General features: G+C 40.3%; 35 protein-coding genes, 3 long non-coding RNA genes, 3 other non-coding genes and 1 pseudogene across 73 annotated transcripts; 24 read left to right on the top strand and 18 right to left on the bottom strand.

The window, feature by feature from the left end:
- Positions 1–3,820: 3,820 nt before the first annotated feature.
- Positions 3,821–5,867, top strand: LOC123476624. The gene is made up of 4 exons (XM_045179417.1): positions 3,821–4,437; positions 4,524–4,681; positions 5,116–5,250; positions 5,433–5,867. The coding sequence occupies exons 1-4, from the start codon at positions 4,211–4,213 to the stop codon at positions 5,831–5,833; spliced, it is 921 nt and encodes a 306-aa protein (XP_045035352.1). The 5' UTR covers positions 3,821–4,210; the 3' UTR covers positions 5,834–5,867.
- A 2,697-nt stretch (positions 5,868–8,564) lies between these two features.
- On the top strand, positions 8,565–11,372 carry LOC116930719 (pancreatic lipase-related protein 2). The gene is made up of 12 exons (XM_032938116.2): positions 8,565–8,718; positions 8,799–9,033; positions 9,172–9,326; positions 9,395–9,514; positions 9,576–9,658; positions 9,725–9,788; positions 9,857–10,082; positions 10,159–10,397; positions 10,461–10,593; positions 10,673–10,796; positions 10,868–11,071; positions 11,139–11,372. Exons 2-12 carry the CDS (start codon positions 8,808–8,810, stop codon positions 11,239–11,241), a joined length of 1,677 nt encoding a protein of 558 aa, XP_032794007.2. The 5' UTR covers positions 8,565–8,718; positions 8,799–8,807; the 3' UTR covers positions 11,242–11,372.
- A 371-nt stretch (positions 11,373–11,743) lies between these two features.
- Positions 11,744–14,897, top strand: LOC123466256 (membrane-associated tyrosine- and threonine-specific cdc2-inhibitory kinase-like). Of its 4 annotated transcripts, XM_045179414.1 has the most exons (10): positions 11,744–11,935; positions 12,236–12,301; positions 12,447–12,534; positions 12,612–12,747; positions 12,807–13,319; positions 13,384–13,506; positions 13,574–13,769; positions 13,857–14,195; positions 14,255–14,368; positions 14,435–14,897. In XM_045179414.1, exons 4-10 carry the CDS (start codon positions 12,664–12,666, stop codon positions 14,644–14,646), a joined length of 1,581 nt encoding a protein of 526 aa, XP_045035349.1. In that variant the 5' UTR covers positions 11,744–11,935; positions 12,236–12,301; positions 12,447–12,534; positions 12,612–12,663; the 3' UTR covers positions 14,647–14,897. The 4 variants fall into 4 exon arrangements, with proteins under 4 accessions (XP_045035349.1, XP_045035348.1, XP_045035350.1 ...); XM_045179413.1 differs by lacking the exon at positions 11,744–11,935 and having other exon boundaries at positions 11,956–12,301; XM_045179415.1 differs by lacking the exon at positions 11,744–11,935 and having other exon boundaries at positions 12,088–12,301; positions 12,601–12,747.
- Positions 14,898–15,272: 375 nt separating this feature from the next.
- On the top strand, positions 15,273–16,398 carry LOC123476523 (eukaryotic translation initiation factor 3 subunit K-like). 2 transcript variants are annotated; one of them, XM_045179412.1, is made up of 4 exons: positions 15,273–15,432; positions 15,520–15,739; positions 15,796–16,015; positions 16,100–16,398. In XM_045179412.1, the coding sequence occupies exons 1-4, from the start codon at positions 15,380–15,382 to the stop codon at positions 16,255–16,257; spliced, it is 651 nt and encodes a 216-aa protein (XP_045035347.1). In that variant the 5' UTR covers positions 15,273–15,379; the 3' UTR covers positions 16,258–16,398. The 2 variants fall into 2 exon arrangements, with proteins under 2 accessions (XP_045035347.1, XP_045035346.1); XM_045179411.1 differs by having other exon boundaries at positions 15,796–16,398.
- Positions 16,333–17,671, bottom strand: LOC116930416 (acylphosphatase-2). The gene is made up of 3 exons (XM_032937834.2): positions 17,438–17,671; positions 17,099–17,225; positions 16,333–16,730 (listed from the first exon to the last, which is right to left on the bottom strand). Exons 1-3 carry the CDS (start codon positions 17,544–17,546, stop codon positions 16,616–16,618), a joined length of 351 nt encoding a protein of 116 aa, XP_032793725.1. The 5' UTR covers positions 17,547–17,671; the 3' UTR covers positions 16,333–16,615.
- Positions 17,672–18,035: 364 nt separating this feature from the next.
- On the bottom strand, positions 18,036–21,025 carry LOC116930408 (translation initiation factor IF-2, mitochondrial). The gene is given in 12 exon segments (XM_032937826.2): positions 18,036–18,242; positions 18,245–18,364; positions 18,423–18,794; positions 18,907–19,030; positions 19,096–19,200; positions 19,260–19,464; positions 19,528–19,742; positions 19,802–19,851; positions 19,905–20,242; positions 20,297–20,477; positions 20,534–20,660; positions 20,717–21,025. Coding segments are annotated over 12 exon segments (2,226 nt in total). The 5' UTR covers positions 20,981–21,025; the 3' UTR covers positions 18,036–18,117.
- On the top strand, positions 21,006–22,568 carry LOC116930410 (RNA-binding protein 34). The gene is given in 4 exon segments (XM_032937827.2): positions 21,006–21,996; positions 22,068–22,163; positions 22,165–22,377; positions 22,446–22,568. Coding segments are annotated over 4 exon segments (1,290 nt in total). The 5' UTR covers positions 21,006–21,108; the 3' UTR covers positions 22,539–22,568.
- A 463-nt stretch (positions 22,569–23,031) lies between these two features.
- Positions 23,032–24,144, bottom strand: LOC123476507 (putative transferase CAF17 homolog, mitochondrial). The gene is given in 3 exon segments (XM_045179410.1): positions 23,032–23,704; positions 23,707–23,892; positions 23,895–24,144. Coding segments are annotated over 3 exon segments (978 nt in total). The 5' UTR covers positions 24,079–24,144; the 3' UTR covers positions 23,032–23,096.
- A 369-nt stretch (positions 24,145–24,513) lies between these two features.
- Positions 24,514–29,276, top strand: LOC116930578 (unc-112-related protein). Of its 2 annotated transcripts, XM_045179408.1 has the most exons (10): positions 24,514–24,961; positions 25,740–26,260; positions 26,372–26,604; positions 26,694–27,083; positions 27,148–27,379; positions 27,454–27,666; positions 27,785–27,823; positions 27,986–28,064; positions 28,133–28,290; positions 28,380–29,276. In XM_045179408.1, exons 1-10 carry the CDS (start codon positions 24,820–24,822, stop codon positions 28,578–28,580), a joined length of 2,208 nt encoding a protein of 735 aa, XP_045035343.1. In that variant the 5' UTR covers positions 24,514–24,819; the 3' UTR covers positions 28,581–29,276. The 2 variants fall into 2 exon arrangements, with proteins under 2 accessions (XP_045035343.1, XP_045035344.1); XM_045179409.1 differs by lacking the exon at positions 27,785–27,823.
- Positions 29,277–29,776: 500 nt separating this feature from the next.
- Positions 29,777–41,221, top strand: LOC123476382. Its single transcript, XM_045179406.1, is given in 12 exon segments — positions 29,777–29,901; positions 33,530–33,706; positions 33,709–33,891; positions 33,955–35,510; positions 35,614–35,759; positions 35,875–36,268; positions 36,817–37,096; positions 37,304–37,481; positions 37,559–37,718; positions 37,790–37,874; positions 37,949–39,067; positions 39,132–41,221. Coding segments are annotated over 11 exon segments (5,403 nt in total). The 5' UTR covers positions 29,777–29,901; the 3' UTR covers positions 40,257–41,221.
- Positions 32,327–33,393, bottom strand: LOC116930417. Its single transcript, XR_006651612.1, has 3 exons — positions 33,184–33,393; positions 32,619–33,062; positions 32,327–32,492 (listed from the first exon to the last, which is right to left on the bottom strand). It is a non-coding gene; the product is annotated as an uncharacterized LOC116930417 (long non-coding RNA).
- Positions 41,222–42,014: 793 nt separating the features above from the next.
- LOC123476412 (serine proteinase stubble-like) lies at positions 42,015–43,662 on the top strand. The gene is made up of 6 exons (XM_045179407.1): positions 42,015–42,400; positions 42,484–42,568; positions 42,635–42,739; positions 42,857–43,134; positions 43,210–43,364; positions 43,446–43,662. Exons 1-6 carry the CDS (start codon positions 42,337–42,339, stop codon positions 43,602–43,604), a joined length of 846 nt encoding a protein of 281 aa, XP_045035342.1. The 5' UTR covers positions 42,015–42,336; the 3' UTR covers positions 43,605–43,662.
- An 810-nt stretch (positions 43,663–44,472) lies between these two features.
- Trnaq-cug lies at positions 44,473–44,544 on the top strand. The gene has a single exon. It is a non-coding gene; the product is annotated as a tRNA-Gln (tRNA).
- A 586-nt stretch (positions 44,545–45,130) lies between these two features.
- On the bottom strand, positions 45,131–46,593 carry LOC116930414 (trypsin-1). Its single transcript, XM_032937832.2, has 6 exons — positions 46,453–46,593; positions 46,276–46,360; positions 46,099–46,191; positions 45,695–45,972; positions 45,456–45,610; positions 45,131–45,374 (listed from the first exon to the last, which is right to left on the bottom strand). Exons 1-6 carry the CDS (start codon positions 46,514–46,516, stop codon positions 45,204–45,206), a joined length of 846 nt encoding a protein of 281 aa, XP_032793723.1. The 5' UTR covers positions 46,517–46,593; the 3' UTR covers positions 45,131–45,203.
- Positions 46,594–47,786: 1,193 nt separating this feature from the next.
- Positions 47,787–49,309, top strand: LOC116930412 (trypsin-1). The gene is made up of 6 exons (XM_032937829.2): positions 47,787–47,923; positions 48,002–48,086; positions 48,197–48,289; positions 48,410–48,702; positions 48,814–48,968; positions 49,050–49,309. The coding sequence occupies exons 1-6, from the start codon at positions 47,851–47,853 to the stop codon at positions 49,209–49,211; spliced, it is 861 nt and encodes a 286-aa protein (XP_032793720.2). The 5' UTR covers positions 47,787–47,850; the 3' UTR covers positions 49,212–49,309.
- An 816-nt stretch (positions 49,310–50,125) lies between these two features.
- Positions 50,126–51,623, top strand: LOC123469931 (trypsin-4-like). The gene is made up of 6 exons (XM_045169281.1): positions 50,126–50,287; positions 50,390–50,480; positions 50,564–50,656; positions 50,747–51,021; positions 51,088–51,242; positions 51,313–51,623. Exons 1-6 carry the CDS (start codon positions 50,203–50,205, stop codon positions 51,472–51,474), a joined length of 861 nt encoding a protein of 286 aa, XP_045025216.1. The 5' UTR covers positions 50,126–50,202; the 3' UTR covers positions 51,475–51,623.
- A 926-nt stretch (positions 51,624–52,549) lies between these two features.
- On the bottom strand, positions 52,550–53,541 carry LOC123469956 (cuticle protein 7-like). 2 transcript variants are annotated; one of them, XM_045169334.1, is made up of 2 exons: positions 53,383–53,541; positions 52,550–53,254 (listed from the first exon to the last, which is right to left on the bottom strand). In XM_045169334.1, the coding sequence occupies exons 1-2, from the start codon at positions 53,392–53,394 to the stop codon at positions 52,637–52,639; spliced, it is 630 nt and encodes a 209-aa protein (XP_045025269.1). In that variant the 5' UTR covers positions 53,395–53,541; the 3' UTR covers positions 52,550–52,636. The 2 variants fall into 2 exon arrangements, with proteins under 2 accessions (XP_045025269.1, XP_045025271.1); XM_045169336.1 differs by having other exon boundaries at positions 52,550–53,235; positions 53,383–53,488.
- A 2,531-nt stretch (positions 53,542–56,072) lies between these two features.
- LOC116930705 lies at positions 56,073–57,545 on the top strand. Its single transcript, XR_006643253.1, has 5 exons — positions 56,073–56,288; positions 56,356–56,587; positions 56,656–56,768; positions 56,868–56,912; positions 56,983–57,545. It is a non-coding gene; the product is annotated as an uncharacterized LOC116930705 (transcript).
- Positions 57,546–57,649: 104 nt separating this feature from the next.
- Positions 57,650–59,554, bottom strand: LOC123469955 (palmitoyltransferase ZDHHC3-like). Its single transcript, XM_045169331.1, has 8 exons — positions 59,283–59,554; positions 59,071–59,210; positions 58,735–58,798; positions 58,642–58,665; positions 58,518–58,579; positions 58,285–58,426; positions 58,076–58,210; positions 57,650–58,012 (listed from the first exon to the last, which is right to left on the bottom strand). The coding sequence occupies exons 1-8, from the start codon at positions 59,399–59,401 to the stop codon at positions 57,889–57,891; spliced, it is 810 nt and encodes a 269-aa protein (XP_045025266.1). The 5' UTR covers positions 59,402–59,554; the 3' UTR covers positions 57,650–57,888.
- A 1,656-nt stretch (positions 59,555–61,210) lies between these two features.
- On the bottom strand, positions 61,211–61,292 carry Trnas-gcu. The gene has a single exon. It is a non-coding gene; the product is annotated as a tRNA-Ser (tRNA).
- Positions 61,293–61,739: 447 nt separating this feature from the next.
- LOC116930707 lies at positions 61,740–64,377 on the top strand. 5 transcript variants are annotated; one of them, XM_032938102.2, is made up of 5 exons: positions 61,742–61,977; positions 62,117–62,296; positions 63,544–63,579; positions 63,647–63,745; positions 63,974–64,377. In XM_032938102.2, the coding sequence occupies exons 2-5, from the start codon at positions 62,123–62,125 to the stop codon at positions 64,151–64,153; spliced, it is 489 nt and encodes a 162-aa protein (XP_032793993.1). In that variant the 5' UTR covers positions 61,742–61,977; positions 62,117–62,122; the 3' UTR covers positions 64,154–64,377. The 5 variants fall into 5 exon arrangements, 3 of the variants coding, with proteins under 3 accessions (XP_032793995.1, XP_032793994.1, XP_032793993.1); XM_032938104.2 differs by lacking the exon at positions 63,544–63,579 and having other exon boundaries at positions 61,740–61,977; XM_032938103.2 differs by having other exon boundaries at positions 61,741–62,296.
- Positions 64,378–64,675: 298 nt separating this feature from the next.
- LOC116930706 (U6 snRNA phosphodiesterase) lies at positions 64,676–66,053 on the bottom strand. The gene is made up of 6 exons (XM_032938101.2): positions 65,726–66,053; positions 65,557–65,666; positions 65,270–65,453; positions 65,119–65,189; positions 64,969–65,063; positions 64,676–64,909 (listed from the first exon to the last, which is right to left on the bottom strand). Exons 1-6 carry the CDS (start codon positions 65,917–65,919, stop codon positions 64,754–64,756), a joined length of 810 nt encoding a protein of 269 aa, XP_032793992.1. The 5' UTR covers positions 65,920–66,053; the 3' UTR covers positions 64,676–64,753.
- A 12,775-nt stretch (positions 66,054–78,828) lies between these two features.
- LOC123469337 lies at positions 78,829–80,988 on the top strand (annotated as a pseudogene).
- Positions 80,989–116,174: 35,186 nt separating this feature from the next.
- LOC123471017 lies at positions 116,175–119,943 on the bottom strand. Of its 3 annotated transcripts, none has more exons than XR_006644908.1 (3): positions 117,434–119,943; positions 116,525–116,984; positions 116,175–116,467 (listed from the first exon to the last, which is right to left on the bottom strand). It is a non-coding gene; the product is annotated as an uncharacterized LOC123471017 (long non-coding RNA). The 3 variants fall into 3 exon arrangements; XR_006644909.1 differs by having other exon boundaries at positions 116,175–116,984; positions 117,434–117,499; positions 117,754–119,943; XR_006644902.1 differs by having other exon boundaries at positions 116,175–116,984.
- Positions 119,944–123,011: 3,068 nt separating this feature from the next.
- LOC123469409 (thioredoxin domain-containing protein 17-like) lies at positions 123,012–123,832 on the top strand. Of its 2 annotated transcripts, none has more exons than XM_045168374.1 (4): positions 123,012–123,265; positions 123,314–123,361; positions 123,421–123,502; positions 123,563–123,832. In XM_045168374.1, exons 1-4 carry the CDS (start codon positions 123,145–123,147, stop codon positions 123,708–123,710), a joined length of 399 nt encoding a protein of 132 aa, XP_045024309.1. In that variant the 5' UTR covers positions 123,012–123,144; the 3' UTR covers positions 123,711–123,832. The 2 variants fall into 2 exon arrangements, with proteins under 2 accessions (XP_045024309.1, XP_045024310.1); XM_045168375.1 differs by having other exon boundaries at positions 123,018–123,265; positions 123,332–123,361.
- Positions 123,833–129,707: 5,875 nt separating this feature from the next.
- LOC123466394 lies at positions 129,708–137,718 on the top strand. Its single transcript, XM_045168373.1, has 10 exons — positions 129,708–130,187; positions 130,350–130,642; positions 130,747–131,100; positions 133,743–133,963; positions 134,645–134,719; positions 134,797–134,850; positions 134,936–134,972; positions 135,046–135,149; positions 135,232–135,571; positions 137,313–137,718. The coding sequence occupies exons 3-10, from the start codon at positions 131,004–131,006 to the stop codon at positions 137,438–137,440; spliced, it is 1,056 nt and encodes a 351-aa protein (XP_045024308.1). The 5' UTR covers positions 129,708–130,187; positions 130,350–130,642; positions 130,747–131,003; the 3' UTR covers positions 137,441–137,718.
- Positions 137,719–141,593: 3,875 nt separating this feature from the next.
- LOC116930127 (tetratricopeptide repeat protein 5) lies at positions 141,594–144,127 on the bottom strand. Of its 2 annotated transcripts, none has more exons than XM_032937498.2 (10): positions 143,846–144,127; positions 143,634–143,778; positions 143,414–143,569; positions 143,216–143,283; positions 142,937–143,138; positions 142,771–142,874; positions 142,522–142,707; positions 142,303–142,451; positions 142,096–142,240; positions 141,594–141,796 (listed from the first exon to the last, which is right to left on the bottom strand). In XM_032937498.2, the coding sequence occupies exons 1-10, from the start codon at positions 143,861–143,863 to the stop codon at positions 141,683–141,685; spliced, it is 1,287 nt and encodes a 428-aa protein (XP_032793389.2). In that variant the 5' UTR covers positions 143,864–144,127; the 3' UTR covers positions 141,594–141,682. The 2 variants fall into 2 exon arrangements, with proteins under 2 accessions (XP_032793389.2, XP_032793391.2); XM_032937500.2 differs by having other exon boundaries at positions 143,414–143,563; positions 143,846–144,124.
- Positions 144,128–144,327: 200 nt separating this feature from the next.
- LOC123469407 (circadian locomoter output cycles protein kaput-like) lies at positions 144,328–150,848 on the top strand. 6 transcript variants are annotated; one of them, XM_045168367.1, is made up of 19 exons: positions 144,328–144,549; positions 144,663–144,891; positions 144,958–145,002; positions 145,070–145,218; positions 145,297–145,391; positions 145,450–145,539; positions 145,620–145,740; positions 145,796–145,942; positions 146,014–146,101; positions 146,211–146,342; positions 146,406–146,512; positions 146,841–146,988; positions 147,062–147,263; positions 147,328–147,404; positions 147,471–147,769; positions 147,865–148,000; positions 148,059–148,359; positions 148,428–148,589; positions 148,652–150,848. In XM_045168367.1, the coding sequence occupies exons 2-19, from the start codon at positions 144,818–144,820 to the stop codon at positions 148,961–148,963; spliced, it is 2,685 nt and encodes an 894-aa protein (XP_045024302.1). In that variant the 5' UTR covers positions 144,328–144,549; positions 144,663–144,817; the 3' UTR covers positions 148,964–150,848. The 6 variants fall into 6 exon arrangements, with proteins under 6 accessions (XP_045024302.1, XP_045024303.1, XP_045024301.1 ...); XM_045168368.1 differs by having other exon boundaries at positions 144,328–144,588; XM_045168366.1 differs by having other exon boundaries at positions 144,328–144,608.
- Positions 150,771–169,236, top strand: LOC116930124 (ribosomal protein S6 kinase alpha-5). Of its 2 annotated transcripts, XM_045168365.1 has the most exons (19): positions 150,771–150,909; positions 154,503–154,714; positions 157,731–157,799; positions 158,809–159,027; positions 162,534–162,649; positions 164,043–164,153; positions 164,321–164,404; positions 164,473–164,576; positions 164,783–164,933; positions 165,075–165,236; positions 165,300–165,419; positions 165,515–165,736; positions 165,958–166,128; positions 166,215–166,436; positions 166,528–166,678; positions 166,756–166,973; positions 167,037–167,139; positions 167,210–167,436; positions 167,523–169,236. In XM_045168365.1, exons 2-19 carry the CDS (start codon positions 154,600–154,602, stop codon positions 167,901–167,903), a joined length of 2,946 nt encoding a protein of 981 aa, XP_045024300.1. In that variant the 5' UTR covers positions 150,771–150,909; positions 154,503–154,599; the 3' UTR covers positions 167,904–169,236. The 2 variants fall into 2 exon arrangements, with proteins under 2 accessions (XP_045024300.1, XP_032793384.1); XM_032937493.2 differs by lacking the exon at positions 154,503–154,714 and having other exon boundaries at positions 150,772–150,909.
- Positions 169,237–170,705: 1,469 nt separating this feature from the next.
- Positions 170,706–176,923, bottom strand: LOC116930129 (E3 ubiquitin-protein ligase CBL). The gene is made up of 9 exons (XM_032937503.2): positions 175,840–176,923; positions 175,266–175,412; positions 174,707–174,838; positions 174,467–174,604; positions 173,946–174,165; positions 173,683–173,856; positions 171,647–171,789; positions 171,231–171,292; positions 170,706–171,102 (listed from the first exon to the last, which is right to left on the bottom strand). The coding sequence occupies exons 1-9, from the start codon at positions 176,442–176,444 to the stop codon at positions 170,945–170,947; spliced, it is 1,779 nt and encodes a 592-aa protein (XP_032793394.1). The 5' UTR covers positions 176,445–176,923; the 3' UTR covers positions 170,706–170,944.
- Positions 176,924–177,209: 286 nt separating this feature from the next.
- On the top strand, positions 177,210–179,264 carry LOC123466262 (protein FAM50 homolog). Of its 3 annotated transcripts, none has more exons than XM_045168447.1 (9): positions 177,210–177,403; positions 177,482–177,733; positions 177,824–178,054; positions 178,125–178,301; positions 178,372–178,427; positions 178,507–178,553; positions 178,609–178,763; positions 178,863–179,017; positions 179,117–179,264. In XM_045168447.1, exons 2-9 carry the CDS (start codon positions 177,554–177,556, stop codon positions 179,190–179,192), a joined length of 1,077 nt encoding a protein of 358 aa, XP_045024382.1. In that variant the 5' UTR covers positions 177,210–177,403; positions 177,482–177,553; the 3' UTR covers positions 179,193–179,264. The 3 variants fall into 3 exon arrangements, with proteins under 3 accessions (XP_045024382.1, XP_045024383.1, XP_045024381.1); XM_045168448.1 differs by having other exon boundaries at positions 177,467–177,733; XM_045168446.1 differs by having other exon boundaries at positions 177,211–177,403; positions 177,523–177,733.
- A 333-nt stretch (positions 179,265–179,597) lies between these two features.
- LOC116930128 (protein nubbin) lies at positions 179,598–222,375 on the bottom strand. 5 transcript variants are annotated; one of them, XM_032937501.2, is made up of 9 exons: positions 222,155–222,375; positions 202,643–202,776; positions 194,664–195,165; positions 184,999–185,396; positions 184,124–184,312; positions 183,791–184,021; positions 183,183–183,708; positions 182,623–183,094; positions 179,598–182,548 (listed from the first exon to the last, which is right to left on the bottom strand). In XM_032937501.2, exons 2-9 carry the CDS (start codon positions 202,667–202,669, stop codon positions 182,071–182,073), a joined length of 2,823 nt encoding a protein of 940 aa, XP_032793392.2. In that variant the 5' UTR covers positions 202,670–202,776; positions 222,155–222,375; the 3' UTR covers positions 179,598–182,070. The 5 variants fall into 5 exon arrangements, with proteins under 5 accessions (XP_032793392.2, XP_045024377.1, XP_045024379.1 ...); XM_045168442.1 differs by lacking the exon at positions 222,155–222,375 and adding an exon at positions 205,549–205,706; XM_045168444.1 differs by lacking the exons at positions 202,643–202,776; positions 222,155–222,375 and adding exons at positions 198,120–198,139; positions 198,226–198,710.
- A 1,880-nt stretch (positions 222,376–224,255) lies between these two features.
- LOC123472576 (N-terminal kinase-like protein) lies at positions 224,256–228,237 on the bottom strand. Its single transcript, XM_045174404.1, has 16 exons — positions 227,993–228,237; positions 227,779–227,922; positions 227,585–227,719; positions 227,445–227,529; positions 227,225–227,363; positions 227,060–227,150; positions 226,741–226,976; positions 226,587–226,665; positions 226,306–226,527; positions 226,129–226,221; positions 225,907–226,042; positions 225,647–225,838; positions 225,292–225,551; positions 225,075–225,224; positions 224,758–224,836; positions 224,256–224,672 (listed from the first exon to the last, which is right to left on the bottom strand). The coding sequence occupies exons 1-16, from the start codon at positions 228,104–228,106 to the stop codon at positions 224,539–224,541; spliced, it is 2,289 nt and encodes a 762-aa protein (XP_045030339.1). The 5' UTR covers positions 228,107–228,237; the 3' UTR covers positions 224,256–224,538.
- LOC116930137 (dynein axonemal assembly factor 1) lies at positions 228,211–230,500 on the top strand. The gene is made up of 7 exons (XM_032937517.2): positions 228,211–228,364; positions 228,436–228,527; positions 229,176–229,397; positions 229,756–230,000; positions 230,067–230,131; positions 230,194–230,279; positions 230,358–230,500. Exons 1-7 carry the CDS (start codon positions 228,255–228,257, stop codon positions 230,465–230,467), a joined length of 930 nt encoding a protein of 309 aa, XP_032793408.2. The 5' UTR covers positions 228,211–228,254; the 3' UTR covers positions 230,468–230,500.
- Positions 230,501–232,851: 2,351 nt separating this feature from the next.
- Positions 232,852–233,705, bottom strand: LOC116930140 (small integral membrane protein 14). The gene is made up of 3 exons (XM_032937521.2): positions 233,468–233,705; positions 233,146–233,334; positions 232,852–233,080 (listed from the first exon to the last, which is right to left on the bottom strand). The coding sequence occupies exons 1-3, from the start codon at positions 233,543–233,545 to the stop codon at positions 233,036–233,038; spliced, it is 312 nt and encodes a 103-aa protein (XP_032793412.2). The 5' UTR covers positions 233,546–233,705; the 3' UTR covers positions 232,852–233,035.
- Positions 233,706–234,382: 677 nt separating this feature from the next.
- On the bottom strand, positions 234,383–239,748 carry LOC116930133 (serine/arginine repetitive matrix protein 2). Of its 4 annotated transcripts, XR_004398262.2 has the most exons (7): positions 239,577–239,742; positions 239,091–239,340; positions 238,586–238,705; positions 236,474–237,832; positions 235,997–236,033; positions 235,572–235,602; positions 235,423–235,492 (listed from the first exon to the last, which is right to left on the bottom strand). XR_004398262.2 is itself a non-coding variant. In XM_032937507.2 (6 exons), the coding sequence occupies exons 1-6, from the start codon at positions 239,659–239,661 to the stop codon at positions 235,136–235,138; spliced, it is 2,202 nt and encodes a 733-aa protein (XP_032793398.2). In that variant the 5' UTR covers positions 239,662–239,748; the 3' UTR covers positions 234,383–235,135. The 4 variants fall into 4 exon arrangements, 3 of the variants coding, with proteins under 3 accessions (XP_032793398.2, XP_032793399.2, XP_032793400.2); XM_032937507.2 differs by lacking the exon at positions 235,997–236,033 and having other exon boundaries at positions 234,383–235,492; positions 239,577–239,748; XM_032937508.2 differs by lacking the exon at positions 235,997–236,033 and having other exon boundaries at positions 234,383–235,492; positions 239,091–239,344; positions 239,577–239,733.
- Positions 239,749–239,855: 107 nt separating this feature from the next.
- Positions 239,856–241,026, top strand: LOC116930138 (RWD domain-containing protein 4). The gene is made up of 4 exons (XM_032937519.2): positions 239,856–240,112; positions 240,334–240,443; positions 240,520–240,706; positions 240,772–241,026. The coding sequence occupies exons 1-4, from the start codon at positions 240,011–240,013 to the stop codon at positions 240,937–240,939; spliced, it is 567 nt and encodes a 188-aa protein (XP_032793410.1). The 5' UTR covers positions 239,856–240,010; the 3' UTR covers positions 240,940–241,026.
- A 770-nt stretch (positions 241,027–241,796) lies between these two features.
- On the top strand, positions 241,797–243,735 carry LOC116930141. Of its 3 annotated transcripts, none has more exons than XR_004398270.2 (4): positions 241,797–242,157; positions 242,239–242,603; positions 242,726–242,954; positions 243,024–243,071. It is a non-coding gene; the product is annotated as an uncharacterized LOC116930141 (long non-coding RNA). The 3 variants fall into 3 exon arrangements; XR_004398267.2 differs by lacking the exon at positions 243,024–243,071 and adding an exon at positions 243,151–243,735 and having other exon boundaries at positions 241,798–242,157; XR_004398266.2 differs by having other exon boundaries at positions 241,803–242,157; positions 242,726–243,071.
- Positions 243,736–257,463: 13,728 nt separating this feature from the next.
- LOC116930136 (slit homolog 1 protein) lies at positions 257,464–259,639 on the top strand. The gene is made up of 5 exons (XM_032937514.2): positions 257,464–257,854; positions 257,915–258,486; positions 258,550–258,641; positions 258,708–258,792; positions 258,881–259,639. The coding sequence occupies exons 1-5, from the start codon at positions 257,626–257,628 to the stop codon at positions 259,067–259,069; spliced, it is 1,167 nt and encodes a 388-aa protein (XP_032793405.1). The 5' UTR covers positions 257,464–257,625; the 3' UTR covers positions 259,070–259,639.
- On the bottom strand, positions 259,574–265,551 carry LOC116930131 (E3 ubiquitin-protein ligase listerin). The gene is made up of 12 exons (XM_032937505.2): positions 265,380–265,551; positions 264,496–265,300; positions 264,386–264,420; positions 263,915–264,313; positions 263,215–263,849; positions 262,895–263,142; positions 262,098–262,825; positions 261,009–262,039; positions 260,419–260,949; positions 260,107–260,346; positions 260,006–260,030; positions 259,574–259,932 (listed from the first exon to the last, which is right to left on the bottom strand). Exons 1-12 carry the CDS (start codon positions 265,425–265,427, stop codon positions 259,705–259,707), a joined length of 4,953 nt encoding a protein of 1,650 aa, XP_032793396.2. The 5' UTR covers positions 265,428–265,551; the 3' UTR covers positions 259,574–259,704.
- Positions 265,552–265,597: 46 nt separating this feature from the next.
- Positions 265,598–266,961, top strand: LOC116930139 (dynein light chain Tctex-type 1). The gene is made up of 4 exons (XM_032937520.2): positions 265,598–265,749; positions 265,844–265,869; positions 266,316–266,455; positions 266,592–266,961. Exons 1-4 carry the CDS (start codon positions 265,720–265,722, stop codon positions 266,738–266,740), a joined length of 345 nt encoding a protein of 114 aa, XP_032793411.1. The 5' UTR covers positions 265,598–265,719; the 3' UTR covers positions 266,741–266,961.
- Positions 266,962–267,444: 483 nt separating this feature from the next.
- On the bottom strand, positions 267,445–272,433 carry LOC116930135 (leukocyte elastase inhibitor). 2 transcript variants are annotated; one of them, XM_045174365.1, is made up of 6 exons: positions 271,755–272,433; positions 271,141–271,315; positions 268,763–269,589; positions 268,420–268,624; positions 268,149–268,315; positions 267,445–267,900 (listed from the first exon to the last, which is right to left on the bottom strand). In XM_045174365.1, the coding sequence occupies exons 3-6, from the start codon at positions 269,587–269,589 to the stop codon at positions 267,714–267,716; spliced, it is 1,386 nt and encodes a 461-aa protein (XP_045030300.1). In that variant the 5' UTR covers positions 271,141–271,315; positions 271,755–272,433; the 3' UTR covers positions 267,445–267,713. The 2 variants fall into 2 exon arrangements, with proteins under 2 accessions (XP_045030300.1, XP_045030296.1); XM_045174361.1 differs by lacking the exon at positions 271,755–272,433 and having other exon boundaries at positions 271,141–271,459.
- Between the last annotated feature and the right edge of the window lie 364 nt (positions 272,434–272,797).

Raw genomic sequence — 272,797 nt, 5'->3', positions numbered from 1 at the left:
CGATTTTTTAATTTTTTTGTTCCTGACAGTAGAACTCCATTAATTTTAAAATATTTTAAATGCCCTACAATAGAAATCACAACGACTTTAAAATTATTTTCATGGACAGTAGAGCCGATTCAAGTGTCCAAAGACGCTAATGCACTTCGGATTCCTATAGCGACGAACTTTTACATTGCACACCGGAACAAGATAATGAACAATATTTTATATTTACTTTGCTGTATTTTATTTTCTGGGTAATTACAAATTTTTAAGTTCATCCACCATGGACGTGGACACTAGAACGCTCAAAATATATTTTTAGATTTTTAATGAAACGGAGTTCTACTGTCGGGCATGAAAAAATGAAAAAATTGTTGGAGTTCTATTGTCGGGCAGTGGAGTTTTACTGTCGCTTACTGGAGTTCTACTGTCGGGCAATGGAGTTCTATTGTTCGATATTTTTAAAAATTTTACTGCTGCAGTTCTTATGTCTTTGGAGTTCTACTATCGTTGGGGTTCTACTGTCGAGTCAATATACATTTTTTTTAAATATTAAAAAAATTGGGGTTCTATTGTCGTTGGAGTTCTTCTGTCTTTGGAGTTCTACGGTCTCCATACCAAACTTTGCTGTAATACATTTACGAAGTAGTTAACCCATGGAATTTATATTTTTATCGGTTCAGGTTCGTTACAGACTCGTTTATGACGAGCCAATCGTCAGGCAGGAACCATGGTTTCTGCCGGTACGTTCGGCTTGCCATAAACATTTTTTTATCTTGTAAACACCAATAAAATTCATTTTAAACATGCTGGCATTTTGTTTTTTCTTTCTTTCATAGTCATCCCACTCGCTAAACTTTCTTTGTTGAGTTTGCTGAAAAGAAGGAAAGCACGGAGTTGATCAGACTTCTCCCTTTTTTTTCAAAATCCGAGCAACTGTCCGTATTTAATAGGGAAGGTCATGTATATAATTCAAACTATATATTTGAAGTACTATTTCTATTTTCTAAGTAATAAGCTCATTTTATACAATGGCACTTTGCATCCCGGCTGCAGAGGCTTATGGTGGAACTTGACCCAGATGATTAGCGATTGTTCTATTGTTTGGTGGCTCTATCTTTTGGACAACCATCGAACGCACCTACTAAGAATTCTGCATAGCCGTTGGTTGAGACAATCGACCAATTATTGCGCTAGCTTCGCGTCATTCTCGTTAAACATCTTATAGCAGCGCGTACAAAATAGAAAGCCAATTTAAATTGTCTTGTTGCAAAGCTGTTAACTACGTACATCAACTGCTTACTCGGGTTAACCCGTACGACGAATGTAATACTGAGAACTTATTTTAATCATTCGGTAAGTAGCCGGTTCTCCTACGCACAGCTAACTTTGTGTGTGCATGCGCAACGGAAATAAGATGACAGACATTCAGAGCATTTCTAAACGAGCCCAGCGTGTCAGAATTGTTGGCTTTCTTCGAATCGCTCACGAACACGAATGTCTATTGCCTCTGACTTCTGTCGATTGGCTGTGCTCCACGAGCAGTAGGCAGTTAAAAGAAAACGTTCAAGTGTCAAATGAACATGTACTCGCTAGCGAGTACATTATAATCAAGCTCTTGTGTTATCAACAAGAAACAATTTTTCCCAGTTGAATTTCTTTCTTTTTTGTTTGTGTCACGACTTTCTTGCTCCGTGACAAGTCGTGAAAAGTGATCCGACACGATGTTTGAGAACTACATACATATAGTAGCCTACACTGCCTTATTGTTTTGTCTCGATTCTGTCCTATCCAGTCGCATGCTGCACGCTGCTGCTGGGCCGAAGAAAAAGAAAATAGGACAGGTTCACTTCCTTCTCTTCAGTTTCCCAGATGCGCCTCCTCAGCGACAGCCTTTTTTTTTTTTTTCTTTTTTGGAGAGGGAACTTCCCTCTGTTTTCATAACCACTCAATACCGATTTACCATTTTTGCTGCCTTTCTTCTTTTTCATTCTTATTTCTTTCGGTTTTTTCTTTTTCGCTATAGAGTAGTTCTATTCTTGAGCTGGTTTTTATTATAATTCCACATCACACGATGACTCTGGTTTCCCATTTAATTTTAGAATAGAAAAAAGGAGGCGCTAAAAGAGTGACGGGTGTTGCCATTTGGTTCCAGACCGGCGGCAGCCGTCGTCGGCGGCGAGTTTGAATCACAAAAACATCATCCGCTCAGAAAAAAAAGTTTCACAGCTTCTCTTTATCCAAACACACACACACACACATTTATACACACAATCTGAGAGGGGAGTTTAAAAAAAAAAAATTTGCTTTCCCCCAACATTTTTTTTTTTTTCTCTCTTCTAAATAACGTCTCCACCCTCTCATTCACTTAAGGAAAGTGAGTGTGCTCCGGAAGAAGAGGGTGGCGATCATTTTTCACAGCTACTTACTGTATGTATACGCATACACACAGCAGCATACACATATCATAAAAAAAAGGCGGAGGAAAGCACACACACACACACAAAAAATGCTAAATAAAAACAATCTAAAGTCTTTATAGTCTCTTGTTGTTGGGTGTAAACATGTACTCGACACCCTCATCGACGAGGCCGTCTCGCTGTCACAACTGTGAAAGATGGCAACATCACAGGCCCCAGAAATAAACGCTACATATATCTATGTGTGTGTGTGTGTGTGTGTGTATCCATTGTTTTTGTACAACAGCTCGTTAGATATTTCGTCTTTCACTTCCCCACGACTAGTTCTGATTTATTCAAGAGACTGAAAGCGGGAAACATAAGTTACTGAAAAAAAAAAAAAAAAAGAACGTCGAGTGCTGATTAGTAAAATGTCTCAGGTGGCGTTCCGGAATGTTGCGCACTCTTTTTTGTTCTTTCACATTTTTTTTTTTTTTGCCATCAACCTCGGTGGTCCCCCTTCAAAAAGGAAAAAAAGACGAGCAGTTGCCAAAGAAACACAACATCAGTGGCGTCAAACAGTTGCCTGAAGGTGCTCGCCTCGTGAATGGGGGGTAGGCAGACTATTTCTGTTGAATGTATATAGACACGATGGGGGCAGGATGTCATAACTTGATCTTCTATGAATCCATTACCAAAGTTCTCGCTTGCTCTTTTCGAGTCCTTTTTTTTTTCTTTTCTTGTTTTTACTATTATTATTATTATTTAACGCGTGTTTTTGTTTTTCGGTGCTGCTTTCCCTCCGAGTACAGGTGTTTCGTTTTACGGCCGGGTCGAATGCAGTCAGAGGGGGAGAGAGAAAGTCGGGCTGTCAGGGTAAGATCTAAAAACGAAGAGGCGACAGGTTAGCATTTTTCTACTAGGGTTTTGGCCGTCATCGGAACTCTTAAAAGAGGATGTAAACATCCAAACAGAGTTTAAACCAAACAACACCGGAAGCTGTTACACGTAATTAACTGGACTCGTTTTTTTTTTTTGTGTTTTGTTTGGTTTTTTCTTTTCTGTTGTTTGATCTCTCTGCACACTTTGGATGTGTGAACGAGTTGTTTATCTCTCACAAAGACTCCCCAAGTGTAACAACTTTTAACACATTATCTCGTACCAACTGCTTGTGGCTACGAGTTCTTAACGTAGTACTTGTCTATTCACAAAGAGACATCCGACATGTGGGTCAATTGCACGTTTTGTAATTAAACTTTTAATCCATTCCAAGCGTTTGCTACAATAAGAATCAAATAGAATCATCGCGATTGTCAGGAATAATTGCTTTAAATTCCTTAGTTCATTGCGTATATACACTATAGATATCGCAATTCGTTGCGTATTGTCCAACGTCATTCGTGGTGCGTACGAATTGAGAAGATGTTGCAAAAAAAAATGGGAGTCATGCCAAGTTTCCGGAGGAGGAGACCTACACCTCAAGAGAGACAAGAAGAATAAGGAACTCTGCCAGGAAAGTCAATGTGTCTCGTGTCTTCTTGTAAAGTACACTCTCTTTCTCATCCTTTATTTTTTTTTCCTCCGCGCTAAGCACACACATCGTTCTCCAACCATCAACAGCCAATCAGGACACGCAGCTAAATAGACAAGCATCTTTTCCAGGCAAGCACTGGATGGGGAGGGAACCTGTAAAAAAAAGAAGAAGAAAAAGTCCAAACTTTCCGGAGAACTAGCCCCTCAAAAAAAATAAAATTTGTGTGTGTGTGTGTGTGTAAAAAAGCCGGTGGATCTTCCGAGAAAGAGTTCAGTGTCGTTCGGGATCCTCGATGAAGATCATCATGGACAGCGCTCTACGTTTCGGTGTCAAAAAGATGGACAGTGGCAAACAGCGATTGTTGCGGACGCCAAAATGTGCCCGTTGTCGCAATCACGGCGTCGTCTCTTGTCTCAAAGGCCACAAGAAACTCTGCCGATGGAAAGAGTGCCAGTGTACGAATTGCTTGTTGGTCGTCGAGCGGCAAAGAGTCATGGCTGCCCAGGTGGCTCTCAGAAGGTGAATTATCTTAATACTCAAATTTCTCCAGCACATTAAATAACCAATTTGTGTGTTGAAACAAACAAAATGGCGCGTTTGATTAGGCAGCAGAATTCCGAGTCGGCGAAAAGCGATGGCCAAGTGAAACCGAATCAGAGCAAAGTGACCAAAAGCGCTGAGGCTATCCTGGCGCAAAAGAAACTCTATCAGAAGCATTTGAGGACCCTGCAACAGAGTTCGCTGGCCAGGGATGTCTTGCAAAGTAAGACGAGACGACATTTAGCCTACACATTGTGCATGACAGAGAGATGCCATCCTTTTACCTCGTGTCCATTTTCTCACGCGATTCTCAAACAGAGCGACAGCTCAACTACAACACAGGCTGTCTCTAGTTAGTTGGGCTACATGAGGAGGGGAGGGGAGGAGGACATGGGATTCTATAACTTTGCGGTTAAAATTGGGGTTGAATGAATACGAGGCTTGTTAAGAAAGGGTAGAAAAGGTCAAGACTTCATTAGACACGGACATATGACCATACCCACATGCTTAACACGACAGTTCTATTCCTTCATTCTTGATTTCTCTCTTAAACACAACCATTCCACTCGAGTTACAACTGTTTTCCTTTGATTTTACATTTTTAACTCTTCGCTTACTTCTTTTTTTGTTTGTTTGCTATTTTGTGTTATTACATAGATTATCGGCAGTGGGTTCAACGCAGCCATAATGGATCTGCAATCTCACCCGATGGCAGCGACCAGCAGGCCAATATGGATAAAGGTCTGGCCGTTCCTCCTACTCCGCTAAGTGAACGGATGCGTAAGAGGAGAGGTAAGACCAGCCTAATCGACGAATTATTCACGTAAACCACTTACCGTCCATTAGAGGAATCGAATTTCGTTTTTATTATGACCGTTCGCGATAGATTCATTTCGATCCATCTGTTTGTTTCAAGTTGTCTTGTTGGCAAGCAGAGATGATTACAGTAGCATTTGACTTTCATCCAATTATAGCTTTCGCCGATCGTGATCTGGACGCCGTCATGTTCCAGCGTGAGCAACAGGCCGCCGTTGAACTTCATCGCGTGAGCGGCAATAGCCCAGGTGGCGATACGACTCCACCACCTTCGTCTGGCCAGCTCCATCCAACGTGCTGGAACGCTCTGCATCCAATACGATTTCACGTCCTACCTTCGCATCAGCATCACTTGATCCAGCAGACGTGTGCGTTGCCTTTTACCGTCAAAACTGAAGCCAATCCATTATTGGATTCGGACGATTCGGATATCGAAGTGGACGTTACCTCGACTCCTTCCAGTCCACCTTCACCTCGACTGCCTTGCAGTGACATCAGTGTCAATGCCAATAAAAGTAAGATATCCTTTTCGGTCGAGTCGATCATCGGCCGGCCTTAGACATCGAGAAGCAGCAACTCGATTTTTGCATCCGCCCTAGTCTCGTGTACATAGGCCTCTCTATCCAGCACGTGAAATCATTTCTCTATTGTAGGCAGTATACGTAAATGACACTTTAATGACTGTGTTTCTATTCTCAAACTAAACGTGTTTTGTAACGCCGACGCCTTATTTATTATAATTATATCAAGGAAATGTTGTGCTGTTGGCAGCGCAGTTTCCGGATGAATAAATTGCTCTAGAAATTGGCAATTCCGATCGTTTTTCATGAAACTACACATTTGACATTTGACACGACACAAATATTCGAAAACATACAGAAAAACAACTAAAAAAACGACAAAAGTCTGAGAAAACTCGGAGATTTCTGCACAGACGAGTCAAACGAGAAAACAAAAATTCCTTTGGATGACGTGGGAGTTGAAAGGTCGGAAGTCGATGAGGCCTGTAGATCAGTGAAGGCCTAAAGAACCCTATCCTACCCACATATAGAGTTGTAACCTTCCAAACGTTACAAAAGAGCTTCAAGAGAAAGAAACAAAAAAAAATGTATCAAAAGCCGGAAGGAAAGTGTCATCGTTAACCTTTGTCGCAAAAAGGGCATAACGAGAAACATTATCTGCATCATGTAAAGTAAGAAAAGAGTTGGCAGTTCAAGCAGGACGTCATTTGTCTCTATACCATTTGCTTGTTTTTATGACCCCAAACCATTTCCATCAAAGACTGATGATGACGTTTTAAAAAAAAGAGAGAGAGAGAGAGTTAGTGAGGCTGAGAATATATACAGAAAATAATACATCAAGATGGAGGAAATTGCGATATACCATAGGGGTTAAATCACTTCCGCTATACAAAAAAATCACTTGTAGGCAAACATGGGTTCACGACGAGAGCTGGTGTGGGTCGGAGATCGTCGCCACCGAGCTGAGGTGATGTAAATATTAATCACTTGAACAGTTACTCAAGATCACAAGGTATTAAAATCTACATCACAGCAGCTCAGCAACGTTTCCACGTCTCTTTGTCGTTCCAGAACGTTCCGGGAGGGAAAAAAGGAAGAAACAAAAATTATGCACGAAGTCAAGGACTATAACTGGAGGACGGTCGACTCCTAATGGCCAGTCGGCGCGGTCTGACTCGACCATTTATACATATCGACTATGAATTCTCACCACAAAAGGGGAGGGAGGTGAACAAAAAGAACGGAGAGAAAAGGCAAATTCGACATTTCAAAGAGAGAGGAGCTGTATAGAGCTACCCCACAATGGCAATCAATTGCTACTGCTGCTGCTGGTACGTATATATAGTATATGTATACAAATGAGCTCTTAATACAATGACTTGTAAACCGATGCATCTGCATGTGTACTACGAGCCGTCTGTTCCGCTTCTCCTTTAACGCCAATGTGGCTGGCTCCATCCGCCGATGAAGCCGAGTCAGCAGCGTTCGTGAAATCTGAAGCTCCAGCGATGAAGAAAAGTAGAAAGAAAAAGTCTTCCCCTCCAACCGTCGGATTCTACACGGCTACCAGATTTCAGTTATGTACACAAGCACACGATTTATTTTTATTTTTTTTTTTTTTTCTAAAGATGTTATTTCTTTCTGGTCAATTTAAGTATAGGCGTTATTCATTTGTCAGTGTTGCCTTCAACACTCTTCCGGGTGATAAATTATTGCTTTTGTTTATGATATGCAAATAGTGTACGCAACTCAAAGACTTTTCTTTTCTTTTTTTAAAATTTTAGATTAGACTTTTGAATTGATTACTGTTGCTAAGCCTCCTTTGTTTAGCAATTGATGATATGACCATGCAATGCAGTTATAGGTTTCCAGATCAACTCGTTTTGCAATTTCCTTTCATCTCAGGTGTCTCAATTCAAGAACTTGTTTGGTTCTAAATCCTTATAATGTCATACAATGTACGATTCGATGGATTCATATACTACATCCACGTATTATTCACATTTTTGATACGGTTCGACTTGGAAAACATGATTCAAGTTTCGAATATCAGGTCCGATCGTTGAAATTGTCTCGAAACCCGAAAATGTGATCATTGCTTTGCTATTAGGTTTCAAATTGCCACTCGTTATTATGTTTTTGTATCAGTAATTAATGATGTTTGATCTATAGCTCTAAACTCCAATATATAGATCCGTGGATGATGTCTCCTACGGCACTGAGTTTCAATCGTTCGACGATAAGAATTGGCCGTCTGGGCTAGAAAACCCAGACCACAGTCGCCAATAATTTTAGTTTTTCTCTCGTTTCAACTCAATGTATTTTCTATGCTCGTCAGTGAGGCTACAAAATGTACGTTTTGACGGGTGTTTGTGATAAAACACGGGTGTTCTTATATCAATCGTATTTATTTAATTTTTTTGATAACCTACGTTTTTTTTTTTTAAATCACCAACGATATGAGGCGGTTGTCACAACACCACGGAAATAAATTAAAAAAAAACAAATGAAGCGATAAGATAAATTATAATGTTTTTCTTTCGTTTCCATCGCCAACGCACACTACCTTTGATTGGTGGATTGAAAATGTCTGATGGGGCGCGTGATCGTGAAAAATAAAACCAAACATAACAATGTAAACATGTCCGATTGGGACAGCTTTGTTATGCGAACGCGACAAAGAAAACGTACGTCTGGTCCCGATAAAGTGTGGATTACGAAAACGATGGGTTAACAGGGTTTTTTTGTCCCCCATATCAACCAGGCCTCCGTGTTTGATTGGTGTGACGTCTAGGTCAGCCGTTAGGTGTTCCAATGTCTAGTGTTTGCTGATGGAAAAATTTAATTTCTCAAAGGCTATAAATACGAGGACCGTTTGCAGCTTCGTGAGCAGACCACAGGACGTTGTCATTTACACATAACCGTAGGATCTTTTTGAAATTAAAAATTAAATAGGTCACCACACATTCTTGACTTGCTTTTTTTTTCCTCCCTCTGAAACAGAAACAAAAAATGACTACTTCAGTGTGGATCATCTCGTTTGTCTTTCTCGCCTTCGCTGGCTCGGTCCTGAGCGGACCTTTGGACCGCGGGTCGTGTGTCAACGAGGCCAAGCATCGAGTGTCCCGAGACTTCCGCGCTCTCATCAAACACGGTCGTGATTACCACGAAAATCTAGTCCAACAGAGAGGTGGTATCCCTAGCCGCCAGGCAAATGTCCAGCCGGCGGATTCGAAAAGTGAGTGTTCGACTACAATCAAAATCTAAAACAAAATTGAATGCATCAAACAACGAAATCCGATATCGTTTAACCAACGAAAATTAAGTCATCCTCTTGGAAATAGAAAAAGTTTAATGTTTTGAACGGGATTTCTAGTGGATCCGGTCACCTACTGCTATGGAGAGATTGGTTGCATAACCATCGATGATAGCTGGTACGACCCTATTAGTCGACCCATCAATCAGGAGCCCTTGCCCCGAGAGAGGATCAACACAAGATTCATCCTGCACACGAGGGAAAGGCCAACTCAGGTTCGAAATGAAAACATTAACAAATATAGGAAGAAATCAATAATTGTGATGACTGAATTTGGTTTAAGGACACTATGCTGTACGCCAACGATTTGGATACCATTCGATATTCGACTTTCAATCCAAGTCGACCGACCCAGTTTTTAGTCCACGGCTTCATTGACGATGGAACTGTCAGGTGGATGAAGGTAAAATCTAGCACAATTTTGCGATCAGCATCTTTTTTGTACGGATATTCTAATTTTGTAGAGGCTCACTGAGAATTTGCTAGCCCATGGTGATTACAATGTCATCATTGTCAACTGGGGAGGTGGTTCTCTCCCTATGTACAGGTATGAGTCATTCACAATCATACACTGTGCCAATTATACTTAATCCATGTTTTCCTTGACATGCAGTCAGGCTACTGCCAACACAAGGGTCGTTGGATTGGAGATCGCCTACATGGTCAACACTATGATTGTATGTGCACTAGAGGCTTTAAGAAACCTAAAAAATTTAAATGTATAAATGCTATTTTACTCCGGCAGACTCATTTCGGAGTTGATCCCGGCATGGTCCATCTTATGGGTCATTCTCTGGGAGCTCACACCGTCGGTTATGCTGGCGAAGGAATCGAAGGCCTTGGTAGGATTACTGGTCTCGATCCAGCTGAACCTTACTTCCAGTACATGCCACCACACGTGCGTCTCGATCCGACTGACGCCAAATTCGTCGACGCCATCCACACAGACACTAGAACAATTCTCTTGTTAGGTATAAATCTACAATCAGCAAAAACATGAAAGTGTGTGCAGAGCTGCTAGAATTTTACGTGATTATACCTGTGCAGGTTACGGTATGATACAGCCCGTGGGGCACTTGGACTTCTATCCGAATGGTGGACGCGATCAGCCCGGATGCAATCCAGTTGACATTCCTTTGGACATGATCACTGAAGATATGGTGACAGGTGCCAGAGAATTGGTGGCGTGTAACCATTTGCGTTGCATCGAATTTTTCATCGATTCTCTTTTACCCAACTACAACTATGTTGGCTATGAATGCTCCGATAACGAGGCTTTCCATCGAGTAAGATTACTACTGTCCGAGCTCTTAAGCTCGGGAATTAATAATTTTATTTCTAATTAAAAGGGTGAGTGCTATTCCTGCGGTGCAGACAACTTGAACTGTGCTAAATTTGGTATCGACGCTTCCCTGTATCCATCACGCGACAGAACTCTTGTCACACTCTTGTTTGACACGGGCAAAGACGCTCCTTATATCAGTGAGTTGACTAAAAATGAAGTAGTTCACTAGTTTTTTCGTATTTTTTTTTTTCTAAATTTGTTGTCTTCCTTTTTTAGAATATCATTACAGCATCAAAGTGAATCTAGCTTACCCTGCTGAGGCTGAAGCATTCGTCTACGGTACAATGCGCATCTCTTTGTATGGAACGGCGGGGCAACTTGTCGACATGGTTATTGCCGAGTAAGTTTGCTAACTATCATCTACCAAATGCAATGTGCTCGTAATTTGTTCTGATTTAAAAAAAAAAATAGGAATAGCCAAAAGTTTGTGCATGGAGCAGATACATACCTGATGTTCATCGATCCTTTTAACGTGGGCAATATTCAACGCGTGGAGTTGTTCTGGAAGTATGATGGTTCCGTTCTTGATCCCGGTACTGTTTGTGGTCTGTTCTGTAACGATCACATCTACGTTAGAAGCGTGGAAATTTCTGAATTGAACAACTACCCAGAATCGTACGTGCTTTTTATTATTATTTTTTAAATTAAAGATGTTTATCTGACTAATGTTTGATTGAAACAGGAACCGTCTGGCACATACTTTCAAGTCATGTGTGGTTGGGGCTGACTACGTCGACATGAAAGACAAGAGTTGGGCTGAATTTTATCCCACAGCCTGCGTCTAAATTTGGTTGGTATTATCGTTAGCTTTCAGTAAGCTACGGTGGGAAAACAACTATGCATCACAATTGTTCTTAAATCAGTCGTTTTTCATTTTGAGGAGGAAAAATAAAGTACGAACATGATAGTGCGAGAAGCTTTTGTAGTTACTACGTGAGTCCTGATATACGTGATTACTTGCATTTATTCTTGATCTGCGTCATTTCTTATCTGCGTTCGCAATCTATTTGATTATTTTATCATGTCAACATAAAAATTAGATGTGATCGTGTGTTTAATGGCGAACATTTCTGCGTTATTATGGTAACACAGTTTCAATTCGTCTAATAAGAAATATTAGTTTTACGGTTAGTAAAAAATTTCCTTTATAAGGGAGTTGCTCTACTTTGTGCTATTTGCTTTTCTCAACTTCTTCAAGATGGTGCCCTTCTCTTCCCCAGTTCAAGTGTGAGAATATTCTCTCTCAGATAGTGGTGGCATTATCGTGATAACAGTAAGGAAAAATTCGTTCAAAAGCTTCAAATTACTAACAGATTACCATAAAAAAAAATTGGGTGGCATATATATTGTAGTAGTGCAAATCATTCAGTTTTGAAAATATTGAACAGAAAGTATATACTGCAGACTACAAACTTACCACGAAGACCCGCTTCCAGCAACTACGGGCAAAAACCTTTTCTGTTTCACCAGCTGTCTTATGTAATGTACAAAAGATATTTGACTTATTTCACCCTATACAAGCCATTAGAGAATTTTTCCGCATTTCCTTGATTTCCTTTGTCAATTAAATGTAACAGATGTTATTAGAAAATAATTAATTAAATCACACATTTGCTGCTGCCATCTGTCAGTAGAAACCGGCACTGTCCACTGACGCTTAAACTTCAAAACATTTGGATATATTTCTGCCCGCCTGTTGCTTGCTTGCTGAAAGTTTCTTGTCACCGATACATTCTTGTGTCTTGTTTTTTATTAAAATACCACATGCTGTTATTGTAGTGGCATTTCAGGATTCGTAACTGGCTGTTGAACTACCAAATTAGCCCATGGATCACGTCTTGTGAAGTAAGTTCTCGGATAACCGGTTTCGTTCAGAAAGCTCGCCATTGTGGGAAAGATATGTCATTAGTAAATGGCTTGACAAAAAAAAATCAGTTAGTTTAAATTATCTCTTATTGCATTAAAACTTTTCTTTTCCAATCTGCTTTAGTGAACCGCTCACAGTGCAACAACTACAATCGATACCAAATAAGGACAAAGCATATTGTCTGAACCAATGTCCAAGCAAGTGCAACTTGGTAAGTGAAACTTCATAACAACCTTGAACTAGATATATGTATCTGGCACTCTTAACTTATCTGTAGTTGTATTTCAGGTAAAGTTCTAAACTTGCCTTGTCCCATTACCCCTTCGAAAAATAGATTTTTATGCTAAGACAAATGGACTCTAAATTTGTAACTCCAAGGCCTGTCCCCCAGTTCAATGTTATAAACACCTTTTCCACAAAAAAGGTAAATTGAATTATACCTGTGCTTTGCAAGTTGGCCTACATTTTGTCCAACATCTTTAGGAAAGGACACTTCCTGGCCAGAAAAAGCGTGCTCCTCCGACCCCAACGCCGATCATATCGGCATACTACAGTTGCCCTGGCCCCAAAAAAGCACATACCATCTCATTCAAGTCGAAATCGGACTCGGCACTGATATGTAGCCCTCACTACAATCTGTCGAAGGAAGATACTTTCTTTCGTCAGTGTTTCGAAATTCAAGCTAACATCGGTTCCGGATCGTTCGGCGATGTATTTCGTGTTCGCAGTAAAGAAGATGGACGAATGTACGCCGTCAAGCGATCACGAGTACCTTTCCGTGGAACTACCGACCGTAAAGAGAAACTGGAGGAAGTTCGTAAAATGGAGTCTCTTCCCCACCACCCCAATTGCGTTCGTTTTTATCAAGCATGGGAGGAAAACCAATTCCTCTATATCCAGCTCGAGCTTTGCCAATCCAGTCTGAGTGAAATATCAGAACAGCAGCATGAGCTACCAGAGCCCCTTATCTGGGACTACATGATCGACTTACTATTAGTATGTAGAATCATAACAACACTCCAAAGAGTGTAGAAATTAAGTTTTGTTCCCTCTCTTTTAGGCAATTCAACATTTGCATGACAATGACTTAATTCACATGGATGTTAAACCTGAGAATATTTTATTATCTATGGATGGTGTTTGTAAGCTTGGGGATTTTGGACTTGTAGTTAACCTCAAAGAAGTAAGCTAAACGTTTTATTGCCTAAAAATTATTACTAATTATTGTTTCTTCCTTCTTTTATTATTAGAATCTACATGATGCCACTGAGGGTGATTCAAAGTATTTGGCACCCGAAGTATTGGGAGGGCTCTTCTCTAAAAAGGCCGACATTTTCAGCTTGGGCATCACGCTACTTGAACTGGCATGTGATCTTGACTTGCCGGCCAACGGCACTTTGTGGCATGAGCTGAGACATGGTGCTCTTCCACCCAGCGTCACTAGACGTGAGTGACTTCTTACCTTTATTATTATTATTTTTAAAATTTAATTCATCCTTCAGGTACGCTAACTTTTTATTCTTTGGTTCCTAGCAGATTTATCGAAAGAGTTGAGTACCGTGCTCAAAATGATGATGAGTCCCGACGTGTCATCTCGGCCGTCTGCATCTCAATTATTGCAGCACCCTTTGCTTCGATCCAGGAGACGATGGAGGTGCCTTAAGTTAGGCTGGCATAATGCCTGTCTTTCTTTCCGTACCACCTTGGTCGAGCTGCTATTCCGATTATTTCAGCTCTTTTTGCTCATCTTCCTGCCCATACGCGCACTGGCACGTAAATGGCGCAAACCCGACTTTGGTTCTAAGCCGTCCACGCCTGTCTTTCAACGGCCACAACCATGCAACTTCGCAAACGACTATTCGTTTTCTGATGGTATTTCCTTAAAACGATTTGTTCTTGCATTTTAAGTTTTCTCATGAAACCCTTTTTAGATGAAGTGAGCGACTTGTCCTCTGCGGTAATCAGTGGAAATGACAGCACTCTTGGGCGTCCACTTAATGACAGTTCACCTTTGCCTCAAAACAATAGTATTGAACATCGGGCAGGTATGTTGCATATCTCATTTAGCTTTTCATATTTGGGATAGTTTCTAATGAATGAATGACTTAAAGATGAGCAACCTGTAAGTTCGACACCGCTGGTCTTGCGCGGTGGTCGTTCATCACGCCACTCTTCTTTGAGAAGATCCATCTTCAGTCGTCCGACTGATCACGATTCGGCTGATGATCCACAATCCAATAATATGTCCTATGCCACACCCAACAAACCGATTCCGCGCAAATTAAACGATTACTTTGACGCTATCGCCTCGGATTCGGATTAGTTCACATAGTAATGAAGAAAATGGTCTGGCAAAATAATCGTAAAAACATATACATTTCTAGCGTTTAGTAATCTAGTCGCTCGTGTGTTTCGCCCGTTCCTTGCTATTTATATTCGCCCCATGGTTCATCATATTTTTTTAATATGTTAACTTAGACTTTATAATAATCAGTGCTTCATTGTAGAAAAAGTGAACGAAAAAATCATCAACATTACCGGAAGTTTGCAAATACACGTTTTTAAACCGTTAAATTTCTTTAATTATTGTGTTTTTTTGTTTTTTTTTATCTATACCAGAAGCCAATGAAAACTTAGAGATTTTAAATTGGTTTTATTTATGTTAAGTTGAACTTATGTATGTTATATCAGATAAATCAGTTTTACATTACTACATGTGTCTTTTTAACAAATATCTTGATTTTAAATCTGTGTGGGGAAAAGGCTGTCTGGTAAGCTTGGTCATAGACAAATAGAAAACCATGCTTCATTTGTTTGTGTCCTGATTAAGGAAAACATGCTGAAGTAGAAGTAGAAGTTCCATGCGTTACGAACGAATTTACATCCTCTATTCCGCGTTCCGCGGTTCCACTTCCACATATTTCGTACTTTCATAATGATGCCGTTTGTGTTGGCAACACTGCCTTTTCTTAAGCGTCTTCTGCTAGAGGCACATTTTCGTCATCCGTCAAAAGTTTTGTTCCCGTTGTTAATTTTTTCCTTTATAAATCATAAAAATGGCTGAGAAAATGAGGACGGAAATTGCTTCCATGCTCCAAGGAATTGAAAGGTAATAAGGATACATTGAAATGTAAAAACAACTTGAGAACTTTCGAAATGGTGTCTCAAATATGATGGTTGGATTTTCTACCTTTAGGTACAATCCAGACAATCTTCAAAAGCTAGAACGCTATGTAGAGATGCAAGCGCAAGAAAATATTTACGATCTTGAGGCGAACTTGAGTGTACTGCGACTATACCAGTTTGGTCCAAATTTCTACCGTAGTAACATTGTAAACCTAATCTTGCTAAAAGCAATGACTAATTTACCACACACAGACTTTTTGCTGTGTAAATGCCTTCTGACTCAAGACAGGGTATACTTTCATTTCATTCTTTACAGTAAATTTTCTAAAAACATTATTCTGTGCAGTTGGAGGAACCTCAAGTAAGCAGAGTAATGGTCCTTGCTGACTTGCTAGAAACTTGCAAATTTAAGCAGTTTTGGGAAGAATTGGCTAAATGTGGTGACCTGATAATCACTGTCCAAGGATTTGAAGATGCAATTAGGAAATTTGTTGTTCATGTTGTCAATATCACCTACCAAACGATTGAAGTTCCAGTCTTGAAAGAACTTCTGGGCAATGTCAATGGTATGGGTATTAATAGTTTAGCTACATTCATTCTCATTTCATATGTCCAGGAAAATTTTATTAAAAATTTTTATATGACCATAGATCAAGTTTTAAAACAGTGGGTCGGCAAATGCAGTTGGAAGGACCTTGGCAATGGACGTGTATTTATTACATCGCAAGAAGATTTGGTTAAGACCAAAAATATCACCGAGAAGATTGAATTTGAAAATGTGGCTGGAATTATGGCACATTGTATTTAAGAGAACGGTTCTTCGCCAATTCACAACGCGAAAAAGGAGAAAAATAAACAAACAAAAAAAAAACAACAACAAACAAACAATTCCAAGGGCAGTGTATTACCGTTTTGAAACAGCTCCGTATACACAGTTGTCATGTTTGAATTCGATGATCGTAAAATCACCCAAGCAGTGAATCCTATCGCCGTATTTACACCCAATTTGTTTCCTCGTTAGCTGTAGCTAGTTAACAGATTTTAAACTTCGTTCTGCTTTGGCTGAAATGGTGTGGGCTTTTGCCTCTACGTTGACAAGTGAATTGGTGGATTTTTTAAAATGATTCATGGGACATTGAAAAAAACGAAGACCGTTTTCGTTCCGTTCAGAAACGGATGCTGAATCCGCGGAACTCGGGCCGTGCAAGGTACTCCCAGTTGCGAAGCTCGGTATGATCAATCTTGCATCCTGGGCTACCTGTCCGTGTCAACCATTGTACTCTGTTGGAGAAAATATTTGAACAAATTATTTTGATTACTTCCACAGTAGAACTTGTTAGACACACAAACAAACTCCGCTTTGGCACCGAGCGCATTACGGGGCAAGAGATTCTAAAAGTAGCTTGTTTCTCCTCGCTCTACGTAGGACAGACCCAGTATAGTTAAGGTATTTAACGACGTGTCCTGCCCGAACCATGACTCGTGAGCCTTATCTAGAACCTCGAATGGGCTCGATGCCAATTGTTTTCTCGTCGTTTAAATGGTTCAGAACTCCTGCACCGTACGTTCTAAATCTGTAAATCGCTTTTTGAAACAGCACGCCGTATGGAATGTCTAAGTATTTGTCAATATTGTACTAAGCTACTTACATCTCATCGATGCGGACCTTCTCGCCCTGAACTTTGCCGACAATGGTTCCCTTTTTGGAATTTTTTACCCATCCAGACAGGCCCAGCTGATCGCATGTATCCTTGCAGAACTTGGTGAAGTAGACGCCTATAGACGTCACGGTTGGAACAAAAAAAAAAGGAGAAAAACAACAGTATAACGTGACGTGAAATCGTATAATCATAGGCAATCAACACCATCTTAGGCGTGGACGTGAAAGACGAGAATAGCGCAGACGGCGGCAGGTGCTGAATATGTACACACCAGCTAATGCACGTCGAAGCGGTAGAGTTAAAAAGGTTGCTCGCATTCATACATACCTTGTACGTGACCGTAGACTTCGAATTCTACGGAAACGAAAGTGACTCCTCCAGTTCCTGCGTTGGTAACTTCACCTCCTTCATTGATAACCTCTCCTTCTAGACCCATGATTCGTTATATTAATGGGATACTTGATAGACACTGAGGACACTCAATTCGAATGATGCGGGATAGTACCGCCGCTTAAACACCCACTGCGCACAATGACTCGGATGGAAGACAATTCCAAGACACACGATATTCTAACCCGTGGGAGGCGCTAGGATCGCTTTTTTGAAGACTGTTTCTGCTGTACCTTTTTGTTGAATGACAGCCAACCAATCCCAGAACAGAGACGCTTCCTGAATCTTCTACTTGGCACCTTGGCTTCAGGGTCATTCACGTCTCCATCCCTGAATGCAAAAAGAAAATGGAAACGGACGCCTTCCATAACTTAAGTGAACATTTTGCATTGCTTAAACGTTACGGTACATTGGTTTTTCAAATGCTTCTATAAATAGCCAGGTCAAGAGCTGACTGATGAAATACCAAGTCAGGGTCTAGCTCGCTTGTAAGCCAGTGTTTACGCAAATCTTTCAAGTAGTCCGGGTAAAGCCATTGAGAATTGAACTCGAGTGGAGTTGACTATATTTTCGCCAGACTGTACAGTATGTATTAGATTTCTACATGGCTGTGGTCATCAAAATCCAGGATCCCAGTCGATTGTCTGAGGAACTTGCTTCATTTCATAACAGACAAGCTTATCACCTGGCCGAAACTGTAGAGTGGGACTGTCGAGTCTTATTCCACATTCGACGTCTTTTTAACTGTATCCACTTCGGATTTGAGATGCTTCATGGAGGCAACGCGGCCTTCATATATGGGATCTTCGCCCCGAACCAATCGGAAGAACGCATTCTTTTTCAGTATTCCTTTAACACAGCGACCTGAAATTATTTCATTTTGATTATTTAAAAAACGTGAAGTAAAAACCACAAAGCTTACATCCAGCCACAGGAAGTTTATGTTTGCCCTCTGTGACAATGAATTCTTGAAGGACGTTGGCTTCACCAAGGAATTCCTCGGCTTCGGTCGGGGGCAACAACTTCTCCAATTCGGCACGTATGTCGTCAAATAGTCGATAGATGATATTATGTTCTTTAATTGGGACTTTATGCGTCTTGGCAAGCTGCCGCACACTTGGCTGCATAACACCAATGTTGAAGGCATAGACTATCGCGTTGAATGGCTCGGCTAGTTTGATGTCGCTTTCTGTGATGGGTCCGACGCCATAATGGATGAGATCGAGGATGCAATTTGTGGATTGGTAAGAATCCAAAACGTCAAGTAAAGCTTCCACAGAGCCATCTACGTCGCCTACGAAAATGCATTCGAATGAATTCAATACGATAAAGGAAAAATAAAAATAAAAAAAATAAATAAATAAAATGAAAAAAAAATAAGTAAAAGTGTTGTCTTTGTTTAATACCTTTGATGATAATAGACAATTTTGGTTCGGAGGATTTTTCCTCGGGAGCTCTAGGTCGAATCCCTCTAATTTTGTATCTCATCTTACCCATTCGCTTTTTCTCCTCCAGCTGGACTTTGTATTCCTTTGATATAAGGAGAATTTAGTTTCATTTCAGGATTTAGGAATTACAAGTAAAAAGATAAATACCTTCAAATGTTCTTCTACCTTCTGTTGAATGACTACATAGTCCTCCTTCAATTTTTCCACTTCTTTTCGCGATTGACGAAGATGGATAACTTCATGAGCTCGTCTCTAAAAGGAATGTTGATTAAACAGTGCTTATCGCAGGATACAAAATATCTGTCGAATACTTCAGTTTCGACTTCCAATATTTCGTCGCCGGCACTTGGTAATTCTTTCCAACCAACGATCTCAACTGGAGTAGAAGGCGGGGCTTGTTGAATAGGCTTGCCTTGATCATCAAACATGGACCTTACTTTGGCCCAGGCCGTACCAGCTACGAGATAAGAGCCTTTGCGTAGCGTCCCTCTTTGAATTATGGCAGTTGAAAGCTTCCTAGAAAATAGATTCTATCTGCAAGGGCGACTAAGAATAGGTCCGGAGAATTTCAAATGCTACCCTCGATAAGGATCCGTTTTTGATTCAATAACAGTTGCTTCAACAAGACCTTTTGCATCGGACTTTAGATCAAGTAGCGTTGCCTGGGTATTTATAGTTTCTATCAGTTCTTGAAGTCCGGTACCTTTAAGTGCTGACACTGCTACTGATTGGACATCTCCACCAGCTTCCTCTAAGACTAGACCTTGAGCTATTAACATACTTTTCGTCCTTTCCTGTGAAATAGAAAACTTTAAGGTGAGAAAATTTTACACTTCAAGAAGATAGAACCTACGATATCTGCTTCTGGCTTGTCAACCTTATTGATGGCTACAATAATGGGAACTGCAAAGAAAAGGTAAGGATTGTTACAGATACAGTACATGATCATTTATTACCTTTAGCTTCATTTGCCAGTCTGATGGATTCCTTGGTTTGTTCCATTACGCCGTCATCTGCAGCAACGACGAGCACCACAATATCAGTGACGTGGGCTCCACGGGAACGCATGGCCGTAAAAGCTGCGTGACCAGGAGTATCAAGAAAAGTGATCATTTCACCATTATCAAGGCACACTTCGAAGGCTCCAATATGTTGTGTGATGCCTCCAAACTCGCCATCAACAACTCGAGTATGTCTCAAAGAATCGAGAAGGGTCGTTTTTCCGTGATCAACGTGACCCATGATGGTTACGACAGGATGGCGCGGAACACAGTCATGCAGCTTAGCTGGTGGCCTGAAGAGGGTCTTATGTGACTGAAAGAGTTTGATTTTTTTTTTATTAATTCACCTTTTCTCAGCATCTTTTATCTCTTTATGGGTAGTTTGAGAGGTAGGCTCACTGGCAATTATGCATCGCATTCCACTTTTCTTCACAATTTCTTGGATCACTTTGATGTTGTCTATGCACTTCCAAGGCTCATCATAGTCAGCAGAGTTATCAACATAAATCATGACCTCAAAAATATGGTCTAAATTCAGAGATACTGGGAAATAATTCACGTATAAAATTATAATGAAAAATTACCTAGATCCTTATTCATAGCATCAGCCAACTGAAGAACAGACATATTTCTCCAAACTTTTATCACTTTCATATCAGCTTTGTTTTGCATTTTCTGGGCTTGAAGTGAAACTGGTCCGAGGCCCCTTTTCTGCAATAGAAAATTTAAAAATACTTCACCTTTGAATTATTTGTCCCGTTTCTTACTTTGTCATCGTGGGTTCTTCGCTGTTTTAGATATGTAGTAGTTGTGCTGAAATTACAAGAATGCTTTACAAAGATAACAGAACGGTTCGACGCTAAAATATTTGTTCTAGTAAAGCTATAAGGATGAATATTTTCCAAAAACTTTGCCCTAGGGCCACTGTATGATATAGTTTCTTGGTGTAGAATAAAAATTTGTCGGTTGATCGGTAATATTCGTGAAAGCCGGCAGATTGGTGAAATTTTGCTTGCTGTGGAAGTTGCCATTTTTCAACTTAGTTACCATAGTAACCGAAGGTAGGCACTATAGAGCAGACGATCACTTCATTGTGCACGTGTGTGTTTGTGAATTTTGACAAATTGCGTTTTCTTGGTTTTAATTTTATTAGAATAAGATGACACATTACGAGATTGGGTCGGTGGCCAATTTTGTCAGCCAAAAAGCGGATGAATCCAACAAAAAGACGTCGTTGCAGAAAAATCAGCAAGTTCTTGATCAACTTTTCGCTAGTTCAAATTCTACGGTAAACACAATCGTAGCTAACGTCCCTATACCCAAAGAGACTATCAAAAAGGTGAAAAAGAGCAAAAGACAGGCTGACCAATATGCCATATCAAATTTTCCAAGTATAAAGAAAACAAAAGATGTCAAAGAACTGGATGAAGATGAGGTAGAAAAAATATTAGATCCTGGGCCAGATGATGACGACATGGACAATGAAGAGGAAGAATCTGAAAAACCTAGCAGGAAACTGAAAAAAAATGAAATTAAGAATGTAAAAAAGTACTTGGAAAACAAAGGAGAAACTAAGGAAGATAGCGATAGGGTGATTCTTGTGAAAAACTTGCCCATCAATATTAAAAGGAAAACTGTACATCACTTTTTTGCCAAATTTGGGAAAATTGATGCTGTTTGGCTGAGGTGTGCTGCGTTAGCTGATCCTGCAATGCCAAAAAAGGTGGCTGTTATCAAACAAGAATTTCACCCAAATCGGCAATCCATTTCAGCTTTCGTCCGATTCCAGACGAAAGAATCAGCCAAACAAGCTCTTTCAATGACGGGTTGCGAGTTTCAAGAACGTCACATTGCTGTGAGCCTCCTCTCAGATGCCAATATAAAAAAACAGCTTAGCCTTGGAATCTTTGTAGGCAATCTCACCTTTGATATTGCGGATGAAGCACTCTGGCTTCATTTTGAAGAATGTGGTAAAATTAGTGACGTCCGAGTTGTCCGTGATCGAACCAATGGAATGGGCAAGGGATTTGGCTATGTCAATTTCGAAGTGAGCATTTCATTAATTTTATTTTAGTTTTTTACTCTGAATCGAGTAACTAGAAATTTGGGTTTTTCTAGAGTGCCGACTCAGTGGAATTAGCGTTGAAGCTAGACCAGTCAATCTTAAACGACCGGCCTATTCGAGTATCACGATGCAAGAAGAACCCAAAACCTTTTTAAAACCGAAGAAAAATCTTCGGGCAAAGAGAAAGAAAATAGCAAAGAATCAGGTGCCTATAAACGGATTAAAAATAAAGAAATGCAAGAAGAACGAAAGAAAGGTGCCGGTTGGATCACGAAAATGAAGAAACGCAATAAGGAATCGTATCACAAGGCAGGCAAAGGGAATTCGTTTGCCGGTGAAACGACTGGTGCTGATAGTATCAAGGTATTGCTTATTTGTAAAGATATTTGATTGAGAAATATGTAATATTTTCCCCCTTTATCCTATCTTAGGTCCTTAAAACTGGCAAAGCAGTGAAAAGAAATAAGGAAGAACATCGAAAGAAAGTGATTGCCGCCAAATTGGCTTTTGTTAACAAGAAATAATTAAAATGACGGATGTTTTTCGACCCTGCATCATTGGCTTTTATTCGTTTCTAATTCGTGAATTTTTTTCTGTACTTCGGCGGGAAAGTGAAGAACATTTTGTAAGGCGCATTCCCGACAGAAACGTTTAAAGTAGAATAGGCTACAATTAGCACAGACTAGTCGTGTACATCCTGAACAAGGTGCTCCAAGGAAAAAGTAGAGGTTTTGGCCATATGGAACGAATGGATCGCGCATGGCGTATGCGTCTTCGTTGAACACAATTCCGCGGGCGAAAGGGAGACTTGTACCGTGACCGTGGTACCGTTCTGACCAGCCACACAAAGCACACTGAAATTGACCACCTTCTTCTATTTGTTCTGGTTTCTTTTCTTCTTTCGGCTTCACGATTTCGACCGGAGAAAGACCACCGATCTCACTATCGCAGTCAATCGGTTCCTGCTTCACTGGATCAATGCTCTCCATCTACGAATAAGTGAAAATGGAAAAGGGACATAGAGCAACATTGTATTGTAACAATCTAAAATCTAACACAGAAACCACAATTTGCTTATGTGTCTATAATGAGCTAGAGTCGAGCTGTGTGCGGTCTTTGGGCGCTTCTATAGGCCACCAAGTTGGTCGGTGAGTGTTGATTGAGTTCGTTCCAATTTTCAGCTGAGAAGCCGACAGAGCTTGCTGAATTCGTAAAAGGCCAACACCGTAAATTGTCCCATGAAGATGTCCTCGCAGTTTACCCACTCTGCTTCCATTTTCGTCGGTTACGGTAGTTTCTAAATGGACAAGGTCGGGAGGTTGTTGGAAGACAACCGGCATCAGACGTTTCCTGATCACACCCGTGTGATATGTTCTGGCTGTAAGTTCTTGGCCCAAGTAGCAGCCTTTATGGAAACTGACGCCATGCAGGTAATCACAATTATATTCGAGCGGAAAACATGTGCCTGGAGGCATGTCTCTATGGCCCTCTCCTATGCCAAGTTGGTATCTGAGTTTGGTATATCGATCTGTTTTTTCAACACAGAGATTCTTGATCAGTTGACTAACGCTTTTGCTGGAATCTATCACAACTCGCCAGCCCAGTTCTTTAACCCTAGGATCTTTGGACAAGATAACTTCTTTGCTCAGATCTTCAGGAGGTTGATCAAAGAGCACCCAAGGCTTCATTTTTCTTCCACAGCCACTGTAATCTTCCTTCTTACTCTGAACATGGAGAGATGTTTGACTAGAGGTTGCAAACATTCTGTGTCACACTCGATCAGGTAACTGCCTGATTCGTCTGGGGAGTAAATTATGGCATCATATAGAATTCTACCTTGTGTATTAAGGAACATGCAGTACATGCTGTACTTGTTTTTTCATCCAAATGTCTGATATCATTGGTCATGAGACCCTGAAGGAATGGGCCGGTATCTGTTCCAGAAACTTTAACGATACCCCTTTCTTTTAGTTCCTGAGCGTTGACGACGCATTGCTGATGAACAAGTCGTACCGATCTAGCGCTCAGCGCTCTCAGATTGACAACTTGAACACACCGCCACATAGAATAAAATTTATTGTGGAGGGATAAAGTGTTATCGTACCTTCAGGAGAGCTCGGAATTTTGAGCCAAAAATGTGTGATAGAATTTGTTTACAACAGTAAATATTTAACAACTCTGCTGCCACCTGATGGCAGCTGATACGTCTTTGCTTCTAGCTCAAGGTCTTTAGTTGATAAATACACATAATTCTTTTATCAGTCAATATAATAATAAATAGAGTGAAGTTGTGATAACAACATACTATCCTTCTCTATATTATGTCTGTATAAATGTTTTTTATTCAGAGTTTTTCTAGGCTGTTTCGAGGTCGAAAAAATAAATCGATTTCTTTACAATCGATAGATTACAGCCAGGAAAGGGAAGGGAGACACACATAGAGTTTCGAGGCGTTAGTTCCACGACTCTCTCAACGAGGTAGAGGTCTCGTGAAGTTAGTTCGATCTTAGTATCATCTGTTTATATTACATCACCATTTGTACTGAAGGGTGGATTTGCGCCCTTGTTAGTGATCACGTTCGATGTGTGAAAATGTCCTCTTGTGATTGAATGATTTAGTCACAATCATTGTAACAATAGGCCATCTGCTAGCAGTTTGTGTGTGTGTGTGTGAAGAAAGAGTTGTGTGGGTTGCCCCGTTTGGTTTGCCCATGTTTGGTCACGGACGGCATCGCCTCTCTCTTGGAAATTATTGTTTGGTGCTCTGAGCTACAGGTGCTCTAACTGCCTCGTGAGAAATTCAAGATGATTTCCGACGGACATCTCGTCGGGGACGGGAGCTGGGAGCTGAAGGTATTGGTGACTGACTTGGCCGTCGAACGGTGTCTCCGGGTCAAAGGTGACCTACACATTGGCGGTGTTATGCTCCGTCTTGTCGAGGAATTAGGTATGAATGTTCGTGTTTATTATTGTTGCTTTTTTGTTTGCCCATATTTGGATTCAAAGGCTGACATCATCACGCCCCAACTTTAGGCGTTCCTTGTGTTTGCTTGCATTTAAAAGACATTATGGGAAGCCATCTTGTCCACATCTGAAAATGAGTTCTTCCGCCGCCTACTTCCAGTTCCAGTGCAGACAGAAGAGAAGGAAAGAAAAAAAGGCGGCATTTAAAAATAGCCACCCCTCGCGTCACTCGTACAATGGGATCTCTTGAAATCCCAGCATATAAAAGTCGAAAAACCAAATAAAAATCCGACAAATCCTTGAAAGGTTGCGCTCTCTCTCTTTGATTATTTTTTGCCTTTGGCAAAAGGCTTTCTCGATAAGTAAATAGGGCGGAGATTGGAATGCTGGTGATCGGTATTCTCATCACGTCAAGGATCACTTGAATGTTTATTTTTAAACACACACAAAAAAAAAAAATTGAAAGTTGGAACCATGAGGTTGCTATACGTATCGCGGTTCGGCAACATCCGTATAATTTTTTACCACCATCACCACCATGAGCGTCTCTGATTTCAAAAAATTATTCAGAACGACGCCCTTTTTGGCCACCATGACCCATTTCATATCCGCCCCTTATAGACACACACACACACACCACCACCTGAGTGTGTAATTTCACGCCCAATGCCACGTGATCACTTTAATGGATGTTTGCGAAATAAAAATTTATGACAACCCACCTAGAGAAAGCAGGGTTTACAATATCTTATCTCATTTAGATATTGCTGCTGATTGGTCGGATCACGCGCTATGGTGGCCAACGCGAAACTGCTGGCTATCGAGGACCCGTTCGACGCTGGATCAGTATGGCGTCCAAGCGGATGCCTTATTGCATTTTACGCCCATGCACAAAACGCTCCGTGTTCAGCTGCCAGATCTACGCTATTTGGATTGTCGGGTCGATTTCAGCGTCAAAACGTTCAACGCGGTTGTCACGCTCTGCAAGGAACTCGGCATCAGACATCCGGAAGAATTGTCCTTTGCCAAACCCCTTGAATCGGATGATCTTCGCTACAATTATCGCGAACGTGAATCGATCACGTCGCACAAGAAACGCTCTGCAGCCAACACTTCGGCGGACACCAACACGTTCATCGGCCATCACGGCAATTCGACTCACAGTTCCAACAATAGTCTGGACAACATCAAGGCAACGTCCGGATGCACGCCCGTACTACCCAACACGACCATCAATCGATCCCCGGCTCCTGTGCCCACGCCCATTAGCTCACCTGTTAATGTGAGTCTTGCATATACATATATTGTCTATACGCTTTTTTTGTTGTTGTTGTTGTTTTTTTTTCGCATCGTGATAATAGCACTAATCATCATTATAATCTCATCCATCAAGTCGGGCACGTGGCGGAAGAATTCACCGTATTCAACTCCGGCTAGCAACGGCCATAATGTGACACCATCTATTTTTGATCTGACTGCCAACAACAGCCTCAACACGACGGGCAACACCAGTTTCTCCAATATGGATATGTCCCTGGCGCTCAGTCCGGCCACGCCCAGTCAGGAAGCGCGGTCCAGGCTTCTTCGGCCCAAAAACTTGATAGAACGTGCCCGCCTTAACGTGGCGTAAGTTTCCATTTTCAAGATAAGATTTAAAAAAAAATAAAAAAAAATAGGGGAATTGAGGTTAATTAATCATCTCCTTTGATGTGCAGTTGGCTGGATTCTTCGTTGTCGATTATGGAACAAGGCGTGCGAGAATATAGCACGCTTCTGTTGCGCTACAAATTTTACTCGTTTTACGACCTGAATCCGAAATACGACGCCGTGCGCATCAACCAGATTTACGAACAGGCTAAATGGCAGTTACTCAACGAAGAGATCGATTGCACTGAAGAAGAGATGCTCATGTTTGGCGCTCTTCAGCTTCAAGTTAATTTGCAAAGTGCCCGCCCACAGCCTTTGAGCGAAACTCGTGACGGTGACGACGACATCGACGCTGCCCTCAGCGACCTCCAGGACACGCTGGAAGGGACGCACGTTCACAGCAATACCAGTGACATCACTTCCATACCAGAGTTATCAGATTACCTTCGTTACATGAAGTAATTCACTTGATTCTTCATTTCAAATTATAAATTTTTTAAATCATTTATTTTCATTCGTAAGGCCCAAACGTTTCACCCTGAAAGGATTCAAACGTTACTGGTTCGTCTGTAAAGATTTACAGCTGTTTGCGTTCAAGAACAAAGGCGATTCAGGTTCTGGGCCAACGCATCAGATCCCATTACGAGGTTGCGAAGTCACGCCGGATGTCAATCTATCACAAGACAAATTTGGCATCCGGTTGGAAGTACCCGGGCCGGATGGCATGTCCGAAATGTGGATCCGGTGCGATTCCGTAAGCGCTCTTGCTTCAGCGTGTTGTTCAAAAATGCTAAAATTGTTCTCTTTTTCGGGGGTGTTGTTTAACAGGAAGCGCAATACGCGAAATGGATGGCGGCCTGCCGTCTAGCGGCTAAAGGTAAAACAATGGCCGACGCATCGTACGATGCTGAAGTGAGCTCGATTCTGGCCTTCCTGTCGATGCAAAAACCCGCCCCGGCGCCGGCCATTAATCCGTCATCTCTTGACATCCAGCCAGATGACTATGTCGCACCTCGTTTCATCCGCAAACTCAAAAACAAGGTAGCACATAAACTTTAAAGTCAGGACGATTTTAAAATGACTTCTCTTCCATAACACAAATATTTTTGAAAACAAATTACAAACCAAAAATCTCCTTAAACAAAAAATAAATAAAAAGTCGTGCGCTGGGTGCACTGGAACGCAGGCTGATAAATCGGTAACGTCGATTTGCCCTACACCCAGCACGAAATTTAGACGATTGGTTGCACGGAATGCCCCTTATCCATTAGCTTTTGAGCTTTTCTTTTTGCCTGCCTGAACAAAATTCGAAAAGATTTTGAAACAATTCATAATCCAACTCTAAATGTGTATATCCCAGGTTTCGACACGGATCCTGGAAGCTCACACCAACGTCAAAGACTTGTCTTTAACCGAAGCTAAACTGAATTACATTAAAGGTACGCGCAATGTCAAAGGCAAAATGTGTGGCTGAACTCGGTAATTAATTACAATTTTCTTTTATTAGCTTGGCAATCTTTACCCGAGTACGGTGTCTCGCTGTTTGTCGTGAAATTTATGAACCAGCGTAAAGAGGAGCTTCTGGGCGTGGCTTTTAATCGATTGATGAGGATGGAAATGACGACGGGCGATCACATCAAAACATGGCGTTACAACACAATGAAGGTAGTTTTATTTTTATTTTTTAATTCGCTGTAGTAAAACCTGAATAAATTATTGGACATTGATATTTTCTTTTGTCTTGTTACAACCAGGCGTGGAATGTCAACTGGGAAGTGAAGCACATGATGGTGCAGTTTGAAGAGGAGAATGTCATTTTTAGCTGTTTGTCAGCCGATTGCAAAGTGGTGCACGAATTCATCGGTGGTTACATTTTCCTGTCGATGCGTTCCAAAGAAGCCAATCAAACTCTCAATGAAGAGCTCTTCCACAAACTGACTGGCGGCTGGTCTTAAGAGACTTTGAATTTTCTCGCCGCCATCCCATTTTAATCACGCTTCCGCATTCTCTTTTATTGTTTTAAAAGTTCTCTTCCTTCTTTTTAATTTTTTTCCTTTTTTTAAAACTGGCATACGGAAGACAATCCAATTAATAATTCTGCTCTCACCATGTTCTTCTTTGGGGATTCATGATTCTCTTTTTTTTTTTTATATTTGGAAAAGAAAAATTTCTTCCGCGCTATGATTAGCCTCTTGTTGGGAATGAACCGATATTTGGTCAATTAACAATGTCACCCCATGGTGCGATGTGCCTTTTTATTCTCTTGTAACTTTGAATTCCCGATCGTTCTAGGCCATGGAGTGTAGAATCTAAGAAACGTCTTCACGATCAATCACGCACGGCTTTTTATATAACTTGAAATGTGTTACACGTGTAATTTGGACAAACAAAGACAAGGTGCCTTTTTGCGACAATTGTTTGGTGACTGGAGAAGCAACAAGTCAAGACCTTCTACAAAGATTAACGATTATTATACATATTAGTTTTTACCTAATCGACCACATGCTATCCACCTCTTTTTAGCACCTTGATTGTAGCGTCCGTGCTTTTGGTCTAGTTCATAATAATTCGAGGAAAAAGAAAAACATCGTGTGTCCCGCGTGTGTGCTATTATCCTTCTGTTTCAGAAATACAATTTCGCTAATCCATTACAACGTGTGAAACGGTACACAAAACGAGTCGCTTACGCAAACGGTGTGCAGGAGACAAAAGAGAGGCAAGTCACCTGGTTTCGCCGCAGAACCATCTAGCGGCCAAGGTTACCTTCTTTTCAAGTGGTTTTTTTCAGAAATGAAAGAAAAAAAGAGTCAAGGGCCCACGAAAAACACGTTTAATTCAATTAAATGTAGAGCTTAATTGGCTGTCGAGAAGAGGTTGAGGACGATTATCTTTCAAGGTCCTTCTGCGCAGACTGTCGCATGGGCGAAACAAAAATGTGGCCAAAAGGGATCTCTTCCTCCTTCTAGGAGCTGCGTGACCTGACGATGTGCTGTACAGGCCTCCCATTCCCTGTGTATACGTATACCCTCAGGGCGGAGGAGGAACACACCCCACTCACCAAAAAGGGCGGCCAAGCAGCCAACCAACCCGAGTCGAGCAAACACCAGAAGCCTTCTCAGTCAGTCGCCGTGCTTCTTCAACGTCACACACGTCGCAGCTGGCCAGGATCACAAAAAAACAAGAAAAAAGGCAAAGAAGAAAATCGAGTTTTGCTGGGATTATTCGAGAGTGTTTCAACACAAAGACTGGAGTGAAAGGGAGCAGGAAAAATAACAGGTAAGCATGATTTGTTCATTTCGAAAGTCAATGCGTTGCCAAATGATTTGTGTGCAAAAACCACGTGGCCGGTAAAGTTCTGTATATCGACGACCATCATCGATCGATGGTAGCCGCTCGCTTGCTGCTTTCGCCTTTGCTGGCTGGCCTCTTTTTCTTTTCGGGTTCAAGATAACCTCTTACGTAGAGAGTTCCTGCTGCTCTAGTAGTACACAACTCTCGGGGTGTAAACGACGCCAGGCAGTAGCAGCAGCAGCAGCAGCAGCAGCAGCAGCAGCTACCAGAAAATAAAAATAAAAGAAAAACAACCATTTTCTGCTGGTCTGGCGGCTGCTTGCTCTATTTCTGATGCTGGCTCCAGAGCCAGAAGAAGAAGCTTTTTTCATCTCATTCTCTCTCTTTTAAAAGGATCGTCGTCGTGAGTCTCTCTCTCTCTCTCTCTTTTTCTCTATGTGTGTGTGTGTGTGTGTGTGTGTTTCCAATTCCAGACGATCCTCCACACAGAAAAGACATGGCGCCGCTCTTTTTTTATTTCCTTTGCCAATGATTTTTTCTTTCTTTTTTTTTTTTTTTTTTGTTTCCTCTCTTTATCTCCTCTGTGTGTGTGTGGGATGGAAAAAAATCCCGCCTGTCTCCCGTGGCAACGTTGTTACGTATGTGTCTTTTTTACCTCTTCTGTATGTGTGTGTGTGTGTGCGCGCGAGTGTGTTTTGAAATAGTCATGTGTGTGTGTGTGTGACCTTATTTAACAAGAGCGGTTGATTGATTCCTTGATGCTGGTACATGTTAAGCATGTACCAGCAGCAGTCAGACAGAAGTCGAAGCTGACACACACACACACACACACCTGACTTTTTGTTGTAGGTCTTCCATGTTGGTCGCTTTCTGGTGCAAAGGAGGGTGAAAGAGGGTTTTCGATGTTGTTCCACGGTAGCGGATGGCTCCGTCCAGGGTGGTGGGTGGGGTCGTCCCCAAAAGCTTATTGATCGAAATCTTCCGGCGCCCGCGCCATCACGCCATCCGCTAGTCTTTGCTGCTAAACCACCACCACCACCACCACGGGTGTACCGTTTTCTCCTTTTCCTCTCTCTCTCTCTCTCTCTCTCTCCTTCTCCCTGTCTTCTCTTTTATTTTTTTCCTTCCAGAAAAGGTTGTTGAAGAAGACTCACGATCGATAAACCTGGCGTACATCCAACAAATAAGAGAGAGAGAGAGTCTAACTTGTGCTATGGCTTCTTTTGTGCTGCTCTTGTTGAAGCAGGTGCGTTAGGCAGATGCGTCTGTCGCTGCAGAGAACACACGCAGAGGGGCTCGATGCACTGCAGTTGCGGGAGAGCCTTTAGTCCACTGTTTTGATAATGAGTACGTTTTTTTTTTCTTTCGTTCGGACACCTGTACAGGTGGCGGTCCTCTGGCGACCACACCTGAAAAACAGTTTCACAATCGTATTCCCCCTCTCTTTCGACAAGTGCAAAGAGACACGCGTAGAAGCAGCGCAACCTGTAACCGTCACATATTCTTATCTGACGGATATATTTTTCTAGACGACGAGATAGGCCAGCCATTTCGAAAAATAAACATTCCATTTCTTTTGAGTTTTACTTTGGGGTTTTTTTTGGGGGGAGAGGGGAGGGAGATCTTGGAATCAAATTGTGTGGTGTTTGCATATTAGGAGAGGATGGATGGATGTTATTGGGTCCTTACGGCGTTGAGGAAAGGGAAGCGCCATGCGAGGCAGGATCCTGTGGTTGACGGTGGATGTGGATGACTTTTTTTTCATCTCTTTTTCAACGATAACAACAACACACACATAAAGAAAATTGTTTTAGTTTTTGGTTTTTTTCTTCTTTTTTGTCGGGGAGGTATAGAGAGAGTATTATGGAAGGTTGCATGTCGCGTGAGCGTCACCGGGGTGACGTGGCTCCACCACCACGCACATCCGACAGAGAGGGGCTGCCGAACCCTCCTCGTCCTAGAGGAGGAGGAGGAGGCGGTCCTCATTCTGGAAAGGAGGGTGTGTACTCACACAGAGAGAGAGAGAGAGAGAGCTGGACGAGGCCAGCGGGTTAGTTGCAGTCGAGCTTTCCTCTCGTGTTGTATCGTTTCATCCAGATTCCTCTCAGACGATCCCTCCTCCCCCCCCTCCCCCAAAAAAGCCAATTGAAAAAAAAAAAAGGTAAAATGACTCTTTGATTTTTTTTTTATTATTATTATTAATTTGAAACAAAACAATCGAATTGGAATGTTAGAGAGGAAAAAAAAATGTATTTTTTAAAATGTTTGCTCGTCACATTCCTCCGGCTCTTTGCGACTCCTTTGGGGAGTCAGCAGAGAGAGAGGGTTTCCTGCTTCGATAATGTGAGAGAGGTCGGACTGGCAGAGGATGGACTAGTTACAGAAAACCTACACACACACATCCTCTCTCTCTTTCTCTCTCGTTCTTGTACGTCTAAGTGTATCTGTGTGTGTATGTGTGTGTGTGTGTTAGCAACGTGACGCGGGCTAGAGGCGGAAGGCGGCGGTTTCAATCGGTTTCTGGTTGCCCCGTCTTATTTTTTGGCCCCAATACCTGGCCGTTATTGGTTGCAGCTCTATTGAGAAACGCAAGAAGTGTAACATTGCAACAAATGGAGTCATTTCACCTTTTGTTATTTATTTGTGTGCGTGCGATGGAACGAAACACTCGGGACGTTATTATTATTTATTTTAAATAATACCTTCCAGTTTGATGGAACTTGGCTTTAATCCAACTGCGAGAAGGTAGAAAAACAACCACACAGACTTTGAAGAGAAAAGAAAATTAAAAATGCAAAGAGAGAAAAGAACACAAAAAAACAAAACAAACAAAAGACTACGTGAGGTGGAATGCCTCGGCTTCGTAATCAGTTCGGGTGGCCGCAGAGTCATCAGGTGGGAGCGCAATGGACCAGCACGTCCACCTTTTTTTTTACCTTCGGTGCACCTATCTTCTTTTTCGTGCCTTGTTTTTCACATGATAAGAAAAACTGCTCTCTCAAACTCACAGACTTACTTAACCCTCCTTTTCTTTCTTTCTTTTCTTGAACGACGAACGGAATAAATGGATTCAGGTCGAACACACAAGTGAGACGCGATAAGACTTTTGCAGCAGAAACAAAGGCCATCCGAAGGTGTAAACAAACCTGCAGTGAAAAACAAAAATTAAAAAGAGAGATAGCGAGTAAGGCACTCTCGCGTGATTCGTGAAAAAAATTGATAATCTTAAGAAGAAGAAAAGAAAGAAAAAAAAAACCTGGCGCCGACCTTGATTGAGGTGCGTGATCTGAACCGACAAGAAGATGATGGTTAACAATCACCACCAGTTGCGTTCCCGTTCACAGAAGAACGTGCTCCCGAATTGTAAACTCTTCATTATTTCTCTGGCGTTCTCTCTCTCTCTTTTCTTTTGTTTTTCGAATCCTTCGGCTTTTTTCCCGACTTCCTCCTCTTATTTCTGATAAGATGATTCTTATCTCTTCCCTCGAGATGGGGAAAAAAAGAATAAGACCTGCGTATCAGTTGTACACGTTGAATTTATTATTATGGTCTATACCACATTTTGATGTATCTTGAATGTCTCTCTCTCTCTCTGGTTTGGGTTTGGATATAGATGGCGCCACCGGTGCCATCCAGTTTCCAGAGCCAGGGAAACAACAATCATCCACCTGTCGGCGACCGGCAATCAGACGATGAGGAACCCATGCCGGAAGAGGATATGGAAGACATGGAAGAATTTGAAGCTGAAGAAGCTTTAATGATGGACGAAGAAGAAGAAGCAGCAGCAGCGCCGCCAGTGGTGGTGGTGGTGGTCATAGCCACAGAAGCAAATTGGGTGATGGAAGCAGTGGCCGCCAGTCGGCGCCACCACCCATCACGGCCGGTGGTGATTTCAAGTGTTCCGTTTGCGATTTTAGCACTCGATCGAGAGTCACGTTACAGCGTCACGAACGGCTCACGCATCTCAAGAAAAAGGTAAGAGACGTTTGCTCGATCAAACTGTGCATCCATTTTATTCGTTTAATTCGGCGTCCGTAGTTCTTCAGGTGCGTGAAATGCAATTACGTCACGCACGTGAAAGCGCGCTACACGAAACACGTCAAATATCACTCAATGCCCATGATTAAGTGCGACTTGTGCGAATTCCGGACGCCGTACAAGTGGAACCTGGATCGCCATTTGAAAAACCACATGGGCGGAGGCATGTACCAGTGTTCTCTGTGCAATTTCACGGCCCACATCAAACAATCGCTGACGGTGCACATTCAAAATCACCACCTGAGCCCGGACAAGGCGAGATCGGCCCGCAGGCGAAATAAAGTCGGGGCGTCCGATCAGCTGAACGAAGTCAATCCGGCCGAAACGGCCATGGATGCCGACGAGGCCGAGCTGTTGCGCCTCGAGAGGATGGAGCAGAGCGCCCGCCAGGGCACGGCCGACGAAGAAGAAGAGGAGGAGGAGGAGGAGGAGGACGGGAACGAGGGTGGCGATCGCGATGAGATGGAAGAGCCGGCCAGCTCGTCGAAAACGGATCTAGGGGATTTCGGTTTCCTGCATCCAGACGGAGTGGCTCAGAAGAACGGAAGACTTTACGCCAGGAATCGGGGCCAGTGTAATTTCAAGAGTCCCTGGGAGGCGGAGCTGGTCCGCCAACAATGCAAAGCCAATGGAGAAACGAAAACAACGGCCGGCGGCCAAGTTTCACCTGTCAATTACAGTTTGTCCGTTTCTCTTCCGCATTTGGTTGCGCCCAAGAAAACAGCGCCCAGGCCCATCCCCAATTTGATCCCGATCGGCCAGACGGCCCAGCCGTCTACGTCTGCGTCTCCTACCATATTGAAAATTCCGCAAATTCCCATGCGTGAATGGGACGAAGAGGCGAGCTCCTCATCCATCCTGGAAGCGGTCGGGTTGTTGGCCAAAAATCAGAAATCCGCCGATGAAACGCGCAAACGGAAGAGCGGCTTTCTCGATCAGCTGGCCCAGAAACTGGCCGGTAACAATGAATCCGTGCGCGCGGAAGAGAGTCCTCAATCGACGGCCAGTGCGCCTACCAGCATCTCGTGGTCGTCCAGGTGCCAGCACTGCCGCCAGAGGTGCAAGACGAGGGCCGATCTCCTTTCGCACTTGAAACAATGCCCCAGGGCGCTGCAAGCTGCCGGCCAGGAGAACGAGGAGGCAGCACCTGCGCATGCTGCCCAGCCTCATCCGATGGAAAACAAAGTGTTCGTCTGGAACCAATCGGCCGCCGAGGAGGAATCGAACACGGAATCCGAAACGGACGCCATGATGATGATGATGATGATGGAGGAAGAGGAAAACAAGAGACCCTCTTCCGTTGCCGGAAGCGACGTTTCCGAAGCCAGTTTGGTCGGCATCGAAACGGCGCCCGGCATTGGCGCCGTCACCGGCGGGGCCGGAGCGCCAGCTGCCGGATCTTTATCGATGGAGCGTTCGACGGTGCGTCGGGTCTACCGCTGCCCTCAATGCTCTTTTTGGGCTACGACGGCCTCCCGTTTTCACGTCCACATGGTCGGCCATACTAACACGAAACCTTTCGAGTGTTCCCAATGCGCTTACCGTTCCAATTGGAGGTATAACAAATGTTTTCTTTTTTTTTGATTATTATTTTCCCCCATATAGTGGACGTGCTTCAACTATACTGGCGCTAATGATTTTGCTTCTTTAACGATTCAGGTGGGATATCACCAAACACATCAAGTTGAAAGCGGCCCGTGATCCGGCTCACACGCTAGCTCGAGTTCTTTTGCTGGACTCTTCTGGAGAGCGCCATTACGATCAGTATGACCGTTATTTGGTTATGATGCGCGTCACGGAATCAGGCAAGTGAAACTCGTGGTTGTTCCTCCTAGACATTTTTATTTATTTATTTTTTTTTTTTTTTGCCTTTAAAATGAAGTAAACAAAAAAAACAAATTGTTTTATTTTATTTTTAAGGTGGTCCGTCTTTAACTCATGGCCGTTTTACGTTGGAAGATACGGGACGTCGAGTTGCAGTTTCGTCTTCTCGGCGAACGGATTCCTTGTCACCTTCTCCGTCACCATCTCCGGTGCCTTCACCTGTTCCTGTTCCGACGGCCGTTGGCGCTAGTGGTGCCGAAACGCTGCCCTTCAATTTATCGGCCGTCACGTTGGCCACTTCGCTGGCTAGCATCGCCTCCAATATTTTGCCACCGCCACCTGCCATCCGCCAGCTTCCGCAATTGAACGCACTGCATCACGACGATTCATCAGCCCACCTGTCGGATTACCCGTCGCCCACGAAATCCTCCAGCGGAGGGGGCGGCAATCCGCGGCGGACCATCTGGAAGTGCAAACGTTGCATTTTCAAGTAAGTTGAGAGTTTTTTTTTTTGTTTTTTTAATTAATTATTTACCCGTCAAGATAAATTTATAGCGCATTAGGATTCAATTGTTTTGAGAGAAAAAAAAGAAAAAGAGAAAAGTTGTACAGTATTTTACGTGTCTGAATAATTAGGCACAAAGATAAGCGAATGGTGTTGGCCCACATGGCCAAACACACGAGACGGGACAATTTCTCGTGCGGCCTCTGTGGCAAAGGATCCAACTGGCAGAGTGTCATTAGGGTATTTGTTTTTTCCCCCTTCTATGGTGTCATTTCCGTCCTGTCCGGAAAATGGGGGGATGATCTTTAGCCTAGAAACATTCATTTTTTTTTTTATTAAATAAAATGACCTTTTTAAAATCGAATTAACTTTTTATTTAAAAATCGTATTAGTTACTACTGATTTCATTGGTAAAAACAAAACAAACTATGAACTAACTGGTGATTGGTTTTGGTGGTTGGCTAACTTAATTTTTCCTCCCTCTTTCTAATAAAAAAAAAAAACGAAAAAAACCATGGAACTTGTGTCAACAGGGATCATAATCGGGAGACGGTCTTGCAACATATTCGAAGTGCTCACTATCATCCGGGTGTCGGTACTAATAACAGCAGTCCGGCTCTGTCGGTTTCATCCACCAGTCTGACGAGCGGCGGACAGGTGGCCGTCGGTGAGGTTGGCCATGCGCTTTTGCCTCCGCCACCGCCCGCCGCCCTAATCTCTGTCGGAGGAGGTTCTTCTTCTTCGACTTCTGCAGCGCCTGCTTTCCGGTGTGGAGTTTGCAATCAGGTTTCCAATTGGAAACATGTGATTCAGGTTTTTTTTTCTTTTTTCCATCCTTTTGGTCTCTTTTTCATTTGCTAACTTTCCCGTTTGATGTACAGATTCATGTTGGTAAGATAGAAACAAAATGTCCGTGTGTTTGTTTATTTTAGTTCGATTAGTTCGATTAGTTCGATTAGTTGTGATGGAAAACGAGAAATGGAACTTGGCGCTAATTGAGTTTTGCTCTTTGAATATTAGCGCCATTGCCGTTTGAAACATAATGGCAATATTCAAGTGATTGAGAATCGAGTGACGGACGAAGACGGGCCGGAACTGAGCCGCGAAGGAGACGATTTGTCCGTGTCGCTGCTGAATGGCAAAGAGAAGAAGAAAACGGTCAAGCGAGAGAGTCCTCTGCCCGAAGAAGATTCCATGGGTATACGTTTCATCTAATTGATTATTCAAATACTTGTGTTGCCCACTTGAAATTGATTCTTTATTTGAAACGGACAGGTTACATCATGCATCCGGACGTGCAGCAATATTCGTGTTCCGTTTGCCCGTTCATCTCGAAAAGTCTGACAGACATTGAACTCCATCGGCAGCATCATAAAAGCGGACCGGGTCGACCCATCAAGTGCCCCATCTGCCCATTTTTCGTGGCCGATAAACAGTACAATAATTCAATTGAATATCATTGCCATCAAAACTTGCTTTGTACATACTCGTTTTTGCCACGTGCAGGGAACTGGCCCAACATCTCGTTCTTCACGGAATGCACGACTTGAAACTGGACGCTTCCGGCCAGCTTTCTTCCAGCGTTGAAAAGGCATACATATTTTTTGAAACTCCATTTGAAATTTTATAGATGAAAACAAATAAAAAAAAAAATTATTAATTCAGAATGATGTTGCGGAACAGCAAAGTCCCGGAAAGAGATTCCGTTGCACCTCGTGTCCGTACGTCAGTGACAACAAGAGCCAATACGTTTATCATCGACAGTTCCACCGTCCGCGGGGCGCGCCCTACAAATGTTCGCAATGCTCTTACAACGTCAGCCGGAGGCACTTGCTGAATCAACATCTCTGCGTTCACGGTCTGCCTCCTATTGGCCTGCTGGACGGTGATCACTACGCGTCGGATTCGGATCCCATCGGCTCGGAAGCCGAAGCGGAGGCGGAAGCTGCTGAAGCCGTTGACATGACGGACGAGGATGTGGCCATGGCGTCTGTTGAAAATCAATCTTCGACGGCCATGTCGACTTCTTCGTCCACCGTTCCAGCCGTCAACAATGGAGTCGGATCTGAAGGTTACACCCACCTGGGCTTGGATCCGAACACGATCGCTCGGCTGCCGGACTCGGCCACGGTCTCGCTGACGGACATACCGTTGACGTGGGTATCGCGCGGCCACAAGTTTTACAAGATGTTCAAATGCCGCCATTGCCCGCACGTGAACGTTCGCAAAGCCAACATCCAGGAACACGAGAAGAGACATTTGACCAAGACGGGCCACGGAAGTGGAGACAATATGCACGCTTGTAGTTTGTGTAATTACCGTTGCAACAACGCTGGCGTCTTATCGGCTCACGTCAAAGTCCATCAGAATGTGCTGGGAATTATCCACTCGCTGGCGGACCCGACCAGGCCCGATGACGAACAGCTGCGCCAATTGGCTGGAGCTTCAGGTTTGTCGAAATTAATCGAAACGGCGACAATGGTGGGCAAGGAAGCGGACGAATCTTGCTCGTCGCTGTCGTCGTCCAGCAGCGCGGCCCCTCAACCCAAATTGGATTTGCTGCTGGGCCGGGCGGAAGACGGCAAAGATGCTGGAAAACGATTGCATTTTTGCGCTCATTGTCCGGCTCGTTTCTTGGTCGAGAAGGAACTTGGGGCTCACCAGCGTTTTCACGAGCTCAAGTTGGCCTTCCGCTGTGATGTGTGCTCTTACACCGCCCGCCAGGAGAACCACCTGCTGGCCCACTGGAAGGTGCACAGTCGCGAGTATCAAGAAAGAACCAAGGTCTTTGTTTCTATTCTCACTTGACTTCATAACTTGTTTTTCTAAATTCTTAATTGGACGACAGGTGTTGATGGAGCAGCACGGAGCGTCTGAGCAGCATCCGCAGCCGTGCATATTGGCCGTCCAGCCGAGCAGCAGTGCGGATGAAGAAGAGGGCGCCATCGATTTGACGAGCCGGAAAGAGACGGACGCCAATGCGAGCAGCGCAACGAGTGAAAAGGCTTCATCGTCCTGTCACCTGTGCCCAGCAAAGTTCGATGCCGAGAGCAAAGCGCTGCAGTACCACATATCGCTGCACGGAGGCAACGGCCCGTTCCGCTGCCGCTTCTGCAACTACGCCGTCAAAGCCAAAGACAATTTGACGAAGCACGAGAAGCTTCACTTGTACCAGACGGAAAACGAGGAGATGGCGGAGACGGCGGCGGACAATACGAAAGCGCCCAAGAGGTTTCAGTGTTCCAAATGCCCGTCCAGCTTCGAGAAGAAGGAGCAGTTCAAAGTCCATTCCAATTTACACGGATCCAAACAGCGATACCGTTGCGACCGTTGCGACTATGCCGTCAAGTACTACACCAATTTCCTCCAGCACGTCAAAAGGCACGACAAGAACGAAACGGCCGAAGCGCACGATGAAGCCATGGACGTCGAAGCGCAAGAGCCGGTGGTGCCGACGCTTCACCTGCCCGAACAGCCGCTCTCGACGGCCGATCGGCAGCACATTTGGCTTCAAGACAAGTTGCGTTCGGTCCAGCATCAGAGCGTCGAAGAGCCTTTCTTCTGCCAGTACTGCCCGTACAGGTGCGACAGTCAAGACAGTTTGGCCAGTCACAACGGCCATCACGCGGCCAACGGCGCGGCTGGAAGTTACCGTTGCAATTTCTGCGATTTCACCGTGACGCATCAGGAGGAACTCTCCGAGCACATTGGACTGCATTTCCAGTTGAAAGGCCGCAAAGCCGCCAAACTGCCGGAGAGCTACTGGAAGTGCTCCAACTTGGAAATTTGGTCGGAACCGGTGAATCCGGTTGGCGGTGCGCAACCCGAAATCGTCTACGACGAACAGACGAAAGGCCATCACGCAAGCGACGAAGAAGATGACGAAGACGCTTTGTACATCGATCTCAGCACGGGCCATCCCGTCCGAGATGAAACTGCAACCGAATCGGTTTCGATCGAACCGGAATCCTAAAAGAAATGAATGAATTCATTCATTCATTATTTAATTCATTCATTCAAATGCAGTGCCATTTAACTGTTGTTCCCGATCCCCCATTTACCTAGTCTCTATTCAGAGTGTTTCTTGACCGTTTGAAAATCAAAAACACTTCCATTTTGCCCCCCCCCTCCTATGAAATTTGGAACATGTTTAAATCTATAAAATTTTGTTTAACCCTTTTTGATTTTCAATTTTTTTTTTGGGGGGGGGGGTTTCATTTTGTTTTGTTGTGTCTACGGGCCAAAATCCTTTTCTAGTCAGGTTTTCTTTGATATACCTGTACACCGGCCATTTACCTTTTTCTCTCATTGAGAAGAAGAAGAAGAAGAAGAAGAAGAAAGTTCCCTGTTTTGTTTTTGTTTCGTCGTTTTCCTCTGTTTCATTTTCTTTTTTTGGCCCTGCAATTATGTTCCGTTTAATTTATAACGCATACACACAGACATAATTGTGTTTATTATGTACATATATAATATAACGATTTTGTTAGAAAACAAGTCCGTTTTCCCACCAGTAAAGCCATATCGTTTTCTTGATGTCAAAACCTAAAAAGAACATTCAGGTCCATTTTTTTGTGTGTGTGGGGGAGTGTCGATGTTTGTACGAAAGTCAGCGACATCACGCGGTTGTTGTGCCGTCAATTTATAATTACCCCCTTTTTTTTCTGAATCCAACGATAGCCTTTGCACATTTAGAGAGAGAGACGATGATTCCATTTTGTTTTGTTGATTGTCGACAGTTGGCGTTTAATTTGGAGACCGCACACCCACCACTACTAATTACAAAACCAAATAAAAAGAAAAAAAAGCCTTGGCCTGTATTATCAATTTTTTGCCGATTTTGGTCACGTTGCGCTAGTGCGTACCGTGCGCGTGAGTGTTTTGTTTCATTTTGCGGCCCGAGGGGGCCTTGAGTCGACGAAATAAATATTATACACTCTGGTTTGTGTGCGATGATTCTTGGCTGATTTTCATTGTCTTTTTTGTGCGATGTGGCACCCGACTTTTCAACTTTGTCATGTGCATCCAAGTGGGCTGGAATGGATGCGGGCCTGCGATCGAGACATCCGCATTTTTAAGCAGGAAGCGGATGGAGGTGAAAGCCGACTGCCCTCAACAGTCTTTTTTAATACTAGCTATTGATTTAATGTACTGTAGGCCTCGATATAGGGGACTCGATTGGCTATGGCGAGGAAAATGAATATGGGCCACTTGTATTGACACACGCAACGAAAACACCAATGACGGATAAAGTGGGCATCTTGAACGAACGAAGGGATTACGATTCGTTGAAAAGCTCCTTTTATCTTTCCTTGTCTGATGTTTTCCTTTATCTGATACATCATCGCCTGAGGAGAAGACATTGTTCATGCTGATAATGGCCAATCCCGCTATTGAAGATTTGAAATTCGACACTGGAATGCGAAATGCGATTCCTTAAAGGTTGCGCAACCCCTTTCGGAATGGACACCTACGCAGCGTGCAGCTATCAAAAACCATGACGCCGCTATCATTTTGAAATATACTGCATGTCTCCGATTATAGAATTACGCCAAGTAATAGGTTGTATACAAAGCATCCTTCATGACTAATCGTTTCCCGATAAAAATGAGTAACAAAATGCAACATCTTCGATGACGTCGTTTCAATTCAATCGTAACATGGTACCAGCGTCCTTGACAGTTGAAAATCGGGGAAAGTTATGGCGGCGGCGTTGACACACATTCGATTTCTCTACACTCTATGTTGCGTGAATGTGTTCGGACAACACCGTACCTCCGACGTACGTTTGCTAAGCTGGAAAACAAAGAAAACCTTGAAAAGGAGTATAGGTCCCTCGTTCCTGCTCTGCGCACTCAGGTTTAGTGTTTTCAGAACTTCCTACACCCGCCCCGTACTTGCGTACGCGTCTCCCCGTTTATTTCGACTGTGTTGCACGGCCAGTATAAAGCAGGCCTGACGTTTAATCCAGAAAGACAGTCAACACCTCAGTTTGAAGCGCGATTCTCATCTTCTGTCTATAGTCGAATATTGTCCTACATACCAAAAATAAAAACATGCAGTCCCTTCTTGTGATCCTGGGCTTCGTTTGCTTCCAGCCGCTGAATGCTTTCATCAACAGTATTAGGACTCAGATTTTATTTCGATTATTATCTTTGTTTTGACTGTCATATTTTTGGAACCTTTCATTTGATCGATCCTAGTGGCCGACGTCGATTGCGGCATATCGAAATTCACCAACGGACGGATCGTCAACGGCGTCGACGCCGTCGAAGGAGAATTCCCTTGGTGAAATTTGAATTTTGGCGCCATTGTCGAAGAAGAATGAATGCTAATTCTGATTGTGGGTGATAGGATGGTGTCGCTGAAACTGCTGCGCGGCCAGAGTGGCGAGCACTTTTGCGGTGGCGCTCTGATCAACAAACGCTGGATTCTAACAGCGGCCCATTGCGTCCTTAAGTATAAAGCCGACAGCAGAATCCTAACAACAATTTCTTTATTCTATCCGTGTTTATCTTTTGTGTGTTCGTGTACAATTATTTAGCTAAGCAATCTAAATATTTAAATTTTCAACAGTCGTCGGGCATCGCAGATCCAAGTGAGCGTGGCGGAGCATAATCTGCTGGGCGCCGATAGCCAACAGACCAAGTTATTCCGCGTCAATCAGATCGTCATGCATCCGTCGTACGTGACGCGACAGTTGGCCGATGATATTGCCCTTGTGAACCTCGATGAAGAGATCCAATGGAGCGATCGCATTCAACCCGCCTGTCTTCCTAATCCGGACAAAGATTCATTCGCCGGATTGTTGGCCACCGCTGCCGGCTGGGGTTGGACCGACGAGGTCAAAAACGGTACAACAACAATTGTTGTTTGGTTTTTTATTACTTTGAAATTTGGTTTTTATCATTTGATTGCCGATATGTAAGGTGGTAAAAGGGCCAATACGCTGCAGAAGGTCGATGTGCCCATTTTGGCTAATGCCGAATGTCAGCAGTGGTACAAGGACGAAAAAAAATCGCTGACTATCGTGAGCACGGCCTTATGCGCCGGTCTCGAAAATGGCGGCAAAGATTCTTGTCAAGTAAAGGATCTTATTTTTTTTTAATTTTTCATTTATCATTTCATGAATTATTTATTTATTTTTTTTTTTTATTGGAATTAGGGTGACAGTGGCGGACCGTTGATGATTAAAAAAGATGGACGTCATCAGGTGGTGGGCGTCGTCAGCGCCGGAATCGGTTGCGCTCGCCCTCGTTTACCTGGTCTTTACACGCGTGTTAATAATTACCTGGATTGGATTGCCCGCACTGTCCGCATGTAATGAAACTACGATTGGCCCCACTTTGTTGTGTACATCTTTTTATTTGCACATTTGTTTGAATTTTTCTTAAATAAAGAAAGATACTTTTTGTATTTCTCGCGTGTATCCTTTTCACTTTTTCTTTTTGGTGATTCGTTCCGCATTCCGCAATTGGACTTGCAAAGATTGGAACAAATTCAAATGGTTATATTATATATTAGTATACAAAATGTTTGAGTATTTTCTTCTAAAAATTGTCTATACCTTAACTCAAAACTCGCTTGACATCGCTCTTTTGATTGCATATTTTATGCTCATATCCGTGATACAGTCTTACATTTGATCCTTAAAACCGCTTATAAAAAGAAGCTTATGAAACTCATTTACTTATATAAAATTACTTATATAAAATGCCATAAATTCTTCCTGGAAATTAGGCTTGGACAAGATGGCAGTTAATTGCATCAACTCCTTTGTGTAATCTCGCTTCATATTGACCATTCTAAATAAGAAACTCTTGTATACGTTTAGATATACTTGTCACTGTCACAAAAATGTCCCTATCACGCGAATGCAAGTGGAATGAAACTTACTCACGTAACACGACAAGTATTTCAGCACTGGAATGTTCGATATTTCGTAGAACACCTTAGGCGTTACCAGCTTTTCTGACATAAATAGACAGCAGTAGGATTGCTGTTTTCGTCTGCTACTGCTGCCAACAAGTACTGTACGTCAAAAGAGAATTCCTCTGGTTTGTACGGAATGCCGTTTGTATCTTAGCGATTTTTTTTTCTTATTAAGAAAACACAAGACTTTTTTTTTTCTTTTCTTATTAAGAAAAATTTGTTATAAGTAATTCTATGATGTTTGATCTTTAGTTAGCAGTGGTTCTATGGTGTAATGGTTAGCACTTCAGACTCTGACTCTGACAATCTGAGTTCAAATCTCAGTAGGACCTTTATTATCGCAATGTGGTATTTCTTGTTTTACATGCAGCATTTAGAAACCAACCAGCTCTTACAGAATTGACTTTTAGTAGAAAAAATTTAGTTATTTTACTTAATACTGCCCCGAGTGAGGTTCGAACTCACTCTAACTTCAATGTTGAAGCAACGTTGCAAATAAATGTATTAGTTTGATACGCTTTCAAATACACGTCTTTATACGCAAAATCATCCGTTTAATTTTTTCAATCATGTACAACCGCATAATTATTATTATTTCATAGTTTTACGCCGCGTTTTATTTGTGGACTGAGAAAGACTCTAGTCTAGTCTATATACACATGTTTATTTACCAGCACCCAGCATAATTGTCTTTTAGTCCAAAAGAGGTAAGCAACAATTTAACTCATGTTCGTGGCTTCAAAAAAGTATATATATTGATTTGTTTTCTTTAAAAAAATTCAGCACGTTCCTCATTGTATTCTAAGGAATATGGATAATTCGTGCAAACACTTGCAACCACAATCAGCCATGTTCAATCATGTCCAGATAGCAAAAATAATTTTTTGAGACAGACGTAGAGAAAAATTGTTTAAGATGTTGCTCTTATGCGTTTATTTTACATTTCTATGTGTTTACATTCATTTATTTACAGCTAAATATATTAAGTCTGTTATAGTTCTTGTTCTTGGCGGACAGTGCGGGAAATCCAGTCGAGATAATGGTTAACTCGAGTGTAAAGGCCGGGCAACCGAGGTCTGGCGCAACCGATTCCGGCGCTCACAACGCCAACCAGCAAGTGACGGCCATCTTTTTTCACCACTAAGGGGCCACCGCTGTCACCCTACAAAACAAAACATTCACATTCAGATCATTTGATGGCTATGGCTTCGAAAGAAAAAATGGCTTTAGAAATATTTAGTACTTGGCAAGCGTCTTTGCCACCGACTTCCAGTCCGGCACACAAGGCCGTGTCAACAATAATCAGCGACTTTTTCTCGTCTTTATACCACTGCTGACAGTCGGCATTAGCCAAGATGGGCACATCGACCTTTTGCAGAATGTTGGCTCTTTTCCCACCTTACATTTCGAAAATGGATCGAAAAAGAAATGAAACTCATCATCACGTAAACATTCAAACATCCTTTTTTGTTTTTCAAATACCGTTTTTAACCTCGTCAGTCCAGCCCCATCCGGCCACAGTTGCCAGGAAGCCAGCAAACGGATCTTTGTCCGGATTGGGAAGACAGACGGGTTGAACACGATCGCCCCATTGGACCTCTTGGTCGAAGCTGATGAGGGCGATATCACCAGCCAATTGGCGAGTCACGTACGATGGATGCAAGACTATGTCGGTCACCTGGAACAGTTTAGTGTGTTGGCTATTGGCGTCGAGGAGGTTGTGCTCGGCCACGCTCACCTGAATCTGCGAAGCCCTTCGACTGGTTTAATCGAAAGAAAATTGCGGTTGTTGCATTAGAACGTTTACAATTGAACATTGAATTATATTTGGACATCAATTCAATTGATGTCCTATATTAGGAGGGAAATCAGATGAAATGAGTTACCTGAGCAGGCAGTGGGCGGCCGTTAAGGCCCATCGACTGTTGATGAGTGCACCTCCGCAAAAATGTTCGCCTCTCTGCTTAAGCGAAACAATCCTGTTGAAATCAATGCAAACATTTGTCGTTTAACATTCAAAGAATTAAAAGTTATTGTTTGTTTGTTTTTTTCCGAAAATATACCAAGGGAATTCCGCTGCTTCGGCGTCGATTCCGTTGACTATTTTGCCGTTACGAACCACTGACATTCCGCAATCCACATCTGCCACTAATAGCGTTACATTTTTTATTTTTTTTTAAGAAAATAAAAATTAATAGAAATTCACTTTAAAAACCTATGACGTTGAAATAAAAATATACTGTTAATGAAGGCATCCAGCGGCTGAAAGAAAATAAGTCCGGTTATAGCTAGAATAGTTTTCATGATAGCTGGTAACTTGTGTTCGCGATGTAAATGATGTGATATTCGCTGCTGACTGAGCAAGTGAACTTCTTAACCGACCCGACCGGTGTTTTTATACACCACCGTATAAACGTCTAAACACGTCCACACACCGATAGAACACGTCATAAGTCACGTAAAAAACAAAAAAGGGAACATCCCCCAAACTCATCCTTCCTGTTTTAATTTATTTTTCAAGGTACTCTCTCGTTGTGCGGGAGGCAATAAACGTCAAGGAAACAGCATTGCGAGAGCCCGTATCGTTTATTGTATTGTTTCGTGTAAACGGCACGAGTGCACTGGAATCTATACAGTATAGTAGCATTAGGTTTTTGCACCGGCTGCTAGAGATAGGGTCTTCGTCAAGGAGAATAAAAAGAGAAACGTGATAGGAAGTGATGACACCTGACACGAAATAAAGTCACCACGGTTTTCACGTGTACGGACAATTTTCTAGGTGAAGAACGCGTTTTCCATACGGGAGTTTAATCGAATATTTCAATGTGTCGTGATTGCAAGGTAACGATGTTACGGATGGATGGCCACCCTTTTCATTTTATTCAGTGTACATGCAACAATTGTCTCAGCTTACGTATTTAAATCTATTGGTGAGCTGTTGACACCTGCCCTTTTGTCCCTTACGTTAAGACAACATTGTGAAACTTACATTATATAACCCTCATATTAGGCCTTGCCCAATTTAAAGGGAATTTGACCAAAGATGGAAATGATTCGAAGTAGGAACATTATCCATGAAATAGATAAACTGATGATCTTTTTCACATTTCTGCATGGAACTCTACACATACAGTATGTCACTAAGCTGGTTGTATATACGTATAGAGTTGTTTTACGCAAATGGCAATTGGGAATATACACATGTGGTACATAATGGAGGAAAAGAAACGGAAGCGATGCGGTGAGGGTGCAAGTTCGATGATCCGACAAGGTAACGCAGTTATGCTAATATGATATCCTTGTACCACTGTTGCACCGCGACCAAACACATCAGGGTATATGTTATTGTACACGTACTTATGCAGCAAACTGTGCTGCTTATTTTACACTGGTGACACACATTTTGTCCTGGTGTGAATATACACAACATAAAACCTTCGATGCCCATCATGATGGAAGGTCATGTCTTGTGTCGCGCACTTTCCGTTTCCACCAACATGTAGATCAGCCTTCCTTGTTCCTTATAAAATCACTTATCCGCGTTTAACTTCCTCAGTCTGTCGTACAACTAAAACCAGTCCTGACCATAGTAGCTCTTGTTTGAAACACAAAATTAACATTAATTTGATACTAAAGTCATGCATCAGCAGTATTTCTCGTTGATTGTGCTATCTCTTTGCTGTTTTCCACTCATCCATGCCTTCCTTAACAGTAAATCATTTTCGATGTCTTTGGCTTATATTATCTAAAACGCGTCATCATTTCATTAATTGACTTGACGTTTGGCAGTGGCCGATGTTGACTGCGGAATGGCCAAACTTCGCAAAGCCAAGATTGTCAACGGAGTAGACGCTGCGGAAGGAGAATTTCCTTGGTAAAAACAAAAAAAAAAAAAAAACTAAGAAATGAATCAATCCCCTTGTTCCCCGCAAAAAAAAAAAAAAAAAAATCAGATCATTAAATCAAATCACTTCTGGATGACAGGATGGTCTCGTTAGTGGGTCTGCGCGGTGAGCGATTCTGCGGTGGCGCCCTCATCCATAAGAAATGGGTCCTGACTGCAGCCCATTGCATCACGTAGGCGTACTTAATAATTAAACGCATTGCAATTTACCAACACCGAGAGTCCAATATAAAGCGTCCGAATATTTTATTTATTTTTTTCACCCTGTAAAACTAAAAAAAAAAAAATGGCAGGAAAGAAGCTACGCAATTTCATGTGGGCGTGGCAGGTCTTGATATGAAGGCTCGTGATGGAACGGCCCGGAAGGGCATTCGATTGTTGCGCGTTAATCGAATCGTCAATCATCCCACTTACGATCCTGTGAAGAGCAAAGTGGCCGATGACATCGCCTTAATTCAATTAGATCAAGAAGCCGAATGGAACGACATGGTTCAACCTACTTGTCTACCCAATCCGGACAAGGATTCTTACACTGGAATGGTGGCCACGGTGGCCGGCTGGGGTTTAACCAACGAAATCAAAAACGGTATAAATCGTATACTAACTATCCTACCTATTTTTTTCTATTGCTGTTTTATATCGAAATGAGGTTAATCTCAGCTTATCTTAAAAAAAAAAAAAAATTCTAAAATGAAAGGTGGTCAAAGACCAAACGCCCTCCAGAAGGTTGACCTACCTATAATTGAGAATAAAGTATGCCAAGAGTGGTACAAAGATGAGAAGAAGCCGCTGACCATTGTCGACACGTCCATGTGCGCCGGATTCGAACAAGGTGGCAAAGATGCTTGCCAGGTAGGCAATAGATATTCTATATGTTTTAATGTTTGTGTTTTGTTCAAAATCAAAAATTCAAAAATTCTGAATTTTTTTCAGGGTGACAGTGGAGGCCCGTTGATGATTAAAAAGGATGGACGCCATCTACTCGTCGGTGTCGTTAGCGCCGGCGTCGGTTGTGCACGACCTCGACTGCCCGGCCTCTACACCCGCGTCAACAAATATCTCGATTGGATCTCAGAGTTGGTACGCGCAGTATGAACTCAAATTTTCCGTAGTGGTTTTCTTTTGTATACAATCTGTACATATAACTATATTTATGACTAAATTATGAACAGAGCCTTTCTTGTACATTTAAAAAAATACTGATTCACAACGTTTATTTTCGAATAAATACGTGTAAAGAAAATCTTAGAAAAATGTTCATATTGGCATTTATTTGCAATTTGTTATGCATGTGTAATTGCCGTGTTCCGAATTGAATAAGTCGTTGGCATTGAATAGGTTCCTGCAACCGAAAAGGGGTTCTGCACAACGAGTAAGATTTTAACCCTCATAAAGAATTCAGTCAAGGGTTGGCCCCTATTCGTTTTGCATTTAGACTAAGGTTATTCCCCGTCACAAATAGGATATGCACTATATAGTACGTAGCTATAAAGAACATAGTTTAAATTTGCGTTCATATATCAATCAGCATCAGTTTAATTAACAAACCCCACTAATTTCTCGCAAACAATTGTACTGCCCTTTTTGACTTGACTGCAACATCGAATTCACGGATCATTCAAGATGTAGTCCTAAATGTTTAAATGCATAAAATGTAGTCGGAAAATATCCGAAATGATCTGTTAGGTAGGCCTATAGCGACCCGGTGAAAACTAATGTGCGTTGTTTTTCAAGGGAACACCGAAATGAAGAGCACGTGCTTGTGAACCGTGTTTTTGAATAATCAGGGTAGCATCGACACACATTCACTGTTTGTCTCGTACATACCGGTAGCAAAGCCTTGAATTCAATGTTCACAGTATACACACTATATAAGGTAGATCTATACCGTGTAGGCTATAGCTAACTAAGAGGGCTATATGTTTTTGAAGGTCTTTGTTATCTTCAATGACCCTTCGACTCGAGTATAAATGACGGATAGGTCCGCTACGAGTGACAACAGTTTCGCTTCTACTGTTTGTTGCTGTAAACGCATAGTTGTGCTGCTACGCTTTAAAAAGCCAAACTGATCGCGTGTGTCAACACAATGCAAATCATGCGGTTGTCGTCGTTCTTCACGTTGCTGTCAGTTCTCCTTCTCCAATTCCCTGTTATCCACGGCTTCACTAACCGTAAGCGCTAACAACATGTATACATAGCAAAGCTATATTGTTTTATCTTTAAGTGATGTGATGACAGTGTCGCTGATTCGTGTCCGAAATTTGTATTTTTAGTGGCTGATGTGGATTGTGGTCTGTCCAGTATCAAAGGACGCAAGGCGAAAATAGTCAATGGCGACGAAACGTTTGAAGGCGAATTTCCTTGGTATCATACGACGATATAATCAATTTAATTCTTCTTCATTTGAGCATAATGGTTCGATTAATTAAATGATGTGGACGTTTCAGGATGGTGTCGCTAGTTGGTTTACGTGGAGAGCTCATTTGCGGTGGGGTCCTAATTCACAAGAAATGGGTCCTGACAGCTGCTCATTGTATCAGGCAAGCCAATTTTCTGTTTCCTTTTTTTTTCTAGCTGATGCGTTTTAATTGAGTTTATCTCTTGTCGGCCGATTGCATCATTAATAATAGGAAAGAAGCGACTCAGTTTCAGGTGAGCGTCGCTTGGAACCGCGGCGAAAACAATATAGCGAACGAAGCGCGAATGTTTCGCATCAATCAAATTGTGAATCATCCGTCTTACGATCCCGCCAAGAGCAAAGTGGCCGATGATATCGCTCTCATCAATCTAGCGCAAGAAGCCGCTTGGAGTGATTTAGTAAAGCCCATTTGTTTGCCTGATCCGGTCAAAGAACCATTGACAGGTGTGATGGCAACCGTGGCCGGATGGGGGCACGACAAGAGCGGTAGATAAGCTAAGCAATCTAATGAAAAATACGCGTGAATGACTGAAACGCGGTTGTGGATTTTAGGAGGCCGTCATGCGACTAAATTAAGGAAAGTCGGAGTTCCCATTTTGGCCAACGAAAAGTGCAAGCAGTGGTTGGAGGAAGGCAGAAAAGCGTTGGCTATAACCGAAAATTCCATGTGTGCCGGTTACGAGGAAGGCGGGAAAGATTCTTGCAACGTATTGTTTGGGTTTTTTAAGTGTGTGGAACTGCTGACTGACGATGCGAAATTTCTGAATTACATTTCAGGGAGATAGTGGTGGACCTCTGATGATTCAGGACAAAGATCATCACGTTGCGATCGGACTGGTCAGCGGTGGAATCGGTTGCGCACTTCCGAAGCTTCCAGGCATATACACGCGAGTCGACAACTACCTGGAATGGATCTCACAAACTCTTGATGCAAAATGATCTCTCTGTTCTGTTGTGTTGTTTCAAAACGTTTCCTTTTTTTTCAAATTATCGCATGTTTTTAGAACGATGTATTTAATTATTTATTGTGACATCGTATTCTTCGCTCTTGCTGCATTAATTCCCTCCAATAAAAGACTTGAATATTACGACATCGATAGTCACATTGTTTTCGGCGATGTGAACGAACAATGTCCAACTAATGGAGCGGCTTCAGATTTAGTGTTACTTATATAGATCTATATAGGAAGAAACATTGGGTTGTTCATCCTTGTGATCTATAAGGTAGTAGCCTATAACAGGTGAGTCTTTTGCACGCGAACAAACGTAACGGGGGGTAGAGGTCTGGCTGTCCAGACGATTATCTTTCAAACAAGATTTTGTTGTTTTTATTTCTATGGCGTGTACTATACACCAATTTGCGGTATGATAAAGATATTTTTATCTATGGCATGCCCATGACGCCAACGGAAATTACATGAACAACAATAACAATTATATCTTTCAAATAGTTTTTTTTAAAACTGTATGTTGTATGTCATATCTTGAAACCAATTAGTTGATAAGACAGCGTTTTTAACCAATCTTTACGCTAAAGAAAGATTGACATTGATGTGATTTGAAAACCGGTGTTGTGTGAAGTTTAATGCTCGCGATCATTGAAAGCCACATAAAAATAATGAGGCGTGAAAAAAGAAAATGAAAACAAACAAAAACATACAGACTATTTGAAAAATTGAACTTGATTTTGTAATTTCAGGGTCGAGTACAACAGGTTTTACACTGGGTATACAAGCAGTTCCTTGAAACTTTTCCATTAGGCAATGAGAGGAAAACTGCCCACCCTTCGCCCGAAGTAAAAAAAAAAAACCTATCAACTATAGAGCAATGTCACCTGATGTGTGTGGCTCGATCCACTTTCACTCCGCGTTCAAGGCGCAATAAAGGGGTAAGACACGCCTTTAAAGTCCTTCAAGGTATTTTGCATATCAAACGATCTTGAAAGCAGAATGCATGTACGTTTTAACAATTCTCCATCGAACTTGCAGCCTAATAAGGAAGAAAACGAGCATCATTTTTCAAACAAAATCTTTCTATTTTCACTGCAAATAAGATATAGGAATTATGCACGGACGCTGTGACAACCATATACATTGGCTTTTTATTTTTGTACGGCTCGACTGTTCTTGATCGCGTTGAAAACTTTCATGAATTCGGTTTTGGCTAGCATTACTTCCGGGGTATCCGTCACAGACTGGATAAAGCCCACGTTGGGAACTTCCGCTGGAATTACAGCAACAGGTCGATTTTTGACAAGGTGGTAAGCAGCCAAATGTTCGGCCCGAGCAGCGGCCACTTCGATTGTATCCGTCGGAGCTTCGTTAATGAAAGATGGCGCCACTGGTAGATTTTCAGAGAATGCGCGGAAGCCCTGGTCGTCGGCGATGTAAGCGACGATAATTTGCTGGCCTTCGGGAGTGATGAAGGCCCAATTGCCCACCTGATTACCCCAAGCATCGCGATAATTAGTGGCTGCCTGACCAGTGTGAGCGTAACCGAAACTAGTCTGGCCGAGTTCGTCTTGAGCGATGTACTGAGTCGAAAACATTTCCGGATCATCAATGCTAGGGAAGTTTTCGTAATCGTTGAGCTGGTCGTTGAAATCATCGTACGGGCCATCGTGACCCGCTACTATCACAGCGCTCCATCCGGCATTCCAGGGCGAAACGATGTCCGATGCCGTGATTGTCATACATGTCACTAAGAGAACAGCGGCAACCTCGTTTTAGTTAAATCAAGATGAAAAGATTAAAATTGGGAACGATAGATTGGTGTACGTCAAAATTTATGTCTCTCTTTGTTAATTTATTATCTCCGTGTTACACAGTGTAAAGTTGGATAACTTACACAGAACTTCATGCTGATAATGCCCCACGCTTCGATTGCTAAAATCGCACTTGCCTCCAAAACGAGAGGTGTAATACTATCTTGTTCTCCGCAACGGCTTTATATATGCTCGGCTGAAATTCAACCTTCGTCGGTTCCTGCAGGCTGCCGTCACGACGGAAGTGTTCGAAGAATTTTTCCGTGACTAAGCTGTATAGCCTTCGAAATGTTTGGTAAGTGGGCGGAGCCTTGCTATATAATAACAAGCAAAACCCCGAGTTAGACGGTAATGGCCGGACTGTACATAGTGAGAGAAAGGTATTATTGACCTTTTCTGTTCATACACCTTTATCCTCGTTTCTCAGAATAATCACAGCATGTTGGGTAGATATATATAAATAATGTATCAACTTGCCGTGAATTGGACACCTTTTCGAGATGGTAACAAAGGAAGAAAAGAAAAGTGAGAAACAAATTGCGTTTATACCCACTTGCAAGGGCCATGTGAATTTCTTTTAATGGCGTTAACGTGAAAAAATATTACCGAATGCGGAAGGCTGCATGGTAGAATGCGTCAGCTACAAATAGCACGCTTCAAAGGAAGTGCAATTCATCGCATCGCTTGTTAGTTTTCAATTACTTTTGTTTTGTTTTTTTAATTCAACGTTCTTTTTTTCTGATATAATCTATCAGATTTTTAACTACTAAAATGAAGGTAACTTCAGAAACTCGTAAACGATGGTAATCTCTAAAACAATTTGCATCATTATCGTGTTCAGTGATTTGTCTCCGTCGCAATGTGATGATACATTTGAAATGTTTTTGCATTCATCGGATTTAATATTTCAAGAAGAAATATTAAAGATTGCCAACAGAAACTCTTTGGTTGGCCATAAACTGAAATGGGTAGTTCGCCTGGCCGACATACATTTCTAAACTAGGGGCCACGCCCTATTTTGCATTTGAACAATTGCGCCAAGTTCTCCCACAGGCTAAAAATTTCTGTTAATCATTGTGTCGGGCGAGTTCCTACTGGAATTTGCTTAAAAAACAAGCAATATTTTGCTTATTTATTTATAACTGGTATAATTTAAAAAATCAACTTGATGATAAACGCTGTGGTTATAACGTTTCCTGTGTTAGCACTTTTTCAGCTACCTATTGCTTTTTTCTTACGCTCGGCATTTTAGAAAGCAAGAAACAAAAAGCCATTGGATAATCAAGAACTTGACATAAATGTACTAGAAGAAAAAACAAAAATGTGAAATGCCCTTGAGTTCGGCTTTCAGTAAAAACCTGCCTGTTGAATTTCGATACTGAGAACGTCCTGTTCTGAAGGTCCTTCTAAATTAATATAACCAGTAAGTTACAACTGCCAAGAAAACGAGAATAACGATGTTTTACCAATTTGCTAGCAAAGCTCGGAGATTTCTTCGTTCAATCAAAGATGCGATTTTTAAAAATGGGCTCAAATGCAATTCGAATTTCAGTTTCTTTGTAACCTTGACAACATTTGAATTGATTTCTACGTTTCTCTATAAGTCTAAAAAAGCTGGGGACATTCGTCTCTTCCCAATGGATGGGTTTCCTTTAATTGAACATATATATATTTTTTTAATTATTATGAGGAAGACAGATGTCACCGTTTCTGTGACACAACTGGCTAGCGCTTTTGGCTATATCAAACATGATTGCGGCACTGATGACAGACACCTTGAACTCAATTTATCATTCATAAGAGTCTTTTTACATTTCTTATTTCTCTGTTGGCGAACTGATAGAGTGTACAAATTATTTACACCTAGCAACAGAGATAACCAAGAACAACGAGAAATCTTGGTTGATTCAGTTCTATGATGTATCACTGATGATGATGTGTATATAGTGCCCCGGAATAATGGTCCGTACGTATAGAAAAGCAACGCCTGCTTTCTAGTTCGCACTTCCTTCCACCCAAAACAATCTATATCATACTAGCATCGAGGAAAAAAACAAAACAAACAAAGGGTATAATAACATTTCCGACCGGATGGAAACTGGCCAAGCGTCGAGCAACAAGTGAAAAATAAATTTGTAGGATAGTCGACTATTGGCAAATAAAAACTTTTGCTTTTCAAAAAATCGCGTTAATTTTTTTTTTTTTTTCATGAGCGTGGTAACAAGGTGTGTAGTACTGCTTAGATTTGAATAGACCGGATTTCCAAATAGGAAGTCCAGATGACTGCGCTCTGTATATTCCCCAAGCTCCACGTATTTCGTTAGTGTTCAATTTTAATCAGGAAAAGTAAGGTATTATGGCTAATTTGTATAGCATTTACTCTTCTTAGCTTATAATGTGTCTAAAAAACAAACGCAAAGTCTCCTACCAATACTGGTAACTTCTCCGTGCCTAGTCCATATAATATTTGTTAGTTTTTTAAGGGGGCAGAATGTCTATGCATTGCATATATATACGTAGTATAAAGAAATGTTCTAATGAAAAAAACGGCCTTTTTGCCACTTATTAGATGGTTTGGGATGTGTTCTGGAACGATTTCGCCCAACATCCTTAGAAAAAAGTGAAAAATAGTAGTGTCGCATCAGCTTCACCTGGGATTGTGCGAGGGCAGCTGTAATGAAAACCCCGGTAAGCTGGAAAACTATTGCACCGTAATTACGCGTACCTCATGGAAAAGGAGGTTATATGAGGAGCAACGTTAGTTTCGCGTGTCATTATATCAACGGCTGGCTAGCTCGGTGGAGTGCGCGATCTCATCTCAACCGGAAACTATAAGGATTGTCGTTCCTATCTAGGATTTGGAGTCACGCGTGTTTGACACATATTTTAAACGTCTTTACAGTTATTTAAAGAATGAAGGTGGTGGTCAGTTTTTTCGTCGCTTTGCTGGTTTTTGCCATCTCAGCAATGCCTAACGGGCCCACCAAAGGTAAAATGCCATTTAATATTTAAAAGCAGCTCTGAATTTTTTAAAAACTATTTTTCTTCATATACAGATATTGAAATACCACACCAAGCAAGTACGCCTTCCCAGCCATCATTTCAGATGGGAATTATGGTTGACAATGATTCTTCCATTGAGGGACTGTCGAGCAGCAATGACAACCCAAGCTATAGTCACAAAAATGATGATTCCAGTGAGTCTTCTGAATTGTTAGGATTTAATCTGTCACTTTTGCCTACTTCTTCCGTTTTTTGGCGCCAACCCAATGTTCCAGAAATTACAAGGTACAATTTCCTCTTTCTATATATGCTTAACAGCTTGACATTATATGTTTCGTATAATTTTCTTGAAGAATCTTTACGGGTGATCCGAGATCAATTAAACGCTTTGTGGAGCTTTAATGAAGACAATAGGCCTTCATTCGATTTGCCTGACAATTACGTCAACAGCACTTCACATTCGAAAGTAAGACAGTTTACAAAGCAAATCTCTTATGGGTTTCCCTTTTTCTCCTTTCTTGGATTTCAAATTATGCGTAAATAATTTCCTTTGCATTTTTAATAGCTCATCAACGGTACGCTCGTGACTGTCAATGAAACCATCTTCAAGGTAACGGGAGAAATATAGTACAGGATAATATCGAAATCGAATTTGTGTGATTTATTTGATTATTTGAAAGACTACAAACCAGGATGGCATACAATCTTTTTACCACACGAAAGCCATATCGGTGTATCCAGATAACGAGACGGATATTACTCATCATAAAGAACACAGTCACGAGAAAGGACCAAGGGTAGATCACACACCGATGCAAAATTTCGGGATGCTGCAAAAGTGATGCACGCCAACTTAGAAGGTTCAGCTGCTGAGATTAAAGCGTGATCAACACTTTGAACCCTTTACGATCAAGGACGCTGGAGCCTGGAGGTCATTGCAGAAGACATACTATTTAAAGTTAAGCGCTTCCAACCTTATTCATGTGTACACTATTTTTCTTTTTGTTTGAGCAGCGTATACTTTATTATTTGTTCCGAAATATCATTTAATTCTTCACCTCTTCACGAACACTATGGATCCAGATGGACGATTTCGCTTATCCGGTTTAGGAACTCAACTCTCATTAAAGACCAATTTAACCATAATTGAAATAAGAATTTGAGGCTAACGGTGAGGTAGATATTGAACATTCACTGTTTATCAATGTATTCTTGGTGGCAAATAGAAAATTCTGCAAACTAATAGAAATATTGCTGTACTCTGTAATAGGTTTTAAAGCATTCTTTTTCTCCAAAACAACAAACCACAATAGACATCAGTATAGGAGGGTGTTCTTTTATAATATATTTTTTTTTTTTTTTATTGTTATTTAATTTGTTTGTTTTTATCCAGTTGATTTCATGATAAAAAGTTAATTCATCGCTGTTATGTGATAGAGCGATACCAGTCATGTTGCTTTGGAAGGGAAGGTCAGGACACAGCTACACTCAATTGTAAGAAGGGCATGTAGAAAAAGAAAATAAATATTGCACAATTATGGGGAATGCATTTCATGAACAAACATGGAGAAATGCGAGGTACTGAATTAGACATCGTATCCAGATATTAAATCTAAATCTTTGGGCGGTGACTGACAAGGTAGAACCCAGAAAATTGGACTCCCGCGACCACATACCTCGGTAAGCAATGCTAGTCGAGGTTTTCTCGGCCTAAAAGCAAAATTAAAGTTGAAAGGGAAAAAAAAATATGCAGTTTTATGGGAAGACAGAAACCTGAAAGGTCCTTGCTGTTTTGCTTGTTCAACAGCCGTCTCGTCGCCAAAAATTGCCTGCAACTGATCGCACATAATGGCCGTCACGAATAAACCGAACAGTCCGCTTTCCACGACGAGTATGATTGAGTGTAAACTAGTTTGAAATCCAACGTGTTTTTCACTGATGAACGTATAAATTTTTATAAGCTATATGGAAATGATTCATACATCCTTGTCTGAGTTGTCACTTTATCCTTATGACAATCAGCACAATCTTGAATCCAGGAAAAAATAACAAGAATCACAGCGTAGGCAGATAAAATTCCCACATAGAACAGGAACTGGAGGAAGTACTTCTGATTATATTGTCCTTATAATGTACCAAGATTCAATTAATATTGATTTGTTTTTAAATTTGGTCTATGGACATCTTGATATATCAGCCCTTTTTTTAAATTTACCTATGCAATTATTTACCCATGGGCAATGATGATCCATTCTGCGTACGCATCTCTGACAAATCCTAAAGAAAAACAACAGAGAATTTTATATGAAATTTTTTACATTTTTATTCATCAACATTACCTACAGTGATGAGCTCTAGGGGGACTGAAAAATAGAAAGACAATTATTGTTTGTTTATTAGTTTTGATTCTAAATATATATTTTTTCACATACCGGTACGTTTCACAGCGTGCACAGACAGTGTAGTCATCTTTGCTTGTCGGTTCTTTTTGTGTTCCTGAATTGTGTGAAAACCAAATTATTACAGAAACACCACTACTAGAGTCCTGATGAAATATTTCTTTTTTTTTAAAGACATGCATTTCAAATATTCAATTGGTAGATGGTAACACTTTTACATAACATGCCAAGTGACCAAAACATCATCATTTTTTAATCAACCACTGGGCTAATATAGTAATCAAATAATAGTAAGAATGAAAACCCTAAAGGAATTTATATAATGACATAAAATTTATATCAACAAAGTTTACCGATCCAGCAACAGACCTGTGTGAAGCTCAGCAAAATCCAGTTTGCTCTGGGGTAGAGGAACTATTCCAGGGTCAGAAAACACAGTACGTAGATGTGAAAAGGTGAGAAGTAAAATTATGGAGTTGAAAACTACTGCATGAAAAGCACCCCAAAGGCTATAAATAGTAAAATGAGAGGAAAATATATTAAAATATCTGTTCTTAATAATGTTAAACCACAGTTCCTACCTATTGTGCAGCGTTTGGATAACAATCCATCTCACAACGACATAATCGGCGTAAAAGACAGCTAAGTATGTCATAAAAATGCAAATAATTCCACAAGGATCTTTGCGAAATACTGGCATTTTCTTGAAAGAAACAAAAAACAGAAAATACTTGAGCACACAACTTGTATGGAAATTAATGTCAAATGAGGAATTAAGAAATCGCAAAACTCTGTTTTCTGTTATTAATTAATGTGTGATATAAACTATGTTTTTGAGTTATATTTATAGCCACGAAAAGTTGTAAAATAATCAACTTGCTTATGCACAACAAATTAGACATTTGGTTCTATGAGCAAGTACGAAACCTATTGCTTCAGAATATCGACACACAGGCTCCTCGAAAAAGGTTTCGAGACTGGCGGCTAGATGTCATGTAGCCTACTCATGGTAACTAGGGATCAGCCCCGACCCAAATCGGGGCACTTTTTGTCAATCGGGTTTCGCATTTCAGGGCTCGTGGCGGGGCGTTCGGGGTGAAATTTTTTGCGCCCCGAACTCAATCAGAGTTAAATCGGGGTGTGTAATCGAAGATGCAAACCCGATTTCAATCAATCGATTTACGTCAAAACATAATCGATCGAGTCGAAATCGAATATTATGATGATGCTACCCGATTACCCGACCCGATAATGACAATAAGAAGTAATGGAAAGACTCTTTTTTTGTATTGCAGAAATTTGTCTTGTTAGCCTGGGGGTAGGGGAGTATACCGACAATATAGTCTACACTTTTTTCCAGACATTTAATACCTTGGGCAAAAAAAAAGGTGTCTGGACTTATATTACCCAACCCCTCTTATGATAATTTTGGGCCAAACCCGCCCTACCTCTCTTTAAAAAAAGTAAACAATTAATATTTTCTACCCACACAAGGCTTTTTCAAAATAAATCGGCGTTCTTCTTTTTCTGCAGAATATTGTACATAGGCAGATTTTTTATTCTTACGGGAATCGAACTGCACTTTAACTGTTTCTACCTTTCTTGCACTACAAGAATACGAGTAGCGACCTGCCGGAATGGCTGTAATCGGGGTCCGGCCTCGAAAAAAGCCAATTGGGGGACTATTTCCTCCTTCGTCAACCAGGGCGGGACAGGGCAAAACTTAAGTGTTAACGATTTCGGGTAAAGAATTGGGGTAGAATTCGGGGTAGATTGCGGCAGAATTGCGGTTGTGATAGGGGCAAGGGCTTAGATTTTATTGCAATAATTGATTACCATTCGATCGTATGTCCCTTCATTAATCGATTGCTTTCAATCGGGGTTTCGTCCCCCATTAAGAACCCCGTTTGAAACCCGCAAAACCCAAAAAGGCAACTTGGCTTTGGAGGCAACATCATTTTTGCATTCTTATGATGAACTGGGTCTTGCGTTCAGCCCGGCACTGTATTGACTTTTTGTTGGCTTCCCAACTTCGAGTAGTTCACAAACTTAAAATAATAATTATTGGGAAAATTGTAAGAGCAAAATAGAAAAATTAAGTTGTAATAAATAGCGCTTGATAAAAGATGTTTACACATTTTGCTTTTCATACGTTAATCTTAGTTTGATGAGGAAGGGCAATGTAATGACGGGATAACGACGTTCGTATATAAGATGTTGATGTGCTAAGAAAAAAAGAGAAAAGACGTAAATATGGCCCTACAGTTTAAGAAATCTAAAAATAGTTCAAGTGCAGTTCAATTCCCATAGGAATAAAGTATATGCATGTATAGCTTGACACTTGAGGCTCATTACAGGAAAGTCTACTATTATGTTTTACTGTTTAACTCATTTTCATGAACCATGAAGTAATTGAAGTATGAATTTTAACTATTCACTCAAAAAATACAAAAACATTATTACATTAATAATAAAAATGTTAATTTAAAAAAAGCATTAAAAATGACATCGACGAGGATGAGATTCGAACTCACGCGTGCAGAGCACAACAGATTAGCAGTCTGTCGCCTTAACCACTCGGCCACCTCGTCATGTACTAGACAGATTCAAAAATAACTAAATACAATAGTTGTTATTAGAAATTTTCGTGTTGGGCTGTTTAGTTGACTACTTTTCCAACCGGGTGGGTTGAGTCTGTTTTCCTGATCGTTTTCCTGTTCGTTTACGAATAATGCCAAAACCAAGTCACTTACGCTAGATACGACCGGAAATTCGAAATCCTCTTTGAGTTTCGCCTAAATTGATTTTAGTAACTTCGAATGCTAATGCATTTCCCAATTCTGAGTTTGAAAAAAGCGCAAAAGTTATTAAAACACCTTCTTATTTTATCGATTTCTAGTTAAGTGCGACTTTGAGCTAAATTACTTTATTCCTACTAATTATTTCCTGTTTTATCTTATTCGGTTTGTGCACGCTCTGCTGGACTTCTTGTCAACATTTCCGTTTGTCACATTACCATGGTTACGCAAAACAGTTTAAGAAATTTCCTTGTTACGTGTTATTATGTAGGACATGTCAGCCCTAGTGTTACGTTAATTAAAAAAAAAACCAAAGTATCAACGTACTGTGTGAAACTAGCGAAAAAATAGCAGTGAAAAATCGTTTCTTGTTTGCTACAACTGAATTTCATAGACACCAACAGGTTATGTGATCTTATAAAGTGTTTGGTACATAGTAGCTAGTACAAACAATTAAAGAGGAGAGTAGCTATACAAGGTATCTTGCAGGTTTTAGCTAGGCTGGCAAATCAAGTGTTTTACATCATTACTTTCTTGAATTTATAATTTCACTTCTTTGTATTTCCCTTTTCCTCAGTGTGATTTAATTTTTTTTGTATTAAATAATCTTTTACCAGGAAACAATGGATAATCTATGTATCGCCCTTAATAAAGAGTTTGATATTCCCATTGATAATCTCGAAGTTTACCTCGAAAAAACCTGTGCTGCTGCTGCTGAACAACCTCTGGACGACAAGGTTATCTGTACTCTAAAGAAGTTGTCGGCATTACTTTGGCAGCGCTATCAGATAAGTCGCGTACGTAACCAGAATAAACCTTCTTACGTTTTTATTTCGCCCACTTTGATTCGTCAACAGTAGGCCCCTATCGTTAAGCTTACAAATAAAATTGGCAATAAAAATATACTTCAAATGCAAAAATGCGAAAGGGGAGCCATACATATTTTATGTGATTATACTACATGAATTAAAACTTTTATGTAAAATTAAGCACGGGCACCTAAATTTCACGTTTTTGCGTTATCTGCAAGTAAAGTATCGTTCAGACTACAGCTCTTTTCTACGTATAACGTATAACGTATAACGTTAAAAGTTTACGTTTGTACTTCGTAAATTTCGCTGCGTTTTTTACGGAGCCATATTTACGTAAATGTGTTCGTAGACTGTTCAGACTACACTGTCAAATTTACGTAGAGTAGGCTAGATTCTGCGGAGATTCTAGCGTCTGCTGTAGATTTTTGTACCTGTTGTAGCTCTTTCCTCTTTGTTATATTTATTGATAAAAGTTCTGAGGACGAAACGTTCTTCTTCTGACCAATTTCTTGAAGACCTAAAATGGAATAAGCAATAAACCAAAATAATTGCAAAAGATTTCATGAAATAATATTTACTTTTTGATTTTCTTTATCGGTGATTTTTTGGGGGGTGACTTGAATTTGTTAAGGGAATTCTTTTTGGCAACTTTAGTAGGCCCAATATTTATTTTTAAAATAAAAATGAAAAAAATTAATTATTAAATTTACAATTCTACACCTGACATATCCCAGAATGAATAAACAGGAGAGAAAACCTGAAAAAAAAAAGAATGTAGACAAGCGTAATAGATTTTGGCTACGTAGTGCGTAGAACGTCCCAAAACTTATGTAAAAATGAGATCAATCTCATTTTTACGTACGCTCAGTTTTGACTTCGTTTTGACTACGTTTTGAGTTTACGTATTACGTACTACGTAGAGCGTTGTGTCTGAACACTCTTCCGTTCCCAGCTACGTAACTCGGAGCGTAAAAACGTTATACGTAGTACGTAAAACGCTCAAAAAGGCTGTAGTCTGAACGTGGCTTAACGCACAAAACATCTATTACACCAGGACAAGTTTAAAACGTATTGCTAGATTACCTAACCGATGCATTAGCAGGTGAAAGGACGAATTTACAAAAGACCCGGAAAGATAGAGGCTTACAATTCGAAATAGAAGGCATAACTTGTGATAGCAAATCATTTGAAATATAGGTTTTTAAATACTCATCAATAAAATTTTCCAATAGGGAGAATGTTCTGAATTACAATGCACGCTATCAGAGGTCGTATTTTATTTTCGTACTTTTAAATCTACCAAACCACACTTTCTAACTTCTTTTTGTAACACAGGAGTTGCTTCTGAACTCAGAAAGACTTCGTACTTTAACAATCCTCCGTCGCGATGAAAAGAAGTATCAGGACAGATTGCAGAAAAATTCATGGTTACTAGTGAGTCTTTTGAATTTCTATTTTACCTACGGCGAGAGGAAGTCAAGAAACGTTTAGGACACGATCTGAACAAGAAAAAAGAAATCAAATTGAAGGACATCATATTCCGCAACCTTTTTCCGAAGAGAATCTGTAAATTTTATGTGAAATCGTAGATTAGCTTATATTTATTTATTTTTATTTTTTAATTGAAATTAACCTGAAACGCCTTGGTTGTGCTTTTTACAGGAAAGAGTACGGGAACGTGGCAGAACTCACATCCGAATTGCTAGGGAAGCTCAAGATCTCAAACGCTACGTAGAAGAACAAAGGGAGACTATTGTTCAATTGAAAAAAGACATCAGTCGCCTGAAAAAGAAGTGTGGTAGGCAAAATCACACTTCATCCCAGCACTATCGAGTTGGCTAGCTACGTATCCCTGGCAATACGTTTGGAAAATGACGAATCCCTGTGACGAATCCCTGTTTAAATATCAATTTCCTTGTCTTTTGAGATTTAGTGCTTCTTCGATGCAATTTGGCAATTTCTGAAAGGCAAAATTAGAGGAATGAAAAGGAAAAAAATAAAATTTCAAATGATCCCATGCCGCAGCCTATTCTCACTAAGAAAGTAATAAACACAATGGTGGGCTATTTTCAGCAACAATTTCGAACTTTTTTCTCGTCAAGAAACGGGCGTATATTATGAAATTATTAGAAAAAAAATTACGTATCGTCATCCCTGTGAAAATGCGAATTATACAACTATAAATACACAGCTGTAAAAGGCGCCTTGAATGAACGAAGAATGCAAGCTTAATCTGGTGATGGGATAAATTACCTATACCGGTACACGCTTTTTCCAACCTTTGCTTTTGAACGGCATTTGGGATGAAAATGAAAAGCGCGACAGTTGAAATCTATTCGTTTGCCAATCAATAGAGAAAATAACTAAATAGATATTTTGTTCTTTATTAAAAAAACCTGGGCAACAGCTGAATGACTTCACGTTATATTTTGAGTAACAAAATCACAATCGTTTCACGGTATTTCCGATTTTGCATCTTATCTCGTCCACGTTACACGAAATTTGGTCTGTTTCGAGCTGTAAATCTAACGCAAGCTTTTCTAACTCTTCCTTTTGGTCACCAACGCACCAGGCGATACTAACATGGTGGGACGGTTTCTGCAAAGAAAATAAAGACGGAAATTTTCCAAACAATGACTGAAAACAGTTAAACGAACCTCATAATAGGCAGGCAGTTGATACTCCTTCAAGCAAGAATCCATTTTTTCTACGAGAATATCGAGAATTCCAACAGGATCTTCAACATTTATTGCTAAAGGATGAAATTTTAGGTATGTTGTCTAAGTAATTTAATGTAATTCTTGTACCAAGAAATGTTCTGGTTTTTTCTTCATTGATGTAGACTGATAACACATTGGTGCCATACAATTGGAAAGGCCTAATTCCATGTAATCGTATACCACATCAAATAAGTAATTTTAACTGAGATATTTAACACAAAAAAATGAGAAAAAAAACCTTGGGGCATCACTCAGTTGATTTCTAATAGAAGCAACAAAGCCTTCAATCCAGTGATGCCTTAAAATGACTGTCCTTGTTAAGCTAATGTGGAAATCATCACAAATATCAAGTTTAATGCCATGTTCGTAGAACCAGTTAGTGATTAGCTCAACAGCCCTCACAAAACGAGAGTTTGCTTCCCCTAGATTAAGTAAAAAAATTTAATAACAAGCTGATGTATTGTAACAAGTCTATTTGAAAAAAAAATACAGAATTTAAGACTCATTGTTGTGTCCTATACTTACAAGGTAGATAAACAAAGGATGCCCAATTTCCTCTTTCATGGGGAAAACTTCTTACTCTATTTCCGTGCTGTGATGGGTCATCAACAACTTCAAAAGAGTCTAGAGCAAGTCTACAGATATTAGAAAGGTATTTAAATGTCAACTAACTTAAAATAGTTGAAGATATTACTTGGGTGCCGGCAATCTACAGGCAACCTTTTTCAAAGGTCTATTGGGAAATTCGTTAAATACTGCTGTACGCTTTGCAGAGACTCGAGAAGAAGCCCACGGATCGGAAGATTCTTCTTCATCGCTTTCACATCCGTAAGCTGCGGCAATCATATCCATTTTCGTCGGTATTTCACAGAACAATAGACAAAGCATGCGTCATCATGGATGTTCCAAACAATCCGTCTGCTTTCAAAATTATACGAATTTTCAAAGTCATGGAATTGTCCAACACAGTCTTCACCCGTGAACGGATTCAGATCCAAGTACGTTATTTCATGAAAACGGATGCCGTGAGTGGTGACCAACGGATTCGTTTCCCTTCACTGATGGGCAAGTAATCGCGCCACCTTTCCTCCGTACATGTGAGTATAATAGTTCGAAGGCACTCAGATTTGAATCCATTCACGGAAGTATAAAGTAATGTTTCCTTTTTTCAGAGTTTGAATGTTGAATTTCCGTTCACGGATTGTATTTCAATTTTCAGTGTAAAATTTGTATTACAAGTATTACAATGTTTACAGGATTTGTTTCCGTTTACGGATTGTTTACCTTATTTATACACGTGCCTAATTCTTAATTTTCATTAACCACTTAAAACTACTTAATTAATATTGATTGAATTGTTGTTTTCTCCAACAGTTGGTTTTCTTTTGGATTAAAATGCTTTTATCGGAAGAGCTTAAGGAAATAAAACAGATTTGCAGTACAACAGTTTTACGTGTATTAATTAATATTTAAGTTTTGCATGATTAGCAACAAGAAATTTGAAGAACTGAATGACTGAACTGATAATTACTGAAATAATGCCATTTAGTGTTATTTACTTAATACTGAATTATTAATTATTAATAATCAATAATAGTTTAGTGTTTTACGTTTAGTTTTCAATGGAAAAAGACGAAATTTTAACTGGCGCCAAAAAATGATGGCCGCCGTCGTGCTCTTTCACGATTGGTTCCTACATATTTGCTTATTCCTAATATAAAACTATGTTTAATGACGTTTTTCTAAGTGTCAGCGTGTTCCTCGTGATAAGAGGATCACGAAAAGTACATTGTATATTAGTTTAAGTGAAGAAAATCATCCGAACGGTGTACAAAAAGTTGGGTGTGTATCTACGTTATCCCCCCTCCTCCCCCAAAGTTGGCAAAATTGAATAATTTAATGTATCCAAACGAAAGGTGCCATCATTATGAATTTTATGGCAATCGATAGCTCTCATTAAGAGCTTTCAATTTCCGTAAAAAAAAATTAAAATATTAATATGGAAAGAAATCCTTTCATGATGAAAAAATTTCCGTTTTATCGGCTAGACCGAGATATGCGTTACAGCGAAAAAATGGAAATTTTTTCATCATGATAGGATTTCTTTCCATATTAATATTTTAATTTTTTGAATGGAAAGAAGAAAGCTCTTAATGAGAGCTATCGATTGCCATAAAATTCATAATGATGGCACCTTTCGTTTGGATACAATAAATTATTCAATTTTGCCAACTTTGGGGGAGGAGGGGGATGACGTAGATACACACCCAACTTTTCGTACACCGTTCGGATAATTTTCTTCACTTAAACTAATATACAATGTACTTTTCGTGATCCTCTTATCACGAGGAACACGATGACACTTAGAAAAACTTCATTAAACATAGTTTTATATTAGGAATAAGCAAATATGTATGAACCAATCGTGAAAGAGCACGACGGCGGCCATCATTTTTTGGCGCCAGTTAAAATTTCGTCTTTTTCCATTGAAAACTAAACGTAAAACACTAAACTATTATTGATTATTAATGATTAATAATTCAGTATTAAGTAAATAACACTAAATGGCATTATTTCGGTAATTATCAGTTCAGTCATTCAGTTCTTCAAATTTCTTGTTGTTAATCATGCAAAACTTAAATATTAATTAATACACGTAAAACTGTTGTACTGCAAATCTGTTTTATTTCCTTAAGCTCTTCCGATAAAAGCATTTTAATCCAAAAGAAAACCAACTGTTGGAGAAAACAACAATTCAATCAATATTAATTAAGTAGTTTTAAGTGGTTAATGAAAATTAAGAATTAGGCACGTGTATAAATAAGGTAAACAATCCGTAAACGGAAACAAATCCTGTAAACATTGTAATACTTGTAATACAAATTTTACACTGAAAATTGAAATACAATCCGTGAACGGAAATTCAACATTCAAACTCTGAAAAAGGAAACATTACTTTATACTTCCGTGAATGGATTCAAATCTGAGTGCTTTTGAACTTTCTCCATTACGGAAAAGGTGGCGCGATTACTTGCCCATCAGTGAAGGGAAACGAATCCGTTGGTCACCCCTCGCGGCATCCGTTTTCATGGAATAACGTACTTGGATCTGAATCCGTTCACGGGTGAAGACTGTGTTGATGGAAGCGTGTCCTGCAGCATAATACTCCGCTTCTGCAGTTGAGTTAGCGATGGGTTTTTGGAGGTTGCTCGTCCATGAGACTGGTCCCTTATTAAAAATAAAGATTAGGCTGGAGGTTGACCTTCTTGTGTCCTAGCAGCCAGCGAAATCAGAATCGGAGTAGGCGACTAGGTGATTTACCAAATCAGTTTTACTATAGCAGAGCCCGTGATTGATTGTGCCGGCCAGATAGGAGAGGATCCGTTTCACCGCTGCCCAATGAGCGCTACCGGGATCTTGATTATAACGGGACGCGGCAGTGACAGCAAATAGGATATCTGACCGTGTCATCTTTGCAATATACATGAATCCCCCGACGGCTGAACGATATGGAGTGGAACTGAAAGGGGTCAAACTGTTTCGCAAGTGACAGTCCATTATCGTCAGGTGAGATCCGGGGTCAGCTGGAACGCTGCTTGGGTTGCAGTTCGACATTTTAAATTTGTGCAGGAGAGATCGGTTGGGAAATAAAGATATTTTTTTTTCTTCTCGTCTTCTGGTGATCTCCAGTTTGATGAAGAGGCTTGCTCGCTTAGACGTCATCTCGAAGAAAGTCTCCAGATGTTCAATCATTGCGGTAGCTTTTGCTTTTGTCTTGGTTGCCAGTATGCCGTCATCCACCCAAATGCCAAAGAAAGTGAGATCGTCGGTTTATTTGCCTTGGTGGCTGCCTTCCATTCTGAAGCCTTGTTGCTGGTCATTGCGTCCTGGTACTGATCCGGCTCTCCCTCCAGGATTAAAGCAGTGTCAGTGGCGAAGGATGCTTGCATGCTGGCGATGTGCTTTGGGTGTGGTGCACGGGAAGAGCGACGAAGGACGGGGAGTGGCGGACTGCCAATTAATTGAGATTCTTCCTCGGTGGTTCGAGGAAGATCGACGGTTCTTCGACTGATCTTCGCTTCTTTGTTGGTGGTGTGATCGACGTAGTCTGTTGTGCGTCTTGGTGAGAGGAAAATTGTGATGGTTTCACAAGGTCCACGTCCACTGCTTGTCCATGGTTCACCATGGACAAGCAGGATTCCATTTCGAACGATGTTTAGGTGGGAATTGGCGAAACGTATCTCTCCTCCTTTGGCTGTAATAGATCCAACGGAAACTAGGTTGGTTCCAAGGGACCCTCTTCAGCTAAGATTATTAAAATTAAAAGAGGGCGAGGGGAAAGTGGTGGCGTTGGCCGTACTGGAAGCACCCAAATGGTCACGAGAAGTGTTCGGGAAGTATGTCTCGAAGGAAATTGGGGTGGAAAGTCACGACAAGATTGTTGGGGTACTTCAAGATTTTGAGGACTGTTTCGCCGGGGAAAATGACAGACTCGGGGTGTGCAACGTGGCGGAGCATGCGATCAAGACAGGGGACTGTCGTCCCATCCGACAAAGCCCTTACTCGAACGCATAGAAAGAACGGGAGCTAATGCAGACGCTTGTTCAAGAGATGGAAGACACTGGAGTAATAGAGAAGTGCAATGGACCCTGGAGTTCACCAGTGGTACTTGTGCGGAAGAAGGACGGGGCCTGGTGGTTCTGTGTGGATTACAGAAAGTTAAACGCGGTGACACTGAAAGATGTGTACCCCTTACCCAGAATTGAAGAAACCCTAGCGAGATTGGAGGGTTCGGTTTTTTTTCCAATCATGGATCTGCAATCGGGTTATTGGCAGGTCCCCATAAAGGAGAGTGATCGCCCTAAGTCAGCTTTTATAACAGCGGATGGTCTTTATCAGTTTAAGGTGATGGCTTTTGGGTTGTGTGTGGTGCCTGGTACGTTCCAGAGAATGATAGACCTGGTTCTCAGTGGGTTGAGATGGTCCGCGTGCCTAGTGTATGTGGACGACATTATTGTTTATTCCCAAACGGTGGAAGAACATGTGAAGAGACTCGGAAGTGTATTCGAGTGTCTTAAGTTCGCGAATCTAAAGGTGAAACTGAAGAAATGCTTATTTGCACAAACCAGACTGCAAGCTCTAGGTCACGTCGTGGATAAGGATGGAATCGCCCCGGATCCTGAGAAGATTTGTGCGGTTCGAGAATTCCCTAGACCGCCGGCCAACGCGACTAATGCCCAGAAAATTAAACATGTGAAGAGCTTTATCGGGCTATGTTCGTATTACCGGTGATTTATCAGCAATTTTGCAAAAATTGCAAAGCCGTTACACGACTTCACGAAACAGGGAAAATCCTTTTGTTGGGGTGAAGAACAAGAAGGAAGCTTTAATGCTCTAAAGAAGCGTTTGATTGAGGCGACACAATTAGCATATCCCGATTATGGGAAGCCGTTTGACATTCATCCCGATGCCTGTGAATACGGGATAGGCGTGGCGCTAGTACAGAAAACGGGAGAGGGAGAGAGACCGGTAGCCTTTGCAAGTCGTTTGCTATCAGCTACTGAACGTAACTACTCAATAACCGAGAAGGAGTGCCTTGCGCTTGTCTGGGCAATGAAAAATTTCACTGCTACATTTGGGGGATGACGGTGAGAGTAGTGATGGACCACCATGCTCTGTGCTGGTTAACTACGAAGAAGGATCTGGCTGGAAGACTAGCCCGTTGGGCACTGCTGGTACAGGGTTATGAACCCCAGGTGTTGTGCAAAAGTGGGAAATTACACGAGGATGCGGACGCGTTGTCGCGGTACCAAGTAGGCCCCGCAGAAGAAGAAGAGGAGAGCGATTCCCTGCTACCTGTGCTGCTAGTCACACTCAACGGGGACTTGGAGGGAATTTGCGTGGGACAAGAATCTGTCCCACAATGGAAAAAAGCATTAATGGTAATAGAACAACGGCCTGACGCCCCATTTAAAAATTTTGTATTGCAACAAGAATTGCTTTATGTGCGTACAATTGGGCAACAGGGGAGCAGGCTTCGACTATGTGTCCCACCGAACTACAGACAGGTTGTCTTAAAAGCGTGCCACGATGACATTACCGCTGGGAACCTCGGGGTGCGTCGGACAGCAGATCGGATCAAAGCTCGCTACTACTGGCCGAAATTAGAGAAACATGTGTTGGGATACGTGCAGGCCTGTGTGCTGTGTCAGGCACGAAAATCAACTCCCATGAAACCACAGGGCTACATGGAAGTAATAAGAGTAGAACGACCCTTTGAGAAGGTGGGAATTGATGTTTTAGGACCATTTCCGGTGACGGGTGGGGGCAATCGGAACATCATTGTAGCGGTAGATTATCTCTCAAAATGGGCCGAGACGCGGGCCCTACCCACCGCTACGGCTAAAGATGCAGCAGAATTTTTTGTTAAGGACATGGTACTCCGCCATGGGGCACCGGAAAGCATCGTGACCGACTGTGGGAAGTGTTTCATTGCAGAATTTACTAAGTCCATAATGGCCACTCTGGCGGTAAACCACCGAGCTACTACTCCATACCATCCGCAGTCAAATGGTTTAGTGGAGAGGTTAAGCCATACTTTGGCAGACATGTTGTCAATGTATGTGAATAAGGCACATACAGACTGGGATACCATCCTACCCTATGTCACTTTTGCTTATAATTCAAGCCGCCACGAATCAACTCGCAGAACTCCTTTTTTTCTTTTGTATGGTAGGGAGGTAATACTACCCATAGATGTCATGATGAATGGGAACCCGAATCCGGTGAAACATGACGGGCAAGACGAGGTGGTGAAAAAACTGGGGGAAGCTCAGCAAGTGGTGGCCCAATGGTTACATAGAGTGCAAGAAAAACAAAAGGACGCTTATGATGCAGGACGAAGAGTGGCAACAGATTTCAAGGTTGGGGATGAAGTCCTGGTGTATAAACCTTTTCTCAAAATAGGGCGGTCTAAAAAGTTACTACATCGATGGCGAGAACCCTACGTGATTGTCCGTGAAACGTCGTCGTTAAATTACGAGGTTAAGTTGCTACGGGCGCGGAAATCAGAAATTGTTCACGTGGTCAGCATGAAAAAATTTGCTAGAGGTTCGCCAGAGGTGACGGGTAGGCCTAACGAAGAAAACTTCCTAGGGGATACTTTACCAGTAACGCCGCCACTGGAGGGGAGTCAACGGCCAGTAACAACTGAACACCGACGTGGAAAAGACCCAATCGGCGAGAGGCGTCAGCAGAGAGAGGAGAAATGGGAAAGAACTGCACGGCTAGAAGCAATCCAGGAGGAGCCAGAGGAGGAAGAGGGTGTCGATCTCGAAATATCCCGCCCGGAACCCCAAGCACCTGAGCAAAGTAGGGGAGGGGAGAGGAGATCGAAGAGAAGTCGGAAACAACCCAAGCGCTATGGCAACCCAATAACCTTCAGCCCCTTTATGCTACTCTTGACGCTACTATGTGGGGCAATGCCATATGGGGTATCTCCTCGGGAGAGATTCGTAATGAGTGGGGTAGTTTTTCAAAATCTTGGGGAAGTCAACTTCAGCGATTCGGAATGGGTAGTCGTGACTGAGGTGTCTTTTCGACAAGTTGAGGCTACCCTGGGCCATCTTGGACAATGGCTGGCGGAGAAACTAACACAACACGAAGGTGGGCCGCTAAACGAGGATTTCAAGATCGGTAATCGAATCAAAGAACAATTAACGGAACGAGCGACAGGCTGCCTAGAGGAACTAGGGGTAATCAAGAGTAGATTCAATCACCTGAAGGAGGCAATATCCGGGAAACAGCAGAGGGCCAAGAGAGGATTAATTGATGCCGGTGGGAGTGCCCTGAAATGGCTTTTCGGTGTAGCGACGGATCGAGAACTGGAGGAGCTTAGTAAATATCTCGACTCTCTGTCAAAAGAGACATCCGGTATTGTGAGCACTCGATCGTATGGCTGAGCAAGCGACCCTTGTCAATGAAAGCTTGTGGGAACTACATGAGCACACTGTAGTCTTGGGTCAATTGGAGCGAGCCCATCAGACGCTGGAAAAGGAATTAAATAGAGCCAAAATAAATTTCGTAAATGCAATGAATGTACTGGAACGACAATCAATAGTCACGGCAAGAGTGGATGAGGCTTTTCGAGCGGCACACCGGTTATTGGAATGGACCAAAATGACACTAGACGACATAAGCATTGGGTTAGCTCTACTGGCGTCTGGCCGATTGCCTCCCGAGATGTTTACTCCCGCACAATTAAGAACGGTTCTGTCAGAAATCCGTTCCTCTCTAGCCTCAGGGTGGGCCCTAATTCCCGCCCTAACTCCCCAGGAGATCTTTGGCGGGCTTATCAGGAGGCTAATGTTGTGACAGCATCCACAGAGAATGGTCTCAAGTTATTCATTCATTTCCCTTTAGTAGAATTTGAAAAGACTTTTGAGTTATATGAAATTTTTGTGTTACCCGTGTATGACGCACAAGGTGGGGTAGGACTTCGTCATTCTTCTTTACCCCAATTTTTGGCAGTAGCAGGAGATCAACAAACGTTCATCGAATTAACCGAGGAAGAGGTAAGATCCTGCAAAGATAACTCGAGTTCGGTATGCCCCCTCGCAAGGGCCATTGAGCGGAAAAATGCAAAGAAAACGTGTTCCATGGCGTTGTTTTTACAAGATACAGAAAAAAAAAACTTGAGTGTCAAAAAGTGTTTGTGAAATGGAAAGGACCTGAAGCTTTGTATCTTGGACAGCGTCAGTGGGCGTTGTCAATAGGGAGAACCCAAACGTTGGTAATCACGTACCCGGCCCGAGCTGGAAGTCGGAAACAGTATAAACGTGAGTTGGCGACCGTCGAAATTGTGGAAATTCCAAAAGGGTGTTCGGGTCAGACAGATGACTGGATCCTTCAGGAAAGCTATCAGAGGGAGTCATCCTTTTCCTGGGAGAAATCCCCACCATCCCAACTGAAGGGCATAAACTGGACACTCCCAGCAGGATCGACAGACAATCTCCAAAAATCGACGTCGACGTCACTACAGGCTATGATCGCCTCGACCCTTGGAAAAAACAAGGCAGCCAGAACAATGGCCGATATAGTTGGGAAATCTATACGTCAGCTGAAAGAAGAGGATGAAACCCGAAAACGTCTACAGTGAACCCCGCCGTCTTACCCATACGAGTTGTTGATGGGTACGATACTCACGGTTATGGCAAATCTCACCTTTTGGTTTCTATTTTAGAGGGAAAAGAAACAACATGACCGGGAAAGAATCGAGGTGAGAAAGCGACTCGAGGTGTTGGAGACAACAGGCAGCGTGGAAGGTGCAGTTGACGGAGAGCAGGCTGCACAACGGAGCACCCAACTGGCTAAGTTGGAGGTTCGAATAATAGAACATGAGCTGCACTGTTTGGAGATGCTTCGAAGTCTGGAGCAGTTAACTAAATAGAAGCGGCAAATCCCCCTACTGATGTTATTCCATGTTCTGATGACTGTTTTATTTTTTCTTGATGCTTCGCATAGTGTTGACCTTGTAATGGGTAGATCAGATCAAATGACTTCCATAGTTTAGTCAAAAGAGGCTATAGCACTCTTACAGTATCCGAATAAAAGTAAAGAAAGCTTTGAACCGTAGGCCTTAGTGGGAAACAGTAGTATAGCGAATTGTATAAATTTTAGCTAAAGGGAGAAGTCTCGAAATTTAGATTCGTTTTTATGGTTAAAAATAAATAATAGTGGTCGGGGCGACTCGCTATCTAGGGAGGGAGATGTCGCGGTTATTGAGGCCCCATGGACTAGTTGTCACGTCCGGCGCTTCTGTATCTGCTATGGACCGCAACTCTACCCGAGATGTCCGGCAGTCTTGTCAGCAGATATTTCTCCCGGTAGCTGCTGTCTACGTTAGTGCATAAATACTTGTGTGTGTCCCTTGCTGCGGCCCCAGTCTAGTTGTAACTGTTTGTTAGTACTGTGTGTGTGTTAGCGCATCGAAAGTGAATACAATCTTAATCGCTACTTGAGTCTCAGCATTATTCCTCCGTGCTACAATACCAAACTTTGCAGCCCTTACGCACCTTTTGCACTTACTTTTGAAGAGGAATGCTGAATAGAGATGGACCGAGCGTCAAGAAGGCCCAAAGAACAGGATCGTCGAGCGCTTGACCTCGGCTCCTGTTCTGGCTCATTTCGATGACGTCCGGTAAGTCACCATCCAGACAGACGCAAGTCAAATCGGGCTCGGGGCAGTATTGTCACACGATGTTGGTGAGGGGCATCGGCCCGTCTCTTTGATTAGCCGGAAGCTGAGTGATGCAGAGACGCGCTATCACGCAAACGAGCTGGAGTGTTGGCAGTTGTTTGGGCATTAAAGAAATTCTGCACTTACATTTATGGTCGGCATTTCATTGTGAAAACGGATAGTTCTTCTGTAAAATGGATGATGGGGAAAAAGGAGTTAAAGGGCAAATTTTCCAAGTGGGTGCTTGATCTCCAAGAATTTGATTTTTCCATTGAGCATGTCAAAGGAGTAGACAATCAAGTAGCAGACGCCCTGTCTTGGAATCCGGCAGAGGCGATTGTCGAAACCAGCGATTCTCAGACAGAGGAAACTTGCTGTATATTGCCGTAAATATGCCTGAAACTGGCTTAGCATCCAATGAGATCGCCCTCTTGCATCAACAAGACGGCCAACTCCAACCAATTTTCGTCTCCTTGAGTTCCCCAATTCCAAACAATATGTCTCAACGGTTTGTTATTCGGGGTAAAATCTTCTATAAAAAAATAGTCATTCGGGTAGAAAATTTCTTTTAGTTGTTCCCTCCATCCTACGTCGTAAGGTACTTGATTCTTGTCATGATTTCCCCTCATCTGGGCACCAGGGAGTAGAGAAAACTTTATTTAGGATTAAAAGTAGATTTTGGTGGCCACGGCTGGGTAGGAGTGTAAAAGTGTTCGTCCAATCTTGTCTTTTCTGTCAAAAACACAAACATGCTATTGGTCACGTGATTGGTAAGCTCCTCCCCATCGAGCCACCGTCATCCCCATTCCATCTCATCGGTGTCGACCATTTAGGTCCATTTAAGAGTACATCTGCAGGATATCGCCACATCATCGTCGCGATCGACTATTTGACTCAGTGGATCGAGGTACAGCCTGTTCCAGATACGTCGTCCAAATTTGCCATTGTTTTTTTGGAGCAAAATATCCTCTTCCGGCATGGAACACCTCAGCGCCTAATTTCGGATCAGGGCACGGCTTTCACCTCGAAGTTGTTTTCTGACTGGAAAAGCAGATGGAATATAGACCACGTTTTTGCGACCGCAAAGCATCCGGAAACCAATGGGCTGGTTGAACGTGTGAACAGGAATTTGACCCTTGCTTTCTGTGCCTTTGTTAATACGACCAATGATGATTGGGATTTGCATCTGTCCACGGCAGCATTTGCCATTAATACTGCTAGACAGGCCACTACGGAAATAACTCCCTTTGAACTAGTGCATGGTCGTCTCCCAGTCCTGTTTATTGAGAATATGTTTCCCTGGCCGGATAAAGAGAAGGAGTCGCACTCGCAATTTTTGACGCGTATTGCGGATTTAAGGATGGCAGCGCGGGTGCAGATTCTTAGGAAGCAATGAAGAGCAAAAGAACGCGTCGATAGACGAAGGAGAGTGGACACCGAGCTCCTACTGGGCGATCTTGTCCTTGTTCGCCGAAAGCTCCATAAGAAGAATCTTACAAAGAAATTGTTGCCCAAGTTTATCGGACCGTTGCAAGTGGTGAAAAAGGTGTGTCTGACAACATATTTGGCGGAAGATCTGCCCGCGTGCCGGAAGAAAAATTCACATCGACGGTTTAACGCTCATGTCTGCCAGATTCGTCGGTTCTTGAGTGGGATGAGTCGGAAGACATAACGGTAGACGAATCATTGTCATCGACATCCTCATCAAGTGACGTAAGCTCATCGGAATCGGAGAATGAGCCACCGGAAGCCCCACCAATAATTACGTCATTACCTGCTACGAGGATTGGGCGACAAACAAGACGGCCGGCGTGGATGAGGCACTACCACACATGACCGTACACGCACTTCTTTCGCTATGTATATATATATACATATTTTTTCAATTATCTAGCTGTGTTTTGCCTTGTGGTATGTGTCCCTTTTTGTTTTGTTTTGTTTTTTCTTTTTCTTTTTTTTTGCTTCTTACGTGGGCGGTGTGCCTAAGCTACAACTAATTCAATTACTTAATATTTTTTTTCCTTTTTTGGGTGGGGGAAGGAGGGGGTAATTTTAGAGCCGAGGGAGGGTATAGTATTCTGAAGGGATGGTAAAAGTAGGAAATTTCGAAGTTCTTTGTTTTGCTTTTCTTTTGTTTAAATCAGTTGCGTTCGTCTTGTTCCCTTTTGTGTTTGGTTTTGTTTGTTCTCTTTTTTTTAAATGGCGAACTTCGAGTCAGGAAGAGCCGAATGTTACGTGTATCACCCTGTTTGCATACTGCTCGGTAGATGGCAGGTCGATCAGTGGCCGGAATTCACCTGTCTGTCAGAGATGACAGTTAGTTAGTTCTCGGATCCGGCTACCGGCAGACCTAAAGAAGAAGCTTCGCGAAAGCCGGCTACTCTTGGCGTATTGTGGATCTACCTCTGTGTTCTTAAATAAATTGTGCTCTGAAATTAACGGTTGGCATTTGTTCTTGGTTTATTCGGCTCGACGAGTGCAACAGTATACACCCAACGCACCATTTCGTAAACAAGTTTCGTTCCAAAACCCCACTTTTAATCGCGAAAAGAATTGGAATTATTCTCCCTCACGTTTTGGTAGTAACGACAACACCACTCAGCACTTTTCGAGATTTCCGAATAGACCTAGAAATTTTACTTTGTCCTTTTCAAGTCCTTCTAGTGATTCCCCATACAGGCCCTCACAACCTTTGATGACTTGCAATTTTTGTGGATATCGAGGCCACACTCAGTCTACTTGTCGCAAATTTCAACGCCAGAATCTGGAACAGGCACAACCCCCTATTTGTTATTCTTGCCGTGAAATAGGTCACATATTTAATAATTGTTCTAAGATAAGAGAACCAAATAGACCTAACATTCCAGGCCCACCTCAATGCCAGGGAAACCACTGGGGATCAACTGTAGCTTCGGGTCAGTTGATATCGAGCCTCCTTTAAAATCCCGACAAGTCGAAAAATTAACAATCATTACAAATGAATCGACCACAAGAATTCCATTAAAGATTTTCCAAATCCCTTTACAAGCATTATTTGATACAGGCACGTCTAAAAGTATTATACTTGAGAGATTCTTTAATAAGTTGCCCCCTAGAGGTCAAGTGATTTGCAGTCAGCTTGATTTTGATTTATATGGTGTAGGGGAGAAAAAATTGCCCGTTGGATACGGAGAGTCAGTTTTAAGACAAGAATTTATTGTAACCAACGGTGTTACAGAAGACTGTACAGTGCCGGCAGAGTCATTAACTATGGTTACACGACTCTTATGGCGGAAGATTCTCTCGGAGACGGCGTCGTCTTGATGGGTCCTCTAAGGCCATGCCTCCTTCAAACTCTATTCCGCTCCCCTCGAACCCCTCACAAGTCTGAGCGCATCTAGCGGTGATAGTCTCAAACTCTCAGTCTCAACGTAGAACATAAAATGGTGAAAGCTAAGCCATAGTCACGTAACTGTGTAGTTTCCAATTGCATTAATAGGTATTCAGGAAACGACGAAAATAGAGAGAGTTATACATTATTTGGAGTGCCAAGCAATAGTTTGAATACATGGCAAGAGCTAATGCCAAACGTAAACTTACAGAAAACGTCGAGGCTGTGCATTTTGACGATTCTGACATTGTCAAAGGGTACGATATTCTAGGTTTGTTTCATCCTTTCAGCCACTCGAGATTAAGTGCAGGTTAAAATCCTAAGTATTATCTCGGTAATTTTAATATAAAGTTAATGCATATTTATTTTTAAATAATTGGGTAGGGGAGAACGGGGTCAAACTGGAAAAAAAATTTCTTTCCTCTTTATTTAGATTTCTATGTTCTTTTTCTAATATTTATTTTTAGTTAATGGTGCAGCACCTTCTTGGGTAACTCCACAATTTTTTTGTAATTTTTAAGTTTTAAAATAAACGAGTTATAAGGATTTTAATGAAGTCGGTTTTTTTAATTTTTATTTAAACGGCGGGGCGAAACTGGACAGGGACGGTGTGAGATTGGACACTGCCAGTTTTCCTCATAAGGAGACATAAAATAAATTTTAAAAAAATATGGGTAGACTGCTTATTCAATATTTTATTCATTCATATTGAAATATTTGCAATAGATATGAAAAATACAGAGTTATGTCATTTTTACGAAATAGGGGGCTGAAATGGACAATTTGTAGGCGGGTAGAGTAAAATGGGAGGGTTTAACAGAGTATCGAGTATCGATTTGTCAAACGGGCGTATATGGCTTCTCCACAAGCACCTCCCACTCCAATATCGAAGTTGTCCGATATGACCCCAAAACTGTGTGTCCAAAATGACCCAACCCGGTGCTATTTAGTATTTCGTTAATAACTTAACACTGGAAAGGCATTAAAATTTAAGTTTTTTATCAATCATTAAAGAAATGAATTGGCTATTTCACATATCATATTTTTATTCATTTGTAGTGTTTTTCATTTTAAAAATGCTTACAGTAATAGGGAAGAATATTACATCAAACAGGGCCATTTTTTTAATTCTGTGATAACAAGAAATGATTCGATTTTAATCAATATTTTTTCTAGAACGGTAAACATTGCAGTCTATACAAAAATTTAAAAAAATTTTTTTTTCCCGTAACATGTAGCACTTAGGGTCTTTGTCCAATATGACCCGTGTCCAAGTTGACCCCGTTCTCCCCTAATTTTCTATACAGAAGTTGGCATTGAACAACCAAAAGTAAGGAAAAAAGCTTTGCAAGATGTGACTTATGCTACCAATCTACCGGCTTCCACACTACACATATTGGCAAATGTTCCTATAACTGTCAACCAGCCCCCTCTGAAAAGGTCTCGTGTTAGTAAATTACTCACTACTGAGAGGTATGTGTTGGATCAGTCTTCTCATCTGAACGACCAGTTTTATTTAATTTGTTCTTGTCCAAACATTCTATCCGAACACAGGAGTAAAGTGCTACAGCTTGTGGACCTGTATGGTATAGCTGTCAATGAACATGGTGTTTCTCAGCCAGTCGCAGTCATTCCTACTCACCAACTTCCCACAGTCGCTTCTTCTCTTCCACCACAGTCGCTTGGTACTGCTTCCACATCTTTTGATTTATTTGTCGAGTACATTGAGCCAGTAACACCCAAGGTATTTCTTTCATTAACATAGCATAGCTTGTTACTTGAAGTTGTTTTTTTCTAATTCATTTATTTTATCCAGAAGACGGTGATATCTCATTTTGATAAGCAAGCTGCCGAACAGTCCCAGAACGTAGGTGTTGATCAGATGCCGAACGTCCAGCAACCGATGGCTCAAGTAATAGAAGAACTGATCCAGCCTACGATGGAATCTCTTGTTGATGAGCAGGCTGACCAACCAACCCAAAACGAAGATGGTCAAATGCCGACCGTCCAGCAACCAATGGCTCAAGTAATAGAGGAAGTGATCCAGCCTACGATGGAATCTCTTGTTGATGAGCAACAACCAACTCTGGTTAATTTCACTGATTACGAGACTTTTCGTTGGAATATTCAATTTCAAGGATCACAAGAATTGACTTGGTCATTCACTAATGGCCTTCTGTTGTGTACTACCAATCACTTGTCAAGTGAAAGGAAATTAATTACAAAGATTGACCACGTTATTTACAAAAACGAAGTAATGCTTTATGTGGGAAGCAAACAAGTTACTTGTAATGTAAACAGTCACTTCTCTACAATTAATCAGTTGACATCTATCATCGAAAATTTATAAATCGAAAAGACTGAATAACCTCCTCTTGTCCAAGCAAAAAGCTAAAGTAAAAGCTAAATTTAAGGAAGGAAAGCTCGCTTAATGTATTGCATTTCAAAATGTTATGTGATCGATGTGGACACCATAATAAAATCAGTTGGTTGCTTTCAATTCAATAATTGTTATAAAATATTTATTTGTGTATCGTACAAAACAACCCAATTAAGGTAGTAAACAAGTAAAGTAGCAAAGTAATAGATAAAAGTGCCCCAAAATGTATAAATGTTGTTGGAAATTTCAAATGGGGGCAGCAACTCAGCAAGGGTGGCGCGTCGCGCGTGACACATAGTATCGTTACACACCCACTAGGTGGCAGGATTGGATGCGAGGCCATCAACACAAGACGACGACAAAAGCTTATGGAAGCCATTAACGTTGAGTCCGGTAACCATAGTTAATGACTCTGGTGCCGGTCCACTTATACGACCGCCTACTCATACGACCAACCCGGTTATACGACCACCCTTCTGCTTGCACCACTTTTTGGCGCGAACAGCCCCTGTTCAAACTTTTATGCCGCTAAATGTACCGCCAGTTGCATTATTTTAATCCCTTTTCGAGGTCTATTTTTTTTAATGACTATTGACTTTCATTAAGGTGAGAGGGCTGGACTTTTTTGAATAAAAGTGCGTTACGTCAGCCAGTGTTCTGTTGTAAGCAGAGATAAGGAGATGGCTCACTCCACGTAAAGCCCAGCAGTCGACATTTTCCCTCCTGCCCCTCTCTAGCAGACGAATTCGACAGCGCTGCTCCTTTCGGCCAGCTCCGGAATCATGGCTGTACTTGGCGGTAAGGATTTCCCAGTGGCGCTCCCCCTTCACGTTTTAAACCATACCGTCCTTACCGCCAAGTACAGCCACGATTCCGGAGCTGGCCGAAAGGAGCAGCGCAGTCGAATTCGTCTGCTAGAGAGGGGGAGGAGGGAAAATGTCGACTGCTGGGCTTTACGTGGAGTGAGCCATCTCCTTATCTCTGGTTGTAAGTGGATCAGAACGCATCGCTATTGTACTTGTGAAGAATGGGAAAAGTAAAAGAAAATGTATATCCGCGTAACAAGACTCTTAATGCTAGGCGTATTTTTTCTAGTCTTGTTTCTATTTGATTTGAGCCTACATTTTTAATATTTCATACACTTTTGTACTGAGACAAGCCAAACGATATCGCATCATATCAAATTAAAATCAGTCGTCACCTGCTAATCACTACTATAGCGTCCGACCAGTCATGCGACCATCCGGTTATACGACCGCTGCAACAGGTGGTCGTATAAGTGGACCGGCACTGTATCCTTGGATGGGATGCAATCCAGAAACATGGATTTCGGCTTGATGGAGAAGCCAAGAGCATTTATTTAGCAAGAGATGAGCAAGGCCCTTTAGCTACCTCTAGGGTACCAGACATGGCAATTACAACGGTAAAAAAGCCGACGCTATTTCGTCAGACGTCGCTGGTAATTGCAGCGCAAATGAAAGGTTCATTTCCGTATGCCCCCCCTCAAACAGCATTTATATTCACCCCAGAAGAAAATTTGCCGGCAGGAATATATATCGAAGAATTTATTGGAAAAGTATCGGGAGATGGAATGTATAATATTTTAGCGAATGGTTTCTTGCTAGTTCAAGAAATACGAGAGTGGCGTGAGAGAGAGAGCTTCGACGCCCGTTCTCACCCTCCGTTATGGGTGTAACGGAGAGACTCGCCATCCGTCAGAAATGGTCATGTTACTTCCTCCAATCGCTTTAGCCTTGAATGGACGGAAGAGCCGAACGATGAAAAACCCGGGGGGACTTGAGTAGGCTGGCAGTCTTGTGTTAGTCGTGAGTTATTTTCATTCTCTTTGCTAAGTGTAGTTAGTTTTTCTGTCTTGGTGTTACCCTCTTCTATTGCATCTTGTGTACTTGTGAGTGTTGATCGAAAACCCCCTAATAAATAGTGTTACCCCGTGATCGCTCGTTACATGGTGGAGATGCAGGGTACACCTGCCTGCTAGAGTAAGGTAAGACTAAACAGGGTTTTCTTTTGTGAAGGTAATAGTGGAGTAAGGAACTAGGAGGCGGCTACTGTTGAGAGGTCCTTGGGAAGTGCGACCAGCGGGTACGGTTACCTTAAATTGCTTGGGCATAAGACCACAGTCCCGGCCGAACTTCTTACCCCTCTGTTTTCCCTCACTACCTGTGAAGACCTTGCTCTGTGGGTAAAATAGGTGTACGGGGGGAACCTTGAGACCGGAGAGTCGTACGATTTCCGTTTAAGGGGGTAGATGAATTTTGGTCAACCTAGGCAAAGTAAAAGGATAAGAGGGATCGCAGCATCGCCTGAAAGGGAAGCTAGCGAGCGAGGAAGGCAAGGGAGTGAGTTGGGGGTTAAGCCGGAGGTCCTGGCGGGAGCTTGCGTGGACGCAGGGACTCAGACTTCACCCTCGTTCGGCCATTTAGCTTCAAATCTTGGAGCTGAATCCCAGAATCCGATCGGAGGTGTAGGTGGTCAGACCCAGGTTGTTTGTAATTATCAGAGGTTGCGAGCGCAACAGAGGCCCCGGGATAGTGGGATTGGGGAGCAAACGGTGGTAAAACCTGCGAGTACCTCTGAGGAGGTAGTGGGAAGAGTGCGGGCATCGACGTATCCACTCGCTCCAGGTAGTGAGTCCGCTAGTAGACGCGAGCTTGTCGAGAGCGGGGTAGAAGGTACATTCAACGCTGAATCCCTTCAGTGGGACTCGGGGATTTGCGTGAGATTTGGTTAGAGCCGAGACACTTAGAGGGGGAAGACTCTAGCGAAGACCCAGGTAGATTAAGTTCCCAGGGTGGGAGAGGCCTGAGTGTCTTATCGGGAGATTCGCCGGGAGAGACTTCGAGTGACGACGAGAGAGAGTCAAGTAGCGAATTTTCTAGCGCTTCGAGTGTCCCTTCCTCTGTACCCCCTTTAGCAATGGCCCAACGAGCACCCGCACCGCAGCTGAAATACCGTGCTCCCCCAATTTTCTTCGGGAAAAAGGACGAGGATGCCGCCGATTGGCTGGAGCGCTACGAAAGTACCGCTCACTACAACCGTTGGGGAAACAATGAAAAAGCGGAAAATTTTGGGATGCATTTAGATGGGGCAGCCCGTAAATGGTTCCTTTGTTCGGGCGCTCCCGCCCAATGGGAGGATATCCCGGCGGTGGCAGCGGCGCCAGAGATGGCTGCTGCGCCGGCAGTGCCCGGGCTACGAACAAGGTTCCTAACGGAATTTTAGTCGCAGCATTATAGTCGTTACCAAGAAGCTCGGTTACGCCAGCGCAAGCAGGGCATTGAGGAGTCGAAAATCGAGTACTTTTATGACGTAATCGATTTATGTCGTAAGGTAGACCCGGGGATGACCGAAGAGGCGAAAGTTGATTATCTTTTTAGGGGGCTGAAACCCACCTTGTTGGAGAAGATTTGGATTGTTAGCCCTAAAACATCCGCAGAATTTTTGGCAGCTCTGAAATTGCACTCGGAAGCCTCAGAATTGGCTAATCGACCTGACTGGGCCATTAGCGTCCTAGGTGCTGCGAAGGGAAGGGCGTCGCCTCAGAAGGATGCGAGGGATGAGTTACGCGATTTAGTGCTTGAGCTAAAGGCTGAACTCGCTGAGTTGAAGCGACCGGATAAATCCACGGGGTCTACCACTAAGCGGGAGGGGGTGAGGTCCCCTCAGAGCTCGGTTTCGTTTGCGTCTCGTACAGCAGACGGGAAACCAATTTGCCATAGGTGTGGGAAGGCAGGCCACATAGCTCGTTTTTGTATGGCGGAAAAGGTGAATGACAAAAAGAAGGAACCGGCGCGCCAACGGACGGAGGGAGGACGAGACGACTCGCTGGATGACCGGAAGGGGAACCGGAAGGAAGACAGAAGGGACGCGTCGCGGACCGGTGGGGCAACTTGCGAGAAGAAAGTCGAGAGTCGCGAGGCCCGAGACAGTGACGGGGTTAGTGTCGGAATGGTCTCGACCGATGAAGATGAAGCTGAGGAACCCACGGTTCTACTCATAGATTCCTCACGTTTAATTACCGAAACTGTAACCTGTCAAGGGGTGGATATCCGGGCCGTAATCGACACTGGCGCCGTAGTGTCAGTCGCGTCCCCCGAGTTGCAGCGTAAGCTACAGAGGGAACGGGTGGAGTGGGACGGGCCGTCAGTGGTAATGGTGAATGGGCAAAATGCCCCCCCCCCACTAGGTGCCATGGAGTTAGAAATCCAGCAAAAGGGGAAAAGAGCCAGCGGTCGAGTACTAGTACTCGAGATGAGGGGCATCGAGCTGCTGCTGGGAAATGATTTCCTTAGTCAGTTTAAAAGGCTGCAAATAAACTACGATGCAGAGCGCCCGGAGTTGTTGCTAGGAAGTATAGTGGAGGAGTTCGCTGATGAAGAAGAACACAAATCAAGCCCGAAGATAGTGACAAAAATGGCTAGAATGCTCCCTCCCCGGGCCATAGTTCCGGTTGAGATTGAACCGGCGAACTTGGGCAAAGCAACCTGGATGATTGAGCCCTCCGAGCACCTCTCACGAGTTAAGGGAATCACCACTGGGAAGGTGCTAGTGTCGGCTGACCCTCTACTAGATCGCGTGCTTATCGTAAACTGGGCAAATAGTAAGACGTATTTACGGGAGGGCACGGTGTTGGGTCAGATAGAAATCGTTGATTCATCAGTAGTTCCCATTGAGGAAGCGGCACCGCAAAGAGAGGGTGCGGCTGTCATGCACATGTCAGAGGAAGCCCGCCCTGGGCCGTCGCAACCGGGTGTCATCCCCCGCGAAGCTTTTAGAAAGCAAGTCTCGACTGACCTCCCCGCCGCAGACGCTGAGAAGCTAATAGACGTGCTGGAAGAGTTTGGCGCCTGTTTCGCCCTTAAAGATGGTGAGCTAGGGATGTGCCGAAAAGCAGTGCATCGAGTCAACACTGGAGCTGCCGCACCAGTGCACCGACCGCCGTACAAAAGCGCATGGAAGGAGAGGGCGATAGTGCAGGAGCAGGTGGACGAGATGTTGCAAAAGGGAGTAATCGAGCGCTCCAGTAGCCCCTGGGCTTCCCTGGTCGTTTTGGTGAAAAAAAAAGATGGGAGCTGGAGGTTTTGCGTGGATTATCGGCGGTTGAACGCCATCTTGGTGAAGGACGTATATCCCTTACCGAGAATAGAGGAAACGTTATCTCGTCTCGGGAATGCTTGTGTTTTTAGTACAATCGACCTCGAGAGCGGGTACTGGCAAGTACCCCTCCACGAGGCCGATAAAGAAAAGACGGCCTTTGTGACGCCGGACGGTCTTTACCAGTTCTTAGTGATGCCGTTTGGTTTGGCCTAGGCCCCAGGGACTTTCCAACGGATGATGGATTTAGTGCTTACAGGTCTCAGGTGGACAGTCTGCCTCGTCTACCTGGACGACATTATTATTTACGCGGCTGGGGTTGACGAGCATTTGAGCCGAGTCCGTCAAGTCTTGTCTACCCTACAAGGAGCGGGGTTGAAGATCAAGTTAGTTAAGTGCCAGTTCGGGGCGGGCGAGATCAAGGCTCTAGGTCATGTAATCAGTGGGTTAGGTATTCGCCCAGATCCCGAAAAGATAAATGCCGTCGTCAATTTCCCTACCCCCACCTCGTTCAGAAAGCCCAGTGAAAGACTGAAATGCGTGCGTAGCTTTGTGGGGCTGTGTTCGTATTACCGCAGATTTATCCCTCAGTTCGCGCAGTCTGCTAAACCCCTGACCGACATGTTTAAGAAAGGGGGGTGTTTTGTATGGGAAGCGCCACAAGAGACGAGTTTTTTCGCCTTGAAGCAAGCCCTGGCCCGAACGGCCACTCTAGCCTATCCCGACTTTCATAAGCCATTTGAAATTCACCCCGACGCGTGTGATTACGGCCTAGGGGCAGTACAATTGCAACGCGTCGACAATGTCGAGAGGCCACTAGCGTATGCGAGTCGACTCCTGTCCAAGAGTGAGTGTAACTACTCCATAACAGAAAAGGAGTGCTTGGCTCTAGTGTGGGCTGTGAAGAAGTTCCGCAGTTACATCTGGGGAATGGAGACTCTGGTGGTGACCGACCACCACGCCCTTTGCTGGCTGCTAACGAAGAAAGATCTAGCGGGACGCCTAGCCCGTTGGAGTCTCCAACTCCAGGAGTTTTTACTGCGTATCGCGTACCGAAACGGGCGATTACACTCGGACGCCGATGCACTGTCTCGTTACCCAGCTGACGCAACTCTGGAGCTTCCTGAGGAATTACAGTGCATGTTTGCCGCTCTGAGTGTCGACCTAGAGACCAAAAGTGCAATCCTGAGTGCCCAAAAAGCCGAGTGGAGTCGCACATTTTCTGAACTGGAAGAGGGGAAGCGATATCCCCAATTCCGTCTCAGAGATGGAATGCTATGTCGAGCGCAAGAAAGAGAGGACGGCCTCCTTTTACGATTATGTATCCCTCAGTCATTCCGAGAGGAAGTGATGCGTGCCTGCCACCATGACATTACTGCGGGACATTTGGGGTTAACACGGACCCTCCACAAGGTGCAAGCTCGGTATTACTGGCCGGGTATGGGAAATGACATTCGTGAATTCGTGCGGAAGTGCCGCGAGTGTCAGTCGCGCAAACCGATATACCAGCGTCCGGCTGGATACATGGAGATTCAGCAGAGTGAGCATCCCTTCGAGAGACTGGGAATGGACATTCTAGGCCCTTTCCCTCAGTCCAAAACTGGTAACACCAACATCGTTGTAGCCGTGGACTACGTTACAAAGTGGGCGGAGACTAAGGCTCTGCCGAGAGCGGACGCCGCGAAGGTGGCTGACTTTTTAGTGAAAAGTGTATTGTTGCGTCACGGAGCCCCTCGTCAGTTGACAACCGATCAAGGACGCTGTTTTATGGCCGAGGTGACACGAAAGGTACTACAGGCGATGGAAACCAACCATACGCCCACCACGGCATACCGGCCCCAGGCGAATGGTTTGGTCGAACGGCTGAATCACACTCTGGCTGATATTTTATCTATGTATGTAAGTGCGGATCACCGGGATTGGGATGAATCCTTACCATACGTTACCTTTGCCTACAATACCAGTCGTCAGGAGAGCACGGGAAGAACCCCTTTCTACCTCGTGTATGGGAGGGAGCCCATTCTTCCTGTCGACGGAGCCTTAAATTCCGACCCGAATCTTGTTCCTCCTCGCGACCAAGACCCCACGGAATGGGCCCTAGGAAGGTTACACCGAGCGCGTCAAGATGTACAGAGGCTCAGTGCTGCTGTACACAGAAAACAAAAGACTCGGTACGATGGGGGACGCCGAGAACCCCCGACTTACCTGCCGGGTGAGGAGGTGTTAATTTACAAACCAGTCCGGAAGATCGGGAAGTCGGAAAAGCTTCTACATCGCTGGTTTGGTCCCTACACGATCATACGCCAAACCACCCCCAGCAACTACGAGATCAGACTTGGCAGGTCCCCCAAGTCCGAAATTGTGCATGTGGAGCGCATGAAGCCCTTCATCGATTGTGTGAGCCCTAGGCCCCAGGTGCAAACTACAAGTGCCTTGAGCTCCAGCGATGCAGAAGCCTCTCAGCAGGACTCGCCCCAGGCCCCCACTGGAAATCGGGCGCAGATCCAACCACCGGAGCGGCCTCCGTCGTTGGAATCAACCATCCCGCAGCAAGCTACATCAGCCGCTGAAGAGGTAGGCGGAGGCCTCCGTCGTTCCGCGAGGATCCGGGCGGCCAGAAAAACATTCTTGTTGACCTTCCCGCTCCTATTGCTTCTCACGGTGATGGGAGAGTTTAAGCCCACCTCAACCAAGGAAGTAGTGGCTTACCAAGGGGTAATTTTTAGTCAGAGGGCGAGGTATCGTTCTCTGATTCCGAATGGGTCGTGGCTACGGACCTTACGTTTGATCACCTGACGACCATGATGAAGACCCTGCAAGAGTGGCTCGACGTGAGGATGGATACTATGGCTAATCGTTATGACGGCCCTAGAGACAAATTCAAGCTAACGCTACAATAGCATGTGAAGGGGAGAGCAACCGTCGAGCTAGGGAAGCTGCGACGCTGTAACCAACGTTTCAGTGAATTAAAGGCGGCCGTCAACCTGCAAGCTGCGAGGCGTAAGCGAGGACTAATCGACGGAGGTGGCAAAGTCCTAAATTGGCTCTTCGGAGTGTCCACGCAGGAGGATCTCGAGCATGTACACGGTCGCCTTGACGGGTTATCCACGGAGACTACGTCCATTGTGCATGCTTTGGAGGTTCACGCAACTCTCATCAATGAGACCTTGTGGGAGACTAAAGCAGTCGCTGACGCTGTGGCCGAATTACAGACCGCTTTCGCCCAAATCGAGAAGGAAACCTGGAAACTGGACCAAAAAATTGATGGTGTTGCACGGGAAATGGAAACGCATTGGATAGCTATTACGAAAGTGGAAGATGCGTTTCGGCAGGTGGAGTCCTTCATCGCCTGGCTTGATGAGGCGCTGAATAATTTTTCGGTTGGCATCGCCACTATGTCCATGGGGCGGCTTCCTGTTACTCTTTTCCCTCCATTGCAAGTGCAAGCGGTGCTGAAGGAAATCAAGGCGGTTTTACCGCCCGGTTGGTCACTGAGTCCCTCCATTCAGAACGGGGATATCTGGAAGGTTTACACAGAAGCGAAGGTTGTCGTAGCGACCGTAGGTAACTACCTCCGCATCTTTATACATTTACCCGTGTTCGAGTTCCCCTTTAGGTTTACGCTATATGAGGTCGTCAGCTTACCGCGCCCCATTGGCAATGCCACCCTAGGTGCTCAGTTTGAGCCCCTTCCTCCATTTCTTGTCGTGGCTAGAGATAGCCAGGCCTTCGTGGAACTGACGGCCTCCGATTCTTCCCGCTGCGTGGCTTCACCTACGTCCATATGCCCGCTCAGCCGAGCCGTAAGTAGGAAGCACCGGGAGTCGAGCTGTGCTATGGCACTGTTTTTGAAGGACGAGGTGCGGAGCCGCATCTACTGCAGAACTAAGCTTTCGCCCTGGAGAGGCCAACAGACGGTTTATTTAGGTCACCGTAGATGGGGTTATTCCACCACACAAGGAACCACTATCACGTTCACCTGTCCACACGAACGCGGGAGGCCCAACACCGTCATCGAGAAGGAAGCGTTTGATGTCTTCGAGGTTCCCAAGTCGTGTTCCGCCCACACCGACGACTGGATTTTTCAAGCAAGCCTCAGGAAGAGTGTCATACATCCACTCAGTAACCATACTTTACCGACTCTGACGCAGCTGGAGAACCTAGATCAGCTCCTACCCGAGGACGCTGAAAGAGAAAATCCCCCTCCCAGCGAGAAAAACAGTGCGCCTACCAAGCCCTTACTATCGCGCCACGCTAGGTTTGGGAGCCGTCTTTCACTCATGGGTGAGCACTTGCGCGCCATTGAAGAACAAGAGAAAGCGAGAGTGGATATGGAGGTCAACCGCACCGTCGGCCCCCGATACCCCTATGAACTAGCCGTAGCCATAGTTGGCCTACTGCTGGGGGCCGTGACTGTGCTATTTTTCGGCTGGCGCCGATATCAGTTGTCGCTCGCCAGCGTTACCCAACGCTTAGTCGAACTGGAAGGCCGATTAGCTTTGCATGAAGCTGAAGTAGAGGGACGGTTGTAGTCCGACCCCCCCCCCCCAAAAAAACCCAGAACAACTTATTTCAGTTTTGGTTTGTGTCATTATTCTTATTCCTGACTTTTTTTTTTCTTTTTTTTTCCCTCCCTTATATGTAGTATGTCCGGTATTTTATGTGTGGTTTTTCTGCTGTTAAAGTTAGTGTGTTGAATTTGTTTCAAGTATGTTAATTAGAACGAGACATTAGGCCCGTCTAGTTTCTGCTCGAGGGAAAGTGCGATCGGGTCGAGTCGCCGGCTGAGGAGGGGGATGTAGCGAATGGTTTCTTGCTAGTTCAAGAAATACGAGAGTGGCGTGAGAGAGAGAGCTTCGACGCCCGTTCTCACCCTCCGTTATGGGTGTAACGGAGAGACTCGCCATCCGTCAGAAATGGTCATATTACTTCCTCCAATCGCTTTAGCCTTGAATGGACGGAAGAGCCGAACGATGAAAAACCCGGGGGGACTTGAGTAGGCTGGCAGTCTTGTGTTAGTCGTGAGTTATTTTCATTCTCTTTGCTAAGTGTAGTTAGTTTTTCTGTCTTGGTGTTACCCTCTTCTATTGCATCTTGTGTACTTGTGAGTGTTGATCGAAAACCCCCTAATAAATAGTGTTACCCCGTGATCGCTCGTGACAAAATTGTCACGTCCCGTCCTGTTCGCCTTACTTTTGCTTACCAGATGAGCGCTAGATGGCCTTGTGTCGCTTGGCGTCCTTAGATTTAGTCCAGATCTCTCTCGCACTTCTCGTCTGCTGACCACGCTGAGTGGATGTTAGTTTTCTCTTCTCTGGTGTGTGAGTTAATCTCTTGCTTGTGTGAATGTGTTAGTTCCACTAGGGCACCATTGGTTAAGTTAGTGTAGTGTTTGAGACAATTAGTGTAGTTAGCCAATGGTGAAGGCCACCGTCTTGTTCTGTGCCGTTTCGTTGGCCAGCATTACGGTGCTTTTTACAATTGGTTTTCATCATCGAGTGTACTGAACTAGATTACCCGTGACAATATTATGGTCGAAAATCATTCATTCACTGAAGTCAACATACCAAGAAACACTAAGTTAGGAGTAATTGAAATAATTCGTCAATTAATAGGAAAAGTTGCTTTAAACAAATCAGACCACAAACCTAACGAGAAATTTTAGCCTGTTGTTATTTCGGATGTCGACCCGGAATTTCAAGTACCGTTCTCTAAATTATTAAATGACTTTCACGACTTGTTCGCCTCAAAAGATTCAGAACTAGGGAATACTAATCTCATTAAACACACAATTGATACACAAAGACGAGGCCCCCTTCGAAAACGCCAATATAGAGTAACGAATAATCAAAGAAAATTATTAGAGGACAAAGTGCAAGCTTGCAGTCGTATTACATCCGCTTCAAGTATTTCTATAAATGCTTGAAGCGGATGTAATCCGATATTCACATTCACCATGGGCTTCACCCGTAGTATTAGTAGAGAAGAAGAACGGCGAAGTTAGATTTTGCGTCGATTATAGGAAATTAAATAGTATTACAAAAAAGGTTTCTTTTCCAATGCCTCGAATTGATGAAACTTTAGACAAATTATTAGGAAAAAAAGATTTTCACAACTCTTGATTTAGCTTCTGGCTATTGGCAAATTCAAGTAGATAAATCAGCTATTGAAAAAAACTGCATTCGTAGTGGAAAACAACCTTTATGAATTTAAACGAATTGCATTTGGTCTGTGCAATGCACCGGCTACCTATCAAAGACGAAGAATTATGTACTAAAAGACGTTTTAGGAAAAAAACCATTAGTTTACTTGGATGATGTCATCATCTTTTCGGACTCTTTTGAAGATCACTTACGTGATATTCGTGAAATTTTTTACTTATTAAAGGCTGCTAATTTAAAATTAAAGCTTAAGAAATGCCAGTTTATAAAACAATCAGTAAACTATCTCGGTCATGTTATTTCAACAGACGGTATTAAACCCGACCCTGGAAAAATTGATAGGATAGTGAACTATGAAACACCCACATCTGTTGACGAAGTTCTGTTGTTTCTTGGACTTGCTGGACATTACAGAAGATTTATTAAAGATTTTGGATCAATTGCTAAACCACTGACTAGATTAACTCATAAAGATCTTAGAAGAAAACCTTTTGCTTGGGGAACTGAGGAACAACTTGCTTTTGAGAAATTGTGCAATTCTCTAGTAACGCCCCCAGTTCTTGCTTATACCCTAATTTCAATGAAAATTTTTACTCTTTACTGATGCATGCGATTATAGAATAGGATCTGTACTTTCTCAAATGCAGGATGGTCATGAACATCCAATTGCATATTCAAGTCGACAACTGACTAAAGCTGAATCGAAATATGTAACGACAGAAAAGGAAGCATTGGCCGTATATGATGCAATTAAACATTTCAGGCATTATCTTTTAGATAAACCGTTCGAAATTATTAGTGACCATAGACCTTTGCCATGGTAAAAAACCAAAAAAGATGACAATGGAAGATTAGGAAGATGGGCTATACTTTTAGCAGCGACCAATTATGAAATAAAATATAGGCCGGGTCGTATTCATCAAAATGCTGACTGTTTGTCACGCTTAAAAATTGCTAGTATTCAGCTAGCGTCAACCAATATCAAATTCATTTGCGAAAAGCAAATGGAAGACGATCTTTGTGTTGCAATTAAAAATTATTTAGAAACAGGTGAACTCGAAGAAAAATTTTGCCAATCTAAGCCCGATTGGGTGAAAGAAATTGAATACTTTGAAATTCTAGAAGGTACACTTTATCGCCATGAATTGCCTTCTAAAAATAGTAAGCGGAACGAATTAAATCACCAATAGTTTTGCCTTTGTCACTCAGTCATCTTGTGCTAAAAGAATTACATGATGCACCGATGGGAGGACATTTAGCTTTTTATAAAACTTACTTGAAAGTGAGAAATCATTACTATTGGCCGACTATGAGAGATGATATTAAAGAATATTGCCAGGCTTGTGAAATTGCATGGCCAACACTTCTTTAACTTATAGAGCACTTTTGCACCCACACGAAATTGCGAAAGCTCCGTTTCAAGTAACAGGAGTGGACTTTTTAGGTCCTATCACTCCGATTTCCCCAAATGGTAACAGTTATATTGTAGCGTTCACGCATCGTTGTAAGAGAACTCTCGCCATCCGTTATAACTGTAACGGATAGACAAACGACCGACGGAAGTGTCATTCGAGTGTCATCCGATTGCTGATGCATTTGGATTCATCGACTGACCCTTTCCCACGCCTGTAAGACTATAAATGGGACTGTAGTGTAGACCTTGGGGGCCAGTAGTTAGATAGAACAGTTACGTTTACTTTGTGTAATGCTTAAGTGTTGAAGTGATTGAATACACCTTATTGATTCACCGAACCCATCGGCGATAACTCGTTACATGGTGGAGATGCTACTGCGTTGTTCACTGATCAGGTACACGTTTTAACTCAGGTAGGCGTTCGCTGTGAGGGGTCTCTGGAAATCGAACTCGGCAATTTATTGCCGGGCACGAGACCACAGCAACGGTCTGGGAGAGCGTGTATTTGGGAAGTGGGATCGCAGCGGATCCTCGTGTGAATGTCACACGGGAGAGGTGTGATAATAGACGCTGGGGAAAGGAGCCGTAGACGAGCAGCTGAAGAGGCCGCCAAGGAGATTCAGACCTATTACTCGGGTTTGAGGGCGGCAACACCTCTAGCACGATCTTCAACAGGATTGCAGGCAGCAAGCGCTGCTTCAGCTCGGTCAAAGGGCCGTTCGAGAGGCCCTCCTGGAGAAGTGAGTGACCTCACTTTGGGACAGAAAGGTACGTGGGTGTCCAGGGAAGTTTCCCTACCGCGGGAGGTTCCAGATCCGTCACAATTCCAGTCTGATTCCGAGCCACGGGGCGAGGAATTCGAGGACGCACAGAGCTGCCAGGATTCTGGGAATCCGGAAGCAGGGGGTGCTGTGACGGAAGGGGCATACGAGTCCGTAGCTGCATCGTAAGCAGCACGAGGGGGCTCGTGAGGTAGGGAACGAAGGAAGGGTTAACGCACGTACCGGGGCGGGTAACGAGAAGCGGCAGGAAGTGCGGGTCGTCGATCGTGATCAGGGATCACGCACGCGTCAGGCGGAGTTCGACGACCGCGAGTCGCTTATCCCGCAGGTGTCAGTCTCCAGTGTCCAGGAAAGGATCGACGAGCAGCGGAGGAAGTCGTACGACCCAAATTCGCTCGGAACGCAGGGGTCGGTGACTGGAAACCGAGAGGTGTGGCAGGGGTCGGCGTGGGCGGAAGGCGCTGCCGACAGGAAACGCATAGTTAGCGTGGAAGCCGATACCTCCGGGGTCATCAACAGATCGTCGGGTAGCGACAGCGGACAGCCGTTGGAAGCGAGGAACGACGAGCAGCGAGGGGTGGGCTTGGAAAGAAGAAGCCTGCGCGAAGGCCTACGGCCTAGAGCGTTTAGTACTCCACAGGAAGCGGCAACGGTGAGACAGGGACGCGGCGGATTCAGCGTAGGAGGATCGCCAAGCCGACAGTCTCTGGAAGATCCTGAACTCGAGTGGGACCCGTTTTTGGAAGAGGAGGAAGACATGGCGGAACGCCCAATGTTCCACTACAAGAAGCCGGAAAAGTTCCGGGGCACGCCAAAGGAAAACGCAATGGAGTGGATAGACCGGTTCGAAAGGATTGGTCGCCATAATCGTTGGTCGAATAACGATCTTGCAAGGGCTATTGATGTTTCGCTCGAGGGTGCTGCCTACAAATGGATTGTAGGCCTTGAGGCGAGAAACGCACGCCCGGAGCACTGGGAGGACCGGGAGGTCCAAGTAGCCGGAACTGAGGACGAGCCAGCACACTACAGAGAGGTGCGTGGGCTCAAGACGCTTTTCCTGAAGCAGTTCGTGGCGGTAAACCTGAAGCGGCAGACGGAAAGGAAGCTGCGCATGCGGGTCCAAGGAAAGGAGGATGACATCACGGAATACTACCATGATGTTATGGACATGTGTCGCATGGTTCAGCCAGACATGGCCGAAGAGGTGCGCATAGACCACCTTTTCAGGGGATTGATCCCGGCTCTCTACGAGAGGCTTTACGTGTTGGGCATTAAATCGTGTGAAGAATTCCTGGAGGAGGCGAGACTTCACGCGGATGCCGTAAAAACAGCCTATGAGAGGGGGTATGAGGATGCGCGTAGAGAGCGCGAGAAACCGGCAGTCGGGGCAGTAGGCCTTGACAAGGTGCAAGACCTACAGCGCCAGATTCAAGAACTGAGGGACGAGCTAGCCCGGGCAGGAGATCCTTCGAAGAGGAAGGAGAAAGAAGAGGATCAAGGCCAGCCCGACCCGAATGCAGTCGTTTGAATATTGGTGTTTAACCCGCTTAGCACCGGATGCTAAGAGATGCAAATGTGCGATGTCAATGGACTTTGTCACTCTGGCCGGATGTCAGAGGACTCAAAAGCCCGTCTATGACCGGCCAGAGGAGCAGTACAATGTAGTGATTCAGTCTACTTGTTGGTGCTGTCAGTGCTGTCTCTGTGTAATGCTGTATGTGTGGGTCGTGTAAGCTGTCTATGACTGAATACATCCCTTAAACCCAGTGAATCTGTTACATGGAGTGAGTTTCAGCAAGCGCAGCAAGTGGAGTGGGACCAAGTCTTCGCGGGTCTGGAGAAAGGAAGAAAATACAGCCAGTATCGCCTTAAGGACGGTCTGCTGTTCCAGACCAAGGTCGTTGACGACGGCCTCCTACTAAGGCTATGTGTGCCTCAATCCTTTAAAAACGAGGTAATGCGCTCTTGCCATCATGACATTACCGCCGGCCACCTAGGTGTCACTCGTACTCTTGACAAAGTGAGGGGTAGATACTACTGGTGGGCCTTGGCCGAGGATGTGCGTAATTTTGTGCGGGCGTGTCGGGAGTGCCAGTCCCGAAAACCAGTCTACCAGCGACCAGCGGGGTTTATGGAAATTCAAAGAAGTGAACGTCCATTCGAGAGACTGGGAATGGATATTCTGGGACCTTTTCCACTGTCCAAGAGTGGGAATAAAAGTATTGTGGTAGCCGTAGATTACGTCACCAAGTGGGCGGAGACTCGAGCTCTACCTTCAGCAGATGCGTCGGAGGTAGCAGATTTCTTGGTGAAATTTGTGTTGTTAAGACATGGAGCTCCACGCCAGTTGACGACCGACCAGGGACGTTGCTTCACCGCTGAGGTAACTCAAAAGGTGTTGCAGGCCCTGGAGACGAACCATCGTACGACAACGGCTCATCGTCCCCAGGCAAATGGTTTGGTGGAAAGGTTGAACCACACCCTAGCTGACATGCTGTCCATGTATGTTAGCTCCGACCATAAGGATTGGGACGAGTCGTTACCTTTCGTAACGTTCGCTTACAACACCAGTCGTCATGAAAGTACGGGACGAACTCCATTCTACCTGGTGTATGGAAGGGAAGCTGTTCTCCCCATCGATGGCGCTCTGAACGCGGATCCGAATTTGGTACCTCCACCTAACCGGGATCCGTCCGAATGGGCGGTGGAACGTCTTCAACAGGCCCGATTGGAAGTGCAGGCTCGCGCTGCTGCTGTGCAGCGGAAGCAGAAAAAAGTTTACGACGAGGGCCGGAGGGAGGCGACGACATATCTACCTGGAGAAGAGGTACTGATCTACAAGCCTATCAGAAAGGTAGGAAAATCTGAGAAGCTTTTGCATCGTTGGTTGGGACCGTACACGGTCGTACGACAGACCACTCCTAGTAACTACGAGCTGCGGCTGGGACGAACGGTTAAAACTGAAATCGTTCATGTGGAACGTATGAAACCGTTCGTCGATTGCGTTAGCATTCCGCCGCCGGAGCGAGAAGCTGCCGTTGGGAACTCATCAGGAGTCCGTGGACCTGAACCGAGAGGAGTAAACCGGAACTCTCCGGCTGACCCTCCAGCTGCACGTGATGGGCCGTCACATGCTACAGCCATCGCGCCCGAAGGCGTCGGCCTTCGACGCTCTACGAGAATACGGGCACCGAGGAAAACATTCTTACTTGCTTTCCCGTTGATGTTTTTGCTTACCGTAATGTCTGGTCCGGGTCCGGTAGCTGCCAGCGAGATCGTCGCCTATCAAGGGGTGATCTTCAAGTCGGAAGGAGACTTAGCCTTTTCCGACTCGGAAGACGTGGACCAAGTGGTAAAATCGTTATACGAGTGGTTAGACATTCGAGTGAATGCCATGTCCGATCACTACGCCGGAGTTAAATCACAGTTTAAACAGGCATTGCAACAACATGTGAAAGAACGGGCACAAGAAGAATTGTTGAAATTGCGGAAGGTTCATCAGCGCTGGAATGAACTAAAAACAGCCGTCGGTGTGCAAGACTCCAGAGTGAAACGTGGCCTAGTGGATGGAGGAGGTCGACTTCTTAACTGGCTTTTCGGGGTCTCTACCCAAGAAGATCTCGAACACGTGAACGGCCGGATCAATAAGCTTTCGACGGAGACAACATCCATTGTGCATGCCCTGGAAGTTCATGCTTCTCTCATTAACGAGACGCTGTGGGAGACTAAGGCAAGTGGCGACGCCGTAGCCGAGCTACAGATTGCTTTTGCAAAAATTGAACGAGAGGCCTGGAAAATGGACAACAAAATGGACGGGGTGGTGAAAGAGATCGAAAGGCAATGGATTGCTACCACGAAAGTTGGAGATGCGTTCCGTCAAATTGGGTCCGCCGTGGGATGGGTCGAAGAGGTGTTGGATAACTTTGCCGTTGGATTGGCTGTTATGGCTATGGAACGTCTACCAGCTACCCTTTTTCCCCGCTGCAAGTTCAAGCCGCCCTGAAAGAAATTAAATCTGTGCTGCCGTCAGGATGGTCCTTGAGTCCATCCATCCAGAAGGGCGATGTCTGGAAAGTGTACACTGAAGCTAAAGTAGTCGTGGCTGCGGTTAATAATGGTCTTAGAATTTTTATTCATTTACCTGTTTTTGAGTTTCCTTTTCGTTTTACACTCTATAAAGTAATCAGTTTGCCGCGCCCTATAGAAAATGCCACACAAGGTGCACAATTTTATCCTCTTCCACCATTTCTTGCCGTAGCAACTGATAGACAAGCCTTTGTAGAGTTATCAGCAGACGATGCATTTCGTTGTTTAATGTCACCGGCTTTAATTTGTCCGATAAGTAGCGCTATTAATCGGAAACACAGGGAACCCGGGTGTGCAATGTCTTTGTTTGTTAAGGACGAGGCCCGTAGTCGCACCCAGTGCACGACTCATGTGTCACCTTGGCTTGGCCAACAAACTGTATATCTAGGCCATAGGAGGTGGGGTTATTCAACTACTGAAGATACAACAATAACAATAACTTGCCCGCAAAGTCGTGAAAAGGTTAACACTTTAATTAGAAGAAAACCTTTTGATGTCTTTGAAGTTCCAATGTCGTGTACTGCACACCTGGATAATTGGATTTTTCAGGCAAGCTTCAGGAAGAATGTCAAGTATACACTGAACAACGCGTCACTGCCGTCACTCACTGAGCTTGAAAAAGTAGGGCAAGTTTTGAAAGCGCCTGAGGCTAGTGAGACTATACTAGAAAGGGAGGGGGGACAAGAACCCAGAAAAGCCAGCCGATACTGACGCGCCGTGCGATGATTCAAGGTCGCGTAGCCCTCATGGGGGAACATCTGCGTATCATTGAGGAAGAAGAGAAAGCTAGACGGGGCGCGGGGCAACCCGAAACAGTTCGGTACCCGTTCGAATTGGTAGCAGTTATAGCGATTTTATTCTTTGGTTTGGGAGCAAGTCTGTTCGTTTATTTACGTCAAACCGGGGCAACCATAAAAGCCTTGACTCAACGCATAGTCGAATTGGAAGGTCGATTGACTATTCATGAGGCCGAGGTGGAAGAGCGTTTATAACCGTTACCCGACCCGTTGTATTTGTTTTTGTTTTTCTCTCTCTCTCCCCCTATTCTGTAAGGAATTATTCGAATTGCTGAAATTATTTTGGTGTTTCTTGTGTAACTTTTCTTTTTCTTCTCAATAGCTATTTGTAGCTGTTATTTTGTTTCATGCTTGTTTTATTGGTAATTTGATTTTTTTTTATGTTTTGCATTAATGTCCATTGGTTCTACCAGTAACCCTTCTAGCATTTGTTGTGACATTTGTTTACATTGAATTTTGCATTCATTTGTTTTCACTAACTTTTGGCTAAAAATTGTTTCTTTGCACTGATTTTTTTTTTTTGGCCGAAAATTGCTCGTGTCTCTTATGTTTTGGGGTTTATGTTTATTTTTCTCCTTGTTTTTCGTCGTAATAGTGCGATCGGGACGAGTCGCAGGCTGAAGGGGGGGATGTAGCGTTCACGCATCGTTGTAAGAGAACTCTCGCCATCCGTTATAACTGTAACGGATAGACAAACGACCGACGGAAGTGTCATTCGAGTGTCATCCGATTGCTGATGCATTTGGATTCATCGACTGACCCTTTCCCACGCCTGTAAGACTATAAATGGGACTGTAGTGTAGACCTTGGGGGCCAGTAGTTAGATAGAACAGTTACGTTTACTTTGTGTAATGCTTAAGTGTTGAAGTGATTGAATACACCTTATTGATTCACCGAACCCATCGGCGATAACTCGTTACAATATATTAGTAATTAGGGGAGACCGGACCGGTCATTATACTGTAGTCATTTTCAATTTTTTTCAAAGCTCTACGACTGTAACTTTATGAACAGCTGAATTTAATAAAAAACCACACCAATAAAAAAAAATAGAAAAGCGGGGGTAAAACTGTACAAGCAGGGTTGAAAGCTCGACAAAGTTAAATAGATATCGATACGATTAATATCTAATAATTTTGACAAGTAAATGAATTACTTCATTCAATACACTATTCGACTTTGTACAAATAATTTTTAATTTCAATTTAATAGCTATGACATTATATCGATTTAAATGAAGGGGGGAAAGTTGGACAAATTTGGGAGGAGCCATACTTTGATGAGGGAATTATTGGTGTATTGTGTATCGATATATAATCGATTGTTCCTTCCTTCCTAAAGTTTTTGCAGTTTAGTCAAACGGGCAAATGGCTTCACATGTCATTGATCAAAATTTTTTCCTTGGTGAAATTCTTTTTTACACAATTGATTTTGTCACAGGTGATAATATTAATTCCAATAAAGTTATTGATAGTTTCTAAATTATATCTTTCTCTAAATTAGGAGAATTAACATATTGGTTATTTGACGATTGTTCTGGAAAGTATTTCAATTCTGCCACAGCTGAGTTTTTCGTGTGTGAGACTAACACCTATTCCGATAACTCCATTATTTATGGTCAGCAACGTTTAGAAGAACGATCATAAGTATGTTTTTATTTTTCCCCAGGTTTTGATTTGTATAACATACAGTACCCACGCCAGGTATTGGATCACCTCGGTCCAAAAACGGCTTTTTAACCCGCGCAAGATAGGCCTAACGGTGTCTCGCTCGTGAATTTTTTTTACATACTAAGATTGCTCGTACGAGGTTAATTTTTTTATTTGTAATAAGTATAGTTGTTATATGGAAAAAAGGATCATTTTTAAATATTGAATCACCCCCGACATGTGCTGCATTCGTTGTCCCTACCCGCGACTATGCCGTCGGGTATGGGAGAGGGTTGAATGGTGAGAAAGGGACCCCAAGTTACAACCAAGTTTCCCGACGGCATAGCCGCGGGAAACTTGGCTTTTTTTTTTTTTTTGACGCAAGAGAGGTAAATGAGTGTTTTTTTTTTTTTTTCACTTTTCATTATATCAATTAATCTCTTTTTTTCTCTTTTGTTTACAGGTCCATCAGTGTTTCATTGTATATTATTCTGTTTTTTTTTTGTTTTTTTACACTTTTTTTGTTCATTTTTTTTTTGAATATATATTTTGTTCATTTTTTTCATGTTATGTTCAAATACAATTTTTGAATAAAACAGTTTTGTGTTCATTATTATTGTGTAAATGGACAATCATTCGGAGGCTGGTTGAAGATGCGTCGAAGGAAGCATCGCGTAACAACAAGTGCGTAGGCGAAGACAGGTCGCCATTTTGATGAGTGTCGTTTTCTTTGTTTGTAAAGTGAAAGATAAGCGAAAAGAAGAAAGGAAAAGAAGTGAAAGAAGAATATAGGAGGCGGAATAGAAGAAGAGTTCGGGACTAAAGGATTGCTACGGTAATGCTAATATAATTTCCCTATTATTTTATGCGTATTAGAACTTTTACTCGTAGTTTAAAACTCGACCGCTAGATGACGTGTTTACTTTTTGACCGCTAGATGGCATGAGAATGTCAATTCTGGAAATAAATAAGTCTAATTTAGAAAATAAGAACTTATTGATTAAAAATGACAAATAACTTGATGAACTTAGTTAAGTAAGGTTTTCATTTATCTAACGGGAAACTTTTTATTTTACAATAAGTAAAAAGTTAGTTTGTCAGAGATGGAATGACTTGCTTGGATATACACATAGCTTGTATCCCACGCAAAGATAGTTGGTTAGCAAGCTCGCTTGCTATGCGTGGGTACTCGGGTTCATATCCCGGGGGAAGCTTGAAAAAGGGAACAAATGTGCGTCGGCACCAACATACGGAAGGCGGGTCATATCGTGGCCTCTCCACCCCCTTCCTGTATATTGAGGCCTCGCGCTCCTCTCAGTATTCAATTCGTTGGCCGTATAGCTCTTGTGGTGGAGAGAGTTGTTCTTCGGAATTAACCACTGACGATGGAGATTTGCTTTTTTCTTTCCCTTTTTTTTTTTTTTTTTTTTTTAATTACTTAATCTATTTTTTGAGACTATTCTTATTGTAAATTTTTTTTTCCCTTTTTTATTTATTTAAAAACACTACTGAGGCTACATTTGTGGAGAATGCGAATAAGCAAAAAGAAGAAGAAGAAAGAAAAGAGAAAAACAGAATAGAGAAGCTATAGAGGAACGACAGACTAATGAGGGAACCAACAGAATTCAAAAGATTCATAGAACAGATATTTCGGAATTATTGGGAAGACTCCGGGTGGCGCAGCTTCCCCTTTTTTTTTCTCTCCTACCACTCCTCCAAGTCTCTTCGGTACGGGTCGTCCCAGTTGGCGGCATACCAGCCGTAAAGCGGTGGATGACGCCGCGATGGATCCAAATCCAGGATATGTTTTAAGGTATCCACGGCGGCACGCCAGTTGCCGTCCTGAATAAGGGAATATAGCTGGTCGGCCAAGCGGAGGGTTCGGGTTTGGAGTTCCGCCTCCCGTTGTTGCCTACGTTGCACCCATGAGTTGTTACGTGAGCGACTCCCGAGGGTGTTGGGGCGCACCACCGGCGCACGTTCGAAAACGAGAGCCGGCTGCTGCTGCGGTTGTTGTTGTTGCTGCGGCTGCTGCTGTTGCTGCCGAAGCGTCCCAGGCGTCGAAGGGCTGTTCTGGTCCTTGCTGCTGTGGCTGAATTGGACTAGGCGGTGGGAGCTCTTCCTCCGGGCTGCCATTCACATAAATGTAATTGATGTCCTCCATGTTTTCCTTCCAGAGATGGATGTGCAAGATCGGAGGTGATACTTAAAAATGAGCGAGAGTTGTTGACTGATGGAAGATTTTCGGCCTTATATATGAATTTTCTGTTATTGGACTCCATCCCGATAACGCAGAGGTTTTTTTCGATTGCGTTGCGGGCGTCTGGTAACATGAAGTAGTTCTGGGTTCTCAGTTGGCGTCTCTTCTTCTGGCTCGGATGGCAAACTCTCGGTTGCATCAACTTCGGCGCGTGCGGAGTCATTTTCGTTAATTGCGTTATGTTGAACTGATTGTGTTTCGTTGTCCGATTCTTCTGTGTTAGAAATATTATCTTCCGATGAAGGACGATGAACGCTGACGACATCAGCTTGTTGTTGAGGAACATTTACATCTTCGAAATGATCAGTTGTTTGCGTGGTGTCATCTTCGTAATCGTCACTTGCCAATATATCTTCATGATCTTGACTTTCCATGGTAATTTCATGGTCTTGAGTTTGAGTCGCAATTGACTTGCGAAATCGGTTTTCGAAATCGGAGGGGTTCTCAATTGGGGGACAAGGTTCCGTTTTCCACAACATTGTCTCGTATAATGGTTTTAAACGATTTACGTGCGTACGTTGACATACATAAGAACTATCAGCTATCTCTACAGTACTATTATTATAAACTTTTACTACTCTATAAGGACCTTTATATTTAGATGTAAACTTCCTAGTATCGCCATCCTTAACTACACAATATCTAATAAGACTTTATCACCTACAACATATTTCTTTTCTTTTGCTCGTTTGTTATATTGTTCGCGCTGGCGATTCCGAGCTTTCTCGGTTTCTTCGCGAACTCGTTGGAAGCTATAACGCAAGCGATCGTTTAAATTCCCTACATAATCAGAAACGGATTTAAAAGTTGAAGGAGAAGCATCTAGAAATTCGTTAATAGGGATATTAGGATCTCTACCGTGCACTAAATAATAAGGGGTTTCAAGTGTCGAAGAATGCGTAGAACTACGGTATGCAAATAAAGGATCATCCAACATTTCTTCCCAATTAGCATGTTGCCCATCTTTTAATTCTTTTCTTAACATAGAGGTTAATGTTCGATTAAATCTCTCGGTCTCACCATTACTAGCAGGATTGTAGGCAGTGGTGAGCCTTTGATCAACCTTTAACTTTTTACAAAAAATAGCGGAACAATTTCGATGTGAAATTTGTTCCACGATCAGAGACAATAGCTTTTGGCATTCCATGCCGTACAATAATGGTTTTATATACACACTCAGCTGTGGTTTGGGCAGTTTGATCTTTCAATGCTACTGCTTCTACCCAGCGACTAAAATAATCAGTGATAACTAAGATATAACTATTTCCATTAGGAGAAACGGGAGTAATAGGGCCTAAGAAATCATCCCGGTCAGAGTGGCTGGGAGGTTTTTTAAAACGTAATCAGTCGTTGTCAATAAGGAAACCAGAAGCCAACAGTCAAGCCCGTGCTGCTGGATTTAATGAGCCTGTTGTGCAACTATTTTACGATAAATTAGACGAAGTATACGTCAAGCACAAATTTCCAGCACACAGTGTTTGGAATGGAGATGAAACCGGAAACTCTACAGTTCTGCCACCGATAGAAGTCATAGCACCAAAAGGAATGAAACAGGTAATGAATAAGTAGATAATTGATTGTAGAAAAGTTACTTTAACGTTAATTCTTTATTAGGTCCAGCAAACAGTTTCTGCGGAGAGAGGGAAAAATGTAACTATGCTAGCCTTTGTTAGTGCTAGTGGTTCTACGATTCCATCAATATTCGTTTTTCCTCGCTACTCACATCCCAGATAGAAATTGGTGTCCCGGGGTAGTTCCAAAGCCGTACCAATAGCACGACTGCGACGGGTTCATCCAAAAGATGTCTAAACCCGAGCCCTTGAAAAAATAATACTTTCCCGTTTACTCCTGTATATCATTGGTGCCCCGTTGATGTCCCTGGCCCGTCCCATTTATTTTCTTTTGGCTCTCGGTCAACACTTAGAAAATTTTTTGATCACATGTCTTTGTTTTAACGCGGCAAAATTTTCTTATGTCCTTTTATGACGGTGTTAACGTTCTACTCACTAGATGGCCAGTTCAATAAATTTTCTATGCAATTTTTTTTAAATAATATATTTTGATTTTCTTTATTTAATGAAAATGATCCTTCAAGCTTTAGATTTCTTATTGTTTATTCATAAATAATGGAACAAACTCTTTTTACTGGAGTGTTCAGTCAGTTTGGCAACGTTCACACTCACTCGGACTTGAAGAACGTCGTCTGTGTTCTGCCTCGTGTGAGAAAACTGGAAAAGACTATCTCTGTGTGTTGCTTCAGTTAATGGATTTTTTTCCTCAACAAGGTATTATTATTACTAAATATCCAAAGCTGTGTTTGTTGATTTAGCTTACAACATTATATTAGAAACAAATTGTGTCTGTATACATGAGTTGCGTGCGAGTAAAGCAATAACTTAGACTCCAATCTTCAGCGCTAGATGGCGGACGGATGTTTTTAAATTGTGGATGGATGTTTTGACGTTTTACAACTTCAATTTACGCCATAATACGGTATATTACGAAGTAATACGGCCATACGTTTTATTTTGTTCCAATTAATTTGTATTTCTATTTATGAACGGTTTTCGGTAGGGACTTGTAAGATTCAGTGTTGACAATAATGGCTGCCAGTGTTTCTTCAAGACAAAAACGCAGACGCATTCAGCAAATATTGGTTAACGGAAGTGCGTTTTACCAGGAAGATGCCGAGCAATATTCCTCTGCTAACCAAAGTGTGACTGGTGCCAGTGAATCAAACAGTGATCAAAGTGATATATTACATAACAACTCATTACAAGATTATTGCATTGCAGAAGTTGTCGACAGTGACATGAATCATAGTGATACAGAACCTGACAGTGACAGCGATGATGAAATTTATGTAGACTGTGAAGAAGAAACTGAAACGTGTTATGAAGTGGAGGAAGATGACACATTTTTCGACTGTGAGGAACACAATATTAACACATGTGAGTTTCGTGAAAGTCTTGCCTCTTGGGCTGTTCAGTGCCAGATTCCGCAATCGCATGTAGACAAATTACTTGTGCTCCTGAAATCATTCTCAGACTTTGACACATCCAACCTTCCTAAAAGTTGTCGAACACTTCTGAAAACTATTCGTCGCACTGCAACAAAAGTAGTTGGCCCAGGACACTACTATCACTGTGGTGTTGAAAAAGGAATCCTGTCAACTCTTCAAAGAATGCAAGTGAAACGCATTCCTTCTAAACGTATCAAATTGCTGATAAATGTTGACGGTGTGCCCATAGCTAAAAGTTCCGGTAGCCAATTTTGGCCGATTCAGGGTAGACTTAGTGGCTTTCCACATTCCAAACCTTTCTTGATAGGTATCTATCATGGGCCTTCCAAGCCATCTGATGCAAATGTTTTCCTTGCTGATTTCACAACAGAAATATTAGATTTGCTTGAAAAAGGCATATTGTATAACGGTGAGGTACTGACACTCGTTATATTTGGATTTGTTTGCGATGCGCCGGCAAGGGCTTTCATTGCTTACACAAAAACACACAGCGGTTATTTCAGTTGCTCAAAGTGTACAGAGGAAGGGGATTTTGAAGGTAGAATCGTATTTTTGAACGAGAAAGCCCCATTGCGTACCGATGCAACTTTTCGAAGTCAACGACAAGACGAGCATCACACAGGTCGGTCAATTTTAGAGCAGTTGCCAATTGATATGGTGGCCACCTTTCCCCTAGATTACATACACCTTTGCTGTTTGGGGGTCATGCGTAAATTGTTGTGGCAATGGATAAAAGGTCCTCTTTCGTGTAGATTAAGCCAAACTCAGAAAAACACAATCTCGAGCTTTTTAATTTTTTTGGCAAGTTACATTCCTTCAGAATTCAGTCGTAAATCGCGGTCGTTAGCAGAATTAGCAAGGTGGAAAGCCACCGAACTAAGAGAATTTTTATTGTATACTGGTCCGATTGTATTGAAAAATGTGCTACCAAAACGCCTTTACGAACATTTCCTTCTTTTTCATGTTGCGATCAAACTTTTGGTAGCACAACATTTCTGCAAAGAGTTTAACGACTACGCCAAACAGTTGCTTGTGTTGTTCTTGACGGAGGCAAAAGAAATTTACGGCAAAGAATTTCTCAGCTACAACGTTCATAATTTAATTCACTTGGCAGACGATGTACGTCATGTAACGAAGGCCTACAAATACATTTAATTATGACACCCACATTCATATTATATTATGCTTACTCTCCCTTGGTATATAATTATGTCTACATTTTACTCTCTTGCATTTACTCTTCTTTTGCATATTACTCGATTATTGTAATCCGCATAGTAACCATTTGTCATAGACATCTTAACGTTGACCTAATTGAACACCTGCTGTCTGACTCACACGTGCGACGCATTATCACGCCACTAAACAAACTTCCGTGATTGGTCACACGTGCGACGCATTATCACGCCATTAAACAAACATCCGTTTGATTGGTCGCACGCGCGACGCCAATCAAGCCATTAAACAAACACCTTCTGATTGGCTGCACGCGCGACATAGCGACACGTCAACAGCATCACGCCACTTTGACGAGATGCGAGGTTTCTTGGTGAACCCAAAATCTAAGAAAGATCAGACAGCTAGCAGCTCGCTAAATGTTCAGTTGCCTTCTACAACACTAGTTTGACATCGAACTTGCCTTAGTGTTTTCTCTACAAGTGTTCCTCTGACTACCTGTTTCCGTAAGTGCCTATCTGAATTGTATCTCCAATCGTCTCCATTTTCGTGTATGTTTTCTCCGTGTCCCGCTCTCGCTACGCCGAGCCACTTCGTATCGTTTTACCAACGTGCGCTCCCGTAACGCTCGCGCTACATCGGTAAGCTTCCAAATTGCACTTATTCTGTTGGTAATTATGGTTTGGCTCGCTATCCCCTTTCTTGTCATATTGTATGTTCTTTCCCGTGTAATTCTTATGGCCTAGTCTAATAATACACTGTCATCATTGTGGGTAAACGTCTCCGAGTTCCGTGGTAATATATTTGTCTTAATCCGTAAAGTCATCCACCCGAGAGGGAGGATGCTTTACATAATGGTGGCAGCGCTTTTTGAACTCAACCACAATGAATGATGATGTTATTACTGGCGGGTCGAGAATTCCACGAACTCCCATACAACCCAGTGTGCCCCAAATTAACGTCCCCCGGCCGAGTGAGCCAACTGTAGCTAGATCACTTAATTTCGATAAGTTGCATGCTGAACCCGCGTCTTCCGTTGTAAGTACACAACCATCTAGAGTTAGTTCTCAGTTAAGTAAGCTTAGGTCTAACGGTGCGTACGAAGCCGTAGCTCGTCTTGATCTTGTTTCCAGACGGAAACCCAGAGGTAGTTTGGCCTCTGGTACCGTTTCAGGGAAGCGTTCTCCCTCTATTTTTGCTAGAATTGCTGCGCGTATTTCCCCAGCTAAGTCTCCTCCAAAAGTTTCGCCTAAGTCTAGTTCAGTAGCAAAAACAGTGTTAGGGTTTTTCACGAGGAACTCCCCGAATGGAAAATCAACTGAACCTGAGCCTACGACATCTATTCGACAAAATCAAGAACAATCAACAGAAGATATTCCAGCCCAAAACGAGCCAGCTTCCGTACCTTATCCTTGCGATCAAGAGCCTGAAGGAGAGAGAAGCGGACCTTCAGTCGACCGATCCGAAGACCTGGGTACAGCTAATTTGGTTGATTCAAGACATCCGTCTATCGAACCACTATTTACCCGAAACGAATCCAACGACGGTGTGGACAGAACCAACGATTCTGCTGAGACATCTGACGTCGATCCTACAGGTGAAACTACACGCACAGGTGAAGAAAACAACCCAATCGGAAGCCCAAGCGTCCGTGCTGACATCGATCTTCATATCACATGCGAGACAATTCCTAATATTTCTGCTGAGTCAAATTTACTGCATCACGGAACTGCAAGGCGTGACACCGCAGAAACACGAGACAGTCCTAGCCTCTTTTCAGAATTTTGGAACTTCAATCAGACACCGAGAAATACGCTACCTACATCTAACGTACGAAGTGAGAGAGTTATCCTCCCACTTGGAAGTGCAGCTACTGACCCATCAACAGTCGTTCCTGATAGACGTCCGCAACTTAATCTTCTACCTGCGGGAGCTACGCATGCTGACTCCGCTGGAACCGCTAGTTCCGGAAATCAACTCGTTGCTGAGGAAATTGGACAACTTCCCGGGAGCGGTCAACCCGAACAACGTGCAGCTGGCAGAGGAGATCAAACAAACACTCTCCCAAGTCAAGGTCCGATTGCAACGGTTCCTACCGTCCCATACGGCGGAGGACGTACCTCAACAATCCGCGGCCCAACAACCAGCACACCATCAAGAGGAGAGAACCCCTCAACCACCGATACCAGTGCGACACACCGTCCACCGCCCTATGCGCTTCGCCCGTCGTCGAGATTCGACCCGACGGCCGCGCATACTGATTACACCACCCAGGAGCACAGCAGACGTTGTTACGAACCTCGATCGCCTACGAGCAGCGTCCCAGCACAGTCTCAGACTTCGCAACAGGGAAATTTAGGATTTCGATTGCCAGTTCAAAACAACAACATGGCCTACTGTACTTCTCCCACCAGAGCAGCAACAGTCAGAGATTTGGACGATTTTCAAAATAACCAGCATACTTTCTCGCGGTTACAATTACTTCCTTCTTTCACCGGAAGCCCTATTACTCGTTTCGACTCTTGGTTAGAATCATTTGAAAGTATAGTAGAGGGGTCGGGATGGTCAGAAGAAAAAACTATTCAGATGTTACGTGCTAAATTAACGGACAGAGCTTTTTCCGTCATTCAGGCAATTTTAAAAGAACATCCGCATGATTATGAGTCAATTAAAGAAGCATTGCTTGACCATTTTCATGGCGATGAAAATGTTGATTTATATCTTCAAAAGTTTAACAAAGCCAAACGTAAGCCAGGCGAAAAAGTTGTCGATTACGCGCTACGTATACAGGAAATTTTTAAACGCGCGTATCCCGTAGGTCATTCCGAAAAATCGTTTGCAGTTATTCTCATGCAAAAATTTATTGAGGGATTAGACTCCAAATTGCAGACAAAAGTCAAATATAAAGAATTTAAAGATTTTAACGAACTAGTTGCAGCAACACGAGTGTATGCCCTCAGACTAGAAGCGTTGGAAACCGATCGCGAAAAACAGGAGTTTATTCGATCCATAGACGGGTCACAAGACACCAGCAGTGCAGAGTTAAAAGAAATTAAGCAGATGATAATAGACCAAAAGGAAGCTGTGAATAAGGCAGTTGCCAATATTCGCCACGGGGATAAACCTGTCGGAAAAAAGAAAACAGAAAGCGAAGAAATTAAAGATGTACTTAATGAGCTTATGCAAACCGTGAAAAAACTTCAACTAAATAAAAACGACGTCTCTTATCCGGCAAACGCAGCATACAGGAAGCAAGTTTCTTTTCAAACGCCTACTGTTAACCAGTATAGTAATGGTAGACCGTTTCCGCCGCGCTTCCCTAACAATAGTGGCAATCGACAATTCTCAAACACACAGAATAGGCCTACAAACGCTACACCATCGTTTCCGAGATCATCTAACGACACCAACAATAGGCCTACACAGCTGTCGATAATTTGCAATTTTTGTGGCTATCGTGGTCATATTCAGGCAGATTGTCGCCGTTATCAACGTCAAGGACTAGAACAAGCTCAGCCGCCTATATGTTATTCTTGCCGGGACATCGGCCATAAATCTAATAATTGCCCTAAGTTCAGAAGCACCAATAGGCCTAACATACCAGGTTCCCCTCAAAACCAGGGAAACCAGTAGGGATCAACTGTAGCTTCGGGTCAGTTGATGAAGAGCCTCATTTTAAATCCCGACAAGTCGCGAAATTAACAACCATTACGAACGAATCAACTCCAAGAATTCCATTGAAAATTTTCCAGGTCCCGTTACAAGCATTATTTGATACAGGCGCGTCTAAAAGTATTATTCACGAGAGATTATTTAAAAAGTTGCCCCCTAGAGGTCAGGTGATCAGCAATCAGCTTGATTTCGATTTATATGACGTAGGGGAGAAAAAGTTACATACGTTGGGAAAAGTGACTTTGCCCGTTGGATACGGAGAGTCAATTTTACAACAAGAATTTATCATTACAAATGGGATTTCTGAAGATTGTATCCTTGGATGGGACGCAATTCAGAAACACGCATTTAAGCTTGATGGAGAAACGAAGAGCATTTATCTAGCTAGAGATGGGCAAGGCTCATCTTCTGTTTTTAGGGTACCGGAAATGGCAGTTACGACGGTCAAAAAGACGACGCTATCTCGTCAGACGTCGCTCGTAATTGTAGGCCAGCTAAAGGGTTCATTTCCGTATGTTTCCCCTAACACCGCATTTATATTTACACCAGTAGAAAATTTGCCGGCAGGAGTTTATATTGAAGAATTTATCGGAAAAGTATCGGGAGATGGAACGTATAATATTGTAGTTGAAAACCATTCGTTAAACCAAGTCAAAATCCCAAGAAACACCAAATTAGGCGTAATTGAAATTATTCATCATGTCATCGGAAAAATAGCTTTAGATCAACGAGAAGCTAAGCCTAACGAAATAACTGAGCCTATTGAAATTTCAGAAGTCAACACTGAATTTCAAGCACCGCTCTCTAAATTACTAAATGACTTCCACGACTTGTTTGCTTCAAAAGATTCCGAACTAGGGAATACTAACCTTATTAAACACACAATTGATACCCAAGGACGAGGCCCCATTCGACAACGCCCATATAGAGTAACAAATAACCAAAGGAAATTATTAGAAGACAAAGTGCAAGAAATGCTTCAAGCAAACGTAATTCGATATTCGCAGTCCCCATGGGCTTCACCCGTGGTATTAGTAGAGAAAAAGAATGGAGAAATAAGATTTTGCGTCGATTATAGGAAATTAAACGCTATTACAAAGAAAGATTCTTTCCCCATGCCGAGAATTGACGAAACGTTAGATAAATTATATGGAAAGAAATTCTTCACAACTCTCGATTTAGCTTCCGGCTATTGGCAAATTCAAGTTCATGATCCAGATATTGAAAAAACCGCTTTTGTAGTAGAAAATAATCTTTACGAATTTAAAAGAATGGCATTCGGTTTGTGTAATGCACCAGCCACTTTCCAACGACTAATGAATTACGTACTTAAAGACGTCTTAGGAAGTAAAGCATTAGTATATTTGGATGATGTCATAATCTTTTCAGACACTTTTGAAAATCACTTACGAGATATCAGAGAAATTTTTACCCTATTAAAAGAAGCAAATTTAAAATTGAAACTTAACAAATGTCAGTTTATTAAACGTTCAGTAAATTATTTAGGTCATGTCATTTCAACGGACGGTATTAAACCCGATCCTGCTAAAATTGATAAGATAGGGAACTACAAAACGCCAACTTCTGTTGACGAAGTGAGATCATTTCTTGGGCTTGCTGGATATTATAGAAGATTTATTGAAAATTTCGGTTCAATAGCTAAGCCGTTAACTCGATTAACGCATAAAGATCTAAGTAGAAAACCTTTTGCCTGGGGAACGGAGGAACAGGTTGCCTTTGAGAAATTGCGCACTTCTCTGGTAACTCCCCCGGTCCTCGCCTATCCAAATTTTAACGAAAAATTTTTGCTTTTTACTGACGCATGCGATTATGGAATAGGAGCCGTGCTGTCTCAAATGCAGCATGGGCAAGAACATCCAATAGCCTACTCTAGTAGACAATTGACCAAGGCCGAAATGAAATACAGTACAACTGAAAAAGAAGCATTAGCCGTAATTGATGCAATTAAACATTTCCGACATTATCTCTTGGATAAACCCTTTGAAATTATTAGTGACCATCGTCCTTTGCAATGGCTAAAAAATCAGAAAGATAATAACGGTAGTTTAGGTAGATGGGCTATACTATTAGCTGCTACAAATTATGAATTAAAGTATAGGCCTGGACGTATTCATCAAAATGCTGATTGTTTATCACGGTTGAAAGTAGCTAGTATTCAGCCGGTACCAAATAATATTAAGTTAATTTGTGAAAAACAGCTAGAAGACGACCTTTGTGTAGCCATTAGAAATTATTTAGAGAAAGGAGAGCTCAATGAGGAAAATAGCCAATCTAAACCCGAATGGGCTAAAGAAATCGAATATTTTGAAATTAGAGAAGGTACACTTTATCGCCACGAAGTGCCTTCCAAAAATAGTAAGCGTAACGAAATTAATTGTCAAGTAGTGTTACCCTTGTCGCTCCGCCATTTAGTGTTAAAAGAATTACATGACGCACCGATGGGTGGACATTTAGCTTTTTATAAAACTTATTTGAAGGTCAAAAATCATTATTATTGGCCTACAATGAGAAAAGATATTTTAGAATATTGTCAAGCTTGTGAAACTTGTATAGCTAACACTTCTTCCACATATAGAGCACTTTTGCACCCCCATGAAATTGCTAAAGCCCCTTTCCAAGTAATTGGCATGGACTTTTTAGGCCCTATTACTCCCGCTTCGCCTAATGGGAATAGTTATATTTTAGTTATTACTGATTATTTTAGTCGCTGGGTGGAAGCAGTTGCTCTAAAAGACCAAACTGCCCAAACCACGGCAGAATGTGTATATAAAACAATAATTGTAAGACATGGTATGCCTAAAGCCATTATTTCCGATCGTGGAACGAATTTCACCTCGAAATTGTTCCGTTATTTTTGTAAGAAATTAAAAATTGACCAAAGATTGACAACGGCCTACAATCCCGCTAGTAATGGTGAGACAGAAAGGTTTAATCGGACACTAACCGCGATGTTAAGAAAAGAATTGAAAGACGGAGAACATTCAAATTGGGAAAATATGTTAGACGATGTTTTATTCGCTTATCGTAGTTCAGTTCACTCTTCAACACTTGAAACCCCTTATTATTTAGTCCACGGTAGAGACCCTAATCTTCCCATTAATGAATTTTTAGACGCTTCCCCTCAAACTTTTAAATCTGTATCCGACTATGTAGGAAATTTAGCTGATCGATTACGCTATAGCTTTCAGCGAGTCCGTGAAGAAAGCGAGAAGGCACGGAATCGTCAGCGTGAACAATATAATAAACGTGCAAAAGAAAGAAAATATGTCGTAGGAGATAGAGTTTTATTGGATATTCGTGTAGTTAAAGAAGGTGACAGTAGGAAATTCACTTCGAAATATAAAGGCCCTTATAGAGTTGTAAAAGTACATACCAATAATACAGTAGATATAGCCGATGATTCCTATGTATGCCAACGTACCCACGTCAATCGTTTGAAACCTTTGTACGAAACAATGCTTTGGAAGACTGAAGATTGTCCATCCATTGAAAACTCATTGGATTTTGAAAATCGATTCCGCAAATCGATTGCGACTCAGACTACCGATATCTTCGAAAATGAAATCGGACCCGACAGTGACAATCCAGACGATACCTTTGACAGTGACGCCCTTCCATTTGACACTAATTTTCCGACTCAAGAAATGGATCAACGAAAGTTAAGCCAAGAGGACGTCGCCGTTTCATCTCATCAAAATTCAGAAAATCAGTTGCCATCCGCTGAAATATGCACCGATGCCGCAGATCAGCGTCACCATCCTCCAATTACCGAGGACAACACCGCACGCGCCACGGATGACTCGGACAAAAGTCCATCAACAGAATCAACGACTGAAGTGTCGACAGAGACAGTGGGACAATTTAATGTCACCGGACGCCCACAGCGCAATCGAAGTAAGCCTCTTCGCTACAGAGACGGAGTCCAATAACGCGAATTGCGAAAAGAATATAATACCTACTTCGCGACATCAATGTCATCAGAAGTCGCTCGACTATATAACATGAAGAAAACCACCAAGTATTTCGCAGATTCCCTCAACGCTGCTCATCTATTCATCCCAACTATCACGCTTTTCAACTGCCGTCATGGAGCAAAATCACCGAAGTGGACCAGAGGACGCCCAACAACCCGCCCCGACACAGACCTGGGAGACCACCGCTTTCGACGACTGGGGTCTAACTGCCGATCAACAGCCCAGCCTGCAGGTACCCGCTAACACACCTGAGGTGCAACCCGTCGACCTCAGCTGGGTGCCAACGCAGCAGCCGGATGTTCAGCATACTGCGCAAACGCCACGTTCTCCGGACTCCGATGGCGGAAACTCCTGGGATAGGGCGCGACGCCGTTACGAGAGAGGCCTGGAGGTCCAAACCGCGCTCCTATCCAACCGGCTGACCGAACAAATCCGCAACGACAACTGGAGCGGAGCCATCGTGACATTGAAGAGGATCCTAGATCTCGATCCTGCACGTCGTCATCCCCCTCTCTATGGATGGGCTACATCATGGGATGCCCCATACAAGCGCTCACGCCAGGAGTTTGAAGGAGACGAGTAAGAAATTCCCCGACTAGGAGGAATCGTCGATAAATTGGACTCGACACATATACCATTATATTCTCTTGATTTAACCTTCTCTGTTTCTTTCTCTAGTACTCTTTCTTCCCTCATTTTTAACTTGATAAATTCTACCCTCTTGAAAAAAATATAAAGATAAAATAAAACTGAAATCGCGATATGGAAGTAGTTATCTCAAAAAAAGAGAAAAAAAAGGGGTAAAGAAATCAATGGACCAAAACAATAAAATAGGAAGGGAATATAAATATCAACATTGGGAAGTGAGGTAGCAATGATGAGTTGGCGGTTCGGAAAACCGGTTCGCACCGAACCGAGCCTGAAGCGAACCGTCGAAACATTTCTGTGACTTGCTTTTATAGCCGTCTCGAGGATGGGAGGAGGGGTAAATAACTAAATAAATAAGATAAAAAAAAAATAAATAAAATAAAAGGGAGAACAAAAGCAATCTGTATTACAGCATACAAGTTTTTCGGTACATGTAGAATTTGTTCGATTTTAAAGCATAACTATATACAGTTTAGGTTTACAAATTGGTCTTATTCTTCTCCGTGGTAGCTCCCATACGCCCCATTTCTTCTATATTCTTCTTTCACATATCTTCCTTCCATCTTCTTTCTCTATCCGATGCGTCGAAAGAATACGACACTTGGGGGGACGGCAAAGTTTTCGCCGACGAAACACGACGCTCTTTAACACACTCACCGACTTCCACCAACCCTGCAAAAGCATTTCGCTTACGCAGAGAAATAATATAAATGAAATTCAGCCGCTTACCGAAGCTGCTATTGACAACACAACACGTTGCTCGGCAACTCGACAACCAGCGTTCAGACAGACAGCACGCTCGTCTTTACACCCGAAAGTAAACGGAAAAAAAAAATAAAATCTCAAGAAGATGACCAGCCACACAAACGCCAACCGTTTGGTTACTCTTGTTCCGGACGGAAGAGGAGGAGACATCTTGCTGATTACCGTCCCCGGGGCAAGAGCTGGGATGCCAGCACAAGCTTCCGCCACACCGACGAGCGAACCTCAACATCATTCAGACAGCGACCGCGACTCACCGGCTCCCAGCACCAATTCTCGGGAGTTCCTGCATTGGCGACATAGAAGATTCGACCTGATTATCCGACGATTGCGCCGAGCAGCTCTACAAGAAGACGGGTTGCCGCAAGCCACCACCCGTCGGCCTCCACAATGACGTCGCCGTCGTGATTTTCTTTTTTGTTGTACCCTTTGTAGTTATTAAGTAGAAATACATTGGTTGTTTTTTTGGTATCTCATGAAAAAAAAATAATAATCAGAATCAAAAAAAAAAAAAAAAAAATAAATAAATAAATAAATAAATAAAATAAAATAAATAAAACATAAGAAGGGAGAGAGAGAAGTAAGTCTCTTCCTTAATAGTAGAGAAAAATAAAAAAAGAATAAAATAAAACAAAGGAAAGGTATAAAAAAAGGAAACAGAAGAACTCTGAAAAAAAAAAAAAAAAAAAAAAAAAAAACAAAAACAAAAACAAACAAACAAAGAAAAATGAGAACAATAATTTCTTGGAAAAAAAAAAGGAAACAAAAACAAGAAAAAAAACAAACAAACAAACAAACACAAAAAAAAAAAAAAAAACAAACTTACATGAGTTCTCTCAGAGAAAAAAAAGAAAATATAGAGGAAAAGAAAATTACCTCTTTAGACGATTGAACTTCTTACATACTTTCCATACGTTGGGATACCATAAAGCAATGTCGTGTCTAACAAGTATAAAATAATTTGTTGTTTCTTTTTGCCTCTGTGTTCTTTGAAATATTTGCATTTAAGTTGTTCCCTCTCTCAGTAGGCCCATAAATTGCAAAACTTTCCATTGAAGTAGCAGACATTTATCGAAAAAAAAACTTGAAAGAAATAGTAGAATTTATTAGAAGTCCATCTGTTATTCTTATTCGGTAGCCATACAACATTAGAAATAGTAAACAGTAAAGTATTGAGAAAAGGAAATTAGAAAAACCTTGATAGTAATGTATTCCAATTCAGTTCAACAACTCCCACTCCTCTTAGAGATCCGTACACGAACGAAACAGTTGAAATTTTTCTAAGTCCCACTATATATCACTTCCCTTCTATGCTTTTCTATAGCTTTGCTATCACTGCAAAGACTTTTTCCCATATACACTACACATAAAACAGCGCCACCGCTAGCGCATTCCATTCTTACACACACAAATATTCCATTCTTACACACACAAATATTCCATTCTTACACACACAAATATTCCGTTCTTACACACTCCAACATACGCTAAGTTTTTCACTTTCCCTTTCGTTTCCCTACTGTAGCTTCCCCGCCGCAGTAATATTATTCAACATGACAGGGATATGAGCTGGCTTATCGCTATTATCAGGAGTGCTGCGGAGTTTTTCAACATGAGAACATGTATCTAGATCAGGCAGATGCTCGTCTTCATATGAGTGAGATGTTAAGATCGCTCCTGAGCGGCGAAGCGTCACGCGGTGGTCGTGCTGTCAGTGCCATCTTTGTAGATGAGCTACGCACATTATACACAGCATGTCATGCTCTTCCCAATATTGATAGAACGATAGGGGGTCAACTACATGTGATGGCAGCTCCTCCTGCTGATGCTGCCGATTGGCCCACGTGGGGTGCTACTTTAACCGCTGAACAGGTCGCAATCTTCATCCGAGTGGCTGTGGGAGGTGGGGTTAGAAGGGCTCCTGCTCGGTACGTGGACTGGATGAAGGGAGGAATTGTGTACATCTGGTACACCCTTCTTTTCGCGGGTACATCCAATGCACGCAAGTTTGCCAAATTTGTCACCCAGTGTGGCCTTACTAATATGGAATGTCAATGGCCTACTGACGTAGGAGTTCTGTCGACCATGTTCGGGAAAATGACTGTGGGGATGGATCGCGCAGCATTTGCCAATTTGTTTGAACATATGGCCAATCAAGGAGCTATACAGGTCCTGGGATTAAAGAATATGGTTGCCCAAGCAAGATTCCATGGAATGACAGCGATTATGATGATCGTGCAAGCCACCAAAGATTGCGGGGAGTTCAATTGGGGTTACGTACACGTGATGTGGCCTCTTGAATGTGCGGCGTTTATGGGTGTCATTCAACATTTGACTGGTCCCAATAACACCCTAAACCCTTGGGGAGGCTTCGGAACCATGGCAGAGAAGAATGCCATCCGATCAACTCAGTTTCGTAGATTGACGCAATTGTCCTATGATATCCAAGTGAGGTTCATGGGGAATACTTCTATCCAGAATGTTGCCTCATTTGGGAATCGTGCGGTGTATGGAAAGTGGGCCAACACAGTCGATGGTCTCATGACGGCATACGATGATTGGATTGCCAGAACATGAATCCTGCTAACATGCAAGCACATATCCCTGTAGTTGCTGCTGCTAATGCTCTCATCTTGGCTAAGCTTGTTGTTCCTCAGTAAAATCAACACACCATTACAACAAACAATTTTTTTTTTTTTTTTTTTTTGCATTTATGTCCATTGGTTCGACCAGTAACCCTTCTAGCATTTGTTGTGACATTTGTTTACATTGAATTTTGCATTCATTTGTTTTCATTAACTTTTGGCTAAAAAATTGTTTCTTTGCACAAATTTTTTTTTTTTTACCGAAAATTGCTCGTGTCTCTTATGTTTTGGGGTTTATGTTTATTTTTCTCCTTGTTCTTCGTCGTCATAGTGCGATCGGGACGAGTCGCAGGCTGAAGAGGGGATGTAGCGTTCACGCATCCTTGTAAGAGAACTCTCGCCATCCGTTATAACTGTAACGGATAGACAAACGACCGACGGAAGTGTCATTCGAGTGTCATCCGATTGCTGATGCATCGGATTCGCCGACTGACCCTTTCCCACGCCTGTAAGACTATAAATGGGACTGTAGTGTAGACCTTCGTGGCCAGTAGTTAGATAGAACCGTTATGTTTACTTTGTGTAGTGTTTGAGTGTTGAAGAGATTGAATACACCGATATTGATTCACCGAACCCATCGGCGATAACTCGTTACAATATTTTACTCTCTCACATCTACTCTTCTTTTGCATATTATTCGAATATTGTGATTCGCATAGTAACCATTTGTCATAGACATCTTAGAGTTGACCCAATTGAACACCTGCTGTCTGACTCACACGTGTGACGTCCATCACGCCATTAAATAAACATCCGTTTGATTGGTCGCACGCGCGACGCTAATCAAGCCATTAAACAAACACTTTCTGATTGGTTGTACGCGCGACATAGCGACGCGTCAACAGCATCATGCCACTTTGACGAGATGCGAGGTTTCATGGTGAACCCAAAATCTAAGAAAGATGAGACAACTAGCAGCTCGCTAAACGTTCAGTTGCCTTCAACAACACTAGTTCGACACCTAACTTGCCTTAGAGTTTTCTCTTACAAGTGTTTCTCCGGCTGCCTGTTTCCGTAAGTGCCTATCTGAATTGTATTTCCAATCGTCTCCATTTCGTGTCTGAATTCGCCGTATCGCACGCACTACTACGGTAAGATCAATTTACGTTTTCTCCATTTACACTTTGTTTCCCTTTAGTTTCTCGTGTCCTTATGCGTGTAGTCTCCCTTATATTTTATGGCCTATTCTAGTAATACACTGTCATCATTGTGGGCAAACGCCTCCGAGTTCCGTGTTAATATATATTTGTCTTAATCCGTAAAGTCATTCACCCGAGAGGGAGGATGCTTTACATAATACTTCACCCCACAAGGGATGTATTACAGTACAAGAGTGTCAAGCTTATAATTTGAGAATTTTTTCTTTGGATGTCAAGCGATCTACAGTCAGCTTGATTTCGTTTTGTATGAAGTACGAAAAAAAAACAGGTTTTCCTTCTGGGAAAAGTGACTTTGTCCGTTGTATGCGGAGAGACAATTTTACAGCAAGAATTTATTGTTTTAAACGGTGTTTCTGAAGATTGTATCCTTGGATGGGATGCGATCAAGAAGCATGGTTTTCAGCACGATGGTGAAACAAAGAGCATTTATTTAGTACGAGATGGGCAAGACCCATCGTCTACTTTAAGGTACCGGAAATGGCAATTACGGCAGTAAAAAAGACGACGTTACCTCGTCAGACGTCGCTAGTAGTTGTATGCCAATTAAAGGGTTCATTTCCGTATGGCAATGGTTATCAGTATAGAGCAAGTAACTGACGCGTACCCCCCACTGTTTTACGAACACACCTTACTATTTTAAGAGAGAAATTGCGGCTGGCGGCCATGTTTATCTCGAATTAAACATGGCTTCCAGCCGCAAAAGCTAATCTTAAAACACCAAGGTGCGTTCGTCCCAATACCAATCGGGTACGCTTACCCTCGTTCTTTCCTATCTTACCTATCATTCTATCTTTACATTTAAGAGTACTTTACATTTTGAGTAAATAAACCCAATAGTTAAACAGAAAACAGAACAAACAGCTCTAACGATCATTAGACACAATAAAATGTGAGCAAGGTCTGAAAGAAACATGTCCAACATCAATTTATTGGGCCAGAACCGTCATTCGCATGACGGGGCGCCCCGGGTTGCTCGGTTCAAACCGGTTTGTATCCGGGTTGGCGGTTTCAACCAATAACCCGACACGTAACCCGGTTTACCCAGCAATCCGAACTGACCCGCGAACTGAACCGTTAATTTTTATGAAAGAGATTACTCGCTGGGCATGTTTTCTTCAGATTTATTGATTCACAAATTATTAAATTGAATTGCTCTACATTTTTATACACTTAACACTTTTCCAAAGTTTGTACGAATCTGTGAAATAGTTCATTTCACTCACGGATCCGAACCAACCGTTCCACATTCAACATAATTATCGGTTTCTACCTATTAAATACTATCTTTTGACAAAATAACTTTCTAGGAAACACTTCCTTTCTCTTTATACATCTTTCCTTATTACAATCATTAGATTAAACTCACTTTTAAGTTACAAATTTTATTTTGTGGAATGGAGGTCTGAATCATTGCCTCCCACAGCCAACGCTCACACACACACACAAAGATGGCAAGACGCACATTTTCTCCAAATTTGGTATTTCAGTAGTGTCACTTCAATGTGCCACGCCCAAACGTCAGCGCCACCGCTATAGCATCCCATACACACCCACGCACATAGTTTTACCCTTTCTTTTGCTCCCCTTTTCGTAAGTTAGCCGCTAAAATGTGGAACTTGGTCTGAAGAAAGTTTCAAGGACACATACACACTTGCTAGTATTTCACGTCCCTCTCCACCCTCTGCTTCCGTGCATACCCTTTTCCATGCGTTGGACTTAGAAAAATTCTTCAACTTGGTCTCCGCGAGACGGTATCGAAGGGTGGAGACCATCACCGCTACATCCCAGTGGGATTATCCCGGCTCTCTGATTGGCTCTCTCAACCCTTATACCCTTCCATGTATTTCTGCTTTCCGCTCCCACATTTTCCTGATACACACATCGTGGTTTTCCGTGGGAGTGGAGTTCACGCTTTGATTTGTTTGTTTCCTTGTGTGTATTTATATTAATTATTAAAAAGAAATTAAAACTTTAACGGTAAAAGGCATTGTGTTTGATAAATTTTAAAAACGGGAAGTAAACAATAAACATAAATAATAACACAACACACAGTAAAACCCATTACAAGATCCGATTTCCACAATTCATTGGCCGCTAGATGGCAGTACCCCTACGTATTACGCCATATGGAAAAACGACGCCACATAGTTGGAATACGTATTCCGAAATGGAACTTCAGTCAGCCTGGACACAGCGGCTTATGGGGAAATTTGCTAAAGCTAGCGATAGGGCCCGCGTCCAATGGGTAGGTATTTGGGCGAATGGGTAGGTCTTCTCGCCTAAAAAATTGGATCTGGTGGGGAACGGTTCTTGAGGCTTTGTGCCCACAAACTACCCGGGTTTCACGTGGGTAACACAATTTCGAAATCGGTTCCACTATCCGGTTAGCCTCGATTACCCGGGGGTTTTATCCTGAAAATTTAGCAATCTCCGCCACAAGATGGCACTCATTCACCAGGAAAAAAAATGTCTTACTACTCCCTCTTTTTAAAACTTGGCGCCTTCCAAGCCACCATTTTCAAGATGGCGGTGTGTATACCCGGCTTACCCATAAAACTGGCCCTGTCTACCCATCTTGACAAATAGGCTACCCGGATCGCCCATGAGCGACTATTTTTCTATTTTTGGCGTCGATCCGTGGGTAACCCGGGTTTTCGGGAACCGGGGACGAGTCCTTAGTTTGACAGATGACAGTTACTCTGCATGACTGATTCGATGAAGTTTTTGTAAAGCTTAGAGATTGCTCCTTTTATCAAACGTCGTTTTCTCTTCAATTCTAATAATGGTCCAGAAACTGAAAGCTGAAGGTTTTGACCAATTCCAAACTGTTGTCAATGAGGTTGAAAACAAGAACCCAAATGGGGAAGTTTTTATTCTGTTTTCAGGTTCCAAAGATACAACAGGTAATTTAATGCTGCTTTATTCTAGTAAATTGGAAAATTTTATTTTAGTTTTCCTGGTATTTGTAGGTCAGAGCTGGTGTCCTGATTGTGTTGAAGGTAAGTTGAATACTGTTGTGTCATGCAAATTCTCGCTACAACTACTTTTATTATTAAAGCTGAGCCCGTAATAGAGAAAGCTTTAGAAAGTGCCCCAGAAGATGCAACTTTCATATATGTTGGTGTTGGTGATAGATCCTTGTAAGTAATATTATTTCTGAGAAATTGATAACCTTTTGAATAACCATAGTTTCTTTTTAGTTGGAAGGATCCTAACTGTGTTTTTAGACTTGACAGCAAAATCAAACTAACATGTATCCCAACATTAATTAAATGGGGAACAAACAAGAGGCTACTTGACTACCAATGCAACAACCTTGATACTGTTCTTATGATGTTTGAAGATTAACATCCATTCAAATCAAACTTATTCAACACTTGTATTTTTGGTTTGATTTCTGATTTGGTTTATGGTACTGGGTTTGGTGCAAAGATTGTATGTGTTGCATTAAAGATATGGTATTGAACTAGTCTTGCCATTCCACGCCTTTTTAGTCAGCCGATTTAGCAAAGTTAACTGGTATACATTGGGCTATAAAGTGTAATTTGAAAATTTTTCCCATCTTGCAAGCAAAATGAATTATTTTGTTATATTGTCAGGATTTGCACAACACTATAAAGCTAAAAACATTTATTGACTAATTAATTTGTTGTAACGACAGCGTATACTACCTTTAAATCACATACTGCATCATTATCATTAAATCATACTGAAGTTTCGTTATGAATTCAATACTTTTTCAACTATCGTGCCTATTAATATGGAATACTGTGATTTGTGGAGTGTAGAGAAAAATTATGGGCTAGAAAACTAAAATTTGTTATCAGCAGGCTCTAACGAAATCACGTGGTTTACTTTCTTGCGCTAACCAAGTCGCAATATTGTTGCATGCGAAAGGGTTGCAACGGTTTGTGCACAATAGAAACGCTTGTGGACATTCTTCCAGAGCTATACCTGGCTAAACTGGCAAGCAACATTAATGTAGAGTTAAGGAGGGCCCCGTTGTCCGTATCAAGTTTTTCTTATAAGAAACTGGCGCGTCGTATAGCAGGTCACACACAAAAGAGTGTTTTACAAACTCTTTATTAGTTTCTTGACGATAGCTGTTTAACGCACAAAAGATAATTGTGAGGTAGTCAGCATTTGTTTACGCGTAGCTTATTTGATAGCCAGAAACGCCTTGCTTGTAAATCCCGATCAAGAAGAACAGTATGAAATACGGGGTTAAGTATGAGAAGCCGTACTAAAATTGAAAAGAAGTTGAAAGTCGTCCATCTTCTTATCAGTCGTTGTTGCTTGTGGCTGAAAGGTTGGAGAACATCTAGTGTTTTTCAGACATATACAGCAGAGGAGCGCACTAAAATGAAAATCGCCTTTTTTTTTATTATTTATGTTTCAAACGAATATCTTGAAGAGGTTTCATTTTAGGAAATGAGAAAGTTACGTATTCAACCAGGTGACTTTGGTAGGCAAACAATTCCTAGTTTTTTTTTAAACAATACATAACCAATTGTTTAGAATGAGAAACTTGAAATTCGGAAACATCACGACGCCCGCCTACCTCGAGAGTTTATTGCCCTGGGGATGCGAAGAGTCAGTTTAGCTTAAAGCAGCCACTAACGCATTGCTGCATAGCCAGTGAAAAGTATTGTGCCTCTCTTCTGTTTAGATGCACCGGAAAAACTCAAAAGAGAATGAGAGTATGGGGCTTACATGAAGATCGATGTCCGTTTTTTCCGATCCCTAACATGAAACCCTACTTTCCTCGACGCTCGTCTTTAGACACACACACACACACACCCAACACCTCGCCTTCCTTTTTCTCCTTCAGTAGTTACAGTGTCTCCTTTTACTGTTACCATTCGGCCATAGTCATTCGGTTTGTTTCATTCGATTCGTGTTAGGCTATCAGCAGCTATTACCGTCTAGAGTTTATTTTCTGCAAAGAGTGCATACTGCCGTATGCATAATATACAAAAAATTGCCCCTTTTTTCCCCCTTTAGCTTGTTGATTTTGAATAATAATGCCTATATTCGTTAAGTATACCGATTGCGATTAGCAACGCATTGCATAACGGTGTGTTCCGTGTTTCTCTCCAGTCCAACAGGAAAAAATGTCAAAACATCGTTAAAAAAGTTATGACAGATTAATGATAAATGGGGGGCAAACTATAGCCAGTAAGCCCAAGCCATGACGATGATTGGTTTAATGATGATTAACAGCAAAATGTCTTGCTGAATGGACTCGATTTAGCAATCTAGTCACAGCCCCAACTAAAAGTAACAAATGTCACTTGCGCTGCGTACGTTTTTTGATGACTGTAGCCGTTTGACTTAAATGAGGATTTTTGAGGCTCTTATGTGAGGTCACTTGAGCAAAGTTAATGGATAAAAAAGAAAAAAAAAAAAAAGGTTTTTCAGCCACCAGCCGACTAGATAGCATCAATCGATAGTTGCAGAAAGTGAAGGGCATCCAGCCAGCCGAGGGATGCTGAGGAGAGAAAAAGAAAAAAAAGCCAAAGAAATCGGACGTGTTCGAGTGGTTGCTCTGTCTCATTTTCTCACTTCGATGCTAAACTTATCAATGTCTTATCGCTGCTTTGGAATGTTTCTCGCTGGCTGCCGGGCTGCTACTCGCCCGTCTTCCTCATATATTTTCTATCTTGCTTTGCTCTTTTTTCAGACGAGTGACCACTTGATGCCGTGACCAAGATGGTTCTGAACTGTAATTCAATTTACTCAACATACAAGTTCAAACCAAAAGAGAGAAAAGAAAAATGGGGCAAGTGTTCATCAGTTTTCTTATTTCAAAGGGGGGCCACGCTGCTGGGCTCTACACCGAAAGAATATAAGCCAAGATTGGGTTAGTGCTGGAACAATGCGTGCTGCCAAAGGCCGGGACCGTACTGGCCCGCAAATTAAATCAGACTGGCGAGGGGGAAAGGGGGCCAATACGGAGTGATTAAACGCGTCGTGTGGCAAATATATAAAGGTTAGAACTAGTGATATAAAGGGCCAATATAAATATATGTTTGTTGTTCCAATCACGCTTCAGTTGAGATGGGTATTCATCGGTCGGATGGCCAAGGGGGCGATTTATTCATACAAGAAAGAGAGAGAGGGAGACAGAGAGAGAGAGAAAAAGACCACTGGTGCACTTGAATGGCAGTATAGACCTCAAAAAGGACGTGCAGTGGGAGAAGAATGATCGACGACTATTGGGAAATCAGAGGGAACAGCGGGAATACCGCCAGCACCAGCAGCTTTTTGTCTGAGGCTGGTGACGGCGTCAGGGCTATATGGTCTCTTGAGTTCCGACAGTATGTCATCGGCCAACACACACACGCGGGTCCGACAACAAAAAAATGGGGGGTATTGCAACCATGAACAAGCATCCTTACGCTTGGTTGCTTTTCAATTGAAAAAAATATGCCACGTAATAAGCGGTTGGTATCTGTCCTTTTTTTTATGCCGAGCACCGAAATTCGCTTCTTAGATTTATGCGTCAATGTTTAAATAAAAGCAGTCGGGCCACATAAAGTCCATTCTTTGCTCGCTCGTTTCATTTTTTTTTTTTCTATTGGTATTGACAAGATTACTGGCGGACTTGTAAAGTGGCCTATACTATCGATCCATTTGTTAGCCGACGCTTTGCTGCTGTCTTTAAGGAGAATAAAAGTGTATAAAAGAGAAAGAAGAATGCTCGTTGTCCTAACAGATCACGAATCCTGTGGGTTTCGTACATAAGATAATTAGTAGGCCCTGTATATAGTCCCTCACGTTTCGTCGCGGTATATGAGTTAGACATTATATTGCTGTGCTATGTATTATATAGATGGATAGACATATACTTGAGTAGGAACTTGTATTTCTCTCTCTCTCTCTTTCTCTCGATGTGCTGAATCCCCAAGGTGTCGTCTTTTGTCCTGGAACGCTGCAAGTCTGGCGATCAAGAGTAGCCGAGACTCATTGCCAGTGAGAGGGGAAACAATCATGCTGTGTCCTCCGTTCGTCGACATCGATGGATAGCCCGTGTGGTTCGGCCCGATGCTGTATGAAGTAATTTCTAATACACAGACGTGTGAGCACCCTAGATCACGATTAAGGAGCAATCGGGGTCATGTCTCTTCTCATACGTTCGCCTGTGTCAACTAACTTTCGAACGAACGTCATCAAACCATCTCCGCGTTTAAGCAGAAAGCGGTTTGAATTTTCCACCTCTTTGTGCTTGTTCAACTAAACGTGTACGATATTTCCTGATAATTTAGCGTGTATATCATTGGAAAGAAATCAAGCTACGCGCAGTCGTCGGACAACAGGTGATGGCTAAATCGCGTATACGGGTGGAGGTCAGTAAACATTTTTTAAAGAAAGACACGAAAATTTCGTGAGGAGCCAAAGGTAATAGTTCAAACGGAAAGAGCGCGTAATACCAGTGCGGACATCATTTTGTATACCTTAATGAAAGGTGATGAGACAATTGCCGTCGGCTTGTACGGATCAAGGCCAAAACAGCGCTGGGCAAAGGAAAGAGTCGGTGTGTCCCGCCTGCCCAGGAAGAGCTCAAAAGGACAAGGCTTAAACAAAAACACACCATCGATATAGTACAGTCCAGTTCATTTTCGTTGCTTCTACCTGTGGACGAAAAGAAGACACTCGACCATAATGAAAACAAAGAGGACTCGGCCGTTTGGAAACCTTATGGTGTGCCTTTGATTTTAATCATTTCCCGTTCGCTCTTCTTTAAAGTGCAACGCACACGAAACTGTATACGAGGCTGTACAATGTGCTACACGATTTCATTAGTTACAAACTCTGCACTACTGAGATCGTTGCTCTTTGAAAATGTATATTTATTAAACGACATGAATTCAATAGCCAAAAATGGTCCCGAACGATGCGATGCAACCAACTCGAGACGTTTATGATTTTAGAGAAACATAAAGGGTCGGTTTTGTTCTTTGTTTTAAGTGTTTTGAAAGAAGTCACTCGCACCCTTTTGAAGTGGTGCGCTGTGACAAAGTTCCGCGCACCTTCCAGCCAACGGTATAGTTGTCCCTGCATAGTTATGCATATCATCATCGTCAAATCTATTGAAGTAACAGGGCGCAACTACAAGACAACATCTTACCTATTATACACTGTCATTGTTGTCAAATTTCGAGATAATGAACCGCGTTGCAATGCAAGAGACATTACCGTAATAGGCCTATAAGCCATAAGAATAATTTAAAAGCTTATTTAATTATGTAAAGAAACATTGTTAAAAATGACAGAATGAGTATAGTCTAAGTGTCTGACTAAGCCTCAGTTTAGAACCGCAAATTTAATTGGTTTATCGCTGAAAGCCTTTACGTGTCTAACGGGCTGAGATTCGACTGGACGATTCGGAACATGTAGAGCTTAGCTCAATAAAAATGCATATTTCTATTCCCGTAATAAGAGATCAACGTGAGGGGAGAGGGGGGGACCTCTGGACAACTTTATGACCAATTGATTTACCTTCCAAAGAGAGAGAGCAACGCATTGCGAAACAAAAGGATCGATCAGCTGACATGGGCACATGACAACCAACACGACTCGAAATCGATGAAATCAGATCGAAGATGAACGAGTTCAAGAATTCAAGAGGTATCTCATTTGAATTGCAAATGCAAACGTATCAACCTGATGTGCTCCTATGGAAATCGCTGTGGCCCTGGTCGTATTTTCGAGCTCCTTTTTATTTTCGTGTATAGCCACTTCACATCCATCGGGCCACTATACACGACTTTGTTGAGAAACTCACAAAGACAACCTTATGACTGTACCCGAAAGTTCCTCTGTCATCCCTCGTTACCTGGGCTTGCGTATGTGTAAATATACGCAGTGCGAAAGCAGATAGATTCAGAATACCTATAATCCAGGTTGCTGAACAAGACATAGGTTGACTTGTGCTAACAAGCAGCAGGTTAATCCACGCCCAACGAATACCATTTTCTTCCTCAAAATTCGTGAAAAGAATGATGTACTTTTGTATGGATCTGCCATGACTCCAGATTTTGCGGTCTCCCCCCTTTTGACAGTTGGAAAACAAAATCGACAGCCGATCGAACGAGTCTGTTGGATACGTATTTGCGTTGCCGTAGATACGTATATATGCATACTAGGTTAGGGCGTTTCCTTTCGTGACAATTTTGATTGAATTCATATAGCCCATGTTAGGTATTGGTTGACGCATGCATTATGGCATTGTCAACGGGGAAATGGTGGGGGGGAATAAGCCACGCGTTGCTTGTGAAAAGGTGAGAGCCTTTCTCGACGATGTACGTGATATCTCCATAAGCTTGTTTTCGAGTGAACTTGATAGTTTTTTTGTTTTGTTTACGATCGGCAATAGCCATAAGGCTGAAATGGGCGGTGGTATATAAGACTATTTCGTAAGCCATTAGGTTGTATTATTGAAGGATGTTTGGGTTTAAGTGTTTGGCACTCGTCAAAAGCAGATGATTTTTAACGTTCTTCTCCAGTGCCAAAATAATAGCAAAGGGAGATTTTTTTTTAAACGTACAATTATAGATGAGATCGATGTGGGGAAAGGAAAAAAATAATAATAATAATCTAAGAAGTAATAAATAAATGGAATATGTCGCGTTCGGTCTGGATTGAGCAGCTGTTTGCCGATCGTGTTGCAATGGCTTTTATCAAAAGTTGTCAAATTGGACGATTCCTCATAAATATTTGTTATCGTGATTTGTTCTTAGGATCTACCGTGAGAACAACTGCCATCGCGACAGCGAATTTATCGAAATGCAGACTGTGAGATATTGCGCTTAAAATAAAAAGGTAAAATGTAATTTTTGTTTTTTTTCCTAATCAATTTATTTGAGTCAATTTCTCTGATGTGTTGTGAATTTTATCGAAGCTCAAGAACAAGAGAAAAAAACAAACAAACTCCATCTTCATTATTAAAAAGGTGAGTGTACTGACTATTTTCTGATTGTCCAGGATTATGAAGACAGACATCGTTTAACTGGATCCTGCATGGGAATGGCTGTTTGTAGCCTCGACAGCAAGTAGAAATTGGCGGGCACACAGGTCGAAAGAAACAATCCAAACTGCAGCGCAGACGCTGACGCTCTCCTTGGCTGCTTGCGACTGTCTTCCACCAACTAGATCCCCCTTAGCTTATACTATACCGTGGTCGCGTGTGTCTCTCTTTCACACCTTAACCCACTCACGTCACAAACGGGTGGCTACATTGTTACACGTTCAACTGCCGACGATCAAATCTTTTAACAGTTCAGTGTTTTTTTTTTCTACTTTAAAAAAAAAAGGAGCAGTTTCACACACCAATATCGAGTCATGTGTTAAAAACCATTATTTTTTTTTTTTTTCGTTTTAGTTCATTCTCAGGTGTCACGAACTGATTTAATTACTAATGTGCACGTCATCACTGTGGAGCAGCGAGAATAAGGCGATTTGAACGGCACTATTTCGGCCTTTTCAAAGCCTACGCATCCGCCGTGTAGCAATAACGCTTGTCCGCTTTCACATCAATAAAGGCTGTTGTGTTTCAAAGTTTCGGAAAAGAAAATTGTTGCGGGAGAACCGATAGATGATCAAGCGAAGCAACCTGTTTCCGTAACACGTTTTGCCTCAATGGATGTGCGCGTCTACAACCGAGTGCCGGCGATGATCGTGAACTTGCGATTTATCCAGTGGGTTACGGCTCTGCTCGTTATATTCCGCCTCGCTCGTAAGTCATACAACATTTATAGCTAATCGCATATACCAAGTTAGAAAAACTGAGTGAGTTTTTATTTTATCTATATAATGAACGCGTGGGCTTCTAAAAAATGATCGGTTCCCAAGTTAATCAGACGGAAAATCCCATTTGCAAAGTTTATTTCCTGATTTGTTTTTGATAAATTTTAGCAGCCGAAAAGAGAGGACAAATGCTTATAGCTGCAAAGCTTACGCGAACAAAGTTCGACAAGTCAAACAAGTAAAAACAAAAAAATTATGAAATCCTCCGTTTACGGTTGGCTGCCGCTCCGGCAGTCGAGAGGCCTCTTTAACAGTTGAGTATTTGAAACGATTTTGTTGTTGTTGTTGTTGAAGGACGGGCCATTTAAAAGCCTCAAGTCTTGGGAAAGCTTAGAACTTGCGTCGCATCACGACAAATTGTTGTACCGTAGTCTAGTCGACGAACAATCGCAGGAATAACTAAACGAGGTTAGCGTTTCTCTCGGATTTGTGCATCTCACAGGTACAACGTAAATTGTTTTTGACATTTGGAATGCAGACGTGTCTACTAAACGGATAGTATATATATCTATATAAACGTCATTTCCAGCAGAGTCAAAAGGTGCGTTCAGGAAAAAGAAAAATGAAGAAATCCAAAACAGTTAGAAATCCATTTTCACCATTTGTTCGGGAAATGGATGATTAAGTGGAACACTCTACTGGAATTAGGACATTATAGTCTTTAACGTCTACAATTGTTGATCCATTTTGGCCGATCTCGGTGTTTTTTTTGTTTGTTTGCGGGATGAGAATTACGTCGTATAGATGGGAGTGCGCTAATTTCTGATGCCGGCCTTGTGGTTTATTACCCAGCAGATCAATAGCTGATTTACTCTCATTCGCTTTTTTGTTTTTGTTTTTTGTTATCTCTTTGCTAACGACCGCAGTATATTCCGGATAGGTGTTACTCACCCTTCAAGGGAGAAGAGAGGCTTTTACCGCTCAGATATCCGTTATTGTCGATCTCTGTCAGGATACTCACTAAATAATTAACTACTACTATTCCGGCAAACATTTTAATCATCTTACACCTCTAATCAGCGTCAGAGTATCGCTGAACTATAATACATGGGGCTTTCAACCTTAATAGATTGAATTGTTTCCTCCAAATGAACTTTGTGTCTCTGTGTGTGTGTGCTGTATATAAAAAGCTGAATCAAATGATTCGCTACGCCATCTGATGGCGTCCCAACACCGGAACAAAACTGACGTGAAATATTTCTTTAATCTCCTCTTGTTTTTTTGTTTTGTTTTTTAAACGTACAAAAAAAAAAAGGGGGCCCCCGAATGCGATGGCAATGTGACGTCACGCAACGTGGAAGAGGCACACACCCCAACCAAAACCAAAAAAGAAAAAAAAAAAAAAACAAAAACAAAACACACACATCAAGAAAGAAAGCACTACATGAAGAGTGTTCCGAGTTATCTTTTTTGAATGAGTGGCATATATGGAGTAGCTATTATTTGATTCCGCTCGTCAGGAACCCCCGCATCGCGCTCCAACACGCCAATGACTAATCCGTCGGGATAGGGCGTTCGAATGCCGCGACAAAGATACCAACGACTTAACTTTTTCTTTTCTTTTTTTTTTTATTTTTGTGAACAAAAATAAAAATGAACTTTTTACACAACGATGCATAACTATACAAAGAATTAAGGGAGGGAGGGAGGGGAAGAAAAACTGCCAGAAATCTCCTCAGGTGAAAAAGAATGCGCAATTTTCAGCATTTTTCTTCTTATTCTTCCACCTATAGTACACGCATACGTATATATACAGACGATGTACGTGTACGGCACAGCTGGATGGAAGTGCGCCGTGTCGCTATTCCACGCTATAGATGTACATAGCGTCGCAGGATTTTCGGCGCCCTGTAAACTTTCGGTCTCATAACTTGTTTCGCTCCTCTGTATCGTGTATCGATTTCAGAAACTTGTCAGCTGACAAGAGAGAGTGGACGACACGAAGTAGAAAGGTAAGATGGGTGTGTCTGCTGCAACGGAGGGTGAAAGGGACACAGAGCAAAATATAAAAAAAAAAGAAAAAGAAAAAGAAGGGAGGAAGGCTATACAGAGTTGCTCGACAAGCACGGAGAGTGGGGAGTAGGGGGGGGGGCTTTCAAAAGTCGCTAGTGTATATATATATATAGAGAAGCAAAAATCAAGGACCCAGTTTTTTTTTTCCCTCTCTGTTTGTTATTTGTGTGTGGATGAAAAATTGGGGTGGACGCGGCAGTGAGCGTGCAACGTCGTGCGTGCTGGACGCACCGATAATATGAATGCCGGGGCGCTGTTCTACTTGTCTTGCGAATTAGCCTGATGAAACATGCAATATATGTATGCTTATACAAAAACATAGAACGGGGGGATACAGCAAAGAATGAAAAGCTTCATTCCTCCGACTGTTGAAGGGCCATTCCACGGTCATTATACGCACAAATCATGCTGATGGAGTAGGTTATCTTCGTTCGTTCTTATTGCGCGTTTTAATAGCTGCGCAACGCCATTAACTGCTCGATTTTGCTGATGACATTCTTCTAGTAAGAAAATATAATTTTTTTTTCTTTATTTACGAAAAAAAATAAAAAATTAAAGCTGGAACGGAAGGGATCCAGTTGCTGCAGGTATCTGTACCCAGCGTGATTCAAGCGGGAGAAGGAGCGGCTCTGCTATGCGACGTCGACATGGAGAACGAGCGGCTCTATTCCGTCAAATGGTACAAAGACGACGAGCTGCAATCGGTCGAGTTCTTCCGGTTCGTCCCACGAGAAACACCGCAGTTGATCGTCTACGATTTGCCCGGCATTAATGTCAACGTAAGTCAATTTATTTTTTTTCTAACGACAGTCATCCGTTTTTTTGGAGTGGGACTTTTAATTAATTTGTGTGTTAAACGAGAAAAAAAATAAAATAAAATTTGCCTAATTAATGCGGTTGAAAGTCGTGTTGACGACGCATATTTAAAGGTGTTATATATACGTTTAAAGTCGTAATATCGTATATAGTTGAATAGAAATCAACAAAATTGAGCCGCATGACTGGCACGTAATTATCTGTAATGGTCCGAATGGATTCACGTCTCGGGAGAGGTATTTTTCAATGCGTGCGTGTTCCAGAGACATTTGCCGTACAATCAGCTTTAAATTGGAAACGGCAGGTCAGATTCTATTACTATTATTACCACGTAACGGACATGCCGTTGCAGAGTATATACAGAGGATCGCTTCCCTCTTTTTATTTCGTATCAAAGCAGCCAAGTGTCATCAATTTTAAATGCAATACATCCATTCCGTTTGCTATTTGATGTCACCTTGTGTCTGTACAATCAACGCATGTATAGATTGATTTATTTGACGATGACATTGACCTATTTATCTGCTATATATGCGTTAAACACGATGATATCGAGTTAAAAATCTTGTTAAAAATCAAAAAATCAAAATTACTGTCTATAATCACATAACCAACGGGCAATTGTAAATATTCTGACGTTTCAGAAAACCTTGTCAGACTGGCAACGCGTTTACCTGTCCCGCGTCAGTTTGGCTAGCAGCGGCCATTACAGATGCGAGGTAAGAAATCATCATAAAAAATGAGCACACTGCAAAGAAGCTTTAATGCAGATAAACGTTAAAAAACAAACCTCTAGGTATCTGCTGAAGGGCCAAGCTTTTCCTCGGTCAGCGGTGGCGGTCACATGGAGGTAGGTGCATTCGTTATTGACGGTCACGATCTATCCCATAAAACCAAGCATCTTTCATTGTTTGATTGCCGCTTTTTTAAACTAGGTGGTAGTGCTGCCGAAAAAACGGCCAACCATCACAGGTAAAAGTTTTATGGCTTTCGGAAAGCACTGGACGTGCTGCTGTGATGAGCTTTTATTACGCCATTAATGTAGGGGGAAAGAGTAGTTACAGAGCCGGCGATTTAGTCGACGTCAACTGCACCTCGGCCGCCTCGAAACCGGCAGCCAACATCCGCTGGTTCATCAACGAAAGAAAGGTACAAACATTTCGACAGCCTTTTTAACACTAAAATCAATCGATTGTTGTTATTTATAACAAAATAAAAAAATTGTGTTTAGGCCAATGCCAATTATATTCGGCAATATAAAGCCGTTTTCGGTGACGACGGGTTAGAGACGACCGTGCTCGGCTTAACTTTCGAAGTTCACGAAAGCCATTTGCAAAACGAAGGCAAACTAACGCTGCGCTGTGTGGCTTCCGTCAACTCGATACCGTCGGACAGCAGCTCTCATCACAACCAGTACCTCAGTAACAACAACAATCCACCGCCGGCAGCCTCCAGCACGGCATCGCTGGGCGGCTACGAGGTGAACGCGGGCAGGACGAGCTCGCCGGAACATTTCTACAACCCGTTGATTATAGAAACGATGTCGATGGTCTCAGAAGTTCGCTTCGAAGGTAAAACACACAATAAACATGCATCATATAGTACGTATAGCGCGATGTGCAAGATGGAGACGGTCAAGATTCACACGCACGTCACATCAGGGTCCCTGTATAGTTTTGTGATGGTTCGAAATGTTCTGATTGTTAGAGCGAAGATATTCCAATGCGAGACCGATCTAAAAATGATTCACTATAGCCATATAACTATAACGGTCGTATGCAAAACAATAATAGACTATATACAATCGGATTTTAAATGAAAATGGCTGTTCGCGAATTTGAGAAAGAGATTAACAGTGGGCCTCAACTTCGGGACGAACACGGCCGGATGGCCTTAATAATTGTAGTCTACTAAGTGGTTGGACAGAGAAACGTTGCATTTGGGGGCTGTTGTTTGTTCTTCGTTTGAGAGAGTTGTACTTTTTTTTCTTTTTTTTTTTTTTTTTGGAACGGATAGAAAAACTAGGCTTTCAGCGTCTTCAAAAAGTGATAGCCTACGACTGAAAAAGAGTCTCGAGAACATTCTCTGTTTGTTTTAGACTCCATCTATTTGAAAAGCGCGCGCACTTTTGAAATTTTAAGCTGCATAGAACTGTGCGCTCAAGTGAGTCTTATCATTTGCGCGTTTCATATACGAGTATATAGATTTGAGACTAATCTCTCAACGTCGAGAACTTGTACACATTAACATATCATGCATATATATGTTGAAATTCATCAACTTTCTGAGCTCTTCTTAATCTGTAAACCGTAGTTCAATGGGATATTCTTAGCTCTGTTTTTTTTTTTTTGGGGGGTTTATTCGTTGAGGAATTACTTAGCAAAAAGGGGGGAGGGGGGCTTTTTAATAAGTAGATGTACATGTAAGAGGGGATCTTATAAGCAGTTGACACTTTTATCGTCCAATTCCGCCTGCGTATATGCATAACTATTCCCTAATTCCATATATATAGAACGAGTAAAAGACATTTATGTTGTACATATACACACCTAGTCCTATTTGGAAAGTTGCTGAATAACTTGAAACCGTACGGAGATGCTTTCTTTGTATGCCAGTCGAAGTAAACCGCAAGATTAACGCTAATAAACGGCGCTGTATAGTTTCTATATAATGTCGACTGTGTACAAGAAAACCCGAGAACGGTATAGACACATTTATTTGCGTGTAATTTCGATTGAACATCCCTATATTTTTTGCAGAGCTTTCGTTATGCTCTTAATTTCTTTTTTAATTGCCCCAGAAACATGTTTTGATTTTGATTTTTTTCAAGAATATATTTTACCCTATTTAAGTCGGGAAAGAAAGGAATCATCGGATCGATAGAAGGACATGTTCGATTGACCGTGAGTTCGTTACTATACACACCGTCTGTACATGCCACACCAGTCTGCAGTCACGGAGGGCGTCCCTAGCGGCTAACAAATGGGCACAGCGAATCGATAACAATTAGACATGGCATACTCTTATAGATATAACTAATATCGGTCAGCATTCAGTTAGGAGACGAAGCGATGCTTAAAAACAGATGACTATCGGCGTTGATGTATCAAGATATAACCGCATATATGCAGGCGCAATTCTGCCATACTTGCAAGGTGGCTTCGTTTTTTTTGCATTCATTTTTCAACAATAATGTGGGGAACATTAATTTTTGGGGTAGAGATTGTTCTCTTTGATTGTATATATATTTTTTTAAATTGAATAACACATCAAGTAAACCTCTATTTCTCTAAATTTTCATTTTCTGGTTAGCGTCTAGTGCGTCACCATTGTCGATTCAGTTTGGTTCGCGCTGCTGGATGAGCCTCATTTGCGTGCTGCTGGCATCGATGGCTAATGGAATTGTTCGCCTACCTGGCTCCCTACAGGAGATCTTCTAGCGCATCGTAAACCCCCCAAAAAAAACAGCACTTGTTTTTCATCAGAAATTGTTTTGTTTTTCCTTGAAACTGCCTTGTTTTTGGCATTTGTTCTTGGTGGTTAGCCCTGGATCTCACGCGTATATACTTTTAGAAATGCATCATATCTGTTCACTCTCTCTCTCTCTCTCCCTCTCTCTATACCATCTCGATTCACAATCGTATGCATCTGCTCTATTTTACATTCACGGTTTTTATCCTGTTCGTGATCGTCTCTAGCCTTCTCCCGTCTCTCTCCCTCTTTTCTCTCTTTGCTCGGCTCTTCTCTTGATAGCTGTGTTGTATCCATGTCTATCTCAATTCAATCTGTACATATACAGTACTATACAGTTCTCTGATCCTCCACAAGTTCTTGCTTCCCCAATTGATACATATATACTATATCTAAGCTCCGGAATGATTATATGCTGGAGGGCGGCGTGTGAATTTCGGTGAACGGCAAACACGCCGCGCACATATATATAAATACAACACTCCGCATTGGATACATGAAATGCAAAAATCACCAGATAGAACAAGTCCGAATTGCGGAGGGAAAATTCTCAAAGTTCAAGAGTTTAGTCTCATCATCCCTTCAGTTTCTCGTTTCAGTTTTCCTTCCTTTTTCTTTGTTTTTTTTTTTGTTTGTTTTTTTAATTCATTTTTTGTTTGTTTATATTGCACTGTTGCGCTAAAAAAAAAAATAAAATAACAAATGGTGGAAAAGAATTTCGTCATCCATCTTTTGGATATCGAGTTCGAACCTCTTCTGCTGTTCCTCGTTGTTAGTCGAGTCCCTATATACAATAAGTATTCCTATAGGTAATTAGCATTACAGCTATATATACTCGTGTAACAGACAAATGATGTCCGAAAAATGCCATATTTTACAGTCTGTTATGTTGACCATTTCATCATGTTCTGCTTATTACGAATATACGTTGTTGTATAAGAAAGCAATGTGCTCAACGATTTCTTACGTGTGGGGTATAGTGTATAGGTCGTGGTACTCCTTGGGAGATTTCACAAAATGTAGGCCTATACATTCTTTATACGATATGAGTGTCCAGTTTCTAATGGCGTCGCTAGGAAAAACATAGAACTTTTCAAATTGGACGGTATATCTTATAAGTGGACATGTCGTCGATTAATTCATTATATGTTATACAGCAGCAATGCGGGGCAAACATTTGGGAATGGGAAGAAAGTGCTGTGGAAGGGAAACTTTACGAAAGTAGTACAGTATATACGAAAAGAGGTTGTTTTCCGTAGCCGGTTTATTCATGTATAGCAATAGAATCGCAGAAAAATTCGGTTTGCCTTATTACAAAGTATATAGTTGTTGAAAACTTTCTACTTTCGTTCGCCGTATTCCTTGATTTTTACCTGGAAATCTATTGTCAGACTGGCGTACCAACTGTCGTCGTTCCAACATCAATATACCAGCAGAACTTTTGAAATAAACAGTGCCAAGCATAGGCAAGAGATCTCATTTATATTATTTTGTAATGTGCTCTCAACATAAGAAGGAGTATAAAGTTGTTTGTTTTGTTTCTTTGTTGTTTTTTTTTTTACTTAAAGGCTTCGTGTGGAAACTGAATTTTCATACCGAAATTGCCAACCCCATCTTTTACAACTTTTCTAAATGCTTGCCACTTTTGGTCGCATGATGCGTTGAATTTCGTCTGCTATGGAGTTTTAACGTGAACGATTAGGGCATTAGCAAATTTGATATTTGAGAGCATTTCAAAGAAATGAGTCGGTCGTAAGTTAAAAGAACGGTATGTTATTGAAATAATTAACTTCAAAATAAAATATGTAACGTCAATTTGAATCGAGCGGATGAATCAATCGAGACTGACTTTGACTTGTTTAGGTAACAACACTCTAGCAAAGCTCGCACGTTGGCCATGTACACGATTGTTGACCAATCAGCGCTATATTTACACGAACGTAATTATCGATTGCCAGTGAGTTGTGTTTTGTGTTTGTTAACGGCTGGCCTTTCTGCCACATTGCGAGTGAATTATTGAAGGCAATAAGTATAGTGAAGCACTCAAAGCCTATATGTACAACCTATAGCAGTTAGCGATTGCGAAATGCAATTAATTCTGCCTTCAAGAACTCGGTAGCCATTTATAGTTTTCCGGTTTTAATTTGATATGCCGTAATATCACCTATCTGTAGATACTACTGCTGGAAGGGTTAAACTGTTAATCTGGTGATAATAATTTAAATACTCAAGAGCATCTTTTTGCTTGTGCTTATATGAAATCCTACTGTTTTTATGATGTCGCAAAACGTGTAGGCTACACCAAGCTGCAATGAGGTCGGATTAACACAATTAACAACAGCACTCCTGTTGCAAATCCGGCAGTGTCTTCTTAAACTCTTTTCCTATTGTCTATATTGTCAGTTAAGTATACTTTTCTTGTGGTAGTACCAATTATAAACAAAACAAAAAAAACGAGTTCTTCTTTAACACGTTGTCGTGAACGTCGTTGTTTCCAGCAGTACCTCAGCTGATCTAACATCATTCCTTTGATTAGCAGCGCGTATTTGTCACAACTTGGACGTCTGGCGTTGTTATGGAACTCTTGTACAGCTATACCATCCCTTTGACTTGTAACCTTTGATGAATCAGAGTCATCAGACCTTGCCACCTACAGTGGATGGTGTTAGTTTTGGCACGTTGGCGCATGGATCCTCATGTTGCACTTAAACCTCTCCGACACACAACGTATACAGTTTTCTTTGTGGCTATCCATCGTGCCAATTTAATTGGACTATAACATCACGTGCATGGTCGATAATGACTTGAACCCTGTTAGCTGCCGACACTTTTATCCTGATGAAGTGGTGTGAAAAACGAGAGCACCCGATGTAATATATGTGGTCGTTGTAATGTGTATATCCGGGACTTTTATCTTACTCGCACTCCTTTATGGTCGGACTCTTTTTTTTTTAAATTTATTTTAAGGACCACCTTTCGTATAGCCGACATGGATGAACTATTGATATTATGTAATGACTAAGAAGGAACGAATGAAGGTGGTACTGGCTACTGATATTTATTTGAATCTCCATAGTATATATACGTAAACCTGTAATGTAAGTACACCCTAAAGAAAATGGCGTCAGTGTGTGTCAAGGAATTATCATTGAAACACAGAAAGTTTTCTTTATTCCATCAACTGTTGCCACCACTTAGTGCCTTTCATAAAAGCTAAGTTTTAAAAAAAATGGATAATGGTATTGACGAGTCATTTGAATTTGGTGAGTGATGACTTATAAAAAATCTCGAGGAAAGGTGTGGGGAGGGATGACGTGTTTATCACTTGACAGAACGAGGCCCTATTTTAACAAGTGTTTTGAATAGTTACATGACTGGAGAGGTAAAGTCCTTCACCGAAATTCTTCGTGACGTGTCTCTGCTAACATCGATGTCCATCTTCTTCAGCGCCCCCTCTAGTCACACCCTATGACAGTCCAAAAAAGAAGGGAACAGCGTGCTGTTTACGGCCATTCTGACAGAGATAAGGCACACGCTAAGCTTTTGTTGGTTGTGTAGAGTGATGGCTAGACAGGTCAGAACAATCCTCTTGGCTTGGTACTCTATCATCGTTTAAGTCATAAGGTACGTACTTTTAACAAATATGCTTCACCCTCTTCTTTTTAAAATCAAACGTTTTTGTTTACTTAAAAACAAATATTGACGTTTACTATTAAAGTGAACACCACTAAATAGCAACCATGTAAGTTTGTGGGTTGCTTCAGCCCTCCCAGCCAAACTATCGAGAGGTCTCATCTATAATCACGTTGGCACAGGGTGTTATAAGATCCACCCGTCCGGAGTTCTAATTCTAATGCTACTCTTTTTCAACGGGACTTCCCAGTCTTTCTTTTTGTTTGTCGTAGAATCCAAATGAAATTTTGATCTGAGGTGTGAATTTGGCATCGCCCAATGTCAGACGTTGTATAGTAACGTCGTAACTGACATATCCCAATGATGACACTGCGTCCAAAAGAATCAGCACATGGGTTGAGCAAATTACGCAATGAATGGTGATACCAGTTTATAGCTCGAAATAAGTAGACGCGTCGAATGAAAATGGGCAATGTTACACATTTAAAATCTGGCATGAAATCACATGTAAATTATATTATGAAGCATTCATAATTCAGAGACCACAAGTTACAAAAAAAGCGATGGGAAAGATGCATTCATGCAGATGAAAACTTGATAAACATAGACGCCATTTGTGTGGGTTGCAAATTGTGCCCATTCACTAGAATGTTTTGAGGTGAGTCAACTCGAACACAAGGAAAATTGATAACCTAGAAGAAATAAAAATGCATAATTTAAATTTGTAATTCTACTTGTCCTCTTCCTCTTGTTGCCACTTCCCTTAAGAAAGTGACAATAAGAGCGTCAAATATGAGATATAAAGAAATCGGCTGTGTCTCCGTGTCTATAAAAATAAATAATTCAGATTGGCCGTTTCTGCGACATCAGAATTGCTTATTGCACGGATGACACAAAGTCCTTCCATGCCTGGTGGAACTACACGGTTCTTGAATTCTTTGTCACGTTTACCAGCTCATTTCTATTTATCTCTGCATTAAATGCAACTTACTTGACCCTTAAGAGACACGTGAATAGTTTGCAACTGAGGTTCTGGAATCAGAAGAGAATCACCGATTGTTAAGCCATAATCTTGCGATAACCTATAGATGGTGACAATAGCGGCAAAATCAGGCTTATCGCAAACACAGCAGGCCCTAAGAAAAACGAACAAAGATTCGACACTTTTAACGAATAATACTTGATAAAAACAAATTACAATGGACTTCCTCCGTCGTAAGATACTGAGGCAACAACTTTGACCACGATGTATTTGTTCTTGTTGGTGCCCACCACCAAGTCTTGAAGGAAAACGCGTTTACAAGTGGAATTCGTTTTGTATGGACCCAAATCCTTAGAATTTATGCTCTGCTTGTTTTAAAAACCACATTACTATGGGTTCCCAGTAATTGGTAAAAAAATAAATTGTTCAATATACCTTTAGAAAGCTGTTTAATTTTCTTGGCTTCAACTTTCCTTTCAAAGCCACCATTTCCTTCATGTTCAATAAAAATTTCAATGTGGAATCATATTTGAACCTAGACAATTCCCAGTCAGGTTCGAATTTTTGAGAGCGTTCTAGATTTTCCAATGCTTCCTGATACTTTTCGTCATGAAACAAGGCCTTCAACGAAAGCAGAAGTGATAAAATATTTAATCTGCAAAAAAATTGTGTATAACTTCAAACCATGGCTTTGTTGAAACAAAGGTCAGCTGTGTTGAAGTTTCTTTTGTTCATTTCATACTTTTCTGATTGTGCATAAGCAGCTAGTGCTTTATGGATGTATCCATCTGTTTAAATTGGATTGTTTGTTAACACAAAATAAGATGTAGCAATAGCATCTATCATGTACCACTATGGGTGCTGTAAAATGCAACAGAAAAATATGCATTTCCCAGAATGAGCCAGCTTTTCCCATCACTTGGGTCTAACTGTACAGCCTCTTTGGCCAAACTTAGACCTTCAAACAATAGTTTCTTTCTTTCTTCTGTATCTGCAACTTTGAGTTGTCTCAGAACAATTGATAAATTTCTCAATGAAACTTTATTGCGACACTGAATCATTTTGGGATTTAAGGGATAAATTATGTTAAAGCTTGAAGAATTATTAGCTAGTAGCTATCTATATGTACCTTTTCTAGGGCACATGTGAAACAATTTTTAGCTGATGCTGTATCACCTCCTTTCCAAAAACACTCACCTATGAAAATATTAGAAAAAAAAAATTCAAATTCAATTAAATGAGAGAAGACAATTTTTTCCAAAAATTGTGTTCACAATAGTCTTTCTGCTGCAAGGAATCAGAATGATTGATAATAATACCAACCCACCCAACTCATTCCAAGCTTCGACATAGGATGGATTAAGTTTCACTGCTGAACTTAGGTAATTTTGAGCTTCACAATCATATTCTGGCATAACATTGTGTGCCCTTCCTAACAAATACTGTGGGATGGATGGATGAATGGTAGATGTCACATCTGCAACTATTTGTAAATACCAAAAGTTTCATGTTAAATCATAAATCTGAGCAGTAGAAGCAAACATTACCATCAGTAAGACCAAGAGATTTTATTTTTTCAACAACCATTATCATCTCCTTTTTTACAAGGTCCCATTTTTCATTTTGAGAGGACTGTGATGATGTTGAATCATAATAATGGTCCCTCAAATAATATAACTTTTCAACTGCTTCCTATCAGTTATGCCAATTATTAATATTCAGACACATTTCAAACATAAGAAGGAAAGAAAAGACTTGCATGTAATGAAGTTGTCATCTTGGATGTTTCACTATTGCTGTAATATTCTTCGTAATCCAGACAAATTCATTACTATCGAAACACTCTCACCAACATCAACATTTGTTGTTTACCCATAGCCTACTATTGTACACAGCTTGATTATGGGCTAAGCCTGCTAAGCACTTGATGGTTAAAGCACGATGTGACAGGGGGGGTCCCTACTGTTGTACCGTTGTTCAAGGCTGTGTCGTCGTTAAAGCATGAAGTATGACCGAAGGTGCGCGTACGCTCATGTACTTTTCGCTGAAAAAGCGCATTTTTTGTTTTATTTTTATTTTTATTAATTATTTTTTACTAGATACCTATCCTGAGTTCCTGGCTTTAAAGAAAGAGGAATGCAGGAACCTACAGCTAAATTAAACACGAGATGGCAGTTTTCAGCATGGGCTCTTCGCTCTTTGGAAACAAAGCATACAAGGCTCGAATTCGCTATTCCCTTTCCCTTTCGGCCTTTCCCTTTATCAGAGTCACAGTTCACAGAACCCTGGTTCTATGACTCTGTCTTTATGTAACAAACAGCCAGACCAGAGCCCAGAGACCCAGAGCTATTCGTCAGTCTTGGGCTACTCCGTAGTACGTGCTCCTTAAGACCTACTTCATGCTAGAACTCTGCGGTCCACACATCCAAGAGGACCTTGTTGTAGCTAATAGCACGCTAATAGGTAAAGCCAATTTGCGGGAACGTCGTCTACCGTCTTCTGGTAGAGTGTGGCTTTTAGAAGTACTCAACTAGATACCTGGCCTAGACCATACTACTAAAATGTTTTTATTTTAGGTCATTTTGAAAGAAATCCAATGGCATATCACTGTTATGTTTTCTTAATCTTCATCGCCGCTTTACCGTCTTCAACTGTTGTGCACGTCAACAGGGGAGACGGCAGATCGTAGTAGTGATCCACTTGATCTCTGTAGCTCAATGTGATAGTCAACATGAGTGTGAAATCCCAGCCTGGTGGGCTATCAAGTTCAAAACTTAGGAAAGCAACAACTTCCAAGATATCAGAGTATTTGCTTGGAATTGTTTTGTTTTTTGTCTTCTACACATTATCCGTATATCGTAATTTTTGCAGTGATGGATTGGAGGAGGAAATGGATGAGAAAGGAGTCATCAAAAGGTAAGTTTTGACCACGGTCTCCACTATTTTCATTTCTTTTTACTACAAAATGGTAATTTTTTTACAGGAAGTCTAGGAATTTAAGTGAAAAGAAACGAAGAGACCAATTCAATATACTAATCAATGAGCTGTGTTCTATGGTTTGTACTGGGAAAAGAAAAATGGATAAATCAACTATTCTTAAATCTGCCATATCATTCATTCGCAATCACAATCGTAAGAAATATTCTCTATAGTTTTAATCAAACATTTGAAAGATTTTTAGTTTTCGTTATCTCTCTATTTTGTTTGCAGAAGCTACAATGCAGTCTAATTGCCAAGAAGCTGTTCAAGAAGATTGGAAACCATCATTTTTGTCTAATGAAGAATTTACACATTTAATGTTAGAGGTAATATGTTCAACTTTTATTATTTTTGAGTGGGTTAAAAAAAATCTCCTGCAATCAGGCCCTGGATGAGTTTATTATTGTGTTTTCCTCTACCGGGAAGATCTTGTATGTTTCGGAAAACATAACGTGCCTTTTGGGGCACAGTCCTGTAAGTTGCTGGATTTTCTACAAAATATTTTAGTTCATATGTTCTTTATTGTTTTTTTTGTTTTTTCTTTTACTACTTAGAATGACTTGATAGGCTCTTCCCTTTCGGATCTGGTCTGGGAAGAAGAGAAAATTGTAGTAGAATCTTTACTTGGCTCGTGGGGGGCTGAACATGAAAACAGTCAAGGAGGCGGGAATAAGGGTAAGTTTCTTGTGTTCACATTTGCTGAAATAAAATTAAGACTATGCCTAACTAGCGTGTAAAATTACAGAAAATCATATTAGTTTGAGTTGTCACCTACGTCGAGGAAATGTTGTCGATTCCAACGCAGAGGGCTCCAGTTATGAATTGGTGTTTTTCTCGGGTTATTATCGTGTCCAAGGCAACCCTGACAGTATGTCCAGTAAACTTTATAATTTAATAATAATAATTCTTTCTTTTAAAGACTGTCTATTTTTTAATTAAAATTTAAAGTATCTTCAATGTCCCGAGTGTCGTCCTCCTGGGGAGAGGACAGCAAGGAAAGCACGAATTTTGGCGATGCATTATCTCAATATAACGGGTATCGCATCAAACTTCGCTTGTTCTTATAATTAACCTTTTATTTGCATATAGTAAATTTTTTGAACTGTAATTCCCGATATATTTAAAGTGCCCTTTTTTCTTTTAAGATTGGTTTTCGTCGCCAGTGCCCGTTTACAGACCCCCCAGCTTTCTGTTGAAATGTCTATCGTAGATGTTTCCAAGAGTGAATTTACATCGAGACACAGCCTAGAATGGAAATTTCTGTTTCTTGATCATCGGTATCGTTTTAGAAATTTCATTCAGTTTGACCGAATGGTAATCATTTATATTCATTTTAACAGGGGGCCTCCAATCATAGGTTATCTTCCTTTTGAAGTTCTCGGGACATCGGGTTACGATTACTACCACGTTGACGACCTCGAGAAAGTTTCTACCTGTCATGAAGCCCGTACGTATAACATCAAATTAAATCAGTGATGAGAAAGAGGGGTTGAAGCGTATCAACTCGTTCTAGTAATGTTTGAAAACTTGGTCAATACGCATGGATGTAGGAACTGGCACGTGATAACGTTGCCAACGGCTAGGGTTTAATAAAACCCCGGCATTTTTGTCAACAGTTTTGAGAAATTGAGATAATGGCAACATATTCCACGTTCTTGATCTTTTGTATGAAACATGATTATCTAATATTTGAAGCTGCGTGTGTAGATCTAAGGGTTAAAAACGACTACGTGATGAATTTCACGTGCGCTTGTTTTTATTTCGCGTTTCCTTAGTAATGCAGAAGGGGGAAGTTACTTCTTGCTGTTACCGTTTCCTGACCAAAGGTCAACAGTGGATTTGGTTACAGACTAAATATTACATCACATATCATCAATGGTATTCCAAACCTGAATTTATAGTCTGCTCGCATCGAGTTATAAGGTATAAAGAAGTGCAAAATTTCTACGTTTTTAATGTGCATTAGGAAGTAAGATTTTAATTTTTTATATTTTAGTCATAGTCAAGTTAATGGACGTACGCTAAGAGCAGAAAGTGGAGAAGGTGATCGCATTCCTTCGACGGCCAACGTATCCAAACCGTTAAAATCTGAAAAAGTGGGTTCATATCTAGGAAAAAATGCAAAATCTGATGACAGGAATGTTTTTCAAGAAGATACTAAAAGACATCCGAAAAGAAACGTTTTTGGAAATCAATCGGTATTTCATTTTTCATCTTAAAAAAAAATCGAACCAAAAATTACATTGCATAAATTTTAACTAGAATCGTGATCGCATTAAAAGTAATAGACATGCTTTTACTCAGAATTTACGGCAACAGCAAACACATTCTTCGACAAGGTTGGTATTCATTTACCTGTTGGTTACTTTCAAATGGATTTTATCATTAGTCTTTGCTAATCGCAGTGATCTTCAGCCACCCGAGAGTCCAAGTGGAGAATCGACTATACTGAGACCGCCGCCGTTACCTATCGCTGAATCCATGTCGCAACATGTGCGTCATCCATCGGGATCTTCACGAGTTGGAACTGCCTTATCGGATGCCGGATCGATTTCTAGTTCGGGTTCGTTTCAATCGGCAGCGTCCATGCAATCAGACCAGTCTATGCATTCGATACATAGCCATAGCTCCATGCAGTCTGTTCATGGTCAACAAGCACACCAAGGAACATCCTCTTTTCGTTCCGCCAACCAATCATGTTCTGGTAATGAGGAATATATTATTCGACATTGCTAATATTTCTTAGTTTATTTACAATGAGAAAACAAAAAATCTTACAATTATCAATAATTTGTCAAGTGCACAGCTGTGTTAATACGAATCATAATCATCAAAATAAGCAATCAGAAGCCCTGTTTCTTAGCCAACACGGAATTTCTTCTGCAAACAGTATGCAAATTAGCAATTCAAATCAGCAAATTCACACCCAGTCAAGGTAAGCCCCCCTTTTTAAAAGTATTCAATTACATTTGTGTTACTGTTGAATCTTATAGAATGGGAGAAGTGCAGTCCAATTTTTCGCCATCAACTCCAATTTCTTCTGCTACGATATCAAATGCTGGGCATAGGTTCCTACAACCGCGCGTTAACAGCGGATCTTCTGTGAGACGCGTGTTTTCGCCTGGTAGCGTCCCGGCTACGGTGACTTCGGCTAATCCAGTTTCGAGTAGCGGGCCATCTTTTACATATCAATCGGTTGCGATCGGAATGGATACTTCTGGAGTCACAGTCCCTGTTCAAAGAATCATAGAAGGGCTGCCTGTGGTGACTTTACCCGGCATAGTCACTCACGAGGTAAAGTGTTTTTAAAGCTACGGCGTGGCAAACTTCAGCGTTGCTCTAATTTCTAATTATTTAACCAGCCAATCGTAATGACGGCGGCTCAGAGAGAATTCCACGAGCGTTTGAAAATGAAGCACTTGGAAATTCAAAAATCGATTCTGGCCCAGCAAGAAGAATTGCGACGTGTTGAGACGGAACTTCTACTAGCACAGTACGGAGCGTGGGGTCCTACCGTTCTGAAGGTAAAAACGCTTGGGTTTTCTTCTAATCATATGAAATCTAATGATCAACGATTTTTCTGCAGATGACGGTTCCCTATGCTGATAATGATGGAACTTCTTCTGCCACACAGCAAACTGTTTTGAGTACGGGCGAACTGGTGACTTGTTACACGACAGAAAATACAATACCTGCAGGTCAGCCGTCCTCTGCCCAGGTTGGTAATTCGGGTACAGGGCAGATGACGTTTTCTCCCGGCACGCCAATTCTTGTCCAGAGTCCGCCTGAAATGCATGCCCGCAGTCCAGAAAGGGATTTTCTCTCTCATGAAATTCAGATACTACTTGCTCAGAGCCTGCTACAAGACAATACCACATCTACTGAATACCTTCCGTGAAACGTAGTCTCGTCGGCGTCAGGGTCAATCAAAATGTTGTTGTTATTAATTGGCGCATTTCACGTTGAACGCGTGAATCTGGTAGTGTTGTCCAAGTGACGTTGATCGACAATCACATTTGCGATTTAAAGCTCGTTATCGATACAGCATTTAAAACTGCTGCTAGAGAATTTAACGCGACTGATAGACGGTGCGTTAGGTGGAATGTTATTTTCACAATATAGAGATGTCAGATTTGTCGTTTCTTTTTTTAAATTTGTTCATTAAAGCTGGTGCTTCAATAACAAATGGAAAGTGTTAGGCCTAATTTTTTGTATGTCTAGATGTGTTAAATTTTGTTTTTGTTTTTTTTATTTTTTCAATTGTTGTTGAAATTAAGGTTTCACAGTCTGTGTTTTAATACTTTTAAAGAATGATGGTCACGTATGGAAACATTGCCATATCTGAAAACAAATCAATTATTAGATGTTTATAAATTTGTTTGTCAACTGTCGTATCGGACGAGAAAGGGTACCGTCTAACAATTCGCAGCTTGAGTCAGAGCTTTATTGTCAACGTGAATCACGCGGTTGATTCCCAAATCATTTATCTGTATATATTGTCGACAAAGATAGATATATATATATATATATATATTCATTGTTTCAATTTTTGGGGGGCCGTACATACTCCATAAATAGATGGCCAATTTTTGTGGAATATAATCTGTTATTTTCGTACTTTAGTTGATCTAGGTGTCGAAATAAATATATACCAACCAACTTAAAAAAAAAAAAAAAACATTGACGCCTTGTTATCGTGTCTTAATTAAAGTCGTCTGATCAACTATTGCACAGAGTTTTAATGAACCCGCCCTTAGACTTGAATTTTCTGCTGCCAGCAAATTGGTGGTTCTCGAAAATGCAGCTGACCCATTCTAAATGAAAAAGTAAGTCATGGCATGTGTGTTACGTTAGATATTTGGTATGGTTCCAATAGTTCCAACGTTTACGTCTAGGGATCGCTAGCATACCAGAGAAGTTTCACAAAAATACGTCATGACCTCTAGTTCCTCCTGTGACACCCTAGTCCCTACCCTTCAACGTCAGTGCAGAGAACTGGAGATAAAGGAAGTCGGTTGGCCATGTAGTGTAGTCGAGAAACTTGTGTGATTAAAGAACATAAACGAACCTTGTTCAGTATTTGTGAACATTCGCTACACCTAAAGCAGCTATCGAAAAGTCACAGTGTACGTTTCGCTTGACGTAAAACAAAACGTATCAATAGCAATGTGTTCGATAAAGTTCGGCTGCTTGACGTAAAACTTGATCAGAAACATTAATTACCGTTTCGACTGCGACGAGTATCGATTGGCTCTTCGTCTTAGCACTTGTAACCTTAACGAAGATGACCTTGTACTGGCAGTGTTCAGACACAAAGCATTATTACTGTGCCCAGACAAAAGTGGGTTAGTGTTTACCTAGTCTCGTTTCCGTTCTTGATTTCTAGACCTTTTGCTAAAGCTCGACTGTCTGAGAAAACAAGGCCTGTCAGCTGTTGTGTTGCACCGAGATCAAGGCCAGCGTGGCATAGATGCTGGTTTTCAAAGGGAAATAAATCGGATCAACGGATTTTTTTTGGTGGGGGGTATTGACAAAAGACGTGCAGTGTAAAGTACGTTGTGATATAAAAATTAAAAAAAAAAAAAAAAACGAGGAAACCACCAAAGAATGCTAGATAGACTGTTGGACGTCTTGACTAGACTTGTTAAGACAAACACTTATTGTGAAGCGACTAGATACGGCAGAGATGTAAAGCTAATCTTTCCATTAAAGTGACATTGTAGCAACATCGCGTTCGATGCATCGTAACAGTCAGACAAGTGCAATCAGCTTATAACAAAAATATTAAAAAAAAAAAGATGTCTCGTCCAGAAGCCAACGTGGTAACCCATGAGTTAACCGAAGGTAATAAATATTCGTTTATTTATTTATTTTTTTTAATGAAATTGAATCTCAAACAAAACAAATGTGATATCGATATTTTGCTATTTGGAGACGATGCCTCGTTTAAGGAGTTTGTTGTAAGGATTGTTCGTACATTGTATTTTGTTTGTTTACTGTTACGATTGTTGCCACGTAAACTAGAACTGCTAGAACGAATGGCTTCCCTTATTCACAAGTTTGGGATATCTTGATGATTTTTAAACGTGGCATAAACTCTCTTTTTTTTTTGTTGAAAGTGCTACAATGTCATCAAGCAAAATCAATCTTACTATTTTAAAAGAGTAAATTGCTGCGACTCGTGTCTCATTTTGAACGAGCGAAATTTAAACTGTTTCCAACTTGTCAGAAAGGTCTTTCCGTCTCTTTTTGGCTACCATTTTCGTTTTGTTTGCTTCCTTCAATTGTATTACGCCAGATCCTATCGCTGGATGGCGGCCCGTATCGGGCACGAGTGAGAATTGAACCCAGTCATGGCTCTTATTCTCCCTTCGCCCTGGAACAATTCGTCAGGTAGTTCGCTTTGTCACTGAAAACGCTATGCATTTTAAAGCCAACGGGTGGCCAATTCCTTGCCCATTCATGTCTCGTCGTATTTAGAATATATTCACAAAAAACAGAGCCTATTTATTGGTACATCTGACTTTGTCAACAATCAGCGTAACAGATTTGATTGATTTCGTACAACAAGTGTAAAGTGCAGTGCAAACTTGTAGACTTCGAAAATAGATATTTGGAGAAAAGGCGTACCTTTCGACAAAGTTTTCTACACGACAAAAAAAAAAAAAAATGAGAACAAGTGGCACAGGACCGTAAATAACAACACAAAGTATAAAGTCATGGCTTGGAAATCGGTGGCAAACAAAAACAAAACAAAAAAATGCTTCCGCATGACGGAGCTTTCTGAGCCACTGTTTACGTTGTTTACGGTAGTCCTGTAGCTGTCATGCAAAGAGCAACAGTACCGCTATTTTCTCATTGTACCGTAGAGCTCAAAATCTGTTTTCTTTCATTTTTTTGTTACAAAGAAAACTTGAAAAAAAAAAACAATCGATAAACTGAATTCGAATTGGGTTTCTCTCTTTGGTTTAGTTTTTAATTAAATCAACTTTCTTTCGTCTCTACTTGTTTTTTTTTCACGTTTCGTCCATTTCAGACGCGTTTCGTCGTGTTAAAGCCATGCAATGCGGAAAAATTGAATCATACATTTTGAACGAGTTGATGAAAGAGTTTGTTTTTATCACTTCCCCATATTTTCAGTTGAAATCTCGGGGGTCAATTTTTGGGAAAATATGAAACGTCCTAAGTAACTTTGAAAATCAATTTTGAAAACAAGTTTTTACCTTTTTGTATGGTCGTCCCTAGTTGATGAAGATCATGAGGGAGAAAAAAAAATAATTGGGAGGGGGGGGGATTAGAGGCTAATAATTAAATGCAACTGTTATCCCGTGGGAATTTCCAACTGTTACAGCATCTATTATTTTTTTTTTTTATGCAACCCCGATAATGCGGAACAACTGGTTTGAATTGCACAGGTTTAAGTCGTCCGTTCCATTCGCTAATAGGGTCAATAACTGTCATTTTTTTTTATCTGTATCCAAATCAATTGTCACACAGCTCCTTAGAATTTCAAAATCAAATACATCTACAGGCATCATGCAGATGAATGCGACTTGTCAGTGTATTCTGAATCGCCCATTTCCCAATGTGCTCCTGAGTAAACAAAAAAGAAAAGAAGGTCAATTAAATTGTGTGTTCCCATTTTCTTTTATTTTTATTATTTTATTTTATTTTTTGGCAAATGTGCTCGGATATCGTCTCGCATGCCAGCGAGATCATTTAAAAGTGATTAAAAAAGACTTCATGTAGGTTGATCCAAGGTTGATGTTGGACTATGTTTTTGTTTTGTTTTTTAAAACTTGTTTTGCAGGCCCGTCTTAGTAATAAAATCAAGAATTTGTTTTTGTGATGATCAAAGATGAATTGATCAAAGCATTAAGAGCTGTAGTGAAATCGTAGTTGATCATTCCCAGTATTTCAGCTGCCATTCAATTCAATGGGATTCAAACCAGTTACAACACTGCCTACGTGTGTGTCGTCCCAAATTGATTGAAGCATCCCGTCTTTTCGTCGTAAATGGGGCGAGCAATCGACGTAATGCCATCGTAATCAATCCTTACAAGCCACCTAACTCCCCGACAACAACAAAACAACTGAAATTCCCCTGCAAATCGCCAGTTCTTCGAATGTCACCATTCGTCACGACACATTTTTTTTTCTTTCGAAAAAACAAAACAATTTATAGTTTCACTTGCAAAAACACGAAGAGAGAAAGTTTCAAAATAAATAAATAAATAAATGCTATGGCCAATTTGTTAAAGGTGGGCTTTAGCAGTCGACATACCTTCTCTTCATACCTCTTTCATTCCAAGTAACACTCATTGTATACATGCCGCACACGCCCAGCGGATGGTTTCGTTCTCTTTTCTTGATCACGTGCCAGTGAAAGAGAGAAATGTGGAAGAGAGAGAGCGAAAGAGAGAGAGAGAGAGGAGAGCAAAAAGAAAGGAAAGAAGGAAAGAAGGGAAAAAAATGGACGAAAAAGAGGTGGAAACCTCAACCACCCTGGCAGTTGCACCAGCATGGCAGAGCTTAGTTGGGTCCAGTCTCGCAGCGAATAGCGATGGGCACAGTCATTCCCTCCCCCTCTCACTCTCCCCTCCGTCAGCCAAACTTTTTCATAGCCTCTGCTTATTCAGTTGTTTTTCTTGTTTGTTTTGTGGAGCACACAGAGTTTTTGCTTTCAGACATCCGGTGTTGTGTCGCAGTATCACGTTATTGAATGCTTGGCTGTGTTTCTTCTCGACAGTCGTCTGCTATCGAAGTGGTGGGGGCGACCGATTTCAGTGAGACAATGCAACAGTGGAGAGAATCGTTCACGTCTTTTTTCCGCATTCCATTAGTGTTTTGTTTACACGAACAAGAGCCCGAACAAAACAAAATTGCCTTTCTCAGGAAAGAATTATGTGTCGTCGTTTTGTGGGGTTCAACAACCGTTTAGCCGTCGTCGTTTATTGCAATCTGAAAGAATCCAGTTAAGCTGATTTGAGCAGACAGTCACACACGTATGTCACATTGCTGTTAACTGAGCAGATACGTGTTAGAAAAACCTACAACTTTGATGTGTTTTATTTGTCCTTAATGGTGAAAGCAGAAGTTTCGGTGCGTTTGTGACATCTATTCAATATTTTTTAAAGTGTGTGTGTATGTGTGTGTGTGGCTTTGCTTGAAAAGAGCAGATGCCCGTAAGACCAACTAGGACGCTCAAGATGGAGAACTGTGTTTGTCGCGATCTCACTTGACCCCGTTCGAATTAGTTGAGATCGTCCGTTTTTTTGTTTTTAATCTTGGCGTAACCATTAAAGTGTGAAGCGAGTGGATTTTTTTGTTTTGTTTCTTTTCAAGATTTCATCGCTTTTGGGCCGTAGAGAAGAGGAGCAACGACGTGAAAAAACTGAATTTTGTTTTTGGCAACTTTTTTCTTTTGGAATTTTTAGTTTGTGCGAAATAAAAGAATTGCAGAGTGTTCGAGTGGCTGAGAAAAAGAAAAGGGATTTTGAAAAAATTATTCGACGTCGTTTGTCAGTCGTGAAAATGGGTGTACACACTCAAGGAGAGAGTGGATTCTTCGACGACGATTCAGACGAATTGCCGGCCATGGTTCAAAACGAATCCATTGAGCAGCACGAAACGGCTAACGCCACTGTCGGTAAGTGCCACATGTTCCCTACACACACACAACACACAAATCTACCTGGCCAAAAAAAAGAAAAGAAAATTGTGAGTGTCGATCTTACGAACCGTCGACGTCGTGTTCTTTATCAGGAAAAAAATGAGACATAAGTTTAAAAAAAAATAATAAGGTAGACAAAGAAGTTGGCCTCACAAAAAGGCAATGAACGGATGGTTCGGTAAATGACCGCCTTCTGCTATGCTTTTTTGTTTTTAATGAACAGCCGATTGTCACGAATTTTTTATTTTTTTCGGGGGGGTTCTGTTCTACTCGTGGCAGATTCGCGGTCGCCTTGTTTCCCGTTGTTCCCTAATGGCTAGTTAACACACTTAGCCGCATACAAAAAATAAAAAACGAAAAAATCCGAAGACCAGAAGAGAACGATCGTCGAGTTTGGTTAACTACAAGGACATCGCCATGTGAGGAAAATTTGTTGAAACAAAAACAACAACGATTAAAAATACCTTGGCCAAGATGGTAGAAACGGGCTCTTCCTGGAACATACGTTGGTCTTTTTCTTTTTTTTGGGGGAATAAAGGACATTCAACCCCAAAGATGCGCTGTGATAGCTCAAACTCGTTCATTTACGCTATATACCACACTAACCGCTATTTTACGTAGAACAGCTGGCGGCACTCCACAGTGCAACATAACCATTTTTCTCGTTTCAAGAAAAAGAGAAAAAAAAAAATTATACTAATGACGCTGATGAACAACTTTGAATTGTTATATTCTTTAGATTTTCTTTCATTTTTTTTGTTTTGTTAGTTAAACACCTAAATTTTCGCGTGATGTGCACAGAAAAAAAAAATCATCTCGTTTTGAGAGGAGGGGAAGAAAAATGGTGGAATGAATCATGAAATCGGACTCGTTGCTCCACATATCACTACGAATCCTAAACTAGCGTTACGACAAATTTCGTTTCGTTAAGCATCTTTTTCACCTGTCCTTCCCACAGGCATTTTTTTTTTTTTCCCTTTTTCTTCTTCCCCGACCGCGTTTTGCGTATGGCAGGCTCTAGCGCGATAACAGTTCTTATATATTTTTTTTGCGCCTTAGGACATGTAACGGGACCCGCCTGTTCCACCGTACCGTTCGCAATCCCGCTGTTCGCTACCTCGTTGCGCTTATTCGGATTGGGAAGAGAAAACTCGATATTTCTTTTTTGTTGTTGTTGTTGTTGTTGAATATATATATTTTTTTTTCTTTCGTAGACTTTTGGCTTCCTTCTGTACATTTTGTACAATGTGTCTCATTCACCTCTCGTTTCCGCTCTATTGATCCAGTGGCTCTAGCCAACCGTATACCGGCTTTCATGCGCCACGCAGCGCAGCACAGCGCCCGTCTTCAAAGTTTACCAGGACGATCTCGTTTTTTTTTTTTCTTTTCTTTCTTTCTTCCTCGTCTAAGATTATCATTTAAATTTTTATTTGAGCCAATTTTTTTTTTAACTTTAATGGCTTTTTTACTGGATTTTATCACGCAATCGATAAATGAATTTTATAATCGATTTAAAAAAAAGGGGATTTTAATTTTAGGAACTGTTTTTAAAAATGAAACAAGAATATTTGTTTGAGTTTTGTCGGGGAAAAGGAAAAGGAAAAGAATAGTGGATGAAGCAGTAAAAGTGTTTCTTGTTCTGAACGGATTGCGGTTGACGCGAAACATTGATTGATGACATGCGTTTGACTTGGCTTCGCTGACTTGTCTGTGCATGGGGCGCGCCTTTCCCGACTTTTGCCGATAGCATTTTTTCTTTAAATTTCCTATCATTTTTTAAAAATCCCGTTTCAGCAACCCAACTTTTCACAAGTTTGGTCTGGTTTGGCCTAATTTATTTTATTCTTTTTTCGTTTGGTGCATCGAAACTGACCCACTTCTATGGATATCGCATTTTAAAATGTGTCGCTCTCATCTCTGCACCCTAGATGTCCTTGAAAACGTTATCGACGTTGCGTTTACAGGTGTAAACGATGACCCGTGTCCAAACGTTTTACGTGAAAAACAAACGCGAGCAATTATTGAATATTCAAATTATTTTTTTTTTTTTTGGTTTTGGTTTTTGAAGGAAAAACACGTATTTGTACCATTGGCAGCAAAACATCAGTTTCAACAAGTTTAGCTTTTTGTACTGCACGGATGAAACTCATTTGTTGTTGTTTAGCTCCACTCCATTGCTCCTCCTCTTTTCAAGCGTTTCCCGATTATTATTCTTATTTTTTTATTTCCTTTGAATTGCTTGTTGGTGTGTGTGTTGTTTTTTTTTTAAGAAGGGCAACAGAAGTGAACCAATGTTGGCGAAGCGTGTGAATCAAGTGGACCAAGTGGTTTGCCTCCCAGAAGTTGAGCTCCATTTTTCTGCTTCATGGAATTCACGAAAGTTCTGCGCTCTTTTTCCCATTATAAAAATTGAGTTGTATTTAAATTTCCAGTTATCCGACAATGACTTGTATGTGCGCATATCATTATCCAGATTTTATTTTAATCTTTTTACGCGTATTTTTTCGCTAGTTTTGTTTTCTTTTATTTTTCTTTTTGGGTTGTATCAATGCGAAATAATAGCCACCCATGTGAAAAAGAAAAAAAAATGGCCAAGGTGTTCGGTGCCTTTTACGGTTACGTTACACCCTATAGATTAATCGGCTTTTCGTTGATCTAGGCCAAAGCAGTATTACTTTCTTTTTGTTTTGTTCACTTCGGTCACCAGTTTCGCCATCACGGCATCACAATGCCGTGCTTTCGAAATAAGGTTGCAATTTGGCCTAGTCGAGTGTGTTTGAAGGTCTGTAGGCCAACATGTGAGAACATGTGAGGTTCACGCTGTGGTATGTGATCCGATTGGCGTATCCATGGCCTATAACCGTGGAATCAAAGAATTGATAATGACATACACGATGGTCGCCATTTTTATTTATTTATTTATTTATTTTTGTGTACCTTTCCAATGTTTTGAAATGATTTTAACTCTGTCCTTTGTTTGTTTGGATTTCAGTTAACCTGACCGGACGAGGCCGTGTAGATATGTCCAACTTCGAATTGCTGAAAGTACTCGGAACTGGAGGTATATAATTCAATTATTTTATTCTACCAATTCAATGTTGAATGTATGTCCTTTTAATTGTTTAAGTTTTCTAAGAATTGAAGAAAAAGAAAGAAAAGTTTTCCTTCTTTTCTTGCCAATATCTGCTGTATTTCTTAATGTTATTCGTGGAAAGCCAGTCTTATGATTTCTTCAATAATAATGATCAGCATTTTTTTTTTTTTTTTTGCTCTTTATCTTAATGAAAGCTAATTTACAATCTGCAGGATAAACAAGAGATTTCTAAAGTCCCGACCGTGAAAGCAGAAAAACCCCATCTTTTATTTTCTTTTTAAGTTAACAAAAGGTGGATTTTTTGTTTTGTTAAGCATTTTGATTATGTAGGGCTTGCTTTAAACTGCTTTTTTCTGGTATAATTTTTCATCGTAAAATTTTTTTATACTATAAAATAAACGAAGAAAGAGTATACAGCAAAAGAAGAGGTTTCCCCGAGGCTTGACATCGAAGCGTGATCACGTAAACAAAAAAGAAGACATTTTCAAAACCTAATTTCACTCGCTAGTTTGCCTCAAGTGAACTGCAACAACCCGGTTCTATTCGTAATGAATCGTGTGGGTTACTTTAGAATCTGAAATCGAAATTTTTATTTATTTTTATTTTTATTTTTATTTTTTTTTTTTGGCAATGAGGAGGGGGTGGGAGCACGTGAAAAAGTAGGACATCATTCTACATAGCGCGTAACAATTGCTGCAATCGCCAAGCAGGTTTCACTGTTTCAACAGGCGATCCATTGCACACCCCCCCTCTCCCCCAAAAAAAAAAAAAAACAGAAATTCAGTTTCTTCGTTTTCCCCTCTCTATTATATTTACGTAATCATTTGATATGGCCATGCAACAGTTGCTTAGTATTCAGGCAGTCAAGGGTCACCTGGAATGCCATTGGTTGTACGTCCTTTGCTGGCGTTGTAATTCAACAATATCCGAGTAGACACATTCATTTTCTTGTTGCCTTTCCCTTACGTCCAATTAGCTTACGGAAAAGTGTTCCTGGTGAGGAAGCAAGGTGGCAATGACCACGGAACTCTTTACGCCATGAAGGTGTTGAAGAAGGCTTCCATCGTTCAAAAGAAGAAGACGGCCGAACACACCATGACGGAGCGCCAGGTTCTCGAAGCCGTCCGACAATCTCCGTTCCTAGTGACTCTCTATTACGCCTTCCAGACCGACGCCAAGCTCCACCTCATTCTCGGTTAGTTTCAAATTTTTCTTTTTTTTTTTTTTTGTTTCTTCTTCAACTGTTTTTTCGGTTGTTGTTGCCCTTAAACAAGGCAATTGTGCCCATAGTGCTTTTCTTTTACCGTTATGTGCGGTTCCCACAGTGCAAAGTACCTAAACACCGGTATCTTTCCTCATTCATTTTTATTTTGATGATTTATAATTTCGAGCATAACCAAAAGAAAATGGCGAATTTTTTTATGTCAGCCAACTATGAGTGTGGCATTGCTTCTCTTAGTGTACCAACAAACGGTAGAATAGGCAACGCGCTAACGTAACGCTTTACAGAGAATTGTTTTTTGTTTTCCAAGTTGAATAAATCGATTATGTCGGATAAAACAAGTGGATAATTTTTGAATTGTAATCAAAGCAGTTTCTACTACCCTCCTTTTTTTTTTATATATTCGGAGATTTTCGTGGCCAAGTCCGCGAGGCAACGCCAGCAGACTTTTTCAATCGATTAGGTTTGCTCTACTTTTACCCAATTTTTTTATTTTTATTTTTTACCGTATGGTCTCGCTACGAATGGATCTCTCCATAAACTTGATTCGTTGTCATTTTTTTTTTATCGCAAAAAAAAATAATTTCTTTTAAAACAATCGTGAAATAAAAGAAGATCAACAGATGTGGGTTAGAAACACAAACCAGAAATGGTAACACACATTTCAGCCCGTCTGTCGCTTCACTGCTGTGACGCATAACGGCATCTGCAATAAAATTCATTTTTCAAACTATTATTACGTACAAATGACACTTGAATAATTTCAATATAAAAAAAAAATAATAATAATTTTTGTTATCAAGTTCCATAGTGTCAAATCGCAAGTTGTTTTCCCCCTCGAAATTATGCAACTAGTTTTGTGGGACATACGGGCCGAGTTTGTCTTTTGATGAGCGAAGTCTTGTCGGCGCAATTCTCTTATGATATATTCTTAAGGATGATAGCCTTTGAGGTGAGCTACCCAGCCGCGCTGTGTAGCATAAGGAATGTGCGCGGTGCGACCTACTTCGAGCATGTCGCTTTCGTCTTTGCTTTCTTGCTGAAAGTTGTGACCTACTTCACTATAACGATGTCGTGCGCGGCGGCTATGCCAGGATAAGAAGTGGGTTGTAACGGTGCACGCCGCTCGGCCCGCTAGTCACTCATTGAGCAGTTTCCAACAGAAAATAAATAAACACATTTTTAATCAGGCTTAAAAAAGAAAAAAAGGTTCGGATTAGAATGGCCTTTGCAGCATTTGCCATTCGAACGGGGCGATTCAATTTTCTGCTGAATTGATCGACCAACCTTGACGTCGATTTGCCTAATGCCATTTTTGCAACCAACGTCCATCTGTGGCCCCCCCACCTGTCACTGCCAATCAGCGTTGTAGAACGCGACCACGCGTCCAACTCGCAAGGTCAGCGTCAATCACTTAGGCGATACACTTGTCCCTTTCTTTCTTCACATTTCATAGTTTATTTGCATAACGAACGACCAGGTGCGTTGATCAAATACGATTTAAAAAAAAAAAAGCCAACGGTTTAGTTTAACGAGGATGTATTGCATCGGTTTATCGATCGATGTCCTGTAAAACAAAATTTGTTTTTTTATTCTTATGTTTTTCAGGTGAATTTTTTTTAAACTACCAGTTTATACTCCAATTTTTTGTTTTCTAATTTTGCAAGGAAAACTGGTAGACGTTGGCGTAGTGCCAATAACCCGTCTGACTAAACAAACAGCTTCTCCTTCGATTTATTGGACAGCGTTCGGTATCTGAAAGGCCCTTTTATAGAGAGGGGAAAAACCCGGATGGAATATTTCTACGGACACGTGACATTCTCTAGCGACCAAATCGATGTCAACTTTTGATATAAGATATCGCGTCTTTGCGAAATCACTTTCGCTAATATTTTGTACGACGTTTTGGCTTAGCCCCCATCACGAGAAAGAAAAAAATGCAAATTTTGCATTGAAAAAAATTCCGAAATTGTTGCAATTCATTTCTAGCGCAGGACGTGATTAGAATGGGGGGAAAAAAGGGGGAAAAAAATGAATAAAAGGTTTGGAATTGTTTGTCATTTTTTCCCGCTGTAGGTTGCGCAAATACAAGTTGTGTTCGTTGGGCACCATTAACAATGGCGCTTTCACTTTCTTCTGGAAAAATAGAGTGTATATATTCAGCTCTTCTCTTACGGCATAGCTCGCCCTCTTTTTCTATTTCGCTTTCTCTTCCTTTCTCTCTTTTTTTTTTTTCCCCTTTCCTTGTCTCTCGCCAAGATAAAAACTATCGTTCCAAACTGATCGTGAACTGGTTTCCATTAACAAGCGACTTGGCCTTAAAACACTTTGTCGAATATTTGGGTTATTCATGTGGCACTCTGTTCTGTTTCTTTCCATTTTTTACTTGTCAAAACATTTGAAAAAGGCACAAACCGATTATCCGATTTTCGTGCAACAACGTTCTGCCCGAACAAAACGGAAAAAAAATCATGTTTTATTCCTTGAATGTACAGGCGGAGGAAGAAGCGGAGGGCGATCAAGGGAAAAGTAAAAACCAACTGTACATTGTGGCTGTTTTTTTTTGTTTTCAAACAGTCAATTGCATTTTGAAGGGAAATCGTACGTCATTACACTGGCTTATGAATATTGAGTCGATCCATTTGAAATTGGATCGTTTTGGCCATGGGCTAGTTCCTTATTCAATTCGAACAAAACTCCAACTGAAATTGGCTTGATTCGATCGTTCGTGTTTTTTTTAAGTTTTTTACCACGAAAACAGAAAGAAAATGCTCTGATTTTCAAGCAATCAGCTACTGGTACTTCTGTCCACAGGCCGAAAGGTATAGCGGTACCCCCGAAAGCGATGGCAAATAGATAAAGGGCGTGTCTCTCTCCTTTTGATTTAAAGCTTATACTGAGAAGAATAATGCAATACGAGGAATTTTTACAAGTCTACTTTCGAGGGTGGAAAAAGCTGACGAAGAAGCCGAACAATGAAAGGAGAAACGAGGCCAGATCAGAATTTAAAGAAAAAAAACTGCCAAGTTTGGAAAGAGGCTGGCCAACCTTTCTAAAACGTTCAATTCACCGTGGGTTATTGTCACATGATTCACGAAGCATGACAATAAAAAAAAAACGGACGGAGAAGAAAGTTGGACTGTCTTAGAAAAAAGGCATCTCATTTTGCTGTTCGCGAGACAAGCCTAAAGCTCACGAATCTCCTGTCTTTTAATCTCCAGTGCGTGCGCGCCAACCCAAATCAAAATTGGGTAAGTAGGTAAAGGTTGGTGAAGGTGGTCAAGGCTTTCACCAAGATTAGGCTCTACTCTTTACCAAATGCTAATAAAGTTAGTCCTGTACATAGCAACGTTGCCTTTGTTTTTTCTTTTCTTTCATTCTTATCCGTCATTGTGCAAAAACATTTTTCACTCCTCGTGTGTTGTAATTCTTCATTTGACTGATTATGTAATTTTTTTTTTTCAACATTTATTTTGCAGATTACGTCAGTGGAGGAGAGCTTTTCACTCACCTCTATCAACGGGAAAGATTCGCAGAGAACGAAGTGCGCATCTACATAGCCGAGATCATTTTAGCACTGGAGCATTTACACAAGGTGATTTTGATTTTAATGTATTTTTTAAAAAAATTATGTCTGTTACGTAGTGCATTACTAAGCGAAATTCGATATTTAAAAAAAAAAAGCGGAGAGGAGAACGTCATTGATGGAACAAGAAAGGAATGGAATTGGGGACCAATGAGATGCGTCCGTATTTTGGCTTTATAGTGTATGAATAACAATTTGCAGAAGTTGTTCAACTTGAACAGGTCGGCCCTGTGATTTCGGCGTAATTAATCACGGCTAGAAATGTTGTCCCTTTTGATACTCTTTTTTATTTTCACGACTACTAGGAATAAGCAAATGTGTTATTCTCGGCCGTTGTTTTGTTTCTGTTTAAAGGGACGCATAGGAAGGGAATGAAAAGAGGTTTGCGAGGCCAATGGCTATAAAAGACAAATAGGAAAAGAATTCAGCCTTGAAAAGAAAAAAAGGCTGGTGGTTTTCGTGTTGCACATCGTGGCGCAACCCAAATTTCCATTTAAAAGTGACCTTTCTCCCATTCAGAGGAAATGTACTTGAGAAACGTTTTTCTTTTTTCTCTTTACATAAGCGCACGATGTATGTATAGGATGAAAGCATCTGTCCAGATAATATAATCACTGAAGCTCTCCACTAATTGTGACACCACTCGTATTTGATTTGATTTTTAAAGAGCAGCACGTATTTTGTGATTGCGCGCAAGGACAGATGAACTCGACATTGGCCCGTTCAAATGTAAACGAAGTCTATGATGTTGCACAAGGGGTGTACGCAAATGGCTGTTGCGTTAGCTGACACTGTTCATCGGCCATGTTACGCCAGAAGGTAGCAAACCAACCAGTTGGGAAACTTCGCACTCGCATCAGCTGTAAAACGTCAAGAGATCAAATCGCTTAAGGGCTATTGGTTTGTGTTTGTTTTTTTCAAAGTAGGAACTCGATGGAAATCATGTTTTCTTTCGGGTCCCGTTAAACGGCAAACTGCTCATTAAAATAGGCTTTCTCTCGTTTCGTGCAAAGTAGAAATTCGCTTAATTTGAATGCGTACAGGGAGCGATCAAGATACGCTGCCAAAAATTGTAACTCGTCTCATTAGGAAATGAAAATCAGCTGCAATTGCAGTCATTTCGCGAGATGATTGTCTCTCCATAACTGTGTGGGCGTGCCGGCGTGAATTTTAAACGACCATTGAAATTGCGAATCTCGGCTACGAACTAATTAGACATTGCGAAATTTCCAGTACGAACCGTCTGATACGCTTCCATCCGTTTCTAACGCGCATAATTACAGATTTTTAGAAATTTCCCCCCGATGTCTTTCTACTGAGTTGTCGTTTTTAAACGTTTCCTTTTCTCTTTTGTTTTCCTTTTCATGTTGACATTTTGATTCGCTTTGCTCCAATACGAAAGCTCGGCATCATCTACCGCGATATCAAGCTGGAAAATATTCTTCTCGACTCGCAAGGCCACATCGTATTGACCGACTTTGGACTTAGCAAGGAATTCTTGCCGCACGAGAAGGTATGCAACTACAATAACAAGCTGAACTGTTCAATATTCAGTAGCCATACTAGTAGTTTAAGGATTAAGCATAGATTGAGACACTTTCACAGAATTATTGCAATTCATCATTTTCGATTACAAGTTTGATATAATTCATTCACAATTTTTGTTTTATTTTTAAACAGAATACTAGAGCCTATTCGTTTTGCGGTACGATTGAATACATGGCCCCGGAGATCGTGCGTGGCGGAGGCGCAGGCCACGATATGGTGAAAATTAAAATATAAGCGGAGTTTTTTTTGTGAAGGCTAACACCTTTTTTATCGTTCACAATAAGGCGGTCGATTGGTGGGGCGTAGGAGTTCTAACCTACGAGCTGCTAACAGGAGCATCACCTTTTACAGTCGAAGGCGAGAAAAACAACCAGCAGGAGATTTCCAGGTAAATTCACCTATTCGCGTTTTTTATTGGAAATAAAAGCATAACCTACTTTTGTGTGTTTACGTCGATAAAAATGAATGGTGCATTGAATAACAATCACATATTTTATCTGCTGTTGTTGTAATGTGCTAAAAAACCCGTGGGATGCGGTAAATAATAGGACAAAAGAAAATTCTCACGTGTTTTTTGCTATTTTCAATTTCTAGACGTATTTTGAGCATCCATCCGCCTATTCCGGGCGAATTATCGATGGAGGTAAAAGACTTCATTAGTCAATTGCTGACCAAGGATCCGAGCCGTCGGCTTGGTGGGGGCCCATCAGATGCTGCGGAGCTCAAACAACATTCCTTTTTTAGAGTAAGCGCTTTTTACACGTATGCAAATGAATGAATGAATTCCGTTTCTTATTTTTCTTTTGGAAAACAAACGATTTGATATTTTGTATAATCTACAACTATCCAACTTTTTAAAATTTTTAAATGTCGATTTTAAAAACAGAATTTGAACTGGGATGAAGTGGGCAAAAAATTAGTACGTGCGCCATTCATACCGCGCATCGCCGACGAACTGGATGTCAGCAATTTCGCAGAAGAATTCACCGGAATGGCAGCGACAGATTCCCCTGCAATAGTTCCCGCCAACGTCGATAAAATTTTCAAGGTGCTACTGCAATTAATCATTTTAAAAAATCGTGTTCAATGTTTAACTCTTTCAATTGTTTAGGGTTACTCTTATATAGCCCCGTCTATCCTGTTTACGGACAATATAATCAGCGAAGATTTATTCGCCATATCAGCTGACAACAAACCTACGCTGTCCAACATCATTGGCGCGAGATTTAAGGTTTGAATCAGCATTTTTTTTTACTTCTCCAATTCCGAATAGGAAACGCAAACAAACGCAACACTTTGACACGTGACATTTTCTCTTAATTTCAGAATTCCACCTTTTTCCTTCATTATCATATGGACTTACGGGAACAAATGCTCGGTGATGGCAGCTTCTCGATTTGTCGGCGCTGCGTCCATAAAGCGAGCGGCCAAGAAATGGCGGTTAAAATTGTTTCCCGTCGCCTTGACTGCAGCCAAGAAATCAGCTTACTGCGCAGCTGCCAAGGCCATCCGAATGTGGTGCGACTGCACGACGTCTTTTACGATGAGGTAACACTTCGTTATAGCCAAGCTGTCACGACTTAAGTTCATTTGAATCCAATAAATAAAAGCATTGCGCATTTGATATTGAAAAGAAAGGGATTGTCGTGTTCGACGTGATACGTAACACGTACCACTATGACGCCATCGGCTAATAGCTCCATTTACGGAATGAAATGTCGCATCTTGGAAATGATTTAATATTACGTACAACGTTTTCCTCGTCATAGGCTCACACGTACATCGTCATGGAGTTGTTGAAAGGAGGTGAACTTCTTCAGCGCATCCGACACCAAAAGCAATTTACGGAATCGCAAGCGGCCCGTATTTGGCAGAAATTAGTGGCAGGTGTTCATCATGTTCATAGCAAAGGCATCGTCCATCGCGATTTGAAGCCAGAGGTAAATTATTATTTATTTGTTTTTCCTAAGGAATTGATGAAATCTAATTCACAGTATTTATTTGAAATTCGTTGTTTTTGAAACAGAATCTGTTGTTTGAGAGCACGGAAGAGGATGCCGAATTGAAAATCGTTGATTTTGGATTTGCTCGATTCAAACCCGAACCGCAGAAACTATTAAACACGCCTTGCTTCACGCTTCAGTACGCCGCTCCGGAAGTACTAAAAACCGCTCTGGTGCCGAAAGATGGACGTTACGAGAACGGATACGACGAGAGCTGCGATTTGTGGAGCCTCGGAGTCATCCTGGTAAATGAAACAAAAAAGAGTTGCACGAATTCTTGTCTTTCTTTCTTCAATCCATTACGATTGTTTTCATCCAAATTTTGTGAATTTACAGTACACGATGCTGTCCGGGCGAGCCCCTTTTCACGCCAACGGCCGTGAAGGAAATGCCTCTGCAGTTATGCAGCGTATCAAGACGGGTGATTTTGATTTCGACGGCGACGCATGGAAACATGTCTCTTCCAGGGCGAAAAATATAGTACAAGGTGAGATAAGGAGGGGGACCAGTTAATTCAATATTTAACGTTGTTAATTGAATGAATTTTATCCTTACAAAAAAAAGGTCTTTTGACGGTCGACCCCCAAAAACGGTTGACTTTAAACGAAGTCATGGCTTCTAGTTGGCTAGTGCCAAAAATTCGTGAACCTCCACTCGGCTTCACGCCGTTAATGACTCCTGGAATATTGTCCATTCGGTCTTTTGCCAAGACAACTGAACTGGCTGTCAAACAAACTATAGATGCCTTCCATATGGCCGCCAGGGAGGGATTCAGATTACAGGTATCAAACCCTCGTCCGTGTGTTTTCGTTTCAAAATTTTCAAAGGGTTTCATTTTCGAGCAGGACGTGTGCAATGCAAGATTGGCTCAACGTCGCAAAGCCAAACGGTCATCCAATGACGCTAGAAGCGTTTCCACTTCCAGTAGTTTCTCGTCAAGTTCTTCAGGTACGACTGTCCACTTTGCACAAATGATGTCCATATCAATGAACGTTCCATCTGATCGGTTTCTATTCAGGCAACTCGTCGATGCGAACAGCCAGCAAAGGGGAAGGCTCTGCCTCTTGGTCTTCCGTTGGCTTCACGCCACGCAAAATGACGTCGGAAGACGACAACGTGTTCAGCTTTCGCGAGGCCCGTGTTCAAGAATATCTGTCCAGCTTGTCGGAGGCTGAGTCTTCAAGTCGGGACTCTTTCCACAAGCTGCAAGACAAAGAGGAATCGCGTTCCACCAAGAACAGCTGGGTACGCATTAGACGTCGTCATTTTTCAGTTTGAACACTTGATTATTAATTGCCTCTTTTGTTTTCTGCTGCTTGTCTTCATTACAGGGTAATGGTATCTGTGATAGTCTTCCCTCTGTCGTTGACGATAAAATCAAGGAGGCTCCTCCGGCGCAAGATTTGAGCCTACCCGGACCAAGTAGCAATGACAGCATCATTCTCATGCCTATTTCGTCGTCAACAAGATCCAAAAAGAGGCAACCCATTAAGATGTTATTGCACACCAACCCGCTAGGCCAACGTGGCGAAATGAATTGCGAAGAAGATGCGTCACTGGCGTGCACAAAGAGTTGGAAACAGCATCAAGAATATTCTGGAGCGACAGAATTCGAACGTCCACTAACGCGAGCCCGCAAGCGTCACATGGCTCACGTCAACGATGTTCAACCTTATATTCAACCCATCCCTAAGCGACGAAAGAATTTATGAAGCTATATATATATAGAGAGAGAGAAAGAGAGATAGACGAAAAATGTCTTAATCATTTGCCTATACTGCGATTTCCTTGGGACTTATGAAGAGTATTTAAAATAGTTATCCTTAAAAAGCGGTTATGTTTTCGGTTAGCGTCGTCGGGTCGCCCCACGTCTTGTAGATATCAACGCGTTGTTCCCTTGTAACGATACGGGGGGACTTGTACATATGTCGCATACTCGCGTGAATGTGTTAACGGTCCGCGTGCGAACTTTTCGTCAACATTCTGTCTCTAGTCAGTCGGATCTGAGGCCTTAAACGTCAGCCGTGGTGTAGTGCTGTGTCCCTGACAAGGAGTTCAAAACAAAATCAGCAGCCTATCCGTGTGTTTTCTATTGAAGGTTTGTCGGCTTAAGAGTGCCTTAAGAGAAATTACGTCGACAGAGCTGAATGTAACAATTTAAAGTTGCTATAAGGTGAAGACCTGCTGGTAAGTTGACATTTTTTGGTTAATTTTTCCATTTATTGGGATGCAGTCACGAGAATAACTTCTTTCATAAATAGGCGTGAAAACGGCTACACTAGTCCATAAAACAGTTGATTTTTACATCCAATCGGCCTTTTCGTTCAAACTTAAAAGCTTCTTGGGTTTCACATTTTCAATCGTGGCTTTTGTTTGTGTTTTTAACATGCCCCACCCGTTACAGTTGTCATGTCGAACATAAGAAGCCTTTCAATTTCGTCGGCCAAGTTCATGGCCGATGCAAGAAACTCTTTCTCTATATGCCTTTACTGCTTTTCTACGGGTCACCTGGCCGTGAGTAGGTTTTCTTTTTTCTCGAAATACTATACGTGTGACGGACGGCGGGAGTTAAGGAAGCACAGAGAACACATTCAAAACACATTCAAACTACTCACGCGAAAAAAGAAACAACTTCTCATAGTTTCGCATTGTAGCAATTCGGAATCACTTACTGTCACTAGATGAAAAATAATTTTCTTGTGTGTGCGTGTGTTGTGTATGTTTTAACCAATAGTGCTTGAATACAGTGACGTAGTTTCGCCAATTGCTAAACAAGTCGCTTACTTGTTGATGTCGTGAGATTCCGTACTAAGCTGTTAAAGGTCTCTGTAAAATAAAATAAGTGCTAGACGTGACAAAGATAGGACGTATTCGATTCAAATTGTCGGAGAGAAATGATGAATGGGACGCCCTATTATTGGATGAGATTTCTTGTTGTATGTGTATAATTATGAAATTGATATGTTTTGAATATTTGTGATGATACATAGTGTTTAAATGGAGTTTATGATTGTGAAAGGAATATTATAGGCAGTAGCACAATGATTGTAAAGTCCATTTTTTTCTTCTGCTTTTAACGTCAGTTAGTTTCAATAATCTAACCTGACCTATCATGAATATTCATATCAACCTATTATGAAATCCATTTTGGATGTGAGACCTGAAGTTCTGGCGCTATGCCGTTATCGAATGAAACCAACAAAGTCGTTCGTTTGAAATACGCTAAACCATCTTGTTACGACAAACACTTTGCAGCACACTCGTTTTAGCCAGCAAACCGGTTACTTCAGTTTCATCTCCCCCTCAACCTTAATTTTTCTCCCAGGGATGTTCATATAAGGCTGGGTATTCGGTTTTTTTAAACCAAAAAAGTAAAAACAAATGCAGGGGAATTAAACGAGGATTACCCAAATTTTCTCTCAAAATCTACAAAAAGAAAGACTTCTCTTGGAATTCGATAAAAATTTACGCAACATACAATCGTCAAATTAGTTGTTTTCGAAATAAACGGAATCAAAGTAGCCTAATGTTAGCACCAACTTTGTTTATCCGTTTTCTGCGGTTATTTCAAAAACTATAAGCCCAACGGAAAAAACTTGATTTCCATGATTATCATTCAATTCTCAATCAAAATCGTGTATTTTGAGCAAAATTTTAAATTTGGCCAAAAATGAAAAAGTGGGAAGGGTATAGCCTTCCTACTTTCGTCAAAATCTTCCAAAAACGACTTCTCTTGGAATTCGACCAAAATCACTCGTCTCAATCAAAATTGAACGCTGATTTCGATTGAGTGATTGGTTTTCTTGTTGAATCAGCTGTTTAAAAAATAAAATAAAACAAAGTAATGTTACTGCCACAACTTTAGTTTTAGAATTTTATGTTCATTTCATAAACTATACGGCCAATTAAAAAATAAACTTGATTTCCGTGTTTATCATTCAATTCTGAATCGAAATCGTGTATTTTGAGCAAAATTTTAAATTTGGCTAAAAATGAAAAAGTGGGAAGGGAAAAAGCCTTGGGAAAGCCTTCCCAATTTCGTCAAAATCTTCCAAAACGACATCTCTTGGAATTCGACAAAAATCACACATCATAATTGATAATTTGGTTTTTAAAAAATACGTTACAGAAATTATAGCTGTTACCCCACGGTTACCATAGTTACTTTACGTGAAACAAAGTTTTCAAGCTAAACGCTATCTAGCGACGGACACAAACATGGCAAACCTAAAGTTGAGTTTAATTGTTTCATCCTTCGTAACTAAGGCATCTAAAAATCGAGTAACGTGACGTGAGAATCTGCCATTTTGTCAGCTTTACAAAATCACTAGTTCTGGAGCGGCTCCATGACAACCGACAAAACATCTATAACATTTCTGAACCACACCGAAACCTGTATTGAATCCCAATAACCGCAAACGCCATCTATTGAGAGAAATATAGTAAAAAAACGGGGACGTTGGAGTACTATATCATCTCATCTAGACAGAATCCCTATCGGGAAACAGAACTAGTTTCGTTACAAATAACTGTATTGGAATCAGAAAAAGATGGAAGATTGACAACTTCAGGCTAAAAAAAGTTCTCTTAAAGTTTTTTCAATTGTAGTAGGCCGTGGTTGAAATATATTGATAAATTCCGAATAACTGGTTGATACATGTTCAATATTCATAACATGGATAACACGGGCAGTACCGTGCCGACAATAAAACCTGTTCAGCATAGAAATTTGAAACACAGATTTTTCTTACATTTAATGGTTCTGATTTGCCAAGACATCCGAAGAATTGTCTTGCAATGAAAACAGAGTGGGGCAAGATCTACACTTCATTGCAGCTGTGGGAACACTAGATGAACGGAGTTGTGCTACTTTCAGGTTGACACGTGCCACTCCAGTTCTGGACTTCAGCGCTATACGAAGTGGTGGTAAATTAAAACCAAAGATTTGCATGTTACTAGATTCAATTGCTTTTTTCGCTTGAATGGTAATGATCTTTTTTGTATTTTCTCTCAAACCTAGGAAATATTTAGGAACAAACCTTGTTTGTTCACCTGATGATCAGCTGGGTGAATACAATCGGTCAACATATCAGTAGGAGATCTATCAAAGAAAAAAATTGCAAATTTAAGTAAAATTTGAAATCGAAATTAGATGCTAAGTTGACTTTATTAATAAGGATACTGCTCCATACTCGTCGCTTGTGGGTACACGCATCTTTTACGGTTTCTTTTCAACAGTTTTTTTTTTATTATTATTATGTCACCCTTCTTTTTTGGGCGGGCTAAGCCGGTCTGGTGTAATAGCAGACTAAATAACGTTAACAGAACAATGGAAACAAAAACTTACAGTAGAAAACATTTACACCCACAAATACATTTTTACGAATTTGTTTTTTGTGGGTTTTGACAGGCTGATAAAGGCACGTTCAGTAATGTGGCACATGCTGAAACGTACCTGATTTGCGATCGTCCCGATGATGTAATTGGCGAAGATCGGCGCGGCGGTAACGGCGGGGCCAGTGCCAGTGCAGAACAAATTGTAGATACAGAAGGCGGCAGAGATACACTATTTCTTTTTTTCGACATCAGGAAGGGTACCTCACAGAGATCAATCAGAAATAGTCCCGAGTAAATATCGTTTGAAAAATTAGGCCCAAGAAGAAAGAGGTTTGTAAAAACTATGACTATAGGTAATACTATACACGAGCCCATGCGTTTACCACTTTTAGGCTGTCTATCGTGGCGTGACTTCAATTGTCCGCTTACGATATGTTAAAAAAGTTTTAGTGCGACCGTCACATGCCAAACTACATTTCGTAAGATTTAAAAATAATTTAATTAGGCTATTTTAGGAATAACGCGATTTACTTCTTCGCGGGGTTCTTCGACTACTCCCACATTCGAGAAATATGGGCAGCCACTTTAATATGATATAGAAAAGAGCCATCTAATTGTCTATGGACTTCGTGCTTAATCATCATGAAGTAATTAACCTGTACACTTTTTCTGTCTGAGAAAAAGAAACGATAAACTCAAAAAGCTTATTCCTACTCACAACTGAATCTCGTATCTTTTGCCTGCCTTCCCTTATGTGCAGAAACCAATACCCCTGCAACTCGGAAGCGCATTAAAAAAACCCACTAATCGACTTATTGGTAGCGTCTAAATTGTTGACCATTCCAAGGTTCTTCTTCTTCCATAAAACATTAGTAAAAAAAATGTTTTAACATTCAAAAGCACAAGTAATCGTTCGAATATTACGGACATCACTGAATGCAGTAATCGAGTGACATAGTCTCTATACATTTAGAACAATTGCCAATTAGAATTCCAACAATTAAAGCAGAGGATTACGAATGGCCCCAGATTTTCTTTTGCCAGACAAAGGGATTTAAAGCAATCTTGCGTTTCATGCTGGAAGCGGACAACCTGAGTTGTTTAGGAGTTTGGTTTGGATGTTACAATTATTGTGGGAAATAGTTGGGATATTCTACAAAAATTCGAAAAAAAAAATTACTACTGAACATGCAGTTTTCTCATTAATAAACCACGACCATTCCTGTAAAAACACACCAACTCGGTAATGCACAAAAAAAAAAAAAACACATAATAATAAATGAATAAAAAAGAAAATGACCTAATGCACAAAAATCGAAATCGACACTTGTTTGTATTAAACACATCAAGTGCTAAGAAGAGTAATTGGCTGAACGAAGAGTTGAAACTTTAACAATGGGTCACGGAAGCGATGCTTTTGCGTGACTTACCATGGAGTGTTTGTCGAGGGCCGAACGATAGTTAATACTTAATACTAGGCAAAAGCAATTCAAAATATCCAAAAACATCCAAGGAGAACCAAGGGCAGTAAGAAACCATGAAATTCGACGTTACAAAACAATGGAAAAATGGAAAAGTACGAAATATACAGTAACGCAAATAGAAAGTGGATACTATGAATCCATAAACGAACGGTAGGTCGACCGATCCAGAACCCTGGCTTGATTGTATTTAATGACAGTGATTTATATTTTAAAAAAGAATAATAAAAAAAAAAAAAAAGAATAATCGAAGAAATAAGGCACATTCAGTGAAAACGCACTTGATCCCTTTCCCTGGCACCTCTATATCTCGTTACTAAATGTTACATGGTACTTTAAAATAAAAATAATAATAATAATTTAAAAAAAAATCACAGCTCCTCTCCGTTCTAGGGTATACAAAAAAAAACCATTTGGAAATATGATGCAGTCCAACCTAACCACAAGCAAGTTTCATAAGCTTTAACTAAAAGGAATTAAATCGAATTGACCTTGCCGTGACATTCAATAGCGGAAAATCAGGAATAGAAGGCAAAAGCTCAATCCATTTTAGACACCCATACGAGATATACGAATAGCGGGGCGAACAAAACATCACGAAAGCAGACAGACAGCGAAAGATAGATGAACAAGGAGAGTTACGCTTCATTCATCGATGTGCGATGCCTAGTACCTCTTCGTGTCCCACGGACTCATTTCCAATGGCAATATTGAGAGCACTGTTATTATTGGCTGAATTCAATACAGATCGAATGTTGTTCTTGCTAGGTTCAAATGGATCAACAACCACCAGTTCTGTTCCCTTGATTTCCGCACGACAAAAAGGACAGCCTTGTCCTTCAGATTCCTGTTACATGCCATTTCAAATCACAGATGAAAACTACTCATAAAAGTAACACAAAACAGACAAAACAATCAAATCAAAGAAGTCCTTACCTGCCATGATGAAAGGCAAGGTGTGCACAACAAATGACCGCAAGGTTCAATGCGCACATCTTTATCATTTTCTGCGCAGATTTTACACAACTGGAACGTAGATCCCATTTCACAGTAGAGCTCATACTGTTCCTGTGTCACTTGGATGTGATCTTCAGGCGTAGCAGCCACAGCCCAACTCAGATCAGGATTCACGGATCGTCCATCAGGAAATAAATAGCTTCAATGCAATTAAGAAGAGAAGTTATTTTACATGTTTGTTGTTGTGCACTGTAGTTTCCCCGACGCATTCTTTACGTTTTCCTGTTTTGCCACCTACTTTTTGACATTGTGTAACAGGTGTGTGCCCTACCATTCGTTTCATTTAGTTGTCTTTTAAAGAAGAGGGTAGCATGGATTAGAAATGAGGAATTACGAGGGAATCGAGATGAAGAAGTACGAAAACTTGAATGCGTCGAAGAATCTGCAAATCGTATCTTAAAATATTGTACTGAGAAAAATCGGCAATAAGTTTAACTTACAATCCTTCCCTGTATCCATCAAGCAGCGCTTGACAAAGAGACTTGTTCTGAGGAATTGTCTGCAGTATTGTTCCATCCGCCGTCACATATCCAATAGCCCATTGTCCCAGGCGGGTGCAACTTAGACGGAAAACGTAGCTATACAAAGCGGATAAAGATTGAACACAAAAATTTATTTTATTATTTAAATAACTGACATGGTAAATATTAAGGAAAAGGTAGCTTTAAACTTATGAATACCTTCCAGGTTTGTTTATGTATTTCTGCAATCTTGCTTTAACTTCGTCATAGGTCAGAAACGCTACGTAGCCTGGATGAGTGACGGCCAGTATTTGCCAGTTTCGTAACAAGGTGGACCACGGTTGAAACAACCTACAAAATACAAATGTGTTACCACAAAATATCGAATTGAACATCCACACTTTGTAGAATCAGCTATTGCCCAACCGTTTGAATTCCGCTCTAAACTACTACTGCCAGAATAAACCAAGTCAAAAAGGTCTAAATTGAATGAAGTTTTAAAAACTAAATAACGGGATACGTCAGCAACTAAGTCAGAAACTGATGTCAGTGGAAAGACCAATGGCACAGCAAAGATGATGAAGACCAAAAATGATCTCACTTGAGACACAATTTCATTTCAACTACACAACAATAATGGCAACTGATGGAAAGCTAGAATTGTACAATATGTGCGGAGACCGAAACATGGCCCATCGCTTCTATCACAATGACCGTAGACAAAATTATTAATCAATCACAGATTCACAAATGAAATTAGTGAGTGAATCAGTCTTACCGAGTAAACACATCAAATTCGAAGTTGGAGATGTAGTCATTGCATGTCAAATCAATAGTTGATTTTAATGCCATGGCTTCTAGTCCGGAACTGATCGGGTGAGCTTCGTGCAAAGTTTGGCGAAAAATCTTCCATGCCACTATAGTCCTGTAAGATAATGCATTTTTAATACTATGAACGATTTAATAAGGTGACGAAAGCCATCCCTGAAACGGAAATACTATAGCCTATCTGCCAGGATTTCCTGAGGTAAATTATTTAGAATTTATCGCGTTTTGTATGTTAGATTAGAACTTTCCTAAACCACAACTTCGTCCAATAAACCAAATGCAATACATCAAATGCTTTTAAAAACATAATTTCCTTTTATGTTCTGAGACTGCTTGAGCCATTAAATATAAAATTCTCTTATTTTCCACATGAAATGGCTTTAAATATTGAAATTAGCCATATTGAAATAAAAGAGCAACTCGATAGACTTGCTATGGCAAATGAGGAAACTTATTACACAGAGAAAATGTAATAGAAAATGAAAGTTCAAGTAGTTGCTTAGCAAGTACACAATTAAGTTTACCTGTCTTCAAATGAATTTCTCCAGAAGTCTGCAGCATCACTTTTTGTAATTCTAAATTGCCCACCGGCAAACATTCCACCAGGGAAAAGGGCTTTCAATTCACTTAACATGTGACTGAAAACCAAACTGAGCTTTGTTAAATTGCGGCGATAATGAGAATTTTCATCAAACATCTTTTCCTTTCCTTCTTTAAAAAGTTTGATTGCTTGCTTGCACTTTCGCATGAGATTCTCAATGAACACTTTGAAATATTCTTCATTGTTCAGCGCAACCATATTGTCCTCATACTTTGTGTAGATTAGACGGAGATGTTGATAAGTGTCTGGAAGTATGTCAAGGATGAATGGAGGAGAATTCTTCAGGTTCATTTTAGAATGCTGACAAAGTTTGACTACTTTGTCCATAAGTTTCCATGTTTTTTCAAGTGCTCGACGGTCTATCATTAACTTAGGGGGTGCAAATGCACCATGAAGCTTTGACAAGAGGGAAGTTATGTTCTTATTTTGCTGTTGATTTTGCTGGACATTGGGTACAGCCTGCTGTTGATGCGGACTGTGTCTTGATGCCATGCTCAGTTTGTTCTGTAACCGTTCAGCTAAATCCATGAATTACAGGCGATACATAGAAAACGACATGTCAAATTCGATATCTTCTATACAAGTTTTTGCAGATGACGTCCCTAAAAATACACCCGTCACTTCTCCCGAAACTCAATATCGACACAATTAGTTAAGGCAAAAAACTTTCCTTGTGTAAAAAGAGCCAGTGTTAACTTTTCTGTCACCCGAAAAACAATTGCCCCACCGAAAAAACTTGCGATAACTGCTTTCAAAACTCACTTGTTAATCATTGAACACTTGAGTCTTCTACCCTGCACCCTTACATTTATTGCACGACCGCCATGTTGCAAGAAGACTTATTCTCCAAAGACACAGTAGAGTGGATACCATCGCACATCGCAGTACGAACCAAATACTTTGGTAGGGGAGAGATATAAGAGTTCGGAAACGCTATGCATGAAACCATGCACTGCCTACTAGCTACTACTCTACTAGAGTGCCTATCTGCCCTCGAGCAAAGTGCAACAAAAAACGTCATAGCCTACCCCTTTCTACTGGAAAGACTGAGTTTAATTTGCCAAGACCGGGAGATGGCGCTGTGGGCCCAAGTGCTTTTGCATGGGAAAGAGCCAAAAATTTGGTACGTAAGTTACTAGAGCGCCAGATCATTCAAAACATGGTACCATACTGGCGCGACGGTGGCGACCGGTTGGCTTAAAAATTTTGAAGCATTTAAAATCAAATTTGAAGTTTTGTTTTTATCACTAGATGGCAGAGCGGGGATAGCGCTATTTTACTGGTAACCTGGCAACCAACACGAATCCGAGACCGCAGTAAAAACGAAAAAAGTGCAGACAAGAATTCTTGGAGTGCAAGTGTGACGGCAAATAACAACAAAAAGGATCTTTTTGTATACGGCGAAGAATTTTTGACGGCGTCAAGACAAGGGTTTCAAAAACAATACTAGTGAAATCTTAAAGAAATTTTTTTTTTAGTTGTTTAAGGTAAGACTTCTTGTTTGTTTGATTTTCTGTTATTATATGGTTTTTAGTTATCATCAGAAATAGTTTTTGGTGAAACAGGGAATTCTAAGTTGGTTCTTGTTTGATGCTTACTGTTCCAGATATCAAACAGGCAAAGCAACTTCATCCAAAATGGCACAATACAAGGGTGCTGCAAGCGAAGGCAGCAGGGCGATGCAGATGATGAAGAAACGGGAACAAGCGCAGGAGGAAGTTGAGTTTCGAAAAAAGAAAATTGAAGAGGAACTAAAACTGTCTGGAATGAAAGACAAGTTTGCTTCACATTATGATGCAGTCGAACAGCAATTAAAGGTTTGTTTTAAATAAGACAGGCACAACAATCATTCAGCTGTTTTCTTAATTTATTCCAGACTCAACAATTGTTTCTTTCATTTATTCTAGACCTCCACAATTGGTTTAGTGACCCTAGATGAAATGAAAGCAAAGCAAGAGGTGATAGTTCAAGAGAGGGAGAAACAGCTGGCTAAAAAACTCAAGGAAAAAGAACGAGAAATTGAGAGAGAATTGGAGGCCAAACGAGCGGAAAAAAAGAAACAAAAGCAGCAAATTAAATCGCTATCTTTTAAATTAGATAACGATGAAGAAGAAGAAGAGGGTGACCAAGAGGAAATTGTAAGTTCAAGCACTGGTAATTGTAACTGTATATGCCATCATTCATAAAAAAATGTGTTCATGTTTGTAGCAAAGTGCCCCCTCCCCAAAGATATTAGCTGATGAAAGTGAATCATTAGATAAAAGTGAAGAGGAACCTGCGGCAAAGAAAATTAAAGGTAATAAAAACCCTGATGTAGACACGAGTTTCTTGCCTGACAGGGACAGAGAAGAAGAAGAAAATAAACTTCGCGAGGAGCTTCGTCAAGTACGTAGCTCAAGATAGTATACGAGTGTGAACATAATAACATCCTTGGTTAAAATTACAACTATTCCAGGAGTGGGTAACTAAACAAGAAGCTTTAAAACAAGAACCCATAGAAATTACCTACAGGCATGTAATTTTTATTATGTTTTATACAATATTCGAATCACACAAATTTGTAATTAACACGTTTATTTTTTAAAATTAGCTATTGGGACGGGTCGGGTCACAGGAAAACGACTCGCATGAAAAAAGGTGATTGTTGAATTATTTAAATGATATTGTCTCTATAATGTTAGTTTTTCATTAGGAAACACGATTTATCAATTTTTGCAGCGCTGTCTGGATTCACTAAGGAAAGATTTCCATGAATTGAAAACAATTTCTGCAGATCAATTGATGTATGTGAAAGAGGATCTCATAATACCTCACCATTATTCGTTTTATGATTTTATAGTCACAAAGGTATCCCCTCGAAATTGAGATATAATTCTCGGTGTCACGAGAAACGTATCTATTTATTTATTATGTTTTATTACTTCATTTAATTTCAATGCTTTTCAGGCAAGAGGAAAAAGTGGTCCTTTATTCAGTTTCGATGTTCATGACGACATCCGAATAGTAAGCGATGCAAGCGTTGAGAAAGATGAATCCCACGCTGGCAAAGTACTGCTGAGAAATTGGTATGAAAGAAATAAGCACATCTTCCCAGCATCCAGGTATAGAATTGTTTGTTCTCATTGCATTTGCTTATTTTTAAGGTTTAACAGCATACCTAAATGAGTTTTCTAACATACTACATACTTTGTATATCATAGGTGGGAGCCGTATGACCCTACAAAGACATATGAAAAATATAGTATCAAAGATAAGAATAAGAAAAACGCGCCCTAAACGTGTGTTTGATGGGAGGCAAACCGCCAATCCATATTTAATATTTGGATCAATACATTGTAATAAAATTTGCTCCCGACCCACGTTTTTCTGGTTGGCTCGCTAATAATTGAGTCGTAGGTCCAGATTTCAAAGTAGGCGAAAGACTGCGATTCTTGCTGCCACAAAAACGACATTGTCTCAATTGGCAATGTTTGCACCGGTGGTGGTAGGCAAAGCTCAAATTTAGCATTTCTTACGCTCGTGCGAAGCCGTTACGATTCTGCATAGTTTCGGCTATCGTCGTCTTAGTAAGCACCAAATTAAACACATAAAAAGAAAAACTAGTTAAGTGGATAAAATAACAGAACATGTTTGAACTCTCTGGTTCGCTTCAAAACCAGAGAGAAAATCAAAGAAAAACAGTTAATACAGAATGATGTATTTTTGCTTGTTTCCACGACTGACAACAGAAAAAAAAAACATTTCAAATTTCCATCCAACGCAATTTTTAGGTCTGTACAAAAAAAAAAAGAAAAACACAATGGGACAGATTACAGGGGAAAAGCACGAAGGGTGACGGTGGGGGTGGGTTTGAACGGGGGAGGAGAGGGCGTTCTTTGTCATATACAACATTTAAAAAAATAATAATAATAAAAAAGAAAGGAGGATAATAGAAGGGGATTTGATAGGTTTTACAATACTACGTAATGCTTGCCGGCTGCGAGTACGTGCTTTCTTGGACTCTAGAGCTTTTCTTGCCTTCTTACACGCCAGCTGAGAACTCAACGGCTCTGCAAAACATCTGCTAGAGCACTCAAACGTTCGAGTTCGTATAATCCAACTACCACCAACGAACCCATTTTTCAAACGAGAATTATATATATAAAAAATAAAAAAAAAAATGGCAACCGATTCTTGGACGATTCTAACCATCAAAACAAATCCAATCATAAAAACCTGATGTACGGGAACCAGTCCCCCATAGACCAGCCACTGTGAACGAAACGTCATCAAAACAGGATACAAATGTACAAATTTTTATGTATAGAGAAATTGAAGAAGATCAAACACTTGGAAACAAGACTGTTTTTTTTTTGTTGTTTGTTTTGTTTTTACACAGATAACGTTCCAAACCGGAACTAAATCAACTATTCTTGTTAAAAACAGTTTCCTCCTTTTTTTTTCTCTTTTCCTTCTTGCCAAAGAAGACACGACATTTGCTTTCATAGTACTTTTCACACACACACACACACAACTACAATAAAAATGAACAGTCAACAGACACTAGACAGGATGGAGAAAAAAAAAAAAAAATGACACAACTATTAAATTTCCACAAGGATACAATGGGATTTTACAAGCCGTGCGACGGGATCGAATCGGCAAAACTGGTGTAAGAATGCCACGTGTTTTTCTCATAGATTTCTATCTTCAAAAACAATCTTTCATTCTGTCGGCAGGGATTGACTGAAAATAAACAAATTACAGAAGAAAAAAAGGGGGGGGGGGAGTGGGATTTCGCAATGTACGCAGAAAAACACCGTACCCGAGGAACATGATAATAGGAACATTACGAGCTTCTTAAGGCCAGCCAACCCACCATTTTTTTTTTTTTTCAACCCATAATTATTTGAATAAAAACATGGGCAGAAATGAAACACAACACGAATGAAAACAAAAAAATGTCGACTGGCTCGTCATACAACTCGTTTAGGTTTGTCTCTTTTTTTCCATTTTCAGGGCGTGTAACAATCGACATTTAGACCAGAACGCGTGAGATACAAAAAAAAAAACATGTTGAAAAATCGAGGGACAGAATCAATCACGGGGATTAAGTTGTCAAAAAAAACCAACAAACAGAAGAATACATTTGCATCGAAATCTTGTTATGAAGGTGCTGGTTACGTTGGCGCTTTAAAAGCATCAGATTCAATCTTTCATTCATCGCGGGTCCGACTCTGTCGAAGATAAACGAAGGTGTGTTCCATACATTTCAATTGATCAGGTCGTTCCGAGTGCCACAAGTGAGGGAGGGGGGGAAAGAAAAGAAGAAGAATGACATCATTGACGTCTCTCATAGAGCGTGTGGCGATGGTTCTTGTTTGAAAAAGGTACGGAACACACATGAAGAAACCCTTTCGAACGAAATGGACCACACACACACACACACTGAACCTAACATCTGCTAAAGCAACCTGCCAAACATTTGAGGAAACCTCACTGCCGAGAAACGAACGACCTCATTCTCTCATTTCAAAACAAACAAGTGATGACCTGACCGCAACGTTTGTTCACTGAAATTAGCCGCCAACCAAATGTGTTTTGTTTTTTGTTTTTTTTTGGCAACAGACATCGTCACAGCAAAGGAACGGTGCATTGTTTGTGAGGAACTATAGTTTTGCTGCTCCTCCAACAACATCAGAGGAAACAATTAAAATACTTTTGACTTGACTATCTACACACCTTTGTTTTTGTTTTTGTTTTTTTATCTTTTTCTTTTTTTATCTCTCTCTGTCTCCTTCATCTTTTCATCCTCCTCCCCCCCATCGAAAAGATCACATTTGTCTATGATAGTTGTCACGTCATCATCGTCGTTATCACACGACCATCAAAAAGAGAACAGCTGACATTTACGTCTCTGGAAGGGAGAAGAAATGGGATTTAAAAAAAACCAAAAAAAAAACAAAAACAAAATGAAAAAAAAAAAACAGCAAAAAAGAATTTCATAAATAAAGAAACACACGCACACACACACACACACACACACACACACAAAGAAGGAACTATTTTACGTAGGACTTGAACAGGAGCGGGGAGGGGGAGGGCTCAAAACGAATGCCAATCGTTAATCCGTCACCCACTTCTCACTACCCCCCTCCGGCGCTCACTGCAAAGTTCATTCGGTGGGAATTGTAGCCGGACCCGTCGAACCCAAACCGAGCCTAGGATTGTACGTCAAAGAGAGGGGCAGAGGTGAAGAGGAGGACGTGGGCGAAGAGCGCATGCCCATCGCCATGTTCATGGCCAGCTGGTGAGACGACATGGACGTCGGCGGCGATCCGCCGCGCGGATACGAATGGGCAGTCGTAACGAGAGACAGAGGTACGTTGGGTGGAGTCGGTGGATCGGGAGAGAGCGGCGAAGAGCCGAGTCCCGTCAGCGACGATGGCGGCGTGATGGACGCAATCGAAGCCAGCATGGCCGCCGTGTTAGGCGGAGTCACCGGAATGGTGGGAGTCACGCTGCCGCCACCGCCGCCTCCGCTGCTATTGTTGCCATCGCGTCCACCCGATCCGCCAATCCCACCAGGCCCAGATGGGCTCGGACTTGTCATCCCGCTGCTCGGCGGATTAATTCTCTTTTCCTTTTGGCGTCTGTGACAACGAGGGGAAATGGAGTTGGCGTTTAGAAAAAAAAAACAGAAAAAGAAAAGATAAACAGTTATTACCTGTTGCAAAACCAGACGCGGACAACTTCCTTCTCCATAGATAGGCCGTCGGCCAGCATGGCGATCTCTTCCGACGTGGGTTTCGGATTGGCCAAAAACGCCTTTTCCAGCGCGACTCGCACGCTCGTCTCAATCGACGTCCTCTTCTTCCGGCGACGACCCAATCCGTCGCTGACGCTGCTGCCGCCGCCACCGCCACCTAGCGGCGAAGACAAGGGAACGCCGCCAACGCCGCCGGATGCAATGCTGGCCAGTCCGGTCGTTCCGCCCAGGCAGCCGTTGCCTCCAGGGCCATTGCCACCGCCACCCAGAGCGCTGTCGGCGTCTTCCAGCCATTTCTGCAGAAGCGGCTTCAATTTGCACATGTTCTTGAACGACAGGTTGAGCGCTTCGAAACGTGATATGGTCGTCTGGCTAAAATCATTGCCGTACAGTTTGCCCATGGCCAAACCAACATCACCCTGGGTGAAACCTGGGAGATGAGGAATCAATCAAAAAAATAAATAAATAAATAATTTTTAATTCATTTAAAAAAATCGTTAATAAGAAATAGGTTTTACCGAGTTTAATTCTTCGCTGTTTAAACGTTTTGGCAAACTGTTCCAGCTCTTCTAGATCCGTAGTCTCTTCCGGTGGCAAGTCGTACAGCGGCGTGGCGGCAGGGTTCGTTCCAGTGCCAGCGTTGCCGGCTGTGCCGACCTCGATCGTCAGCTGACCAGAGGCCGACGAAGAGTTGGACGACGTCCGCGAGCTGTGCGTCGCCGCCGCTTTCGTCATGACGGGGGCCGCCACTTCGGCCGGCGCTGGATTCGACGAATGGTGATGATGCCGAGGAGAATGTTCTCGAGACGGTTGTTGTTCGACTTGCTGTTGTTTCTCTTGTTGTTGTTGTTGTTGCTGCTGCAATTGTTTGTGCTGCTGCTGCTGCTGCTGCTCCTGAACGTGTTGCTGTTGAATGTGTTGCTGTTGGATGTGAAGTTGATGTTGAGCGTCGGTGAAATTGGTTCGCTGAGACGAAATGACTGACTGTTGTTGTTTCTGCAGCTGTTGGTACTGCTGAGCTGCTTGAACTAGGGCTTGTTGTACCTTTATTTTTGTCGGGCGAAACATTAAGAAAATTTTGGGTTCATTGCGGATGCAGCATTTAAAGGTCTAGCGTCAAACTCACGTGGCTCTGTAGATAAAACTGGGCCTGTGGACTGAATTGGGAGGCGGCTGCCCCTTGTTGAAGCAACGCCAACTGCTGAATAGCCTGCTGTTGAAAATTCTGTTGCATAGCTTGAACTTCCTGGGCCGAAAAGGACAGGCCAGACAGGCCAGGTAGACCGGCGGCTGTGGCGGCGGCCAAGGGATTTTGCAGCAAAACCGAAGGGTTTTGCGTAGCGCTCATTGCCAACATCTAAACAAGATTTGTAACCAAAGAGAACGAGGGGAGAATTGGAAATAAATAAATAAATATTACACACCAAAATACACATGGAATCCAAGTGGTGAAACTTACCTGTCCCAGTGACAGTTGTCCAGCTTGCAACGCAGCTATCGAAGCTTGTAAATTTGCAGCTGCAGCTGCGGCAGGAGAGCCTCCCAAAGTGGCCGAAAACTGACCGTTGATCGGCTGGCCTTCGCCGGAAAAACTATCGCTGTCATGCTGACTGATATCGCCGTAATGATCTCGCCTAGAATTCCTTGCCTAATTCAACACAATTAGAGATTAATTTTTTTTTTCTTTTCAAGCCCCAGGTGTTGCACATCTTTCCATTTGTATGAGTGACACGTAAAAGGGGGAAAAAAAATCATTGAAGTTTCAGTAGCCACCGCTAGATGGCCGACGCGAGCCAATACGCGCTTCAACAAGATTGCCCAGCGGGGGGGAGTTCCAAGAGAAGACGAATTTGAGAGAGCCACCCCCCCCCCCACCCCCTCTGTTAAGTATGCGTAGGAGGAGAATGGGGAGGTTCAACACACATACACACACACTCCCAATTGAGTTTTTTTTTTTTTTTAAACGCACACGTATATATCCAGTGCTCGTTACTGACGTTGACCACTAGCGTTACCAAATCCTCGAAAAATGTCGGTGTGCTCGGCTACAATCCACCAGAGAGTAAACACGGGGTCTTCGAAACCAACAACAAACACAAAACGTACTCGGGGGCTTATTCTTTTTTTGTTTTTGTTTTTTTTTTTCTCTCTTTTTTCCCAACATAGCTCGTGCCGATTTCCTCCACACACACAAGACACACACACATATATATATACCAGTCAAAGCTTATGGCCACCCCCTCCATCTCCCGATGTAAATACAAAAGAAAAGAAATAGGGAGGGCGGAAACAAATCAATAAGAAAATCAACAAAAAAAAAAAAAAAAGATATACCAAATCAAGAGCGACTCCAGCGTCTTCGTTGTCCGATTCCATGAACTCGTCCAAATCGGATGTGTGGTCGGCATCGTGCAGGGGCGAATCGGGCGGACTGGCAGATCCGTCAGAGCTGTGCGGACTGCGACGTCCTTTTGTTTCGACGCGTCGCAAATGTCGCGACTGATCTTGTTGTTGTTGCTGCTGTTGCTGCTGCTGCTGCTGCTGCTGTTGTTGTTGCTGTTGTTGCTGATGCTGCTGTTGTAGTTGCTGCAATTGCTGGTGATAGTCGGCCACCAAATCGCGATGTTCTTTCAACGTGGACGACAGCGACTGGTGGGACGTGATGGGCGATGAACGCGGATTGCCGCCCGTCGTCATGATGTTGTCACGCCCTTTCAACACTAAAACTCCTCCTGTCCGATAAGAAGCAAAAATAGAATAACAAATAGCAAAAGTTAATTTTCAGAGAAAACAGAGCGGCTCATTAATGAAGAGTAGTCATGAATCTAAATTGGAACTCAATTGGCCCGTTTCTTTCTTTTTTTTTTTCGAGCTGGACCAACAACACAAAAGTTAAGATTCTATTGACGAGTTTTATTGATTGACGGTTTCCCATTGGCCCCCACGTTTTTTTATGGGCGCCATTTTCTTTCCTTTATTTAAGGACACTCCAAAAAGCCATTAACAGACCAGAATGGCCGTTTTTCGTGTGTCCGCTTCGTCCACCAGTTTCTTCAGTTAAATGGGAAATAAAAAAATAAAAATTGAAAAATGTATTTAGGCTAACAGGATTTCCACGATTGGTATCCTTCCGTCTGGCCGGAGGAGAGTGAAAAAAAAAAAAAAAATGGACCATCCGTCACAACTATCGGAATCGCCATCAAATCCAGCACACACACACACTCACACTCACACACAGAGCACATCGAATTAGGCAGACTGTTTATATCCCCATTTTATCATTTAAAAATCAAACAAAATTCCCGCTGCACGCAATTGACTCAAGAAAAAACACGCACAAGAGATAAATAAATAGAAAGATTCAACTATTTGGCTAGTAACGAAGACCCTGAATTCCTCGTGCGCGTCTTCCAATGTAAACTATCGGGCCCAGTGGTGCAGCACGGTGGATTTGTTTGGAGCGTTGCACGAAGCAGACGAAGCCACACAGTGAGCGAGGTAGCAGAAGAAGAAGAAGAAAAAAAACGGCCCACATGGAACATGTGGCCAGTTGTTGATTGCTTGTTTACTATGTTTAGGCTGGAAACAAGAGAGGATCCAGCAACATCTTGTAAAGAATTACATTAAAAAAAAAGGGCTATATCCTTGCCCCCGTAAAAAGAGCCCCAAAGAAAAGGGGAAACCCTTTACGTGTAAACAAGACTCGGCAATCAACACAAGATGCAGCACGTGCCAATAGCTTTTAACATCAACAACCGCATCCTTCAAATACCTGCGCATCGTCTTTTCTTGTTCGCTTCTTCCCTCAACACCGATCCCACACAATTTCATTTTGGTTGCATTTCTCTTTATTCAACGCGGTGCGGATGCGTGGCGGACGTCGATAAAAGATTGACGCTGAACAAAGATGGCGGACAGTCTGGATATGTGTACAACGAAAAAAGAAAAGCGAGAGGGGAAAGAACATGAAAGTAAAAAAGAAGGCAATGTGTGTATACATATCACGGAGGTGATGCATTTTTTATTTCTTTTCAGGGGTCCAGCTGGCCAAGCGGCCAGCAGGTGAAATGCTATCGTCAAAACGGCTGGATTTTTTCCCATCGCCCCCCCGCCCCAACGATCGTCTGACCGGTTTGTCCTTTATTAACGAGGTGATGACCTAATCACCTATTCTTTTTACCTCCCCTCTTCGTTCCTTTCCCTTTTTTTTGTTTTGTTTTGTTGAAATAGCCGATGCCATGCGTCATACTGTCAAGTGGCTTGACGTTCTCGCGTGGCCCAGCGTCGAAGGAAACGGCCCGAAAACCGTTCCAGAACGAGACCTCTGACACACGTCAACCGGGACACGCGCACCACGATTTCCATTCATATTTGAAATCAAATAGCAAAACAAACATGGCTCATCTGACTTCTTTCCCTTTCGTGCGCAGCGCTTTGTCCATCGTTACGCGTCTCGTTCTACATTTCAATTAATTCTCCCCTCCCCCCGACAGGAAAGGATTGCAGCTATAACAGGTGATTTACGTCATCGTTTTGTTTTTGGTTCAAGTAAACCATTGATTCAAGTGAATGGCGTCGCTATTCGTTTGGAAATCGGAGGGGGGTGGTCAGTTATCGACTAGAGGCCATCTGGTGATCAAGAAAAACATAATCGACGGGAAATAGGTAAATACGTCTAATGACTCACGATCGGTAGAAAACAAAAGTCAATTGAAAGTTTAAAATTAAAAAGGAACAAGAAAAGATGTTGTGTGTCTTGTTGGTGGCGACTGTCTGGCCGCCTTAAGAAGGATGTCATCACGTGGCCCCATCACTTGAGCAATTGGATGCACGAGGGAGGGGGGGGGGGATAACGAAGACGGGAAATGCACACTTGCCACGAACACAAAAGAAAAAGAAACAAGACGTTAGCGTTCTCATTGCAAAGAAGAAAATGGTTGACCCTCTTTTCTTTCTTCTTCAAATGATCGTAAAACGTCGACCGTCATAAAAGGGGAAACAAAACGGACATTGAAAGTGATCGATTTCAACGACATCACGTCCATTTTGTTTTGTTTTCAACCATAAACGACGCACAGAAAGAAAGAGAAAAAAAGAGGACGTCAATTTCCAAATGGAAACGAAACGTACATCCGTTTTAAATCATTCGCGTGAGATGGCTGATTACTCAATGAATCGGGCAAATGAAAGTCAAACAAGGCGCGCGAGGGGGCTCAACGGCGTCAATTAAGCGTCTCTAATGAAAGGCACCCATAAAGAAACGAGTCTGCTTTTTCGTGTGTGCGTGAGTGCCCCAAAGACGAGAAACCGCAACAATTAAGAAAACAGTTCGCTGCCTTTCTCTCTTTCTGTCTCTGTTGTGCACACACGATAGACGCCATCTGCCGCCACACACGACTTTTTTTTTTTTCTCGTTTCTCTCGACAAGTTTAACAAACAAATACGTCTAATAAGGATGCAATACGAATAGCTGCAAGCGTTAGGGAAAAATGGCGAGCGGTGAATCTTTTTCATTTTTTTTTAAGGAAAAAAAAAATAAATAAAATGTAGGACCTTGTCTCATTTGCCGCTAGTAGCTGTCCGTACAATTTCACAATTTGACAGGTGGGCACGACCGAACAACACACAACAACAAATAGTGATTAACTGGGCTCCCTTATTTTTTGTGTGTGTGTCTACCTACCCCTTCCGGCCTGTTTCTACCTCGAGGCAATTACACACCTATCGCCTATAGACATGAAAAGAGAGAAAAAAAAAACACACAAATTCCTTGTAGCAATTTCTACCAAACCACTTTGTTAAAGCATTTCCCCTCGCCTTCGTTAAGAACCTCTGAAAAAAAAATTTATTTTGTTGTTGTAATGAAGTTGGACTGGTAACATAAACACAGAGCAAGGGGACAGAGAGAGAGAGAGAGAGCGAGGGAAGAATGATTGGTGTGTGTGTGTGTGTGTGTGCCCGGTAGCAAAAGAAGAGTAGCTATCGTCTAATCTCGTTCCAGCTCTGCCAGACTCCCCTTTCTTTCTTCTTCTTTCTTTTTTTTATAAATAAATAAATAAAAATGTAAGGCGAACAATAGAACACAATCGGCAGGACGCAGTGATCCGCAAGAGAAAACAAATGTCTTTCTTATTATTCCCTTTTTTTTCTCTCCGGCCAAGAGAGAGAAGGTCCGACGGGAAAAACGTGGGGGCCCTCCCACCTTCTTTTTTGTTCTTCTCGTTATCAACCGGCCGTTTGTAGGCCGGGCTAAATCGACTGGCAAAGTCACATTTTTTTTTTTTCTTCTCTACACACACACACACACACAGAAGTTTTCGTATGTTAGACTAGAGCCATTCGTATCGATTGGACAGGCCAGAAACAAAAGAGAACTTTTCTAAAAGTCGGATATAAACAAATGCTGCGCGAAGCTCTTTCTCTCCCCTCCGTTCCAACATAAATAGTCTCCTCGAACGCACCTTTTTAACCCTCCAAATAGTAAAAAACAAAAATGATAAAGACTCAATAATTTGTTCCGCATTTTAAACAAATGACTTCCCACTTTTTGTTTTTGTTTCAATCAATTTCAAACGGTCACTATTGCTACTTGTTTTGTTTTTTATTCTACTCTGATGTCAGTAGGTGGAGCAATAAGCCACCCCCCTCCACATAAAAAAATATATATATATAACAATCAAGCCATGTTACAAATTGAAACACACCCACCGCAGAGAGAGGGTTGCTCTCTTTTTTTTTTTCACTCCCCGTCACACACATCTAATATCTATTTCGATCAACACACACAAAAAAAAAACACACACAACGAGGGGTAGATTAAGTGTTAAGATTAAAGAGCAACAGTCTATATATATATATATGGGGTGGTGGATTATAACAACAACCGCCATAACCCACCGGTCACACGAATGTGTGTATACGCTGTGACCCGTGCGCGCCCCCCCCCCACCACCACTTGCACCCCTTTTTTTATTAGGCAACACTGTATCTATTGGGATCGACTGAATTATATGGAAAAAAAAAATAACACGCGTGCACAATAAAAGGGGTGAGAGTCGTTTAGGGTTATAACAACCGTTATTTATGATAGGAGAGAAAAAAACGTGTCTATAACACACACACACACACCGGTGTATTTAGATGGGGGAATAACCTCTGACAAGCTCAATAGAGCATTGAATATACACACAACCCCTTCGTTTTTTTTTTTTTTAGGGCGCCTGTTGCATTTAGAAGAAGGGGTTGTTACGATGGCGAAAGAAAAAAAATTGAACAAAAGATATTCTAAACGCCAATCCCTTGACTCAATGACACGTGCTGATGAATGGAAAATTCAATAATCAAACAAGCCCTTTTGGTTATGAGAGACAGAGTATAGGGTCATAACAATACAAACGAGAGAGAGAGAAAAAAAAATATTGTATAGAGTTGGAAAAAAAAAGTGCTTAATAGACAAATCAATGCCACCACCACCCCTTTTTGTGTGAGTGTGTGTATGCATGAAATTGGGGCGGATGTATCTGTAAGCCTTTGGATACATTATAAGGTCAATTGATTCGACACAACAGCGAGAGAATTAAAACTATATCCAGATCAAGTGTGTTGGAATTTCGGATTTTCAGAGACTCATTTAAATACAATGCACCTTATTATATATGCAAATTTGTTGAAGTTTTACCCGTCAAGTGCGTGTTGATTTATTCACTGGCAAGCAAACACTGGTAAGGCACATGGAAAAGGAAAAAAAAAAAACTGGCGCTCGAATTATTCCTGGACACAACACTGTTTGCTGGCTCTGCATAGACTGAGGCCTGTTTAAGCACATACCTCAAAACTGCCAAAATGGCCGATAGGGGAAAATAAAAATGGAGGAAGGGGCTGCAAAAACAAAATCTTTTTTTTTTTTTTCTTCCTCCCATCTTCTTCTTTTTTTTCTTTTTTTAAATTTCTACGCCCGTTTTTATTTTTCTCTTTTTCCTATTAAAACTACCCCCCCAAAAAAGGGGGGGTATGCAAATCCCTGGAGCAGTAAGGAGGTAGGGGGACAAAAACTTGTACACGTCAGATGTGACGGACATTCGAGATGGGTGACCTTCAACAAGAGGGGGTTGGGGAGGTTATTTTACATCCCTTCGATACATTTTCGAATAACAAAAAAGGTTTTCGATAAACTTGTTGTCTCTATGAATATTCCAACACATGCAAAATACCAATTTTCAATCCCCAACCCCCAACGCCACCATTTTCGATCGTTTTCTTTTTCGAAGGGGGGCGGAAATAGATTCATCCACTAATGATTACATAAGTCAGGCCAAAAAAGAATTAAAATGACTATTTCCATCATGAAACAAAAATTAGTTTGAAACCGTTCAACCAAAATAATAAATGCAGGTCAACCGGAACACCCCGAAAAAAGAAAAAAAAACTAAGAATAATGTTCTGGTTTTGTCTGCTAAAATGCCGTAGGCAAACCAACGAGGTAAAGTCGTCTGCTAATCCACGGCCCCCCCCCCATTTGATGCAGTCGCCTTCATTACCGCCAGTCACCAGCAGAGTGATTAATGGAACAAGATTTTTTCTTTCTTTCTTTCAAACCCAAAAAGAAAAAAAAAGAAAAGTTCACATGAGAAAAGGTAAATGCAACAAGACGGGCGACAACACAACAAAACTATGTGGTCCGGGCACACACACACACACACACACAAAAGAACACGAAAGAAAACAACCAAAATTACACAGCCAACCGCAAAACGATTGTTCTAGAAACTTTCCCAAAAGTGGCATTAAACACCTTTCAAAGTGCCAAACCCTGGAGAAAAAAAAAAAAAAATGAACGAGACAACGGTGGGTGGACATAAAACGTAGCCAAAGACTTTAATTCAAAAATTTGACTAATAAAATGCATCCATAATAAAAAAAAAAACCAAAAAATGGGAAGAAAACGGTCAAGTTCTATCGACCATGATGGAAAACACATTTTTTCGAATAAAAAATATCCGAAAAAAAAAAAAAAACGTCTATTTTCTCTCTGTGTGTGTGTGTGTGTGTGCAGACATTATTGCAGGGGGGGGGAGGAAGAACTTTAACAAGACACCATAAAAATAAAACCTTTCCCTATGTTGAATAAAGAACCGAGGAATTGAGGAAATCAAAATGGCGGACGAATCGCTCAATCGACAATGCCTGAGGGGCGCTAATGTGACGTTGCACGATCATACCAAACAAATTTACGGTGGTTTGTTTTTTTGTTTTGTTTTTTTTATACGTCAAACGGGACGAGAAAAGTTCGGTAGTTACAGACAAATTATCCGCTTCGTTTTCTCCCTCCCCCTCCCTACCATTTCTTGTAATGTGAACGCAAAACCGATGCCTGCACACTGGAACATTAGTGGCGAAAACGAGGTGTGTGCGTGACCAGGCTACATTTAAATTATTGGTCGGTTGTTGTATGTGTAACGACTCAAAGTGTTCCCCCCGTCCTGTTAGTGGGAGGCAAATGGTTCCTCTACTTACTCATTTTATTTTGTTTTATTTCCCACTATTACGTATGTTGTTTTGTTTTTAATGGCGTGCGCTCCACCAATTTTCCTAGTAGGAAATAAAATTTAAAAAAAAAAAAAAAAAAAGAACGATGTACTTTCTAACTTTTTGTTGATTATTTCGTCCAGTGTCTAATCATTGGCCCTAAGGCTCATCGATAGCCGCGGCCATTGTTGTTTTAGAATCGGCCATTCGGGGGGGTGGGTACAGACGACATTGTTTGTTTCCAATGTGGTTTTCCTTTTTTTCTTTTTATTATTTCTTTTCTACGATTTCGGTAAAAAAAAAAATATGTTTGGTTCATCGGACTCGCTTTTTTTTTTTTTTTTTTGCCTGTCCCGTTTCAGATCATTTGCATACCGGCGTTCAAGTCACCCATTTCAAACTCGAACATTTTTCTTTTCTCAAACAAAGAAGAAGAAAGAAAAGAAAAAATAGTTCGCTTCCATAAACAAAAAGTGGCAGTCTCTTCTCTCTCATGTGTGTGTGTGTGTGTGTGTGTGCGTGTAGCGTCACGAGCGTCGGGGTCCTCGATCAATTGGTGGAATTTGTCCGCTGGTGCAGGCAGGCGCCGGGAGGAGAGAAGTCAGCTCTCTCTCTTTGCGCTTATATAAGTACACACTCTGTGAGCTGCAGGAAGAAGTAAGGGGAAGAGGGGGGGATTGGGGTGGCAGAGTCGGTTCAGCCTCGACGCCTCCGGTCGGGAGCAAAAGAAAAAAAATAAATAAATACATATATGTTTTATATTATATATATATATCAGGAGAAAGGCGACGGAGCTTTGCCTCTTCTTTTTATAGAAGAAAATAGGTCGACGCCGACGACGCCATCCAAGAGAGAGAGAAGAAGAAGAAAAGTCGATACAAGAAAATGGCGCGGAATACAATTTTTTCTTTCGGAGGTTAGAGGCAAAAAAAGGGGGGAAGGAGTTGGGTAATAAGAATAAAAGAAGTTGGAAGAAGGCGTTAATGAAAGCAAAAAGAAAGAGAAGGACAAAAAAAAAAAGAAAGAAGAAGTCCTGAATGATGGGCGTCGCTATGGTAACCGGTCGCTAAGCTGCTTTTCCGGGGGACCCAGCGTCGGACGCCCGGCCCTTTCTTTTTTTGTTCTCTGCTAAAAACTAAAGGCTATTGCGATGATGGTAACTTGAGCAGCTAACTGACGAGGCGCCACGTGACACACGTCGCCCTTCTTTTCTTTTTTCTATCCCCTCCCCCCTCTTTTTTTTTGGTCCAATCAACAAAATCAATAGGAGAAATTTAGACGTCCTTTTTTTTTTCGAAATAATAGTCTTAACTCAAAATCTTGCGAATCGACGTTTACTTGGCGCATCAAAAACTCTTGCGGGGGGGGGGGAGAAATCGTTGGTCATAACTTAGTAGGCTACAGTGTGTTAGCAATCGACCGAATCGAACGAATGTTAAAAAAAAAAAAAAAACCCATCATTCAAAATAGAGGGGGGGGTTGTGGATGTGGCGTTTTGCGGTTGTTGGAAGAGATACAGAGCATATACAAAATAAGAGGCGAGTACACACAATCGTTTAATGGCTCGCGACCGAGAAATATTATTACGGATTAAAAGAAAAAAGGAAAAAAAAAAGTAGGACATATTGGCAACAAACTGAACTTTCACGGCTAAACTCAACGACTCCGTTTTGTGTGTGTGTGTGTGTGTTTTTATTGTCGCTTCACTTTGGTTTCATTGATTGCAAATGATCTTAATTTCTGCATTTCCAAAATGAAAATTTTGAGGAATTTTATTTTATTTTATTTTTTTTCAAACAAAAATTTCCCAATTGTTTTGAATACCACACAATTCAGCCAACCAATTATCTAAATAAAATGGGGAGGGAAAACAAAAAAAAAGTTGGAAAGTTTTGTACTAATCATCGTTCGGTAGTCGTATAGAAAAACGATTATCCCTTCCCCACCTTTTTTTTTTTCTTTTTGGATAAATAATAATAAAAAAAAGAAAAAAAAAAAGAAAACCAGTGGCAATGACGCCACAGATTTCATGGCTGTATTTTTTTTTTTCAAACTTTATTTGAATAACAAAAGAGCTTCATTGTCTTTTTTTTTTTTTTTATTTCTACCCTCTTTTTAGTGAAGAGAGAAGGTAGATTGGAATGAAGGTCAATCAATGTCAGGATTGCAGGTAGGCCAGAATGACTAATCATATCAAACACATTTTGAAATCAAAAAATATCAACGGATACGCCCCGAATTGCTTGATTCAAATCATTTAGACCTTATACAAGATTTGCAATCAGCTGTTTGCAACTAAATCAACCGATGATTACGAGTTTTAAAAATTGAAAAAAAAGAAAAAGAAGGGCAACCGACAGAGCGGGACACTCTGTCAACCAAATCGAGTCCTCCTTCCAAATTCATTTTTCCAATAAAAAAAAACGAAAAAACAAAATGGCGATAAACAAAACAAAATGCGTGATTCGACTTACCGTCACACTTGGCGTGCGCGAGATGAGTTCGATTTTTGGCAGTCAACGGACGACGTTGATGATCGTGTTGCGTTTCGTTGGCGATTTCAGCGTCGTCCGAATCTGAATCGGTAAACGAATTGGCTCCCAGACTTCCAGCGCTGCCGACCGATGCCGGCGTCGATGACCCGAGACACTGTTGAGACGACGTCGGATGGACAGCAGACGAATGGTGAACCAAACCACTTAAACCGGTCAAAGTGTTGAGATTGTTTAACGCCGGCACCGATGCCATGGCCAATGAGATGGGCATATTAAGTGGCATCGTCAACGAGGGCATCCGGAAAGCTGCAGACGCCGACGATGACGTCGATGATTGACCTCCTGCGTTGTTACTTGAACCACTAGTCCGGCCTCCTGCTCCTCCCGCGGAAACGGGCAAAACGACGCCAGTTGGACCTCGATGAATGGCGTGCTGATCAAACTGGTCCAGTTTCTTCATTCTGTCCTTCACCGACACTGACTGGATAGAACGGAATTGCACAGGCATCAATGATGATGACAGACAATCAAACGAATCTTTTTCTTTCTCTTTTGCGGCTAGTGATTTGATTACAAGACTAGAGAACTATATATGTATGTATATATATCTAATAACAAGCCAGGGATTATTGTTTGTGCGCCCAACAGTTTTCTTATTCGGCGGCGGTGGGCGTAGCACACACACACACACAGACGCACATCAGCACACGCATAGACGTCTTCGATTATTGTTTATTCTTCTTCTTCGAATAGCCACCCAATAAAGAATCCATGGCGGCCAAGTTGGTTCCTGGCCTTGTTTAATTCCCAAATTCAAACACATACACACCAACACACACCAACACACACACACAACGTGCTAGAATTTCACCGACAACCCAGAGAAATGACAACACGTTTAATGTTGGCGCGATTAATCTTAAAAAAACACACGGCGCAACCAAAAAAAAAATAAGATCAAGTCGGGCAAAGGCTCTCGAATGAAACACACCTGGTTGCAGCCGGCGCTCAACTCGCAATGAAAGCAGTGCCCAAGACTACACACAACCCAAAGGGAAGACCTTGGCAGGCTTTTTTTTTTCCTTTTTTCTTTTCCCTGGGAATATAGCCCGTGGGGGCAGCACAAACTGTTCTTTCTTTATAAAAGCGAGACAACCAAGTTCTACGTATACGTACTATTACAACCGAATATACTATGGTGGTAGGGTAGTGGTAAAAAAAAAAAAAGAAAAAAAGGAGGAGGTAAAAATCTAAAAGGGAAGGTTACATATGTGTGCGTGTGTGTTGGTAACAGGGTCCAGCCCAGGGTTCGTTTCCAAACTGGTTCAGGCACGCTATTGGTCGAATGCAAACGCCTCGACTCCGCCCAACTCACGCGACTCGTTTTTCAGCCGCCTCCTACTTCCCTTTTTCTGTGTGTGTGTGTGTGTGTGTGTGTCTATAAACCCAAAACTGTTAAATGCGTGTGTGTGTGTGTTATTGTGCTCTGAATTTTCAAAAAGTCGCTTTCAATAAAAGAGGAGAAATTCGAACAATTCAATTGGAATCATGGCCGATGCGAGCGCCGTTGCCAACTTTACTCATTTTTTTTGTTGCTGCCAAAATCTTTAAATTCCCACATCAAATTGAAAATAATAAAATTTTAAAAATAAAACGTCTGCATTTTCGATAACATTCCTTTTTTGTGTGTTTGAAAACGATGGTTCAGAGAAAAGTGATCCATTCTCGCAGATATCCAGCTAGCCATACATTCATAATTCATGGATTTCTTGGTCTGTGTGTGTGTGTGTGTGTGTCTAGATTGAAACCGGGTCTGAATTCACCACTCTCGGGAGGAGAGAAAAAAAAAGGAGGCCATCATTAATCTTATATGGATATGTATGCCGGATGATATTGTGCAAGGTCCCTTAGACGTTGGATTCTGAGGGGTGGCTGCTGCGGAATAAAAAGGGAAAAAAAAAAAAGACGAGGGGAAAAGGAAAAAGAGGCTCCATCGTCCGTTTCCTTCATCTGTGGAAATTGGTAGTCGGTGGTGGACACTTGCATATATTGATGCTCTCCCCCCCACCCGTCCCTGGACTTTCTCCCTCTCTTCAATATATTCACAATGGTCCCTTTTTTTTTCCCTTATTTCGCCCTTTTTTTTTTCGCTTGTGATGGCCCCGACCATTATCACGATTTTCCTCTTTAGTCGTCACATTTATCCGTATTTCTGGCATTTTTACCCCGCTTTTCCGAAGAAAAATCCCCCCCCCCTCCCCCTGAAGAAGAAACGAAGAGAGAGGGGGTCTTCCAACACACACACACACACAGGATGTGAGGGATGGCGGGGGTGGAGGGGGTTTCGCCATGGATGTATATTTTTATATGACAATTTTTCGAGCTGTAGTCATCTCTCCGAACAAGAAAGTACACGGTATGCTATATATATATATATACCGTCAACCACTATGTGTACATACAATATGGCAGCCCTGGAGCCATTTTCGATCGAACAGGGGAAAGGGGGGGGGGATTGAGTTGGAGGAGGGGGGTCAGAGAACAGCACACACACACACACACTCCAAAATCAGAAATAATCATCAACAAGAATAGGTTACATCAATTGAAAATACTTCGATCAACGTATTTGGCCTACAGTTGGGTCCTCTCTGTTGCTATCGGTCATCTACTTCCGAGTTCCTCTTTTCCTTTCCCCCCCCTCTCACACAGACACCCCCTCGTTACAAAATGGATTTTCTTAGTTGACAGTTCCAGGGTGGACAGAAGGGCGAAAGCAAGTGCTTCACTCATTTTATTATTCGAAAATAAACCAATTTCCCCAGCCCCGTAGAATGAAAAAATGGAAATGGTTGGCGGTAAAAAAAGTACAGGGCCATTCCGCACAATGGCCATTAACTAACTGCTAAAAAAAAAAAAACCAAAGTGGCAACACTGTGTTCTACAAGGATTTGTCCAAAATGCTCATTTCTACTTGGCCTGTTATTATTTTTAAACGGTCATAGTATTTGCCCCTCCTCTACTCTTTTCGTCCTACATTTTTGTTGTTTTTCCGACTCGTCTTCGAAAATGGTCCAGGAGCCACTGAGCAGACGCAAAGACGCGCGGAATGTTTTTTTTTTTCATTTCTTGTACGTGCCGAGACATGTAGAAAGGAACGGAGGCCATCTTGTGATGTCGAGACGCTATGTGCGTCAAAGAAATTCGCACAATCGAAAGACAACAACAACAACAACAAAGAGGGTCAACATCCGACAACTCATCGTCCAGTATTGAAATTTGGAAACCATCAAATCGAGATGGTCATCTGACAAATGAATGTCCAAAGAGAAATGCTCAAAAGGGGGCGCACATGCACAAAAGGAAAACATTCTTCCATCCATCCCCCCCATTTTGCACATAGAAATCAAGAAAAAGAATTTTAAAAATTCTTACCTGGACACACAACCTGTTTTCTAGGCAAAAAAAAAGGAAAAAGAAAAAGAAAACTGTGCGTTTAAAAAGAACAAAATCCTATCGCACACGGCATATAAAGATGTACTATGTAACTGAATCTTCTTCCAGTCGGCTGCTCACTTGAAACTCAATAACTTTTGCAGACGACCAAACAAGGGGAGAGGGGAAAGAAAAAAAAAAATTGCCGATGGCGACACTGTCAAGTTTTCAAACGATTTCCTTTTTTTTTTTTTTTTTCGTTGATTGTATGTTTAGAACTTGTCGGTTTCTAACGGAGTCACTGTGGCGTCCTCCCCTCCCCCAACTGTCCGCGTGTGTGGGGTTTGGAATATCGAAAAACACGCACAAACCACCGACGACTCAAGAAGCAAATCAAAGAAGAAAAAAAAAAAAGGGCAGAAGCAGCCGAATGAAAAAGAGAAGGGGAGTGGAATAGAAAAGAAACGACGGGGGTGGTAAAGAAAGGAGAGATGTGTGTTCATGGAGGGTCCTTGTAACCATATCAGGAGGATGGGTAAGAATAAGAAATTGCAGCAGGCGTCTTGTAACGATCGTGCGCAAGCGCCTGGACGTCGCCCAATGTTGGAAGCCAGCTGCATGCAAACGAGCTTGTGGCACAGGGGGCGAAAATAGAAGGTGGTGGTGGGGGGGAGGTTGGAGACAAACTGTCAAATGGGAGGAGAGACTTGAATTCAAACCGTCCAATTCAAAATCCCACCTAAAACTTCCCCCTTTTGCTATCCCTGGACTAGAAACGGCCAATCGCGTACGACCAGTTTTTTTTTTCAATCGTCTTCCTCATTTGAATAATGCCTCCAGCATAAACTTTTTTATTTGGAAGGTTGTTGTTGCGTATCAACACCTTTTGTATTGTTTTGCATATCATTTCAGTAATGATATAAAAGGGTTTGTTAATTGGATGGATTCGTCTCTAGCTGGAATGAAAATGTAAACGTCCAGGAAAGAGAATTGATTGATCTTTACAAGAAGTCCAAATCTTCCCAGCCCCTCCTTTAGCCTACAGACACACACACACACACACACACAGGGAACTATGGTCCAGTATCCGGCAGAGCTACAGCTTCTTTATCGATTGAGACGGCCGCGCAGGAGAATGCCAGGCGTCCCTGGAAAAAAAGAAGAAAAGGGTGGGGGAGGAGAACCATATAGCGAATGAGATCGGGCACATCAACAGTGGACTCTTCCATTCTTCTCAACACACAGCCGTTTTTTTCATTTTCAATACATCATTAGAAAAACCGTTTTTTTTCTTTCAATAGAAAGCTGTTCTTCTTTTCTGTTCAGAAAAAATGTTCTGTTGGCTTTACACAGACACCCACCCTTTTAAAATTGATTGAAATAAACGCCCATAGCACGAGCCTCTCCAACACGAACGTGTATATACACGTCGAGAAAAGTCCAGGGCTGCCAAAGATCAGTGGCGAACCAGGGCAGCCATTGATCGACCAGTGGTCTTGCCGCGAGACCTGGTGGAGATTTTGATGGCGTCTCTGTTTGGCTTCGACGCTTTGCTCAGAATCTTCTATCTTTACATTCAATATGTATATATTTACGTTCGCTGTCTTTCGCATTATAGATTTATTTAACCTGTAGAACAAAAAAAAAAAAAAACACTGGACTATCGACTATTTTAGGCTCTTGGTTCTACACGGTAGCAGCGGCCATTAGTAAAAGTGCCTCAGGCGACTGACCAATGACCGTGATTGATTCAATCTTGCCAGGGCGTTCACTACTCTTTTCTTAGTTATAAATAAATATACTCGCCCCCCCCCTTTTTTTTTACTTCATCATCAAGTACTGACCGCTGCTGGATGCATCCCCCCCCCCCTCTTCTCGTTACGCAATGCTTCCGGGCGAATTACCATTTCCCCCGCAATTGGGAAAGAAGAAGAAGAAAAAGAAAAAAAGGGCGAATCAAACAACAAATTTACATATGTGATTACGCATTGTAATTGAAAATGATGCGTGACCAATTGTCAGACGTTATTTTCTATTCTTCAACGAGAAATAACAACATCTTGGAAATCTTTTCTTCTTCGTTAACGTGGAACGCCAAACAACCCCGTTGGATATATATTTCCGTCCGGTCGGTCGTTGTTGGCTACTGTTGCTGCCACGCGAAGAACCAAATGGAACCGTACACACACACACACACACACACACACAGAGAGAGAGCTAAGAAGAAGAAGTAAGAAGAAGAAAAAAAAATAGGTGCATTTCTAGACGAAGCAACACAGCATGGGGTGCACGTGTTGTTATTATTTAGGTGGAAGCCACAAGCTATAAAAATATACAAAACAAAAGAGGCGGTTTCCTGTTCTGCACACTGTACCCACACCACCGAAGAAAAGAAGAAAAAATAAAATAGAAAACGTGAAGAACTACAAAAAAGAAACGGGATTTTCGTAATCAGTAATCTGTCTATGCTTGATTGTTAAAAAGTACGATACGCTTGAGAAAAATATATAATAATAAATCGAATCATTTCCAGCGAACTCGGCGCAGAATTCGCGATCAATTTCGAAATCAAGGAATTCCAAAAAAATTTCAATAAAAAAAATCTAATTCATTGAAATGAATCGCCCCTGTTTTCATAAACAGCCATCCAAAATGCTGAATTTGGATTGGATCCAGCAGAATATAAAGGAGTCGATTGAAAAAAAAAAAAAGGAGAGCGAAAGGGGTTGAACATCATAAATGCAAAAAAAAAAAAATGAAATAGAGGAAAGGGCGGGGTCGTACCCCTTTCTATACGATCCCGATCTCTTTTACATACGCCACCCTTTTTATGCACGCCGACCAACCCCGTGTCGTCGTCGGATGCAGACTCTTTGAAATTCAGAATGTCGAAAAAAAAAAAAAAACATGGCGAGATTGAGAGGAGGGAGTTGGAATATTCTATTGGCCGCCGACTTGCTCTGAAAATCGATATGTAAAAAATAAGAATAAAAAAAAAGACCGACGCCAACGACGCCCCTCCCCACGTCTGAATTCAAGGCTGCAGATTTATTGAACTGTTTGGCGCACGCGTCCTTTCTACGTAGATCTAAATAGTGCGTGACATCGAACAAAAAAAATCAAATAAAACAACAAATCTTTGGGGTGTTGATTGTATATAACGTTTTAAATATTGATTTCCATCAAACGTGCCTTATTTGTTCACCATTTCTACTTTTGTTCTTGTTGACATTTGTTATATATAGACTAGTCAATAATCCCATTAGGCTTGCTGATAAGATCCGGTTCCTTTCAGATTATCGCGGCTAAACCAGTAGCCTGTATATATACAAGCATATATTCATTCCTATAATTAAATGCTATTCTCTCTATGATTTTCAGTTGGAATATCATCGTCTTCTTTCCTTCGTTATACGTGCCTCGTTATATAAAGCGGGCAACGGTCGTTATTTGCTTCTTCTCCCTTTTCTATTTGCATCGCATTAAAAATTCATGAGGTTCATTCAATTAATATGTTGGATTGACCACGTGATGACGTCCGAAGAAAAGGATCATCACTATAGTGGCGTGATTATTACGACAAACGGATAGAATGAAATCTGGTTCGACCCAGGATAGACTCGATTGGATGTGTCTCTTCTCTCCTATTATGTGGACATTTATATACATTTATAATGAAGCACACAGATGATGCATAATGAGGCTATCATCATTTGCGACCGGATGAAATGAGGCTGACATTAAGGGCCAATGAACTCGGATTGTGTATAGTTAAAATAAAAATAAACTTTTGTTTTTAAAAAATTCATTTTTTGTGTATCAAATAGGCAGGTCACATCATTTCCCTGCCTGGAATTGTAAATGTAAAATCTGTATACAAGTTTTTAATGTATATTATATAGAAACTGGCCCGACGGATGACGCTAGTGATGATTCTTAAATATACCGGATTAGCGCGGAATGGAGATCATAAAGAACTACATAATAGACTCGTTATTAATACTATCTCGAAATTAAGAAAAGGCCAGGCAAATCAGGTGCAGAGCAGTAATTCTTTTCTATATAATCAATTCCTCCCTCATTATGGGATTTCTTTGATGTTTTGAAAAACAATCCCACGGTATGGGTTTGAAAAGAAGCCCGGCAGATATGAAATCACGCAATTTCACGATACATTTCTATTAATAACCAAACAACACAAATGAATAGAATGACATTCAATGGCTTCCATGTTACAGTATATAGCCTACAAGCTTATGCAATATTATACACCGGTCATGTGAGCTGTAATTAGGTTTGATCCATTGGCTGGTTGCGTGCATGTACGACCGATCTGTTTATGAGTAATAAACGGCCTCGACCCCCGAGCGTATCACGTTCGACACGGCACAATAACAACAACAACAACCCCCCAAAAAAAAGCCTTTTGACCAGCACAATTTGGGAGGTGGTTCATGTACATAAATATATAGAACATAGAAGAAAAAAAAACAAAACATAAAAGGGAGATATCATTAGCTTACCCCTCTTTCTTCTTCCGTTTGGCTCATTAGTTGTCAGCGGGTGCTGTATAGAGGGCCATCTTTTTAATCAGAGTCAAACGATCGCAAGAAGATGCGCTTAATAATGATGATGCACATATACCATTAACGTCCTCCTGCCACGTATATATAATTAATACATAAAATAAATAAATTTGTATGCGTTATGTCGTCATATATAGGACCATCGTATCATTCAAAGCAGGTGCTGCTGTACATAAATTATAGACGTCATACACACTCATTTTTCTTTTATAATTATCTTTAAAAGCATGAAAGGCACTGATTTTCGAGTTGTAACCGCACAGTTTTGTAATTGTTTGTGACGTGTGTTGATTTTTTTGGGGGGGGGAGGGAAAGGACATCATTGCGACAAAATGATTGCATCGTTTGCAGCATCCCATGTTGTTTGCCCGAAAGGCCTACATCATTACAAAGCGGAAGTTAAGATAAAGGTAGGCCCATTTTTTTTTTTTTTACATTCAAACAATATTTTTTAAATAAAAGTTTTCTTATTTTTCATGGCGGCTACTTGAAAAAAAAAAGGGAGGGTTAATGACGACCTGATTGGCTCAAATCCCCTGAAGACACACACGAAATGAAAGTCAAATAGGCAATTGTAAAGAACGAAGAGGAGAAAATCATTAAAAAAAAAAAAGGGAAAAAAGAAAATGGTGCTGTTCTTTTATAATAATGGCCGCGTTTGTTTTTGTATACATATAAAACGTCTTGTATTATTTTAAAGACGAGAAACAGGTAGCCAAAGAAGAAGTCATTATAAGAAAAGACTTAACAAACACGAGACACAACCCCCGTATTAGTTTAATAGAACAAAATGGATGGAACAGCAACGAAAACTGAATAGGGGCTGACACGAATGTCCGCCTTTTTCTCGTTCATTTGTTTGTTCCACTTCCTTTCACCGTGGCACCTATATACACTATGCTGTATATGTACATTTTTCATGAAGGAGCTTCTTCTTCTTTTTGAGATTATACATTTAAAAAAAAGAATGAATGCAAGTGTCGAGTTAATCGGATTTTTGGGGACAGCATTTCCGGTTGCCTGTCGACTTACAACAAAACAAAAAAGAAATGAATCCATTTAATATTAAACAAAATTCCGATACGTTCTATAGTATATCTACTTCAGTTTGTTCTAAAATAAAAATGAAAAGTAATAAAAAACACAAAAAAAAAACAGCTGATTGCCTAAACATCAACGTTATCTTTGTTTCAAGACGAAACAAATGGCCGGCGCTCGCGGCCGCAAGATTTTCAATCGTCAATGGCAAGTGACCGAAATATATACACACACAAGTCTTAACGAATCTACAAGAGGCAGGAAGCGCTTGAATTCATGGGACATTTTCACGGTGGGATGTATGTGAAAAACCACAACGAGTCCCCCCCCTTTTCTTTTTCTTTCTGCTCTTACGGCCAACCGGGTTTTGCTGTAATGAACAATTCGTGTATATATCGATACACTTGCCTAAATAGTTGACCACACAAAAAGCTTGTGGCAACAGCTTACAAGCCATTCGCTTGATGGAAAATTATGGTTACTGTCCGCTGTCATGCACACCTTTTCATTGTGATTACATTTACCTATATCCATGTTGTTTTGTTTGGGTTTTGCCGAACATTTTTGGATTTTTTTTTTTTTGTTCAAGAAAAATGTGTAGGCTAACGATTGCCTGATTAAATCCCAAGCTGAAAAGTTCTCTTCACTATAAATTATATATAAGAGCACTACAGTATATATGTTATATAATATATACCGTAAATTATAAAGCTCTTCTTGAAATCCCTCAACCGGAAGGACATGTTCCGGATATAACTTTTAAACAAGATTTGGCTTTTTAGAATATATCGTTTTGCAAGATGGCAAGACCCTTCATTTTTGTTTTTTTCCAAAAACCAAATTAAATCAGGTTTATATAACAATGAAATACAGTTGAAAAGAGTTTGCTAAAAATTAGGGAAAACAAAATGGGGGGCCCTGTATATTCTAAACCGTGACGGACGTAGATATTCTATTATTTCGTAAAAATCATTTGTATATAATAAGTTAGAACCTTTTTTCTTTAAAAAGAAAAAAAAAGAAGGGCCTTCATCTGCGAGTTCAATCAATTTTTTTAAAAAAAAGTATTAGAACTTGCCGAGTGATTTGTTGCGGTCGCGGTTTCGACCATCTTTTATTTCTCTTCGATGCATAAAAAAAAAACAAAACGCCAGCTGGGTCAGCTTGATTAATGGTCAATGGTCTCTGTTACAAGTTGCTCTATTTTTCTAATAACTTAACCGTACATATATACGTTTACACTATAGCAGGTGTTGAACCGCATATCCTCCTCCTTTTTATTTTAGAAAGGAGGGGAGGACAAGGTGAAAAAAACATTCAAAGGTGCGAAGCGAGGGCGGTCTGTTCTTTGACTTGTTCATCCCACTCAAAGTTTATCTGTTCCTTCTCTCTCTTTTTTTTGGCAGGGGAAGGTTTATTTCCAACTTCCCGTTTCTACTTTACCTGATCAGTTTTTGATTTTTTTTTTTTTTCTTGTGTTTCCTTTTGCCTATTGTTCCAAAATGTTCCATCAGACATGGTTTGATTTTTTTTTAGCAGTAACTTTTCAGGGTTTAATGGAAATCGGATACGTTTCGAAAGCTAAAGAGAATTGGTTATTTGCTGGGATAGATCTCATCTACTTTTTAAAGACTGTCAATTTCCTTTGAGCAATTTTAATCGAATTTCATGATTAGATTTTAGAATAAGGTATATAACGAGCAGCCATGATGATTTTCAAGCAATAACACAAAAAAAGTTTGAAAAAATAAAATAAAATAAAAGCCTATGGGGCTGTCTGTAGGGGGTCGAGAAATGCTCGTTACCTGTGAGCTGACGTGGTCCAACGATTCAACAGTTCCGCTTGGTTGCATTTTTTTGCATTCACACCGTGTGTGTGTATGGACTCCCGTTGAAGGTCAAGCAACCTTGCACACGGCTTCCCAAAGCTGATGGCTAATGACAGTCTTCAACGAACGCACAAGCCCAGGGAAATGTACAGCACAATCACTGGACTCGAATGCTTCAACTCATTTCTGACGTATTTCAAGTAAAAAAAATAAAAAATAATTATTTCGGTCAGTCTATTTTCTTTTGTAATCGACTAACCATGTAGAGACTAATGGAACACCCTTCAAAAAAAAATGTTTATTTAAATTCCACACATTCTTTCATGTCAAGCGAAAATGATCTCGTTCCTCTTCAAAAGAAATGAACAACATTAAAAAAAGAAAAAATTCAATTCACCAATCACAATAAAGAGCAAAAACAATTGTCTAGATGATACGCATCATCGACGTTAGACAGAAATGGAAGTAACGCCATTTTCGCAATTTCTTCATGTAAAAATATTTATAAATAGTTTATATAGTACCTAAAAACAAAAAATATATAAATGTATTATAGTTTTATTGGCAGGTTGGACCGCAAAAGAATTCCAGCATACACACATAGTGTATATATATGTAGTCTATACATATATAGGATAAAAAGACAATCGTCATCATATGCAGCCGACTGGAACTCTTGTAGTCATTGGATATAAGTGGCATGCCAAGCAGCCAGACATGTATGAACATTAAAGCAAGCCGACCGCGAGCCATAACTGGATGGCCCTTTTTTCTTTTTATAGTGTTAACCGATCATGAAACGAACGCTTTAGATGGCGTATGGCCCCAACAGCCTCTTGACTTAATGAAATATCAAATCGATTTTGACTTTTTTTCTTTTTTTTCTTTTCTATACAACAGTTGTCATCTGCAATGGTTTTGTTTCGAGTTGATTTAGATTTACGATTATGTCCTCCCTCCTAATATTTATTGATTCGATCCGAAAAAAATGATATTCAACTGATATTTTCTATAATCGATTGATGAATTTGTTTTGTTTTCCCAACCATCAGCTTCTGAATTTACCTTTTTTTTTTTTTTTTATCATTTGAAATTGATATTTATGTTCATATAGAGAGGCAATTTATAATTTTCTCGTGTGTGTGATGGGGGCTTTCATTTTAAAGATGGAGCTAGTGTAACGTGATCCACGTCCGTGAATGCGCACAGGAAAGAAAGGCTAACGGATCCGTGAAGAGATTCTTATATATCTTTTCTTTTTTTATATACCGGTAATGACTCGTTTGGAATAAAAAAAGAGAGAGGACCACCTGCATCTTTCGTAATATGGCAGCAGCAAAAAGGATGTGCATAACAAGTCATTAAGCCTAACTCAAGTGTGACTATATATATATACGTGTATACAGTATAGGCCCCGACGCGTTATACTTTTAGCTTTATATATATACCTGACTCCAGCATAGACACTATATATCCATCCAACATTTTTCTTTTCTACCTTTTTTTTTTTTTTTTTTAATTCTTTTTTTCCCGCCACCTTGGATGCATTGTTCGCCCACCTGCCGAGAACTTTCTGGCTTCCTCAGATGAAGAACGTATGGAGCGTAGAAGAATTACCGGTTCTAGATGTATACGACTATATGGACCAACAAATGTATTCTCCCAGAAAAATCATAAATCGGTCGCCATTTGTAATTCGTGATGTAGATATAACAACATCCGTATAATTCCATTTTCGTATTATATCTATATAGGTTTTTGTGTCGTCTTCAGTTGTATATTGCCATTCATCATTTGGTTTCATTCTATGTATATTCGATGAATGTTTTCACATCGACAAAGACGTCGTCAATTTTAATTGCTTTCAATCTGGGATGGCCAACGCGTTTGATCGATTGTGGGCTCAAATGTCTAATGATCTTGTATATAAATGACATTCTTTTATATTTTCACTGTAGTATTTTTTTGTTTTGTGTTTTTTTCCCGGATGCTTAAAAGCAAAAATTTTTTGTGTGCGCGTCTCAAAATTAAACATTCACCACACGAGCCGCACACAACGTGGAGGGCTGTTATATTCCTTGTATAGACTTAACGTTTCAGACCAAAATGATCGCAATCATGTTTCTTGATTGCCTTTCTTTTTGTCCCTCCGCCCCTCCGTCCATTTTTTTTATATATATACATCGCTACTGGCCTTTGGATTTGTTAGTTATACCCTCCCTTTTCCACCCTATACATATATATTATATTTATATATAGTCATACATCTTTTCCGGCTTCTGTATATCTTGATCGGGCAATTAGAACGAGCCCACTTTTGCATTGTTTGCTGCCGTGCATTCCAATGATGTCATCAACCAAACGCCACCACATCTCTGTAGTTACCCTCCCTTTTTCTTTGCTATATACACACATAAAGCCAGAGAGAAAAAGAAAAAAAAAAAGAAAAATAAATAAGTTGGTGTGTTACATCAAAATTGCTATTTCTAAGCAAGACACGCGTCGGCATGTTGGTGTAAGCGGTGCACAATCCCCTTGCGTTTCATATTATTCTCAGGGCTTTTTATTTTCATAACTGTATATAGGAAAACAAAATTGGCTGTTTATATATACTATATAGATATATATGTGTATGAAGTGTATATATAGGCGCAATAGCAGACGGTATAATCTGTCTAGCTCATATGAGACATCATCTTCGAAAAAAACAAAACACGTGGTAGGCTATATAGCATTGTTCCAAATAAAAAGAGCTTCAATGTCCTATGGCCTATAGACCATGTTTAAAACAGCTTATTATGATCGCTTCTATAATTGATGAAAAGAAAATCAAGAAATAATAGTTCAAGTGCAAAGTTAATAAATCAGTTGTGCACTGTAAGCAAAACGTCCCCCAAGAAATTGTAGGAAATCAAGTGGCAATTATATCAGTTTCGTGTAGTCTTTTCTGTGTTGTTTTTAATTAACGTCTTCAAACCATATATACTATAGTATAACAAAAAATAAAAATCGCCATGTGTTGTTGGCCAATAAACGCCAAACACAAGCGAAATTAAAGAGAAACGATTCATCGAGCAAGGAGACTAGAAAGGACTGGAATTATTTGTGTGTGTGTGTGTTCCAGTTGAAAAAGTCGGAAGCAAACAATGACCAATCAACAAAGGTTATATCCTATCGTCCGTATCGAGTCTCTCACGATACATTATATTCCCCTTGACTATAATATTTTCTGCCGTTTCTCAACAACCAAGTCAATATGGCACGGCTTTTATTAATTTTATTTGTTTAACTGTAGACATTTTTTTCACAAACATTTCTCTCGGACTTGACGCGCAATTTGAATTTGTAACACATAAAACGCATTTTATTCAGCAGCCGTTATACGTACGTATCTATACGTATATAAACTACATAAAGAACAGCCATATAGGCTTAATTATATATAGTGATCCGTTAAGGAAGGAAAGTATTAAGCGTATTCATTTAATCATCGTGTTTAACTATTCAAAAATTAATAATCGAATAAAAGGATGTGCCAAAAATAGCCATACACGAGTTATAAGAACAAAAATGTGTCTTATTGATTGTGTATAATAATAAGCAATCAAGCATGACGTCAATTCTTAACGATGCATCATTGTTTAAAAGCGCACGTTATAAACTGTGCGCACCAGTTATAATGGATACATAATATAAATACCCAAATTATAGCTATTAGACTATAATATATTATACTCCCGCGCTAACTGCGTATTATTATGGCTTCCTTCGTTCTCAATTGATGATCTCTATTTTTGGGGCGTCACACTTGTTCATTTGTGTTTTGATTATATTGCGCCTCATTTGCCATTCGACAACGACCTATAATTTCGCCACGTTGATGTCAACTTGCGTTGGCATATCGGCGTAAAAATATATAAGGGAAAAGAAGACCGTGCCCGAGCAAATCAATAAAAAGCGCAACGGCTCGGCTTCTGGTGTGTGCAGCCACCGAACCTCTCTCTCAAAGACTCTCTTTTATTTCACCATCTTTCCCCAAATACCCGTGTGTTTGAAGTTTTTCTTTATTATTATTTGTCTGTGTGTGCGTGTGTGTGTAAGGTCCCATTTAAAACGTATATATAAGTATATATATAGCGACGTGGACTGGACCAAATTTGACAATATGTATTCAAGGAATAGTTATATAGAAAAGACGTTAGCTTTCAAGAGAAAACTATGTACAAAGAAAGCAGCAGCAGCAGCAGCAGCAGCACTCTGTAAAATGGGAATTCGAATCAGTCATAGTGCCTTTACTTGCCATCAATAAAAGACTTTTCGATGGCCCTCTCTCTCTCTACCACTCGGCCATAATCAATAAAGCAAACATCCACCTTTGAATAATTCAACAATAGCCGCACCGAAAAACATCGAAACGAAGAAATCGGATTAGGAATATATATATAGTATAGGATATATCTACACACACCCACGTTATGGCTGCCAATATATTTACAATCTTCGTCAACACAATTATCGTTTCGAAAAAAGAAAAGAAATCAAAAGAAAACTTGAATCATTTGAAATTCCGTTGTTCTTTCTTTCTTGTGTCATCATTTGACGCTTCCTTGTTGTTGTTGTTCTTACACTTTATACTTCATACGGCACCTCACACAGCACTGAGGGAAGCGTCGCCATTGTTATATTGCCAACGTATTATTATGATACGAAAAGACGATGGAATAAATCAAATAACGGGGGTGTTATGCGTTTGAGACGGAGCGCGGGATCATCACTCTTTTGAAAATGAGACAGCCTTTTCATTTTTCTCTACACATAATATAGTCTTTTATGTATATAAAATATATAAATTATATACGTATAATATCACTTTTTTATCGAAATATATTTAGGTTGCAGCTATATACATCCCCACCCCACCCCCTTATATGATTGTTTGTTCAGCCAGGCGTTATAGCCAACACACGGCAGCGTGAAATCTTGAAAACAGGAGACCGCCCGCTGTTGGGACGCGTGAGTAGATCGAATTTTGCATGACGAAAAAATTCTAGACCCCGGCGTCTATATAAATGTGTGTGTGTGTATATGTATAAGCCTCTGGACGCATTTGTGTGTAGAATAGTCTATAGCAGCTTAGATATAGTTTCACCTACACATAATTCAATCGTAATTTTTTTTTTTCTTTTTTCCCGCGCGGTCGTCTCGACTTGTTTCATAAACTTTAAATTATGGCCCGTACTTTTTTTTTTGTTTTTTTGGGGGGGTTCTGTGCTACTTTTTGTCGTTGAATTTCATTCCATTTTGTGTGTGTGCTGTGTGTAGAGGAGTAAAATAGACGTATATATAGACGTCCAAAAGTTGAATGCCTACAGCAAAACTGTGATTTTAACAAGACCGTTATTATCAAAAATGAACTTTTCCCAAAGTTTTTGTTGTATTGTTGTCCATTATTGGTGCTCATGTGCTGCAAGCAATTTCATGTTTTAACTGATTGGGAGCTTTTTTTTTTCGAATCGAATCGACAAGCAATTAAACTACAACCTAAAATTGCGATAGAAAACAAAACATTTCGACGAATAACTTTGAAAAAAATGAAATCAAATGGTTAAGTCGTTAACAATTTGTCGAAGCCCAATCTTTTATTGATGCGCTTAAAAGAAAAGAATTATTATTATTTTTTTTTTAAACTACTCCTTCCATCTGTGTTTTTCCTATTGTTTTCACGGAGGAGGTTCGAAAAGGGGGAGGATAGGAGGTGGGATGGAGGTGGAACCCATTTGAAGGCGGTGTTATAGTAGATATCGACGTTGATGCCAACAAAATCGGGAGGGAAACTCGACGGTTTAATTGAACTAGGTGAGAATAAGCGGCCTGGTGTATAGGCTATAATACAGGAGAGAGAGGAAAAAAGAGGAGGCCGCCTACTTTAAACTCCATTTCTCCTCCTTCTTATCTATGGTTTATTTTTTTTAAAAGAAAAAAAAAAAATTAGGAATGCCTAATAAATCCTTCTTGTTCTATATAAGAGTTTTTCTTATTGCCAACACATATAGAGCATTTGACCGCAGTTCTTTTTGAAGGTTACAGATGCAATTCAGCCCGGCTCGAATTACTTGCTGTATAGAACATCTACGATTTTTTTTTTTTTTACGATCGGAAATACGCACCGAACAGAAAAAAAAAATGAAAATACAGGGCAGCACAGCACCAACTTTGGGTGTTACACATTGTCTTTTTGGTATACAAGAGTGGGGAGAAAAAGGTAGGGTCGTTTCTCTCCCCCGCCCACACCTTACATAAAACACCGTTTGTTTCACTTCTGTTGTTTATATATACGAAAACAATCGCATTCTATATATAGCGTATAGACCTGTAAGGTTGACAAGAAAATTTAATTGATCGGTTACATTGTATAAGAAAAAAAAGAGAAACAACAGTCGAATGAATGAATGAACACATTCAAATGAGTTGGTTGTCATTTCGAAACAAGAAAATCAACATTTGTTTTCAATTATATATAGAAATCAAAAGATAGAGAAAATGGGTGGGACGGCGTTTGATTTCATTGACGCAATCAATCCGTTGAGAAATGAACAATTTAATGCTCCTTTGAAATGCATCTGAATGTCGCATTTCGTTAACATCAAAGTCACGTTTCATTGAACAAACAAAGAGAGCTGACCGAGAGCGTTATATTCGTATATATACTACGTCATTCAAAAGAGAATTTCAAATGCTACAACGGCATACATCGCCTCTTCGTTCGGCAGGTATACAACAAAAACAGATACATCCAAACTTGTGTGAATATATAGCTGACCAACACTATATACTATATCCTATACCAAGCCAGTAAAAAACCTACATTTGAATATATATATAAAAAATAATCATATAAACCCGACAGTCCCATATTGTACTTGCGTCACGCTGCGAAACAGAACGTGATCTACAATAGTAGGAGCTCCCCCCCTTTTTTTTTGTATTCTCCCCTCATTTGCATATGGTTGAAATAATCAACCGGAGTTGTATATATATGCACATGATTCTTCTCATCTCTGACCGGCTCATGTTTGAATAATCTGCTGCTCTTATTCGTGAGAGACCTGCTGAGTCAACCTGGACGATTCGGATGGTGTCTACCTATATAGCAGTAGCCAATAATTCGTTTTCCTTTAAACAAAAATTATGTTTTGATTTCTTCCGAAATTATTTTTTTTTCTTCGAATGAATACCAAAATTTCTGTTTTCTATACAGAAAAGAAAAGAAAAAAAATCAATTGAAAACAATTGACGTGAGCCTTGATCCGACTATGAATTTGTTTAGCCGTTGAAGTTGGCAATTCGTTGTTATCGACAATCATCCTATATATATCTATCTATATAAGGCCTTTCTCCTATTTCTTTCACCCTCACAGTTCGTCTCGGGTTGCCCCCTATATTATATATATGCCATTTATTTTTACTGGATATATAGTATTCGTCGTTCACCCTCCTTCTTCCGGAAGGAGGTCAGTTCAATCTCCGTAATATAAGGGTGGATGGGGCCGGGGGAACGTCCATCCACGAGTTTTGCCGGCCCTCTTTTCGACACTTGGTTTCATTGTTTAAACGACCCGTGGTGCGTGCCTCTAATTAAAGGAGAACAATTCTTCCTCAACCCTCTATAATTCCATGCCCCATTTGAGATTCGGCTCTAAATGAATGTCTATCTTCTATTATATATATCGATCTTTGAATTTTCTTGCATATAATGCGGAATATAGGCCTATATACAATTTCTTTTAAATATATGCGTAAAAGAGAAAGAAAGAAAAAACAAAACAAGTTTGCCCTGTCCAGTAGATAATAAATAGTTCTACTATAATATACGGGATATATTATAACAGCAGATAGATCCCTATAAAAATAAAGGGGGGGAGGACTTAAATTTCGATCATCACCCCTCAGCAGTTCTCCCTCCCTGCGTGTGTCTCATTTGTGGCTTGCCCTTTGAATTTCCTTTCTTTCCCTGAAAACGCATTTTTAGCTGAAATTTCCTCGCATTCGAACCGTGAAGAGACTTTTATAGAACAGGGGAGCGAAAAATAAGAAGAGATCTATCCCCATATTCTGCTTTTTTCTCTCTTTTTTTGAATGATGAACGTGGAATATCTATGTATTATAGACTATATATAGACCTATAGTAGATACACGCCCATGATTTGCATTCTAATCGAAAGCTTTCAAGAGTGAGCCTTTGCCTCTATCAATCGTTTTTGCATGAGTAAGCAACAGTGGCTTCCGCTGCAGCATATGCAGATGGCGGGTTGGTTCGTCTTTGAACAAAACCAAAAAAAAACAAAATGGCGAACATTTAGTTTTACACAAGGCACGTATTAAATATGGGCTGAGAAAGTAATAAACTCTAATTCTTTATATAGAAGTATTTCATATGTACCGTGTTTCCTTTAATTAAGGTAGACTAGCGTTTTGTTTTTCCCGACACACCATTGCCAATTTTGATATTTCGAATAGAGAGGAAACTGGTGCAACCGAGGACAGGTTTCATAATAAACGAATTTTTTTTTTTTTTTCTTTTCCCAGAACTTTTTTTAATTTAAAAAAAAATGTTTCTTTAGATATTCTTATACCATCTGCCATTGTATAGTCAAATTTTTTTTTTGAAATGGGCTTCTTGAGTTTGTTACACAATTTCATTGTTTTCTAATGTCTATAGGATTTCACTTGAAGTTTTACACGTCGTATTATATAAAAAATGCATTTGACAGTTACCGGTTGAATTTCGAATCCCAAACATGTTTTTCTTTGATTTTTACGTAATCTACGCACACACACACAGAAAAGAAGAGAAAAAAAAATATATTTCCCGCAAAATAAAAGGATCTGTTGGGCAATTCAATCCTTTGCTATCGAAAATTTCCCCCTTTTTTAGGTGAATGCTAATGCGTTCAAATGCAGGTATATCTCCCCCAAAAAGAAAAAGAGAAAAAAAAGAAAACCAGCTCGAATTCATTGCACAAAAGGAGAATCCGAAAATAAGGAAACGGTAGTGCACAATACGGAATTCCAGCGTGGGAAATTCATCCTTTTACACAAAAAAAATTTTTTTTTTTCTTTTTCTTGTTTTTTTCTCTCGTTGGGTCGATGGGAACATTGCGAGAGAGAGATATAGGGTGACAAAAATCTATGGAAAACGGCTGTTATTCAAAGTATTGTGCAAGCCAAGTTTCCTGATAACCATGCTGCACCATTTGTTATGCAAAAGCATTTAGAAACGTGAAGAGGGATAAAATAAAAAAAACGAGTAGAAAAAGTAGGCTTTTCATAGGGAAAATGCGTTTTTTTTAAAACCTCCTCTCTTATTTTTACCCTGAAAATGAAAAAAAAAAAAAAATCGTTTGATAAAAGAAAGATTTTTTTTTTTTGCCAGTTGCACGGGTTTATAAATATTAAATTTGTTGTTTTTTGTTGTTGCTATCTTAACCTATTTTTTTCTAGTTTTTGGAAAAATAGGGTTAAAAAAATAAATGGGAAATTGAATCCCGTTTTTATCTTTTATATTTTAAAATTTAACAGCAATCATTATAGTAGGCTAGGCTATATATAAAAGATGGCCAACAGTAGCGAAGCAATTCTCGATATTTCAATTGGGATATAGATGTTTGTGTGCCAATTATTAACGAGCGCAAAAAAAGCAAAACAACAGAGACAAAATGAGCGTTGTTCAATTGAACATTTATCATTATCTTTTAGTGGTCTATTAAACCTCAATAGAAAACAAGAATCTGAGCCAAAAAAAAAAAACAGAAGTGCTAAATCGTTTATTTATTATTATTTTTTTTAAGGGCAAGAAGAAGAGTATAATTTATTTATAGCTGGTGAGAACACCTAAATGCCAAACAGTCGATTCTGTGTAGTATATATAGCAGGACGGAATATTCACACGCTTCTTTTTTTTTCTTATTTTTTGTTTTCCTCAAAAACGGAAAAGGGAAAAAAGGATTACATAACAAGCAACGCAATTCTATAGACTCCTTTTTTTTTTTCATCGGCTATGAATAAAGAGTGGATAAAAAAAAAAAAAAAGTGAATGGCTCACTTTTTTTGGGGGGGTGTGTTTCCCTCTTTTCTGAATCCCCTTTTCCCCCCAAAATTTACCCAGTTTTGCTCTTCCTATCTACTTTTTATATACGAGAATTTCGACCAAGATTTCCCTATTTTTATCAACTCCCCCCTTCTAGAAAACAATTTTTTTTTTCTTTCACAGGCAATAGAATAATCAAGTAGGAGCGAGGGAAGGGTTCCATCAGCGATGTATTGCTATTCATTTTCTTGTTTTTTTCACAGGTATCGTAAATACGAATTTTCTACAATTATTTAATGGTAGGTCACGTACTGTTTATCACAAACTGCTTTATCATCAGTTTTCTTCTTAATTCGTTAATCGTTCATTGATTAGAGGACCTTGGTCGAAATTCACTTGGTGCTGTATATAGTGGAAATGTATATTTGGATTTTAAACGTAATGCGTTAGCTGCTTATGCTTGTCGTCAGTTCTAAATGGATGTATCTATAAATTAATCTAATTCTCTCGATATATATACGCTGCATAAAGCAGCACTAATGAAGGCGATGTACAGACTACACACAATCGTTCGTTTTGATCGAGTTCCTGTGGTGCAAAAAGCCGATTCCATAGGAACTCGATCGTACGTGTTTTTCGTAACCGCTATCAAGTCCGATATGCATTGTTATATAACCCCCTATAACAGTCTATAAAGACGTTCTTTGAAATTGTCTTGTTATAAATAGATTTTTTTTCGGGGGGGATATTTCTTCCTGCAAAACATCGTGAAACTTCCACCAAGTTCCCCTGTTTTTCCCCAATTTTGTTTTAGGATAAAAAAAAAAATCTATTATAACCCCTTTTATTATTTTTTTTTCATCTGGTATACGTGTTATGTGATTCATAAAAAAAAAAAATTCTTTTCTCTCAATTGTATGAATATAGCAGCGAACACATGCTGCCGTTTTTGCCCTATTTTCAGGTTCCTCTTAAAGAGGGTAATATCTCACGATGTTCTTTGCTCTCCGTAAAACAGGATAAAAGGAAGAAAAAGACGATCTCACGCATCAGACAGAGGGGGTTACACGAAAAAAAAAAGGGGTTCTTCGTGGAAACGACGTAAAAAAAAGGGGGTAAATTCATAGGTTTTTTCCCCAATTTTTTTTTTCTTTTCTTATCAAACTGTTCCGTTGCCATTGTGTCCCAAACTGACAACTCGATTTTTTTTTTGGGTTGGCCTTGATTATATATACCCTTCGGTTTCCTTTCTATAAAGCTATGCCATGTTTTCTATTCTCTTTCTGTCTTATCAACTTACCATAAATAAAAATGTGGAAAAGAATTTATTGAGACGGTTATATTATATAGACCTTGGCCATATCTAATGGCATAATGCTCTTTATATCACCCCCAAAAAAAAAAAAAAAATCATTCGACCCCACTTAGTATACGTGATAAGTGTATATGGCTCTAAATAATAAGTTCTAGTATGCTATAGTATATACTAATGATTCAATTGACTCTAATATTTCATTAAACGATTTTATCAATGGAATCTTGTTTACATAATTAATATCGAAAAGTGTATTGCGCCATTTTTGGGATTGATTAATTGCACTAATCTTTGGGACTGATGGAAAACTAATAATTATATGATTCGAAAAGATTAAACTTGTATTTAAAGACTTCCCAACAACTCGTTCTTGTGTGTGTGTGTTAACTAATGCTCACTGAGCCTCGAACGTCTGTGCCCCGACAATTCATTCTTCTCTCTTTTTTTTTGGATAACAAAAGAGTTGTCATCATCTCCGACTTTGAAAATGTTTTTAAGTCATCACTTGTGCTCGTGAAGCAACGCGTGTAAGCGTCATTTAAACTTGCACGAGCATGTTTGCCATCAAAAAGGTGAAGTGAAGCAAAAATGAAGCTGCAATTCGAAGGCTTTATATATAGCCTATTACTAACGATGCTTAAAAAAGAGTCAAATGGAGAGCCTTTCTTTTTACGTGTGGGACATCCTTCCACTTGGGGAAGTCGCTCTACTTTCTAACTGAAAAGAGGGGCAACATAGCATTTTTTCAAAGAAAAGGAAAAAAAAAAAAAAAAAATTAAATTGGAATCGGGAGGAAGTAGAGGGAAATATTGGGCCGGCTGCGTTTCGATCTCGGCTTCCGTCTTTTTGAGAAAGACCCGTTAAACCAAGTCGATGATATACAGAGCCAACCTAATGGAAAAGACATGAAAATCATTCACATCAGTTTAGTATATCCTATAGTTAAGTATTTCTGACGATCAAAAGTAATTCTTTATCTATTTTTTTTTCTTCTCATAAAATGAGAAATCCCCCACGAGCTGGAAACTTGGTCATCTATACGGCCGATTCCGCGTAAGAGGGTTGTCGTGTATAGTTGCTTTCCATATACACGTAACCAATGGGAATAAACGAGTGAATCTCGACCTCGACAAGACAAACTCATTAAATTAAGATTGCTCCGAAAAAGGTAAAGGAAGAAGTTAACTGCTGTATACGCCATACTGCTATCTGTGCTGTTTGTATTAGACTATAACGTATAGGAAGCTTTAACAAGTATGATTCACGTACAGTGTGCGTAATAAGAGACATCACGTACATTATCCCGAATAAGAAAGTTCTTGACCTCTCTTATAATGCGGCCATAATTGATCAATGAATCTAGAACTCGAGAAATGCCTGAGTGTATAGACGTTATTCGCTGCTCTTGTTTTGGCCAGAGCATTTAAGTATAGATAGAATAGACACAGTTAAACGGAAAATTATTTTCAAAATACAGTGACGTATATCAATCGTGCAGTGATGATGTGTAGTCTACACATAAATGTAAATCAGTTTATGTAGAAATCAAGAAAAATGTGTCGTTGAAATTAAGTTTGATAAGAAATGTTATAACTATAGCCATTGGTAAGGCATTGACCTCTTGAGTTGATCATTCAATGAAAAAAAGAAATGAAATCTCTTTACCTAAAATAGAGAAACATCAGATAACAAAATGTGTATAGGTTGGCAGCATTGGGTTATATTGCATAAAAATATTAAGTCTGAATTTATCTGTTCTCCAACATTCGTTTGTTTTGACGTTATATATATACTTGGAAGAAAAAACGTTAGAAATCCGCTCATCGACGAGGAAGAGAAAGAGAAAAAAACGAAAAAAGAGCAAGTGTTACATAGAGAAATATAGTAGCTCGATGATTATTCCACAAGGTGCAACGTATTTGAAACGAGTTCAGCAACGTGTTTTACATGGAAATCGTATGGACAAAAGTCTGATCTTTCGCAGCGGGTCGACCATCTAAAGCAAACACGCTATGCACGACTTGTCTGAACATGTCACATTATCCATGTATATAGTACGTGTATGTAAAGAAATAACAATCGAAAAAAAAAAAGGGGGGTTCCATCCATAAACAAATCCGACTTTCTGAATATAATACAGCACCTTCGTACTCGATGGACGCACACACGCACGTTTTTATTGACTTAAAAACATAATCGCGTAAGGTCTCCTATTCAGGCAAAAGAAAATGGGCATTTACTGATATAAAAGCAGAAATATTTTTGACGTAAATCGCGTGGATTTTTGGCTTTATGCGTTTTATCATCAAGAGCAACGTGAAAATCTGACTGTAGCTCGTGATATTATGTATTCATTATTTGTATATACGATGGCAACCGAATGTTCGCTATCTAAGAACAGGATCTGTTTTTCTATAAAAGGTAAACACAATACGTAAGGCTTTTGTTATATGTTCCTATACGAAATGCAGCGAAATGTTGCTAAATTAGTTGCAAATCACCCTCGTTTATCGCACCAGCACAACGTTTGATATTGTATGCCTATACATTTTGTTATGGCCAGCGGGGTATGTAAGGCGTGTCGATCTATTATTTAAAAAAAATAATAAATAAATACATCGATCACGGTGGAGTTCTGATAATACTCTAATCCGACCAGAATTTTCATTTTTTATCGCCTGCTGCGGTTCACACAAACACATTTGTTCAACGTGCTCTTTTGTCTTTGCAGCACACACACATATACAGTATATAGAAAATACATAGATTTTGACTTCGCTATTACGGGAAATATCAAACACTGTTGGCCTGCCGTGTATCATTTTGATTTATAGTTGGATGATTTACTGAGCAATTACCACTAAAACCTATATACAATTTCATACGGAATTGGGATAAGGAAAACCAAAACAAGTCACGTTGAGGTCTTTCTCGTTTGCGCTCGGCAGCCATCGATTATTAGGACGTACAAATGTATAGATCAAGATCGATGGCTATAAATCGAAATCACCACAATAAATATACATCAGTAATCAGAAACATTAATACATTTACAAGGCGGTGCGCATCTGCTATCAAAAATGCAATGCATCAAATTTTCATCGAAGGGAAATGCAGCAGATGATCTGGCCATGTTGCATGACATTTTATTAAGACTTAAATCATCAACAAAAAAAATTCAAATAGAACTAACGTAGTTCGACCATCAACAATGCGAACTTGGCCCAGCCTACGCCGATAGCGATGCATTAATTCGTCCAAAAAAGGCGTAGCACAATACGAAATTTGAGTTCTTAAAATTGTAAATATAAAAACTCAAATGAAAATCTTCAATATTATATCAAAGGCATTTCCTTTTTTTGTTTTTTTTGACAGGTCACATTAATAGCCTATACTATACAAAAGATTTGAATTGGTATATAAGTCTTAATCCGACAAATATAAAAGCAACAAGCTTATTTATATATAAACGTTGATTGAGTGATTAATTATAGTTACAGAAAGCACTCGTGACGGAGTTATAAGATATTGTCCGAACAAGTTTTTTTTTGTTTTGTTTTGTTTGTTTTTTTCGATGAGGGGGTTTAACAAGAGCAACGACAAAGACCTTTAACGAGCAACCGGAAAACCGATTTGGAATTATCCGCATCCAAGCAAAGAGAGACTAGCTAAACAATGGAAAGAGATGAGAGATTTTTGTGGCCCAAACAGGAAATTAAGGACGCTCCATTCCTATATATATACTAGGCTACACCAATTAATACCTACAGTGTATGACACACTTGTTTTTGCTTTCTTTTTATCTCATCTCCTTTAAGTCGTTCACGCAGCTGCCCTAATACCATCAATTGGTATATGGTTTTGCAATTGATCAACACTCGGCACACGACGTGCACCGCGTGATCGTTTCCTAATTTTATTTTTAAAGGAGGGGTCTGCCCTTTTGTCTTAATTATATTTGGGGTATAAGTTTTTAATTGCTCAGATCTGCGATTGTCCCCCGGAAAAAATTGGACACGTTTTTCTCGGGATCGATTATATACCAGTTAAATGCATTTTGCTTGTATGCGTTCGTAATATGAAACACGAGTTATGACTATATATTTATATATATAGGCTATAACATCATTTTGAAAAAGTAAAAATGCGTGGTCTACTAATAAATAAAAAGGGGAAGAAAGAAAGATAAATGATGAGGTTTATGTAAGCCAAACTAGGTCTATTACGTCGGGGAAAAAAAAAAGAATGCACTTATAAATATATATCGACTGGCTCACCAAGACTTTTTTTTTGGTCTTGACTTTTACCATCTGTAGTAAAAAAAAAATAAAAAATAAGAGAAAAGTATACAGGCGCCTGGTTGCGACAGATAAGTCAACAGTCGTTGGAACCAGGAGAGGGGAAGAACAACGAGAAAAATAAAAGGGAAGTCGGGCACGGAGGAAAAGAAGGGGGAAGATCGAATTCCCCGATCGAATTAAAACGCAAACAATGAAGAAGCCTCGCGCATGGGGAAGTCCGATAAAATAAAAAAAAAAAAAAAGAAAAAATACAAGCACAATCACCAACCGGGCCAAAGTATAGACCAGAAGAGTCAAGTCAGCAAAAGTGGTTGATTTGATGACATTTCGTCCCTTTCGTATATAAATGTTCTTCGAAAAAAAAAAAAAAGGACAACAATCGTGATGGGGTTAGTGGGGGAGGTTGAACAGAATGAAATAAGTTGTTGACCAAATATATATGCTGAATGCAGTCTCTTGGTCAGCCGGTTTAAATTATATAGGTGACATCTTTTATAAAGATATACGCGGGAATCTTAAATTGAATGTTAAAAAAAACTTATAAGCAACTCCAATATACGTACGAAGAAGGCCTGTTCCAATAAACTTTGTGTTGTAAATTAATTTGCCTTTATGTGCGTTAAGGTTATGTAACTAAAACTGGGCGATTTCTGAGTGTATAGGCCTACATTTGGTACATACGTGATGAGGACAATGCGTAAACATGGACGTTGAAATATAAACATTTGGTTGCTGATGATTGCGTAACAAACCCAGGGTATAACCTACCACATATAATTTTGCGTAGCTCGGCTTATAACTATCGAGTGGACATGTTGTTGGTATGAATAAAACAGAAAGATCATAGCGTTGGGAAGTTATTCTGAAAAAGGGACTCACCATACAGAATCGGAGTCAAAACATTAATTCAATGAAGATGAAACTATTCACGAGTAGTCCATAATTGTTAACATCAAATCTGTTGTTGTTCTCGCTGAGTCATTTTCGCTCCGCCGCTAACTGAAACAACTAACCGAACATTTTAAAAAATGGTGAAATGTAGACATTCACATTAAAAGGTACCCACGTACGTCAGGGGCAAATTAATTTAAGAACTGAAAACCCGTTGAACTATCGAAAGCGGCGATTCACATGGCACGCCAAATCAGAATTACAATACGCTACGTGCTTAACATTATCAGTCTCTCCACGTGTAGCTGATAACAAACGAAAAACAAAATTCTACATGTTGGGTAATCACGCATATCATTCGTGTTCTCGTATGCGTTACAAAATGAAAATTTCGCTTTTTTTTTTTAACAAGATAAATAAAAAGCTGTCCATTCTCCGATTTCTGTACAACTTAGAAAAAAGAAAAAAAAAAAAACTTCAAAATATAGTTGTTTGGTTGATACGGATATGACGTCATGGCCGTATCTCAAATAATGCGAAATAATGGAACACGGTCAAAAAAATTCAATGCTGGTGCAATGCAAAATGATAGCCAAATATATATAAGTTAGGTAACACGACAAAATCGAAAAGAACTGGAAATAGGCGATAAAGCAACGTACAACCAATTCTAAAATGAAGATTTAGAGTAGATAAGAGTATAGAGTGTGTGGGTATTGATCGACTGGACACAACCTACCGGACCCCTCTCTTTCGGCTCTTTCGCCTTCATCATTTCCTTCATCCCTTACACAACGCGGCTAAAAGATCACACTGCCCTTTCGTCAAATGATGTGGCACCCTTAGCGTCACTCCCCCTCTCCCCATAAGAAAAACAGAATAAAATGAAATCCCTTTATCCAGCACTTATTCCCCCTAAAAAGTTGAAAAACGAACGCCAGCGTGAAAATCAACGTCATCAATAATTTTCGTTTTGCATCTGGTTCATTTATTTTTTCGAAAATTGTTTTTATAGCAGATGGTCAATTCGTTATCCTTGATTTTATAAATCTACTTGAGACGGTGTGCTGCTGATAATATTGCTTCCGGCGTTTCAGTTCTATCATAATCATATGTTCGTAAATCCATTTCACGCATACGTGAGTGGGGTGAACATGTCACATGATGTGCTTTAAAAAAAAATAATGGGAATTTCACCATCGCTCTACCGTTGCGTACTTGTTGACCAGCCTGGGCTGAAAATGGCGACCAATGAATAGCTTAATAGCAGTGAAGCCCAAAAGGAACTGGGTCGAGAAAGAATGAGAATCATGTTGGGTTTATTCTAAAGTCTACTTTTTCCCTTGATTACATACATGAATCAAGTCACGTTGCACGCCTTTCATTTGCCGACGTTTCGCTAAAACTCAGACCGTTGGGTTGTTCATTCCTCGTGAGGAAATGAGTTCTTTTGCATGCACAACTTGACTCTTGAGTCGTCTGCTGGCATCATGTAAAGAACATCAATCTGCTTTCACAACATTTTATATCAAAGCCGTCAGATTTTCTTAGCAGTTAATCCATTGAAATGTATGCAGGTATCACATAGGAATAACTTAAAGACAATATGAATCTTATCATTTTCGGCCCAAGCCTCCTGTACAAAGTCAGAGAATTTCGAATCTGCTCAGTATGTAAGCATACTGATATCCTCATTTGAATATCAAATTGTATGTTTGAATATGATGTTCCAAGGTGTACTGCTAAAATACGGATGATTTTTATTAAACCATGCCTGTATTGTTCTCGTATAAAGAACAAGCTTGAATACGGATATAAAGGTCCTTTGGAGTATAGAATACTCCAACTCATAGCGGAAAATAACTCAATATACCTGGAAAAAACCTGGTCTTGGGTATTGCGTACACCGAAGACAGCTCTTTCCAGATTCCAGGAAAAAAGGACACCCAGACAGAATCTACAAGAATGTTGTTCCTCGCTAAATATGCAGCAAAAGTAGCAAGTTCAGCAGGTAGTAACGTTAAAATTATGAGACTTCTACATGCTGGATTGATGGCATTTTAAGATTAAAATTATTGTTCTGAAAAGATTTTTGAAAAGATTTCACATGTAATATACAGCACACACATTACACTTCGCGTGCATTAAGCTAATTTCCAGAAAAGGGAAAGCATCACGATTGTCATAACAATAGCATTTGAGTTGGTCGGTTTACGAACGCGACTTCTCAATCCGGAAATTTGATTCCCGGAATTTAGACAAAGCATTAGTCAATTCCCCACAGCTTTTATAATTATACATTTACTTTGAAACACACAACGTCCAGATGAAACAAAAAAAATAATAATAATAAGTTGGAATCGGTCAGACGTTTACATTTTTTTGCCACCTAATTTTAATGCTCCTCCTCCGCTGCTAGCTCCTTGGCGTGCACTACGTTTGGCTTCGATTTCCTTTTGCCTCTGAATGCGTTTTTCTTCACGTTTCTTTCGAGACTCATCTTTATCTAAGAAACCCGATTAAGGACGACAAGTGAGTTGCGCGCCGTAAAATAACAGAACAGAATAGAATATTGTAATTGAATTGCATACCATTGCCTTCTGGAGTAGTCCAGTTGTTGGTGTTCCATGTACTTTCCCAACCACTTTCCTCTTTTTCGAAATTCGTATTCTATTGAATAAGAAAATAGTTCATTAACGCGTCTTGACAGGAGAATTCATCCACAGATTTGTTAACCCGCATTTTTAGTTAATTATTACGTATCTCCCTTTTATGCAATGAAACAAAAAACAAAAACAAAAACCCACATAATCCCATTCAGTGATCAAGAATTTGGAAATAAATCGAATATCCAAATGGATTTTTTTCGTAGATGATACTACACCGAAAGCAGAATAGAACTGCTTACCAAGGGTACCGGAGTTTTGTCACGTATGTTGGTGACCTTTGTCGCAAAAGAATCTTGTTCGAAACTTTCTATTGGGGCCCAATCTTCTTGAATATCCCATCCGTCACCCTCTTCCTTATCGTCCACAGTATTGCTGGACAAGGAAAGTTCCTATAGCAATGAAATTTAGTTAAACGATGCAAATGATAAAACAACTCATAAAATTGCATTTACGCACATTGATGTTTCCCCATTGCACAGATTCTTCATTAGATTCAGAATCAGAGCGTCTTGTTGCTTCAACAGTAGTTTCAACTACAGATGGATTCTGCGTAGCCGATGTTGTTTGACTGCCGGCTGGCAATGAAGGTCCTTGATCAGGTAACTGGCTGCCTTGGGATTTATAGAATTTTGAAGTGACTGCGCTGACGGCCCATCCAGCCCATGTAGACGCCATATCTGTTACATTTGGGCTGGCGTTTGCATTTACATCCGCCTCTATCATAACCAAACAGTTTGACGGCAGAATTATTATTGATCAATGATGCTAGGGTAAAGGAAAGAAAAATATATGCATATATCTAGAGCTGTACCCATGCACTCCCGAAGAGATGGATCTTCTGATACTTTTTCCAATTTGGAAATAAAACCTTTAATTACTTTAAAGGCTTGATCACGCACTTCTCTTTCAGGATCACCCGTTAGTACGCACATAGCAGGTAAAACTTGATGAGATATTTGGTTCAGTAGATAATATTGTTGGGTGGCAGCCAATGCTAATACGCCTAAACAAATGAAATTTGGTTGTTATTTCGATGTGCCTAATTCTAAATGATAGTTTTTTGTATTTTACCTCCTATTCGGGCTGGAGGAAATGGATCTCTCAGCGCCCTAGTAAAAGCGGAAACCAGAACTTTCTGCCTTATTTGTGGATGCAGAAAAGAAGCTACTTTTCCAAGGCACACAGTTGTATTGGTACGAATTCCCCCCTTCAGATGATGTGAAAAGGAATTTTTGATCAAACAGTCAAAGGGTAACGTATTATTATAGCTGCAAGAGGAGAAAAAGGAAATACCTGCTCATCTTTGGATTGCAATCGAGCAAAGTGCTTAAGAACTTCCACATTCAGATTGTTATAATTTAACTTTGGCGCTAAAAATATAATTGACTACAGGATGGCCATTGTCCGGATAACAAAAACAAATGCATTAAGTTATGAATAAAGAATTAGCATATTTGATCTATAGATTACCTTAACAGTGTGCTCTCTTATTATCGGATTTGAGTCTGTAAATCCGCTCAAAATGTGGGGGAAGATATTATCATTGACAGTGACAGGTAGGAGATGAGTTGAAAAATGTTCCAACTGCTGCAATAATCGGACACGAGTTGCTCTGTCTGGAGATGAGAACAATTTAACTACGCAAGGAACGATTCGTTTTTGGTATTCCTCCTCAGTTAGCAAGCTTCCTAACTGGAAAGACATGCATCGTTAAAAAATCTACTGCAAGGTACGAGAAATTCTTGAATCACCTTAAACAGAGGAGTAAGAATAGCTGCCCCAGCATTACCAAATTCAAATGCATTGATAAGTTGAGGTAAAACTTTATGCCTGTTGTAAATTAAGTGTGTTGATTACGTATTTTTTTGTTTTATTTCTTTTTTTCCTTTTCAGAAAACAGTTTACCTGGATAAGTTCTCTGGGAAACTGTCTAACAGTGAAGGTAACTTATTGAAAAACTGTGCCTTTTCAGTGTTTTCCTTAATTTGAATCTCTTCCAAGAATAGGAGACATTCAACTAAATCATTATGGAAATAACCTCCAGGCTTTCGACAAATGGTAAGGACATCACTCGGATTCGGGCGCGAACTTGGATTCGCTCCAACAAGTTCACAATAAATCGATGCCAACCGCTTTGGAATCTGCAAAATCAAAAAATCATGTTAGCTTTTTTTACCATTAAAAAATTATAAAGATAAATGCATGAATTTAAAGATGTACGTACATTGCCCAGTGCTTTTAAAGAAGAGGGCGACTTCAATGGACCATTGAAAACTTCCCATATAAGGCATCCCAAACCCCACATATCAGCTGACCTTCATGAGCATAGAGATTACAAGTTTGGGAAGGTATAATAAAAGTTGAGATATCAAGAACAAAAATTGTGTACCATTTTGTAGCAGATTTGAGTTTAGAAGAATCTACTTTCTCTGGTGGGTCATACTTTTCAAATGATGGCAATATTTTGATTGGTAAGGAATTCATAAGAGATGATGGAGTTGCATTTTCGAAACCTCCAAGCTTCCATTCTGTACAAAAAGAGGGAAGATCAAACATTAACAGGTAGAAAATAACAATTTCAGAAGAAATAAAATAATAGAGTGTCTTACCTCCTGCAGTATTTACAAGTATATTCCCAAGGCAAATGGAATTGTGTTGCAGGTTCCCATCATTATTCAAAAACTTCAAAGCACGCTAATAATAAAACTGTTAAATCATTACTTCTTTTGGTTCCATTACAAAACCTTACCACCACTTGAAAAAGTCCCCATGCTATGAATAGCTCTTTTTGTTGTTTTGATTGAGGAAAATCAGTGGAGTAGCTGTTCAAATGGAACTGCAAGGGCTCTACATACTCAGTTACTAAATATAAACATTTCTCTGTCTGAAACGCAGATAAAAATCAGTAACATATCAAAATATAATTAAAAAAGCTTTGTTAACCTCCAGGCTGTCCATGTAAGTGAGAATGTTGGGATGACGAAGAGTTTTTAACCTTTTCAGAGCTGATTTGGCAAGTTCTGTTTGTGTGTCACTTCCATTTGTTTTTGCATCCAGGATGAATACAGATACAGACTCACCAGTACCCTAATGAATGAAGATGAAATGTGTTTGTTGAAATCACAATATTTCCCTGTTAATAAAACATAATTTTCACCTTTTTTTTCCCTTTGTGAAGTTTCCATAGCATATATTCCTCCGTTCCTGTAAGTTGTTCCAATATTTCATATCCGAACTCTTTAGATGGATCTCGACTGAAAAATGACCACATCACTGTCAAATGCGAATTATTAATAATTACTGTAGAATACCGCACACCGAATACTAGCAAATTCGTCAAAAAGCAAGTCGTCAATTCAAAATACGAAGACAGCGACACGTCATGAAATGAGACGGGCCAGCCACCTTACGGGAAACCTATGAAGAACAGTTTGGTCGATAATAATAGCCAAGAATCAAGTGAAACAGTCATGGAACAAAACGATTGCGTCAATTCGCACTCCTTAGATATCGAAAGTACATTCCCGCGGTAATCAGCGAATTATACCATTTCAGGAGTGTACAATTTGATAACTTCCAAAGTAAACCGTAAAATTCCAGGATAACAGCTAAATGGCTTCGCAACCACTGTAGGAAACACGGTTTATACCAGACTCCCCAACTGAACGAAGTATTGTACCTTCAGCATCAAGGTATTTTCTCGATATCTATAAAATTACCTTATAATCTTTAATATAAAAAAATTCTAAACCTTGTATTTAAAATGTTACTTAGCATAAAATTAGCCTTCTTTGTTTCACAAACTGGACATTTTTACTGCTAGAAGCTAACAACGTTTTAACAATATCAAGAGCGAAAATAAAACTATAATTTGTAACTAGACACCGAAATATAACCTACAGCGCCATCCAATTAGAGTCCCAGGGTTTCTGAGCAAAAGACCGTTTGGGCACAAAGAATCACAAGAAAGGATTCACAAAGGATACGTAAAGCTTCAGAAATAGTAGAAATCCAACACTTCAATAGTTCACTTCAACACTTTCGTAATAATATAATTTATAATTGAAGGCAATTGTTGAACGGTAAACGGTGCTGGCCAAACTGGACAAGTGTCGGTGTTAGGAAATTCCAAAAGGACGTGAACAAGTGGTTTTGAACGGTAGGCGGTAAAATGCGTGATGCGTGAGGGTTAATAAATGAGTTATTTTGATGCGTCAGTCATAAAAAACTTAAGCCAAGCTAGTTTTTAGTTATTCTTGCACTAACTACACTATAGGCTTAAAAACCGTTAAAAACCTCTTTTAAATTGTTATTCATAACTGTTTGTATTTCACATCTAGGATTCAAATTTATAGAATTGCTGGAGGACTATGTTGGGTTAAAATCTCTTTGGTTAGACCACAACTGTATAACAAAGATTACTGGACTACATAACATGAAAAATCTGAAGTGTCTTTTTATCCGGAATAATTTTTTGACGGATTTACGAGGCATTGAATGCCTAGAACAGCTAGTCATACTGGATGTTTCAAATAACTTACTTACGGACACGAATGCACTGGGTAAGTGTTTACGATCCTAAGTTAACGTACTGCATGTTCTAAAAATCTGATCACCCAAGGGAAAGAAATTATTCCTTTTATGGTTTTATCACACGGCCAAGCTACATAGCGTAATAGTCCGAACGTCGAAGATACAGCTAGAGGTAAGGCATGAGAAACAGACGGTTGCTTGGGTTGCCAGGCAATGCGCCTCTCTAGAATCTTTTTGGAATTCAGTAAGGTCTTACCAGTAGCCTAGGCCTAGTCACCTATCCAGGGTGAACCGTGTTAGCTCAGCAAAATTTAAAATTGCATGTGCCCTTTTCCCAACAAATTTATTACTGATGGATTCCTGACAATATGGCATTTGATGTTTTAGAAGTTTTACCGAATTTAACAACGCTATACGTTGGAAGCAACAAGTTATCGGATACTTCTGGCATTGATTCGCTGGCAAGATGCAAAACCTTGAGCACACTTGATTTATCTCGAAATATGTTAAAAGATTCTCAAACTATGTTGAAACTACTCATCAGGATCCGTCAACTCTCTGTTCTGTATTTACATGGAAACCCACTTGTGAGGAATTTCGAATCCTACCGCGCTGAGATTACTACGCACTGTGTAATATTTTCATTAAAAAACTAGTGGCACCAAATTTTTTTCTGATTGAAGATTTTATTTTGATAGATAAATCTCAAATTTCTGGATGATAAACCAATACGGGAAAACGACCGCTTCTGTGCAAAAGCCTGGTAAACTTTATTTATTTCTTGAAATCTAAAAATCGAATAATGACTATAGTTTGATGGAATAGGATGAAAACTGGAATGCAAGGTATGAAGGAAGAAAAAATACGTCAAAAGGATGTTGAAGATTTGGAAATGCACGTATATGTAATGGGTAATCTGAATCAATTTTAATGACGGACATACTAGACTAAATGAAAAAATAATCTTACTATAAGCACATTCATCACAGGTAAATTTAAACATGAAGACTACAGCGAAAAAAAGCTTTTGAGTTCTGCTGTATCCTCTAGCCAAAAGGAAATCGATATAAACGAAATTATCTTCTTGAATCTTGCTTGAAAGGAATTCAATAAAAAATGTGAATTCAACGCATTCAATAACTCTCGTATTCGCCTTTTGATTTGGGAAAAGCTAACGAAGAATCTTAAACTGCGCGATTCCATATTTTTAACATTATAACATTGCTTCTTTTTTAAACATTAAGGAATTCCCCCTCTTCTATCCGGAAAACAACCTGGTCTCAGCTGGCGCTCCACCAGTACTATATATAGACCTACGCATCTAATTTCAAAGATTTTTTCCCTCATGCTAAAGCATGGGATGAAGCATGATATTGCCATTTTTAGGTCATTTCAACAATTGTTTATCCCTTCAGTTTTCCGTGATACCATATCGTGGAGTATCTTGCTCAGAAAACGTTCCAGCAACACGTTTAAATCTCAAATAACCGATGACGATTATACGTTTCATTAAAAAGAGCCCATCTAACGCGTCTTATAACAGCAAGAAAACCAATATCTTTCGTTCGTTCGTAAAATTTAGCCAAATGTATACGATTTTTATCACATTCCAAGAGATGTCGTTTTTCCCAGATTTTGACAAAACTGAGTAGGCTAGTATATAGGAACCCTTATTCCTTTCGCGAAGTTACCGATAGTGTTCGGCCCTAGTTGCTATTAAATTGCGGAAACTTGCGAGATTTTAGAGTACTATAAAAGGAAATGAATAAAGTCGGGCTTAATTTTTAATTCTCAAAAAATGCAGGCGCGCCAGCACTGCTGCTCCGTTTTCAACGTTTATTTTTAAAACTATAAGCCTCACGTTAAAAAGAACTTGCGTATCGTGATTGTTGTTTAGTTAAGAATCGAAATCATGTATTTGAACCTAAATCTAAAATTTAACCAAAAATGAAAAAGTGGCAAGGCTATACCCTTCCTATTTTCGTCAAAATCTGCAAAAATCAACATCCTCTATAATTCAATAAAACACATACTTTATAGTTTATACTCAAAATTAAACGCTGATTTCGGCTGGAATATTAGTTTTCCCGTGAATTCTGACGTTTTCGATAAAAACGCAAGCGTAGTAATTATAGCGTAAATACCTTTTCAATTGTAATTACTCAAATGGTAGAAGTCCCAAACAAAAACAACGTGCTTTTTTGTGATGCTCGTTTAATTTTGAATCAAATCTTACATAGTTTTTTAAGATTTTGGAGGATTATAAAAGGAAATGAATAAAGACGGGCTTAATTTATAATTCTCAAAATATGCTGGCGCGCCAGCACTGCTGCTCCGTTTTCTACGTTTATTTTAAGAACTATAAGTTTCACGTTAAAAAGAACTTGCGTGTCGTAATTGCCGTTTAATTAAGAATCGAAATCATGTATTTGAAACTAAATCTAAAATTTAGCCAAAAATGAAAAAGTGGAAAGGCTATACCCTTCCTATTTTCGTCAAAATCTGCAAAAATCGACATCTCTTATAATTCAATAAAACACACACTTTATACTCAAAATTAAACGCTGATTTCGGCTGGAATATTAGTTTTCCCGTGAATTATGACGTTTTCGATACAAACGCAAGCGTATTAATTATAGCGTAAATAGCTTTTTAATTGTAATTACTCAAATGGTAGAAGTCCCACATGAAAGCTTTTACTGTTTAGCCCAAAAGCCAAAATTACTAGAACACGACAATGCATTGCTGCGTTATCTGCTTAACAAAACGATACTAATGGCCGCATCCTAATTTGGAAGGTGTATAAACTGATGAAAGATTAGTGCAGGGACCCCTGCGAAAATGGCACCATATTTCGGGGGAAATCTCAGAAAAACGTGGGGTCGATTGATATGACTGGTGATGAATGCACTTGCCAAGAATCCCTATCAGGAAATTAGCCTTGCCACTTTTTCAGTTTTGGCTATATTCTTAATCTAATTTAAAATGCATGATTTCAGCAAATAAAGACCAAGTAAATTATTTCTTTAATTTCCCTACTTTCAACCTCTCTTCCCCATGTAAAATTTTCTGTTTTCCAGGCAGAATTTCAAAATTCAGTCACTCAGTATCCAGTACTGTTCTATTTGGAGAATACATTGAACTAAAATGGGTTTGTTGCAAACGGCAAAACACATCCCTATCGGGAAATTTTCATATCTCAGATGTCAAAGGCAATATTTGTTTGTTAAAAATGAAAAACTAGATCTTTTTTTATCTGTCCGAGTTGCTGATAGTTATCGAGAAGCAAAGTTGTGTTGTCGTTTTTTCCCTTTTTTTGTATTTATTAATTATATAAGGTATTTTTATTATGTTTTGTTTTTTTGTTAAAAGGGAACGATTAATAGGAGGAATACATGCTTCTCCTAACAAAATCATTCAGGTACAAGTGATTTACTACATGGTTTAAATTTAGGAAAATACCCCTGAACCACAAAACAAGCATTCAACTGAAATAATGTACTGTATAATCAAGGGAAAAACAGAGAAAAATAATTTTGTAAATGATTAAAAAAAGAAATTATACCCAAGAAACTGGAATGAAACTTTTGAAAAATAATACAGCCATTCACATTTGTAATGAAGAATAAGATTCCAATATAATGTATACAGTATTTTCGTTGTAGAGTTAATTCACAGCTGGAGGTGGGTTAGGAGGCTGCGGGCCAGGTCCCTGGTTTGAAATAACACCAGATTTTTGAATCAATTAAACTTTCTTTCTTATCTGTTATGAAATACCTGGTTATCACTTGGTTTAGCATCACCCTGACGCATTGCTGAACTTGGTCGAAGGAAAAACAAAGCCAATGCAAGTACAATCCAACAAAACACAAAAAAGGGCATCGTTTCATTCTGTGCCTGTCCTTGTAGTCCAGGCAGATCAGAATTACATTCATTATCTGTGCAGTATGACTGTGATGACCTGAGCTAACAAAACAACATCTAATTTTAACACATTACATTCACATGCTGGTGCTATAACTTAGTCTTATTTACTGAGACTGACACGCAATAAGAAACGCCATTGTAAATAAACAAGAAGTTATAAAAATTGAGATACCAAGGAAATCAAACGTTGCATCGCCAGTTCGTGATTCCACAGGCATTCACAAGGATCGAATCCACCAGGGTCCGACATGACGATAATAAATACGTCCTGTACTGACAAATTTGTGCTATAAAATAAAGAATTAACTATGTAAGACCCTAACGCGGTATTCCACAAACAAATAACACTCCCTCAGATGGCTGTGGAACAGTGAAATCTGCTCGCCCTACCTTGTACTAGGGGTCTCGTGTCAGTGTTGTGTGTAGAAAAATTTGGACCAATCACGCTTTGACTGGTCGCATTTGGCTATGTTTAGGGAAAAATCCCTCAATAAAGTTTTCATCCTTTTGTCTCTAAGCTCCGATCCCCGATTGGGTACACATTTCGCGATAACAATTGCAACAAGTGTTTGGAATAAAACGAATATTCATGTCATAACCATTTATTTCTACCGACCATTTGGGCACTATGAAAGACAGTTAATCTTCGTGATGACGACTGCAACCGTAAGGTTCTGCAATGAAATGCAGACGTTTGGACGAGACGTGTTATACGTCTTTGTTAACTCTAACATTAATAAATTGACTGTTCAAGTGACGGAGACTATTATATAGAAGACGAATCAAAGCTATGTAGTTCAGCATGAGGAAGTTACATCATAATTTCTGTGTCCCTAAATGTCACGTAACTCCCCATGTCCCTTCCGAAGCTTTTCAACTTGTTACGAAAACTGACATGCCTTCCCTTCATTATGGATGTTGAGCATGCTTTTCTCTCTTTAAACGCAAGGATTTTGCGATTTACGTATGTAAGCTCTAGAAAGGAGGAAGAAGTGCTAGCAAAGTAGCAAGGAAAAGGAAGCACTTTAAGTCCTAAAATAATAAAGGAATAACTTGAAATGATCACTTTGTTATACGTACCGATACGTAAATTGTTAAATTAATGTATTCGCCTTCTATAAAATGCAATGACACCATATAAAGCCACAAACAGAACGCCACAAACGATAACCAAATTAGCATATTTTCACTTTAAATGTTAAGATAGTTAGAAATACAGCCTATGTGTAGAAATGGTGGTAAGATCATTAGAGTATTGCATGTTCATTGCTTTCCAAAATAATTGAACAAGCCTAAGCATAGAGTATCAGGAATGTTGGTAAAAGTTGGAAAAGTAATCAGAGATCATCAGTTGTGGGGACTAAAATTGCAATAAGATCAAAGGATTCATGCAGAAGCGCAATAACCAGACAGATTACATTGAAACAAAAATGTACGAAGACAAAAATACTATACAGCACGCAACAACAAACTTACTTTTGCAAAGAGTCGTCAAACATTGCAATACAACCAATATGTTACTAGTGTTTTCAAACTTGCAATGACTGAGTAAACTCGCTACAGACACATATTATCCAATAGTGTGATCGTTGAACATCCAGGAAGCTTTATAAGCAACCCTGGAATACAACTCGACACTTCGTTATAAAAATTTATGTGAAGAAGATCCATTGGTTTTAATGAAATAATACAAAAGGTATATCAAGACAGTCCGGTAGCTGTCTGCATGACATAAGTGGGAAAGACTTTGGTTTCCATGGTTGACCACCGAAAGCAACACTATTAAGTAAGCAGTGTGAGATTCAGACTCCGTTGAGAGAAACATGACTTGAATGGTGGACTATGTTTGAACTGAACGCTGACGGTAGATTGTACTCGAATGATGACTAGATGTGCTGCTGACAGAATAACAGCTGAGGACGCTGGGAGATCGGTCGAACACGGTCGAACGAGAAGATACACTGAACAAAGAAGAACTCTCGCTAGAGGAGTAAGAACGAGATCTGTAACGATAATGCTCTTGTCTTTGACTCGGTGAGTCGGAGCTAGAGCGTGAACGAGAACGGCTAATTGAACGCGAGAACGAACGACTACGACTTGAAGAGCGGCGGAAACGCCCACTGGATGAACTAGAATTGCTTCTCCAGGAAGAGTCTATGCTTTCTGTTGAGCTAGACGTACTCCAGGCAGGTGCGCACTACCATCAATAACAAAACAAACAAAAAATGCATTAAAACATACATGTCTGAATAGTTTTTGTATCATTTGTTGTTTACCCTTTGATATGGAACTGGTTTTTTCCTGGCACTGAAAGATTTAGAGCCGTTAGTATAACACATTCCATTGGTTTGTACATTGATAAAACGTTTTTGATCTTGGAGCTTTTATTATTTAATTGAAAATTATATGCCATGACGCAAGGTGTTCAATATCTATCAACACATGTGCTGGTGAAAGCTGGACACCTTCAGCGTTTCAGTTAATTCTGTACGACGTAAAAGTAGTGTCAACCGTTCACTGATAAACATCCTCATTGAATGTCCATAAGGGTTAACGCCCATAGCAAAATAATAATAACAATTAAAAACAAAAGAAAAAAAAAGATTGCAGTCGTCGTTGTACTTAAATCTAGCATTCATATTCACATTTCAGCATAAACCGAATGCGAATCTTTTGTCTTTATCTTTAACATTTTTCTTACCTTGCCATTCTAAGGAGACACATCCCATTAAAAGTCGCTAAGAAAATCGAGGAAGCAAATTGATAAGAGTATACCTTCGTTTTTGTTTAACGGGAAGCAGTGCTACTTTGGCCCTTCTTAACACAATCCCAACGTAAAGGAAGAATTATAAAATACATACATAGAAACTAAGAAGAAAAAGAAAAAAGAAAACAAAAGAAAATGTACCATGAGGTAAACACAAAATTGTATTAAAAATGGACTGAACCAACTGATACGAACAAAATCAATAGACGAAAATCATGCGTCTACAAATGGAGTGAAGGGGGAATGAAGCTGAAAAGAGGTTGAAAAAAAAAATCCAATTCAACGAATTTACGTCAATCGATTAAAGCAGGAAACAATTGACACAAGAAAAACTGAAAATTATTCAAATTCCAATTTGGCTCCATCAATACGAAAGGAGTGTAAAAAGCTTATCGCTTAGAATCTTTGTACCTGGTGATACGCCTACGGTCCTTCCAGCTAGGCGACCCTGATCGACGAGGAGGAGATGGTGAACGTTTATCTTTGGAACGAGGAGCAGAAGTTTTTGACGGTGTTGACGACGATGAGGACGAATAAGAGGATGATGATGACGACGAGGACGAAGAAGAAGAATCCGAGTCAGAAGAAGAAGTATCATCCGAATCGGACGAATCAGAGCTTGACGACGAACTGGAAGAAGATGACGATCGACTTGAATCGTGTCGAGACTTTTTCTTCTTCGATCGCCCAATTTGGTCTATGAATGATCCTAGTTTGGCTAAATCAGCTTTCATTTTTTCCGTTTGTTGACTGGTGGTCATCTCTTTCTTTTTTTGTTCCACAATGGGTGGTTCTGATTCCGCTTTTGAATTTGAAACTTTCTCAGTCAACTGCACCGGCTCATCGACTGTCTTGTTCGCTACCAAGTCGGAAGGCCTTTCAGATTCACGACGACCGCGATCTTCTGTAACGTATTGCTTAGACTGTGTGTGTCCTTGAACTTCACGATTCTCTTTCTCGTCTTGTTTTCTTTCGACTTCTCTGTGTCCGCTTTTAGACACATCGGGTCGATTGTTATCTTCGCGACGTGTGGAGTGATGGTAATTATCGCGGCGGTCTCGATCACTTCGTGAGTCATTTCGGTTGCTTCTTTCCGGAGATCTGTAGGAAGAACGGGCATAACGACTTTCCCTCCTATTATTGGAACTATCTTTTTTGTCGGCATTAAGCTGGGAATCTTCTCTCGTTTTCTTTCTTTCAACTTCATCCCGTCTACCTCGGCTTGGATTCTCTTCTTCTCTTTCTGAACTTGCACGACGCTTGCGATTTTGTGATTCTTCCCCTGCGCGCCGACGAGGAGGACTTGGAGTATCATGACGGTGGCGTGATGGCTTAGAAGATTCCGTACGACTTACAGGGCGATCGTTGTATTTGGAATCGGATTTTCTGGTATCAGAAGAATCAAGAGATTTTCGCGATTTGGTTTTCTCTTTAGGTTCTTCTTGATCTTCTTCATCATCTGATTCTGTATCCACTTTCTTCTTATTCTTCTTACTTTTTTTGCTCTTCGATTTCTTGCTCTTTTTGGACTTAGGTGGAGCAACAGAAACAACTTCGGGAACCTGGGATTCTTCCTGAGGCTCCGGACTCGGCGTTCGAACGATCGTATAGGTTTTTTGTTCAGCTGCTTGTTTAGCAGCAGTTTCGCGAATTTTGCGATTGGGATCCAAACTACTACCTTCGATGAAGTATTCGCTAATACCAAACGCTTGGCGAAGACTACGGTTCTTTTCTTCTTGTGCAGCAGCTATCTGATGAGTTTCCCGGACACTGGTTTAAGGAAAATGGAACACATAAGTAGAGATTGACATACATAGTTAAATAGGAAAGAATAAGAAAAATCGTGCAAATGGATTTAGTTTAACGTAGAAAATAATTACCTAACTGAACGAATAATAGAGACTTTGTCGTTACAATTTAACTGTCTACGTTTTTTACGTCGTTTTCGTTTTCGTTTTTTTACGGAACCGCCAGGAAAAAGAAGTGCATGTGTCATGAGACAAGGACATTTTATTAGACCACTAATGTTATTAACCAATCCTTTGCTCGTTATTCCCGGTTGGTGGATAACCGATTCATGAAAATGATCAGTCACCTGGTGTTGGAGCAATACAACGCGCATTGCCTCTTGCCAAACCCGATGGAAAAGCTCAGAGGAAGGATATGACATTATAAGATTGGATATGAAGATAGACAATTCTACACCAAAGGCAACGAGAATGGAAGACTTATTCCCTTGACTTTACATTTAAGATTAATGAGCCTAAGGAGCACTTTGATTGGAAGACTGGTAAGTCACAAAAAAGTTAAAATGAAGTTAGACCATTATCACTAAACGAAAATACGAAGCGTCCCGATAGATCGCAAACATCCTTAGTTTAATAGTACATCCAAGCCAAGACTGACTGCTCTCCCTCCTCTACTCCCTAACGATTGCGCATGCCATCAAACCGCGATTGATTTTTCTCAAAGCGCATGCGCTTTATATGCACAGATCGATTTGTTAAAATAAACAGTACTTACACTATCCGGCCATATTCATCTGTTTCGTAGGTTGTTGTATCTTTGCCGTTTTCTGCATCTTTCTGCACCAGTGAAGCGCGGAACTCGGCTAATTTCGATTCAATGATATCCTCGTCTATCCTGAAATTATGAAAAAAGATAATTATAAAATGCAGTGAAAGTCCATAAGTCATCAAACCATAAGAACCATACAACAATGACCCAATTTTCCTTTACCTGAATATAAAGTTATCGACATTCACATTATATTATTCTAACAGAATACAAGTAGACAAATTAAACCAAATACCGTTTCAATGGGACTAAACTGTATATCGTAACCTTTAAAAAAATTGATATCTTACCTCTAGGAATCCCACATCTTGGTTTAAGTATCGGGTGCAATAGCAGTATAACAAGATCAATCAGTTTCATACATTTACCAAGTAAAAGACCCATTTCACTTGAACTAGAGCTACATATGATAGCAGTTTCTACAGCTTTGGTAATAAATGAAATAACTCACCCTTGTTCCTCTAAATCTTCTCTTAATTCAAGGCACTTCAGCTCCAATTTCCGTTTCCGCTCATGATCCAAAATCTCCAGATTTGGTTTTTTGTGTGAGATGGAATCCAACCTTTGAATCTCTTCTTCTGTTTTATACTTGACTTTATCCTTTGTTGTATGCACAAATGCCAGGTTCCTACTGACATATCCATTTGTTCCAGAACCCCGAGCTGTTGTTAGACCAATGCCATTGTACATTTTGTTGATTTCTATCTGGAAGTTACCAAACATTGGAATATTATGTTGCAATAAACAGCTTACATCAGGCAGGGGAAATTAGTTTATGCCTTTTATCAAACCAATTAAAAGAACATAACACAATTTTATATTGGCTAACGGTTATTTCGGTAATCCGACGTAACGATTACATTTCAATTGCACTATAAGTGCGTGTGCACAACACAATAATGGTAAATTTAAGGAAGGTAAGCACAAACAAACTCACCACTAGCAGTGATAGTTGTAAACCACTTAGAATAGCTTTTAGCGATTATTTGAACTAATAAAGCAAGATTTTCGATGGCGGTCATCAACTGATCAATCCACGCGAGTTCTTGGCTTTCAATTCAGCCAGCTCTTAATTTCAGGCCAACATATCCCTTTTCCTTTTCCTCCATCGTTCTTTTTCAAAGTTGTCTATGGACGCCACCTGTTATATGCTTATGGCACTAACTACCAGTTTGTTTTAACAAAAATGCCAAAAGGCCTTGCAAGTTTAAACAGACAAGAGAAAGGAAAATAAAGTTCTTGGTATGTTAGTCCGTTCTCCAGTTGGTTACGTTACCACATTACTTCCAATACTCAGTGTACGTCTACTACTTAGTGGTATTTCGCAAGATAAATAAACGTTGATGTTGATGATTTTTTAACTTTGTGACAATGAATTCTGAAAACCAAGAAGAGGAACTAGAAGTTCTGCGGTCAATTTATGAAGGGGATGCAAATTTTAAGGAAATGAACATAAAAACTTTCCAGTATAAGGTAACATTTTCTTATAACATGTGGAAAAATTTGAATATAGGTAGCCAGGTGCAAAAACAAGAAAACATGCAAAATAATGTTGCTCTACATACTGCCATAGACACTAGTGTATAACCACGATAGAAAAACATCATTTCATACCTGAAAACATACAAATTTAGTATTGTTATTGTTATTAATGATTTCTGTTTTTTTTTTTTTTTTTACGGTTTTTTTTGCAGTATGGTACTGAAGGTGATCCTCATTCTTTTGTGTTAGAAATTAGCTGGCCTGAATCTTATCCAGAAAGTTTACCAGTCATCAGCCTGGATGCTTTTTACAACAAACATATGTAAGACTTTTAAATTTACAATATGTCAAATAATTGAGCAACTGCAGAGCTCAATGGTATATTTTCTACACATTAGGCAACCCAATGTCAAAGGAAATATCATATTGAAACTACTGAAAGAAGCAGATGGTAATATTGGTTCAGCTATGACCTACACACTCATTGAATGGGTTAAGGAGAATTTGGAGGAATTATTAGTTGATCAGCCATTAAACTTGGATACATGTACAAGCCATGTTGCTAACTTGGAGATTGATGATAAGGTAAACTATTAGATTGATGTACTGTATGAGCTTTTCATAAATTACACCCACAATTTTATTCACAGGTTGAGCCCACTTCCAAAGACAATAAAGATCGCCGTTCAGGACTTACAAAAGCTCAAAAAAGGCGGCAGTGGGATAGAATGGATGGAAAAGGAGAAAAAATCAGAGGTTTTGATTGGGTAGATGTGATAAAACATCTTTCTCAAACTGGAGGAGCACAGGCTAGTTAGTATTTGCTTGTGCCTAGGTTTGCTAACCAAAAACACCATTTGTAAAATGTAATGAAACATGAAGTAAACTTATATTGTGAAGTTTTATTGCTGAGAAGAGTGAGTACAAATATTATTATTAGGAAAGAACAGTTTTGACTGTACCCTAAGCAGAGAATGGGTCTGACCTGTAACAGATTGGAAACCACATTGTGGTTACCACATATATTTAAAAGCCTTTGAAAAGTGGTTTGTGAAAGTTCAGCTTGTATTCGGGGAAATATTTCAGTTAACTTCCGTAAGTTTCCCGATAGGGATTCTATCAAAACTCGCATTTCCCAACCCCCTGATACAGGCACCCCTACCCTTCTACAACGACCGGTGGATCGACCGACACTTTTTCTGAGACTTTACCCCAGAGATGGCGCTGATGGCGCGGCGATTTCAGGGGTGTCTACACTAATCTTTCGTTCGTTTTTTTATTTTAGATGCTGTGCCGCTGAGATTGGTCTCCTTTTGTAGAGGAAATAACGCAGCAGCTCCCGGTCGAGTTCCCGTTTTTATCGGTTGAATGGCAAAGGAGTGCGGAGCAGTTTAGTCGGCCCATTCGAGTCGATTTCAGGGTCTCGTACGTATCTTTTATACGTTTTCTTATTTTAGATGCTGTGGCGCAAAACTTGACGTCATGTTGTAGAGGAGATAACGCGGAGATTAACGAAGGGGTCGTGTCAATTATCGGCTCAACGATAAAGGAACACGGAGCAATCTAAGAGCGACTCGAAGTTTTGGGAGATTTTTTTTCAGAGAGATGGCGCGTCGGTCATTAAGATAGGGAAAAATCAGGCCGCGAAGTTGTTTTCAAGGCGGGGCTTTGTGCGTCGCCTGGCAACGGACTGGTTTTTCCACAGGCCGTGTGATGCCAAGGCCTACTTAATGCTTAACGCGTGTAAACTGAAATACCTCCTATGGCGGTGATCCGTAACCTGGCAACAGCCAATGAGAGGAAAGGGTTACGACTGCGCCTACTGGCGCTCGACAATGCTATCTCGTCGAAGACCCAATTGGCGTCTGCTAAAATGAAAACTATCTGAGCGTAGAGTGAAGGGCTGAAGGCTGCAAGAGGGCAACGACACGCCGTGTGTTTCGGCTTGTTTTGACGGATTGTTATAACCAGGTTTTTTAAAAAATTGTAATTGAAAAAATTTAAGAAATCAGTCCTGAGTTTAACAATTCATTCAGGTAAGTAACACTTGGTTTTGGTTATTTTTCTGTCATGGTCACATGAAATATTTAACTTATAAGCACGTTTTTCTATTATAGTTGTGCATATGTACCTCAACGGAAAGCCATACGCTTTTTAAAAGAAGAATAACACAAACTGAAAGAAAGGTGAAACATGGAGTCATAAATAGTATGAGGGTCCTGGCTCTACGTTCCTTATTAGCTGGATGAAAGCTATTTCTTGTTTGGTTGAAAATGGAATGTAGCTTCTTCTTGTTCGCCAATATTGGTTTGAGAAATTTTTTTAATATGATCATAATTAAATCTTTGTTGTTTTCACCAGGTATTGCCACTTAACATACAAAAGTGCTGTATGTCTCAATGTGGGAAGGAAGGAATCCAAACAGTCCCTTCAGCAAGAAAGTCGACTTTGAAATCTGTGAAAGAATTTCTTTTACAAAAAGGTACACTGTCTAGAGCCGGGAAACATACTCATCTGTTGGGTACAAATGTTCACCACGGTCTAGAACAAACAGTTACAGTAGGTAGTAGGAGTTAGACATTATTACAATTTTGTTATTGATAGATTACCTAGGTGATAAATCAACAGCATCAGTGAGTCAAAACTTCTTGTCCTCTGGAATCTAGCGATACAGTTAACGCAAAATTCCTGCTCCACCAGAACGCGTATAGTGTATCCAGCGAGAAAAGCCGCAGTGCAGGATTGTGATGATAGCTGCAGTTTTTCTGTAAAAAAAAATCATTCCGTTTTCTTCGTTTTGATATCAGGCAATAATTTCACGATATCTTGAAAGGTACGTATGTCATTTTATTATTGTATGTCATGAGTTTTAATATTGCCTTTTGTTCATATTTTCCATCAGATATTGTAACGCTTAAATATTATTGTTTAATAAAAGAGAATAACATTACATTTTTTGGTCTCCTTATCGGTAAAAAGAAAAAAAGGTGGAAAAAACTGACAGGTTCTTTCCGTTGGCCATTTATTAGATATCGCGTCGCATTTAAGACGTACGGAAGACTTTCTATGCATCCGATAGTTTTCGACAGTAAAATGATCACCGCAAACACAGTTCTTTTCTGCTAACTCGTCCCCGTCACAAAAATCTTGTTTAAATCCTACACTTTTTTGTATTGCTCTTATCCATTCATTACGCAAAGAGTGAGATAAGAAATTATAAAGCGAAACGTGTATATTTTTTTTGGGTGCTGGTATTCCTACAGTTCTGTACCACACAACGTTTCCCATCCATTTTACGATTATAACTAAAGGCACACGTGTGAGCCTTGATTGATTTTTCATTCCTTCCCAGCCCATATTGTTTACAGACTTTTTGTCCTCCTCATGCATTTCCGCTTGACAAACACGTTGAAATCACAGTTTCAGTGTATTACGAAATTTATTTCATTCCACACGCATGACTTTCTTTCATTACAAGCATTTTAATCCCCTATTTCTAATATTTTATAACACTAAGGCCATATCCTTTCTTTCAGTTTATCATTTCAGTGCTTGGAATTAGTTTGAATTTCTTATATCCTATACTTAATACATGTTTGTTTATTTATTTCTTACATGTTTTATTTCCTTCCTCAAGGAAACATTTCTTTTTTTTTAAGCTCGCTTCTTAATATAATTATATTTACTTTGTAAAAATCTTTAAAATATTCTCATGGATGATAAAAGTGAATAAATATATACTGATTAATCCTAATACATAAAGCACTTTGAGATTTGTTTCATCGAAATAGGCGGTAGTCGAATAATACGTGTGAGACCGCGTACGTCGTAGTGCGCGTGAGTGCGAAAAATGATTTGGCGTCGATACTGTTAAGGGCCACGTTTAAAATCGCTTTTTTTGTAAGATAATTGTTTAATTAAAATCTTGACTTGTAGGCAAGGACCTGAGTTACTGACCTTGGAGTCCATGCCGATTTTGGCAGTTTGCCGATTTTGGCCGATTTTGGCAAAAGTGGAAAGGCTACCTTTCCCACTTTTTCATTTTTTACCAAATTTCAAATTTGGCTTTAAATACATGATTTAGATTCAGAATTGAATAAAAATCACGGAAATCAGGTTTATTTTTCTATTGGTCTTATAGTTTTTCATTTACATGTTAAAAACCATAAATGAAGTTGGTGCGCTAACATAACTAATTTCGTTAATTTTTTAAACGGCTAGTCTAAAGAGAAAACCAATGACTAAATTGAAATCAGCGTTCAATTTCGATTATGTCGTCTGATTTTTGGAGAATTTCAAGAGATGTCATTTTTGGCCGATTTTGACAAAAGTGGAAAGGCTATACCCTTCCCACTTTTTCATTTTTGGCCAAATTTCAAATTTGGCTTAAAATACATGATTTAGATTCAGAATTGAATGAAAATCACGGAAATCAGGTTTATTTTTCTATTGGTCTTATAGTTTTCCATTTACATGTTAAAAACCATAAATGAAGTTGGTGCGCTAACAGAACTGTTTTTGTTAATTTTTTAAACGGCTAGTCTAAAGAGAAAACCAATGACTAAATTGAAATCAGCGTTCAATTTCCATTATACCGTCTGATTTTTGGAGAATTTCAAGAGATGTCATTTTTGGCCGATTTTGACAAAAGTGGAAAGGCTATACCCTTCCCACTTTTTCATTTTTGGCCAAATTTCAAATTTGGCTTAAAATACAGGATTTAGATTTAGAATTGAATGAAAATCACGGAAATCAGGTTTATTTTTCTATTGGTCTTATAGTTTTTCATTTACATGTTAAAAACCATAAATGAAGTTGGTGCACTAACATAACTGTTTTCGTTAATTTTTTAAACGGCTAGTCTAAAGAGAAAACCAATGACTAAATCGAAATCGGCGTTCAATTTCGATTATGCCGTCTGATTTTTGGAGAATTTCAAGAGATGTCATTTTTGGACGATTTTGACAAAAGTGGAAAGGGCTACCCTTCCCACTTTTTCATTTTTGGCCAAATTTCGAATTTGGCTTAAAATACATGATTTAGTTTCAGAAATGAATGAAAATCACGGAAATCAGGTTTATTTTTCTATTGGTCTTATAGTTTTTCATTTACATTTTAAAAACCATAAATGAAGTTGGTGCGCTAACAGAACTGTTTTCGTTAATTTTGTTAACGGCTAGTCTAAAGAGAAAACCAATGACTAAATCGAAATCAGCGTTCAATTTCGATTATACCGTCGGATTTTTTTAGAATTTCAAGAGATGTCATTTTTGGCCGATTTTGACAAAAGTGGGAAGGCTATACCCTTCCCACTTTTTCATTTTTGGCCAAATTTCAAATTTTGCTTAAAAAACATGAATTCGAATCAAAATTGAATGAAAATCACGAAAATTAGGTTTATTTTCCTATTGGTCTTATAGTTTTTGATTTAATCCTTAAAAACCCTAAATTAAGTTGTTGCGCTAACAGCACTGTTTCGTTAATTTTTGAAACGGCTGGTTTAACGAGAAAACCAATAACTAAATCGAAATCAGCGTTCAATTTCGATTATTCCGTGTGATTTTTGGAGAATTTCAAGAGATGTCGTTTTTGGTAGATTTTGACAAAAGTGGGAAGGCTATACCCTTCCCACTTTTTCCTTTTTTGCCAAATTTCAAATTTTGCTTAAAATACATGAATTCGAATCAAAATTGAATGAAAATCACGAAAATTAGGTTTATTCTCCTATTGGTCTTTTAGTTTTTGATTTAATCCTTAAAAACCCTAAATTAAGTTGTTGCGCTAACAGCACTGTTTCGTTAATTTTTGAAACGGCTGGTTTAACGAGAAAACCAATTACTAAATCGAAATCAGCGTTCAATTTCGATTATTCCGTGTGATTTTTGGAGAATTTCAAGAGATGTCGTTTTTGGTAGATTTTGACAAAAGTGGGAAGGCTATACCCTTCCCACTTTTTCATTTATGGCCAAATTTCAAATTTTGCTTAAAATACATGAATTCGAATCAAAATTGAATGAAAATCACGAAAATCAGGTTTATTTTCCTATTGGTCTCATAGTTTTTGATTTAATCCTTAAAAACCCTAAATTAAGTTGTTGCGCTAACAGCACTGTTTCGTTAATTTTTGAAGCGGCTGCTTTAACGAGAAAACCAATAACTAAATCGAAATCAGCGTTCAATTTCGATTATTCCGTGTGATTTTTGGAGAATTTCAAGAGATGTCGTTTTTGGTAGATTTTGACAAAAGTGGGAAGGCTATACCCTTCCCACTTTTTCCTTTTTGGCCAAATTTCAAATTTTGCTTAAAATACATGAATTCGAATCAAAATTGAATGAAAATCACGAAAATCAGGTTTATTTTCCTATTGGTCTTATAGTTTTTGATTTAATCCTTAAAAACCCTAAATTAAGTTGTTGCGCTAACAGCACTGTTTCGTTAATTTTTGAAACGGCTGGTTTAACGAGAAAACCAATAACTAAATCGAAATCAGCGTTCAATTTCGATTATTCCGTGTGATTTTTGGAGAATTTCAAGAGATGTCGTTTTTGGTAGATTTTGACAAAAGTGGGAAGGCTTTACCCTTCCCACTTTTTCATTTTTGGCCAAATTTCAAATTTTGCTTAAAATACATGAATTCGAATCAAAATTGAATGAAAATCACGAAAATCAGGCTTATTTTGCTATTGGTCTTATAGTTTTTGATTTAATCCTTAAAAACCCTAAATTAAGTTGTTGCGCTAACAGCACTGTTTCGTTAATTTTTGAAACGGCTGGTTTAACGAGAAAACCAATAACTAAATCGAAATCAGCGTTCAATTTCGATTATTCCGTGTGATTTTTGGAGAATTTCAAGAGATGTCGTTTTTGGTAGATTTTGACAAAAGTGGGAAGGCTTTACCCTTCCCACTTTTTCATTTTTGGCCAAATTTCAAATTTTGCTTAAAATACATGAATTCGAATCAAAATTGAATGAAAATCACGAAAATCAGGCTTATTTTGCTATTGGTCTTATAGTTTTTGATTTAATCCTTAAAAACCCTAAATTAAGTTGTTGCGCTAACAGCACTGTTTCGTTAATTTTTGAAACGGCTGGTTTAACGAGAAAACCAATAACTAAATCGAAATCAGCGTTCAATTTCGATTATTCCGTGTGATTTTTGGAGAATTTCAAGAGATGTCGTTTTTGGTAGATTTTGACAAAAGTGGGAAGGCTTTACCCTTCCCACTTTTTCATTTTTGGCCAAATTTCAAATTTTGCTTAAAATACATGAATTCGAATCAAAATTGAATGAAAATCACGAAAATTAGGTTTATTTTCCTATTGGTCTTATAGTTTTTGATTTAATCCTTAAAAACCCTAAATTTGTTAGAATGAATACGACAATATTACTTGGAGTTTCTGATTCCTCTCATAGAGGTCTGTATTGGTGTACGTGTGCGTTACATACAAGTAATAGATAAGTGATAAACTTCGTGACATTTACCTAATTATTGCAGTGAATATGAACGAGGGTTGATCACCATCAACGTGGTTGCCTCGAGACCGCGAGACGTGTCCATGAGAAACCTCGGGTGAGGCTAAACAGCCTCCTCCTTTCATATATGGATGGAGTTGTCTGTTGACCGCTAGATGGCTGAATGTCCACTTCCAACACTTCTCCTCAATCAGCCGTCCGTAGCGAACTTAAACCGAGATAATCATTCTGAATTTTAACATAGCATGTGGAAGGAAAAAAAAATGTCATCACGAATGTGTGCAACGTCTACACAGTACAATTGAAATAATTTCACAAAAATGAATGGCCGCTGTTTCAGTCAGCGCGCTAAGGTTTCACGATTCCAATCTCCTTCATCAGCTTCTCCTGACTCTGCAGATCTAGCCCTTTTGTAAGTATGTCAGCAAGTTGGTTCTTCGTATTCACGTATGAGAGGTTGACGACTCCTTTCTTGATTTGCTCGCGGATATGATGGTATCGTACATCGATATGTTTCGACCGTTTGTGCGACTCTGGATTTTTCGCAAGTGATATCGCGCTCTCATTGTCGCACCATATCGTTGTGGGGTTGTTTTGGTGAGCGCCTAGTTCACTTAAGATCAGTCTTATCCACGTTGCTTCCCTGCATGCGTCGCTTGCAGCGATATACTCTGCTTCCATCGTAGACAGCGCTACGATTGGTTGGCGTCGACTTGACCAGGTGATCGGTCCTCCATTTAACGTGAATAAGAATCCAGATGTTGATCTCCTGCTGTTTGGATCGCCAGCGTAGTCTGCGTCAGAGTATCCATTGAGTCTGGTAGGGTTCGTTCTATTACCGCCGAAGCATATCCCGTGATCCCGGGTCCCGGCAAGGTACCGTAGTACACGCTTTGCTCCTTTCCAATGGGCGGGGCTCGGGTTTTCACAATGTTGGGCGAGTTGTCCAGCGATGAATGAAATGTCAGGACGAATGGTAATCGCCGCATACATAATGCTCCCCACTGCTTCTCGGTAGGGGAATGAAGCTTTTGTTTCGGAATCGTCGGGGATAGGTGGTAGTGCAGACTGCCTTGGTGTTCCTTTTTCGGTCGGAGTTGAGATTGGATGGCATGTGTTCATTTGGAACTTGGCAAGTATCTTCTCTACGTACTGTGGTGCCGATAGAACAATCTGTTTGTTGGCTCGGTCACGTTGAATAACGAGGCCGACGAAGTGTTCTGCTGGCCCGTGTGTCATTTTGAAATTGGTTTTCAGAGTGTTCACGATTTTGTCTATGGTGGCCATACGATTTCCTCTGAAGCTCCCTCCACCTCTTCCGTATTTGATATCTGGTCGTGGGCGTCCGTGATGGCTCGTCCCTTGACCAAAAAATGCGGTATTGGGTGATGCAGTTCCAGTTTCTGTGCTCGATCCGCTGGCTTGTGCTTTTCGAAGAGTAAATTTCCTTTCTTCTGAAACCAGGCGTGCTCGAAGGGCATCTAGTGTTTTCTCTTGATCCTGCATTCCATCCCATGAGGATACAAGGTTGTCGAAACGCGTTGGTAGACTACAAACAATTTTTGTTATGATGTCATGATCGGTAACACTGACGCCAAGGTCATTGAGTTGTGCTGCCATAGATTCTAGAGCCGTTACATGGTTCATGATGTCGTCACCATCGACATAACTGTAAATTAATAGAAGAACAGGTTGAAATCATAAAGTCGTTATAGCTTAACTGAAGATATTCTACCTGAGATTCAAGAATTCTCTGTGTAACAGGTGTTTGTTATCTGCAGCCCTCTGCAAGTATTGGGTGTTCAGTCTGCCCCACATCTCATGGGATGTTCTGCAGTTGAACAGAGCTTTTTGTCGTACATCATCAGTGCTGTTGAATATTAACAGTCTGGCATAACAGTCTCTCTTCCGCCATGTATAAATTTCATCCTCGTTAGTGCACATTCTTTCATTTTCAACTTCTTGGTAGGCTGGTTCAGGACATAGTTCTCCCTGTGGGATGATAAGAGGAATGGTTAAGTCTGCGACTAACAAAATTTGTCTTTTGACTTAGTGGTAGTTGGGCTTACCTCGACAATCTCTTTGATGTCTTTGAATTCAAACATAATTTCCATGGAATGTTTCCAGTTTTGGAATAGTGTCCCATCAAATCGTTTTATGTGCCTGATGGCGTCAAGAGTTAAATTTCCTTCCATAGTAATAGTCTTTTCTGTAAGGCTGGTGCTGGGCCCATAACCTGTTAGAATGAATACGACAATATTACTTGGAGTTTCTGATTCCTCTCATAGAGGTCTGTATTGGTGTACGTGTGCGTTACATACAAGTAATAGATAAGTGATAAACTTCGTGACATTTACCTAATTATTGCAGTGAATATGAACGAGGGTTGATCACCATCAACGTGGTTGCCTCGAGACCGCGAGACGTGTCCATGAGAAACCTCGGGTGAGGCTAAACAGCCTCCTCCTTTCATATATGGATGGAGTTGTCTGTTGACCGCTAGATGGCTGAATGTCCACTTCCAACAAAATTAAGTTGTTGCGCTAACAGCACTGTTTCGTTAATTTTTGAAACGGCTGGTTTAACGAGAAAACCAATAACTAAATCGAAATCAGCGTTCAATTTCCATTATTCCGTGTGATTTTTGGAGAATTTCAAGAGATGTCGTTTTTGGTAGATTTTGACAAAAGTGGGAAGGCTAAACCCTTCCCACTTTTTCATTTTTGGCCAAATTTCAAATTTTGCTTAAAATACATGAATTCGAATCAAAATTGAATGAAAATCACGAAAATCAGGTTTATTTTCCTATTGGTCTTATAGTTTTTGATTTAATCCTTAAAAACCCTAAATTAAGTTGTTGCGCTAACAGCACTGTTTCGTTAATTTTTGAAACGGCTGGTTTAACGAGAAAACCAATCAGTAAATCGAAATCAGCGTTCAATTTCGATTATTCCGTGTGATTTTTGGAGAATTTCAAGAGATGTCGTTTTTGGTAGATTTTGACAAAAGTGGGAAGGCTATACCCTTCCCACTTTTTCATTTTTGGCCAAATTTCAAATTTTGCTTAAAATACATGAATTCGAATCAAAATTGAATGAAAATCACGAAAATCAGGTTTATTTTCCTATTGGTCTTATAGTTTTTGATTTAATCCTTAAAAACCCTTAATTAAGTTGTTGCGCTAACAGCACTGTTTCGTTAATTTTTTTAAACGGCTGGTTTAACGAGAAAACCAATAACTAAATCGAAATCAGCGTTCAATTTCGATTATTCCGTGTGATTTTTGGAGAATTTCAAGAGATGTCGTTTTTGGTAGATTTTGACAAAAGTGGGAAGGCTATACCCTTCCCACTTTTTCCTTTTTGGCCAAATTTCAAATTTTTCTTAAAATACATGAATTCGAATCAAAATTGAATGAAAATCACGAAAATCAGGTTTATTTTCCTGTTGGTCTTATAGTTTTTGATTTAATCCTTAAAAACCCTAAATTAAGTTGTTGCGCTAACAGCACTGTTTTGTTAATTTTTTTAACGGCTGGCTTAACGAGAAAACCAATAACTAAATCGAAATCAGCGTTCAATTTCGATTATTCCGTGTGATTTTTGGAGAATTTCAAGAGATGTCGTTTTTGGTAGATTTTGACAAAAGTGGGAAGGCTAAACCCTTCCCACTTTTTCATTTTTGGCCAAATTTCAAATTTTGCTTAAAATACATGAATTCGAATCAAAATTGAATGAAAATCACGAAAATCAGGTTTATTTTCCTATTGGTCTTATAGTTTTTGATTTAATCCTTAAAAACCCTAAATTAAGTTGTTGCGCTAACAGCACTGTTTCGTTAATTTTTGAAACGGCTGGTTTAACGAGAAAACCAATCAGTAAATCGAAATCAGCGTTCAATTTCGATTATTCCGTGTGATTTTTGGAGAATTTCAAGAGATGTCGTTTTTGGTAGATTTTGACAAAAGTGGGAAGGCTATACCCTTCCCACTTTTTCATTTTTGGCCAAATTTCAAATTTTGCTTAAAATACATGAATTCGAATCAAAATTGAATGAAAATCACGAAAATCAGGTTTATTTTCCTATTGGTCTTATAGTTTTGGATTTAATCCTTAAAAACCCTTAATTAAGTTGTTGCGCTAACAGCACTGTTTCGTTAATTTTTTTAAACGGCTGGTTTAACGAGAAAACCAATAACTAAATCGAAATCAGCGTTCAATTTCGATTATTCCGTGTGATTTTTGGAGAATTTCAAGAGATGTCGTTTTTGGTAGATTTTGACAAAAGTAGGAAGGCTATACCCTTCCCACTTTTTCATTTTTGGCCAAATTTCAAATTTTTCTTAAAATACATGAATTCGAATCAAAATTGAATGAAAATCACGAAAATCAGGTTTATTTTCCTATTGGTCTTATAGTTTTTGATTTAATCCTTAAAACCCCTAAATTAAGTTGTTGCGCTAACAGCACTGTTTCGTTAATTTTTGAAGCGGCTGGTTTAACGAGAAAACCAATAACTAAATCGAAATCAGCGTTCAATTTCGATTATTCCGTGTGATTTTTGGAGAATTTCAAGAGATGTCGTTTTTGGTAGATTTTGACAAAAGTGGGAAGGCTATACCCTTCCCACTCTTTCCTTTTTGGCCAAATTTCAAATTTTGCTTAAAATACATGAATTCGAATCAAAATTGAATGAAAATCACGAAAATTAGGTTTATTTTCCTATCGGTCTTTTAGTTTTTGATTTAATCCTTAAAAACCCTAAATTAAATTGTTGCGCTAACAGCACTGTTTTGTTAATTTTTTTAACGGCTGGTTTAACGAGAAAACCAATAACTAAATCGAAATCAGCGTTCAATTTCGATTATTCCGTGTGATTTTTGGAGAATTTCAAGAGATGTCGTTTTTGGTAGATTTTGACAAAAGTGGGAAGGCTATACCCTTCCCACTTTTTCATTTTTGGCCAAATTTCAAATTTTGCTTAAAATACATGAATTCGAATCAAAATTGAATGAAAATCACGAAAATCAGGTTTATTTTCCTATTGGTCTTATAGTTTTTGATTTAATCCTTAAAAACCCTAAATTAAGTTGTTGCGCTAACAGCACTGTTTCGTTAATTTTTGAAACGGCTGGTTTAACGAGAAAACCAATAACTAAATCGAAATCAGCGTTCAATTTCGATTATTCCGTGTGATTTTTGGAGAATTTCAAGAGATGTCGTTTTTGGTAGATTTTGACAAAAGTGGGAAGGCTATACCCTTCCCACTTTTCCCTTTTGGCCTTTAAATTTCAAATTTTGCTTAAAATACATGAATTCGAATCAAAATTGAATGAAAATCACGAAAATCAGGTTTATTTTCCTATTGGTCTTATAGTTTTTGATTTAATCCTTAAAAACCCTAAATTAAGTTGTTGCGCTAACAGCACTGTTTCGTTAATTTTTAAAACGGCTGGTTTAACGAGAAAACCAATCAGTAAATCGAAATCAGCGTTCAATTTCGATTATTCCGAGTGATTTTTGGAGAATTTCAAGAGCTGTCGTTTTTGGTAGATTTTGACAAAAGTGGGAAGGCTATACCCTTCCCACTTTTTCATTTTTGGCCAAATTTCAAATTTTGCTTAAAATACATGAATTCGAATCAAAATTGAATGAAAATCACGAAAATCAGGCTTATTTTCCTATTGGTCTTATAGTTTTTGATTTAATCCTTAAAAACCCTAAATTAAGTTGTTGCGCTAAAAGCACTGTTTCGTTAATTTTTGAAACGGCTGGTTTAACGAGAAAACCAATAACTAAATCGAAATCAGCGTTCAATTTCGATTATTCCGTATGATTTTTGGAGAATTTCAAGAGATGTCGTTTTTGGTAGATTTTGACAAAAGTGGGAAGGCTTTACCCTTCCCACTTTTTCATTTTTGGCCAAATTTCAAATTTTGCTTAAAATACATGAATTCGAATCAAAATTGAATGAAAATCACGAAAATCAGGCTTATTTTCCTATTGGTCTTATAGTTTTTGATTTAATCCTTAAAAACCCTAAATTAAGTTGTTGCGCTAACAGCACTGTTTCGTTAATTTTTGAAACGGCTGGTTTAACGAGAAAACTAATAACTTAATCGAAATCAGCGTTCAATTTCGATTATTCCGTGTGATTTTTGGAGAATTTCAAGAGATGTCGTTTTTGGTAGATTTTGACAAAAGTGGGAAGGCTTTACCCTTCCCACTTTTTCATTTTTGGCCAAATTTCAAATTTTGCTTAAAATACATGAATTCGAATCAAAATTGAATGAAAATCACGAAAATCAGGTTTATTTTCCTATTGGTCTTATAGTTTTTGATTTAATCCTTAAAAACCCTAAATTAAGTTGTTGCGCTAACAGCACTGTTTCGTTAATTTTTGAAACGGCTGGTTTAACGAGAAAACCAATAACTAAATCGAAATCAGCGTTCAATTTCGATTATTCCGTGTGATTTTTGGAGAATTTCAAGAGATGTCGTTTTTGGTAGATTTTGACAAAAGTGGGAAGGCTATACCCTTCCCACTTTTTCATTTTTGGCCAAATTTCAAATTTTGCTTAAAATACATGAATTCGAATCAAAATTGAATGAAAATCACGAAAATCAGGGTTATTTTCCTATTGGTCTTATAGTTTTTGATTTAATCCTTAAAAACCCTAAATTAAGTTGTTGCGCTAACAGCACTGTTTCGTTTATTTTTGAAACGGCTGGTTTAACGAGAAAACCAATAACTAAATCGAAATCAGCGTTCAATTTCGATTATTCCGTGTGATTTTTGGAGAATTTCAAGAGATGTCGTTTTTGGTAGATTTTGACAAAAGTGGGAAGGCTATACCCTTCCCACTTTTTCATTTTTGGCCAAATTTCAAATTTTGCTTAAAATACATGAATTCGAATCAAAATTGAATGAAAATCACGAAAATCAGGCTTATTTTCCTATTGGTCTTATAGTTTTTGATTTAATCCTTAAAAACCCTAAATTAAGTTGTTGCGCTAACAGCACTGTTTCGTTAATTTTTGAAACGGCTGGTTTAACGAGAAAACCAATAACTAAATCGAAATCAGCGTTCAATTTCGATTATTCCGTTTGATTTTTGGAGAATTTCAAGAGATGTCGTTTTTGGTAGATTTTGACAAAAGTGGGAAGGCTATACCCTTCCCACTTTTTCCTTTTTGGCCAAATTTCAAATTTTGCTTAAAATACATGAATTCGAATCAAAATTGAATGAAAATCACGAAAATCAGGTTTATTTTCCTATTGGTCTTATAGTTTTTGATTTAATCCTTAAAAACCCTAAATTAAGTTGTTGCGCTAACAGCACTGTTTCGTTAATTTTTGAAACGGCTGGTTTAACGAGAAAACTAATAACTAAATCGAAATCAGCGTTCAATTTCGATTATTCCGTGTGATTTTTGGAGAATTTCAATAGATGTCTTTTTTGGTAGATTTTGACAAAAGTGGGAAGGCTATACCCTTCCCACTTTTTCTCGCCAAATTTCAAATTTTGCTTAAAATACATGAATTCGAATCAAAATTGAATGAAAATCACGAAAATCAGGCTTATTTTCCTATTGGTCTTATAGTTTTTGATTTAATCCTTAAAAACCCTAAATTAAGTTGTTGCGCTAACAGCACTGTTTCGTTAATTTTTAAAACGGCTGGTTTAACGAGAAAACCAATCACTAAATCGAAATCAGCGTTCAATTTCGATTATTCCGTGTGATTTTTGGAGAATTTCAAGAGATGTCGTTTTTGGTAGATTTTGACAAAAGTGGGAAGGCTTTACCCTTCCCACTTTTTCATTTTTGGCCAAATTTCAAATTTTGCTTAAAATACATGAATTCGAATCAAAATTGAATGAAAATCACGAAAATTAGGTTTATTTTCCTATTGGTCTTATAGTTTTTGATTTAATCCTTAAAAACCCTAAATTAAGTTGTTGCGCTAACAGCACTGTTTCGTTAATTTTTGAAACGGCTGGTTTAACGAGAAAACTAATAACTAAATCGAAATCAGCGTTCAATTTCGATTATTCCGTGTGATTTTTGGAGAATTTCAAGAGATGTCGTTTTTGGTAGATTTTGACAAAAGTGGGAAGGCTATACCCTTCCCACTTTTTCCTTTTTGGCCAAATTTCAAATTTTGCTTAAAATACATGAATTCGAATCAAAATTGAATGAAAATCACGAAAATTAGGTTGATTTTCCTATTGGTCCTATAGTTTTTGATTTAATCCTTAAAAACCCTAAATTAAGTTGTTGCGCTAACAGCACTGTTTCGTTAATTTTTGAAACGGCTGGTTTAAGGAGAAAACCAATAACTAAATCGAAATCAGAGTTCAATTTCGATTATTCCGTGTGATTTTTGGAGAATTTCAAGAGATGTCGTTTTTGGTAGATTTTGACAAAAGTGGGAAGGCTATACCCTTCCCACTTTTTCATTTTTGGCCAAATTTCAAATTTTGCTTAAAATACATGAATTTGAATCAAAATTGAATGAAAATAAAGAAAATCAGGTTTATTTTCCTATTGGTCTCATAGTTTTTGATTTAATCCTTAAAAACCCTAAATTAAGTTGTTGCGCTTACAGCACTGTTTCTTTAATTTTTTAAACGGCTGGTTTAACGAGAAAACCAATTACTAAATCGAAATCAGCGTTTAATTTCGATTATTCCGTGTGATTTTTGGAGAATTTCAAGAGATGTCGTTTTTGGTAGATTTTGACAAAAGTGGGAAGGCTATACCGTTCCCACTTTTTCATTTTTGGCCAAATTTCAAATTTGGCTTAAAATACATGAATTCGAATCAAAATTGAATGAAAATCACGAAAATCAGGTTTATTTTCCTATTGGTATTATAGTTTTTGATTTAATCCTTAAAAACCCTAAATTAAGTTGTTGCGCTAACAGCACTGTTTTCGTTAATTTTTAAACGGCTAGTTTAACGAAAAAACCAATGACTAAATCGAAATCAGCGTTCAATTTCGATTATACCGTCTGATTTTTGGAGAATTTCAAGAGATGTCATTTTTGGCCGATTTTGACAAAAGTGGAAAGGCTATACCCTTCCCACTTTTTCATTTTTGACCAAATTTCAAATTTGGCTTAAAATACATGATTTAGATTCAGAATTGAATGAAAATCACGGAAATCCGGTTTATTTTTCTATTGGTCTTATAATTTTTCATTTACATTTTAAAAACCATAAATTAAGTTGGTGCGCTAACAGAACTGTTTTCGTAAATTTTTTTAACGGCTAGTCTAAAGAGAAAACCAATGACCAAATCGAAATCAGCGTTCAATTTCGATTATACCGTCTGATTTTTGGAGAATTTCGTTAGATGTCGTTTTTGGCCGATTTTGACAAAAGTGGGAAGGCGGGATGAAGGCTTTGATGATCAGCGCACGCCTCATAGGACATGTATACGGAGTCTGTTTTGCCGGAAGAGCAAACGGTTTCCGAGATATTATGGGAAATTGGCGACCAGGCCATACCCTATCGGGAACTTCCTGAACGGAGTGAGGGCCCCTAGTTATTATTTATAAAATGAAAAAAAAAAAATAGGGGATAAAACATTTTGAATTAGATTTCCCAGAGAACAACGCTTCTTTCGTAGTAACCAAAAAATTCCGCACCAATGGAAATCGTGTATAATGTTTAATACCGCCTCTCGTACAATTATGTATAAACATAAATAGCGAGCGAATCGACTTCAAGGAATCTGAATGAAAACGTAACTCGTTTTATAAATTTCAAAGAGCGTTACACCACGTTTAAATTAAGTCCGTGCCTGTAATATGTTTTGGTTATGTTATGGATTTAGATACTAGATGTCGCTACGGTGTAGAAGACAAGGGTGTTTCCTTGTTATGTCAATTTAAGGCCATGCGAGCAAGTGGTATGGATGCGTAGAGAAATTAAGATTCACAATATACATGTAACGTCAAAGAACCTTAAGCCAATTATTTAATCTGTCCTCACTGCATATTAGAAACATAGCTTTTTAAAATGAGTTCCAAGAAGTTAGCCCTGTATGTGTGTGTTGCCTGGATGATGGCGATCATCGGATCTTGTTTCGCTACAACTTGTCCACCAGATTTTGGTGGTCGTTGTATTTGTGGACAAGCAAGCTATAACGGCAAGGAAAGGTATTTGGTAAACTGTACCAATACACACTTCAATGATGCTGCTATGCTTGAGAAGTTACCAATCCAAACCGAGGTAGTAATTTTCACAGGTAAGCTTTGTTGTAATGATTATGATTTCTTTTGTTTAACTAACACTATTTTATACATAGGAAACAATGTCACAAGCATGCCTTGGAATGTGTTTGGGAAAATGAACGACTATCCTTATTTGGAAGTAATTGACATGACCAACAACAATATTCAAGAAATCAAGGGGAAAACCTACCACCATGTCAAAAACGTTAAAACACTGATTTTAAATCATAATCAGCTGAATATTACTGGAGACAAAACACACCCCAGGATATTTTCAAATTTTGTTAATCTAGAATCTCTACACTTGACTAATGCATTTTCAGAGAGTGTTGATTCCAAAGAATATTTGGTTGCCTTGGAGCAAATATTTGTTGGATCTAACCTGACAAAATTAGCTAAAGTGCATTTGGAACAAAATGAAATCTGGTCGATAAAAAATCCAAACATCTTCTGTACTCTGCCATCATTGATGGACATACAGCTTGGAGATAACAACATGTCTGACATCAGCTTCAATGTTGGCTGCATACATAACCTTAGATTTATTGATCTAAGAAACAATAAGATTCATAGCTTATCCAATAACACACTTTCCAAATTTGAAGAGCTACCAGACCAAGGTCTAGGAGTCAAATTAGATTTGATGGTAAAAACACCTTAAATTGCTCATTAAACAATTCAAAATGTAAATGTTGTCCTTTGTGTTTAGGGTAACCCTTTCATTTGCGACTGCCAAATAGCTGATCTCTTGAATTGGCTCCGGACTACTAAAGTCGATGTGCTTCAAAAAGAATCCTACATGTAAAGAATGCTAAATAATGTTTGTCAGTATTTGTCTTATTGTTATTGGTCTTTTTTATTGTTTAGATGCTATGATGGTCTTCCTGCCTCAAATGCTAATGAGCAATTGTATAATGTGCACCAAATTCAATGTGCTTTTGCCCCAAAACAGGTAAGCTCTCTAGTCAACTATAGTTTTTCTTAGAGTATTTCAAATAAATGTGGTTGCACCGTTAACCGAATATATTTTCTGTTGGTAGGAATATCAAGGAACCACAGTTCTACTTGGAATACTTTTATTCTTGATGACTTCCTTGATCCTCATCATTGGTTATATGAACTTCACCAGTGTTCGTGCCGGTACTATAGCTTTATGGGAAAAAGTGGTTCATAGGGGTCAGTATACCCATATTCTTAGTAAACCGGAGGAACAAGAAGTTCATGTCTAGTAAGCCGTTCTTTGAAAACAGCATTCCGTTCATAATTTCCGTCCATTTTTTATATTCCTCCTATTGAAATCTTGATGCAATGACATTGGTGTTATTAGAAGCCACCCTTGCCATTGCCGTTAATTGTTGTAATGGTGGATTTTTAAAAACTGCACAGCTATAGCTAGATATTTAGAGATGCCGACAATCGCTGTCATATGCTACACAACTACTTTCTTATGCAATCATGTCTTATTTTCTGATTCAACCTATCCTCCCTCAATCTTAGCGTATGTTTCACGAAGACCGCCCATTTTAACGGTGGACGAATTACGTTTTGAAGAAAGTTGCCATATAATTTTTTCTAACGAGTGATAGTGTGCCTTACGTCCGAACATTATATCCGACCAGATTTCGCATAAAATGATGTTCAATTTTTGGGGTTTGGCGTTCACTTACAGCATACTTGTATTCCCACGGTGTTGTATTTTATGGAAGTGTCCGAACAATCTGGTATACCATCCATTTTAAATCCTGAACCTTAAAATTTTGTATTTTCACTTTGCAAGAAATACATGTTTCCGCTTTATAGTTTTTGTTCCCATATTACCTCATCTTATTTACGCTTAACGAGTGAAGCAAAACAAAGAATATGTTCAGAACAAGTTACGACAGAGCGGGCACGTTGAATTGTTACTCGTGCTAAACCACTTGTAGAGGCAATCTGCATGAAATTTCTTGCGGCATGTGCGACAACTCAGTTTCGGTAACTGATAATTCGAACCGTGCAATACGTAATAACAAATGTAGCACTCTTCAATGCCTTCAAATCTTTTATCAACATTGCGTTTCCATAGGGTGAGACCATCCAATATCGATCCATTCTAGAAGTAGAGAAGACCAGAAAATGTTATGACGAAATTAAATTAAATGGAAAATTGATAAAGTGTAAAAAACCTGTTGCATCAAAAAAGTCTGCAATCTGGAGGAACGGGAAAAAGAAGATTAGAAAAGTTAGTAAAAATGAAAAGCAAAGGCAATTAAATCAAAATGTTTACTGTAATATCCAGCTCCGCCATTGGTTTGCAGTAACTCCTACTTTTCGTCCAGTTTCTACCACAATATTCCCCAACGGATAATTGGCGGGTAATTGCATTATCAGTTCCATGGAGCCTTCTTCATTGAGTTTGTAAGTGGCGATAACTTCTCTAGCCGTGGGCCGAACACGAACTGTCATGTTATCCCAAGTTTTCGTGCAAAACTGCAAATCTAATGAACACAGAACCGGACTAACACACCTTTGTGTCAAAAAAAAACAGACTAACATTAGACAGACGTCAACAAAAAGAAGCCGACAGTGGACAAATTACCGAGATGTGAATTTTTCAACTAAGCTGGCCGTTCTTTTATCTGCATTGTTACACCATCGTCTAACGACGGCAGGAAGATGCCTCAGAGCAGAAGAGTAAATCATTATTGCGATATCCTGAATGATTTTTTCGGTCAATGTAATGTCAGGTCGAAATTCCATTTCCAAATTGGCCTGTTGTTGAAAGCTGGCATGCGGTATGATGCAAAACAAGATGTCCATCAGCCGCGAAATGAGTTTGGAGTTAGTCAAATAGGATGCATATTGATAGCGCAATTCTGAATCGGAACTCCCGCACAGACGAAGAATAAGGTCCCAACCCAAGAAGTAACCTAATATTTGTTGGCATTCCTGGCTGTAGGGTTCAACGGTGTGTAAGTCTCCGCAACGAAGTTCGTCAAGATTCTCCAGATTGGCTTTTTCTATAGGAAGCAAGAGCGCTTGAGGTGGAGATCGCTCTGTTTTTTCCTGATCTCCATCTAATTCTTCTTTACATTTGATGGCTTCCGCAGATATGATTTCTGGAAGTAGTCTATAATGTTTACAGATTAGGAAGACGCTATTCGTGAAAAAAATAAAAGTGTTATATACTTAATAATTAAGCCATGGGCTGCAAATTGAATAGCCGAGTGTTTGGCTAAAAGAAGAGGTGACAACTTCTCAGTAGTTTGATGAAGAAGTTTCACAGGCACATGACGAACTGATAAGGCCAGGGCTTCCATCAAACAGAAAGACGAAAGATGTGAAAGATTGTTGCATCTAGATTGTAAGAAGAAAACTGGTAGAATAGCGTTGTACGCTGCATCAGAAAATACGTCGTTCCATTCTGAAGCCAAATTAGGTGGTAAACTTGAGATTGATTCTTCTTTTTTCTCATCGACATCAGCGATGAGGGCACCGCAGCTCTGAATTAGACGACTGAGGGCGACGGTGAACGAAAGCAACATTGGATTGGTATGTTGATTGGCCGGGGACACATCAGTCCAGCTCTCTTCAAACGTTGTGCACCACGATGTCATGGAACACAAGATGAAATCCCACGAGGAATGCTCAAGTTTGTACGGGTAAAATTCAACAATGGTGGACAAAAGCCGAATGACTTCGATAATTGACCATACTGCTTTGACAGACGATCCCGTTCGTGAAATCGCTTTCAAATCTTGACCGAATAGAAAACTTTCGTCGTGTTTCAACTGCCATGATTGCAGAATTTTAACGGATTCGGCAACTGAAATCAAAGTATCATCGTTAGCACTGGCCGCCAATTTCTCCAAAAGGAAACGGATGTAGGCTAAGAGTTGAAATGATTCAGCCCAATCATCAGACGAAATTGCCGAAAGTTTGGCGATCTGGGTTTGGGTAATCCTGTTTAGATTTTCATCATTCAGGTTGCAAAATATCATCACGGTGTTTTCTGTGATTTCATTTTCTTCTAAGCTTTGTTGCAACACAGCTTGCAATTTCCTCGCAGCAACGCACCAAATCCAACGGTATTGGCGGGAATTTTGAAGTGTTTTTCTAAATATCTCCTTTCGTTCTTGATCTGAACAAGATGATAGCAAACTATTTGCGTTGCTTCCCAACGCTGCACTTATTTTGTCGATGTCGTTTAATGTGTCATCCTAAAAAAGAAGAAAAATCAATTATAATAACAATCTGCCTATTTGTGGCTGACATTACCTTCATGCGCTTTCTATTAATTTCCAAAAGGATCTCAGCAACGGCAGTTGCATAGAAAACATATGGTATTAAGCTATTTCCATCTTGCTCAAACATGTGTTGGTTACGAACTACAATAGAGGAAACTACAAAGGCTGCGTTCAGGAGTCCGTACCAGTTCTTAAGCTGAAGTGGCTTGAAGTTATTTGTTATAGGATTAGAATGACAATATCGACCATTCATAATTTCTTTGGCCATCAAATCACAGGAGCTCGTCTCTTTCATCCAATTCATCCACTCGCTATCTGACAACAGAATCTGACGTACCAACAAGTGGGATGCCTCATTGTCACCCTGCGTTAATTCCAACTCTAAAACATGTTGAAAAATGTCAACCAATCGTTCTGCCACGTTAAACTCTGGAATTGCAGTTAAGTTTTCCTTAATTATGGCGACAGCTGATAGGCACCGAGAGTGTGTTGCGTAACTAGCTCCCTTTTTCCATAACTCCAATAATATGTTGAAGGATACCGGTTGGATGGTCATGGAAGAACACAATATTTTGACCATAGAGTCCAGCCATTCACCGGACGGATCAATGAAGAAGTTCGACTGACTAGACGGCTTTAGCGTATTTGAAAGCTTTTGAACAAAAGTGTCGATGAAATTTTCTTCAACGTGTTCGGCATAGAAAGCTTCGGTAAATGCATTCATTATACCACTGATGTGTTCTTTTGGAAGCAATGGTTCTGAAATAGACGGGAAAATATAGATGGATTGACCTTTTTTTTGGAACAAGGGATTTTCAATGTTTCTACCTTGGCTTGATGGTTGCCTGGCAGCAAGAGCTGCACGGAGTAAACTCCACGAGAAATCGTTGTTTTCTTCCTCGCTGAGATACACACCGACATGCTTGGCTGTAGAAATGAGCAAATCGCCAACATATGGACTTTGAAGCCATTCTAAAACCACCTGCTTTTGGGACAATTCTGAGCTTTCAAGTGCTGTGGATGCCATGGCTGCACACGTTTGCTCGTCGATGGCTAGGTCTTCCAGCACCTTACACCTGAATGCAAAAAGTCAAAGAATTAATGGTTGAAGACAATAGAAAATGAAAAGTAGATAAACAAATTCTAACCTAACGTCACTGTCTATGACATCCAATATTGTGAATAACAAGAAAGCGGTATTCTTATCTCGTAATTTTTCCAACATTCTACGGATAGAACACAACATGCTGTCAATTGAGCTGGCACTTTCGGCAGCCAAAAATCCACGTAGAATATCGTCACAGCGCAACAGAGAGGCGAAAAGACGCAGGGATGTTTCACAATCGCTTACTTCAAGACGCTTTAAAGTATCTTTACAGACTAAAATGCTCATTGCTACGACTTTCTCTCGAAAGGGAAGAGGCATCTCTGGTAAATGAACAGGTGATGTCTCCTGTCCTTTGCTTAAGTCTTCCGTATTGGTATCGGCAAAACGGATGCGAATGCATCGCCTGTTCATCTTTGTCCGATTATCAAGTTTAGAATGTGCGTCCATCAACACCAAGATAATCAATGCGACGTTCTCGAATAGCGAGGTATCAGGATCCAAAGATTGAGTAATTAAACCCATGATAAAATTTTCTAGAAATTCCCAGAAAGCATTGGCTACGCTTTCTTCCGTTCTAAACCAACAATTAAGAGTCACCGTCATCTGACGTATCACAGCAGATACGACCAGTTCGCTGCATTTTGATTTAACCATCAAATCAAGGGATGGTATTACCTACCAATGAAAAAATAGATACCTCAGTCTAATACATTGTTAATAGAATTTCTCAAAGAAATTACTGTGTTTTGAAGAAGCTCCTCAAAGTGAGAGATATCAACACTGGCTTTGGCTATGCAGTCTAACAACTGAAACAACGACTCCGATAGGGCGGAAGCTTCCAAACTGCTGTTAAAAATGCTGCGGCATAAAAGGCCTTGAAATAGTGCCTCGATCACTTGCCGATCGAATTCTTCTGCTTGGCTTTCTTTGTGTTCTCTTAACAATCGCACGTATGGTACTATTAGAGGCCCAATTTTGCGTGCATTTCCTGAGCAAGCATTTCGAAGAAGATTCAGAAATTTTGGGGTTGCATGGGAGGAAAGGTTGACATAACTTGATGCATTTTCGACTGTCAACAGTATTTTTAAAGTTGTTTCCCACAATGCAGGTTGAGTCGTTGATTCGGAGTCATCCAAAAACTATAAAAATTTATTACAATCTTAATGAAACAGAGACTATTAAAACTTATTTCAAGGTAATCTTTACTCTACCTTAAAAATTGAAGGCAATAACCTTTTGGAATTTTCTGAAAGTATTTACATTAAAAGCGAGAATAGATGAACAGATCCTGCTCTTGTAACCTTAACACAATGAAACATACCTTTTGCTACTTGCGGCAAATAGTGGACCACGCTGTAAATGAGACCAAACCATGCTTGTTTGATGGGTAAGCTCTTACTTTGTTCAACAATTTTGTACAGATTGGCATTTTTCCACATCTCAGTGTGTCGGAGGAGATATTTTTCCGCTTCTAGAACATCACATTTAACTTGCTGGAGCAAAAGAGAATAACCGGCAATACCACCGATTGTTATTCTTTCTTTCTGCTCATCTGAAAAATCATTTTCCTTAAAAATTGAATCCTTAATATAATCCATTATTTCATTGTGGCAAAATGCTATTGCGTCAGGTAGTTTGTTGCCAGGGAAACAAGTCTTAAGAGAATGGGATGCCAATGAAGCTGCAGGGGCATAGGGATCACACTGTGAAGTGAACCAAGCACCCATCATCTCTTTCAAATAAGGGGCTAGATTTCTTCCCAGCTGACTGGTTAATTGTACATGGGATTTGTGGAGATATTCTCTCACTCTTCTATCACCATCAACAGCCAGGCGCGAAAATATTCGAGGCCAGAATGGCAAAACAGCTTTTAGCATGTCAAGAGAATTTTGTTGACACAGTTCAGTAAACTCCTGAAGAGCTTTGATTTTTGTTGTAGAATCACGTTTTCCCATTTTGCGCAGACTTAGACGAAAGTCTGCTGGAATATTTGAATCTGCAGATGCATCCTCAACCAAGGAATTTGCTCCAATAACTGGGACATAGGAACCTTCAGGCAAACCACTGAATCCTACGAACTCAGTGACATTACCTAACAGCTCTGCACTCCTTCCAGAGCTTGAGGGCTAAAAAAAATATACATATATATTTCGTTTCACGGTGTCGATACTGCTTTATAGAGCTCAAATAACAGTAAATGAGTACCTTCGTGTTTCCCTTGGTTCTCGGTCCTTTTTTATCCTTTCCACCCATGTTTACAAACCTAAAGATTTAGACAATTTTGCGTAGTCGTATGCACATTTACACGAACTAAATTCAATCGAGGTTTCCGCACAATGTCCAGAGTTTTGTTGGTTCGTCTGCTACACTGCCAGCGACGGGTATTTTGTCATGGCAACGTTGACAGGTAAAAAAAAATAAGCATGGTGCTGACATTGACGTAAATTCGGTTCTGTAGAATTTAGTGTATTCTCGTCAAGCTGTTTGCAGTTGTGTTCAACTGTTTAATATTTTCTTGTTAACAAGCATTAGCCAATTATCGTAAATGGAAGATCCCAGTACTCAGCAAGAAGAGGTCGGTTCCTCAGAAGTAGTTTTTTTGTATTTAGTAAAGTCTCTAACCCATTTCTTTTTTTCCGTTTCCATGTCGGTCATTCAATATCATGCAGAGTCAGTTCGTCGTTGACGATGTCAGGTAAGAAGGTTATTTATTATTTAATGCTATTGCTTATGAAGTTTTTTTTGCAGTGCACATACCAACACCTGTTTCCAATATGTTGATGCTAGACTTTGTGAGATTTTCTTGGGATATTCAGTTGTCGATGTGTCTTTCATCATGCATTACTCAATATTCATTTACCATGTCAGCTTGTGCAAAAAAGACGCTACCCAGTTCATTTATTTACTTTTTTTTTGGAGCAATATACCCCTCAGACATGGTATTAGGCAATTCATGGTAAAAGAACAATGGGGAAAACATACAGTCTGACATATTTACACCCACAGCTTTATATTCTGGGATGTACAACTGAATATTTCCAAACAGTAAAATATTTGTGCAAAGTAACATTTGTGTTTATAACAAAAAAGGAAATCTAAATTATCTAATTATATATATTTTTTTCTTTCTTTCATATTTAGTGCTGCAATCAAAGAAGCAATAGAATCTGTCATAGGAGGGAATACTTATCTGCATAACAAAGTCAACCAGTGGTCATCATCCATAATGGATTGCTGCTTGCAATCATTAGTCAAACTACAGAAACCCTTCAAGTACATTGGTAAGCTTTTCCAAACTAACCTAACTGCGAAAAGCTGCCACATATTGTTAACTAAACATTGACTGGTTAATCAAGGAACAGTGATTTTGTTAAATAAGCCAGAAATTGAATGCGTATCCTTTGGTTTGCTTTCTAGTGACATGCGTGGTCGTACAGAAGAACGGAGCTGGCGTTCACACGAGCAGCTCGTGTTTCTGGGATAACTCAACTGATGGAAGCTGCACTGTACGCTGGGAAAACAAAACCATGTACTGCATCGTATCTGTCTTTGGTTTGGCCATTTAGTGCGTAGGTTAAAAAAATAATAACAATATGCTTGGAGAAAAGATCATACACGTCCTATAATTTTTGCTTTCATGAATATGAAGTTTGGAAATTTAAAAAACAAATATTTAAATTTAAACTTCCAACAACTTGCGGGAATGTGTAGCTAATACGACATTGTCGAGTGCCGCCTTTGCGTCTTAAAAAATATATATACGATGCGATCATCGTAATGAAAATTCCTGTAGTCGTCCGTTATTCATGAAGTACTACGTACGTTGGTCTTTCATTCGCCAGGGTGCAGTTTGGCAACTTGAATCAGCCACACACACAAAAAGAAAGGTTAACATTTCTTGTGCTGGCATAAGCTATGCATGTTTTACCATTGACGATTTCATTTTGGAATGTTGATCAACCAACATTTTATCGCATTGTTAGGTTGCATCGCGGTACAACGTTACCATTTCATAACTTAACTCGTATATTTACGTGCAAAATGAACGAGTATTTTGTGAATGCGATGAAGTAACATCCTATAATCCTAAAGCACTTTTGTGCAAATTGCCAGTGATGAACTTACGGGAGCCAGGCAGATAAAACGGTGGATAAGATTTAATTATTTTGTGGCTGAAATATGTATTGAACGAGGGCGCACCCATTTGAAAACCAAAAGTTTTTTCTTTTTCTGTTTGCAATCTAAACACGAAGTTTTTGAAGTTGAAATGTTATGTCCATATTTTATCGTATTCCATCAAATATTCGGGTTGAAATCAGATTTTGGCTTGATTGTCAGACAACACAAAATTCGATTGCTGTAGAGTCACGAGTATAGCCGTACTGGCAGCAATATAGAACCCAATAAAAACAGACATTGCAACAAATGTATATACAGAGACATGCACATACAGATTACTAGACAGACAAGTGTGCAAATTAAAAGAAGATGATGCATGCAAAAAAAGTCACTGTTGTGTCATAAGTTATTCAAAAAGGTTTAGTTAATGAAAGGTTCAGGAGCTGTGATTCTTCCAATAAATAAAAGGATACCGCTGTGGTAATCCCATAAAAAGAAGATGAATGGATGATCTACTTCGAAGTATTTTTCGCCAAATGCCCCCAACCGGTTTAACCCAGACGTTGTGGCTTCACCCATTCCATCCTCCTGCACTTCCAAAAATGTCCTGTTTTTTTTTTTGCAAATAAGATATTCCATAAAACATTGTGCGCATTTGATTGCGCAAATACATAACATTTTTTATGTCAAAAGATTATTCATTTCAAATCTTTTCATTCAAATCGGTCTAATAAAAGTCTTTAAAATCCGAACAGGATTTTAAATTGATGAAAAGAATTGCTGATAATTTATAAATGCTATTCGAATTTTTACATATACTAAAATATAATTATTCTATTTAATTCTATTGCTTACTTGTGAATCACGTGGTTTAAGCGAAGCTTTTCGCTCGAGATGCCACTTAAATCTGCTGCCTCACTGTCGAAAACGTCGTTAATTCCTAGTGATGCCAAAATGTTAGTCAAGTCCATTTCCTGCTGCTCCAAACGGAACCTCGGAAGCCGGATATTGACGGTCTCATCCTAACAAGAGGACCATTCAATTCAAAAATATCTCTTTATTGGTGCAATTTTTCCGCAATATTATTTTGCGCGGCATTATTTTATTTTTAAAGAGGCCCTTTTACCTTTAGCGTAGAGAACAAGGCTTTGATATTATCAGATGTCATGTTTGCTTCAAGTTTCGTGATTCCTCGATCGACATCATCCGGTAGAATTATAAAGAAAGATACCCTTCTAGATGAGAAAGGCAGTTCTGCTATCCTGCACTCTAAATCGGCGCTGTAACCAACTGGTATCTTAAAACGACCAACCATCATTGGGATTTCAAACCTAAAAAATCGACATTTCAATAATAAAAAGTTATTCATTTAAAAAAATATGATTTTATTTTTTTTTCATTCCTTAATTTTGACATTGCATGGAAATGTCTTGATTATGCAAAAGGCCATTGACGAAAGAAGCACATACCTTTTTTTCGAAGTCGTATAGAAAAGTCCCTTGTCAAAAGTCGAGGCAGGATCGAATCGAAAAAGCCAGTGAGAGCGGAATGCCAGCCCGTTAGCCAAAGTAATTCCTAGCTGTGGATTAATGGACGGTTGTGTTGTCGGCTTATAAAGCGGATGTGGAGTGGTCTGCTTCGTGAAATTCCTCGCCCAGGAATTAATGCTGTCTACAGCCAACTGGGGATGCCGCACGAAATCCACCGGTTCTATTCGAACATTGTAGAATTCTTCCAAGGCTCGCTTATATTTCTCCGAAATGTACGTGTCCTGCTGTTGAAAGATTCCGTTCATCGTGACCAGTATGTCGGCGTAGTATGGGTCCGTTAATTTGTTGATGACAGTCTTGTAAGAGTCGTGAACATCGCTGAAGCTGAAATTGTTCAAGTGCAGGGCTGAACGAAGCTGAAGCGAAGTGGTCGATCCCGATCCGGCACCGAGAAAGATCATCGAAAGAGCTGTCGACACGCTGTAAGGCGAAAACAGTAAATTGCCCGCCTCGCCCTCGTGATTGGCCGGGCTTTGGCTGGCCAGGGCCGAGTACAGGTCTAACGAGAAAGCAAAATGAGAGCGCGAGAAACGTTGTAGATCTACCACTCCGTTTCCGCCATTGGCAGCTGAATCCAAATTGGCCGTCTGGTGCATCACCGGGCCGGCCCATGCGGTGGCAATCATCAAAAGCAGCACGAAGAATATCGACAGCCACGGTAAGTTCCATCGCTGCAAGTGTCGAGTTAAATGTCGTTTCAGTATGCATAACGGCGTCCACTTTATCGAGTCTTCCATGATTGTCATCTGCAAAGCAAACAAAAACCAAAATTTCTAATTGATGTTAACTGTGTTTTTGCTGTAGTCATGACACGCAAAATGCACCTCGCGTAATTCAGATAAACTACACGCCAATGCTAAGAGCTCGTTGTCACTCTCTCAAGCGAACGTATGTGTGTATGCAAATCAAAACAAAAAATAAATAAATTCCAAACCGGTTGCGACTGTAAACTTTGTGTTTGTGTGAACCGTTTCAAAATGCAAGTTGACACAAACTCGTAGAAAGAAAAAAGATTATTTGATACTTGCCAAACCGGATCTTCAGGTATACTTTCCCATCTAATATAATGATTGTTTGTTTAATGGTATTGAACTTTTTTATCTGCTTATTTTATCGAAGGAGTGACCGACATAAAGCAGAACGGCCACTATAAAACAAGGGGATTCCTGATATTGAAAAGAAAACGTGTCGGTTATCCGATGAATTGAAAAGCTCCGTTCCGCTGAATGGCCAGGGCAAAGGGTCTGATAACAAAAGTGCTGTCAGCCCATCCCTTTTCGAAGGAGACAACATAATAGACGTCTTTTCAGCCACCGTTAGGTCGCAAAACTGAAAACATGGACCTACTTAAGAACGAACGCAAATAATGGTAGGTCAATTGTAGGTAAACGGTCGCTCCGCCACTTGACACGATTTGAATTTTTTGGAGGATCAATTGTAAATGTAAAATCGTTTGGGCTTGACACATGAAATGATTTAAAAATCAAGTATTAAAAACGAAAAGCAATTTCGATTCGGCCAAAATAAAAAAAAACAAAACAAAAGAGTTTGTTATAATTGCCTGTCTAAGCGAAAGGAGTGGTCCAACTGCGTGATGCATATATGGAAAGAATCGACAGTCGTGTGGTTGACCTCAAGACAAAGCTCTCGATTTGACCAAAAAAGGACTTGACTATTTAACTTGCCAGCCAACAGTGACGGTGCCACGCCGTCTGCGCCAACTTGCCGGGACCAGTGACTTAAGGGTATCACTTGCCGCTTTTTTTTTTTTTCCCATTCAAATCTTGATGCCAGTAACTCAATGAATCATTCAAGTTTCTTGTTTGCTTCTGTTCCGCTAAACAGCTCTTTCAAAAACACGTATTTCATTTGAATTTTTGTTTTTGCGTGTGTCTTGTTTTTCTTTGTTACCTTCCGTTCTCATTAACGAACTCGTTTGAAAAAATCGCAATCAGTATCATCAATCAGGCGACAGAGGAAAAGTGTAAATTTTCATGAAACTTGACGGGAAACAAAGGCAAACTAAAAATGTAGGATATGTTAATACAAATTGATTGATTAATCGATGAGTGTGGAATCAAATTTCCCTTTTTGTTTTTTTTCAATTAAGCTTAACAAATAATAAAATCGGCCGAAATAATAAACCTTAACGGCTTCTTTCCGTTCGATTAATTTCATTCGTTTAAGTTAAAAAGCAAAACAATTTCGCGACAACTCCCGGCATAGATTTGCACAATTCGTTCGTTCTTCGTTAACACAATACTACAAGTGATAAAATAAAAATAATTCAGACTTACCGGCACATCAGAAGTGGATATCTTGAATTGTGACACCAATCAAAACACACTATTGCACTCGACACGGTGGCACTAAGTATATGAACTCGAAAACTGTTCTCTCTTCGCGTTTTAACACAGACGTTCAACGCTTTTAAACGACGGATTTCAGACGAGTGTATCTCTGCGCGGAAACCTAAACAAACCGTAGAAAACAACACTCCTGTCATCAGCCAATTTGACAGACGAAAAAACGAAACAAAAATTGCAGTCACATTGTCGCTGAAATTCACACGAATTCATCCAATACGGAGAAAGCATAAAAACCCCTCCACCCCGACCCCCCGCCCCGCCCCAAAACAACCAAAGAAAAAACAAATCCAGACACCAGTGTTGATTGACGGCCAAGAAAACGTATCGTGTGTGTGTTTGTGTGGAGCCGGAGCACGGCACCCGAATAATAAAAAAATAATAATAAAAAAAAAAAAAAAAAGTGAATCGGTCGCGACCGACTGTGGCGATGGTGTGCATAGAGTGGAGTCGGACGAGAAAAAGGTACAGTACAATGGCCGTTGGCACAGTTTTAAAGGGGGGGCTATATACTGTCCAGCTCCGGCAGCTCGGAAGCTACTTACTGTTTTGCTGGGGCCGCACGAACTCTCTTCCCTTTTTCCTCCCCCGTTCCCTTCTTGGCCACCATCTTCGTCTGTTCGAGTCCATCCAGGTGGTGGGTCGGTGACCACCAATCACTGGTTGGACCTCCTACATGTGGTGCCACCACGGTCCGCTTAGTACTTTCTTCAGCGAAGCATCTCCCTCCATCCTGAGGCACTTCACCTCTTCGGCTGGGTCACCAACGCCCCATGGCCATCACCACCCAAGTCGTAGGATATCTTGCTAAATACACCTTACCTACTCACCCTTTCGTTCTGCTTTAGACACACACGTATTCAGGTCTTGATTTTTCTTTCTCGATTTTTTCTTTTTTTCTCACACGTTTTCAGTCGGTTTGGTTTCTTTTTGAGTTTTTGTTCCAGTAACAACAACAAAAAAAGGCAGCCCCTTTTTGCCTCTGTGCTTTTGTGTGTGTGTCCTAGTTATCACGTATCTGACAATTTTCGTGGATGAATTCAAATCTACCGAGTTTTTCTCTTTCCCGGTTCGACTGATATCTAAGCCCACATGTTGAACTGTTTGTTGAATGACAAAGAAAGCTGCATTCGTCAAAAATAGAGTGTAGGTCTCAAGAAAGTGAGACACGAGGGGGAAAACAAAAAATTATAGACCAGAAATTATTACGATCTTTATATGGTTGAGACTTTGGGCTACCATTGTCGAAAGAAAAAAAAAAAAAACTCTCAAAGGAAGCTCACCCAACAATGTCCAAGAACCGACAACCACATGATGTTAAAAAACCGCCCTTTCCCTTCAGGCCCGGAAGACGACAAAGCCCTAAAGATATTGAAAGTCTAGAAAAAGAAAAACAGTCTGAGCGCAGAACGGTACCTGATTGCTGTTTCAAAACTATATAACTACCATTGTACCATTGTGAATTGCTTCATGAGTCTATAAGCTCTTCTGAAAACTCGAAAAAAGTATCCCGATCGCCAGAACATCACCTTCCTGATAACTCGAAGCGATGAATTTCATGACTGATGGGAAGCACAATGTAACAGGG

The sequence above is a fragment of the Daphnia magna genome, linkage group LG1 (genome assembly GCF_020631705.1).
Source record: "Daphnia magna isolate NIES linkage group LG1, ASM2063170v1.1, whole genome shotgun sequence".
NCBI classification, from domain to species: domain Eukaryota; kingdom Metazoa; phylum Arthropoda; class Branchiopoda; order Diplostraca; family Daphniidae; genus Daphnia; species Daphnia magna.
Note: the sequence above shows the minus strand (reverse complement) of the source record. Positions and strands in the feature narration are given on the sequence as shown.

Excerpts from the sequence above, each read along its gene's own strand:
- LOC123476624 (XM_045179417.1), top strand. The coding sequence starts at position 4,211 with ATGAAGATCATCATGGACAGCGCTCTACGTTTCGGTGTCAAAAAGATG. Across the intron at positions 4,438-4,523 it reads GCCCAGGTGGCTCTCAGAAG|GCAGCAGAATTCCGAGTCGG; the intron begins GTGAATTATCTT and ends GCGTTTGATTAG. Across the intron at positions 4,682-5,115 it reads GGCCAGGGATGTCTTGCAAA|ATTATCGGCAGTGGGTTCAA; the intron begins GTAAGACGAGAC and ends GTTATTACATAG.
- LOC116930719 (XM_032938116.2), top strand. The coding sequence starts at position 8,808 with ATGACTACTTCAGTGTGGATCATCTCGTTTGTCTTTCTCGCCTTCGCT. Across the intron at positions 9,515-9,575 it reads GAACTGTCAGGTGGATGAAG|AGGCTCACTGAGAATTTGCT; the intron begins GTAAAATCTAGC and ends CTAATTTTGTAG. Across the intron at positions 9,789-9,856 it reads ACATGGTCAACACTATGATT|ACTCATTTCGGAGTTGATCC; the intron begins GTATGTGCACTA and ends TTACTCCGGCAG.
- LOC123466256 (XM_045179414.1), top strand. The coding sequence starts at position 12,664 with ATGCTAAGACAAATGGACTCTAAATTTGTAACTCCAAGGCCTGTCCCC. Across the intron at positions 12,748-12,806 it reads ACACCTTTTCCACAAAAAAG|GAAAGGACACTTCCTGGCCA; the intron begins GTAAATTGAATT and ends CAACATCTTTAG. Across the intron at positions 13,770-13,856 it reads TCCACCCAGCGTCACTAGAC|CAGATTTATCGAAAGAGTTG; the intron begins GTGAGTGACTTC and ends TTTGGTTCCTAG.
- LOC123476523 (XM_045179411.1), top strand. The coding sequence starts at position 15,380 with ATGGCTGAGAAAATGAGGACGGAAATTGCTTCCATGCTCCAAGGAATT. Across the intron at positions 15,433-15,519 it reads ATGCTCCAAGGAATTGAAAG|GTACAATCCAGACAATCTTC; the intron begins GTAATAAGGATA and ends TTCTACCTTTAG. Across the intron at positions 15,740-15,795 it reads GCCTTCTGACTCAAGACAGG|TTGGAGGAACCTCAAGTAAG; the intron begins GTATACTTTCAT and ends TATTCTGTGCAG.
- LOC116930416 (XM_032937834.2), bottom strand. The coding sequence starts at position 17,546 with ATGGGTCTAGAAGGAGAGGTTATCAATGAAGGAGGTGAAGTTACCAAC. Across the intron at positions 17,226-17,437 it reads AGTCTACGGTCACGTACAAG|GCGTCTACTTCACCAAGTTC; the intron begins GTATGTATGAAT and ends TGACGTCTATAG. Across the intron at positions 16,731-17,098 it reads AAGGTCCGCATCGATGAGAT|AGTACAATGGTTGACACGGA; the intron begins GTAAGTAGCTTA and ends TTTCTCCAACAG.
- LOC116930578 (XM_045179408.1), top strand. The coding sequence starts at position 24,820 with ATGATTTCCGACGGACATCTCGTCGGGGACGGGAGCTGGGAGCTGAAG. Across the intron at positions 27,667-27,784 it reads TCCGCAAACTCAAAAACAAG|TCGTGCGCTGGGTGCACTGG; the intron begins GTAGCACATAAA and ends ATAAATAAAAAG. Across the intron at positions 28,065-28,132 it reads TAAACTGAATTACATTAAAG|CTTGGCAATCTTTACCCGAG; the intron begins GTACGCGCAATG and ends TTCTTTTATTAG.
- LOC123476412 (XM_045179407.1), top strand. The coding sequence starts at position 42,337 with ATGCAGTCCCTTCTTGTGATCCTGGGCTTCGTTTGCTTCCAGCCGCTG. Across the intron at positions 42,569-42,634 it reads GTCGAAGGAGAATTCCCTTG|GATGGTGTCGCTGAAACTGC; the intron begins GTGAAATTTGAA and ends TGTGGGTGATAG. Across the intron at positions 43,365-43,445 it reads GCGGCAAAGATTCTTGTCAA|GGTGACAGTGGCGGACCGTT; the intron begins GTAAAGGATCTT and ends TATTGGAATTAG.
- LOC116930414 (XM_032937832.2), bottom strand. The coding sequence starts at position 46,516 with ATGAAAACTATTCTAGCTATAACCGGACTTATTTTCTTTCAGCCGCTG. Across the intron at positions 46,192-46,275 it reads GAAGCAGCGGAATTCCCTTG|GATTGTTTCGCTTAAGCAGA; the intron begins GTATATTTTCGG and ends TGATTTCAACAG. Across the intron at positions 45,973-46,098 it reads GCCGCCCACTGCCTGCTCAG|TCGAAGGGCTTCGCAGATTC; the intron begins GTAACTCATTTC and ends CGATTAAACCAG.
- LOC116930412 (XM_032937829.2), top strand. The coding sequence starts at position 47,851 with ATGCATCAGCAGTATTTCTCGTTGATTGTGCTATCTCTTTGCTGTTTT. Across the intron at positions 47,924-48,001 it reads CATCCATGCCTTCCTTAACA|TGGCCGATGTTGACTGCGGA; the intron begins GTAAATCATTTT and ends GACGTTTGGCAG. Across the intron at positions 48,087-48,196 it reads GCGGAAGGAGAATTTCCTTG|GATGGTCTCGTTAGTGGGTC; the intron begins GTAAAAACAAAA and ends TCTGGATGACAG.
- LOC123469931 (XM_045169281.1), top strand. The coding sequence starts at position 50,203 with ATGCAAATCATGCGGTTGTCGTCGTTCTTCACGTTGCTGTCAGTTCTC. Across the intron at positions 50,288-50,389 it reads TATCCACGGCTTCACTAACC|TGGCTGATGTGGATTGTGGT; the intron begins GTAAGCGCTAAC and ends TTGTATTTTTAG. Across the intron at positions 50,481-50,563 it reads TTTGAAGGCGAATTTCCTTG|GATGGTGTCGCTAGTTGGTT; the intron begins GTATCATACGAC and ends TGGACGTTTCAG.
- LOC123469955 (XM_045169331.1), bottom strand. The coding sequence starts at position 59,401 with ATGCCAGTATTTCGCAAAGATCCTTGTGGAATTATTTGCATTTTTATG. Across the intron at positions 58,666-58,734 it reads GCACGCTGTGAAACGTACCG|TCCCCCTAGAGCTCATCACT; the intron begins GTATGTGAAAAA and ends TCTATTTTTCAG. Across the intron at positions 58,211-58,284 it reads GTGACAACTCAGACAAGGAT|TTTACACTCAATCATACTCG; the intron begins GTATGAATCATT and ends ATTTCAAACTAG.
- LOC116930707 (XM_032938103.2), top strand. The coding sequence starts at position 62,123 with ATGGATAATCTATGTATCGCCCTTAATAAAGAGTTTGATATTCCCATT. Across the intron at positions 62,297-63,543 it reads AGCGCTATCAGATAAGTCGC|GGAGAATGTTCTGAATTACA; the intron begins GTACGTAACCAG and ends ATTTTCCAATAG. Across the intron at positions 63,746-63,973 it reads AGAAAAATTCATGGTTACTA|GAAAGAGTACGGGAACGTGG; the intron begins GTGAGTCTTTTG and ends TGCTTTTTACAG.
- LOC116930706 (XM_032938101.2), bottom strand. The coding sequence starts at position 65,919 with ATGCTTTGTCTATTGTTCTGTGAAATACCGACGAAAATGGATATGATT. Across the intron at positions 65,190-65,269 it reads CAACTGAGTGATGCCCCAAG|GCCTTTCCAATTGTATGGCA; the intron begins GTTTTTTTTCTC and ends ACATGGAATTAG. Across the intron at positions 65,064-65,118 it reads AAAAACCAGAACATTTCTTG|CAATAAATGTTGAAGATCCT; the intron begins GTACAAGAATTA and ends TTCATCCTTTAG.
- LOC123469409 (XM_045168374.1), top strand. The coding sequence starts at position 123,145 with ATGGTCCAGAAACTGAAAGCTGAAGGTTTTGACCAATTCCAAACTGTT. Across the intron at positions 123,266-123,313 it reads AGGTTCCAAAGATACAACAG|TTTTCCTGGTATTTGTAGGT; the intron begins GTAATTTAATGC and ends ATTTTATTTTAG. Across the intron at positions 123,362-123,420 it reads GTGTCCTGATTGTGTTGAAG|CTGAGCCCGTAATAGAGAAA; the intron begins GTAAGTTGAATA and ends TTATTATTAAAG.
- LOC123466394 (XM_045168373.1), top strand. The coding sequence starts at position 131,004 with ATGGATGTGCGCGTCTACAACCGAGTGCCGGCGATGATCGTGAACTTG. Across the intron at positions 131,101-133,742 it reads CGTTATATTCCGCCTCGCTC|CTGGAACGGAAGGGATCCAG; the intron begins GTAAGTCATACA and ends AAAAAATTAAAG. Across the intron at positions 134,851-134,935 it reads GCGGTGGCGGTCACATGGAG|GTGGTAGTGCTGCCGAAAAA; the intron begins GTAGGTGCATTC and ends TTTTTAAACTAG.
- LOC116930127 (XM_032937498.2), bottom strand. Across the intron at positions 142,875-142,936 it reads ATTTTACAGCACCCATAGTG|ATGGATACATCCATAAAGCA; the intron begins GTACATGATAGA and ends CAATTTAAACAG. Across the intron at positions 142,241-142,302 it reads TACGACGGAGGAAGTCCATT|GGCCTGCTGTGTTTGCGATA; the intron begins GTAATTTGTTTT and ends CGTTTTTCTTAG.
- LOC123469407 (XM_045168367.1), top strand. The coding sequence starts at position 144,818 with ATGAGTGTGAAATCCCAGCCTGGTGGGCTATCAAGTTCAAAACTTAGG. Across the intron at positions 146,343-146,405 it reads TTTCTGTTTCTTGATCATCG|GGGGCCTCCAATCATAGGTT; the intron begins GTATCGTTTTAG and ends TCATTTTAACAG. Across the intron at positions 148,001-148,058 it reads CAAATTCACACCCAGTCAAG|AATGGGAGAAGTGCAGTCCA; the intron begins GTAAGCCCCCCT and ends TGAATCTTATAG.
- LOC116930124 (XM_045168365.1), top strand. The coding sequence starts at position 154,600 with ATGGGTGTACACACTCAAGGAGAGAGTGGATTCTTCGACGACGATTCA. Across the intron at positions 157,800-158,808 it reads GAAAGTACTCGGAACTGGAG|CTTACGGAAAAGTGTTCCTG; the intron begins GTATATAATTCA and ends ACGTCCAATTAG. Across the intron at positions 165,737-165,957 it reads ACGACGTCTTTTACGATGAG|GCTCACACGTACATCGTCAT; the intron begins GTAACACTTCGT and ends TCCTCGTCATAG.
- LOC116930129 (XM_032937503.2), bottom strand. The coding sequence starts at position 176,444 with ATGGATTTAGCTGAACGGTTACAGAACAAACTGAGCATGGCATCAAGA. Across the intron at positions 175,413-175,839 it reads AGAAATTCATTTGAAGACAG|GACTATAGTGGCATGGAAGA; the intron begins GTAAACTTAATT and ends ATTATCTTACAG. Across the intron at positions 171,293-171,646 it reads TCGGGACGATCGCAAATCAG|ATCTCCTACTGATATGTTGA; the intron begins GTACGTTTCAGC and ends TTTCTTTGATAG.
- LOC123466262 (XM_045168447.1), top strand. The coding sequence starts at position 177,554 with ATGGCACAATACAAGGGTGCTGCAAGCGAAGGCAGCAGGGCGATGCAG. Across the intron at positions 178,302-178,371 it reads TTCGCGAGGAGCTTCGTCAA|GAGTGGGTAACTAAACAAGA; the intron begins GTACGTAGCTCA and ends CAACTATTCCAG. Across the intron at positions 179,018-179,116 it reads CACATCTTCCCAGCATCCAG|GTGGGAGCCGTATGACCCTA; the intron begins GTATAGAATTGT and ends TGTATATCATAG.
- LOC116930128 (XM_032937501.2), bottom strand. The coding sequence starts at position 202,669 with ATGAGCCAAACGGAAGAAGAAAGAGGG. Across the intron at positions 195,166-202,642 it reads AAACGGAAGAAGAAAGAGGG|TCAGTGTCGGTGAAGGACAG; the intron begins GTAAGCTAATGA and ends CGTTCTATCCAG. Across the intron at positions 185,397-194,663 it reads CGCGCACGCCAAGTGTGACG|GAGGAGTTTTAGTGTTGAAA; the intron begins GTAAGTCGAATC and ends CTTATCGGACAG.
- LOC123472576 (XM_045174404.1), bottom strand. The coding sequence starts at position 228,106 with ATGTGGTCATTTTTCAGTCGAGATCCATCTAAAGAGTTCGGATATGAA. Across the intron at positions 226,528-226,586 it reads TTCTTACTCCTCTGTTTAAG|TTAGGAAGCTTGCTAACTGA; the intron begins GTGATTCAAGAA and ends ATGTCTTTCCAG. Across the intron at positions 226,043-226,128 it reads TGCAATCCAAAGATGAGCAG|GGGGGAATTCGTACCAATAC; the intron begins GTATTTCCTTTT and ends CATCATCTGAAG.
- LOC116930137 (XM_032937517.2), top strand. The coding sequence starts at position 228,255 with ATGAAGAACAGTTTGGTCGATAATAATAGCCAAGAATCAAGTGAAACA. Across the intron at positions 228,528-229,175 it reads ATTGTACCTTCAGCATCAAG|GATTCAAATTTATAGAATTG; the intron begins GTATTTTCTCGA and ends TTTCACATCTAG. Across the intron at positions 230,132-230,193 it reads CGCTTCTGTGCAAAAGCCTG|GATGAAAACTGGAATGCAAG; the intron begins GTAAACTTTATT and ends TTGATGGAATAG.
- LOC116930140 (XM_032937521.2), bottom strand. The coding sequence starts at position 233,545 with ATGTCGGACCCTGGTGGATTCGATCCTTGTGAATGCCTGTGGAATCAC. Across the intron at positions 233,335-233,467 it reads TGCAACGTTTGATTTCCTTG|CTCAGGTCATCACAGTCATA; the intron begins GTATCTCAATTT and ends TTGTTTTGTTAG. Across the intron at positions 233,081-233,145 it reads CTAAACCAAGTGATAACCAG|GGACCTGGCCCGCAGCCTCC; the intron begins GTATTTCATAAC and ends ATTTCAAACCAG.
- LOC116930133 (XM_032937507.2), bottom strand. The coding sequence starts at position 239,661 with ATGACCGCCATCGAAAATCTTGCTTTATTAGTTCAAATAATCGCTAAA. Across the intron at positions 239,341-239,576 it reads TACAACTATCACTGCTAGTG|AAATCAACAAAATGTACAAT; the intron begins GTGAGTTTGTTT and ends ACTTCCAGATAG. Across the intron at positions 237,833-238,585 it reads GATGAATATGGCCGGATAGT|TGTCCGGGAAACTCATCAGA; the intron begins GTAAGTACTGTT and ends TCCTTAAACCAG.
- LOC116930138 (XM_032937519.2), top strand. The coding sequence starts at position 240,011 with ATGAATTCTGAAAACCAAGAAGAGGAACTAGAAGTTCTGCGGTCAATT. Across the intron at positions 240,444-240,519 it reads GCTTTTTACAACAAACATAT|GCAACCCAATGTCAAAGGAA; the intron begins GTAAGACTTTTA and ends TCTACACATTAG. Across the intron at positions 240,707-240,771 it reads ACTTGGAGATTGATGATAAG|GTTGAGCCCACTTCCAAAGA; the intron begins GTAAACTATTAG and ends TTTTATTCACAG.
- LOC116930136 (XM_032937514.2), top strand. The coding sequence starts at position 257,626 with ATGAGTTCCAAGAAGTTAGCCCTGTATGTGTGTGTTGCCTGGATGATG. Across the intron at positions 257,855-257,914 it reads CGAGGTAGTAATTTTCACAG|GAAACAATGTCACAAGCATG; the intron begins GTAAGCTTTGTT and ends TTTTATACATAG. Across the intron at positions 258,793-258,880 it reads GTGCTTTTGCCCCAAAACAG|GAATATCAAGGAACCACAGT; the intron begins GTAAGCTCTCTA and ends TTCTGTTGGTAG.
- LOC116930131 (XM_032937505.2), bottom strand. The coding sequence starts at position 265,427 with ATGGGTGGAAAGGATAAAAAAGGACCGAGAACCAAGGGAAACACGAAG. Across the intron at positions 263,143-263,214 it reads GTCATAGACAGTGACGTTAG|GTGTAAGGTGCTGGAAGACC; the intron begins GTTAGAATTTGT and ends TTTTGCATTCAG. Across the intron at positions 260,950-261,008 it reads GCCCATGGCTTAATTATTAA|ACTACTTCCAGAAATCATAT; the intron begins GTATATAACACT and ends TAAACATTATAG.
- LOC116930139 (XM_032937520.2), top strand. The coding sequence starts at position 265,720 with ATGGAAGATCCCAGTACTCAGCAAGAAGAG. Across the intron at positions 265,750-265,843 it reads CCAGTACTCAGCAAGAAGAG|AGTCAGTTCGTCGTTGACGA; the intron begins GTCGGTTCCTCA and ends AATATCATGCAG. Across the intron at positions 265,870-266,315 it reads TTCGTCGTTGACGATGTCAG|TGCTGCAATCAAAGAAGCAA; the intron begins GTAAGAAGGTTA and ends TTTCATATTTAG.
- LOC116930135 (XM_045174365.1), bottom strand. The coding sequence starts at position 269,589 with ATGACAATCATGGAAGACTCGATAAAGTGGACGCCGTTATGCATACTG. Across the intron at positions 268,625-268,762 it reads TATACGACTTCGAAAAAAAG|GTTTGAAATCCCAATGATGG; the intron begins GTATGTGCTTCT and ends TCGATTTTTTAG. Across the intron at positions 268,316-268,419 it reads CCTTGTTCTCTACGCTAAAG|GATGAGACCGTCAATATCCG; the intron begins GTAAAAGGGCCT and ends TCCTCTTGTTAG.